At 42.9% G+C, this 281,248-nt stretch overlaps 4 protein-coding genes and 1 long non-coding RNA gene across 5 annotated transcripts; 2 read left to right on the top strand and 3 right to left on the bottom strand.

Annotated features, from left to right (window-relative positions):
* Positions 1–6,868: 6,868 nt before the first annotated feature.
* STAR (steroidogenic acute regulatory protein) lies at positions 6,869–25,004 on the bottom strand. Its single transcript, XM_089661291.1, has 7 exons — positions 24,703–25,004; positions 20,374–20,487; positions 20,099–20,226; positions 17,486–17,644; positions 13,670–13,854; positions 10,946–11,039; positions 6,869–10,139 (listed from the first exon to the last, which is right to left on the bottom strand). The coding sequence occupies exons 1-7, from the start codon at positions 24,764–24,766 to the stop codon at positions 10,029–10,031; spliced, it is 855 nt and encodes a 284-aa protein (XP_089517417.1). The 5' UTR covers positions 24,767–25,004; the 3' UTR covers positions 6,869–10,028.
* A 30,516-nt stretch (positions 25,005–55,520) lies between these two features.
* On the top strand, positions 55,521–62,430 carry LOC149436950 (uncharacterized). Its single transcript, XR_016308249.1, has 2 exons — positions 55,521–55,761; positions 62,393–62,430. It is a non-coding gene; the product is annotated as an uncharacterized LOC149436950 (long non-coding RNA).
* Positions 62,431–70,337: 7,907 nt separating this feature from the next.
* Positions 70,338–192,827, bottom strand: LOC149436949 (G protein-coupled receptor kinase 5-like). Its single transcript, XM_089661290.1, has 16 exons — positions 192,340–192,827; positions 150,235–150,330; positions 138,000–138,112; positions 135,281–135,358; positions 115,635–115,735; positions 111,266–111,358; positions 105,357–105,420; positions 100,788–100,928; positions 97,447–97,637; positions 95,346–95,383; positions 86,500–86,589; positions 86,179–86,387; positions 82,885–83,022; positions 80,890–81,027; positions 76,140–76,271; positions 70,338–74,271 (listed from the first exon to the last, which is right to left on the bottom strand). The coding sequence occupies exons 1-16, from the start codon at positions 192,389–192,391 to the stop codon at positions 74,167–74,169; spliced, it is 1,779 nt and encodes a 592-aa protein (XP_089517416.1). The 5' UTR covers positions 192,392–192,827; the 3' UTR covers positions 70,338–74,166.
* A 30,434-nt stretch (positions 192,828–223,261) lies between these two features.
* On the bottom strand, positions 223,262–246,512 carry LSM1 (LSM1 homolog, mRNA degradation associated). The gene is made up of 4 exons (XM_089661289.1): positions 246,324–246,512; positions 239,593–239,661; positions 226,001–226,116; positions 223,262–223,736 (listed from the first exon to the last, which is right to left on the bottom strand). The coding sequence occupies exons 1-4, from the start codon at positions 246,367–246,369 to the stop codon at positions 223,566–223,568; spliced, it is 402 nt and encodes a 133-aa protein (XP_089517415.1). The 5' UTR covers positions 246,370–246,512; the 3' UTR covers positions 223,262–223,565.
* Positions 246,513–246,934: 422 nt separating this feature from the next.
* BAG4 (BAG cochaperone 4) lies at positions 246,935–279,863 on the top strand. Its single transcript, XM_089661288.1, has 5 exons — positions 246,935–247,176; positions 263,610–263,702; positions 263,929–264,183; positions 267,734–267,910; positions 278,456–279,863. Exons 1-5 carry the CDS (start codon positions 247,003–247,005, stop codon positions 278,936–278,938), a joined length of 1,182 nt encoding a protein of 393 aa, XP_089517414.1. The 5' UTR covers positions 246,935–247,002; the 3' UTR covers positions 278,939–279,863.
* Positions 279,864–281,248: the final 1,385 nt, after the last annotated feature.

Raw genomic sequence — 281,248 nt, 5'->3', positions numbered from 1 at the left:
TGCGTGGATCAAGCCTACCTTTTTGTTATACAAAGCCATGGGTTTTCATGTGCACCATTACAACCTTCTAGCTGCTGGTGTCCGAACAACCAATGACCTCATCATTTGATAAGAAGGATGTTTTGGCACGTTATACGCCGCCCCCCCCCCCCCTTTTTTTGTTAGTACTGAGGCTACATTAGTTGAGTGAGGAAGAGAAACTGATGAAGAGAAACATTGGACTACTAGTTGGCACCAGTGTGCAAAGGTGTATTTGCCTTGAAAGAATAAATCGCCTCTCTTGTTAGTTTTACATAATGCATCAACATCCACACATGAAGAACGCTTATTGTAGTTTTTACATTGTTTGAATGAGGTGTCTTGAGTTTGTGTAGTTTTAAAGGGTGCCCCAACTGTAAAAGTGGAGAATCACTGGTATGAATACACATTTTTGTAAAGCAGCACTCTGAAGCCAATTCAGTGCAATACAACTGAAAGAAAGTTGTTTGCAGAAAATTTCTATACAATGATTTGGCCCCACTAACTATTAGAAAAATGTAAGAATGTTCTTTTAAAACAAAAACCATTCTACTAATGTATGGCCAAGTCCATATACTAAAGTCCAACTACATGTTCCATGCTCATGTCTGTGCCGGAAATAGAAGAGAAATTTAGGGACTTGCCAATACCCTATAACCCCTCCTATCAAAATAGGATCCCTCACAAAACCTACAAATACAACGGTACTCCATCTGATCAATGCTGTCAGAGCTTGCATTCCAGCTGTGTAGTGTTGGCTGAAGTCGCCAACTTTAGAATTGGTGATGTCAAAAATATGAGATGTTCAATGCATTAGAAAGTCCGCAATACTTAACCTCGGCTCCAACACTTGCAAGGTCCCTCGTCGGCATCTTCTCTATGGCTTCTTTCATGTGCTAGTCTTTGGCCATCTTGTTTGGCTGGCACAGGATGGCGTAACTCCTGAGCTGCACAAGTATGCAAGCAGGCAGGTAGTTATTTTATAGCAGAAGAGACCTTGCATATCTTTTTTGCAATAAACAGCCTGCTGGGTGACTGCAATTTCTTAACTTTTAGGACCCAGGTGGTTTTATTATCTGGAATTGTCTCCTCCACAGGAGAATTCTGTTGTTATGAGGGGAGCAAAGCAATCATCCTCCTTGATCACAACCTTTAGAGGTTTCCTGCAGCAAGAAAATACTTGCCTGTTTGCCCACCTATGTAACCTGTTCCTTATCCATTATAGCAGTAGATTTACTAAAACTGGAGCACTCAACCAGCAGCTGATTGGTTTCCATGCAGGGTTGCACCAGAATTTGCATTCTCCAGTTTTAGTAAATCGCCCTTATTCTGTTTTAAAAATTACTAAAGTTATTTGTTTACATTTTTCATTTTGACAACTTTTTTCAGTTTTGACTGGTTTTCTTAGCATTCTTTCAGACAGACAGTGAGCATTTTTTCCCCCCTTTCCTTGCTCAATAGCAATTTTACATTGTGGGACTGCTCCACAACTGCAAGCCAAGCATTTGGCTTGTCGTTATGGTTCAGCCCCATTGATCTCTATGGTCCAGTTCAAGTGGCACCACCTAAGCTCCTGCAGTTTGAGTTAAAAATGCAGCTTAGCCGCTTTTTTTTTTTTAACTACCCCCTGGCTGTCTGTATGAAAGAGCCTTCACAAGCGATGTATACCTTCATATACCAGTTCTTTGCACTTTTACTGGAAATTCCCTTTCAATAATTTTGTTAAAAGGTTTCTTTAGCTTTTCCTAGGTCAATTTCACCAGAAGAGGGAAAATAGGCAAATCACTATTTGGCTCAGCAATCATGCTGAATGAAATCTGGCTCTTGATTGCAAAATGGACCCAAAGATTAACACAAACAAAAATATCCAATACATAATGCACAACTACTTCAAAAACTGTCACACTGTGTATATTGTACATTCATACCACACTCTATATTGTACATTCATACCAATAGGACAATTCAGGCGTTCAGTATTAATCCTTTTTTTTTTTTCTTTTAAATATAGAAAAATGTAAAGTAATGCTCTTAGGAGCCAAAAATATGCATACTAGGGGGAGAACCTCTGGAGGAATTGAAGATGAAAAAGTATCGGGCTCCCTGCAGATCAGATTCAGCAATAGCATGCAATGCCAAGCTGTAGCAAGCAAGGCCGGCAGACCACTAGCATGCATTAAAAAGGATATTTACTGAACAGATAAAATGAATTCTTCCGATTTACAGAACTCCTGTTCAGCCACATCTTGAGTATTCTGTCCAGTTTTGGTCACCAATCTGCAGGGAGGATGTGCTGGAACCAGAGAGTTCAGAAAAGGGCAATAAAGCTAAGAAGGGGGCTGGAGGACTTTGATTACGAGGAACAACTACAAACATTAAATGTATTCTCCATGGGGAAGAGATGCTTAACCCCCTTGTGCTTAGGCTTTAAGATTTGTTTTACCCTTAGGCACTATTTTGCAACTGTGACGTGTTAGAAAAACTGTACATATCACAACTACTTTGTGCATCCAGGTGGATTATACCTTGTGTTTTTCAGAACAAATTGGGCTTTCATTTGGCGGTAAATGGTAATGGATATCTCCCTTTTTTTTTATCAATGGAAAACTGATCCAAAATAGTAAAAAAAAAAAAAAAAAAGTTTTTTTACATTTAGTTGTATATTTCTTGCTACTACCATAATATTTCACCACAGAACAAGCCAAAATAATTTCTCTTTCTCCTGATGATTGCAGCATCATAGTACGGCCCAGAAAAAAATAGTGTGCATTTTGGTTTTTATCCTGCCACTGACTGACACTGATACTAATTTAAAAATTAAAAAAAAAAATACTGACTTTTGACCCTGACCTTGACCCAAACTCTAACCCTGGCACTGACCTAGATCAAACCTTGATCTAGTTATTTTTTATTTTGTTAAGTGTTTGTAAAAAAATAAATACAAATAATAATTTCTCTCTGAAAGGACAGAGAGAGATACAATGTATAATAATAGAAAAAATCTTTTTAACTATGTATCATGTAAGTGCAATTTATCTATTGTTTATTAATAAATTGTCAATACTGCACTTAGAGACGCCTTCCACTCTTTTTTATGTTACTGCATTAGAGCCTTGCTTCCACTCTAAGAAGAGCTGCCTCAGTGTTACTGCTCCCATCCATCCATCCATCCCTGATAGCCATCTGGCACCTTTATCCTTCAGATACAGAGATTGGGCTCTAACAAGCGCGCCCTATATAATATACATGTTCTGGTTGTTTTAGAGATACAATGTATCTCTCTCCTCCATTCAGAGAGAGAAAACAAGGGGGGCGGGCTTCACAGTGACTGATCACTATGATAGCCAATCAGAGGCTATCACAGCGATCATGTGACCTGAAATCGGGAGTTCCAGGTCCCGATCGTTAGAACGGGACCCGGGGCTCTCACTGACACCCTGGGCTTTGTTCTGGGAGCGCGGTGTACGGCACACTCCCAGCACAAAGACCGGTACGCAAATTAGCGATCCCAGTCCAGCTAATTTACGTACTCGCGGTACCAAGGAGTTTAGAAGGGATATGAGCAATATACAAATGGTGACCTTAGCACTGGGAGGAAAGTAGTCAAGGTAAGGGCTCTAAAGAAGACACATGGCCATACAATGAAGTTTGACGACAGGTGGCTCAGTTATAACCACTTGCCTACCGGGCACTTTCACCCCCTTCCTGCCCAGGCTCATTTTCAGCTTTCTGCACTCTCACACTTTAACAATTGCACTGTCATGCAACACTGTACCCAAATAAAATTATCATTTTGAGACAGAGCTTTCTTTTGTTGGTAATCATTCAACACTGATGTTTATAGTTCTTGCTAAATAAATTAAAAAAGACAAAATCTTGAGAAAAAGAAAAAAAATCATTTTTCTTTGTTTCTTTGAAAAATTAAAAAAAAAGTGAAACTGTTTCTGTTATACAATTTTGCAAATTAGTAATTTTTCTCTTTCACTGATGTGCACTGATAGGGCTGCACTGATAAACAGGGTACATATCTGTGTGCATACCCCTGTGACACTTGCTGGTTACCGGCTCTCCTCTTCTCACACTGTGACAGCACATAAGGAAAGCGCTGCCGAAAACCGGCAGGTGTGTTTACATTGTGATCAGCTGTGATTGGACACAGCTGATCACATGTTAGGGGGCTGCTGTGATTGGCCTTTTACCACAATATGTGATCAGCTGCGTCCAAAGGACAACAGCCGCACTGTAGCTGTCTTTCGGCTATAGCGCAGTAAGGATGTGGTTAAACTGCATAAGGGGTTCTTTATTGTTAGAGCAGTAAGGATGTGGAACTCCTTTCCACAGCTGGTGGTGTCAGCAGGCAGTGTAGATAAATTCAAAAAGCTTTGGACATGTTTCTTAGCATACACAATGTACAGGATATTGAAATGGTAGTGACTATCTCGGGTCACTAAACGCACCATGCTCACACACCGGAAACAGGGTGGCCTTGGGGTTCCTAACTTCTCTAAGTATTATATGGCAGCTCAAATCACACCTTTAACTTCCCTGTACGCAGCACAAAAAGCCCCCATATGGGTAACTTTGGAAGCACTTTTCTGCCACCCGAGCACTTTTCTCCTTCTCTTTACTATTATGGCTCCCTCTGAAATCCAAACCCACATGTCTTAGCCCCCTTATGTCCCACTCATTGCACATATGGGACTCCCCAAAATACTCTAATGGACTAATCTCTCCCCACTTACCAGTACTTCCCCTCGTGGGTAACCCCTTATTCCCTCCTGGCCTTGAATCATCTTCCTCCTTTCATTGGTGGACCTCACACAACTTCCATTGTAATCACTCATTTCTTATGGGCCTCTCCGTTTACACCTGGGCGGAAATAAGGGACAAACACAAGGCCCCCCCTATGGAACTTTTCCACTATCTACAGCTCAAACATTGGGTAACTTCGATCTTCACTAATAAAGATCTGACCACACAACTGTCCCTGTTTGAACATATTTGCCAGCGGACTCCTTTCTCTCCTAAACTTATCTCAATCCTGTACTCTCAACTATCTAACCTGCAGAACCCAGTAGCCACGCTTACGTCTCCAGATGGGAAAGTAACCGCAAAGGCACTAAAGATCATGCATGTTGGTCACAGATATGGTCAACCCTGACCTCATGCTCCATCAATGTCTTCACTTTGGAATCGGCCAAAAATTCAATTCAAAACAGTGACAAGATGGTATCTTTCCCCTTCTGCCTAGCTTTTCTCTTCTCATCAGCCCCTAACACTTGTTTTTGTGGCTGTAATACACCGGGCGATGTCCTACACATATGGTGGACATGCCTTATGACCTCCCGATTTTGCTGAAAACTCAAATTGCTTCAATCATTACTCACCTACCCCAGAGAGACCCACAGTGCACTTACACTTTCAAACCTCCGGGCCTGCCTAAACACAAATTTAAACTATCCACCCATTTACTATTGGCAGCTAAACAAACCATAGTGAAAGCCTGGAAACAGCAGTTTGTATCCTTCACAGACGTTCATCACCTCCTTGACTTCTTTCTAATAAATTAAAAACTGGCTAGTATACTCAGACACCCATGAGAGATTCCTTAAAACTTGGACTCCGTGGATTCAATATGCCCATCCGGAAATCTCAACAAACAGCTTTACTTCACTGTAACCCAACCATACCTCACTAACTGCACTCAAGCGTGGTGAGCATCCACTTCTTACTTGTCTCCCTTCTTCTCTTTCTCTCCTCTCTTTTAATTTCTGTTTTTCGGCTCTTCCGCAGGGATGCCTCCTGAACTACATGATGTCTTTACATCTCCTATTTTGCAAGCATTTTAGCATATCTTTATCGCTATAGGTTTTCTTTAATGATGTCTGCCGGTGACCTACAATCAAACAACCTTTTTATACACCAATTACCTGTTCGACAGAAAATGTTTGTTCTACCTCTGTTTTTGGACAAGTTATCCAAATCGTTATCTACTTTAACTATACTTCATACATGTAAAACTGCTGTTGACTACTGTTTCTGGTTGTAATCCTGAATTTGATTTTGAAAGCTGTCTAATTTGTACTTGAAATATTAAAAAAAACAATAAACATCTATTGAAAAGAAAATGGTAGTGAGCAGGGCCATGGATAAGGGGGGTACCACCAGTCCTCCTGTATGGGGCCCAGGCCAGCAGGGGGGGTCCAGGCAGCTGGGTGAATTTTATGTGGGCATGGAGGGTGATTGCCACAGCGGGGGGGGAGGTGACAATTACTAAAACCAATCCCCTGTATGGCTGTCTCTGCAGCAGCTGAAAGCTGGCGTCTTCTCCTCTCCCTACCGCTGGCTTTCAGCTGCTGCAGAGAAAACCGTAGAGAGGATCGGTTCCAGTAATTGCCACCCACCACACCTATCACCCTCCCTGTGAACCATCTGTTTCCCCCTGTGTGCCCCAGTGCCGTTGGCTTCCCTCCTCTCCTTCCCACCAACAGCTACAATCACATAATAGGATCGTTCAGGATGGAGAATGGGGAAAAGGACTGTGAAATGTGTCACATTTTACCAGCCCCTTCCTTTCCTGAATTCACACAATGAGTTATCGCTACCAATCACTCATTGTGTTCATTCATAAATGAAGCATTATAAACTAATTTTTCTTTTGAGGGGGGGGGGGGCTGTCAGGTTGGCTGTATGGGGCCCCATGGTTTCTATCAGCAGTCCTGGTAGTGACTTAAAAACACACACACACACTCAGGTTGAACTAAATGGATTGGTGTCTTTATTCAGTCTTACTGACTATGTAACCAATTGACACATATTTTGCTAGTTTCAATAAAAAAAGAGACCCAGGAGCATTTATAAAACATTTATTAGAAGACAGGACAAGGGTATAAAGGCACACCTAAAAACATTCTAAACAACAAACACATGATGATAGATAACTCTAGATGTAATGCTGACAAGCATATTTTATTTTGAAATTCTTTTATAACTCCTTATAGAGAAGTCATTACAGCAGACCCATCATCTGGTCCATGTGGAGGCTATGAATTATCCTGTCTCTAGTTCCAGTATTGGAAAGCTACATTCTGTACCATGTAGGTCCTGCCCACAAAAATTGCTGCCTTTAAAGTGCGCATGACCATTTAAATATTTTTGATTTTAATGGATCATTTTGCTGAAGAACAAGGCAAATTCTTCTCAACATTCACATACCTCCTGAATTCTGTGGACTTTTTATGGCTATTGAAATAGGAAGGGCTTTAAAGGGGTAGTTACCTATATTATATAATGGTGGGGTGAGTTAGATCCTAACAGTGACCTGATCTAGTGTGTGAAAACACTGGTGTTGTGAAACCATAAAATATAATTTGATGCCATTTATACTGACTGTATCATCACGCAAGGACGTTCCCCTTTATAATTACTATTAAACAACAAAAATATCTGATCGCCTTTAACATTAAATACAAAAATAAATTACACAGCTTGATCATAAATATTAAATAAAATATAATAATACGGGAATAAATAGTATAAATAGAGTTAGGAAAGCAGGACAGTGCAGAATTCGTATCTGGATAATGTTGAAAATATCAGAAATAGCTTTTTGTTCATTTTTGGAGAGCCTGGCTATTGTAAGTAAATGAATGTTGAGTAGTTTAGAGAATACTTTTATGGAGAATTGTAGAGAACCAATTCAATTTACCTGGAATCTAGCTTATGACCCATCTATATAGTAAAATAGTGGGTCCCACAGCTCCAAGGTTGTATGTTGTCTTACCAAGACATGTCTGTCCTCAGAACTGAGCACAACATTTGCTGATAGTAGAAAGTGTTCATCATTACCCAGTATGGAAGATCTTCACTTTGCTTTTAGAAGGAAGCATTGCTTCCATGGATTGGGCTGTGTATGGGGTACTCCCAGGGGTGGACTGACAACTCATGGGGCCCCCGGGCAATAGGGGATCATGGGGCCCGTATGTCCTTGCCTATACTCAAACCACACCCAAAAAAAACCTATTAAAAAGGTACCAGGGGCATCTCATGGGGCCCCCTACTGACCCCGGGCCCTCGGGCAGTGCCCGAGTTCCCAAATGGTCAGTGCGCCCCTGGGTACTCCTATTAAGACCAGGATCTGCATTTAAAGATTCCCCATGCAGCAACACCTGCTGGATGAACTCAGTATTGCAGAGCAACAAAACAAAATACTGGTTTTAGGAACCATCATAACTGATTGGCTGAACAATCATCTGTCAAACTCTGTAAGTAAAATGAAAGAAGCATATTGCTTTCTAAAGAGTCTGTGGGAAGATGGAACGCCTTTGTTCTAAGGCGATAATCTGATTGTAATGGACAGAACAGTTTTTATTAGTAAAATTCAGGAACAAAAAGGATTTCCTAATAATGAAAAAAATGTTAAAAACTAAGACGGATTTGGTCTTTAAAATATGCAAAGTTAAACATTTATGAAACATAGGAAATCCTTTCCCAATACTAGTATTCCTCCTCACGGAACGCACTTGCAGTGTAGCCAATGGCATGCAATTATTTTCTCAGTGATTCTCTACTGAAAAGATCTGGCGTCGTAGGTCAAAAAGTGACTCCACCGCCACCAAAGTAAATATTGCTTCAATTTATTATAACAAAATAATATTTTTAAAAAACTGTCATTTTGGGAAGCATCCTTGCATGTGGCACTGTATATGACATCTGTGATGTCACATGATCAACAGTGACAAAATGATCACAAAACTGGCTGTCTGGTGCATTTTTACATAGGTCGGAAGGTCTATTCATTTTAAATATAAATTACAGGTTGTACTGGCTATGTCTGTACTGTACTTTATTACTTTTGGGGGGAAAGACTAGGATAAATGTATGTGGTTATACCCAAAAGTGTCCTTGCTTGTCAGGTATGGGTGGAAATTGGTGAATTTAGGGAATGGGTCACACTTGCCCTGTTTTTCTTGGAGGTATGGAAAGACAGTAAATCAGAAACAAAGGCAGATTTATGCTATGCTTTAGTATATTTTCCCATGTGAAATTTAAATGTGGTCTATGTTTTCACTATACGCATTTTACTAAATAGGCTAAACAAGCTGAACACAGAATTCATTTTGTCATTTTGGGCCAGTATTACCTGGCAATATGATCATGGAAGTGGATATCACTTTACTAGCAGCAAGGTCTTTGGTTGCAATTTAAAAATGGCCACATTTGTTCTATTTTACTGTATGTGTAGCCAAAAACCTTTTTTTTTGTTGGCTTTGGCTACAGCAGGGAACGTTAAAACCTGTCAGTTCATTTTATGTTGTATCCTGTTGGGGAGATTTCCCTTCACATCTTATCTCTATGGAAATTCTCCTCCATTGGTAGATTTATCCTTATGTTCATTTCTGGTGACAACTGTAAAATTTTAGATTTTCCATTACTTTGAGTGTTAATGATCATCAGGACCAATGGAGAGGGTGAATCTACCTTGAGTCCAAGTGATAGCCTCTGACAGAAATTCTAACTCCCCCCCCCAAAAAAAGTCTGTACTTTAGGAGACTGAGGCACATTAACCTGGGACCTAGAATCATACTAAATGACTTCTCCACCTTTACGTATTTTGACCTTTTGTAGTACTTTTTAATTGGCTTTATTAGCCAAAATCTGTAAAAATAGAATTTCAAGTACTAATCTACTACATCAAGTGAGACTTTTGTTTTGTTCTGGTAAGGTAGATTGAAAGGATGTTTGATAAGGCAGGTATAAGAACAGTAATTTGTAAAAACTACAAATATAAACTTTTTTTTCTGATCACTTGGGCATAGCCTCTGGACTTGCCATGGTAATTTTTTAAAAGCAGAAGAGTTTGCTTAAGGAAATGCCCGTAACTTATACCAGATGGTGATTGTGGCTGCAGACCTAAATAGCCTACAAACTTATAATCACACTGCCAATCTGGAAGGAGTGTTGCAACGAAAGATGATTGGTTGAAGATCAAGTCGATGAAGGGTGCTTAGTTAGCAGAGAGACACATTAGAGGACATGGCCACTCGACTCCGAAGATGTTTGGCAAAATCCACTTGTGTCTGAGAGAGAACCTGGTTGATGATAGACTTAGGTAACCACCCCTAGGAGAAAGAGATCAAACATTAGGTGGAGTTAGAATTAGAAACAAGATCAACTGGATACATTTGAGGCATGTATAGTATCTTAGGGGTGCCAAGTAGTCCCTATTTGCAAGACCATATCTTACTTTCATTAAAATCACTTTTGTCCCATTTCCTTATCTTCATCAACTTGCCAATTGCCCACCAAACCCTTATGATCCCTTCATTTCTTGGATGTAAATTTCAGCTCTAATATATGTTGTAGGATGAAGGACATGTGACCTTTAAACAGTAGCTGCTCCTATACAATACTATGACAAATACTGTATGTGTTGCTGAGAACTCTGTATTTTATAGATTAAGAACTGTTCTCCTTGCTGTCTAGCAGGTTTATGTGCTGGGAAGTCTTCAAATTGAGGTTTTTCCCCATCCACTTATCAATCCTTATGCCAGTTACACATTGATTGAGCAAACGCATTTAATGGTGCAGGCAGAAAGTCTGGGTGTGTATGTTACTGTACCTGAAAAGTGGATGGGGCTAAGCTTTCCCTGTTTATTTTGTATTTGGCCTGATTTAGGTGCTCTTATAGATTTGCGTAGGATCACACTTTACAAGTACATTGTTATGTTGTAATTTACTGTATTATATATATTTGCAAATGTTTGCTTTTATAGATGTTTTTATAGTTGGGTTGTCTTTGCTGGCTAACATGATTGAGCGCTGGGGAATTTCTGTAATGTTTACAGACCATAGATGCTGTGAAGCCTGGCTAGCATCCCATTGACATTTGTAGCCCTTCTGCAGTTATCAACCATCTAGGACATACCTTTAAGTCAATACTGAGCAGCCAAGTTAGTTTTGTCTTTGATGGATCTTCAAGTACCGGATGTAAAACCATACACGTAGGCCCGTTCTCTGCCCTGGAATCAAACACATTATACACAAGTTAGATACTTTACTCCCTGTTTCCAGAGTCTAATAAGGAGTCTTATTAGCTGCATATACAGTGTGTAGTATATTTATATTACAAAAATAAAGAATATTCATAACTCAGATAAAGAGAAGCTTGTTTGGTTTCTGAGGGGTAGGGTAGTGTTCTTCACTGTTGTTTGCCGTATGTTAGTAAGTAAGGGGTGAAGTATAGCAATCAATCGAACACACAACTATTTTAAAATTGTTGACTGATAATTGTTGGTTGGTTGCTACAGTTGTGTTCAAAATAATAGCAGTGTGTTGAAAAAATCAAATAAAGCTCAAAATTCTTCTAATAGCTTTTATTTCCATCCACACAAATGCATTGGGAACACTACACATTCTATTCCAAATCAAAACATGAAAAATATATCAAATTTGTGTTGTTCCTCTAAAAAAATTGAAGAAAAGTGAATATTAGACTGTTCAAAAAAAAAAATAGCAGTGTTTGTATTCTTCTTTACAAACTCAAACATTCACTATATAAACTGAAAAATGTTTGAAGATTTTGCTTTCCTTTGAATCACTTAATATTTGGTTGTAGTCGCACTGTTTCTGAGAACTGCTGTACATCTGTGTTGCATGGAGTCAACCAACTTCTGGCACCTGTGAATAGGTATTTCAGCCCAGGATGATTGGACTACATTCCACAGTTCTTCTCTATTTCTTGGTTTTGCCTCAGAAACTGCATTTTTGATGTCACCCCATAAGTTTTCTATTGGATTAAGATCCGGGGATTGGGCTGGCCACTCCATAACGTCAATCTTGTTGGTCTGGAACCAAGATGTTGCACGTTTACTGGTGTGTTTGGGGTCGTTGTCTTGTTGGAACACCCATTTCAAGGGCATTTCCTCGTCAGCATAAGGCAGCATGACCTCTTCAAGTATTCTGATGTATTCAAACTGATCCATGATCCCTGGTATGCGATAAATAGGCCCAACACCGTAGTATGAGAAACATCCCCATATCATGATGCTTGCGCAACCATGCTTCACTGTCTTCACAGTGTACTGTGGCTTGAATTCAGTGTTTGGGGGTCGTCTGACAAACTGTCTCCGGCCACTAGACCCAAAAAGAACAATCTTACTTTCATCAGTCCACAAAATGTTGCACCATTTCTCTTTAGGCCAGTCAATGTGCTCTTTGGCAAATTGTAACCTCTTCAGCATGTCTTTTTCAACAGTGGGACTTTGCGGGGGCTTCTTGCAGATAGCTTGGCTTCACATAGGCGTCTTCTAATTGTAACAGTACTCACAGGTAACTTTAGACCTTCTGTGATCTTCCTGGAGCTGATTGTTGGCTGAGTCCTTGCCATTTTGGCTATTCTTCTATTCATGCGAATGGTAGTTTTTTGCTTTCTTCCACGTCTTTCAGGTTTTGGTTGCCATTTTAAAGCATTTGCGATCATTTTAGCTGAGCAGCCTATCATTTTCTGCACTTCTTTATATGTTTTCCCCTCTCCAATCAACTTTTTAATCAAGGTACGCTGTTCTTCTGAACAATGTCTGGAACGACCCATTTTCCTCAGAATTTCAGAGAGAAATGCACTGTAACCAGCATGTACAACATTTGCTGCCTTCCTTCCTTAAATAAGGGCAATAATTGCCACCTGTTTTTCAAAGAATGAATGACCTCACTAATAGAACTCCACACTGCTATTATTTTGAACATGCCCCTTTCAATTAGTGATTCAATTACACAGAATCAGCAGCATGCATGTCATGACTGTTGGGTCTGTTAGATTTCTATGACTCTACTACACCTGCTAGTAAATTATTTGCCATGTAGAAATATCATTTCTACCAAAAACAGTGATTGATCAGGTTAGTGATGTCTGACTGCTATTATTTTGAACACAACTGTATATGTTACCTACACCAAACTTCTCTCTATCTCCTGCGTTTTGGTCATTCCTGCTGAATGCATAGAGCCCTAAGAAAGGTGAGTACCACAGGGGTTTATTACTAAAGCTGGAGAGTACAAAATCAGGATCACTTCTGCACAGAAACCAATCAGCTTCCAGGTTTTATTGCCAAAGATTAATTGAATAAGCTGAGGTTAGAAGCTGATTGGTTTCTATGCAGAAGTGAGCCTGATTGTGCACTCTCCAGCTTTAGTAAAGAAACCCCACAGTGTTCAGCCCCATGTAGCTGCACACTGTCATAGACTTGAATGCTGCACCTGTCCCTCCTGGGCGTACTAAAACTGCAGGGGACGCACTGTAGCTTGATGGCCCTGTAAGGGGCCTTATTAAGGGTAATTGCAGTCCTGTTTATAAGATAGGATACAGCACTAAAAGAATAAATACAGCTAAAAAAAAAAAAAGATCAAAGTGTCCCAAAGCATCTCTCATATACCAGTATCAAGATTTCAGCAGCAAGGACCTCTGATTTTTATTATAGCCTTAAACTTTAGTAATAGATAGTATGGCCAATAATTCCATCTTGGCTTACTTACGAATAAATCTACCAAACCTTCGCGTTGTGTACATTTATTAAATATAAATTTTTGTTACTTTATCAGAACTGACAAAAATGAATTGTAATTTGACTACTTTATTGTATGCAAATACACTTACCTGACATAGCCTTTCTGTTCCGGCATTCCTCCAAACCTCGTGGACATGCCGGCCAAGATGCAGGTGGAGCCTCTCCTTTTGTTGCATCGAACACTCACAAAATCTCGAGGCCCAACAATATTCCCAGCAGTCTCTGCTGCTTTCTCATGTGTTATCACTGTGTCCTTACCAATCTTTTGAAGAATCTGTGCAGTGGAGAAACAGGGTTTTAGACAGAAAGTCTACTAATCATGATTTTTGTCTCAAAAAGGATAAATAACAGAATTGTCAGTAAAAAAATAAAGTTTTTATTAAAGATAAAAAATATATATATATATATTTTTTTTTTTAACTGTAACCATGAGCAAAGCTAATCAGATACTATACTTTGTCTTTAATGGAAACTATTTCGGAAATATGTAAACTGCCATTGCTAAATTCTCCCTCTGAAAAATGCTAGTTCTTTGGCTGTCATGCTGATCCAATGACGGTGGATGGTGGTCTGAGTCAGGAACAGGTTTATGTATCAGGAGTTTTGACTTTAATCTGACTTTGTTGGGTGCAGCTTCCACTGGGTCAGTGGCTCAAAAACTCTTGAAACCAGAGCCAGGTACCTATCCTTTTCAGAAGGTGGTAAGCTGTGGAAGCTTCCATATTTCCCTCAGTACAGGTTTTCTTTAAAGCAAAACTCCAAGCGAATATCATCACCCAGAGGCGGACTGACAACTCATGGGGCCCCCGGGCAATAGGGGATCATGGGGCCCCTGTGCCCTTGCCCAAACGCAAAAAAGCCTATGAAAAATGTTACCAGGGGCATCTCATGGGCCCCCTACTGACCCCGGGCCCTCGGGCAGTGCCCGAGTTTCCAAATGGTCAGTCCGCCCCGTCATCACCTCACCATCTCAGTTATATTTTCAACATATATGTCCTACTGTTAAGTCCACTCCGTGTGCACAGCTCAATATCCATTTCTTACTCAAATTATGGGTCACCTAATGTTTGAACATGAATAATGAAAAAAACGCAGATTTCCTCCTGTGAATATGAATCACCATGTTGTGACTGGAAAATGAAGTAGTGAACAGGGCTTTCTGCTCTCCCCTCCTATAACTAGGTACACTGTTGGGTAACCTTGAGTAGAAGGTGAGAATATCACCTCTGTGGCCAGGATTGCAGCATGTACACTGCTGCAGAGGCTACCTGCTCCCAGCAGGATATACTGTCAATTTTGACCAGCTAGTGACTCTTGGTGGACATCTGCATTGGAGGTTTCCATTTATATTTCAGTTCTTGTGGCCTGAGCACATTTCCAACTCTGTAATTTAAATACTAGACCAAGGCAGCTGTGAGCACTGTAGTTGTGCTGCTATAAGTAATAGCATATTATTTCAACCACAAGCTGGAGAACAACTTGTAAATCATAATTTCAGCATGGGAACTACATAATGACCAACACCACTATATAATCTTAGAGCTGTGGATATTCTGTAGATGGCAATAATTGTTCCAGCAAGTTGTCACTTTATACAAATAGCACACATTACCAGCTAACGGGTAAAAATGCTGAACCACTGTGAAGATATTAATGACTGAGATTAGAGCACATCAGACTCTAAGAATGTTCTTCTGTAGAAAATGAAGCAGACGCCAAGGCCATTGTGATAAAGGCCCAAGGAAATGCTGGATATCTGACTTGCTCCTCCAAAAATAACTAACAGGGAGCTGCAATCATTTTCAGTATGTTGGAGTTGGCATGATTAGGATAAGAGCCTCATTCTGTCAAATAACTGTTTAAGGGTAAAGCCCAGTTCTATGCCTGTTGAAGAGTCTGATGCCATATACTGCTTCCCTATAGTGCCTCCAACCACTGGAAGTGCTCAGTGTTGTACGCAGGGGTTTTCTTACTTTTTTACAAATTCCAACTTTTTTTTATGAAAGAAAGACTAAATACTTTATGTTAGCAAGTTCAAAGCAGACCTCTTACTGCCTTTGTTTTTGAATAACTATCAGCCAGTCACAAAACTACAGTATGTATGGGTACTCTAAATTCTATCCCAGCAGAGACAGGAATTCTTTAAGGATTATGATAGATCCTTAGGAGAGAGTATTTTTTAAACCAGGGCTTCAGTGGTCCTAAAAATACTGCGATGTAAGACAGATGCATGGAATGGACAAACAAAGCTCTTCAGCCATCTACCTGACCTAGAAATCTATTAATATATGGTTCTTGATATGATTAGTGAAATAACTTTTCTAGAGAAGAGTAGAGAGGAGATGGATTAGATAGTTGTAGTGGGATTTCTAAAATTTGGAAGTAGGTTACTGCAGTGGTGGGAGGGGTAAGATGTGCAATAGTAACTGGAAGGACAACAGGGTAGCACCTTAGCTGGAACTAACTAGAGAGCACATGGCTCCCAGCCAGGGGCAGACTGACAACTCATGGGGCCCCCGGGCAATAGGGGATCATGGGGCCCCTGTGTCCTTGCCCAAACTCAAAAAAGCCTATGAAAAAGGTACCAGGGGCATCTCATGTCGCCCCCTACTGACCCCAGGCCCTTGGGCAGTGCCTGAGTTTCCAAATGGTCAGTCCGCCCCTGCTCCCAGCCCATCCTCCCTTTCAAGGGTATTTGATTTCCATATGTCTCTCTGAATTCTGACATTTCCAGTTTCACCTCTTTCTACCTCTTTCTCAGATCAAATGCCGAGGAGTGGCTGGCTACCATCTGTGCCACTGATGTTTCAAACCATGGCCAATGTCATACTTATTAGAAGACTGGCATCCTATAACAAGCACACTTTACACGCTTTAGTAACACTTTGAATGAGCAGTGCACATGACAGGTCAGAGTCTGAGTTTGACCTGCTATGCACCGACTAATTTCTATGAATACAGCATGTCCTATTAAGGTGCATTTTAATGGCAGGCAAAGCAGATCAAATGTAGCCTTTCCTTGTGAACACAGAAATTCAAACGTATGCATTTGTGTTTGAGTAGCAAATGCACTGCTTGACATGAATGCCTATCACCATGAGCCCTTTTCTGATTTTGATTTAGGCACACTGCTCAACTGCTATAACAAGAAAGTGGAGGTAAGGCTATGAACATAGAATAATTACCATAATTGTCTGACTGAATATCTATTTATGTGACCTCATATATGCTTAACGCATGTGAGGCTATAAAATACAACTGGAACACAGTCTGCAGGCAGGATGAGTGCTATGAGCCAATGCTGTGACCTTACAAGCCCTAATGAAAGTTTGTAGCAGGGGCGGACTGACCATTTGGAAAGTAGGGCACTGCCCGAGGGCCCGTGGTCAGTAGGGGGCCCCATGAGATGCCCCTGGTGCCTTTTTCATAGGCTTTTTTGAGTTTGGGCAAGGACACAGGGGCCCCATAATCCCCTATTGCCCGGGGCCCATTGACTTGTCAGTCCACCCCTGGTTTGTAGTTTTGATACATGAGGCCTACAAATGGCCACTGCTGCACTATGATATGTGTAACAGCAGCTGGTTTCCAATAGAAACCATTTCATACTAGTGCCTAAAAAAATTCCCAAGGCCACAGTTTGATTCCAATGATGGACATGACCCACATACCAAATTTTGTCATATCAGTGCAAAACCTGGTGTTTTCATGTTCTAGTGCCTTACAACAAAAGCTGCCCAGCGCTACAATAAATCTAAGATATATTACAGTGTAATAGGTGCCTTGAGAATGTATAGAAGTCTAGACATAGTAAATAGCCATTAATCATGAAGCATCAAATACATTTCACAGTGAGAAAGCCATTCAGGATTAAACCTCACCAAGATAACCATCAGGTATTATCCTACCTTGATTTCTTTGACATTGGGATTCCACTCTCCCATGCTTTCCATGTTGTCCACCAGTTCTCCATAGACTCTATCCAGAGGCTTCTCCACAACTGCCTCCAGCTTGAAGACCTTTCCGATATCTGGCAAGACCTTACTTAATACTTTATCTCCATTTTCCTTTAAAAAGATATTAAACATTTAGTTGGTTGAAGTAAATACAAAGATAATTTGATAACGGCTGTATCAGACAGGATACTTTGTACTTTTCGCAAACAATTTGTTTCCGTATTTACCGGCAGATGTATGCCTACATAGTTTATAGTTAGGCACACTTGCAAAGGTGCCTTGATGTGGTCGTCTGGCTTAAATGCCAAAACTTTTCTGACCATACTACTCTTTTGGGTCACAGGAATGTGTGTACTTTTGCTCTCCTGTGACCCAAAATCAGCCAGCAGTGTGCTAAAACCTGACGTCACAGAGCCACTCCAGGCTCTGGAAGGATTCTGATCGTATTGTTGGGAAACAGCTAGCTGCCTGATTGAAAGCTGGCTCCAGTTCTGGCTTCAGTATTTAAATATCACTGACCTGGAACAAGTAGAAATCAAATTTGGTCAGAGTGAAGTCAGGACAGTGACCCCTAAAGCTTGTATTCAGTGGAAAGTCAAGCAAGGAGCATTTAAGAAGTAGGTTAGAAATCACAGCTTACATGAAAATGTACCGCCAGGTGTCCTTAAATGTAGAGCATTTCCCTCCTACTCACAGTGCTTGCTGAAATCTACGTGACTCAATTCTATATAGATGGGCTGCAGAGCCCACAAGAAATAAATAAAGCGAGTCAGAATTTATGGCACACTTCTCTTGTATTCATTTCCTGTTCAATGGACACACTTTTCATAAATCCCCCTTCTCAACAGTGTGTCCTTTCAATTCTTTGTTTTTATTTCAATGATAAAAGCGGCTACACAAAGGCCAAATATGGCCCATATGTACAGCAGCCTGTCCAACTGAAGCCGGCCGGAAGTCTGGAAGATTGCTGTACTAACATCACATAGCAGTGGATCACGGATGCCTTTGCCAGGCTCTTGCAGACTCTACTTCCAGCAATCTGTCCGTTGGAGAGTTAGGGGAAATATGAATGGACTACAAGTGCTCTAAAAACTGTACTTGTGTTCCAATTAGAACTACAAGAGCATCTGATGTCTGTGAATGAATAACACAGCTAGGGGGGGGTCATTTGCACCATGTTACATGCTAAATACGGGTGCAACATGTAACATGCTGCAAAAGGTGGAGTTAGCCTTTATAGTACAAGTAAAGCATCTAATTTGTTCCACTAAGAGTAATAAATAGGTATTTTCAATTAAAGTTGGCACATTAAATGCCTTAAAAAATTAAATTATAACCCTTTATTAACAGTTAAGCCCCATCACACATGATCAGAAATTTGTACGGAAAATGCTGCTTTCAAAGCAACCGTATGATAATCCGATCGTTAGTACACAGCAATTGTCTGAAATTACTCGAAGGGACAAGCACAAAAATGTTTTCATGTAATACGATTTTTGTTTAACCAGTACAGTTTTCCTCTGAAAATACATTACAAATACATTACTTCTGAATTTTATTCTGTCTTTAGTAGCCTCTTCACTTTTGATATCTAGCATGCAAAAAGAAAAATGGACGATCATTTGTCCGATATTCTCAACGTGTATACAGGGCTTAAATGTATAAAGGAAACGGTATTTCTCCTGCACTATGCTGACAGTGCTGGGGAAAAGGGGGGGAGGGGAAATTGGGCTTTTACATCATTTAACTAGGCTCCTGTAGCTGTCAAACTAAAGAGCTGTAGATGGAGCTGGGTGTGGCTATCCACTGATTGGGCTGTTGAGCAGGGGTATATTTACCACAAAGCAAACAAGGCATTTTCCTAGGGCGGCATTTTTCAGGGGGGCAGCACTAACCCCCGGAAGAAGGGGCGGAAGAAGGGACACATGTGGCATGGGGACCAGGTGGGATCCTAGAGAGGCTGCGGGCTGCTTGACGGTGTATGTAGAGCTCGACTCTCATTCATGGGGATGTCTGGAGCTGTGAAGGTCTCTCACTGATTGGGGGGATGATATTGGAAGGCTGTCTTGGGTGGTGGGGACAGGTTTGTTGTGGGTCAATGTCAGGCTCTCTGTGGGGGGGGGGGGTGTTATTGGTTGGTGTCAGACTCTCTCCGTGGGGGGGCGTAGGATTGTTGTGTTGCCTAGGGCAGCACAAAGCCTAAATACACCACTGCTGTTGAGAGTGCTAACAGTTGAGCGAGCAGCTTTGGCAGCAAGATTGTCACCCTCTCAAAGGAAGTACCTATCTTATGGATCTACTGGCAGGATTAACAGGTATATACAAAATGTTCTGGTAGTACTTGTATGGGCAGCCTATATATCATAGTGACATATACAATTTTACCGTTTAAACATATAACCTTAGATTGTACGCCCCTTGAGGGTTAGGGACTGATGTGAATGTACAATATATATGTAAAGCGCTGCGTAAATTGATGGCACTATATAAGTACATATAATAAATTTGTGTATTTTATATATTGTCAGAATGTTAGGTGATCAAAATATATAAAACTTGGCTTACCGCCACAATCTCAACTTTCCATCCATCCTGCTCTCCAAGGATGTTCATTGACTTCTTCAATGCCTCTTCTCCCTGTTTGATGTAGGATATCTCAGCTTCATTAAAGGCTTTTTCTTCAAGCCTGGAACCTGATGGAAAGAAATATTCATAAATCAACAAACAACATTGTGGATGGTGATGAATGGGCCCTCAAAAGTTGATTCCAGCTCAAACACAAGAATGCTTACTGTTCAGTCATGAATGATTGTAAACACAAGAGAGATTGATGGACTTACTCAGTAAGGAACTCCTTCTTCGAACTTGGTTTATCCATTGACTGGGCCCAGGTCCAACCAGAGCCAGCTTCTCCAGTTGATGTGAGAGAGCTACAGCAGCTGTCCTCCGTAGACCTACCAAACGAATGCAACAAGCATACATTAATGGGTTATAAACAATATTGCTGAATGTAATCTGACATACATCTGCAGGAATACACATTTGTTTTTAATTAATTCTGCACTTCAGGCAATCGGCTAATTACACAGTTGCAATGCAGATATGGGAACTAATCTGTAAAAGGATTTGTATATCTTTTCATCCACTCTTGTTATACAAGTACCTCTGGTAGACAGCAAGCTAGGCCCATGACCCCCTTGTTGACTATACTGCAAATAAAACTTAACTTGGAGCACATAAACTTAAATATTCCGTAATAGCAACAAAGGATATCAGTTCATGCTGTGTGCGCTAAAAGCCTTTGCAAACCTTCTTATTACTTTATTTGAAAAAAATTGTGACATCTGCTGTTTACTTTCCATTTCTAAGGACTGCATATCCCATGGTACCTTGCTTCCTGCAAGCTGTGATTCCTGTACTAACTGCCTCCTGCAACTCCTCCTCTCAGCACTTCTGTAGATCAGAAGGCAGGCTCTATGAAATGTGTGACACAACAGTGCCTACCAGTGTTGCCAACCACCAGTATTTTTACTGGCAGCCAGTTCCAGTCCAGAGCTGGTCAAGACCATCCAAGTGCCTGCTACAGTGTGTTCAAATGGCTCCGGCAGGGGACGGGCCTGTCAGAGGCAGTGCCTGAGTGCATTGTGCGATGTCATGGTGCAAGGTAGCCGAACGGAGCGGCCGGAGCCTTGTGCGCACGTTTGCAATATAGGAGCAAGGCAAACCAGGAGCTTGATTGCCAGTGCTGTTTGGACTGGAGTGGACTGAAGGGACCACCTGGCGTAGAGAGAGACTGTCACTGTGACTCAGGAGGGGATGTGTCGTGTCGGTGAGGTGTCATCATTATCATTTGTGCTGCTGCACACTGCTATCAGTGTCACTGTGAGTCAATTTCAAGTGCGTGTGTCTGCCCATTATAATTTCTTACCCTCCTGAGTCCTGTCCCTAAGCTACTTACTTACTATTTTGAAAATAAAATAAGAAATATGTTTTTTCCCTTAATATCTACATAGAAACATTGCTAATTGCATATTGTACTTGTGTGTAGCCTAAATACTGAAATTTGCAAATAAACAGTAATTTTGTAACTTTTGGAAACGCCAGTAAAAACTCGGCTGTGCCAGATTTTTTACTGCTATCTGGGGCTCCATTAAAGATTTATTCTATCTTCCTGTCCTGCTGACATTTCACCAGACAGGAAGCGAGGGGAATAGCAACACAGGCAGAAATAAAAGGTTTTAGGCAAAGGCTAGAACCATTGTCAGAGTTCTAGAGTTCTGTGTCTCCATGTTTGACTATTGCAGAGTTGCCCTCAGTTCCTGTCTGGTGGAACCATTGTCAGCAGGACAGGAAGCGAGAATAAATCTCCATAACAGATCCCCCTGATAGCAAAACCTGACAAGGGTTCTAATCCTTCCTATTTCATGCAAAACTAGAAAATCTGTTTTTGGTTTGACATGCACAATAACCACCTAACGCCCGCCCGCCATGTACTGCAGATGGGTGACCGCTGTAGGGAAAGACGTACTCGTACGGAGTGCTTCCATAATTAACTTTAGGAGGGGATCCCTGAGTCTGGAAAATTTGTTCAAGAGTTTCTCTGGGGTAAAAAGTTGCGAAAGACTGATCCAGAGGATTGGATACATGGAGATGGCAGTAATGTAGTTAGATATATGCTGTAGAAAAAATACATACGCATACCTCCCAACTTACTGTAATGGAAAAGAGGGACAGCTTTGAAAGTATGTAGGCAGAGGACACCCAATTACAATAACTGGATACACAGAATATAACTGGATACTAACATTTATAGGTAAAGTTGATCCAGGGAATATCCGATTGCCTTTCCCTTGCAGGAGCAAATTGGATCATGCTTTGCTGGGTTTTTTGTCTTCCTCTGGATCAACTGTGGGTATAGGATTATAACTTTGTTTTTTTTTTAATGGTTGAACTGGATGGACTTTTGTCTTTTTTCAGCCAGACTATGTAACTATGTAACATGGACCATTAGAAAGGATTAGTTAAACTGACAAGTGCTTTTTGTCACTGGTGCTTTTTTAAATTGATAATAAAAAAAATACATCCATTAAGAGGTGATGAAGCAGTCTTTTTTTAATACAATCTATACATCAGACAAAAAAAAAAAAAAAGGTCAAATGAGGGAAATAGGAACAGCCCCTCCATATCAGGGAGCTATGCATACAGTATATGATAGTCATTGAGGGTGAGGTAGTAGACAACTCCTGCCTTCCCCAATACAGATTAGGACCTACAGGGGCATTTTATTTTTTTTTTCTATTTTTTTTCTACTGATGTAACTGCTAGTTGGCAGTCGTCTCATTTGCACATCAATAGCATCATGATTACGATCATTGTCATCAAGCAGTTATATTTTTCAGTAGCAGAGAGGTTTACGTAATTGCTTTTGTATCTTCTAAGCAAAATTGTTTTATTTAGAAGAAAATAAGTGCAATCAAAGAAGGTAATCCAACCAGCCAGCTGACTCCTCTCGGCACGGGGATTTTAATAGTACCCATAATTAAAACAATTGTCATCAATTGTCTTTACTTTATAAGTTTGCTGGTCTTTCTGTACTATTCCAGAGTGCTTTTGAAATTTGGCAGTGAGATATAAGGCCTGATATAAGATCCATTACGGTAAGGTATAAAGTGCTGAAAGGCTCTAACTTTTTGATAAGTCACTTGCTATTTAAAGCATGTATGAACCAAGCACAAACATTTGTTGCAGCTTACCAATCCGTAGATGTGGTGACTGAATTCATTTTCTTTTTTTATGCTTTATCTGTTATTTTCACCTGGTGATCCTGCCAATAGCACACTTCCTGTTCTAGGGTGACAACATGCATGTACTGTACCTGTAGAGAAGCAGTGTTGTCACTTTAGGACAGGACTACAGAACACCTCCCTCTTTATTCTTCTCCATAACATAGGGAGAGGTATTGTTAAGTCCTCAGGGATAGGTAAGAACAATTTTGATAAGAGCGCAGTGCAGTCAGAAAACACAGAAAGCTTTCCGCTCACAAGATTTCTGGCAGGTTCAAAAGGTATTTTTTGCACTTATCAAAACAGATAAAATAAAACCCTTTACATTTATATTTAACTCATTAAAAGAGAGAAAATATAAGAAGTTCATTGTTGTCATCTATATAGACTTTAAGTCAGCCTCCCACAAAAGATTAATTTGACTAAGGCTGGATAGAGTAAAGCTGACCATAGATGGATCCAAATCTGCCTAGTTCAGCAGAGACAGGACAAACTTCTATCCATCAATGGCTGTTCCCAATAGGGAGAAGTCAATCTAATGATCGGCTCAAATGGGAATATTAGAAATGTTTCATTCGATCAATGCTGCAGCCAATTGGAGTCCCACTGTCAGAATACAATAGGATTCTTTCCTCGACCTCAATTGTGTGGATGGGGGAATCCCTTCATTTTTTTGATCAGCTGGCTAAATAAAAACAAACATCAATCTATGGCCAAATAAAGGTACAAAGAGGTTCAGCATCTGAATATTTTCCTCCTTAGGATCTGCCATCCCTAAAGCAAACCATATGTTAACCAATTTTGTTTCCTTTAACCTTGGTTTGAAGAAAAGGAAATTGCTTGATTCCCCCATCAACACACTTAGTGTTGATAGGGGAATCCCTCTTGCAGAGATTTCCCATCTGTCAGAATACGATAACTGCTTGTGGCCATAGCTGCCGACAGTGATTTAATATAAAACTGACAGGCTGGATATAATGAAGTCGATCAATAGATCAACTTCAGTACAACCAGCCTTCCCATACTGTACATGGATAAAAATTCTTGCTGTACCAGCCGAATTTCGATCCGTCTATGGCTTAAATATACTAATAATTCACAATCAGCAAAAAAATTCCCAACATTTATTTTACATTGTCATGTTACACAAAGGACTCATTACCTAATCAAACCAAGCAATAAACGTTTTATATTCAGTCATGGTTCTAAACACAATACAACAATAGAACTGCTTCAATAAGAAATCTTTATAATATTACTAGTCATAACAAAAAATAATCAGAATTCATAAAATATAAATTTTGAGAACTACACAATAGCAGATTAGATATTAGCGATATAGTCATTTTGCATGTTAGTTGATTGAGTTTAATGGCAATACATTACCTGTCATGTTGCGTAGATGTCGGTATGATATCCCAGCGCACAGCTTGAATGTAGCAGGTAGCATGTCTTAAATGAGTGTAATATATGCCCAGTTAGAGGAAGGTAGTGTGAGCTGGTGACCACTGGTTATGTATTTGGTGTTGGTGGATAGTCAATATTTCCAAGCTCGCTGTAGATGGTCAGTATCTCTAAGCTCACACTGTATGGGCCGTCTGCTGTTGGTCTATAGGAATATTGGTATATAGGACCAGTGACAGGGTGGTTATCTAAGCCCTGGGTTGATGTGATCTGCACTGCTGGGCATGCTCCAGAATTCTTTTTAAATCCTCCAGTGTGAAGGATGCTGTGCTGCAATGACAGAGATAAGGACACAACATAATTTGCTGGAGGCCAGTGGGAGCAAGGACAAAAGCTACACAAACATGTCAGCCGATGATTAAGACCTGATACAACACATCAAGGCAATGATGAAGCAACAACCATTATGGCATTAACCCTATCTAAGGCACTTCATAAAATACCCCCAAAATATTACACAGAAAATCTTTAAAGTGTGGTAAGTTCTTTTCCTATCATAAGTGACTAAAATGACTGGTGTCTTTTCATAAGAATAGGTATGTCTTTAAAAAAAGTCTGAAAATTTGGTACATTTTTTTTTTGTTACAAAAGCACTAATCATATTATTATTATTATTATACAGGATTTATATAGCGCCAACAGTTTGCTCAGTGCTGTAATCATACAATTTAAATTGGCTTTGTTATATTAATAGTTATATTAATTAATATTTGTCAGACAAGGTTATTTGCAATAGATTGCTGGCTAAAAGTTAACTGATTAGGGGTCACCAAGCACAATTCTCCTGACCACTGTTGCTCAGCTATGGGCATCTATTACAGCCATTCTCAGCCATGGTTCAGTGAAATCCTAGGGTTCCTTCAGAAGTTGCTACAGTTTCCTGGAGTTGTGGCCGATTGACCTCCCATTTGGTGAAGCCTGCATAGTTCCAGGGCCAACGCCACTTGGCAAAGCCAACACCATGAAACCAACAATCTTCATAGCTATCAGTAAGGGTGGTATTCTGACCACCATTGTTAGGGGAGCACACTTCCTACTGACCATCAATGTAAGTGACATTCTTCTCACTGACCATCAATGTAAGTGACATTATTCCCACTGACCACCACTGTAAGGGAATATTTTTTCCCAATGACTACAAATGTATGCGGCTTTTTTTCCCCACTGACCACCAGTAAATTGGTTTATTCATTTCAAATTATTTCAAGGGTTCCTCTGGAGTGAAAAAGGTTGAGAAGGACTAATCAAATTATAATGGTTGCATGGTAGACATGCTCAACACATGCCAAGTTTACAGAGCAAATGGCGTCTATTGATGATCCATGGAAAAATTTGAGCTCAGCCTAATTCACTGCAAATCTACAACCAATTTACTCCATGCTTAACAAAACCACGTTTTGTAAAACCCAACAAGAACCTTCAGGTTAAAGCGGCAACATACAGTACCTACCGGATGCATCAAGACAAAAGGCGTTCAGAGCCTTACAGCTGGATTTTCCTAGGAAGCAGACATTTCTTGAGTAGTAAAGCCTGTCTCCTGCCAACATGCTACAGAGAAGGACCCTTGCTCTCTGTGTTGAAGCAGTGGTCTCTCTGAAAAGGTCCTGCACACCCACTAAGGAGTCAGAACTAAAGCTCTTGAATTAACAAGTTTTGGTGATTGCGGTGGTATACTTTATACTGGAAACCGAAATGTATCATGATATACTACATTACAACTTATTTTATCAAATTTAACCGCCAGTCTGTAAGAATTTTGTATATGATTGATTCATTTTTCTGTGCTAAATGTATTATGATTCCATCATGTATGTATTCACAGCTATGCATTGGCAGTTTTCCCTTTCCTGTTTGGTTGTTTTGTTAGATTAGTGAATGTTCTTTAAAAAAGTTAAATAAAAGACCATAAATACCTATCTATAGAGAAAATATTAATTCTTACAATTCCGTTATATAGGATCTGCCTTTCAAGAGATATGAAGATATGCTGAAGAATGGCTGTCTTTATAGGCAATCACACCAACTTTGCAAACTTTTTGGGTGCAGAAAGCCCCACGGAAATGTATTTTCTGCTCCTGTGATTGGCTTTTTTTGGCAGAAAAGTGAGGATGTTCAGAAATTTAGGAATCATGTCCTCCATAATGTTCAAAAAAACTTTGGTTTCAGGACAAGTTCAAAAGATTTAGAACAGAGTGTCCACAGCTGTGTTACATCATACACGTTAGATAAGAAGGGATAGATCATGTAGAGGTGATCTGGGTTATAATACCTGTGAAGTTTGCACACTCTCAGGCTCACCCTGCATAGAGATTTCCAGCTTGCAGGATAATAATTTAAGCACCAGCAAGCTGAGAGCGAACTTCACTGGGACAGGCCAACTCAGCAGTTAAAGTAAAATTAAAGGCAATATTTAAAAAAAAATCAAAATATTATACTTACCTGCTCTGTGCAGTGGTTTTACACAGATCAGCCCTGATCCTCTTCTTCCCGTGTCACCTGCAAGCATTCCTGGCCCCCTCCTCATGCCAAGTGCCCCCAGAGCAACCAGTTTGCTATGGGGGCACCTGAGCAGGCTCACTCCTGAACCGCTGCTCTGTATGTCCATTAACACACAGAGCCTTGGCTCAGCCCCTCCTCTCTCTCCTTATTGGCTCACTGGCTGGGATTTACAGCAGTGGCAGCCAATAGCTGAGGCTGTCGCGCACATCGCTAGATCGCAGTGGGGCTCAGGCTAGAATGCTTGATTGTAAAAAACTTTGAACCTTTACAACCACTTTAACCTTTTTTACTGAACGTACTGTTCTAAAATAAAGTCTGTATCATTTGTTGCCAAGCCCAGACAGGAATGTAACAGAGTTTACACTACAGTAGCTTCTTCAAAGGGGAAGGGTTCTTAATTGCTAGTTAGAATTCATCTGAATGATTTTTAAATATTGCTTTAATGATAAAGATAAGAAAACAGTGCAAGAAATATTTACAGAAAAACTGTTACAAAACCAGACATACTGTAAATAGCAGTACAATGAAAGGGTTCAAAAGTCCACCTGGTTATAGTAAAGTGCAAAATTGGGATCACTTGAAGAATAAGTCCAGTCCTATGTTTCCTTTATTGCAACCCTGGAACTGATCAAGTAATCAGAGCAGAGATGTCCACCCATCGAGCTCTCTTACTTCCTTCAGCTTGAGGGAATCTCAATATCTCCACAACAGAAGCAGGTAATATGATAAAGTTAGTAAAAAATTTTGCAGTGTATATCAAAGTGTTCTAAAAAAGGATTTTATACAAAAGTGTTCTTTCAATTTTAATACAAATTATTGTCCATTTCAAATGTTGGGAGATGTGTTTCAGGGTTTTATTTTCACTGGTCAGAAAAGAGGTCACGTGTTTATATTTTTTGGTGCACTTTGATAAGGAATTAAACACAAACTGCGAACTTCTATAGCAACTTGATTGCTGATCTTAAAATAGATCAAAGCTTGTTTACCTTAGATAAAGTTAGCAAGCAAGGCTAGGGGCCATTGAAGAACCAGAAATATAACTGGATTTTACCAGTGCCATGGACAGTGCAGATGATGGACGCCGTTTCTGTTGCCAAATTTCCATTAAATACATATGTAAATCAATCTTCTTGAACAGCAGTTATAACATCTAATTCATAGCTTCCATTTGTGTGTTCTGATGATTGGCTTTGTTAGTCTCCCATACTATTTAGCTGCCTTGATCTTAAAGAATATATAAATCCTCACCTTGTAAAACAACCCATTCAGTGTAAAATAGAAGTGAAAGATAAAACATTTGTGTGTAGATATAAAACATTTGTGTATAGATATAAAAAAAACATTTTAAATACTTTTATCCCCCTTTTTATAAGTGATCACATTTCCTGTTCTCAGCTGCATAAGAGCTGGGGGAGGAGAAACAGCAGCCCTGACCCTCTGAGGACGTGCATCGCACGAAACGCGTCAGAGGGGCTACAGCTTATAGACATCTAGCCACTACATGTGGCCAACATTTATGGTCAGTACTTTTTGTTGTTTCACCCCTTTTTTCGACTAATAAACCCAAGTCATACAGCATCACACTATATGGCGTCCTTTATTGGGCTCTCTTTGAGAGTACCACCTCCCGCAGTGCCTATCTGGACTAAGGAGTATTTCTGACGCCCACACGGTTTGATGAATCCTGGCTACTGTTCTTCGTGGTGAAACAGAGGATAGTACGGTGTGCGATCTGACCAGAGCCCTGAAGGTGGAGAGAATTTGCTGAATATACTTCTCTACATGCGTTATTTAAACGCACCTCTGGTGAGTGCGCACTCTATCTGTTCCTAGGATTTTTCATCTCTCACAACCACTGATCTGGGATGAGAACTTTTCATTTCCTACTGATTAGCGCACTGTTTACCATTGTATCACATCTTGCATCTCTTTGATCATTGGCATTTAGATGCATATATAATTTATAGAGAATTTTTTTCTGTATTCTGATTATAGCGCTGCACCTATTTTCTCTTTTTAGGAGAAACAGCAGCACACTGATCTTTGCAGTGATTGGCTGTGCAGGGGAGGGGAGATGTCAGGACATGTCTGATCATTGGAGGAGAGCACAATGTGTTCCCAGCATAGCTACAGAACTGACCATGTTGTGCTTTCATGCCTAATGTAGTCAGTTTTTAATAGGAAAGCAGAACTGTCAGGAACACCAGTGATTTCACACAAGCACTACAATGAAAACAGGGTAGTTCTTTAAATATGCAGTTAAAATAAAAATATTGTATGTCAAGGGTTTTGTTTTGTTTTTTAGAGGAACCCCAGTCCCTGCTGTCCCTGACTCCCACCCTTTACCCTCAACACCACTTTTTTAAAATAATTTTTTAATGTTATTTTTAATTATAATAAACCATTGAAATGAGTACATGTTAGAACATTATACAGCCCATACTGTATTGTGCATAATAGTTGCTCATAAGACAAACCTCCACAGAGGGGTTGAAAAAGGATTAGTTATGGTGAGATAAGATTCTAGGGGGGAGTACAAATCTCTGAGCATCACCTGTCAGGCTCTGCACACTCTCAGCCTAAAGGGGAGCCAGACCTGATGGGGAACTATCATCTTAAGCCATCAGGTACCCAACAGCTCAAATCCACATGGCCACAAGGCAGACCTGAAAGAAAACAACTTGTCTTTATGAAAGGTGCAGAGACCAATCAGGGAGCTCAGTAATGTTGAGCCTGTGATTTTATCAGACACCATGCACCAGTATAGATGACTGCAGCCCTATGGCCACCCAAACTATGCCTCATTTCAACAAATTCATGTATATGTTACTGACATGTAAATTAATCTGTCAGACGTAGCGACATTTGTTGTACGGAACACAGTTTTCTTATGAGTGTTTACAACACTATTCCACTGATTCTCTTCTTATTATAGTAGCATTTAGAAATGGGGAAGTGGAAGTAAGTATAATAGGGAAAGATATAAGGTTGGGAGAAGTAGAAGATTGTAGAGCGGGGGGAAATATACTAGTGAGGAGGCCTATTAGTTGGCTATGTCAGTAGCCAATGTGGTCCAGAGTTCCCATGTTTTAATATACTTTTCTATAGTGTTATGAGATCTAGCTGATAAGAGCTTCATTGTTTGTAACTCTTATGCAGTTGAGAAGATCTCCTTTTCTGGGAGGGAGGGAAGTTTCTATTTTTTTTATCAGGCACCGTGCCTCAGTAAGGACATGAGAGATTAGTTGATTCAACACTGATCCTGAGCTAGGAGAAGGCAATCCTGAGAGGTATTGTGTAGGATAGAGAAGGGGAGAGAGAAAGGGGGGGGGGAGAGAGAGGGGGGGGAGAAGAGAGAGAGGGGGGAGAAGAGAGAGAGAGGGGGGGGAGAAGAGAGAGAGAGGGGGGGAGAAGAGAGAGAGGGGGGGAGAAGAGAGAGAGGGGGGGGGAGAAGAGAGAGAGGGGGGGGGAGAAGAGAGAGAGGGGGGGGGGAGAAGAGAGAGGGAGGGGGGAAGAGAGAGAGGGAGGGGGAAGAGAGAGAGGGGTGGAGAAGAGAGAGAGGGGTGGAGAAGAGAGAGAGGGGTGGAGAAGAGAGAGGGGGGAAGGAGAGAGAGGGGGGAAGGAGAGGGGGGGAAGGAGGGGGGGAAGGAGAGGGGGGGAAGGAGAGAGGAGAGGGGGGAAAGAGAGAGAGAGAGAGGGGGAGGAAGGAGAGAGGGGGGGAGAGAGGGAGAGGGGGGAGGGGAGAGAGAGAGAGAGAGAGAGAGAGAGAGAGAGAGAGAGAGAGAGAGAGAGAGAGAGAGGAATAGAGTAGAAAGAGAGAGGGGGTAGGAGAGAGGGGGGAGGGAGGGGAAAGAGAGGGAGGAGAGAGGGGGTAGGAGAGAGAGAGGGGGGTAGGAGAGAGGGGGGAGAGAGGGAGGGGAGGAGAGAGAGAGGGGGGAGGAGAGAGAGAGGGGGAGGAGAGAGGAGAGAGAGGGGGAGAGAGGGGGGGAGGAGAGAGGAAAGAGAGGGGGAGAGAGGAGAGAGAGGGGGGAGGAGAGAGAGGGGGGAGGAGAGAGGGGGGGGAGGAGAGAGAGGGGGGAGGAGAGAGGGGGGAGGAGAGAGAGAGGGGGAGGAGAGAGAGAGGGGGAGGAGAGAGAAGGGGGGGAGAAGGTAAGGGAGAGAGAAGGGGGGGAGAGGGGGGAGGAGAGAGAGGGGGGAGGAGAGAGGGGGGAGGAGAGAGAGAGGGGGAGGAGAGAGAGGGGGAGGAAAGATAGAGAGAGGGGGGAGAGAGGGGGAGGGAGAGAAAGAGGGGGAGAGTGAAAAAGAGATGGGGAGAGGGAGGGGGGAATGAGAGAGAGAGGGAGAGAACACTGCAGTTTTAAAAATGACGTCCTTCACAATGTTCAAGAAAACTTTGGTTTCAGGGCAAGTGTATGTATTCATAGTTCTGCTATAGCTCAGGATAGGTCCCTACACCAGTCTCATAGAGGTATATTCATAGATGTATATTTCTCCACACAGTTTTGGGTTAGTCAGGCCTCACCATTGTCAAAAATACCAATGGAGAATATTCTTATAGGCATTTTGTTTGTATGATGTACAGATAAAATTTACTAGCCCAACCCTATATGGTATACCCAACCATCATTATTAGTAGTTACATAACTTCCCTTTTCTACCAATCAATGTCAAAACATGATCACAATTTGTAGGGGCTCCTTTGGTAGGATATTGGAAAGAAGTGAATAGAGTGAAGAGGACTAACTTCTAACATCCCAGAGTACTTTGCTTGGTTTTCTTGGCATCTTTGTTGGGCAGTACTTCTTTTGCTGAACAGGTAATTTTTTTACAATCTGCAATGAACATACTGGAATTTAGGAGACTTGCCTAGTATGGGTGATTTCCTCCCCTGATATTCTCCAAGGGACATGCACGGGGTATACACAAATGACAGTAGTGACTTTTTTTAGGCATATATTGGATTTTGGACACTGTTATACATATACTCACCTCTTTCCTGAAAACACATGTAGAATTTGTACAGCCTTCCCATCATAAGTTGATGTTGATGAATGCTGTATATGTTGTATTGTTTTGTTGAGCCAGAAAAAAGGACATACTTGATGGGTGATAAGCAGACTTGTGGGTGAATACTGTACAAATATTTTATTACCAAATAAAAAAAAAAAAAAAAATTTTAAACGGGCACCAATTCCAATTTTTAACAGCATAGACAATTTTGTATTTTTTTGTGGACCAATTTTTAACTGCTAAATAATTGGTTCACATTTTTTTTGTACCTTAAAAGTCCCACTTTACTTTCTTGGGGTTAGATTTAATTTCACTCTGTAATACTCTTTACATGTGTGGCCAAAGGGCAGTAATAATAGGCAGCTGTCCCCTGACTGCTGAGCTGCAAATTAACATGGCCATGTTCATATACATTTTGCAGGTACATTGCAGTAAAATTTATACAAGCAAACATATAGTGATGGGGATCACGCCATAACCGTACAGCCGTGTGAAATGCATGTTTTCAATAAGCTGCGGCTGGCTTTACTGGTTTAAACAGGCAGCAACATATCAACTCCGAACCACCGGTCAACCGCTTCTAAAAATAAAAAAATAAATTCACCATTAATCAATTTTCCGATAGGCAGTAAATTCTACTGAACATGTAAACAATGCCTTAATGTTTAAATATATTGATAATTCCACATAAAGTAGATGTGATTAGTCACTATGGTTACAGAACCCTTGCCATGTATGTTGCATGCTGTCATATACAGTGTGCAATTTTTATTTGCTGGAACTGATTAAGGATTCATCGTCATCTTACTGGAGGCACAGTCAGATCATGTCATAGGAAGTAAGAATATAAACACAAAAAACTCTAAAAAGAAATAAAAAGGAGGATGATCTATTACCATCAAAATGGTTAATGTATAAAAGACCGATATACTTCTCTTATTTGTTCTCTTTATGTCTGGTAAACATACAACTATAAGTAATTTGTTATACGTTTTTAATAATTCCGAAAAATATCTGTAGATCCTGACAAAAATCCTGTCAGCTGATATTGTTCAGCGCTCTCTGCCTGGGCTGCAATCATCAGTTACATTGTTCTCAGCTATCTGAGCACGATAGAACCACACCCCTCTATTTTGCGGACAAGAGGAGAAGTGGAGATATTTGTAGTCGTAATACACAGAGATCCCTTGAAGGGATGGACGGTTGTGGAAGCCTGGATAAGGGATTCCCCTCTCTGGATACTAAGGAGGCTGGATCATAGAGGGCTCTGAAAAAATATTGCATTTGGAGCTTGGCAGGGAATGATTCCAGGAACGCTGTTATTTAGTCATACAGCCCTGGGGACAGGACACGACTGGGCTCACTAGGCACAGCTCACTACTAGCTCCTTAGTATCCAGAGAGGAGAGTCCCTTATCCAGGCTTCCACAACCCGTCCATCCCTTTAAGGGATCTCTGGCTAGCTGGACCATATCCCCATCTGTGAGCTCCTGAAAGCGCTACTATACCCCAGAAGGAGGACAGCCCAGGATTAAGACCCCATCCAACATCTAGGTGAGACCTCCGCAGAGATATTTAATGCGTATTTACTTTACGCATCTGGTGAGTGCGTAATTCTTCCATATGATATTTGGAGCACTGTTTGAAGAATCTACAGCTTCCCTCTAGATCCATCATGGTGTTTTGATGCTGGTAGCAGCCATCTTAATCCTTTAACCAGATAAGAGTTTAGTGGTTATACCCAAATCAGGGCATAAACAGATGTATATTTGATGTGAGGACTGTGTTTTCTGAAGAGTCGGTTTTATGGCGCAAATCGCATAGACCTCTCTGAAGAAAAGACACGTGCTGGTGAATAGTCACAATTGTCCAAAAATTAATACATGTAATTTTTTTATATATATATTGTGATATGGGGGATGCTTAGTTCAGCAGTAGAGGAGTTTATGCCAGACAGGAACTAAACTTAAGTGCCTGGTAGCCCACTTTTATTAAGCAGTAAGTAAAAAAAGTCCTTTCAACACAAGGTTTCCCACGCAGGGGGTTTCAACTTCACTCAAAATAATACACAATGAAAATGCCAAGCCACCTGGCTCTCTGGTTAGCAGTACCTCTGCCTGGCTTGGTCTCCCAGACCACTGGTTATTCAGGCTCTCTCAGCCTAGGTGGCAGCTCCTTGCTGTTCAGACCCCACATGGCCTCTTGACAGAGTTTTCCCTGTACCTCAGCTTGCTTCCTCCAGAGACTTACAGATTCCCTCCACCCCTTGGACTCACTGGCCTCTGCAGCTTCCTTAGCCTCCCAGACCCTCTCTTGGTCTCCCAGACCCTCTCTTGGTCTCCCAGACTCTCGTAGCTGGCCAGACTTTCCCAGACCTTGGGCCCAGAATCCCCCTCACAAGGGTTGTAGTCTCCACCAGGAGCTTCCAGACAGGGCTCTGTCTTCAGACTTGTGGCAATAGCAACTGCTATTCCACCTCCACCACTTTTGAGCTATGCTCAGATATGCCTGTGCACCTGGACACACACACACCCTGCAGAACTTTTGAAAAACATGGACAAAAGACTGAAGGCTCCGTCTCACCCAATACTCTTTGGAGCCTTCAAGCTTACAGCCCCAATCCAGACTTACTAAATCCAGGGAAAGCTTAAAACATAGCTTTCTCCGCTCGCAAAACATTTGCTGGAGCCTCTCAAACTGACTGTTTGAGAGTCCTGTGTCCTTTTCAAACCCATTTCCACAGTGACAGAGCCTCACACTGAGGGAAATAAGTATTTGATCCCCTTCACAAAACATGACTTAGTGCTTGGTGGCAAATCCCTTGTTTGCAATCACAGAGGCCAGACATTTCCTGTAGTTGGCCACCAGGTTTGCGCAAATCTCAGGAGGGATTTTAGCCCACTCCACTTGGCAGATCCTCTCCAAGTCATTAAGGTTTGGTGGCTGACATTTGGCAACTCGAACTTACAGCTCCCTCCACAGATTTTCCATCGTATTAAGGTCTGGAGACTGGCTAGGCCACTCCAGGACCTTAATGTGCTTCTTCTTGAGCTACTCCTTTGTTGCCTTGGCCATGTGTTTTGGGTCATTGTCATGCTGGAACACCTATCTACAACCTATTTTCAATGCCCTGGCTGAGGGAAGAAGGTTCTCACCCAAGATTTGACAGTACATTGCTCTGTCCATCATCCTTTTGATGTGGTGCAGTTGTCCTGTCCCCTTAGCAGAAAAACACCCCCAAAGCAGAATGTTTCCACCACCATGTTTGACAGTTGGGATTGTGTTCTTGGGGTCATAGGCAGCATTCCTCCTCCAAACACAGCAAGTTGAGTTGATGCCAAAGAGCTTGATTTTGGTCTCATCTGTCCACAACACTTTCAACCAGTCCTCCTCTGCATCATTCAGATGTTCAGTGGCAAACTTCAGACAGGCCTGGACATGTGCTTTCTTGAGCAGAGGGACCTTACGGGCACTGCAGGATTTCAATCCTTGTCAGCGTAATGCGTTACCAATTGTTTTCTTGGTGACTGTGGTCCCAGCTGCCTGGAGATCATTGACAAGATCCCCAGGTGTAGTTGTGTGATGATTCCTCACTGTTCTCATGATCATTGACACTCCACAAGGTGAGATCTTGCATGGTTTACCAGACCTAGGGAAAGTGACAGTTGTTTTGTGTTTCTTCCATTTGCGAATTATTGCACCAACTGTTGTCACCTTCTCACCAAGCTGCTTGGCGATAGTTTGGTAGCCCAGTCCAGCCTTGTGTATTTCTACAATCTTGTCCCTGACATCCTTGGACAGCTCTTTGGTCTTTGCCATGGTGGAGAGTTTGGAATCTGATTGTTTGATTGCTCCTGTGGACAGGTGTCTTTTATACAGGTAACAAAATGAGATTAGCAGCACTCCCTTTAAGAGACTTGTTCATACAGCTTGTTACCTGTATGAAAGACACTTGGTAGCCAGAAATCCTGCTGAATGATAGGGGTTCAAATACTTATTTCCCTCATGAACATGCAAATCAGTGCATAATTTGTTAGATATGCATTTCTTTTGAATTTTGTGTTGCTGTTCTGTCTCTCAGTGTTACAATACACCTACAATTCGATTTTTAGACTGATAATTTCTTTGTGAGTGCGCAAACATTCAACATCAGCAGGGGATCAAATACTTATTTCCTTCACTGTATATAGTCCCATGTTTTGTAGATATTGATATTAAAGGGATGAGGACATCCAACACCCAACTTATAGTTGGGATCTAAAAGGGTCTTCACTGTAATGGAAATTTCCCACCACTATATACAGTCAGGTCCATAAATATTGGGACATCGACACAATTCTAACATTTTTGGCTCTATAAACCACCACAATGGATTTGAAATGAAACGAACAAGATGTGCTTTAACTGCAGACTGTCAGCTTTAATTTGAGGGTATATATATCCAAATCAGGTGAACGGTGTAGGAATTACAACAGTTTGCATATGTGCCTCCCACTTGTTAAGGGGCCAAAAGTAATGGGACAGAATAATAATCATAAATCAAACTTTCACTTTTTAATACTTGGTTGCAAATCCTTTGCAGTCAATTACAGCCTGAAGTCTGGAACGCATAGATATCACCAGACGCTGGGTTTCATCCCTGGTGATGCTCTGCCAGGCCTCTACTGCAACTGTCTTCAGTTCCTGCTTGTTCTTGGGGCATTTTCCCTTCAGTTTCGTCTTCAGCAAGTGAAATGCATGCTCAATCGGATTCAGGTCAGGTAATTGACTTGGCTATTGCATAACATTCCACTTCTTTCCCTTAAAAACACTTTGGTTGCTTTTGCAGTATGCTTTGGGTCATTGTCCATCTGCACTGTGAAGCGGCGTCCAATGAGTTGTGAAGCATTTGGCTGAATATGAGCAGATAATATTGCCCGAAACACTTCAGAATTCATCCTGCTGCTTTTGTCAGCAGTCACATCATCAATAAATACAAGAGAACCAGTTCCATTGGCAGCCATACATGCCCACGCCATGACACTACCACCACCATGCTTCACTGATGAGGTGGTATGCTTAGGATCATGAGCAGTTCCTTTCCTTCTCCATACTCTTCTCTTCCCATCACTCTGGTACAAGTTGATCTTGGTCTCATCTGTCCATAGGATGTTGTTCCAGAACTGTGAAGGCTTTTTTAGATGTTGTTTGGCAAACTCTAATCTGGCCTTCCTGTTTTTGAGGCTCACTAATGGTTTACATCTTGTGGTGAACCCTCTGTATTCACTCTGGTGAAGTCTTCTCTTGATTGTTGACTTTGACACACATACACCTACCTCCTGGAGAGTGTTCTTGATCTGGCCAACTGTTGTGAAGGGTGTTTTCTTCAGCAGGGAAAGAATTCTTCGGTCATCCACCACAGTTGTTTTCCGTGGTCTTCCTGGTCTTTTGGTGTAGCTGAGCTCACCGGTGTGTTCCTTCTTTTCAGCCTAATGATGGCTTGCTTCACTGATAGTGACAGCTCTTTGGATCTCATCTTGAGAGTTGACAGCAACAGATTCCAAATGCAAATAGCACACTTGAAATTAACTCTGGACCTTTTATCTGCTCATTGTAATTGGGATAATGAGGGAATAACACACACCTGGCCATGGAATAGCTGAGAAGCCAATTGTCCCATTACTTTTGATCCCTTAACAAGTGGGAGGCACATAAGCAAACTGTTGTAATTCCTACACCGTTCACCTGATTTGGATGTAAATACCCTCAAATTAAAGCTGACAGTCTGCAGTTAAAGCAGATCTTGTTCGTTTCATTTCAAATCCATTGCGGTGGTGTATAGAGCCAAAAATGGTAGAATTGTGTCGATGTCGCAATATTTATGGACCTGACTGTATATGATAACTAATTTGTCTCTTCCCTATGAGTTCATCCAATGAGTGCTAAAGTAAAGATATGAACATAAAGACATTTTTTTGTAGTTAAATGATATGCATATTTTTATGGACTATAGTCGGGCAGAAAAGAGGGAGAGAAGAAAGAGTGATTCAGCCACCCAGTAAAGAGAAAGCAGCTCAAGTAACATTGTGTGACATGAGTCAAGGATAAAATAATATTTGGATGATGAGTTACAGCTTACAGAGCAAGTACATCACCACCAACCTCTATGACGTCAGCACTTGCCATCATATCGACCTTAACCAGCTTCTCCAGGGGTCACATGTGTGGCAAGCCAACTGGAAAATACCAGACTTTGTTATTTTAATCTTTTCTGCTATGGAAAATGAATCGCTTCCAGACACTATTTTAAGAAACGTGCCTTCACAAATGATAGCTTTAACCCTATAGCAGGTTTGCTTATGGAACAAACTGGAACTGAGGGATTTTATTGGCTGAAGTTACTGACACTCACCTCAAATTAGAAAAATATACTCGGGACTCGGGAATAGATGAAAAACCTTGGAGTTGAAAATATGTTTGTACAATATCTATACTGCTTGACATACAGTATCAAGGGCTGTTATTTTTCTTGTAATTATTATATACAATTATGCTCAAAAATATTGGCACCCCTGCATTTCTGTCAGATAATGCACCACTTCACCCACAAATATTGTTGCAATTACAAATGTTTAGGCATTCTCATGTTTATTTCTTTTGTTTGTATTGGTATGACACAAAAAAGTGGAGAAAAAAAAAAGCCAAATCTGACACATTCCACACAAAAGCCCAAAATGGACTGGACATAATTATTGGCACCTTCTCAAAATTGTAAGAAATAATTGCTTTCCAAGTTTGTGATGTTCCTGTAATTTGCAATTAAACTCACCTGGATCAAATTAACAGATGCTGGCAATACAGAAATCACACCGGCAACCAGTTAAAATGGTGAAAAATTGATTGAACATTTCTTTTGTGTGCCTCTGTGTGCCACATGGAGAAGAGAAAGAGCAGCAAAGAATTCTCTGAGGATTTGAGAACAAAAATTGTGGAAAAGCATGGACAATCCCAAGGTTACACAAGTGTATCTCCAAAGATCTTAGTCTCCCTGTGTCCACTGTGCGCAACATTGTCAAGAAGTTTACAGCCCATAGCACTTGGACGAAAGAGAAAATTTGATCAAAGATTGCAAAGAAGGATTGTTTGAATGGTGGATAAAGAACCTCAATCAACTTCCAGACAAATTCAAGCTGACCTTCAGGCACAGGGTACAACTGTGTCAGCTCACACTATATGTCGCCATCTGAATGAAAAGGGACGCTATGGTAGGAGACCCAGGAGGACCGCACTGCTGACACAGAAAAATAAAAAAGCCAGATTGGAGTTTTCTAAAACTCACCTGAGGAAGCCAAAGTCCTTTTGGGAGAATGTGCTGTGGACAAAGGAAACAAAATTACAGCTTTTTGGTAAAGCCCATCATTCTACTGTTTGCAGAAAAAGCAATGTGGCCTTTAAAGAAAAAAAAATACAGTCCATACACTCAAGCATGACGAAGGTTCACTGATGTTTTGGGGTTGCTTTACTGCTTCAGGCTCTGGATGTCTTGACCATGTGCATGGCATTATGAAATCTGAAGATTACCAAAGAATTTTGGGGTGCAATGTAGGGTCAGAAAGTTGGGTCTCCGTTAGAGGTCAAAGGTAGAGATGAGCGAATCGAACTTGGCGAAGTGGAATTCGTTTAGAATATTAGGAAAAATTTGATTCGCACCGAATCTGAATTTTAGCAAACTTCGGGTGCACGAATTGAATTTTCCCCGATCAGCCGGCAAAAAGTGTCACTGCAGAGAGCTCCGCTATTTCTGACAGTTCTCTGACAGTTCTGACAGTTCATTTACAGCGGTTGAAACATTGTATCTATTTGTTTCCATTTAGGATACAGATGTTTTTATTCGGAAATAAATAGATACAATGTTTCAACCGCTGTAAATGTGAAGGAACTGTCAGAGAACTGTCAGAAATAGCGGAGCTCTCTGCAGATACACTTTTTGCTGTACTGGAATTCTTCTTCTTTTCATTCTTCTTCTTCTTTTCATTCTTCTTCTTCTTCTTCTTCTTTTCATTCTTCTTCTTCTTCTTTTCATTCTTCTTCTTCTTTTCATTCTTCTTCTTCTTCTTTTCATTCTTCTTCCTCTCTTTTCATTCTTCTTCTTCTTTTCATTCTTCTTCTTCTTTTCATTCTTCTTCTTCTTCTTTTCATTCTTCTTTTCATTCTTCTTCTTTTCATTCTTCTCATTCTTCTTCTCATTCTTCTTTTCATTCTTCTTCTTCTTCTTTTCATTCTTCTTCTTCTTCTTTTCATTCTTCTTTTCAGTCTTCTTCTTTTCATTCTTCTTCTTTTCATTCTTCTTTTCATTCTTCTTCTTCTTCTTTTCATTCTTCTTCTTCTTCTTTTCATTCTTCTTTTCATTCTTCTTCTTCTTCTTTTCATTCTTCTTCTTTTCATTCTTCTTTTCATTCTTCTCATTCTTCTTTTCATTCTTCTTTTCATTCTTCTTCTTTTCATTCTTCTTTTCATTCTTCTCATTCTTCTTTTCATTCTTCTTTTCATTCTTCTTCTCATTCTTCTTTTCATTCTTCTTCTTTTCATTCTTCTTTTCATTCTTCTTCTTCTTCTTTTCATTCTTCTTTTCATTCTTCTTCTTCTTTTCATTCTTCTTCTTCTTCTTTTCATTCTTCTTTTCATTCTTCTTCTTCTTTTCATTCTTCTTCTTCTTCTTCTTTTCATTCTTCTTTTCATTCTTCTTCTTCTTCTTTTTATTCTTCTTTTCATTCTTCTCATTCTTCTTTTCATTCTTCTTTTCATTCTTCTTCTTCTTCTTTTCATTCTTCTTCTTCTTCTTTTCATTCTTCTTCTTTTCATTCTTCTTCTTCTTTTCATTCTTCTTCTTCTACTTTTCATTCTTCTTTTCATTCTTCTCATTCCTATTTTCATTCTTCTTTTCATTCTTCTTCTCATTCTTCTTTTCATTCTTCTCATTCTTCTTTTCATTCTTCTTTTCATTCTTCTTTTCATTCTTCTTCTTCTTCTTTTCATTCTTCTTTTCATTCTTCTTCTTCTTCTCATTCTTCTTCTTTTCATTCTTCTTCTTCTTCTTTTCATTCTTCTTCTTCTTCTTTTCATTCTTCTTTTCATTCTTCTTCTTCTTTTCATTCTTCTTCTTCTTCTTTTCATTCTTCTTTTCATTCTTCTTCTTCTCATTCTTCTTTTCATTCTTCTCATTCTTCTTTTCATTCTTCTTTTCATTCTTCTTCTCATTCTTCTTCTTTTCATTCTTCTTTTCATTCTTCTCATTCTTCTTTTCATTCTTCTTCTTCTTCTTTTCATTCTTCTTCTTCTTTTCATTCTTCTTTTCATTCTTCTTTTCAGTCTTCTTCTTTTCATTCTTCTTCTTTTCATTCTTCTTTTCATTCTTCTTCTTCTTCTTTTCATTCTTCTTCTTCTTCTTCTAATTCTTCTTTTCATTCTTCTTCTTCTTCTTTTCATTCTTCTTCTTCTTTTCATTCTTCTTTTCATTCTTCTTTTCAGTCTTCTTCTTTTCATTCTTCTTCTTTTCATTCTTCTTTTCATTCTTCTTCTTCTTCTTTTCATTCTTCTTCTTTTCATTCTTCTTTTCATTCTTCTTCTTCTTCTTTTCATTCTTCTTCTTTTCATTCTTCTTTTCCTTCTTCTCATTCTTCTTTTCATTCTTCTTCTCATTCTTCTTCTTTTCATTCTTCTTTTCATTCTTCTCATTCTTCTTTTCATTCTTCTTTTCATTCTTCTTCTCATTCTTCTTTTCATTCTTCTTCTTTTCATTCTTCTTCTTCTTCTTCTTTTCATTCTTCTTTTCATTCTTCTTCTTCTTCTTTTCATTCTTCTTTTCATTATTCTTCTTCTTCTTTTCATTCTTCTTCTTCTTCTTTTCATTCTTCTTTTCATTCTTCTTCTTTTCATTCTTCTTCTTCTTCTTCTTTTTTTCATTCTTCTTTTCATTCTTCTTCTTCTTCTTTTTATTCTTCTTTTCATTCTTCTCATTCTTCTTTTCATTCTTCTTTTCATTCTTCTTCTTCTTCTTTTCATTCTTCTTCTTCTTCTTTTCATTCTTCTTTTCATTCTTCTTCTTTTCATTCTTCTTCTTCTTTTCATTCTTCTTCTTCTTCTTTTCATTCTTCTTTTCATTCTTCTCATTCCTATTTTCATTCTTCTTTTCATTCTTCTTCTCATTCTTCTTTTCATTCTTCTCATTCTTCTTTTCATTCTTCTTTTCATTCTTCTTCTCATTCTTCTTCTCATTCTTCTTCTTTTTCTTTTCATTCTTCTTTTCATTCTTCTTCTTCTTCTCATTCTTCTTCTTTTCATTCCTCTTTTCATTCTTCTTCTTCTTCTTTTCATTCTTCTTTTCATTCTTCTTCTTCTTCTTCTTTTCATTCTTCTTCTTCTTCTTTTCATTCTTCTTTTCATTCTTCTTCTTCTTTTCATTCTTCTTTTCATTCTTCTTCTTCTTCTTTTCATTCTTCTTTTCATTCTTCTTCTTCTTCTTTTCATTCTTCTTCTTCTTCTTTTCATTCTTCTTTTCATTCTTCTTCTTCTTCTTTTCATTCCTCTTCTTCTTTTCATTCTTCTTCTTCTTCTTTTCATTCTTCTTTTCATTCTTCTTCTTCTTCTTTTTATTCTTCTTCTTCTTCTTTTCATTCTTCTTTTCATTCTTCTTCTTCTTCTTTTCATTCTTCTTCTTCTTCTTTTCATTCTTCTTTTCATTCTTCTTCTTCTTCTTTTCATTCTTCTTCTTCTTCTTCTTCTTTTCATTCTTCTTCTTCTTCTTTTCATTCTTCTATTCATTCTTCTTCTTCTTCTTTTTATTCTTCTTCTTCTTCTTTTCATTCTTCTTCTTCTTCTTTTCATTCTTCTTCTTCTTATTTTCATTCCTCTTTTCATTCTTCTTCTTCTTCTTCTTCGTCGTGCCCCGTGACTGCCCAAATGAGTGAAGTGTGCGGTGATTCTAAGATCGACGGCACTCATCTGCATGTCATACTGACTGACAGTATTATTTCTCTTCCCCAGCAGACTCCAAGGGCATTTAAATTAAAGGTACAGTGTTCTGCACTAATATAAAGGCTCTCTGAAGCCTAGAAACCCTTTTAATAAGTTAAATTCGCAGCGAATAAATTCGCATTGAATCGAATTTCTCCCGCAAATTCGGCGAATCGGCCGAATCGAATTTTTGAATAATTCGCTCATCTCTAGTCAAAGGTCTTACACCAGGACAATGACCCAAAGCACATGTCAAAAAGCACCCAGAAATGGTTTCAGACAAAGCACTGAAGAGTACTGAACTGTCCAGCAATGAGTCCAGATCTCAATCCCATAGAGCACCTGAGCAGAGACCTGGAGCAGTTGGTGAAAGAAGAGTGGTCCAAAATTCCAGTAGAGAAATGAAAGAAACTCACTAATGGTTACAGGAAGCGATTTATTTCAATTACTTTTTCCAAGGGGTTCAGTACCAAATATTAAAATGAAGGTGCCAATAATTTTGTCCAGTCCATTTTTGGGCTTTTGCGTGGAATGTGTCAGATTTGGCTTTTCGTTTCTCCACTTTTTTGAGCCATACCAACACAAACAAAAGAAATAAACATGAGAATGCCTAAACATTTGTTATTGCAACAATTTTCTGGGTGAGGTGGTGAATTATCATACAGAAATGCAGGGGCACCAATATTTTTGGCCATGACATTAAAATGTTTATTAATATATACCGTATTTTTCACTCCATAAGGCGCACTTTTTTCCCCCCAAAAAAGGGGGGAAAATGTTAGTGCGTCTTATGGAGCGAATATGGAGCGGCCGGTCCGGTATTTCCACCACCGCCGTGTCAGAATACCGGGCCGGCCGCTCAGCTCTACAGCAGGACCTTATGGAGATGACTGCTGACCTGGGGAGGGGGGGAGCGGGTACCTGAAATTGACAGGTACCCGCTCTTACTTCCGCGGAGTTGTTCTTTGACCTTACCTGCTCCTCTATCCAGCGGCGTGCTGTCTTCCTGGCTTCTGTAGTGTCGGCGCTGGGCTTGACAGCCGGGTGCCAAGTGCGCATGCGCAAGAAGCGGTGCTTTTTGTGAATGGTAAGGCGGTACCTGGGACACATGACAGATCCCAGAAGCCGCCGGACCAATCACAAAGCGCAAGTGCTTCTCGCTCATGCGCACTGGGCACCCGGCTATCATGCCGAGCGCCGACACTACAGAAGCCGGGAAGACAGCGTACGGCTGGATTGAGGAACAGGTAAGATCAAAGAACAACTCCGCGGAAGTAAGAGCGGGTACCTGTCAAATTCAGGTACTTGCTCCCCCCCCCCTCCCCAAAGGTCAGCAGTCATCTGTACTGTCCGCAGTCTCTGGTCATCCCTGTGCTGTCCGCAGTCTCTGGTCATCCCTGTGCTGTCCGCAGTCTCTGGTCATCCCTGTACTGTCCGCAGTCACTGGTCATCCCTGTACTGTCCGCAGTCTCTGGTCATCTCCTGTACTGTCCGCAGTCACTGGTCATCCCTGTACTGTCCGCAGTCTCTGGTCATCTCCTGTACTGTCCGCAGTCTCTGGTCATCCCTGTGCTGTCCGCAGTCACTGGTCATCCCTGTGCTGTCCGCAGTCTCTGGTCATCTCCTGTACTATGTCTGCTGTCCATTAGTTCAGAATTTTTTTCCCGTTTTCTGCCTCTAAAACCTAGGTGCGTCTTATGGAGCGAAAAATACGGTAATTTGTTTAATTAGTATATCAATTAGTAAAACAGTATTAAGAGTCCACATTTAGGTCCCTTTCACTGGTGGACCCGATTGGACCATCCATAGCTCTCAATGGAGCGGTGGGTGTCAGCGGACAAGCAGACATGCTGGCACCCTCTGGCATCTGTTCTGAGCCTGTGCGCTAAAACAGACCGATGGGTATCCATTCCCCATCTGACCGGATCATTGGATCAGATGACAGTCGGATGGAAATGGACAGGCGGTCTGTTTCCATGCAATTGCTCCATAGAAAACAGCGCGCTGTGTCTGTGCCCGATCTGCATAGAGGAGTGGACATGGACCTGGACCTGTCATCTGCCTGCTCAGCGGGAATCAGCGGAGAGATCCCCCAATGACTTGATCCCCCATTTTCCAGCACCACAGGTTCATGAGTTAAAGGGATAGTAAACTACTCCGGTTTAAAAATATTTCTATTCCAGTATGTATTCATAACCCAAAAAAGAATCTTCTATTGTTCTCAGCCTCCTTCAAATCTCCATTTAAAAATTTTTTTTTTTGTTGTCACATGGTGGGTACTGGCGGGGGGAGGGGATTGAGGAGAGCAGACATACATCCACTCTCCTGCCCTTCTTCCTGTGACGTGTATGTAGTCACTTCCAGGTCACCCGTCACTTTCACAGCTAGCACAGCACAGGATTGCAACATATTGCAATGTGATCTGCATTGCAATACATTGAGTGGAGCCCAGAGGAGACATGCAGGGTCTTTTTCATGTCTCATTAAAGAGAACCTGTCAACAAAAATCATCACATTGTTGGGTAATTTATTGCGTTGGATTGCCCTAAAATTCACTTTAGCATGTTTTTTACTGAAATTTTTCGTTTCCTAGACCTTTGTGGTTCTACAAATTGGAACTGCCACTATTTTATTCTCTAGGGTGTCTGCTTTCATAAAATATATAATGTTTGGGGGGTTTGTGTAATCTTCAGTCCTAAAATATTTTTTTAAACGTGTGTGCAAAAAATGCAAAAACGGCTCTGGCAGCAAAATGGTTAAAAGGAGGCAAAAAAATAATAATAATAAGGCTGGCCATACATTATACAATTTTCTTGTACAAATTTACTTTAGATTTGCCAAAACCATATAATATGAGGTCAAACCTAAACACTTTCAATTTGTATGCAGTCAGACAGGACCTTGCACTACATACAGTTAGCAAGAAAAAGTATGTGAACCCCTTGGGATTACGTGAAGTTTTGCATGAATTGGACATAAAATGTGCTCTGAACGTCATCTAAGTCACAACAATAGAAGAACACAGTCTGCTGAACATAATACTACACAAACATTAGATGTTGCCATGGTTTAATTGCACATAACATGTACACATTCACAGTGCAGGGAGGAAAAAGTATGTGAACCTTTGGACTTGATAACTGGTTGACCCTCCTTTGGCAGATCAGACCTGCACAATGATCTGGAGTAATTTTGGACCACTCCTCTTCACAAAACTGTTTCAGTGTAGCAATATTCTTGGGATGTCTGGTGTGAATCGCTCTCTTAAGGTCATGCCACAGCATTTCAATTGGGTTGAGGTCAGGACTCTGACTGGGCCACTCCAGAAGGCGTATTCTGTGCTGTTGCAGCCATTGTTTTGTTGAATTACTTGTATGCTTTGGGTCATTGTCCTGTTGCATCACCCATACTTATGTTCAGCAGACTGTGTTCTTCTATTGTTGTGACTTAGACAACGTTCAGAGCACAATTTATGCCCAATTCATGCAAAACTCCACGTAATCCCAAGGGGTTCACATACTTTTTCTTGCAACTGTAGTTGAAGGTAAACATAAAGGAAATTGAACAGGAAAATTGTAAAATGTATGGCCAGCTTAAGGAAAAATTGATTATAGGGTCATTTAGCAGTGGATTTTTTTGGGAGAGTAAGGATATTGTTTAATGTCACTTTAAAGAATATGTAAAACAACCCATTCAGTGTAAAATAGAAGTGAAAGGTAAAACATTTGTGTATAGGTATAAAAAACATTTTAAATACTTTTCTCCCCCTTTTTATAAGTGATCACATTTCCTGTTCTCAGCTGCATAAGAGCTGGGGGAGGAGAAACAGCAGCACACTGATCTTTCCAGTGAATGGCTGTGCAGGGGAGGGGGGTGTCAGGACAAGTCTGATCATTGGAGGAAAGCACAATGTGTTCCCAGTACAGCTAAAGAACTGACCACATTGTGCTTTCATGCCTAATGTAGTCAGTTTTTAATAGGAAAGCAGAAGAACTGGCAGGAACACCAGGAATTTCACACAAGCAATGCAACGAAAACAGGATAGGTCTTTAACATTGAATTCCAGGCATCCTTTCCTTTTTGCCATAATATAGGGAGGTGGTGTTTAAATTTGACACTTTCAGCTGCCATTGTGCTGTCCCTCTGCCTTTAAAGCAGTATTAAAGTGGTTGTAAAACTCATACATGAAATATGAACAAAGCATATCCCTCTATAGTGTGTACTTGTCTCATTTAAGAGCAGTGTTTCTATCTGCTGCATTGTTCCTCTACCATCAGCATGAATCACTGATGATAAATTTTCCTGAAACCACAAATGGTGACAGGGGAGGGAGCTCCAGCTCTCCTCACTGAGCTCTGCAGCGTGTAATTTCACCTCTCTGCCCCCTCTTTTCTGAGCTCTCAAGACAAGCTTTGTAAATGATGCACTTTGAACAGATGTAGAGAAGAAAATACTGCAGATAGACAGGTACAACTTATGTAGAAGGATTTGTTTCATCTTTGTGTATCACCTGAGGCCAGTCACTTCACTGGGTATTTGTAAGGGTTTACAACCACTTTAAACCCAAAAGCAAAAATGTATTATATTGCAGCTTACCAACTCTTAGATGTGATGGCTGCATTCATTTTCTTTTTTAGGTTTTCTTTCTTCTATTTTCATCTGGTGATCCAGCCAGTAAGTCTGTTGTTTTTCAAAAGTACAAGCTTCCTTGCAGGGGTGAGACAAACCACATACCACAGGTGGAGTGCTTACAATGATCATCTTTATTCATGGAAACCTTTATCCCAAAAGTTAATACAAGTTACTGGCTAGATCACCAGGTGAAAACAGAGGAGAAAAAAAACCTAAAAAATAAAACTAATACAAGCACTACATCTAATGTTTGGTAAGCTGCAATATATTACATTTTTAGTGTTGGGTTTAATACTACTATAAGGAGGATTTGTCTACCTCCAAGCATACCACCTTCCCCCAATTTGTCCATTGTTATATATACTCCAACGTGGAGGTTTTTATGGACTAGAGTAAGGACCACTGAGGGGCTACAACCAGGCAGTTCAGCTTCCACATGTATTTGCCAGTATTTCATGTGCTCCTTACTCTAGCAGCTAGTTATAAATTGGAGAAGTGAACTGGACAGGGCTGATAACACTGCATAAGATTCTAGTGCAGCACGGGCAGATTGCACAGAGAGATAAGAGATCACTGGATTTCCGGCAGGATCAACAGGTTTTTGCACTTATTGAACAGGTATAACAAAACACTTTCAAATATATTTAACAACCTCCCTAGAGGGCATGCAGTGGCACTGGACACAGCAGAACACAGATCCTTGTACTGGGCTGCTGCGCTTGGCCCTGGTACTACATGATTGCTGTGACCAATCACAGCAATCACATGTCAATTGTTAACAATGGCTTTCATTCATAGCCATTGTGTGTACTATTGTGATCTTTGTGATTGGTCACAGTGATCACATGGTACAGGGGCCAATCAAAGTGGGTCTGTACCATGTGATAGCTGTGGCCAATCAAAGTAGTAAGCAAGGTTTCATGAATTAAACCTTTAAACAGTGCTGGAGATTGCCTATTACAATGATCATCACTTTAATAAGCAATCAGAGTGTAAAAAAATAAAATCCTGATCTCCTCCCCAGAGTAGTATAGTGTCACTGTGGCGACTCTGTACTGCTATGATTATTATTACATCGAGTTTATATAGCGCCAATAGGTTTGCTCAGTGCTGTACAATAAAGTGGGGGGACAGTACATGAGACAATACAGTAACAATACAATACACGAGGGGTTCGAGGGCCCTGCTCTTTCAAGCTTACAATCTAGGAGGGAGGGGGTAGAGGTACAGGAGGATGGTGGCTGTGGGGGATGGAGTGGCAGGAGGAGTGGAGGAGAACGGCTGTTAGGTGAGGGTGGGTAGGCTTCCCTGAAGAGGTGAGTTTTCAGGGAGCGCCTGAAGGTGAGGAGGGTAGGTGACAGTCTGATGGATTGGGGTAGGGAGTTCCAGAGGATGGGGGAAGTCCTGGAGAAGTCCTGCAGTCGGGCGTGGGAGGAGGAGACCAGGGAGCTAGAAAGTAGGAGGTCTTGTGAGGGGCGAAGGGTGCGGGTAGGGTGGTATTTGGGTATCAGGTCAGTGAGGTAGTCTGGGGCAGCGTTATGAATGGCTTTGTATGTCAGAGTTAGTAATTTGAATTTAATGTGTTGGGTAATCGGGAGCCAGTGAAGGGATTGGCAGAGGGGGGTGGCAGAAGTGGAGTGGTTGGTGAGGTGGATGAGTCTAGCCGCTGAGTTCCGGATAGACTGAAGCGGGGATAGCGTGCGTTGGGGTAGGCCGGTGAGAAGGGAGTTGCAGTAGTCCAGACGTGAGATAATAAGGGAGTGTACGAGTTGTTTAGTGGTGTCTGGGGTTAGGAAAGTACGTATCTTGGAGATGTTGCGGAGCCTGCATGAATTTGCTAGTGATTGGACATGAGGTTGGAAGGAAAGGTTTGAGTCCAGGGTGACACCTAGGACTTTGGCTTGCGGGGTGGGATTGATGGTGGAGTTGTTGGTCGTGATGGAGAGGATGGGGGGGGGGGGCGCGGGCTGGGGGGAAAACTAGGAGCTCGGTTTTGGAAAGTTTTAACTTGAGGAAATGGAGCGACATCCAGTGTGATATGTCGTTTAGGAGGTGGGTGATGCGGGCGGAGACTGAGGGGGTGAGGTGAGGGGTGGAAAGGCAAATTTGTGTGTCATCGGTGTAGAGGTGATAGTTGAAGCCGCGGGAGTGTATAAGTTTGCCAAGGGAGGAGGTGTAGATGGAGAAGAGAAGGGGTCCGAGGACAGAGCCTTGGGGGACCCCAACAGAGAGGGGGAGGTGGCAGCGTTATAGGTAACGCTGAAGGAGCGTTGGGATAGGTAAGAGGAGAACCAGGAGAGAGCAGAGTGCCTGATGCCAAGGGAGTGTAGTTTATTAAGGAGCAGGGGGTGGTCGACTGTGTCGAAGGCCGCGGAGCGGTCGAGGAGTAGGAGGACTGAGTAGTGGCCGTTAGCTTTGGAAGTTAGCAGGTCGTTAGTGATTTTGAGGAGGGCGGTTTCGGTGGAGTGAAGGGGACGGAAGCCGGACTGTAGTGGATCAAGGAGGTTGTTGTCAGTAAGGTGGGTGCTTAGGTGATTGTAGACTAAGGGCTCAAGGAGCTTGGAAGTGAATGGCAGCAGGGAGATGGGTCTAAGGTTGTTCAGGTCAGTGGGGTCCAGGGAGGGTTTTTTCAGTATGGGGGTGATGTGCGCGTGCTTTAGGGGGGAGGGGAATGCGCCAGTAGAGAGGGAGAGATTGAAGATGTGGGTGAGGGTGCGGATGATGAAGGAGGGGGGTGACCGGAGGAGTTGAGAGGGGATAGGGTCCAGGGAGCAAGTGGTGAGGCGGGCTTCTTAGAAGACCTTAGTGACCTGCTCGGTGGTAGCAGGGCTGAAGGAGCGGAGTGCTGGGGAGGTTATAGTGTGCGGGACGTTAGGTGTGGTGGGGGGCAGTGCGGTTGCGAGGTCAGAGGAGGGGAGAGTTGAGGGGGTGATGGAGGGGGGGAGGCTAGGTGGAGAGGTAGATTGTGAATTGACAATGTCCTTACGGATTGCGTCAATCTTGTTTTGGAATTGATTGGCAATCTCGTGGGTGGTGAGTGAGGTACTGGGTGGGGGTGGGGGGGGGGAGAGAGCAGGGAGTTGAAAGTGAAGAAGAGCCTGCGAGGACAGGTGGAGAGGGTGTTAATTAGAGTTACGAAGTAGGCCTGCTTGGCGGCGTGGAGGGAGGAGGTGTAAGTGAGGAAGGCGGATTTGTAGAGGGAGAACGCTCGAGGGGACCTGGTTTTGTGCTGCGTCGTTTAAGACATTTGGTATGGTCATTCTGCTAGGGTTGAAGCAGTCGGGGTCTGATGTTATGTGTGGTTAGGGGTGCCAGGGAGTCTAGGGCAGCTGACAGTGAGTCGTTGTACGCAGTAGTGGCCAGGTCAGGGCATGACAGTGGAAGGGTACTGTCGAACAGACGGTCAGCAGCCGAGTGGAGGGGGTTTAGGTTGCGGAGGTTACGGCTGGTGATGGTTTGATGCTTTGGAGGGGGGGGAGTTAGAGGATGGGGAGACAGAGAACGTGAGGAGGTGGTGGTCAGAGAGAGGGAAGGGGGTGTTAGTGAAGTGGTGGAGGGTACAGAGGTGGGAGAAAACGAGGTCCAGGGTGTTCCCATCAGTGTGGGTGGAGGACTGTGTGCACTGTGTGAGCGCAAAAGAGGAGGTTAGGTGGAGGAGTTGGGAAGTAGCCGGGTTGTTGATGGGGATATTGAAGTCCCCAAGGATGATGGTTGGTAGCTCAGAGGAGAGAAAGCAGGGAAGCCAGGTGGCAAAGTCGTCCAGGAAGCGGGATACAGATCCAGGAGGCCGATAGATTACTGCAATCCTCAGAGGGGTGGGGGAGAAGAGCCGGATGCAGTGGGCCTCGAAAGAGAAGGATAGAGAGGGGGGGTTAGGGAGGACCTGGAAGGTGCTCAGCGGTGACAGGAGCATGCCGACCCCACCACCTCTACGACCACTCGGTTTGGGTGAGTGGGTCCAGACGAGGCCTCCATAGGTGAGTGCCGCAGGAAAGGTGGAGTCAGTGGCTTGGATCCAGGTTTCGGTGACCGCTAGGAGGTTGAGGCAGTGGGAGATAAAGAGGTCATGGATGGCGGTGAGCTTGTTGCAAACCGAGCGGGCGTTCAGGAGTGCAACCAAGAGAGGAGGGATGGATGCGGGGAGGAGGGGGACAGGTATGAGGTTGAGGGGGTTGCGGCGGCTGGCGGGAGCAGGAGGGTGCCTAGAGGGGGAGTGAGGTGGTGAGGGGCCAGGGTTCGGGGAGATGTTCCCAGCGTTTAGGAGAAGGGTGAGGAAGGTGGCATGGGAACGGGAAGTGCAGGAGCGAGTGGATCTGTTGGTGGTGGCGTGTGGGTCGGCGGGAGAGTGGAGTATCAGGAGGAGGTGGTGAGTGCCGTAGTGGGGAAAGGGAAGAAGTGAAGGAGCAATGTAGAGCTGTTTTGGGGGGTAGGCGGGTGGAGGGAGGAGATTTTGGGAATGGAGGAGAGGAATACGAGGAGGAGGAGTACAGGTGACATGTTAGGGTGAGCGGAGTGCTGGTCAAATCGGGGGAAGTGAAAGGTTTCACATCAGGGAGTGATGATGCGGAGAGTCTGTCACCCTGTGGCGGAGTTCATCTAAGTCCATCTTTTGGAGGAGAGTGAGAGTGGTGGGCAGCTGGGTCAGCAGCTGGCAAGTTGCAGTCTGTGGGTGCTGTATGCTGGCGTCCGTGGGTGCTGTGGCACGGCGTCAGTGGGTACAGTGGCTCGGCGACTGGAGGAGCTGTAGGGCGCGGTGTCTGGGGGTGTTGGTGGGCACGGCGTCTGGAGATGCAGGGCCTCCGGAGCGGCTGGTGAGGGTACCGACGGGGGCAGTGGTGGCGTCCCCTCTGGAGTGGGGCGTCTCGGTCTCCCGTGGTCCGCCGCGGCCGGCAGGAAAGGCCGCAGCTTCAGGGGCTGTGGTAGGCCGTGAGCTGCCGGAGCGACAGAGAGCCCAGCACCTCTTCTGGGTGTTGGAAAGACCTCTGGGGGATGCTCCGGAGCCCACTACCACCTGGATGGAGGATTCGGTGGGGGCGCCGGAGCTGGCGATTATGCGGCCGCTCTGGACGCCATCTTGGATAATTGCATAATTGCAATACATATATACCATACCATAGTAACAGAAATTTTTTTTTTTTTTTCAAAATTTTAGTGTGACCACACTGAAATTTTAAAATCGTTCAGGGCAGAAAGGGGGTAAAAATGTGTTATTTATTATTATTATACAGGATTTATATAGCGCCAACAGTTTGCGCAGCGCTTTACAAAATGAAGGTAGACATTACAGTTACAATACAATTTGGTACAAGAGGAAACAGAGGGCCCGGCTCGTTAAAGCTTACAATCTAGGAGGAAGGGTTGAGTGATACAAAAGGTAATAGCTGTGGGGGGATGAGCTGATGGAGGAAATAAATGGTGGTTTACTAGGTAGAAGCAGGATAGACTTCTTTAAAGAGAAAGGTTTTCAGGGATCGTCTAAAGCTGGATAGATTAGGAGACAGCCGGACAGATTGGAGTAGGGAGTTCCATAGTTTGGGAGAAGCTTGGGAGAAGTTCTGGAGGTTAGCATGGGAGGAGGTGACACGGGAACTAGAGAGCAGAAGGTCTTGGGAGGATCAAAGAGAGTGATTTGGTTGATATTTTGAGACCAGGTTGGCGATGTAGCTGGGGGCAGAGTTGTGGATGGCTTTTTAAATTGCTGTTAGTATTGTGAATTTTTTTTCGTTGGGTGAGTGGAAGCCAGTGGAGGGATTGGCAGAGAGGGATGGAGGACGCTGAATGGTTGGTACGGTAGATGAGCCTGGCAGCAGTATTCATGATGGACTGGAGGGGGGATAGCCTATGTAAAGGTAAGCTAATGAGGAGGGAGTTGCAGTAGTCCAGGTGAGAGATTACCAGGGAGTGAATTAGGAGCTTTGTGGTATCATTGGTTAAAAGGGCGTATTCTGGAGATGTTGTGGAGGTTGAGGTGGCACGATTTGGACAGGGATTGGATGTGGGCCTGAAAGGATAGTTCAGAATCCAGGATTACACCTAGCACCCTGGCATGCAGGAATGGGTTAGTGGTACTATTGATCCTGACTGAGAAATCAGGGGAAGAGGCACGTGGGGGAGGAAATATTATGAGCTCAGATTTGGATAGATTGACTTTTATGAAGTGGTGTGACATCCAGTCTGATATGTCTGTTAGTAAATCGGTGATACGTGAGGAAACTGATGGGGTGAGCTGAGGAGTAGAGAGATAGATTTGTGTGTCATCAGCATAGAAATGGTATTGGAAACCATGGGAAGCTATCAGCTGACCCAAGGAAGAAGTGTAGATTGAGAATAGGAGAGGTCCAAGGACAGAACCTTGGGGGACCCCAACAGTAAGAGGAGTAGGAGAGGAGGAAGTAGAGTTGTAAGTGACACTGAAGGTGCGGTGAGATAGGTAAGATTGTCCAGTATTGAAGTGGCTAACAAACCAAAAATCAAGAGGCGTTCATTGTTAGGGTTTGTAGACACTTTAGTAGATAATAGCACTGACGTATAAATGTGAACCAGGTAGAAGGCACTGAGGGAAGGAGATTGCTGGAGGAAGTCCACAGCACTGGACCTCAACATCCAGGCTACTAAACCAAGTGTAGAACAACAAATAAAGGAGCGCTCCCAACCCTGTGGAAATCAATAGAGTCACAAGACCAGGAACAGATAACATCGAAATTCACTTTAATGTTGGGTTAAAAAGCATGACGTGGAGTGCCAAGACTGATACATCACCAAGCCAGTGGAGAGGAGAAACACATATTCCCAGAAGCTGGAGGATGACACATGATCCTGGACACAACAGTAGTTTGCTCAGCCCAGGAGCCTCAGGACAGTGGGAATGGTGTGTAGATGGCAGACGCCAGGATCACTAAGATGGCATGTTTCCCAGATTCGGAAGTCACGTCTCCCAGATCTGGAAGTCACATGTCTAAGATCCAGATGTAATGTCATACACCTGGCGAAAGACCACCCAACTGGATGATGCCATATCTGGGAGTTTTTGACCAGGCTTCAGGAGGGATGTAAAAGGCATACATCTGTAGCAAGGACATTATTCAGCTTTGGTCAGACCTGCACAGTTTGTTTTTTTTATGTACAGCTTCCCCTAACCAGCATAGACAGGTTTTTTTTTTTTGGTAAAGGTGAATTAACCCTTTAATGGCTAGATGCTGCCATCAGGGAACCGTTATAGGAGTATCAAGGCTCATACAAATAAACAGCTTTTTACTCAGGTGGTGCGGCTTTTAAATTTAGGAAGTTAAATAGGGTAAGTGGATGTGGTTTATTTTTAAGTGCATATTGTTAGATAGATAGATAGATAGATGGATAGATAGATAGATGGATAGATAGATAGATACTGTATATATGTCATTTGTTCAGCGTTGATATGGGTTCATGCTATGCCTGAATTTCACTATATGATCTGTGATATGACAAGAAATTGTTTAACTCTTTGAATCGTGCTGCGACATGGTGAGAAGGTAAAAAAAAAAAAATCAGGGGGACTCTCTGGATTTTAGGGTGGGTTTCCATGGCTACAGTAGCATGGCGTTAAACATCACTCATTGGGTACCAGAGGACTCCTGTATTTTCTGTAGGAGATATTTTAAACATTTTTTCCTTCTCTTTAGCGCTGCAGCCCGAGGTGAGGTGCGTTTCCTAAGCAACCACAATCATGAACGTCCCTCTCCCCCCCCCCCCTCCTTTTCCTGCCTCTGTAAATTCTGCACAGAAACCAAGCTCCATACAGATGCAGAAATGCACCAGCATTCTCCTCCTGCCGTTACCCAGCGCTGACATCGCTGCCTCTGACACGCCGCAGGTAATTAGAACAGAAAACTAATTTTTCCACCCTTTGTTATTACTGGGTCATGACAATCCATTTGCAACTATAAATGACAGAAATTGCTCGCAAGACGCATGTAATAGACAGGCAGCCGCGGTGATTTAGTGCAGAATTGTTCTTTTACACATCGAGCCATTTTATAAAATAAGCAGATAGTCAAAAAGTGTTCATTTGATGGGAAGTGCTGACATCAGCAAGGTACTTTATGAGTCATGACACCATTGCTGAGGTCTTTGGGAAACAGTTGGGGAAAGGCATGACATTTCCACACAGGTGCATCAGACCTTTGCATGATGGGACAGTCACATGGGATATTTATTGTGGCTCGTGTCTCCCAGACAGATGTTGCTCAGTGACCTAATACCAGGGTTAGCAGATAAAGCAGCCACTTCCATACTCATGGTTCTAACACCATACCCATGGTACTAACACCATACCCATAGCTTTGACACCAATTCAGGAATATCATTCTCCATCCTCTTTGTACCAATAAGATTATCCATATAATGTGCTCTAATAGGAAGACAAGGCTTCCCTGTTCATTACTTTGTTATATGGTGGAAGGAATTCATGGACAGCAGTTGTATTTTTTAATGAAATGTTGAGTCATGACCCTGGTCCATAGTTAGCATGGGCCCCAGGAATTAGAACTTGTTCACCCAGTGGCTGAATGAGGGTCCTTGGCAGGTGGTTTTAATCCTGATTAGAATCTTAACAAATTTTCATTGGCTCTTCTTTGGTTTGGAGTTTGAAGGGACAGTGCAGCTTGAATAATGGAAGTAGCATTCAGACTGCAGTTGCCTATCTCCCTCAAAAAAGCAACTGCCCTGAAAACACACAGTTGGATGCTATTCTTATCTAACACAGTACAAACATATTATCTCTCTCTCTAGCTCACTCTCTGTACATACACACCGGAAAACCATAGCATTTTGACCACCCACCTAATATTGAGTAGGTCCCCCTTTTGCTGTGAAAACAGCCTTGACCCGTTGAAGCATGGACTCCACTAGAAAAGGCATCACATTGCCACCTCCAGCTTGCCTTCTAACCATAGTGGATCCTGATATCATCTCTTCTCCAGGTAAGTGGCACACATGACCTCAGCCATCCACATAATGTAAAAGAAAATGTGTTTTATCAGACCAGGTCACCTTCTTCCATTGCTCCATTGTCCAGTTCTGATGCTCATATGCCCATTGTAGGAGCTTCTGGTGGTGGACATGGGTCAGCATGGACACCCTGACCAGTCTTCAGCTATGCAGCCCCATACACAACAAACTTGCTATCGAAACCAGCATTAACGTTTTCAACAATTTGAAATACAGTAGCTCTTCTATTAGATTGGACAACACAGGTCAGCCTTTGCTCCCCATGTGCATCAATGAGCCTTGGCCACCCATGACCTTATCACCAGTTTGCCCATTTTTCTTCTTTGGCTCGCTTTTGGTAGGTCCTGACCACTGCAGACTGAAACATCGTACAAGAGCTGCAGTTTAGGTGTTGCTCTGACCCAGTAATCTAGCCCTTACAATTTGTCTCTTGTCAAAGTCGCTCAAATTCTTACACTTGCCCATTTTTTCAGCTTTCAACACATCACCCCACTTTCAGATGCCATTATAACAAGATAATGAATGTTATGCATCGTACCTGTCAGTGGTTATAATGTTATGACTGATTGGTGGAAATAAAGAGAGGTATACTGTCGACATTCAAGTATTTACACATTCTTAACCTTTTGCCAATTAAGCAACGTATATATGCTACTACGTGCTGCTCCATTGCAGTCAACAGGTCCCGATACAATTTTGGCATTTTTTATCGCTGTGGTCCCCTGTGCCTGACACCGACTTTTCATTCTGTCCTTATGTTACTACTGTAGCCTGCAGTGATCTTATGTCACATGAAGGAACCAGTAAGAACTGCAGGAGAACATGGAGATTGACACTCTCAGAAATGGGTTTCCCAGTGGACAGTGGGAGACCAGTTCTCTGTAATGAAGCAGTGTCGAGCAAAGTGGGCAGCAGGAATAGTATTTAGCCTCTTTTAAAAGCATTTTTAGTACATGACAGGGTCTCTTTAAAGGATATATACTGGTAATACAGGACCAGGACCTCTTGTTCTAGGGATATCAGCCCCTTTGTTAAATTTTATGTTATCTTTAAAAAGAAAGAAAGAAAATGACAGTTGAAATGAACCCTGAAAACGGCACTGCAGGAGACTTTCACTGAAATGACAATGGAATAGGTTTTCTTGTCTCTTCCCATGTCAGTAGACAAAACAGCATGGCCATGGGGAGTACTCGCAGACACAGAGCAAAAGGATCAATCATCCATCTAAAATATATTAGAAATTCTAAGACTGGGTTCATATATGTGCAGGGCAGTTGTCAGTGTGACTTTTCAAAGCGTCCAGTGTGGTTTGGGTTCACACTGATGCAGTGCGCAATTTGCAGCAGTTTCTGTGCGAATTCTGCACTACATCACAATCGCACCCTGTTCATGCGAACCGATGCGGGTGTGTATGTTAACGACACCCCAAAATCGGTCCGCAAAATGCACTGCGATGTATAGAATCAGATTGCATAGGTGTGAATACCCATGCGATTCTAGTGCAGACCAAAAAAAGGGTCCTGCACCTTTTTGGTGCAGATGCGGTGCGATTTGAGCCATACAAAATGTATGGCTCAAATTGCACCAGACAGCATTCGCATGTGATTTGCACAGGAATGGGATTCCTGTGCGAATCACATGCGATATGCCGCACAGCACAAGTGTGAACACGGGCTCATATTCAGTGGTTCCGGAACAAATTTTTAAAGTGTATGACACTTGAAATTGCACCTGAACAAGACCGAAAATCATACCGAACTCTTTAAAAATGCACTGCGGTCCGCACCTATGTGTACCGACTCTATAGAAACCCAGTTTGGTTCACGTCATGCGAATCGGATGCGGTTCAAAATGCATCCAAATAACATATATGTGAACCGGGGCTAAGTGACCATTGAGGATACTTGCACTTGAGTCGACTAGTAAGTACACTGCCTAGTTATCACTTGATTTATTCATTGTGACAAAATCTGAATTTGGTGGAAAAAAAAATTTAATTAAAAATCTGATCACTTCCTGCAGTGTTCAAGTAGTGATATCAGATCTCTGATATTAGTTATGTATTCAGCTACCTATGTATTCAGTGCTAGTGTACAGCATAATGAGAAATCAGATTCCACTTTATTGAGTCAAGGTCTTGCTATCTTGTGGGTTTCTACTCTACACTCCTTATATTTTATTTATTTAAAGCTTAGCCTTCAGTAGTTTATAGAGTACAGAGACTCATTTTCACCTGTCCCTGCCACAATTCAGCTTACAATCTAATCTAAAGGTTCACCTTGCAAAAGACTACCCAAAAAATGAAAAGATTGATAGGCAATATTTGTAGGAAATTGAAACCTGACCTCCAGTGCTACAAGGTAAGAGTTGTAAGAACTCTACCACCAGGCTGCTGCTACTTTTTTTTTTCAATGCCTTGCTAAATATGGCACCTTGAATTTTAGTCATTATATGACTTTTTATGGAGAAATCCCATTTGTGTGTTATGCAGAGTTCTGTCCTTTTCCCCTCAGAAGATGGAAACGAAAACCCAAACAACACATTGTTATCAGCTCCGTGCAGCCACATTTAATTAGTTCCTTGAGTTTCTCAGAACTGAGCTTTATTCGGAACATTCCTCACATTGCAGAGCACCCCTAGATCACGTTGTCTGGCAGCTAGGGAGAGGACTGCTTCAAAGAACCCATATCCTGAAAGAGCTATTGATCATATCCATCTATGTACAGAGAGATGTGGGCACACACTCACAGATGTGGCATCATAAGATGGCATTGGATAGCCCATCGGTTACATCTATGAATACATAAGTGTGCCAAACTGATTAGTGAGCTAAGCACATCATGGGGTATTAACTTCACCCAACAGCAGATGGAATGTAGCTTGCTTTGCTTACATATTATATGTCATTCATCTGTTGGGTTACACAGGTATAACATCCTATTTAATTCTGCGGTACATAGCCATGCAAATGTCAGTTATTTCTTTGGAACAGAGAAAAATAGTTGTTACTGAGGTTTTCAGAAATTGTGAACAAAGATGACCCTGCTGGGCAGAAACGTGGTATGTGGGAGGTGGAGCCAGAGTCCTGATGGCGTTCTGCCCATGCAGAGCAAAACAAAGGCTTTACTGTAACGGAGAACTATGGCCAAAATAAAACTGAACTGTACCATGCAGTCTATCAGTAGCCATTAAAATGCATTTCAGATTCCTGATGTGTCTGTGTACTTCTAAAAAAAAAAAAAAAATTACATATATATATCCTGTTCTTTGTACTGTTTTCTTTGTGTGAAATACCTGGTGATGCTGCTCTTCCCCCTGCTTTCCTATTTCAAACTGACCACGCCAGGCATAGAAGCACATTCATCCCATTGGTTTAGTTCCACTTTAACCAGTTCCAGCCCGGACAATAACAAAATGATGGTGGGGGGGGGGGGGCGGCACTTTTCATCGAGCCATGTGGACATCATGACACCCTCAAGGATCTCCGCCATGCTGCGGTGAGAGCCGTCACCGGCTGTGTATGTCCTGTTGCCAGTACCATGTGACCAGTCACAGCATGTCACATGACAATTGTAAACAATGGATAGTTTCCTTTCATGCCATCCATTGTATACAATTGTGTTGCTAGCTGTGATTGGTCACAGTAATCACATGGTACAGACTGGGCCAATCACGACAAAACACATTGATTTCATTCAGTTAAATGCTTGCCTATAGCAGTGAAATTCATATTCCATATTACTCTGGTCATACTGTTTATAATTTAATACAAAAAAAAAAAAAACAACTTGTAATAAAATAAAAATAAAAAAAAAGGCTTGAAAAAATTTTTTTTTGCATATAGTCACCAGTCAGTGCTCCTGATCACCACCACACCAGTTATATAATGATGATACATTGCACTGTTGACAGTATGTAAAAATACAGTAAAATAAAAAATTATATATGCAAAAACATTTTTTTTTTTAATTAAAAAAAAAAACTAATCTTGCCTCTTACTAAATACCACAGACTATTGACTTTCTAAAAAGGGTAACTTGAAGGATATCTGTACTGTTCTGACATTTTTGGGCCTCAAGAAATTATAGGCCGCAAGTACATCAGGGTTGATTGATTTTCAGATATATACCATAGTTTGTGGACACTATAAACTTTCCTACATACCAAATAATATATACTAATTTGGTTATTTTCACCCAAAAAAATTTAGCAGTATACATTTTAGCCTAAATGTATGTAGAACAATTATTTATTTGCAAAATTTAACAGAAACAAAGAAAAAACATTAACAAAAAAAATAAAAGTGCAGCCGATAACCAGCAACTGCATTTACCGGTGATCTGCTATGCCATTGGACACGGCTGATCACGTGGCAAAGGGCCGCTGTGATTGGCCTTTTATCACATCACGTGATCAGCTGTGTCCATAGGACACAGCGATCACAGAGATCGCCGGAGGCGTGCGGGAGGGCATGTTCTGGGAGGATGTCATATGACGCCCTCCCACAACTGGCCGGCTGCGTTGAAGCCATTATTCGGCTATCTGTGGTCAGCAAGTGGTTAATAAAAAATATTGTTTACTCTCAAAACGGTCAGTCTTTTTTTTTTTTTTATAGCACAAAAAATAAAAAAATGCACAGCTGATCAAATACCACTGAAAGAAAGCTCTATTTGTGGGAAAAAAGGATGTAAATTTAATTTGGGCACAGCGTTGCATGACTGTGCAATTGTTAAAGTAACACAAAAAATGGCCTGGTCAGGAAGGGGGAGGGGTAAATCCTCTGAAGGGCAAGGGGTTACTGCCCACCTAGAAAAAGCATGCATTTGTTTAGGAATGTACATAAGACATGCCCGCAATATTTTGCTTCATGGCTGCAACAAGGTAGTTCAGCATTTTCAGGGTTAAAACAGGCAGTGAGGTCACATTGGCTCCTCATTGCCTATCAAATGTCTCTGAAAAGTGATCCACCATGGATCGCTTTTAGAGGGGTGACAAATCCTAGGGTGTGCTTTTGTTGGGACATTGCCGTGTCCAGATGTGCGGAGTTGTCAGGGACAGGAGCTCCACACCGAACACTGAGGGCAGAGAGGACAAATTTGGTTGGAATTTTTGGTGCCGGCACTTGAGCAGCTCGGCAGGTTTGCAAACATTGCAAAGCCTGACTGGTTTTTACGAAAGGTTCCGTCGCGGTCTGCTACCTCTGACTAGGCTTCCAATGATCCCATCATACTAATCATCCTTCCCTCTCTATAAATAAAATAATCAGACCACTGGAGTGGACGATTTCCCTTAGAAGCCGTAAAGATCATGACCTGGTTGCCGGAGTAAGAAGAGTCTCCATACATCACAGACCTTTTGTCATCATACAACTAATGAACACCGCTTTGAAGAGGTTTTGGGTTCAATTTACGAATGCAAAATCACAGCCATTATGTTGTAGAAAAGCAAACCTTGTTATGTAACAACCGGGACTAATTTTGTGTCATTTGTTATAGGATGGATCGCTAGGGAAGTAGGCCTCGGCTGAGAGTCTGGTCACCACGGCAACATGAATTTCTCTCCCCTCAATAATGTAGCCAGGGGGAACCTAACGCTCAGGCAGCTGGAAGAGGTGGTGGATGCTGGGCTGTGGGAGCCTCAGACCGTCATTATTGTGGTCATCTTCGGACTGGTGTGTTTCCTCCATTTGACGGCCTTCCTGTATACGGTCTGTTTGCAGAGCTACGTGAATGCTGGCGCTCAGACCTTTGCACGACCTGTCCCTCAAGTGAAAAAAGATGGAGGAAGGAAAAAATGTCTCCACTTCCACATATCCCAGTGGCTGTATGCTAACTGTCCAACACCACAACGAGAGAAAACCCCCATCATGATCGACTTGTGAAAACTGATGAAGGAAAAAAACAAACAATTAGCTATGGGAAGATTTAAAGAAAGAAAAAAAAAAAAAAAGATTTGCTATGTGGCCCACACTTATGTTTCATTCCAGTTTAAACTCTGGAGCAAAGTATTGTAAGAAATAATGATGATGTCCATTCTGCCCACATCCTTTAGAGGTCAAGTGTGGTAAGCAAAGGATTCTGGGAGAAGACATTGGCCAAGTATTTAGAGATGTTTGGGCAGTGTAGAATTAAAAACCTTATAATATGCTAATAAAAGATGCTGTTACTATAAATAAATGTGGACTGACAATTTTTTATTTTGGGATGACTCCATTTAACCAGACCCTGGAGTACGATATGATGATATGAGTGGCTAAATGGTTAGCATCTCTGCCTGGCAATACTAGGGTCATTGGTTTGAATCCCAACCATGGCACCACCTGCCTGGAGTTTGCATGTTCCCCCTGTGTCTGCGTGGGTTTCCTCCGGGTACTCCAGTTTCCTCCCACACTCCATGCTGGTAGGATAATTGGCTTCTGTCTAAAACTGGCCCTAGTATATGTATGAATGTGAGGTAGGAACCTTAGACTGTAGGCTCCTTGAGGGTTAGGGACTGATGTGTAAATAAATAATATATATATATATATATATATATATATACACACATATACATACAGTCAGGTCCATAAATATTGGGACATCGACACAATTCAAACATTTTTGGCTCTATACACCACCACAATGGATTTGAGCTCAGCAACACCAAAAGAGCCGGAAGACCACGGAAAACAATTGTGCTGGATGAGCGAAGAATTCTTTCCCTGGTGAAGAAAACACCCTTCACAACAGTTGGCCAGATCAAGAACACTCTCCAGGAGGTAGGTGTATGTGTGTCAAAGTCAACAATCAAGAGAAGACTTCACCAGAGTGAATACAGAGGGTTCACCACAAGATGGAAACCATTGGTGAGCCTCAAAAACAGGAAGGCCAGATTAGAGTTTGCCAAACGACATCTAAAAAAGCCTTCACAGTTCTGGAACAACATCCTATGGACAGATGAGACCAAGATCAACTTGTACCAGAGTGATGGGAAGAGAAGAGTATGGAGAAGGAAAGGAACTGCTCATGATCCTAAGCATACCACCACTGGTATGAAGCATGGTGGTGGTAGTGTCATGGCGTGGGCATGTATGGCTGCCAATGGAACTGGTTCTCTTGTATTTATTGATGATGTGACTGCTGATAAAAGCAGCCCGATGAATTCTGAAGTGTTTCGGGAATATTATCTGCTCATATTCAGCCAAATGCTTCACAACTCATTGGACGCCGCTTCACAGTGCAGATGGACAATGACCCAAAGCATACTGCAAAAGCAACCAAAGAGTTTTTTAAGGGAAAGAAGTGGAATGTTATGCAATGGCCAAGTCAATCACCTGACCTGAATCCGATTGAGCATGCATTTCACTTGCTGAAGACAAAACTGAAGGGAAAATGCCCCAAGAACAAGCAGGAACTGAAGACAGTTGCAGTAGAGGCCTCACAGAGCATCAGCAGGGATGAAACCCAGCGTCTGGTGATGTCTATGCGTTCCAGACTTCAGGCTGTAATTGACTGCAAAGAATTTGCAACCAAGTAATAAAAAGTGAAAGTTTGATTTATGATTATTATTCTGTCCCATTACTTTTGGTCCCTTAACAAGTAGGAGGCACATATGCAAACTGTTGTAATTCCCACACCGTTCACCTGATTTGGATGTAAATACCCTCAAATTAAAGCTGAAAGTCTGCAGTTAAAGCACATCTTGTTCGTTTCATTTCAAATCCATTGTGGTGGTGTATAGAGCCAAAAATGTTAGAAGTGTGTCGATGTCCCAATATTTATGGACCTGACTGTATATCTCGCTGCATACATTGACGGTGCTATATCAGTACATGTAATAAGACATAGCCTTTGACAGCTATACAGATCAAAGGGTTATGGTAAGTTCAGAAATGTACATGTTAATGCACACTGAGGTCCAGTTTTCAAAAAGTCAATAGGCATGTCACCCAATAGCCACTAAACTTCCTTGATGAACATTCACCCTATATATTAACCACTTGCCTACCGGGCACTTTCACCCACCTTCCTGCCCAGGCCAATTTTCAGTGCTGTCACACTGAAAATTGCACAGTCATGCAACACTGTACCCATATGAAATTTTATTTTTTTCACATAAATAGAACTTTCTTTTGGTGGTATTTAATCACCACTGAATTTTTTTATTTTTTGCTAAACAAGTGAAAAATTTTGAAAAAAATAAGTTTTTCTTAGTTTGTGTTATAAAATTTTGCAAACAAGTAATTTTTCTCCTTCACTGATGGACACTGTTGGGGCTGGCCTGATTATCAGTGTAGATATCCCCTTTCACACTTGCCAGTTACCAACAACTGTGTTTACACCGTGATCAGCTGTGTTACTGGACACAGCTAATCAAGTGGAAAAGCACCGCCTAGGATTGGCCCTTTACAGTGATCAGCTGTGTCTGAAGGACACAGCAATCACAGAAAGCACCAGATGGACGGGGGCGGGTTCTGGGAGGTTGTTAATAGACACCCTCCCAGAACTGGATGACCACGCTGTAGCCGTCAATTGGCTATAGCCTGGTCAGCAAGTGGTTAAGGCAAATTAGTGAAGATTCACCTAGTTAAAAAGTGACCAAATAGCACAGTCCCCACCACTTAGAATTTTGAAGAATTCCTTAGGACATCCAACTTTTTTTTAATTTGGATGGAGTGGGGAAGGGTTAGACCCTCTATCAAGTTTATTTTTTTCTTTTAATTATGTCTATTAGGGAGATCACTCCCTTTATGTGTACTGGTGACCACTGTCACCAACAATAAAAGTGAAACATTTTAGATTTGTCCTCAGAAAAAGAAGTAAGCAAAATCTTCCAATACAGACACCTGTTGTGGGGACAACTACCTAAGAAGGGTATAGAGATTTCATACAACTTCTGTTGGCGGTTTTATTTTTTTTTTTAAATCACTGCAACACAATACGTGGATGTCAACACACTCTATTGACAATAATTGCTTTTCTCTTGGCTATGGATTTTGGGGTATTGTAAAATGTATGGCAACTCATTTGGTGTGCACAATCCCTTGTTAGGTGTTCTCCTCACAGTGACTATGGGGATAAAATTATTGGCTTGACTTTACATATATGAAATACAATTAAAGCAACGCTCTTCAATGTTATATATCTCTAGATAATACAGGTGAGTGAACACAATGAAATAATGTGAAACAATTTTGGTATAGTACCGGAATCAATAAACCAATCAGTGAACAACTTAAATCAAACATTAGCTAACCCGTGTGCAGCGACGTCACCTCCGAGGCCCCGCCCTACGCGTTTCATCATCCGACGTTATCCTCCCGCTCCTGGAGGTTGTCGGATGACAAAACACGTAGGGCGGGGCCTTGGAGTTGAAGTCACCATGCACGGGTTAGCTGCCGCTGTCTGCTTAGACCAGAGCAATACCTGTCATAGTGATTGTATATGCCTGTAATGACAGTGTCGGATCTGACACTGATCCATGTGAGTGGTTTTAAACATGTTTTGCATTCATTAAAGCCTGGATGGTTTTACACTATGTCCATTCCCCTTTTTTTCTTTCCATGTCCTGTTTTGGTTATATGAGGAATAAGTGCTATTTTAAGGAGTTTGAGTATCTGAGGAGTAAGTGCCATTTGGAAATATCTTTGAGGAGCCAATTACCATTTCAAGGATTTCTCATCAGCTGGTGTGCTGCTGCAGATTATTGCACTCAGCGCACAAGAGTATAGCTGGTTGTTATTTTGCCATCATGGAGCTCTGGTGAGTTTATTCAATTTATCTGGTGGTGGATTTTTCACGTTTTCTTTACATTATATGAGAAGTTAAAGAAGATATATTGGTTCACAAACTAATTTTATATATATTTTTTGCACACTTTTTTTTACATTTTTTATAATGTTTGACACATTTTCACGATTAATTAGAACTTGTTTTGTTTTTGTTGGATACTGGTTTATATATTTATATATTTTGATTTAAGCTTTTCACTGATTGGTTCATTGATTTTTTTATTGATCCCGGTACTATACCAAAATTGTTTCACATAATTTCATTGTTTGTGTTAACTCACCTATATTATCTAGAGATATATTAAATTGAAGAGTGCTGCTTTGTGTTTCATATTCATCACCCTGCTGACAGGGGCAGCTAGCAGCTCTTCCTGATATATCTGTATATTTATTTTCATGTTATATTGATGCCATAGGCGCTTTCTCCAATTTTCAATCATGACTTTACATATAGCATTGAATATAATTATTTGGCTTACTTGCTTGTGCACACTGTTCAGTCAGTACTGCCTACCCCTGGTGGATCCTTGCCACCCCACAAATCAATGGACATATGCCTACCATGCTTTGTTTCCTCAGCAATCTTCACTACACTTCAAGATCAAATTATAAATGTTTCCACACATGAGTAACTCAACCTTCACCCATGATTCACATGCTTTCCCGATTGTCTCCAATTAGAAAAGAAATATTTTGGGTGAAAGCTGTATTAAAAGAGTTAAAAGGAGATCGATCAAATGTATTGAAATCTAAAATAAAAATGTAATATATTGCAGATTATTAGTCCTTTGATATAGTGGTTGCATTAGTTTTTTTTTTTTTTTTTTTTTAGCTTTTTCTCCCTTTAGGTTCAGCTGGTGATTCTGTCAGTTTCATCCTAGGCTGGCAATTCACAGATCCTGTACTATTAGGACCACTCCTTTTTTCCATACCATTGAAGAGCATGATTCTGTAGTCCTTGGAACTAGCCAAGAACAATTTAGCTGATAACCATGCAACACAGTAAATTATCAGCTCACAAGAATTCTGTCAGGATTAACAAACTGTTGCACTTTTCAATATACCAGAATGCTTCCAAAAGGTATATTTAGCAGATTTTAGGGCCCTTTCACATGAGGCAAACTCTGCTCAGCGAGGGATTTGTCCACTGAGCCCCGTTGAATAAGCAGATGACAGGTTGGTGTCCACTTCACTTGTGCAGAACGAACACAGGTACAGCCTGTTGTCCTATCAGTGGTCAGATGTAAACGAACCGCCTGCCTACTTACACCAGTCTGCCATCCGATCGGCTAGATGGATGGGAAGTGGATCCCCATCTATTGGTTTTTAGCAGATAGGATTGGATGTAGACAGGTGTGAACGGACACAAGTCTGTTTACATCTGCACCTTCATAAAAGATAATGGAGGATCCAATCAGGTCTGCCTAAAAACTGACAGGTGGATCTGATTGGTTCGACTGTGTGAAAGGGGCCTAAGGGAGAAAATAAAGGGTATGTAAACCATATCAGTGAGCTTTTCTTAACACTCACTTCCTGTTGCAACTTCATGACAGATCCCCTTAAAGGATTAGCTTACCAATTACTACTGTATATAGGAGGTATAAGTGAGCGCAAACATTGTAAAGCTGCTGCCATTAAAGGTAAAGCCTCTTACCATCTAAACAATCATTTACACAAAAAGGCAGCGCTTGAGAGAAGAACAGTATAAATCTAACATGGGCGCTAAAAAGCGCTAAAAGTGATTAAAATGCAAATGGTGAACCGTCATATGACGCATGTGACTGATATAAACAATAATAATATGAAGTGACTGAAGTGCGTAATAAATAATGACATGAAATCAACAAGGTAAAAAAGTCCAAAGTGATGACATCCCTTCAATAACGTGCTTGGGAACGAAACACATCAGGAAGGAGCCTGCCATAGTGACGTCACACCGCAAACGGCCGCATGGAAGGTCGGCGGCCATTTTAACTTCTTTATGCGAGTGCTGATTACTTCATTATTTAAATCCTTCCTATAATAAAAAATACTACATTATTAGTACCTCATTTGTCTTTGGCTTGGTATATACGAGCACCCAAGGTGGAGAGATCCCTATTTCTGTGAGGAAGTTTATCCGGTGGGCTGATGCTTACCTGGAGCTGTCCCTGGATACTGAGAGAGTCCTGTGAGTGAGAATGGAGTTACCTTGTGTGCTTACAGTGTGCCAGATGATTCCTCCATCCTTGCCCACACCGATGACCACATTGGGATAATATATACATATGCACATACTTTTTGCACTTCCTGTGAGTGCATTCACATTATCGGTCTGCATCACGGATATCACCGGCACGGATCACTTTGAATTTTTTGACTTTTTTACCTTGTTGATTCCATGTCATTATTTATTTTGCACTTCAGTCAATTTACATTATTATTGTCACATGCGTCATTATATGATGGTTCACCATTTGCATTTTAATCACTTTTAGCGCCCATGTTAGATTTATACTGTTTCTCTCAAGCATTACCAATTACTATGCCACAGGCTTCATCTCTGGACTTTATTCACTAATGATCTCAAAACTTACATCCCTTCCTCCATCATATACTAACCACTGGGAAACTGACCATAGTTTCCCTACAGACACAGCAGACTGGAATGATTTAATCCATTAAACCTTCCTCACAAAATAAGGCAGCCTTGGAAACCAGTTATAAAGTTCTATCTTAATGGCCCCTACAAGGATCACTAAATATATCCCCAACTACCCACCTGCATGGTTTCGAGGCTGCAGAGGCCTAGGCATCCACCTACATATATGTATGGTGGACCTGTTCTGCAGTAATTATGTTTCGGTTAGACATTTATGTCATGCTATCCCAACTTTTTAGTATTTCCATTCCTCCTGACCCCATGACTGCCCTTCTCAAACATCTCCCAGAGATCACACTGGCCAAATTAAAATTTTTACAGCATGTCACAAACACCTCCAAACCATTTCTAAGGCCTGGAAAATACCTAAACTTTGCCTCAAAGAAACTAGATGGTTACCCAAGCCATGATGCATTCATTCAAATTCAAGGCTATGCTACAGGAAAAAATCTCCAAATGTATGTAGATTTGGACAAATAATATCTAGAGTCCTGACCTGTCCCATTTATGGCAATTATCACCACTTTCAACATACAAGATGACCTACATTGCTGACCCCAGGAACCCTCATGTTCCTAAACTTTTCCTTACCCCTTCTTAATCTGCTGAGCTATTGTTATGGGGGTGTTATTCGTAGATTGATCACCTTGTGCACACTATATACCTGGACATCCTTGTTTTGTACAAACCATTACACTAACCATTGTTATGGTTTTTGTTACTTGATCAAGCTTGTAACTAACCAAAAAAACCTTTCAATAAACATATGGAACAAGACAGTAAAATGTATGGCACATCAAACAATATTTTCAATCTTCCAAATGCAATTTTCTCCCACACGGTAAATTAATTGACAATACTATCTTATAAAAAAAATACATTCTGTGTATGGCCAGTGAGCTCCAGACAAACCAGCTAAATTCCACACAGAACCACAAGACATGCCCATTCTCTCAGCGCCCATCTGTTCTGCGCACTACTCAGGGAGTAACCACATTTTTTAAGAAGAAAAAAAAAACCACAACAGAACTCAAAAGGGAGATTGCAGGTTGTATTTGATCTCCAGGTTTCCTATATGAAAATGTCATTTTGAGGAGAACTGTCCTATATCACAAAAATATGTAAACTGTTATTTTCTATTCAAATATGAAATCACAATGCCACAATGTTGTTTTTCCCTTGATATTGCTAAAAGTACAGAAGTCGGACAACTGTGGCGTAACCGCGCTTGTTCCAGCAGCCACGTTGTCAATGTGCAGCACACCGCTATGAAATACAAGGAGTGAGGTAAAGATGAGGAGGAAATGAAGAACTCCGTTTTGTCAGGCATAAATATAATGTAAATAATGATCAATATTCAGAAATTGTTTTATCCGCATTACACAGGGCTCCTGAACTGCAAATATATGTTTCCACGTGGACAAAGACGCCTACAGGACCATCAGGCAAGGGGAAAATTCAGCATTTTTTTTTTTTTTTAACAAAATTTGGCCATAAGAAAAAGTTTCCAAAACAGAATGAGAGCTGATGCTGCTCAAAGCAACTCAAAAGGTCCCATCTTTCATTTTCCAGTGTGTTAGAAAAACAAGGACTGGAATCTGATTGACTGCACTTCTTTCTCCAGGCAAACTGAATATGCAAATGGGTGTTCTCCAAGACTTGTTCACAGGTCCCTATCACACTGTGCAGCCAGGACACTGCTATCCACTACCACGATAGTTTGCTGCATCATGTAAGCTACCTAAAACATCTCTCTCTCCAGCTCCCAGTGCCTGAAAGCAGGTTAGGCTGGCCATAGACTGATGGAATTTAGTCCAATTCCTACTGAACTAGCTGAAACTTGAGCTGTGGGTGGCCCTGAAATCACCACCTTGCTAGGCAAAATTGGATTATAAAATTGAATGAGACTGGTGGAAAATGATTAGCCAAACCAAGACTTCATGCAGATGTGGTTACGGTTCTGCAGCATCGTTGTATGTAAAGCTAATCTCCATCTTTTAGTGAAGTTTAAATAGTTTGTTTGGACCAAGCTGGTCCAAACAAACTTACCTTCACTAATAGAGGTGCCTGCTGTAGGACCTGTATGTAGCCTCAGCTACATACAGAATACAGCCCTGTGTACCTGCATCAGGATGGGATGTTTCGGTCCCGTACCTAGAACAAAATGAAGTTAGGCTGAGTATTGCTCAGCCATTCACAGGGAGCTTTGTATTCATTGATAGAATACAAAGCTCCCTGTGAGTGGCTGAGGGGGAGATGGTGACATCTTCGGATCACTTCAGCCAATCAGAGGAACCTTTGTATTAATTCAAAGAATACAAAGCCCCCTGTGAATGGCCGAGAAACACTAAGCCCTATTCAATTTTGTGCTGGGAGTGGGAACTTGTTGTCAGAACACAAAGCAGTATACTGTATGTAGCGGAGGCTACAAACAGTTCAATCAGTGCCCACAGTGGGCACTATCTAGTAGCGAATTAAAAGTTCATTTGAATTAGTTTGGTCCAAACAAACTATATAGACGTCACTAATAGATGGAGATCAGGTTAAGCAGCTGCAGGTTCTGCAGCTGTCCGAATAAATTAGCCAACAGTGGAGATTCCTCCATCCACGCAGAACCATGGGCTGAACGAGAGAAAATCAAGCAATCTGTGGCCGTCTTCTGACTGGGAGTACTGTGCATTTCAATAGAGCCTGATTGTTTCACAGCACACAACCACGCAGTCATATTTTTGCAATTCAGGAGGAAATGGCGAGGCAATAACATTAGGATAGATTTCAGGATGTAAAATAAAATACTTTGTAAGGGTAATTGCATTTTTAAAACACATTAATATTATTAATATACCCAGGAATGTCAAGGAACATTGCAGATACAATTTACATCTTTGCCTTTCTGTTCTTTAAGAATTTCAGGTATGAATATTTGATACATAGTTACATTGGTCCAGCTTGGATGAATGTAACTATGCATACACCAAATCTGGCCGATGCCCCTTGGAAGCTGGATATCATTGAAGAAGATGCCTCTACTCTACTGATTTCTGCATCCTGTGCTGAGCGGCTGGCCTGATTTATTGTGAACATAGGTGGTCGGCCACTTGGCACAGGTGTCATTCAGAGAATGCTTTGCATTCATTCAGAATATACAAACCATTCTCCGATTGGACCAGGTGGAGAGGCGGGGTAGTGACATCACGCTCACTAATTTGTCCATTCAGAGATTCAGTGATTTCCAGGGGTATCGGTCATGAACAGTATATAACATAATTACATTGGTCCAAGCTGGACCAATGTAGCTATGCCATATCAACCTGCCTTAATGCAGTAGAAAATTACAGAGCCGTACCAGTGTAAAAACGGTCTGGTTTGCACTTAGCTTGTCTGCACCATAACTGCAGAAAAGGAGTGAGAACAAGGCAGGCATTTATGCCATAAATAATAGTTTCTCTGCTGCAGTGCATTCATGCCATCACTGGAGACCACAGATTGCTAGAAACAGTAATGCAATGTCTACACAAACCTGAGCCTACAGTGAAAAAAAAAGGCAGAAGAGATTATAACTGCAAACGTTTCTTGTGCATAGATAATGGGAGTAAAAACTATTTTAATATTTCTTGGAGTTCTGCTTTTACCACGAGGCCTACTGTGTTGTAAAAAAAAAAGAAGATATATATATTGGTGCTCCAGTCAATTTCAAACCAAAGTTAAATAAAAGCGATAAATGCACTGGCAACTAAAAAAAGGCTGACAATAACATAAATGACTATTACGAAGTGTTTATCTGGCTAATATTTGTTTCAAAGTGACGTTAGAGTAAAAGAAAAAAAATATAAGTCTATCCGGAATGCCAGAACACTGGTGTTTTCATGCACTTATAAGAACCATGCAGTGTTGGCAGCACTTTTGTTATGGCACTGGATTCTAAGGAACCCATTACATGAATTCTCAGCTACAACATAGCTGCCGAGAGTGCATATGAAAGGTTTCCAGAGTAAATGAACACTAAAATCTGCTTGGGACTTTACAGGACGACCTCCATTTCCCATATTAAATAAAAAGAAAGCCAGTTCCCCATTTTTTCAGGACAATTCAACCATTCACAGTGGTTTTAAGATGTGATGCAAAAGATTACAGCAGCAACGGGTGCTATGGGTGATATATCTCTATGGCACTTACGGAGGGGGTCTCTCTGCATAATGACCTGAAGGGGACCCAAGCTGACAGGTGATTTCAAATTAAACTGGAAACCCCCATTAGCAGTCGGATGATAGAACACTGACAAAGCGGCACATGAAAAGGAAAGAAGAGTTGTGTTGCAGTATCAATGTAAAAAAAAAAAAGACAAAAAAAAAAATAAAATTTTTGAACAGATCCTCTGTCAGAGGGGAACTGGGATAAAACAAAAATGTTTTCAAATTAATCCTCATCTTCTTTTTATATATAAGATGCATTACCAAGTCATAAAAAAAAATGATACAGATCATAAAAACAAAAGAAAAACAAAAAAAAAACAAAAAAACACAGCTTGTATATCTCCATGAGCGTAGCATAAAACATTTTCCAGCAGTGATCTGCTTACAGTTTAAAAGAAAAACAGAAAAAAAAACAAAAATAAACAATTTTTTTTGAAATATTACCGCTGAAAGCCATCTTCCAGCAGTTATATAAATTTCCCATGTGTCCTTTTGGTCTTGAAGACCTAAAATATATTTATATATATATATTTATATTTTTCCTGTAAAAAGTTTGCACAGAGTTCAAGGCTAGACCTGAGAGAACAGAAGGGACGGAGCAGGGTTCTTGGGACGGTTAATGGTAAAACTGAGGGCCAACTTGGGGACCGGTTATAAAATATTCCGTCAAGAAGATGCGTTGGCTGTTGCCGTCCTGCTTTGGAAGTGGTGGTTTGTGGTGTTGGCGGTGGAGAGGGAGGAGTCGTTTGCCGTGATCCCATAATCTGCCGGCTGAAGACAAAACAAAGGTCATTTGTTACATTCACAAAAGTGCATCCAATATTTACCTATTGCCCAAACCCTATCAGTAACCAACTTCTGAAATCTTCTTGTACCCACAATCCAACGTGAGTTCCAGAACCTGTGCCTGGAACCTAAGCACCCAAGCCCATGCCTGATGAGATATATACAATGATTGATGTGGAGCATGTATTGAACATTACTTTGCCAAGATGACATGACAGGCTATATGGTTTGGTACTACTTCGTGCCGGGCCCCCTGAACACCATCTTCCCTGTGGAGCCCCCAATATATAACCCAATTTTTTGTAAAATATAAAATACGTTCCGCTGAGTAAATAGATACCAAACATGTCATGCTTTAAAATTGCACACGCCCGTGCAATGCCAAACTACGTAAATGTTACTAAACGTGATGCTAGAATTACTGCCCATGAACTGATGTTTGTGGCGATACCTTACATGTGTGGGTCGATCGCTGTTTGTGTGTATATGGGGCCCACGTGTGTTTGCCTTTGTGCACAAGCACAGTGGGGGGACAGGAGCACTTTTTTTTTCTCAATTATTAATTTGTTTTTTTTATTTTTACACTGTTGCTTTACTTATTTGATCACTTTTATTGCTGTCACAAGGAATGCAAACATTCTTGTGACAGCAATAGGCATGTGACAGGTATGCTGCTTTATGGAGGGATCTGGGGTCAATAAGACCCCAAATCCCTCCTCTCTACTTAAAAGCATTCAAAACACCAAGATCAGCGTTTTTGAATTCTTAAAATTTTTTAAAAGATAGTGTTGTTTAGTTCCGAGTAAACCGGAAGTGATGTCAGGTCATCGCTTCCAGGTTACTATAGCAGATAGCCAATCTTGGCTTTGTTCGGCTGTCCGGGCAATCGGCGGATATGCCGGCTGGTTGCTCTGGTCTTCCAGTGGGATGGGACAGCCTTGGAAGGAGGAGGGGGAATGTTACCTACCGCTGCTGGTAAAAGCAAGTGCCAGCTCTAAAAACCGGTACCGGGATGACACCTGCAGCTGCTTGAAGTCCAGCAACATACGGGTATATATAAAATGGTGCGTATTAACATTATGCTGTCTTCTATCCAGCCAATAGGTGAAGCTAGAGTACCCTTTTAGCATGATTAGCATGAATCTATTATTGGACAGCCGTCTACGTTCCCTTGCACATGGGTGTCATAATTTACTGATGTTTACTCAGGAACTTGTGATGCCCATGTGCAAGGAGCCAAAAACTATGTGTAAAGACCTGAATAATGTTGAGTATAGGCGAGTAAAAGGCGTATGTAAGCGTAAAGATGAGTACATTTCTTCTTGATTGCCAGTATTGTAATGCACTCATTTATACGCGTGTAAAACAAGTAAACACGCTAGTAAACTACTGCGCTCAAAAGAAAAATGTTCAATTTTTGTTTTAATGCTTGCACGCAGCGCCGTATTACTGATCTGTACTCGGCTGTATGGAATGCACCATACACAACAATGCATCTCATTCCTCATCAGTAAAAAAACTCAACATTTTTCCTCCCATGCGCAAAAGATAAAAGGAACTGCTATGTCATGTATTAAATGTTCATTTAAAATTGTTAAAAACAGATATAAAACTAAAGTTTGAATATTTTAAACTAAAAAATTGAACATTAAGGTTTATCTTAAAAAAAATAAAAAAGAAGGCGCAATCAAACACGAAACGGGCACCCACAACTGTTGTTGCTGCCGGACTATGCATGCTGGAAAATGCCCAGATAGGACATGATGTCATATGTGAAATCTGTATATGACATCTGTGTCTACCTTCTACACAGGGAGGACAAATAAGAGACCAAGGCCTCCACATTCACTTACATGTCTTCTGAAGATCCTTTGGAGCAAGCTACGTTTTGGCGGTTCGGGAAGTTGCCTCCAATCCAGATCTGGAGAGCGGGTCCCATTTGGTCCGAAGATGTTGAGGTCCTTGAAACATTCCGTCTCAATCATCTACAAATGTAAACCCAAACATATTGTTCACACAGAGAACTACACATGCAGCAGTACAATACAGTATGTAACTATTATGGAATAGCAATTTGCAAATTGTTGGCTTCAATCAATATGGTAATTCCCCATTCACTTGCTAAAGGAAATCAGAGGGGAATCTACCTCTATGGAGCAGAATCCACTCTCCGCTGGATACTACAGTATTTACACTGTGCTGTTCACTTTAGGTTTTCTTCATAAAATGCAGATCATGGTGTGGAGTATCCAGAGCCCTAATAAGTCACTGCAGACAGAATGTTGTGATTGGAAGACAGGACAGTCACATGACTATGTACATGATTGTGCATGTGCCATTATCCATGTCACTGTCAGTAGTGTTTCTAATTATCTCGTACCTGCGTTGTAACTGCTTTTTTACTCATCTGGTATTGCTTTCACTAATGATATAAGCAGTTTGAAGCTCATGACGTTGATCGGCAAGTAATTAGGACCCTTTCACACGGGGCAGACTCTGCTCTGATCAGCGGACAGATTACTGCTGATCAGTCAGAGTGGGTGGATGACAGGTCTGTATTCTGCACAGTGGACACAGAGCCCGTTCTGCTATATGGGCAGTTGGGTGTAAACTGACGCTTTTTTCCCCATTTACACTCAACTGCCCTCCAAACTGATCCACCTAGATCACGGGTGTCAAACTGGTGGCACTCCAGCTGTCGCCAAATTACAAGTCCCATGAGGCATTGTAAGATTGACAGTTACAAGCATGACTCCCAAAGGCAGAAGCATGATGGGACTTGTAGTTTTGCAACAGCTGGAGGGCCACCAGTTTGACACCCTTGATCCTAGATGGATCCCCTTCAGTTTCTTTCTTAGCGGACAAGATTGGAGGTAGGTGTAAACAAACTTGGTGTCTGTTTACACTGACTGGTCCATAGGGATAAATGGACCATCTGATCAGGACTGCCTGTATGAAAGGGTTCTTAAACAGTTGTGTTCAAAATAATAGCAGTCCAATATCACCAACTAGATCAATCACTGTTTTTGGTATAAATTCTATTTCTTCTGGCAAATAATTTACTAGTAGGTGTAGTAGAGTAATAGAAAACCAACACACCCAAAAGTCATGACATGCATGCCACTGATAGTGTGTAATGAAATCATTCATTGAAAGGGGTGCATTCAAAATAATAGCAAAATAATAATAATGTGGAGTTCAATTAGTGAGATTTTTCAGTCTGTGAAAAAAAAGGTGTCAAACAGGTGGCTTTTATTTAAAGACAAAACACAGCAAATGTTGTACATGCTGTGCATAGTGCATTTCTCTCTGAAATTCGGAGGAAAATGGGTCATTCCAGACATCGTTCAGAAGAACAGAGTACTTTGATGAAAACGTTGATTGGAGGGAGGAAAACATATAAAGAAGTGCAGAAAATGATAGGCTGCTCAGCTAAAATGAACTATAATGCTTTAAAATGTCAACCAAAACCAAAAAGACAAAAAAGAAAAAAAAAAAACAAAACAGAAAACTACCATTTGAATGGATCAAAGAACAGCCATAATGGCAAAGACTCAGCCAATGATCAGCTCCAGGGTGATCAAAGAAGGTCCAAAGTTCCCTGTGAGTACTGTAACAATTAGAAGACGCCTATGTGAAGCCAAGCTATCTGCAAGAATCCCCCGCAAAGTCCCACTGTTGAAAAAAATGACACGTGCTGAAGAGGTTACAATTTGCCAAACAACACAGTGACTTGCCTAAAGAAAAATGGCGCAAAATTTTGTTGACCCATGAAAGCAAGATCCTTTTTTTTTTTGTGGGTCTAGTGGCCGGAGACAGTTTGTCAGACGACCCCCAAACACTGAATTCAAGCCACAGTACACTGTGAAGACAGTGAAGCATGGTGGCGCAGGCATCGAGATAAGAGATGTTCCTCATAGTATGATATTGGACCTATTTATCACATACCAGGGATCATGGATCGGTTTTAATACATCAAAATACTTGAAGAGGTCATGTTGCCTTATGCTGCCGAAGAGAAAATGCCCTCAAAATGGGTGTTTCAACAAGACAACGACCCCCAACACACCAGTAAGTGAGCGGCATCTTGGCTCCAGAGCAACAAGATTGACGTTATGGAGTGGCCAGCCTAATCCCCGGATCTTCATCCAATAGAAAACTTGTGGGGTGACAACAAAAATGCTGTTTCTGGAAGTAAAACCAAGAAATGCAGAGGAATTGTGGAACGTAATGCAAACGTCCCGGGCTGGAATACCTGATCACAGGTGCCAGAAGTTGGTTGACTCCATGCAACACAGATGTACAGCAGTTCTCAGAAACAGTGCTTATACAACTAAATATTAGTTCAGTGACTCACAGGAAAGCTGAATCTTCAAGAATTTTTCAGTTTATACAGTAAATGTTTGCGTTTGTCAAGAAAAAATGCAGACACTGCTATTCTTTTGAACAGTCTAATATTCCCTTTTCTTCACCAAACGTGAAACATTTTTTTCATGTTTTAATTGGAATAGAATGTGTAGTGTTCCCAATGCATTTGTGTGTATGCAAATAAAAGCTGTTATAAGGATTTTGAGCTTTAGTCACTTTTTTAAACACATTGCTATCATTTTGAACACAACTGTAAATACAAAAGTAACAAGTTTACTTTGTATCTCTCTATCTCAAATCTGAACCGTGTTAATAAAGACTGTCAGGTGGTTACTTTTTTGATAGCAGATGCTGTATTTTCACAGCAACTCCTGGCTGTCATTTTGGTAGCTGGGAATTGCCAGCAAATGCAAGGGGACAGAGATGCCTCAGCAGGGCAGAAGGACAAGGTCTACATCCTGTGTACGTCCATAAAGCTTTTTTGGGCATGTGTCGTATGCCCAAGGTCCAAAATGGGTTATCGCATATAAAGAGTTAATGTGGGTATCTGCAGAGTTCTATTTTCTTATCCGGATCCACATGGGAAAACCTATTCAGCATGACGTTGTTTGCACTGCCAAGCAACAATAGAGCCCAAAGATTCTTACACTATTTTTGGAACTTCCAAGTTCTGCGACTGGTCAGTTGCTAGGAGACATCACTTATTTCACGATTCCTTCTGGTAATATATTCATAATGAGACGGAAGCCAGAGAGGAACTGGAGACAACCCCCACGCGTGGATAAAAAAAATCTGCGTTCCCAGGATTATTCTACAAGCTTTGGACCTTATAACTTTAGGTCTTCAACTTACTTTGAAATACAAGGAGTATAGAACTGTATGGAGACAGCGGCTTGCAGGGGACTGTGGACATTTCGGATTGAGCACGATATATGGTATATTTTATATGTTAAACTTTACCGACTCCTTAACCGCTTTCCTGCCGCCCTATAGCAAAAATACTGCTACAGGGCGGAACGGATGCGCAAAATCTATTATATACTACAAGGAGGCACAAATGCGCAAAATCATATATATACTACTACAGGGTGGTACAGGTGCGCATAATCACGTATATACTGCTACAGGGCGGCACGGGTGTGCAAAATCAAATATATACTACTACAAGGAGGCACGGATGCGCAAAATCAAATATATACTACTACAGGGCGCTACAGGTGCGCAAAATCACGTATATACTGCTACAGGGCGGCACGGCTGTGCAAAATCAAATACATACTACTACAGGGTGGCACGGGTGCTGAAAATCACGTATATGCTGCTACAGGGCGGCACGGGTGCACAAAATCACGTATATATAAACACAAGTGATTTGCATTTCCAGGTAGGGGGCACCATTCACGGCCTCGGCTGTCAATCACCAGGTCCCGGCCAGTGATTACTTGCCAGCACTCGGTGATCGCAGAGTATTACCGACAGAGGAGAGAACTGTATGTAAACAATACAGTTCTCTCCCGTCAGCTCCTGCACACTGCTTTGTATGGCTCTGCATAGCAGAGCCATACAAGGCAGTGTGCTTACAGTGGAAAGCACAGACACAGCCTCATAGTAAATCACACAGCACACAGTTAACTCTTTGATCGCACCAGATGTTAACCCCTTCCTGCCCAGTATTAGTACAGTGTCAGTGCTTTTTATTAGAACTGATCACTGTATTGGCGTCACTGGGGATGTCAGTGACACCAAGTCAGTTCTCCCCAGTGTCAGAATGCCCACCGCAGTCCCGCTATAAGTCGCTGATCGCTGCCATTACTAGTAAAATAAATAAAAAAATTCCACATTTTTTTTTTTTAGCAAAGACATGTAGCAGAATACATTTTGCCCTAAATTTATGACATTTGATTTTTAAATTTTTTTTTATAGGACTGGTTTAATAGCAAAAAGTCAAACATGTTTTTTTTTCTCAAAATTGTCGGTCTTTTTTTTTTTTATATATATAGTACAAAAATAAATGCACAGGCGATCAAATACCACTGAAAGCTCTATTTGTGGGGGGAAAAAAAAGGATGTAAACTTAATTTGGGTGCAACGCTGCATGACCGAGCAATTGTCAGTTAAAGTAACGCAGCGCCGTAACGAGAAAAAAAAATGGCCTGGTCAGGAAGGGGGGTAAATCCTCTGGAAGGCAAGTGGTTAAAGGACTATTTTGGAATGTGCAGTCTGGTACCCACTTACCTCATTCTGCCAGGGGATTGGCACACATCCAGTTGCAAATTTAGCATAGAAATCATTGTCTGTTTTGTCCAAATTTACACCTTTAACCGTCGAAAACTGCTCAATGTCCAGCACGTCTTTACAATACACCGCCCGGGGCTGAGAGGAAAACACCAACATACAAGCTCCATCACTATATAACTTATGGTAGAACCTAAAACATACACATGGTCATTACATTATACTTAAAACATGGTGACCTGTACAAAAGATTCTACATGACCCAAGTTGGACCTTACTGAAATTATGTTAAAATGCAACTCTAGCAAAAACATTTTTTTTTCATTCTTTGTGAGTATTGTTACAACCTGGGGTGGACTGACCATTTGGAAACTCGGGCACTGCCCGAGGTCAGTAGGGGCCCCCATTAGATGCCCCTGGTACCTTTTTCATAGGCTTTTTTGAATTTGGGCAAGGACACAGGGGCCCCATGATCCCCTATTGCCCGGAGGCCCCATGAGTTGCCAGCCCACCCCTGGTTACAACTATAGTCAAGTTTACCAGCTGTCTCTGTCCCCATCAGAGAGTTCCCTGTGCCATCTTTCTTCAGAAACACAGCACGTAGGGAAAGTCCCATGTCTAACGGATGTCAGTGAAACAAGTGTCCCTATATGGCGATTTTTCTACTATGATGAATGGGAATCCCAGACACAATGGTCACCAGACAGAACAAATAGTGAGGTTGGATCTCCCAAATGGGGAAAAGTCATCAGTACAAACTTGACAGAGATTCTACTCAAACATAAAAAATAAATGAATAAATCTAGTATTGGCCAGAGTTACAATTTAAAGAATAATTCTAAGCATAGGCATCTTATAGTTACATTGGCTCAGCTTGGTCCAATGTAACTATGTATACAGTATACCTGGCTGATGCCACTGAAGTAGACACTGCAGAGCGGCTGGCCTGCTGCCTTGTGAATACATCAGGTTGACCTCTCAATACATATGCCATCCAGAGGATGCATCACATTTTCTGAATGAACGCCAAGTGTTCTCTAAGTGGACGAAGTGGAGAATGTGACATCAGTCACCCCACCTCATTCAATCGGAGAACGCTTTGCACTCATTCAGAAAATGCAAAGCATTCTCTGGATGGTGCCTGTGCTGAGCAGCCGTCTTCCTGTTCGCAATGCATCAGGCTGGCCGCTCAGCATGGGACCCAGAAGCAAACGGAGATCATTGGATTAGCGATGTCTTCTGGCAATTTCCAGTGGTATCGTCCAGGTATGTCATATACAGTGCTGAATATATAGTTAATATAATGATCCATCTCCAGCCCCAACTACGCCCACAACCATTCTGTCAAATACCAAATCAATTGGGCACAAACCAAGAGTATCAAGAAGTTATTTTTTTACTTTTGTGATAATACATAAGTGAGCCTCACCCCAACCGAATGCAACCTTAGTGAACATTAAGTGTTTTGGCAGTGAACAAGCATTGTCAGAATAATCCTTTCAAATTTGTCCTGTGAAAGGCAATTATATTGCTATATGAGCATAGGGAAGAAGGACTGTTGCTGAAGGGGTATCATTTAGTCCAATGACACAACGTACATAAAAATCTATTACAAAGCAGAAGAGTCTACTATATCTCACATTTTAAGGGTCTATAGAGAGAGCATCAAAGAAAAGGTAGATTTATTATAGTGTGGTAGGTTTACTGCTGAGCCCTTATTCTAGTGGACTAAGACCTACACCAAGATCTGGCATCTGTCTCCCTGGACCCTCACCCGCTTAAAGCAGATACAGCATTGAATTTCTATGACAGGTAACAAACCATGATCTGCATCCATGGTGCCCACAGAAGGTATAATTAATGCTAGCCACCCCCAAAGTGTACTCATCTAAAAAAAATAAAATGTATGATGGTTTTTTTGTTTAAATATCTGTGTAGGAACATTGTCTATTTATGAAAAGTGCCCTCAGCTCAATGGTAATAATGAACACTTACATCTGGAACAAAAGACGGCTTCATTATTCCTGCCTCCAGCCTCTTATAGTTGATGTTCCCGAGAAACTGATGCTGCTTCACCTTACTGGCACCATGTTCATTGCATCCCAGCCTCTGCTTTGGGTCTTTGGCTAATAGCTGCAGGAAGAAGACAATAAGAACTGAAGTGTTTCCCATTATTCCTTACTTTCCTCTCACAGAACTTGAAAATCACATTTTTAAAAAAAATAAGAACCTGTTACTTAAAGACAGTAACTGCAGAACTGGAAAAGCAGCTAATGACTACTTGTTGCTACATAAACCAGGGAAAATGATGCGCCGGAGTTTGGATATATTCTACTGGACAACAAAGGGTGTGATGATCTGGTGAGGGGCTTGAGATTGTACAGACCACCTGCAGTGTTTGATGGATTCAGCCTTGAAAAACCAAGATGCCAGTTAAAGTCAGAGGACATAGGTTGATTCAAGACTAAGGTACTTAAAAAAGTGAAATAGTTTGCAGTAGAATGACACTTTAAGATGCTAAAGAGTTCAATATGGTTACAGTTTCTTATATCTCTATGAAACTTTATTGGTGAAATCTCTGCATTTGAATTTCTGGATATGAACTCCTACTGTTGACCTTATGAGGGGTTCCCATACTTAGGGTTGCAGAATGCAAGAATGAACAACATCCCTTCTGATAGCATGGGCAGTGATAGGTACTCTTTACCGAGACATCTGGGGTCTATTACTGCTGGTTCTCATATATGCGGCCGTGCGGGCCACGTTTTGCATGGGCACGAGAGCCCATTCATTTGAATAGACTCCCGTGCCCCGTGACATGCAGGGAAGAAGTCTCTGCACTTCTTCCCAAAACAGCCCGCACGGGAACCTCGGTTCCCAGTACTGTTGCATTTTCCAGTGCGGGCAGCGTGCCATTAGAACTAATGGCACCCGGCCGTGGGTCCACATTCCTCTGTGCGGGTGGTGCGGCTGCACGGATTTTAATGCGGATCCGCAGTCGCACCACCCGCACAGATGTGAACCTAGTCTTAAGACACCACATCTCTCCTCTGCCCTCAAAAGCATCTAATCAAACTGAAATCTGATCAGATGCTGGGCAGGCCGGTAACTGCCTGTAAACAACTCAAAACCGGAAGTGACAAAATCCTTGTCATTTGTGGTTTCATAGGCCACAGAAATGATCAGGGAATGCAAGTTCCTCCCTCATGGTCAGCAGGCGCAACTGTGTGTTTTAGTCCCAAACTACCTGAGAGCCTGTTAAGGCAGGGGGCTGACATTATCTTCCACCACATGTAAAAGATTCAGTGGCTGTATAGCCGTTCTGATCACTTATACATGATAGAGCATCGCCGGCTGAAAAAAAATAAAAAAAACATTACTAGGGTCATGACTGCAGCCATGACCCTGTTTGTAACCACCGAAACACCAAAGGGTATGTGCTAAGGGCAGCAAGTGATTAAGAACAAATTTTCTGTAAAACAAAACCCACACTAAAGTTAGTTTTAGTGCAAACAAAGGCATTATATTACCCATTTATTTTTTGGTAAAATTTAAAAAATGAGGTTGTACCAAGTAAATGGATGCCCAACATGCCTAGCCTTAAAATTGAACATGCCTATGAAGCAGCGATAAACTTTGGTATCCAACATTTTCCATAGGCAACACTATTAAAGCTCGTACAGGTCATCAGTTTAGAGTTAGCCATGAATAATGACCTAGAATGATTGATTTCATTCTGCTTTGCCCAATATTATATAATGCATTCACCACACCAAGGACCATTTTTGGTTTGGGGTCTAGACAAACTTTAACCAGTCAGGTCCCACTTATAACTAAAATATCACTTTTTAGTAGATTAACCCTTTACGTTTAAATATATCTTTTAAAGAGCATCCATCTCAAGCTCCGCTGAAATCACAGCTTTTGAAGGACAATTCATTCAACCATTTCAAAATCAGAGAGACCATAGGTGTAATTTGTAAATGAACGCACAGAAAAGAGTAAGTTTGTAAATGATGGCCGTTAAATGTGGACAAAAGCTTCTATTCAGCTGCATAAAAGATGTAATTCAAGGGTCATTCAAAAAATATAACTGAACACTATTAGCCGTTCATGATCGTTCACAAGATGTTACATCACAGAAAGCAAAACAATAGTCTAGTGAAACTATATTGAGATCAGCTCAATCCCTTTAGGATTAAATTTAGTGGTGTTATTATGCGTCAATTAACTTGACAATAAGTCTACAACTACTTTTCTATAACAAAGTAATTTCTTTTTTTTTTTTTTTTTTTTAGTACGTAAAAAACGTTTTTTGTTGCATTGCTTTCATGAAAAACGCTGTTATGCTTTTCATTTATAGGTTGACAAATGCTTAAAAAAAAATGTAATATTGTAATGGATGTGACATACATTATACATCTGCATGTAAATCAACCTTTACTTATTATTCAAAACAGTTATTGTGAACAGAAGTTCTGTCCTATTGTGTGATCTGTTTTCCTATCTTTTTCTTTATGGCACATCATTCACAATTTAGAGATGTCAATTTGCCTTATATAAATATTGCTTATTTGCTTTATTCCTTTACAATCCAAATTTCCTTTTCATCTTCTTTTTCTAATTCTCATCCCCACTATAAGTCAATATAGGATTTAGTCTCTCTTTTCTCTATGGCAAATAAAGCATGTCACTCTAATAATTCCCCTTTTTCCTAGAAAACCTTAACAAAACATGTTCCTCTACTTTTCAGGGCTTCTTATCTATATCACCTGTGTGCTAAGACATTTGCCTGGAGTTCAGCTTTAAGCCCTATACCTTTCTCCTAAACCCCAGGATACAAGTAGCCGAAGTATTGAAAAATAATGTTTTTTTATTTTTCTGGCGATTCTTCTAACATAGTAGAGGGGTGACACTCCCGAGCCCAGCCTTGCAAAAAATGGCCATTGCCCCAGTCTATAACTGGCTTATGCAGTAAGGACACATGAACGGGCAACACGTCTAGTGCACCCACTTACCTACAATTCAACAGTGCAAAAAATGGCCACTGCCCCGGGCCATAACTGGCTTGTGCAGCAAGGACACATGAACGGGAAACAAATGTAAAGTAAAAAAAAATGGGAGAAAAGAAAGTTCCAGGTCAACTTGCCAGCCAGATTGCCAACAACTGAATTAACCTAACAGTATGCATTAAAAACAGGTCCCAGACACCTAGGCCTGGCTGTCAGGATTTGGAGTTCTAGATGTGTCTACCCTGATACCAGAACACACACAAGCTCCTTTTCTTACCATCGTACAAATGGATTTTGCGTATTCTGAGAACTTATCAGAATAGGACTCTTGTTCCTCCTGAACACGCTTCTCCACTTCTTCCCTTTTCACTCGTTCCTTCCGTGCACGGAATGGTGACTGTCCCTCAATCATCTCATAAATGAGGCAGCCCAACCCCCACCAGTCTGGGCTAAATGTATATCGTTCGTTTTTAATGACTTCTGGAGCTGAAGAAATACAATCAGTGAGGATGGAACACATCAAATCAGATCTATAAAAAGACAATGACCATTGATTGGTAGATTGTGAAATGATATGTGAAAATGTGAGGATACACACCCATATATCCAACTGTCCCTACTCTTCCTCTAATACTTTCCCCATCTGGAATTTTGATGGCCAGTCCCAAGTCTGAGATTCGTATATGACCTAGGTAGAGAGAGAAAGAAAAAAAAAATAAATAAAAAGTTAATTAACATCCAAAACTAAAAGAAACAAGCCGAGTCCATGTGAAAGGAGGGTAGTTTCAGCTCTCTATTTAGGGGCTTTATGTTGAGAAAATAAAACTGCTGTCAGTCCAAAAGTCTATAAGATTTATCTGCACTAGCTCGGAGTCTAATGATTTCATGTCCTGATCACCTGAAGGATGACTTACTGCTAGGGATGTACCGATACCTTTTTTTTTTTTAAATTGGTCAAGTACTCACCGATATCAATACTTTGCAGTGCGATTTCCATCCATACAAAATGTATGGATGCAAATTGCACTGCAAATTGCATGCATTTTGAACAGGAATCTGATTCCTGTCCAAATCGCATGCGGTTTTCCCCCTGCTCCTGTGTGAACCCAGGCTGTCATAGCCTGAGTTTGCAGAGAAGCAGTGCCGTAAGGTTTTCCCCAGCGGAGAGTGGGTGTGTGGGAATGTATATTATGGTGGCAGATACTCCATATTCTCAGTGGTAGGAGAGGAGAGAAAATGGCAGGGATTTGAAATCTCCGCTGCTTTCTCTCCTCTCCTTGCAGGTATGACTGTTCGAGCTAGAGGGCTTTTGATTGGTCAGCACCGTCACATGGACGGTGCTGACAAATCAGATGCTGTCTAGCCCGCACTGTCATCCCTGCAAGGAGAGGAGAGAAAGCCGCTTCACAGGTCTGGGGATTTGAAATCCCTTGAGCTTTCTCTCCTCTCCTTTCAGTAATGGCGGTGTGGGCTAGATGGCATCTGACTGGTCAGCGCTATCCATGCGACGGTGCTGACCAATCAAAAGCCCTCTAGCCTGAACTGTATTGTATTGACACCGTAAAGTATTGGATTCCAGTATTGGTAGCATTTTCACAAGTATGAGTACTTGTGAACATACTCGGTATCGGTGCATCCCTAGTTCCCTTTACAGGACACTTGAGGTCTTTCATGTAATCCAATGCTCCACTTAGCTAAAACCTAGATACAGCGAGAAATATTAAAGATGAATTCCAGGTATGGCAAATTTTACATAGTTACATTGGTCCAACTTTGCCCAATGTAGGTATGTATGTACTATACCTGTGGGATCTCCCAGGAAGCCGAAAATCACTGTAGTGGGCATCATTACTCCAGTGATCTCCACTTGCTTCTGGACCCTGTGTCAAGCGGCTACCTTGTTGCATTGTGAACACAGGAGGTGGTGGCATGAGCAGCATTCAGAGAACACTTTGCATTTTCCTAATGTCACTTAATCAATCCAGCAAAAAGTTATACTTCAGTTTTTGGTAGGTGCTGGAATTTAAACTACTTGACAACTTCTTACATCTCTAGGCCACCTTCTTTGGTCATTATGAGTCATTCCCAGGCTCCTCACAGGATTTTAAATGTTTTATATTATGGAGAGTGTAACTGGCAGAGCTAAAATACATGAAGATGGATGGAAACACACACCCCCCCCCCAAAAAAAAAAAAGAAAAAAAAAAAGAAAAACTATCTTTGTGCAGACACAAGGAATTTAAAGTGTCTGTAAACCTAACAATGAACCCTTTTTTGCTCCATCTGGGTCTGTTAACTATACATCTGAAAGAGTTTTAATGTTACACAAGCCAAACACCAGAACCATCAACTTTTCTAAATGCCTTTATTTGACTAGAGACAGCATGACGGCGTACAGAATGCCCTTCCCAGGGCCCGCAATTCGATAATCCTGTCCTTACTTGACCTTTGCAGTGTAAGGCTCCATGTACACTGCAGCTAATAAACTCACGTTCAGGAGCTTTTCTACGTTTTTTTTCGGCAGCCCCTGAACTCTGCCTAATGTTTTACTATGTGTCCATGTACACATTGTCGTTTACAGGCAGTTGAGTTTACAGTTGTTTTTTTTAACGCACAAAACTTCCGTTCAGGAGTAGATTTTATTAGCATTTCAAACGCCAAACGCTTGTAAACGTGTTTATAAGCGTTTGCATTTAGAAGCGGTTTTTAACTGTTCCAGATCCAAATGCTGTTCAGAGTCTTTTTTCATCATCAGAAATGCATGCAAAGCTTTCTCCAGGTATTCAAATGGACCCGGTACACCAGCGCAGTCAGTTCCAGGTTTTGCGTGAAGGAATAAATGGTAGAACGTGCTGGATTATACTCATGATGGGATCCATAGTGAATACAACCAGAAAAGACAGGTCATCTCAACACATACTGCTCTCTCTGCTTCTGCTCCATTTCTCTTAAAATGTCTGAAACAGTACATTTTTTACTGTTTCTCAGTGCATTTTGGAAGGTCTCCTGATGTTATCTTTAAAAAACGCTTCTAAACACAAACACGCAGTATGCAAACGGGCTAAACAGACGTTTTTTAACCTACGTTTTCCAGCAGTCAGTTTTCATCGTTTAGAAGTGTTTTCCAAACGTCTCGTGTACATGGAGCCTAAGGCTTGTGTAACTTTTTCCTTGTGACTATAATCATGGATGGGGCTCTTTAGCAGGCACCCAGAGTGTCCACAGTGGAGGCAAGGCTTCAGTCAGGAGCGGTGCCCCTCCATTTTGGATTACTTAACAGAGTTTTATCTGTCCAATATATGCAAATCAATTGCTGTTGATTTTGCAAACATTCTTGTGGACTGATAACATCCTGTGCCCTTCGCGTGTGCAGAAGGAGGGGTTCAAGAAATAGGGATGGAGTTGTTGTTGGTGTTCTGTGTAACCCATCAGCAATGAGTTAGGCAGGGCTGACACCACCTGCTTAGGAATTCAGAGCTGTGCGGTCATGTCAAGGAGGAAGGTAAGAGTATACAGGCGTACCTCGGTTTATAAACGCCTCGGTTAATGTCATTTTCGGTTTACGAATGAAAATCCATTGAAAATAATGCCTCGGTTTACAAATTGTTTTTGCAATATGAAGTGTATGTTGGTGCCGATTTTTAAATACAATTGCCGGCTTTTTTTTTTTTTTCTTCACAGAATTAGCGGTCAGTTTCCCCGGAGTTAAAGGAAGCTTTGTTTCTTTTAAGAAACTAAAAGGAAACATTGTTTCTTTTAACTTGGGGGAAATGACAGCTGAATCTCTGAGCTATAGTGAAGAAAAAAAAAAAAGCGGTAATTACATTTAAAAAATAAAAACGGCGTGGGGTCCCTCCTCCCATCCATACCAAGCCCTTCCAGTCTGGTATGAATTCTGAGGGGAACTTTTGAGGGGATGCTCGGATACGGGTCTGGTATGGATTTTGGAGGGGACCCCCATGCCATTTTTTTTTTTTAATTTTGGCGTGGGAGTTCCCCTCACAATCCATACCAGACCCGAAGGGCTTGGTATGGATTGGAGGGGGGACGCCATTTATTATTTATTTTTTTAAAATTGCCGGCAATTCTTTTACATTCAGCTGTCAGTGGGGAACCCCGCTAACAGCTGAAACATTAACACATGGTTGTCACTACTAAAATACCGCATGACTTGATAAAATAACTCATGCAGTATTTTAGTAATGTTTACTTTTTTTCTGACCTCAGGAACGGATTAATTGGTTTTCAAAGCATTCCTATGGGAAACAGCGTTTCGGTTTACGAATTTTTTGCTATACGAAAAGTCCCGCAGAATGAATTATATTCGTAAACCGAGGTATTACTGTACTAGGTTTCTGGCCCACTAGAAGTTATTTTTCTATACTTGCAGCGTGGTTAAAGAAATAAAACATGGAGAAACACGCTTGTATTCTATAGACATGCTAAATAAATTTATTTTTTTTATTTTGCACTGACATACGCTTTATGTGCCCATTAGCTTTTCTCCAATTTAGACAGAGACATGAAATAGGATCCCTTTTGCACAGTTGCTGCCTGTGATGAGTAGAACTTTCACATAAAACAACATTTTCATTATATGTTTAATGGCTCTGAAATGAGAAGTTGTGTATAAGAGGAGGCAATTGGGAAAAACTGTTCACATCAAAGCGTGACGGAAACCGTCACATCCGCTATGAAATTACTACTCAGGGCAAACCAATAAAAATAACGGAGGTTCAGCTAGTCTTCCATCCCAAATCACAGTGGTGATTACTTTCAATGACTCCAACTCAAATAATACTGATGTCAGAGATTGTTGTTTAAACCTAGAACGAGTGATAACAGGTTTTATCTGAATAAATTACATAGAACACAGGTCTTATTGAGAGATTACCGTAAGCAGTGTGATCATTACAGGCTCGTTACACTCAGGACGGTCAATAAAACATTCCCAGAATACAGATATGTGAGAATGCTTTATCTTCACTGTGCATATAGGTAAAGAGATCCAGATGCCAGCTTAATAAGAGTAACTGCATAAATTGCAGATAAAAATACAGAAAAATCAAATATTTTAAAGACTAAGTTCACCTTTAGGAACAAGTTACACCTATATTTATGGTATAACAGGTAGAATTGCTCCTATGCAGCCACCTCACACTGCCAGCGCTCCCTGCTTTGTGACACCGGACATGGGATTTCTTCTCGCACCTGCTGTCACAATTTGAAAGCAGCAAAGCTCCGCCCACACGTCTGCATCATTCATTTACAGTTTCCTGTGAATTAGACTACAAGTACTGTCAGCCATTGCAGCTGATGGCTTGTGGTTCTTAATGAACCACAAGTTTGTTTTGTTTTTGGAGATGAGAAAAATGAAAAAGCCGTAAGTAAACAGAGAAGTACACTTTAGGGGTGTGCTTCTGCCTACCCCCTGAAGGGGTAGGACCTCTACTCTGCTGCCCCGGGGTGCAAGGCTCCTGACGGGGACAACATGGTCCACCTTGCCAAAAGGCCTGGCGGACCCCTGTCCTTGTGACCAGCCGAAGCTGACCACCAAGTACTTGGTCAAGGGGCTCTCCCAGAAACAGACCCCCTCCCCCCAAGAATTGGGGGAGGAAGGAACCTAAGGGCCACACACCCTCCCCCTAGACGTCAGAGCAGACCCAAGGACCAGCACCCTCCATCCAGTGAGAAAAAAAAACAAAAAAACAACACACACATAATTGAAAGGTGACAGACACATGGAGAAAAATAAATATGTGGCCGTGCAATTGTGTACAGCTAAGGCCCTGAGGCCCATAGTAAAGACTGCCCTGGACTCAGCCAAAAGGCCTAGCCCTAAAAGTCGCAGTGCAAAAAAAGTGTTTAGAGCTGTGACCATGTGCACTTTTTACACATGGGATCCCACCCCCATGTGTTACTAAGCCAAACAAGGAAGCCCCGTTCAAATCAGGAGGAACTGAGCCCACCCGGTTTTCCTGGGGGAATTACTCCCGTACCCCAACTGCCTGTGGGCACCCCGGTTTCTGTTCCAGCCAGTACTAGCCTTCAGTGCCCCCATCAGGGGTACTATACAGCCAGCCATTCTCACCAAAAGGCAAGAATGATGAGGTGTGGGCAGACAACTTACTGAAAGTCTGCAGGATCCTGGCATTGCACCCGTGATCTGCTGATTGCAATGCTTTAAAAACTGCAATGTAAAAAACTATTAAAAAACGCACATTTTTTTTATCTTTTATTACAAAAAGTGAACTTATCCTTTAAATGCTTCTCTGCAGTGTTTTTTATTTATTTTAGGTACTTATATAGCACCATCAATTTATGCAGTGCTTTACATATATATTGTACATTCACATCAGTCCCTAACCCTCAAGGGGAATACAATCTAAGGTACCTAACTCACATTCATACATACACATACTAGGGCCAATTTAGACAGGAGCCAATTAACCTACCAGCAGGTCTTTGGAGTGTGGGAGGAAACTTACGCTGGCACAGAGAGAACATGCAAATTCCAGGCAGGAGGTGCCGTGGTTGGGATTCGAACCGACAACCCTAGTACTGCCAGGCGGAAGTGCTAACAACTTGGCCACTGTGCTTCTTTTATTTCCATAAAAGATTTTTTTTCCCTTGCACTGTGCTAGAAAACCTGACTACTCCAGGATGAGTCAATTCCCTAGCACAGCCCTTCCGTCCCTACATATGCTAGCCTTCTGCTTTTCTGGGAGTGTCTATTTACTCTCTGTACTAACCCAACTACCTCACCCCTCTACAAATCTTATGTAGCTGCTGGGGAGGACCAAAGGGGAATAATATAGCGTACCACTTATATACCAGTTCTGAGTCAGCTGGAGCTGCTGACACCACATCCAAGATGGTGGCATCCATCAGCTGTCTGAACGCTAAGGGAGGCCAACACAAGGAAACCGCAGTCTATTGGGAAAAGCTTCCAGTCCAGCTTTTAATGTACTTTCCCTGACTGCGGTGACCTCAAACATGTCTGCAAGCTTTGCTATGGTCTCATCACTGTGCAAGCCAACTGTAATCAGAGATACTGGACTGGCAGGGGACCAACATCAACACCTCAACTCTTCTTCATCCTATCCAAAATGCAGTAAAAAAAAAAAAGTTTTCGCAGCCACTAGCCAAGCTTTTATTCACCAAAAAGTTCCCTGCTGGAAAGATTTATTGCACTTCTTGTACGGACAAGAAGAAAAGCATGAACAAAAATCTAATAGGAACACAGACCAAAAACAAAAGCCAATTTTTCTTTAGCCATCGTAAGACTTCAATACCATTATGTATATATTAAGTAGGTAAAGTCTACAGGCTTGGAAAAATCCGTATGTAAATGGATAGAAAACTGGCTAAAGGATCGTATTCAAAGAGTAGTGGTTAATGATTCATACTCTGAATGGTCTGGGGTAATCAGTGGTGTACCCCAAGGTTCAGTGTTGGGACCCTTACTTTTTATATATTTAAAAATGATATAGGGTCTGGGATTACAGATGACACCAAGCTGTGCAGTGGAATAACGTCCTTACAGGATGTCTCCAACTTACAAGCCGACCTCAATGCTCTGTTTAATTGGGCAACTATGTGGCAAATGAGGTTTAATGTTGATAAATGTAAGGTTCTTCACTTGGGGACTAAGAATATGCATGCATCATACATACTAGGGTACTGGGGGGGTACAACTGGGGGAATCAATGGCGGAGAAGGATCTGGGAGTTCTGGTAGATCACAAGCTTAATAATGGCATGCAATGCCAAGCTGCAATTTCTAAAGTGAGCAAAATCCTCTCTTGTATTAAAAGAGGTATAGACTCCAGAGAGAGAGATATCATATTACCCCGGTACAAATCATTAGTAAGACCTCATCTGGAATATGCATTTCAGTTTTGGGCACCAATTCACAAAAAGAACATTGGGGAACTGGAGAAAGTACAGAGAAGGGCAACCAAACTGATACAAGGCATGGAGGAGCTCAGCTATGAGGAAAGATTAGAACTGAATTTATTCTCTCTTGAGAAGAGGAGATTAAGGGGGGATATGATCAACATGTATAAATACATCAGTGGTTCACATAGTGAACTTGGTGTAGAGCTATTCAGCCTGAGGTCATCACAGAGGACAAGGGGGCACTCTTTACGTCTGGAGGAAAAGAAATGTAATCTCCAAACACGGAAAGGTTTCTTCACAGTGAGAGCTGTGAAAATGTGGAATAGACACCCTCAAGAGTTGGTTCTGGCCAGCTCAGTGGATTGCTTTAAAAAAAAACCTGGATTCTTTTTTAGATACACAGAATATAACTGGATACTAACATTTATAGGTAAAGTTGATCCAGGGAATATCTGATTGCCTCTCGAGGGATCAGGAAGGAATTCTTTTTCCCTGCAGGAGCAAATTGGATCATGCTTTGATGTTTTTTTTTGCCTTCCTCTGGATCAACTGTGGGCATAGGATTATAACTTTTTCTTTTTAATGGTTGAACTGGATGGACTTTTTTTAGCCAGACTAACTATGTAAGTATGTGTATATATACACATTATTAATTTGTGCATACACACACACTGTAGATAATGGGAAATTAAATGAAAAAAAACAAAAAAACAGGCCAATTGGCACTGCTAGCAGAGTGGAGACGAGCAGTGCTGATGAACACCCTGACAGCGATGATCCTGGCCACCTAGCAGATAAAGGAAGCAAAGAAGCAAGCCCTCCCATACTCAGACCACAGTGCAGGGACATGTTTCAGACCCTAAGCCTGGGCTGACACGTGGTACAGGAAACCGTATGTGTAAGCAGCTTTTTTTTGTGCCTCACTGGAATCGAATCGCATGAGTGTTCAGACCTATGCAATCCAATTCTGGCAATCGCACTGTGTTTTGCAACTTGTTTTCGGGGTGTCATTAACTTAACACTGACACCCGCAGCAGATCGCATGATTTGGATGCGGTACGGGAAACGCACCAGATGCACTGCGTTTCCTGCCCTGTATATATGAACCTAGGCCAAAACATGTGCCCATCCTGTACACTAATCTAGAAGAAGCCTTGCTTCATTCATCTGTACAGGTGGCTGAGGAGTGTCACTGTCAGGACACCTATCACTGCAGTTTGTTTCCACTCTGCTCCCTGGATCTGTGGTCAGGGACTATAAATGGTGCTTTCAAGCCCCCCTTCCTCTAGTGGGGAATGATTATACACTTTACTTACCTCTGCTTTCGTGAGTGCACTTCTGCGATTTTATCTTTGAATAAAGTGTCTGTTTTATCTGACCTTTGTTGTCTGCTCTCTAATAGGAAGTCATTGGTTGTCTTTGCAAATAAAGAAGTTTTAAATTGTCTAAAAAGGTGTTTGTAACCAGAATTAGAAACACAAAAATCTATTTCTATCTATATGCACAGACAAGAGACACACAAAGTAATGTGTCAGTAACTTACCATCATCATCTAAGAGAATATTTTCTGGTTTCAGGTCCCTGAAAAAAACCCAAAAAATACTAAATATGCTAATAAGTAAAAAAATGAGTTTCATGTTATTATATGTAAATTAAACATGTCATTGAGAACAGGTGATCCAGCTAGCAGAGATGTGAGTGCCTCTGAATTCATTATAGGGCTGCTCCAGTATGCCTGGTGAAGGTATATATGAATTAAATGGGCACCTGTACACATTGCTCAAATGCCTACCTGTACACTATTAGCACTTTATCCCTTGTGAGCAGCTATGGGACACGTGTAATGCGTAAATCAAAAAGCCAAACTAAAATTATAAAAGGTGCAAAAAGTGAAACTCATAAATAAAAAATGCTACTCCTCCAAATAACTAGTGTAGTACACAATGATCAATACCATGCACTAAATATATTTATATTCCAAATTGCCAAACAAAATAACGTGTACCAGCTGCCATGCACACTAAGTGACCCTCATACTAATCACATATCAAGATAATGAAACCAACTCAGTCCTGTGCTGGTTAATAAATACCATATCTCAAATCTCCCATATGAAAAAATATCTGATTAGTCAATATTACCCAAAAGGAACCTAAATCAAATAAACAAAAAAAATACAAAAAAAAAAATCAATCGTGATTGCAGGAATGTCCATCTGGTAACAGCACTGCAACTTGTAATCAATTCTTCATGATGTATAAATTATATCAAGCATCAGAATTCCACCACCGAGCTCCACATGCAGTTCTCTGTGAATCACCTCCAGGTGTGCTCGCCCCTTATTGCTATGACCTCCCAACATGTGTTTGGTCATAAAACGCATTTGTCCTTCCAGGCAGACTGCGATCTCCTCTCTGTCAATAACCCCACCATCCGTGATTAAGCTCTCTCCTCCTCCTGCCACCTCCACTCACCACCATGTATACAATACTGTATATAGTGCTTTATCCTTAAAAGACGACTTGTATCCGAGAGCAGATCAAATACCACAAAGTACAGGTGCTGAATCACACCGTTATATAAAGCCCCAAATAGATGTGACAACTCTTCGCAATAGCACTACATTAGAACCAGCAAAAAAAACAAAAAACTCGCCGCCTCTTGTCTGAGCGTTATGACGTCATCCAGGCTCTGCCCCACACGTTTTGTCACAGGGCACAGCACTACAAACAGTATTTTGTTTAAATGGTGGTGAGTGGAGATGGCAGGAGAAGGAGAGCTTTATCAAGGATGGTGTGGTTTACTGACAGAGAGGAGATCACAGTTCTCTTGGCAGGACAAAAGCGTTTTATGACCAAACACATAGTGTGAGATCATAGCAATAAGGGGAGAGCACAGCTGGTGGTAGTTCACAGAGAACGGCTTGTGGAGCTCAGGGGTGGAATTCTGATTGATATAATTATAGATCATGAAGAATTTATTACAACTCTGTTACCAAATGGACATTCCTTCACGCACGTTATTTTAACATGATTTTTTAATGTACGATTTTTTGTTTATTTTATTTAGGTTCCCTTTAGGTAATATTCACTAATCAGATATTTTTGCATATGGGAGATTAGAGGTATGGTATTTAAATATTAACCAGTGCAGCACTGATTGGTTTCATCACCTGTACACTATACCCTCCTAACATTGGTTCCATCCCCTGTACACTATCATTATAGTGCCCTCCTGGTGAAGCTCACATGGGTTATATGCCTACTTGTACACATCAGTCATATGCTCACCTGTATACTGTGCCCTCCTAACATTGGTTTCATCCCCTGTATACTATCATTATAATGCCCTCCTGGTGAAGCTCACACAGGTTATATGCCCACTTGTATACATCGGTCATATGCCCACCTGTATGATATACCCTCCTAACAGTGGTTCCATCCCCTGTACACTATCATTGTAATGCCCTCCTGGTGAAGCTCACATGGGTTATATGCCCACTTGTATACATCGGTCATATGCCCACCTGTACACTATGCCCTCCTAACATTGGTTCCATCCCGTGTACACTATCATTGTAATGCCCCCCTGGTGAAGCTCACATGGGTTATATGCCCACATGTATACATCGGTCATATGCCCACCTGTACACTATGCCCTCCTGGTGAAGGTGCTCCAGCCCACAGCAGATCTCAGCAGCATAAAAAACTACTCGCTCCTCCTCAAATCCAGGATTGCCCATGTTGTAGATGTGAAACTTGAGGTCCCCGCCGTTCATGATCGTGAGAACCAGACACAGAGCATCTTTTGTTTCATACGCATAAGCCAAGTTCACCTGTGTATTAAACAAACCACCTCATTAAAACCCCAGAAACAAACATACAACAACTTCCCGGCTATGCATCATATAAAACGAAGACCGCTGATGGAAAAATTAACTTTCAACAATATCAGCCAATAAATGATTTCCTAATGACGTCTTATTCCCACTATCACTGGACCATTCGCAACTAATGTGGGATTGCCGCCCTGTGTCATTAGCACATGGTTTATTTTGAATGTGGATTCCAGCAGTTGGATAAGGACATTAGTCTGGCCAAGTTGGCAGAATTGTTGAGAGATGTTCCTTAGAGATAAGGTGTTAATGACTGAACACTAGGCTGTTTACATAGTTCAGGTCTAAATGTCACATCAGATTACAGAGAATTGATGTCTGAAAAAAACAAAACACTTTACTCTTTTATACTTTCTAATGAAACCCTACTGAAAATGTTTTGTTCAGTTGTTGAGTGAATTAGGGACCAATTCCATGCTAAGTCTTTATTGCTGTTCAGCGCTCTGATGGAAAGAATCCCTAATCTTCCTGAAAATTTGGTACCGCCAGGCTTCTGCTATGAGCTGGACTTCATGGCAGTCTTGCATGCTCTTCTATGGAAACCAGTAAAGGGTACACGCCTGCATGTACTTCTATGGAGTCCACGAAAAGTTTGACACCAAAATTATGGTGCAACCCAGCAGTTCAAATTCCTACAGAGCTGAGACTGTCGCAGTACGTGGAACAAAAACATCTTGTTGAGGTCACAGATAGATGTAAAGACCCATTGAGGACATGAGTGTAAAGCACAGACAAGTGTATGTACGATGGTCCTCAGGATAAATCAAGAAGGGGAATTTCTCCAGTGGGAACGCAGACAGCAATAAAATCCTGAGAGCGGTTCTAACCCTTTCACACGATCAAGAGAAAAAAAAAAAAAGAAAAAGAAAAAAAAAGTTTTGTCTTTAGATATAATTCAATTACTTCCTCACTTCAGCCCAAGAATGAAAACAAGGATTTGTGGGGATACTGCCTGAATGATTTTATAGATTACTGCAGACTGACAAAATTGCTTTTGTTAAATTTACTGAGAAAAGCAGTGAGCCAACTAAAATGAGTCTCAGGATTTTGATTATTATGGTCCATTCACACCAGAAACAGCAAGTAACTTGTAACTATATATGCATTTGATGCGCGTTCAACATGCAGTTGATGAGCGTTTTTCTATATGCATTTGTCCTGTGAAGTCAAATGCACGCGTTTGTGTGCATTTGCGGTGTGGAAAAATGAAGCATGCTGCACTTTTCTGCAATGCGCTGCATTGAACTGCAATGGTGTGAACTATGCCCATAGGATAGTCTGGATTTTGGATTGTCTACAGTTGGAATGCAGTCCAAAATGCATCCAGTGTAAATGGGCCCTTGATTTGGCTGCCTGTCTACATAGCTCACTAGGACAATCCTGCAGCCGGCCTTATATATTCAAAACAGCAAAGGGCTACTGGGTTCAAAAAAAAATACAACTGGTTCAATGTTAGTCCTCATGCACTTTGGATGTTTTTAACGCTGCTCTTATGGGCGTCTGGCATTTATTTTTTTCTTCAACTCAATGCCCCTGCATGATAGCCTGTGTGTCCATGCACACATAGGCATTTAGAGAAGTTTACAGGAAGAAAGAAATTGCCAACACATCCAGGAGCAGCGGCATTTTGGCAGAAAAAAAGCATGACGAGTGTAAACACGCCCAGACTCACATTAATGCTAGGTATGATTAGTATTTGAGCATTTGTTGATTTCAATTGCCAGAATAAATGATCATTGTGGCAACGGAAATTGATGCACCTAAACGTAATACGCACATTTACAAGCAGCATGAGTTTGTTCTGCCAAAAAGCTGCTGCCAGGAGGAAAGGTGCTTCGGAGAAATAGCCAAAGCATCTAGTATGCATGAGGTCTTATTCAAAGAAAAAACTATCCAGTGCAATTCTGCAATACATGCACATTCCCCCCGTTTTATCCCTTTAAAATGCAGCAAGTACTTAAAGTGGAACTTTAGTCAGAAATTGAGCTACTGTTGGATCACTTCATGTCGGCCCTTTTTGCACATGCTCAATTGCTCTCTATTTTTTGGCACTGTGCAAAAAAAAAGCAGAGCCACTAGAAGGCGATCTGCTGACAACCTAAAGATTTACTGCTGCTCAGTGGCTCTGGGCTTCAGCCTCCTCCAAGAACAAACAAAGGCAATTTACAGCACACACTAAGTTCGGTAGCATAATTATTAATATGAAATGTATGTTCCTTGCTAAAGAACATTTTTTTATCAAATTATGGGTAAAGTTCAGCTTTAACAAAGAGAAAAAACAGCAAGTACCAAAAATTACCTGTTGATCTGTCCAAAATCCAGCCTGCTTCTAACTTCCTGTTTGAGCTGACAACACTGCATTTGCTGCACTGAAATCCCATCCAGTATTGTCAACTCTGGCTAATGGACTATAAAACTCCACTTATGCCTGGACCCCCACCCTAATCTATATACCTACAAACAATGATTTGTTTCCCCGCAAAAAAGAGCTGCTGTCTTGATCCTAAGAGCCAAACCAGAAACTATAAGTAGGCGAAGGGCTCTTGGGAGGTGTAGTTCTGAGTGACATGCCAGGAACTGAGCTCTCAGCAGCTGACCCTGTAAGAATTTTAGAACCCTGTTAATGCTGTTAGAATGATTAATAACAGTGAAAGTAAAAAAAAAACCTTATCCTGGGGCATAATCTACAGAGGGAGAGGGAAGATCTGGTGTAAATGTCAGTAAACCCTTACAGTATAGGTCTCTGCCAGCATCCATTAGGGCCTCATTCAAACAGGCACAGTGGCCAATGCTGTGCCTTGTTTATGAGAATGGAGCCGCCCGGTACTGTGTGCAGGCAGCCTATGATTCCCTAGGGGGACACAACTGAGATGACAGATGGGCAAGTGTGGGTGCATTTGGGGGTGCTCACTGACCCCTGCATGCCTGTCACATTAGGACAAGTGGCTGTACAGCCACTGCATCCCCATAGAGGATCATAGGCTGCCTGCATGTAACTCCAGCTCCTACATGCTGTATGGCGTAATGCAAACATCACTTTTGAGTGAACAGAGACTTGTACACATGCAAGAACTAAAAGGAGGACATTACCACAAAACGGCTGTTGACTTTTTCCAGGATCTGTTTCTCGTTTAAAGCCATTGATTCTCCTTTTCTTTTCTTGATCCTTTTCTTCTCCAGCTTCTTACATGCATACATTTTGCCTGTGGCACGGACCTGGCAGGCACACACCTACAGGGAGAGCAAGGAATAAAAATGAACAAGAAAGGCCAATAAAGGATGCAGAGATAGGGTTGTTGTTATTATTATTATTATACAGGATTTATATTGCACCAACGGTTTGCACAGCGCTTTACAAAATTAAGTTAGAAAAAGGGATAGAAAAGGGACACACGGCTTGATGACACAGAATAGACAAACTTAACCCCAAAAAGCTGGCTGATAACTGCAGTTGTGACCATAGCCCATAGTAACAGAGAATATAGTTGCTATGGGAGGAATCTATATTTCTGCTTCAGTTTTAAAATGACAGTGAAAACTGTCCATCCAAAAACGCAGACTCTGATCCTGCTGCCTGATTGGTGTTGGTTCAATACTCTTTGGTGACCCTTGTGTTTTAACTGATGTCACCATTAGACAGCTGAGCTGATGATCTAGAAAAGCCGTTCCTGTTTATTTTTTCTGGTTGTATTTTGACCCTGGCTCCTCTGAGCTGTATCATGCTGATGAATTCTACATGGTGGACAAATGTACCTTTTTTTTTTTTTTTTTTGGAGATTTAGGTTTTTTCATTTTAAGACTGTGTTCCAGCGTGGATAAAAAAATCAATGTTTTAGGCCAAACAGGTTATTGCTAAAGCCTGGAAATCACCCTTACTGAATACGACTGCAGTCATAACTAGGGTCACTCAGGCGATGATCCACGCAAAAATTGAAGCCACTATCCTGGATTCCATCCCCAAGTTTAAAAAGATTTGGAACCCATGGGTGGAGCATTTCCTCCCGCCCAACTTTGACGAGTCCCTTCTCAACCCATAATCTATGTTTTCTGCTTTACGGGAACCGTCCTTTGTTGATACTGCGGTTATTTGGCTATTTTCAGTATCCCCTTCCTTGGTGCCGTACACCCTATCCCTCCCTTCCTCTCCCCCCTCCTCCTTTCCTTCATGTTAGGCTCTATTTGATATTTGTTGTTCACTCTTGTTAGTGCTGCCTGACTAGTATAAATGGGAACCGTACCTGTTCATTTACTGTACACCTCTAATATCCCATTTGCTTACTTATAACTTATGTTGTTATACTTTAAAACAATAAAATGTTTGAACAAGAAAAAATCAATGTTTTTTAAAAAAAAAAAATCGGATTTTTTTGATTTAAATCAGATTTTTTTTATTTAAAATCGGATTTTTTGGAATAAAATGCTTTTTGAGGAAAATATATTACCATCCAAAGGTTATTCCATCATGAAATAAAGATTAGTTTTTTAATTATGTAGAATAAGGCTGTATATGTTTAATTTTTTTGGTAAATAAATTCCATGACTCCATTCACAATGTCATGCTCTTCCAGAGGTTTTTGTAAGATTATTGGGCAGTTTCTCTGCCTACAAGATATTATCACAGATGTTTGGTTTACTTTTGCAGTTCTCAAAACTGAATTTGACTCAGCGGAGATCACATGCCTCTTCTTCACAGAAAAAATGTTACAACATGAACAGAGTTCAGAAAAAGACCTGAATCCTAACTTCTACAAACCTATGAATACAGAATCAACCCCTTCAGTGCTAAGTTTCAAGAAGTTCAGTGAATAGAACAGAAACAATATTTTTCTGATTGTTTGGAGTGGAATAGATCTGCACAAGAAGAAAGTGAAACTAAGTGTGAGGAGGAAGGGGCTGACAGTCTAAGTTTCTTAAAATATATATATTTTGTTTAGCCAAATTAGTTAACAAACATGGATGTTTAAGCAAATATCATATGCTGGAATGTTATTGTTTCAGTTGAATAAATCTATTTAAATTATTATTAAGGTAATGATTATTTTTCTCCTTCCTAAGTACAACAGAAAAGTTGTCCAAATATGAATGATTAACCTATTAAACTGGGGATAAAAAAACTAATATGAAAAGTTGTTATTCTAAAAACCTTCATCTACTTGTATATTAAAGTTATACCAGCAAGAATTAGTCTATGTAGAAAACTAGGATTTAAATCAAGCCTTACTGACTAGTGATTTAAATCAGTTTGATTTAAATCAAATCCACCCTGCTGTGTTCAGTGCCAAGCCTGGGAATGCCCAATTGGCTCTGTTATGTACTTATCTTTCCTTAAAATTGAATAAATAAAATCTGCAAAAAAAAATAAAAAACGAAACTTCAAAAAAATAAATAAATAAATAAAAAATTGCTTTCCATATGCCACAGGTAAAGCAATCCTTCGCTAAAAAAACAAAACAAAACAAAAAAGTAATTTGTAGCAAACTGTTCCTTCCCCCTCCAACAACAGCTGACTTTTTTTTCCCCTTTCATTTACTTTTTTCAGGCCACCCCCACCCCCTGCTGTTATTCTTTCCTTTGCAAGAATGACATTTCACTCTCCTCCTGAGGTAGACTTTACATTCCTCAAGAGGCATTACTTTCCCCATTCATAGAATAGGGAAGTAGACAGTGGCAGCTCCAGATTTTGCTTATTCGCACACAAAGAGTGCTGTGTCTATTTGCAGCTTTTCTATGAATGAGTAAATGAATGCCTCCAGGGATAGGTGATGTTGATATCCCAAGAGGAATTGCTAACCTTCAATCATAGAACAATAGACAAACAGACACAGTGTTAGATCTCTCTATGCGCATGATCTGGCACTGCATCACTGGGGGGGCTAAAAAGAGACAGCAAGCTTCCTGTGACATACTTTAGGATGGCATTGTGGGATTGGACTTGGAGCAGGAGAGCAGTGCCAGAGAAGAAAAAAGGTTTCCAAGTTTGTTAACCAAAAAAAAAAAAAAAAAGCAGCTCAGACTACAATACTCACCTTCAAGCCAGAACCTTCACCCACAGCACCTATTCTTTGCCAAAAGATTCTCTGTCTTCCAGGTTGAAGGATGCTCAGCATCACTTAACCCAGAAGACTGAGCATTCGACTATGAGCGCAGGCATCATGGGGCCTAGGGGGTCACCAAATCACCCTTCATTTATTGCATACTGGTTGAAGAAAGCAGCACTACCATCAGTAGGGATCACCCAGCCTGGAGAAGAGGCAAAGAAGAACAAACCCCTGAAGAGTCACATGACTAGCCTGAAGACACTGAAAAAGCTTAGTATAAACCACAAAATCATGCTCCAGAAATGCAGCAGCAGTGGAGGCCAACTATAAGGTAGTAGTTAGGTGGTACAATATTATTATAATACAGGATTTATATAGCACCAACAGTTTGCTCAGTGCTTTACAATATAACGGGAGACAATACAGCAACAATACAAGAGGGATAGGAGGGCCCTGCTCCTTGGAGCTTACATAGTTCCAAGTACACTAAAGCGGATCTCCGCTGACTCTTCTGCACACTGTTTTGGGGGCTGCATGCAAATAGGATCCTTTTTCATATTTGGTGGTTCTGCCTGGTGGCCTGACATTTTTGGTAGCAAGTACACCAACTTCTCCATGTTCTTCTCCATCCAGCTTGTGTACTGAATCCACCCGAGGCCTTGTAAAGCTGCAAGTCCGAAGGACTCTCTAAATCCTATTTCATGTCATTCTACGACTCACGTCCTGGCACTGTCAAACAAGTCTTGGCAAAAGCTTGGTTGTCACCACATATTTCTATCTCGGAGGTTAAAACCAGAGTATCAGACCCTCAGAACACTATGTCAAAATCTCAGCAAGTCTTGGATCACAACATTCCAAGACGCTTTGACCACAGACTATTAAAAATGTAATATGTCTTACAATGCACCACCACCTATAACCAGCTACCCCCCATCCAATCCTCCACTTTACCTTCCCCCACTCCCCTGTTCTACACCCCTACCTTGATCCCCCTCTTCCTTCCTCTTTTTCTTTTGCCCCTCTCTAATGTCAAATTCTCTTCTGCACCATAAAAACCACTCTATCAAGATGGATATTCTTTCAAACTTGCCTATTAGATCCCGCAGTCAAATCTGAAGGCTTCTGCACATACTGGTACACCCTTTGCTATTAGTGAATAATGTATTTTTTGCATGTCCTTATTCAACCTTTATGCTTTGGCTGTGGCCATGGTATCTCACTGTATATTTGCATGTTATGGCTTGCATTGTTGCCTTTGAAATCTCAATAAAAATGTTTTGAAGATAAAGCTTATAAAAAGTGGAAAACACATTAAAGCGATCATCACGTAGCTGGAACTTATGCCTCCTAACTGGTCCTCTAAGATGATAGGCATCTTGCTATCCCACACTGTGACCTGCATAGCAATCCATCTACTGACAGGCTCAGTAAAGGAACTGCTAGTGTGACATGGACCTAAAGATTCCCGTTAAAACGAAACATTTGAGAACTTTTATTGATGTAGTGAAAAAATAAAAGGTATACAGAAACCAAAGGAAGAACATCACCGACAAAAGAAAGGGTAGGAAGCCATGAAGGGCAAACTATAAGACTCATTAAAATGAACAATAATACACGTTACCTCCCCAAATCCTCCTTTTCCTAGCACCCTGTATTGCCGGAAAGTGTCCTTAGTAACCGCTTGCCTGCAAAACAAAAAAAAAACTGCATCAGTCAAGTATGACAGTATCTCACTTATGCTATGAGCTTTGATGATGGTCCCGTGACACTCCCTGTGCTCCAAAACAAAAGGCTCATCACATACAGTATTTAAAAAGTACCATTTTACATGGTCAGACAGACCGCACACCACCCATTTTTCTACCACATGACCTGTACACAGGACAAAAGACTGCTCATCAAAATATGGGAGATAACGATCAAAGAATGATGGGATGTGGGAACATCTGACTCCGAGAACTTAAAAATAAATGGCTGGATATTTACGATTTCAGAGACTTGTCCATTTTATATGGATTATATCATTGTAACCCCCGTAGGTCAGATCTATTTTGTACACCAGTTGTTGCTATGCGTTATCCTTGTTCAGAGACTGCTATAAGAAAATTAGCTACTGAGCAGGGTGGATAAAAACCAATGATTTAAAAAAAAAAAAAAAAAAAAAAATCAGATTTTTTTAAATAAAATGCTTTTTGAGGAAAATATATTACCATCCAAAAGGTTATTCCATCATGAAATAAAGATTAGTTTTTTAATTATGTAGAATAAGGCTGTATATGTTAAATTTTTTTTGGTAAATAAATTCCATGAATCCATTCACAATGTCATGCTCTTCCAGAGGTTTTTGTAAGATTATTGGGCAGTTTCTCTGCCTACAAGATATTATCACAGATGTTTGGTTTACTTTTGCAGTTCTCAAAACTGAATTTGACTGAGCGGAGATCACATGCCTCTTCTTCACAGCAAAAATGTTATAACATGAACAGAGTTAAGAAAAAGACCTTCATCCTAACTTCTACAAACCTATGAATACAGAATCAACCCCTTCAGTGCCAAGTTTCAAGAAGTTCAGTGAATAGAAACAATATCTTTCTGATTGTTTGGAGTGGAATAGATCTGCACAAGAAGAAAGTGAAACTAAATGTGAGGAGGAAGGGGCTGACAGTGCGAGGAGGGAGGGGCTGACAGTGCGAGGAGGGAGGGGCTGACAGTGCGAGGAGGGAGGGGCTGACAGTGCGAGGAGGGAGGGGCTGACAGTGCGAGGAGGGAGGGGCTGACAGTCTAAGTTTCTTAAAATATATATATTTTGTTTAGCCAAATTAGTTACCAAACATGGATGTTTAAGCAAATAACATATGCTGGAATGTTATTGTTTCAGTTGAATAAATCTATTTAAATGGTTATTATTAAGGTAATGATTATTTTTCTCCTTCCTAAGTACAACAGAAAAGTTGTCCAAATATGAATGATTAACCTATTAAACTGGGGATAAAAAAACTAATATGAAATGTTTTTATTCTTAAAATCTTCATCTACTTGCATATTAAAGTTATACCAGCAAGAATTAGTCTTTATGTAGAAAACTAGGATTTAAATCAAGCCTTACTGACTAGTGATTTAAATCGTGATTTAAATCAAATCCACCCTGCTACTGAGTAAAGTGTTTAGTACTCCAGCTGGAGCACTCCTGTACATTCAATACTGTGATGTGTAAATATGATTGCCTATATATTGTATTGAAATAGAGGTACAATTTTGTCATGGAGTATATTCCTATACTATAAAATGGAGCCATGAACAGTAGATGATCAGATCTCTATATAAAGACGGATTAGTCTCCAACTCCTCTCTCTTCTCAAAGCTTCTTTTGATGCCCAAATATAAACTTGAAAAAAAGTCATGAGCCTAGCACAAGTCTCCCAGGACACTGCAATTTTGGTGTTTTTTTTTTTTTTTTTTTTTTTTAAACAGCTGCTTTGCAAAGCATCTATGTTGCATTAAAGTGGTTGTAAAGGCTCAAGATTTTTTAACTTCATGAATTGTATGCATGAAAGTAAAAAAACCTGTGTGCAGCTCCCCCTGCATCCCCCCCAATACTTACTTGAGCCCCATTTTGATCCAGTGATGTGCACAAGAGCAGGGTCTCTACGTCTTCATTGGCAGAGACAGCATGCCACTGCTACCATTAATCACAGCCAGTGAGCCAATGAGAAGAGAGTGTGTGTGTGTGTGTGTGAATGGACGGACAAAGCAGTGGCTTGAGAGCGAGAATGTTCAGGTGCCACTATAGCAAGCTGCTTGCTCTGGGGGTACTTGGCAGGAGGGAGGGGACTACAAGCACCAACGGGGCCCCAAAGAGAGGAGAATTGGGGCTGCTCTGTGCAAATCTACTGCACAGAGCAGGCATGACAGGTTATTTAAAAAAAAAAAAAAAAAAGAAGAAAAATCTGCCTTTACAAATCACTTTAGAGAGTTAACTAGATCTTTGACCACGCAATGCAAATCAGGGGAGTGCTGCCCTCTCCAACAGCACACAATTACCTTTCTTTTGCTCCCAAACTCTATGTGTTCTGTCATGGGAAGTAAAAAAAAAAAAAAAAGTCATGTATAAGCAAAGTGTCATCCTAGCTAGGAGCTCACACAGGACCAAGGACTTTCTCCACAACTCCATGTGACCGTGCAAGGGCTTGGTGATTGGCCCAGCACTGTCACAGCAGATAAAGGGTAATCCGTCACATGTTCCTCCATACCTAGTTGTACAGGGTAGGTCAGCAGGGGAGAGAAGGAAAGGTGAATAAGTGCTGCTGGGAATGGAGACATTAAAAGCATTCTGTTGCTTTGCCCTTCATAGAAAAAACATGCTGAATGGGAATGTGAAATGGATAAAAATTAACCCCTTTTGGTATTCAATGATCTCTTGAAAACACAAACTTCAAAAAAGAAAATCACCAAGATATTACTGAGCATTATCAAAGCAATAAAAGCTAAAAATGGGCAGCACAGTGGCTAAATGGTTAGCACTTCTGTGTGGCAGTACTAAGGTCATTGGTTTGAATCCCAACCCCAGCACCACCTGCCTAGAGTCTGCATGTTCTCCCTGTGCCTGCGTGGGTTTCTTCCGGGTACTCCCGTTTCCTCCCACACTCCAAAGACATGCTGGTAGGTTAATTGGATCCGGTCTAAATTGGCCCTTGTATGTGTATGTATGAACGTGAGTTAGGGACCTTAGATTGTACGCCCCTTGAGGGTTAGGGACTGATGTGAATGTACAATAATATATATCGCTGCGTAAATTGATGGCGCTATATAAGTACCTGATATAAATAAATATATTGCATTTTACCAATCATTAGATGTGGTGGCCCTCCTGCTGATCTATTCAGTAACACAGCTCCTGTATCAGAGTGCCTCCACTCTGGATGAAGCGGCATAGGGGCACCCTTTGAAAGCAGCATAGTCAATCTGCGGGGACAGTAGTGTTACGCAGCATGTATACATACATGAGCTCAGCGAGTTGAGCAACAAAAAAAAAAAATAAAAAAAAAAATGTCGGACTCGATTCCCCCATCCACACACTATGTGGATGGGGGAATCCTTCTCTCTTCTGAGCTATTGTATTTTGACAGTGGGGAGACGTCTTAGCCATCAAAATACACTGATCAGTGCTGCAGGCTATAGCATGCAGTGCTCACCAACCAATACAAACCCGACAGGGTGGTTTTACAGAAGTCAGTCAGTAAATTGACTTATGTACAAGCTCGTTGCCTATATATGGATCAAAATCGATCAAATTTCGATCCACGTACAGCTGATTTTAGATATACTAGCAGAATGAAATACACAAACAAATGGAAGCCAAACTCCAGCTAACACTTTATAAGCAGTTACAGCAACAGATTTTGTTCCTTTTGGGATAACAGCTTAACAGAAATGATTATTGTAGGCATCCATCAGTGTTAAAGGTTTTGTCTCAACCCTCCAAATGCTACATCTGTAGGACAGCTTGTTCTGTTGAAAATGAACAGACATGAGCAGGATCACCAGGTGAAAGCCTTAAAATGAATACTAATGCAGCCATCACATCTAAGAGCTGGTAAGTTGCAATATAATAAAAGTGTGCTTGTGGGTTTATTACTGCTTTAAGGAAGCCATATGTGCTGTCAAGGGGGTACTGTACCAGTAAATGAGTGGGTCAGATTTTATGTGCAGGTGTTGCAGCCACCCAGTAGCCTGGATCACTGTCTGAATTCCTGCAAGTATGGCACTCAGGATGGGCTTGGAGAGGTTCATTTTAGTAGATATTAAACCTCTTTGGCTGGATGCTTAGCCAGAGTAATTTACTAAAAAAAAAAAAAAAAAAAAAAAAAAAGAAGGTTTTTCTTTTTTTGTTTAGCTTTGTTTGAATGGGGGGGGGGGGTTATTTTCTTTGGTTAATGGGTTCATGTTTACAAAAGTAATAAAAGCTTTTATGTGAATGTGATACTAATTACCACATACTTAACTTTGATATGTTTATATAGGTATTTCCATACAGTGGTTGCATGTATAAGATATGTCATAAATCTTGAAAGAATGTAACATTCCTACTGTTTGATGGATTGCCAAATGTCTTTTGACATGTATGCATATTTGGACATGTATTTGTTTGCATATGGCAATAAAAACGTTTAAAAAGAAACAAACAAAAAATAAAATTTATATATACACACACACACACACACACACACACACACACACACACATATACATACACACATACATACATACACACCTCAGCAGTACGTGCCACATTCTCCCCATGTTTATTTTTTTAAATGCTGAAATTGCAGAAATATGACTGTGATCCTTTCCAGAAATGCAGTGACCCACATGCTCTCTCCCAAGCACCAATATCTCCCCAGCTTCTTATAGACGTGTGGTCTTCGCCAATCTTGAATTATGTCAGTCACTCTCTTGCATGGGAGTCAATTAATTCCGGCACCTAATGCAGGCCATAGATGGGTCAAAAATCGTCCGATTTTTTTGAAAAAAAAAAAAACACGAAAAATCGGTCGTTTGGTCGGCCGGCGTTACCACCAACGGTTAAAAAAAAAACAAAAAACAGCCGACAAAATCATAAAGTTCACCCCATAACTTCTGTCCCTTGCAGGTCACGGCTCATGCGCAGATTTTTGATCTGTAAAACGATCGACCGATTTGTCCATCATTGCCGGGAAAAATTGTCTGATTGTCAAAATCGGCTGCAAATTTTCCAACATGATCGATAAAAATACTGTGCAAAAAACCCGAAAAACGGCCGACTAATTAACCCACTAACAGTGTAAAAATCAGCTGCTTTTTTTTTTTGGGCTGAAAAATTGGCCGATTTTCAACCTGTCTATGACCGGCATAAGTATGCCAAGAATGTACACCAAGCTGCACATATCAATGAGTAGAGGGGAAGGTGTTCTTTAGTTCAGAAAAAGTCCTGTGAGCACTGTGTAGACTGCCTAGCTGTGATAAGCAACATGTAGCAAGAGGGTCAAGCAGTCGTATGCAGAAAGACAACAGAGGTCGTAGTCTCAATTCACTAAGCTACAACACATGCATTATTTGCTAGAACATCACTAAGCTACAACACATGCATTATTTGCTAGAACATCACTAAGCTACAACACATGCATTATTTGCTAGAATAATTTTCAGAAATGAGCTTATTGTTACCATTCATTGCTGAGCATAACAAAGTTACAGTCTAGTAAACGAAATAACGGTTTTATACCATTACAATTACAATGCAGCTCAGAATGCAACACAGAAAACTCTTACAAAGTAATTGCCTTGATTAAATCTCACTTTGTGGCTGATTCTTATAAACACATATCTGAGTAGTAAAACCTATCTAATCAAGTTGCCAAGATGCAGTGATGTGAATGTGGTTATGGGTCATGTGTTGCCCCCGGTATTACAGATGATCTCAGTGCCCCTATTCTGTGCAGTGTTGTATGCTTGTATATTAGCATTGCACACTCTCCTTCCAGGTCCTCTTACCTTTCAAGGGATCTCCACTGCAAGAAGCGATCAAAGTACATGTTTTCCTGGTACTCCCTGAAGGGAGATCCCCGCAGAAATTCATGGAGGAGGCTGAAAATAAAAACACACAAAATGTAAAAAAAAAGACATGATGGACTATTGTAATAGGCAGCACAAGCTACAACTGTATTTCTGCATTCCAGCACCACCAAGGAAAAGATCTGTCAGTGGTGAAGGGAGCGGGTAGAGTTCATCCAGTTCTCCCAGACAGTAGGGGAGGCCTGGCGCAGGGATTAAACCATATCACACTCCACCTGAAACAGAACTTCATTCTAAACAGCACTGCTGTGCAGATAAAACTGAAACGGCTTTTCACAGGAGTGGCAGTGTCCACCACCTTTTGACAAAATCTGTGGTGGATCGCTTTTCAGATGGGTAGAGCAGCAGCTGCCAGGCGCTTGCTCGGGAGGCCATCCTACCACTTTCTGAATGTCGTTTTTTTTTTTCTTTTAAAATATTATTATTATACAGGATTTATATAGCGCCAACGGTTTGCTCAGCGCTTTACAATATAAGGGAGACAGTACAGTAACAATACAAGTGGGATTTGAGGGCCCTGATCCTTGGAGCTTACAGTCTAGGAGGGAGGGGTGAGTGGTACAATAGGTAAAACTGTGGGGGATGGAGTTGTTGGAAGAGTAGAGGATTCCGGTATTAGCAGAGGGTGGGATAGGCGTCCCTGAAGAGATAGGTTTTCAGTGATCGCCTAAAGGTAAGTAGAGTAGGTGATAGTCTGATAGATTGAGGTAGGGAGTTCCAGAGGATGGGTGACGCCCTGGAGAAGTCTTGGAGACGAGCATGGCAGGAGGAGATAAGGGAGCTAGAGAGTAGGAGGTCTTTCGAGGAGCCGAGAGTACGGTTTGGGTGATATTTAGAGATAAGATCGGTGATGTAATTTGGGGCAGTGTTGTGGACGGCTTTATATGTCATTGTTAGTGTTTTGAATTTTATCCGTTGGGCAATTGGAAGCCAGTGGAGGGATTGGCAGAGAGGGATGGCAAATACAGAACGGTTAGTAAGGTGGATGAGTCTGGCAGCAGCATTCATGTAGACTGAAGAGGGGATAGCCTGCGATTAGGTAGGCCAATGAGGAGGGAGTTACAATAATCAAGGTGAGATATAACAAGGGAGTGAATGAGTTGCTTAGTGGTTTCCGAGGTTAGGAACGGGCGTATCTTGGAGATGTTGCGGAGGTGAAGTCTACAAGATTTGGACAGTGATTGGATTTGGGGCTAGAAGGACAGATGAGAGTCTAGGATTACACCTAGTACCCTGGCATGAGGGGAGGGACTAATGATTGTGTTATCGATATGAAATCAATATGAAATTATAAAATATTTTAAATCACAAGAAGGAAAATACTGCACTGTAAGTATGAGCCAAGTGTTTGGCTGGCAGTTGTGGCACTTTCACATTGACCTTAATAAGCGTGTTTGACAGGCGGTGCCCCGTTAATCTTCTCATGCCAAGTTAAAATTGCCGCAGCTGCATAGCACAGCCTCATCTGACTGCACTGGTACAAATTTAGCTGAGAGGTAAAACCGCATCTTATCCACCTGTCTTTACTGCCCTTGGTCAGCTGCATGAAAAGAGCCAAGACAGAGGGCTTTGTGGAGGAGGCCCTACCTACTACAGTCAACAACTTTGAGGTTGATTTACTGAATGACTGAAGCATGATCACTTTGAATTTCATTTATCTTCATCTCATTGACTAACCTATGTGAGAATCAAAAATCACATGTAAGGGGTAAAAAAAACCCAAAACAAAACAAAAACACAAACAAACCTGTATTTCTCCTTTGCTCAATTAATAAATCCACCCTTTGGATCTGTGTATACAATGAGAGTGCCCATGGTAGTTCAATAGATCATCTTTATTTTTTTTTTTAAACTGTGTACAGGGTAAGGGATAGTTCACACTAGATGCAGTCCAGTGCGTTTTTTTTTTTCTGCATCAAAAATGCATGCACAGTGTTTTCCATGTATTCCAATGGCCCTAGTTCACACTAATGCAGAACATGCTGCGTTTATTCTGCACAGAACCATATTGGAACATAGCAAACTGCACCAAAAGTGCACCGGAAGGAAGTATGGTGTGAACTGGAAGCAAAAATGTATCCGGAATGCATTTTTGTAGTGTGAACTGGCCATAAAGGTGAACTCCGGGCAAACAGATAATTCACAGTTCAAACATATAAGAAAACTGCCTTATCTGCACAAAAGAACTATTTCTGGCCATTCGGATTTACACAGGCACGCCGCACAGCCAGAATGGTGACATGCCCCAGTTAATCACAGCCAGATCACCTCTCTTCCATTCAGTCTGTGACTGGACAATGAAGAAGCAGCAACAGTCTGAAATTATTTCTCTTTCCTCTCCTCCTGTTAGTATATGAATGCAGCACTCCTGATTGGCTCCAACTGCTGCCCCTCCTCCCAGTCTAGGCTCTGCTGTACAGGGGCTTATAAGAGGCTATAGCCAAGTCAACCTGGCTACCTGACAGTCTCGGACTTAGGCTGACCATACATTATTCAATTTTCTTGTTCAGTTTCCTTTCTATTTTACCTTCAAACTATGTAGTGCAAGGGCCTGCCTGATTGTATACCAATTGAAAGTGTTTAGGTTTGACCTCCTATTATACGGTTTTGGTAAATCTAAAAGGGAAATTGTACAAGAGAATTGTATAATGTATGGCCAGCGTTAGACAGCCTGAGTCATTGACCCTGACCAGCATGCAGCAAGTTGTTTTTAGAATGAAGTCTAATCTCATCTGCAAACGTGTTTCAGGTAAGTGATCCCCAATTATGGATTAGCATGATAGCTAGGCATCTAGCATGTAAGCATTGTCCATAGGCAGAAGTCTCTCAGTAGAGTGCCTTTGAGAAAAAAAAAAAAAAAAATTATAAAATCAGAGGCCTCCATAAAAAAAGAAGCTGAATCTTCATCCTTCCTGTAGTCAGTGAGTTAAAGGGTATGTAAACTCCAACAATGAACTTCTATTTTGTTTCCTATTTGGTCTGTTAAATATACCATTGAAAGCATTTTGTTGTATCATTTGATAAGTGGAAAAATACCTGTCAATCCTACTAAAAATCTTGTGAGCAATCAACTCCCTTTATTCTCTGCCTGTGCTGAATGTTATCAGTTACATTGTTTTCATCACTCTCTGACAACAAAGCCCCTATAATATGGGGCAGCACAGTGGCTAAGCAACTGACACTTCTGCCTAGCAGCACTAGGGTCGTTGGTTCCAATCCCAACCATGACACTACCTGCCTGGCGTTTGCATATTTTCCCTGTGCCTGCGTGGGTTTCCTCCAGGTACTCCTGTTTCCTCCCACACTCCAAAGACATGCTGGTAGGTTTATTGGCTCCCTTCTAAACCGGCCCTAGTATATGTATAAATATGAGTTAGTGACCTTAGATTGCAAGCTCCTTGAGGACAAGGACTGATGTGAATGTACAATACATATGTAAAGCGCTGCATAAACTGACAGCACTACATTAGTACCTGTAATAAAATAAATAGTTATGAAAAGTATGGTTGGGGTTAAAAAAAAAAAAAAAAATCAAACAAAAAAAATATAATGCAGCCACCACACCGAAAGATTTTTTTTGGTATGCTTTATGTTTTTGTGGACTCGGAAGATTTGAGCACCACTGGAAATTTTGGGTGTGTCCAATGCTGGATCAGATACTCATGGTGTGGTTTATTATTTTATTTATTTCAGGTACTTATATAGCGCCGTCAATTTACGCAGCGCTTTACATACATATATATATTGGACATTGACATCAGTCCCTAACCCTCAAGGGGTGTACAATCTAAAGTCCCTAACTCACATTCATACATACACATACTAGGGACAATTTTTTAGACAGGGGGCAATTAACCTACCAGCATGTCTTTGGAGTGTGGGAGGAAACTGGAGTACCTGGAGGAAACCCGCGCAGTCACAGGGAGAACATGCAAACTCCAGGCAGGTGGTGCCATGGCTGGGATTCGAACCAACGACCCCAGTACTGCCAGGCGGAAGGGCTAACCATTCAGCCACTGTGCTGCCCCTTCTAATACGTCACTAAATAGCGCACTGCTCATCCAGTGAACATCCGACATACCCAGAATTGTCAAATAGCAGGGGTGCTTGTAGCTCTTCAAGAGAGCAAAGATTTAATTACTAACCACCCATCAGAAAGGTGAGTATGTAACTTCTTTTACAGGGTGGCTTCAGTTTTAATTTTTTTTTCCAATGGTGACAGGGTCACTTTATAAATCGTAAAGCTGTATACAAGCATGCAGTGTTCATATTACATTCCCTCTCTCACCTAATACAACTGCAGAAGACTTCCTTGCTGGGATTCTTTTCAAAGTTCAACGTACATTCTTCCATCTGTGCATCAGGAATCTCTGGCACATAATCTGGAGACTGAGATGAAGGGAAAATTACAACAGGCGGAAATTTAAACAAGCTTTTTTGATTTTAAATAATTAGTACTTTTCAGAACCTGAAGAATTGCTCTCTGTGCCCTGAAAGCTTGAACTTTCTATAAAACGAATAGTAATGTTTGTGACAATCATTTCTATAAAAATGCTATAAAAGAAAATGGCTCTTGCAGAAAAAGGAATTGAGCTGTGACTGATAACTTGACTAAATTGTATGGAAAAAAAACCCCGTCTATAATAGAAAGATATTTTGCTCATTCAAGAAACTGAAGTAACCTTAAAGAAAAAGTGCACCTCTGCCCAGATTATGGGAATTAAACTAAGCGCTAATGGAATTAGTTTGAGTCCTGTTTCCCTGTCATTTTTAGTGCATATGTCCCAAGAAGAAATAAAAAGTGATTTTAACTGGATGTGCGGCCATTGGAAGTGTTTTGTCTACTAATGGACATTAAATTACTTACATATAAACAGTAAAAAACTTTTATAACAAGCCATCCCCAACCTTTGTAGCTGCTTGCACTGTGAAGTTGTTCATTCTCCAAAACCTAAACAGACTCCAAAGAAGGCAGGAGATATGGGTGTATGGCACTGGTTCACCTTTTTGTTTTTTCTGTAAAGGTGAACTAACACTTTAAGATGGATCTAACCCCCCCTATCCTTTACAGGCAAGGAAGCTGTCATCTACTGCTGGATACACACCATCAGGTTTTTTTTTTTATCCCACCCAGCTGCTAAATGAAAAAAACTGAAGAGCTCAGGAGAAGCTTGCTGTACCTTGATCTCCCTGCTGAGCTATTGTTTTCCAACAGGGAACATGCACCCCGCCAGACCACACCAGCCAGCGCTGGCAACCATTGGCTGCCAGTACTGATGAGATACCAATTGGATGCTGTTTTTCCAGCATGGCCAGCTTCTGTCAGACAGGCGGGTATACACATTGGCTGAATGTCAGCTGGTTTCCATTGAACAAGCCAATAATCTGCCCATGTGTATGGGCCTTTAATCTGTTAGATCTGCAGCTGCCATCGTGCTACACATCTGACCACCTAAGATATCAGCCATTTGATGACTTTATGGTTTCATTAAGAGCTGACACAAGAACACTAGTAACTGTAACCGTTATCACTCAAGGCATGCCTTGAATGTATGGCTTTGATAAACATTTATATCGGTGGGTTCTGCTTCAAGAATATGTAAATACTTTAGTGGGCACAGATTTACTTTAAGGGCTGGCGGACAGTGTCTTGCAACATTACAATGCCCTGCTTAACCACTTCCAGTCCGGACACTTTCACCCCCTTCCTGTCCAGGCCAATTTTCAGCTTTCAGTGCTATCACACTTTGAATGACAATTGCGCGGTCATGCAACACTGTACCAATATGAATTTTTTAGAGACAGATAAAGCTTTATTTTGGTGGTATTTATTCACCACTGGGATTTTTTTTTTTTTTGCTATGTCAATAAAAAAGTCCAAAAATTTTGAAAAAGTGTTTTTCTTATAAAATTTTGCAAATAGTATTTCTTCATAAATCTTGGTCAAAATTTATTCCGTTATATTTTTAGTAAAAAAAAAACAAAAAAAAAAAAAAACACCCAAATTAGTTTAACCAAAAATTATAATTTTTAAACGTATTTTTTTATTTATTTATTTTTACATACTGTCACCCTAGCAGTACAACTACGTGCTGCATGCTCCCAGGGAGCGCGCACAAGCAGGGTGCAGGGAGGCCGTTTATAAACGGCCACCTGACCCTGCACTGCCACCGTCCGGCCGTTTATATACAACGGCCGGACGGGAGGTGGTAAATACTGACATTGAATTTATTTCTGTTGGGCTGTGGTGACCAGCAGTGACTTCTGGTGCTTTGGTAAAAATGCAACATCAGCATTTTTACACAACACACTGCAACCCACTTCAGGAGAACATGGTGGTGTGAATGGGGCACATAGAAAACAATTATTTTCTATATGCCCTTACAGTGACCTGCATGCAACCGATCATGTGCAGAAACATCCAGGCCTCCGCACATGGTGTGGACAGGCCCCAAGTGTACTCCGTTAGTACATTTGAAGCACAATTAGCTAAGCACACCAAGATAAGGATCCTAATTTTCAAAGAGTCCAAAAGCTGAAAATAACTTAACGTATCCATGTGTAAAGCCTTGCGACTTAAGCCGAATTTCAGTAAGTACTGCAAAGATTAGCCAATAGTAATTGTTGAGGAATTGCACATTTTCCGTTTACCTCCTGTGAGAAGTGAGGGAATACAAAAAAAACATACATACTGTCCCTGCCCCCCGCCGGCTCTAAGCCCCAGAACTGAATGATCATATGACCACTTATTGTCCAGTTCTTCACTGAGCAGAGAGAGGTGACTGTCACCAGCTCTCTGTCTGCCCCTTCAGATTCACTGAAGTGCCAGGCTGGAGGGTGTGGGAGTGACCGGTTCAGGCTCTCAGTGGCACGCTGAGAGGCTGAGCCATCTGCTGATCAGGCATTTGGGTGGATCCCAACTTTATTGACGGGATTCTTCCAGGGCCTGGAGCGGCACAAGAAGTGCATTCCTGGGACTCAGTGGGGCCTTACCACTTTACAAGGATTAAATGCTCATTAACTCTAGGAGTAGAGGAAAAGCTGTAATACTTTTCAATTGACTTCAGTACAACCAGCTTGTTAGGTTTTTTGTGCCGATTACTGCGTGCAGCTATAGACGCCAGCAGTGATCATTGTATTCTGCTGGTGGGGAATGCCCTCTGCACTCCCAGCTGGCTGAACACAATAGCACTGCAGGAGGGATTCCATCATCAACACTGACTGTGCTGATGGGGCAATCAGGCAATTTTCTTTCCTTCAACCACAGTTTGAAGGAATGAAAATTGCATAACGTATGGCCTGCCTAATGCATTATATATCAGGGAATGTGGCAGTAGCAGCCAGGACGCATAAAACTCCCATGTGGGCAGGGAAAGAGTTGGGAATTACGGCAGGATGATCGCATTGCAGCAATAGCAGCTAGGACACACAACTCCCATGTGGGCAGGGAAAGAGTTATTATTATTATACAGGATTTATACAGCGCCAACAGTTTGCGCAGTGCTTTACAATATAAGGGAGACAGTACAATTACAATACATTTCAGTACAGAAGGAATGTGAGGGCCCGGCTTGTGGAGCTTACAATCTAGAGGAAGGGGGAGGTGATACAAAAGGTGATAGCTGTGGGGGATGATCTGGCGGAGGTGATTCAAGTACAGTTCTTAGGTGGAGGTGGGGTAGGCTTCCCTGAAGAAGTGAGTTTTCAAAGATCGCCTAAAGGCAGACAGGGTGGGGGCTGACCGGACATGCTGTGGTAGGGAGTTCCAGAGGATGGGAGAGGCTCTGGAGAAGTCCTGGAGGCGAGTGTGGGAAGAGGCGACAATGGAGCTAGAGAGGAGGATATCATGGGAGGAGCGGAGTGGGTGATTTGGGCAGTATCTGTGGATGAGGTTGGTGATGTAGCTAGTGTTGTGGATGGCTTTGTAAGCTGTGGTTAGTATTTTGAATTTTATACGTTGGGTTAGTGGAAGCCAGTGAAGGGATTGACAGAGAGGGGCAGCAGATGCTGATCGGTTGGTAAAGGCGAGTCTAACAGCAGCATTCATAATAGACTGATTGGGGGATAGCCTGTGTAACGGTAGACCAGTGAGGAGGGAGTTGCAGTAATCGAGGCGGGATATAACCAAGGTGTGGATAAGTTGGTTTGTGGTGTCATTGGTCAGGAAGGGGTGGATTTTGGAAATGTTCCGGAGGTTGTGGCGGCAGGATTTAGCCAGAGAGTGGATGTGGGGCCCAAAGGAGAGGTCAAAGTCTAGGATTACGCCTAGCACCCTGGCATGAGGGGAAGGACCAATGGTTGTGATGTTGATCTTAATGGTAAAGTCATGAGTGGGGGATCGGGGAGGAGGAAATATTACAAGCTCAGTTTTTGAAAGATTGAGTTTAAGGTAGTGATGTGACATCCATGCAGATATGTCGCTTAGTAGATTTGTATTACATGAGGAGATTGAGGGGGTGGGCTGGGGAGTAGAGAGATAGATTTGGGTGTCATCAGCATAGAGGTGGTATTGGAAGCCATGGGAGGTTATCAGTTGGCCCAGGGAGGAGGTATAGAGAGAGAAAAGGAGGTGCCCAAGGACAGAACCTTGGGGTACCCCAACAGAAAGAGGAAGCAGAGCAGAGGAGGAGTTGTATGTGACACTGAAAGTGTGCTGAGAAAGGTAAGAGGAGAACCAGGAGAGAGCAGAGTCACGGAGGCCGATGGAGTGGAGTTTACTGAGGAGGAGCGGGTGGTCGACTGTGTCAAGAGTTGGGAATTATGGCACGATGATCACACTGTAGCAATAACAGCTAGGACACACAACTCCCATGTGGGCAGGGAAAGAGTTGGGAATTATGGCAGGATGATCGCATTGCAGCAATAGCAGCTAGGACACACACAACTCCCATGTAGACAGGGAAAGAGTTGGGAATTACGGCAGGATGATCGCACTGCGCTAGTGCATCTAAAATATACAAAAAGGCAGAGACAGGCTGTGACTCTACCTATTAAAAAAAAAAAAATCACTTTTTATTGGACCGATACTTTAAAAGCAGACATAAGTTGCATGTTGGCTTCACATGTGAACCTATCAAATATTTTCTTTTTAAAGCCTTTATGTAACTTAGAAGACTGTGGTAAATTCTGCCTTTAGAGATTAAACAGGAAAATCAAAGTGCCAACCGTGATTATATTTGCCAGTCACAAAACTCTCTCTCTGGGGTCAGCTAAACTGTGATCTTTCTGTAGGAAATGGATTATCATTAATCTAATTGAAGGGACTTTTGGATGAAAATCAGCAACACTGAAGACTGTTTGTGAAAATCCATTTAAGGTGGATTCATTCAGATCAGGGACTAAACAGTTCCCAGATATAGACAGATGACGATGTTGTTTAAACTCTCCAATCTAACCCTCCATATGGCAGTGGAAAACTAGGGCACAGTTATGTGATTTGGGAAAGCCAGATAATAAAGGCATGGGCATACGTAGGCTTCGGTCAGCTGTCTGCCTTTTGGCATGTTTCATGTGCACAGTGAGATCTACTGTCTTGGGTATAGCTAGACCTAAAGAGGTAAACCTGGTACGCACGATGAGAATATCGGATGAATGATCGTCGGGTTTTTTTGGCATGATCGTCTCAAATCAAAAATGAAGAGGTTCCTAAAAGTTACAAAAATTATTGTACGACATAATACAGCTTCAGATGTGATGTATTGTAATGTATTCTTTCATTTCTGAGCATGCATGGTTTTGGGATTTTTTTTTTGGACAACTACTGTGCTGATTAAATGAAAATTGTAAGTTCTGGTATTGTACAAGAAAAATATTTGTGTTTGTTCCTTCGGATAATTTTGCATGAACTGTCATGATTGGCTCTCGAAAGCTGTGTACTAATGATCTTATAATTATATAATCCCTTCGAAAGCATTACTTTTCATCCAATATTCTGATTGTGTGTACTAGGTATTACGGTGGGGGTGCTTAAAAAGTAACTCTACTTTTGTTGAGAAAAAAATACAATCCGCTGTGGGTGATTTATGTACATAGCAAATGCATTAACTTGTTGCCGACCGCAGATAGCCAAATGACGGCTGCACTGCGGCCAGCCAGTTCTGAAAGGACATCATATGACGTCCCCCCAGAACGCGCTCTCCTGCGCGCCCCAGGGGGCGCGCACCCGGCGATCTCCGTGATCGCTGTGTCCTACGGACACAGCTGATCACGTGATGTGGTAAAAGGCCAATCTCAGCGGCCTTTTACCACCTGATCAGCGGTGTCCAATGACACGCTGATCAGAGGGAAATGCAAGTGCCGGTTCTCGGCTGCACTTTCCTCACGCTGTCAGATCGTGAGGACAGTACTGCCGAGAACCGGCAGTTGTCAGAGCGGGGATCGGCACCGATCATCAGGGCACTGATGATCAGTGCCCTGATGATAGGTGCCCAGCAGTGCCACCCGCAAGTTCTGCCCACCTGTGCCCAGCAGTGCACCCACCTGTGCCCAGCAGTGCACCCACCTGTGCCACTCTGCAATGTCACACACCTGTGCCCAGAAGTGCCACCTACCTGTGCCCAGCAGTGCCACCCACCTGTGCCCACCAGTGCCACCCACCTGTGCCCACCCACCAGTGCCGCCCACCAGTGCTGCCAGTCAGTGCCACCAGTCAGTGCCCAGCGGTTGTGCCAGTCAGTGCCGCCAGTCAGTGCCCAGCAGTGATGCCAGTCAGTGCCGTCTATCAGTACCCATCATCAGTGTCACCTATCAGTGCCGCCTATCCGTGACACCTCATTAGTGCTGTCTATCAGTGCCGCCTATCCGTGCCACCTCATTAGTACTGCCTATCAGTGCCCTTTAGTGCTGCCTATCAGTGCCCATCAGTGCCGCCTATCAGTGTCCATCAGTGCTGCCTCATCAACGCACATCAGTGAAGGAGAAAAATTACCCGTTTGAAAAATTTTATAATAGAAACAAAGAAACTTTTTTTTTTTTCAAATTTTTGGCATTTTTATATTTATAGCGCAAAAAGTAAAGCGCCCAGTGGCGATTAAATACCACCAAAAGAAAGCTCTATTTGTGAGAAAAAAATTATCAAAATTTCATATGGGTACAATGTTGCATGACCGCGCAATTGTCAATCAAAGTGCGGTAGCGCTGAAAGCTGAAAATTGGCCTGGTAAATAAGGGGGTATAAGTGCCTGGTAGGCAAGTGGTTAAACTTTGACGCAGAGTCCTATCACTTTCTATTCTTAGGGCTCATGTACACTGCAGCTGAAACTCACATTCAGGAGCTGTTCAGCATTTTTTTCAGCAGCCCCTGAACTCACCCTAATGTTTTCCTATGTGTCCATGTACACATCGTCGTTTTACAGTCGTTTACAGGCAGTTGAGTTTACAGTTGTTTTTTTGAACACAAAAAACTTGCGTTCAGCAGCAGATTTGATCAGTGTTTCAAACGCCAAATGCTTGTAAAGGTGGCTAAACACAGCTAACCACGTTTATAAGCTTTGCAAATTTTTTTTTTAACTCTTCCATTTCCAGATGCTGTCCAGAGCCTTTTTTCATCATGAAAAATGCATGCAAAGCGTTTCCCGGTACTCAAATGGACCCGGTACACCATACTTTGAGGTTTTGCATGAAAGAAAATATGTTAGACACTCCTGCAATAATTTCTGCACAGAAATGAGCTGGAATACATCCAAACGCCACAAAAAAAAAAAAAAAAAAAAAAAAGGACAGCCAATCTCAACAAAATACTGCTCTCTCTGCTTCTGCTCTCTCTATTTCTCTCAAGATGTCTGAAATAGTTAATTTTGTACTGTTTTCCAGGTCATTCTGGGCATTTTGGAAGGTCTCCTGAGGTTGTCTTTAAAAACGCTCATAAAGGCGGTATGCAAAACGCAGCTAAACAGACGTTTTTTTAACCTACGTTTTCCAGCAGTCAGTTTCCATCGTTCAGTAGTGTCCCGTGTACATGGGGCCTTAAGAAAAAGCTGTATGTATAACCATGTTCTTGGAATACCATTGTCTACTACTGACCGCTTGGTTCCAGATACTACAGCACACCTTCACATGTCACTGGGAATGGGCCATTTTGGCAGCAAAAGGGGGACCAACTCAACATTAAATGGGTGGCCATAAAGTTATGGCTGATCAGTGTATATCAGTGTAATTAGCTGATGACACTTGCAGGGTTCTAATGAGAAAAGTTATAGTGTGTGAATCCCTTTCAAAGTAAATAAACCTTCGAGAGTATCTAATTCTTATTGCAGAGGAAGCCTAATAGTTTACTTGCATCTTACTGCAGACTTCTGGGAAAATCAGGAAATAAAATTTCTGGGGAACTTTAGTGTACAAAATGCTTCAGATTGCAAATTGTATTGAATGTTATAGACAATTACAGCGGCTGCAGAATGAAAAGGAAAAGTCATTTTAACCACTAGCCTACAGGGCACTTATACCCCCTTCCTGCCCAGGCCAATTTCCAGCTTTCAGCGGTGTCACACTTTGAATGACAATTGCGCGGTCATGCAACACTGTACCCATATGACATTTTTATCATTTTTTTGTGACAGATAGAGCTTTATTTTTGTGGTATTTAATCACATCTCTGGGTTTTTTATTTTTTCTTAAACCAAAAACCACTGAAAATTTTGAAAAAAAAACAAAAAAAAGGGGTTTCTTAGTTTTTGCTATAAAATTTTGTAAATAAGTGATTTTTCTCCTTCACTGATGTGCGCTAATGAGGCTGCAGTGATGGGCGGTACTCATGGGCATTGACAGGCAGCACTGACGAGCACTGTTAGGTGGCACTGATGCACACTGATAGGCAGCACTGATTGGCATTGATAGGTGGCACTGACTGGGTGACACTGAAAGGCAGCTCAAATAGGCACTGATATGTGGCATTGATGTGCACTGGTAGGCACTGGCAGACACTGACAGGTGGCACTGCTGGGGCTACACTGATCATTAGGGCACACTGATCATAAGTGCTCTGATGATCAGTGTACATGTCCCCTCTGAGAAATGCCGATTATCGGCTCTCCTCTCCTCTCGATCTGTCAGCGTGACAGCTTGTGAGGAGAGAAATGCCGATAACCAGCATTTCCCTGTTTACATGTGATCAGCTGTGATTGGACACAGCTGATCACATGACCGAGCTGACATCTTCGGCTCTTTCCGTGGATCGGAGATCAGCTGTGTCCAAGGGACACAGCGCACCGCCAATCGTCGCGCGCTTCCGGAGCCGCGCATGCACGGTGAGAATGGGAGGACATCATATGACGTCCTCCCAGAACAAGAGAACCGCCTTGCGTCCGTCATTGGACTATATGGCGGGCGGGAGGCGGTTAATAACATTAACTTAAATAAATGGCTTGTATAGCAACTGTATGTGATAATTTTTTATTTTTGCTAATTTTTTTCGGCAGCAAAGCCTCAGCATAGACATGACAATTGCCATATAATACATTTTATTATATATATTTATTCTATACTCTAAACTGGAGTACCTGGATAAAATCCACACAAAAAAGGTAGAATATGCAAACTCCATGCAGAGAGCTTCCTGGCTGGGAATCATAATGAACGCCCCAGTGCTAAGTGGAAAAAGTGCAAACCACTAAGACATTACTAGCCAGCACCAGGGTCTCTACCTGCACCTTGTACATGCTCTAGTACCCTATACGGGTCTGTGCTGTCAATCATACAAACACAGACACGTATGATGGGTGTTAACCACTTCAATACCAAGCACTTATACTCCCTTCCTGCCCAAGCCAATTTTCAGCTTTCAGCGCTGTTGCACTTTGAATGACAATCGCGCAGTCATGCAACACTGTACCCATATGACATTTTTATCATTTTATTCACACAAATAGAGCTTTCTTTTTTAATCACCACTGAGTTTTTTACTTTTTGCTAAATAAAAAACACCTGAAAAACGTTTGAAAACAAAATGCACTATTCTTCATTTATAAAATTTTGTTATAAAATTTTGCAAATAAATAACATTTCTTCATAAATTTAGGTCAAAATGTATTCTGCTACATTTTTTTGGTGACAAAAATAATTGAATTTGTATTTTTTTTCAAATGTTTCTATCATTTTCTTTATTAAATTTTTTCTTTTTTTTTACTATTTTATTTTTCAGCACACTGACCAAAGCAATACAATGTTACCATAGTAACATTGAACTACTCTGAGCAAGTGATCAGGATTTTTTTTTTTAACACATTATGATTGCTAATATCAATGTATTTAATTGATATTTGCAATCATTGTTACTGAATGAAGCGGCTTCATTCAGTCTGTTGTGATTAGCTGTGACTGGGCAAAGCTGATCACATGGGCTGTGATTGGCCCTGTCTGTATCATGTGACTGCCTTGACCAGTCAAAGCTAACAACATTATTGTATACAATGGATGGCATGACAGGAAGCCAACCATTGTATACAATTGACATGTGATCTGCTGTGATTGGTCACAGCGGTCACATGACACTGGCAATGGGCCGGTGTAGTGATACGTCATCGGTTGTGTCCCATGGACACAGCCGGTAACAGATCACGCCACTTCGCAGCCCCGTGAGCGGCTCGTTTTGACAGGACGTCCTATATGATGTCCAGCCACAACATTGAGTGTCCCGCCCGGATGTCAATCTGCTATAGGCCAGGCGGGAAGGTGTCAAATAGTTAGATGGTGTTGTGGGTGGGAATATTTATTAAGCTTCTATCCCATAGAAATAAATGCTCTTTAAGACCATTAACTGCATTGTTTATGGGCTACGTCTCAGATTGCAGTAGTGTATGACCTGAAACAGATAAAATGCGCTATATCATTTACAATTAATTTTCTGCTAGGATAAACTAGGCTACCCTTACTACACAATCATGTGGTGACCAATCACAAACAAGTCTCTCAGTTTTGGTCCTGACCCATTGTTTAGGAAACACAGATTTAGGTGATCAATATTTTTATAGGTGGAATATCTGTTATCCAGAACATTGGCCTGTAAATCTGCAAGGTGCCAACCTCTGATGGTAGATCTATTCCCCTTGGTTCCCGGGATCTGTCTCCCCCTGACACCAGGAGAACGTCTCACTCTCCCATTTTATATTTTTCTTGTTCAAACATTTTTATTAACAAAAGAGAAAACTTTAACACCACAATCAAGGAGACATTGTATATATACAGTGGACATTGAAGAGGCTATAGGACATTGAAGAAAAATGAATGAGGATCACATTACAGATGTCTATACAATGCAAGCAAAAGCAAGAACATAAGAGTCGGCAATAGATGACATTATCGTCCCAGCCAATCCAAGTAACGTCTCTTAAGTGCATTTAAGAAGTAGGGGGAAGTTTGGAGGGGGATCAGACGGGGGAGGAAGGGAGGGTATGGGAAAAAAAAACAATAACGATGACTTCCATAAACAATCAGCTAGTTTACAGCAGACTCCATGAGTTGCCCACGAAGGACTATTGACAGTATTCTGGGCGCACAATATAGAAATCAAGGGAGAAGGAGTGATTCATCAAAGTTAGGCGGGAGGAACCACCCAGGGGTTCCATATGTGCAAAAATTTAGGGATCGTGTCAAGAATTGTGGCTTCCACCTTTGCATGTATCATGGCTTGTGTTATTCTGGATTTGACGGCAGCAACACTAAGGTGGGGGATTTCCAGGATTTCGCTATAACCTGCTTAGCCGCTGTTGTAACTTGCATAAGGAGCTTGAATTGCGAGTTGGAGACGCCAGGGGGGCACTGATTGAGTAGGGCTGTTGTTGGATCAGGTCTTAAAGTGATAGCGCTAAGTGTAGATAGTATGGTGAAAATTTCATCCCAAAAGACCCGGGCCACTGGGCAATCCCACCACATATGGTAGTGCGTCCCTAGGTCTGTACAGCCTCTAAAACAGTTGGGCGAGTAATTAGGGGTAAATTTTGCGATTCTCGCTGGGACCAAGTACCAGCGGGTTAAAACTTTATAATTCGTTTCCAATGCTACAATGTTCTGCGAAGATGATTTTGTGTTAGCCCAAATGTGATCCCAGTCAGATGGGTCGAGTTTCCTGCCCAAATCCACTTCCCACTTATGGGTATACAGAGGGGGGGGGACGTGGTAATCGAAGTAGTGAAGAGTGAATATAAGCAAGAAATAAGCCCACGTCTATGGGGGTCTTTGTAGCATGCTCGTTCGAAGAAAGACATAGCATCTGGCCGATTTGTTGTGGTAGCGTAGGGAGCATAAAAGTGTTGTAGCTGTAAGTATCGGAATATCTCGGAAGCTGGGAGGCCATGTGTTTCCCGCAGCAAGGCAAAGGTTTTAAACTTATTCCTCAGCAAGAAATGATGCGTGCGGAGCAAATTAGAAGAGGACCAGGCTTTGAATAAAAGGGGCGTCTGCCAGGCCGGGGGAAAAGCTGGGTTTCGTAAAAACGAGAGCAGAGGATTATGTAGCGATTGGAGGGGATATCGGGTTTTCAGTTTATCCCATAGGGATAAAAAGTGAGAGGTGATGGGGTTGGTTATAGAGCGGCGGTCTATAGGCCTCAACCAGAGTAAGTTAGCTGTAGATAAGGGGTCACATTCGATCGATTCAAGTGCAACCCATTGAGGGATTTCAAAGGTTGCATGGTACTTAGGTAATTGGGCTAAATGCGCTGCTTGATAGTATTTGCTGATGTCAGGTAGGCCTAGACCACCTTTGAGCTTAGGACGGGGTATAGGGTGGAGCGAGGTATACGAGGACGAGTATTACCCCATACATAGGAAAAAATGCGACGATGTAGTGTACGGAGGTAGTGAGGGGGGACTGGGACTGGAAGGACTCTAAATAGATATAGAATTTTTGGGAGGATTGACATCTTGATAACTGCTATTCTGCCTAGCCAAGTGAGGGGTAAGGAAGACCATTTAGTCAAAAGGGCAGAAAGATGGTTTAGCATCGGAAGATAGTTAGCTGCGTAAAGGTCTGATAACTTAGGGGTCAGTTTAATACCCAAGAATGGGATATGACAGCGCGACCAAGGGAATGGTAGAATCTGCTTTAGGTGCGTCAACTCTAAAGGGGGGAGAGAGATATTGAGTGCTGTTGATTTATTAGGGTTTATTAGTAAACCAGAGAACGAGCTAAACGCCTCGAGAAGCCGGAGTAGAGAAGGAGTGGAAGTCAATGGGGATGAGAGAAAGAGCAAGACGTCATCCGCGAAGAGACATAACTTATGATGCGTGCCTCCTATCTCAAGTCCCCTGATATCCGGGTTAGCTCGAATTAAGAGGGCCAGAGGCTCTATAGCCAGGGCAAAGAGCAAAGGGGACAGAGGGCAGCCTTGTCTCGTGCCTCTGGAGATCGGGAACTGAGCCGACCTGTGTCCCAGATACCTAATTCTGGCCGAGGGCTCTCGATATAACGAGAAGATCCAGGTTAAGAAATGTGGGCCAAAACCCCAACGACTCAATATATAGCTGAGATATGGCCATGAGACTGTATCAAATGCTTTCCGGATATCTAGGGACAGGAAACAACAGGAATATTGCGAGACCTAGCTAAGTTAGCCAAAAGAGATGCACGTCTGATGTTATCTCCCGCTTGCCTAGTTGGAATAAAGCCCACTTGGTCGTTAAGAATTAGAGAGCCAATACATAGGTTAAGACGTGAAGAGAGGATTTTAGCTAACAGTTTAACGTCAATGTTGAGGAGAGAGATTGGCCTATAATTGGACCACTGCGTATCATCAGAATTCGGCTTTGGGATCATTGAAATGTTCGCTTGTACTGTATCATGATTAAAAACGTGGCCAGACAGTAGAGCGTTAAAGGCATTAGTGAGGATAGGTGTAAGGAGGTGAGCAAATTTTTTGTAATACGTGGCTGAGAAGCCATCTGGTCCTGGGCGCTTACGTAGTTTTAAATTTTTAATAGCATCTAAGGTTTCGGCTAGGGAAATGGGTCGCTCAAGTGCCTCCAACTGGCACTCAGAAAGTTTCGGGAAGGAAATGGGGGTTAGAAGGGCATCTGCTTGCGTGGGGTCAAAAGGTGTAGAAGAGGAATAAAGCTGTGACAGGTGTTTATGGAAAATCTGTAGAATGCGTTCTGGGTTACTAGTGAGGTTGCCAGAAGAGGTGCGTAACCGGATAGGTCTAGTGAGTTGGTCAAGCCTACGAAGTGAGAGGGCCAGGAATGTATTGGGTTTATTCGCCTTGGTGTAATATTTGTGTCTAGATCGTCGGAGCGAGAGTTCAGCTTGATCTGTGAGAAATAGATCTAGAGCCAATCTAGAACGCTCCAGGGTCTCACGATTGGCAGGCGTTGGAGCCGCCTGGACGGCTTGATGGGAACGATCATAGGTTTGCTCTAGTATGAGACGTTGCTGCCTTTTGCTTTTATTTAAGAAGGATGCTTTGCTAATGCAAGACCCTCGCAGAACCGATTTATGCGCTTCCCATAACAGGAGAGGAGAAATATCAGGTGATTGGTTAAGAGAAAAGTAGTCTTTAAGGGCTGCTTCGATTTCTAGACAGTGAGCTTGGTTTGTAAGCAGGTTATCGTTAATAATCCAAGAGGGCTCAGCGGGGGATGGGGCCAAGGAGGTCATAGCCGTGAATACAGCACAATGATCAGACCAAAGTATCGGAATTATTTCAGAAGTCAGGAGCCGGGGGGTAGAGGCGGTGGTAAGGAAAATATGATCTATCCTGGAGAATGACTGGTGGGGGTGAGAATAAAAGGTGTATTGGCGTTACGCCGGGTTGAGTTCTCGCCATGTATCTATCAAGGAGTAACGGTGTAGAATGGCTTGGAAAGTTTGTTTAGAGGCAGGGGCAGAAGATGGTTGAGGGGATTTATCAAGGAAGGGATATACTACGCTATTAGAGTCTCCGCTAACAATTAAAGTTCCGCGCTTATGGTGGTCTATAGTCGAGAGTAAGTGGGAAAGGAATGGTAAAGGGTCTTGGTTTGGGACATAGTATGCAGCAATGGTGACATCTATATCTAAGAGTTGCCCAACTAACAGGAGGTAACGACCCTCTGGGTCTTTAATTTCGGTGCCTAGTGTGAAGGGTGTTGTGCGATGAAAGGCTATCAGTACCCCCCTGCGTTTGGTGGCGGCAGAGGCTGTATAGACCTGAGGATATCGGGGGCCAAAAAACTTAGGAGTGGAGTTGGGAGTGAAGTGTGTTTCCTGTAGACAAACCACGTGAGCTTTAAGCGTAGCAAAGGTTCGGAAGGTCTTAGTACGTTTCTGTGGAATATTGAGGCCCTGCACGTTCAGGGTAAGGATATTTAACGAACCCATGAGGAAAGCGCATAATGATTAGGATAGTCTGTCACTACCTCCCAAGGTGGAGCCTGATGGGGGATGAGGGCATTGTGGAGTGCGTTGTGCAGAGTCTTGAAGTCATGTTGGAGGGAGGGAGGGAGGGAGGGAGGAGGGGTACGATACGGGAGAGGAAACAGGAAAGAAGGAGTGTAAGAGGCCATTTAAGGCTTAAAAGATGGGTTCCCAAGGACACCCTGAGTCAGGGAGGGCTAGGGAACAATAGTAGCCCAAGCGTTATTAAATAACCAATAACACAGGGGCTAGGTTGGAGTGTGCTGGTACACGGTCCGTGAGGATGAGAGCAACTTGATTGATAAAAGGTGGCGAGGTCCCGGTAGAAAAAAAAACAGGTACATAAAGAAAATACATTCATGAAGATCACGCTATCCCAAACTCAGACGGTATAAGCAGTATCAGTGAGACATCACAGGGGAAGGGGTGTGGCGTCGCATGCCGTCAGAGCTTAGGCTCTCAAACAAACTAACCTAAAGTGGGGCCCCAAGTGGGGGGGAGCCGAACAATTCCCAGGTAATGGGGCAACCAAAATTTAACAGGTAGAGGGAGAGAGGATATCAACGGTATTAATCTCAATAACAGTAATGACAGTCAAAGGAGTACACCGTTTGGTGTATATGGCCACAATAAAGTGGAGAGAAGAAGGATAGACATGAGACACCGTTCAGTCCATGGTATCTTGTGTAGATAGACCCGGAGATGAAAAACGGCCTCGTTTGTGGAGGTTGAGTGGGCCTTCAGTGGCACGTGTGGGAAGGGACTTCCGCTAAGAGCAGGATGTGGACCTTCGCTTGGCGCTTTCTGAAGGTGTCGCTGAGGAATGCAGTTGTAAGATCCGCAGGGTGTCTAATAGGTCTTCTGGAGTCTTACAGGTGTAATCCCAGGATTGATATCTGAATCGCACTGCAAAGGGGAAGCTCCACCTATATGGTATAGCGTGTTGTTGGAGCACTTGTAGGTGAGGTTTCATAGCCCTGCGCTTGGCGATTGTTGTGGGGCATAGATCCTGGAATAGCTGGTATGAATGACCTTGGAACTGTAGAGATTCTGCGTTACGGGCGGCTTGTAGGAGTTGCTCCTTGGTGCGGAAAAAGTGGAGCTTGGCTATAATGTCACGTGGTGGACCATCCGTGCGTCGCAATGCTAACGCCCTGTGAACTCTATCCAATTCTAATCTTTCGATTGGGATAGCTGGGGCAAGCTCTTGGAACAGAGCTGTTACTGTTGATTGGAGATCGACGATCGTTTCTGGGAGGCCACGAATACGCAGATTGGAGCGTCGTGCCCTGTTTTCAAAGTCCTCCAGTCGTGTTAATAGTGTTGCGTTTTCGTCACGCAGAAGGTCAAGGTCATCCGTATGTGTCTGAAGCGTGGCATCAAGACCATCTACTCTCTGCTCTAGGTCCGCAGTGCGTTGCCCTAGTTCACGGATTTCCCTAGAAAGTGTAGCAGTGATGCGGTCCGAGGTTTGCTTCAAAGCTTTGTGTAGCATTATTTCAAAGCGGGTCAGCAGGTCTGGGGGTGTAAGGTCAGGCGTCAGGGCTTGTGCAGGGACAGCAGTTTCAGTGTCAGACTCACCCTCAGACGTGCAGGGATGGCTGGGCTGCGGATCCTGTAGGGCTGCATATGTATTTGTCACCTTCTTGCTTCCATGTGCTGAGGCGGTGGCCATCTTTGTGGAGGCCTTTGCCAGGGCCTCCTTGATTGACTTGGTAGAAGGGGGGACCTGGTGCCGGGGTGCCCCCTTAACCATTTTGCTGCTCGTCAGTCAGGGGGGGGGCTGTTATAGTATTCTCAGCCCCCCTTTTCTTACTCTCTGCTGCCCAGGTTCAGTGCGGTGGGCGGGCCTGTGCGGAGCTCGCCGCAGGGATACATGTCCTGTCGGATATCTCCGACCCGCTGCAGGAGATCCGCCGCAGACCAGGGCGGATCGGACCCTGGGATGGTTGACGCTGTGTTCGGGTCCCCCTGGGGTATATTGCGGGCCGGGACCCGCTGCTTGGCGGCGCTGTCACCCGACGGGGAGACGGAGCCTCAACGGGACATGTCCATCCCGCTGGCCGCGCATGCGCACTCCCCCCATTTTATATTTTTATTGAAATCTTGCCTATGCTGCAGGATATAAAACTACAAACCCAAATCAAGTCTATACTGTAGTCACTCCATAAATACGTAAAACTAACATTTCAACCTTGCACCCAAGGTACAGTTATCCAGGAACAAAATGTCCAATTCCAGACACTTGTAACCGACAACCACTTGTGACCTATGTCCAGCTTTAGGAGATGATGCTTCACCATTTTTATGATTTATCTTTAAGGCTTTATATAGTGTCATTATCTTTTGTGGCACCATACAAGCATTACAAACAAGAGTAAATAATGAAGGTACATAGAAACACACTGGAAAACAGGTATAAACAATGGCACCGCAAGATCCATGCAACAAAAATGAGCCCGTCCTGTTCGTAAAAGCTGGCATTCTAGCGGAACTGTCCAAACAAGAGGTGAGAGAACTGTACAAAAGATACGAGCGTGTGACTTGCTGGAAGCCACAGACGAGGAAGCGGAGACAGATTATCTTTGGACTGTGAAGCAGATCTCTGGTAATGCCAAATGCCCCAGAAATAGTAGACCATGGTTGGAGGTTTAAAGGGGTTTTTTGTTTTTCTTGCAAATTTCCAAAACACAACACCCCCCCCATGTTGATTATTAAATCCATAACCTGTTTAAGACTTTTCACTTTATTTTTTTCCTGTAGGCTTCCTGTAACACTAAACCCTCCCAATTCTAAGAAATAAACCTTTTCCGTAAAGATATTGTAAAGGGTTGACTTGATTTTTAAAATAAACATGTCAAACTTACCTACTCTGTGCAATGGTTTAGCACAGAGCAGCCCCAATCCTCCTCTTCTGGGGTCCACCGCCATCACTCTGGGCTCCACCCCCCTGCCGAGTGCCCCCTTATCAAGCTGCTTGCTTCAGGGGTTCTTGAGTGGGCTCGATTCAAAGCCGCACGCTTTGTGTCCATCGACAAAAAGAATAGCTGAGCCCTACCTCCAGCTCTCTGCTCACTGGCTGTGATTTTGTGTGTCCTATGGATCAATAAATACACACTATGTTCATCTATCCTCCGGTGTACGGCTGACCCTTCTTCCTATTGCATCGTTTATGGTGGCGAGCCAGAGCCTGCACGTGTTGTGGATTGATCTGGATTGTTTGCCTGAGCGGTATACCTTTGTTCTTCGGACAGACAATGGCTGTGATTGACAGCAGCGGAAGTCAATGGCTTCCTGCTGCTGTCTCTGAGCCAATCAGGAGGAAAGGAGCAGACACAGATGCTGCTCTCATGCACAGCACTGGATCAAGGTCAGGCTCAAGTAAAAGGGGGGCTGAGGAAGCTGCACAAAACATTATTTTACCTTAATGCAGAGAATGCCTTTAGAACCACTTTAAAATGGACCTTTAATTAACTTGACATGTCCACTGACATAAATTCCTGGCATGCCACTCTATACACCAATAGTGACATTTTTCAAAGAAAAGCTACACTTTGTTTTTTTATTTAGAAAGCCATACATTTGCTCTAGTAAGTGACTCATTCTAGGCTGAGATAGTCCTATCAATTCTCTGTCGGCAGAGGGATGCATTACTCTTCTCCAAAGTGATCAGATAGCAACTGTCTAAGATTTTAGCAATCACAAGGCGAGTGGTTTCAGAAGGGACAGATCTGCATCAGACATTTGTAACACATAGCGAAGAACAGCACATGCACCAAAATTAATATTGCTGACCAGTGTTACAGTGTGGGAAGTGGATGATGACCCTAGACCAGGGGTGTCAAACTGGCGGCCCTCCACCTGTTGCGAAACTACAACTCCCATCATGCCTCTGCCTTTGGGAGTCATGCTTGTAACTGTCAATTTTGCAATCCCTCATGTCCCTGGAGGGCCGCCAGTTTGACACCCCTGACCTAGATGATGACTGAACACATAGCGCTGTCCTTCTTGACAGACAATCAGATAAATCATAATCATCAGACGGAGTACTGTGATTGATATGAGAGGTAATAAATACCTAGAGTGGTACTCTTCCACATTACTTAGCTTGCTATGCTTATGAAAAATATATCTGAGGATAGGATTTAAACAACCTTGACACCAAGACCAGAGGAGCGAGGTGCAAAGCTTGTCAAGGGGGACTGTACAGCAGACATTTACAAACAGCAGAATGACCATGCACTTACAAAACACACAGTGAGAACACAGATACGCCATGCACTCATCTCAGGAGTAACAATGTCATGCACTGCTGACAATAGAGCAATGGTATTTGTCAAAGAATCCATGCTAAGTGCATTTTCCCTGAGGCTCTCTACATCAGGTTTCTAATCAAGTCTTTAGCTGGAAAACATGTAGCATGGCACAGGTCAATCGAAGATTAGTGTGTATTCTCATGACAGATCCAAAGAGAAACATTTCAAAACAATCGAAAATATGTTCACCAGCAAAGAAGGTGCATAGCCTGGGGATAATGAGCTAAAAATACAAGTGTGGTAAATATAAAAATATCTCACATTCTTCATGAACAAGGTTGTTGAGTAGTCTCACCTTGGAGTTAAAAAACCTTTTAATTATCTCCTCTCCTGTCTCTTTCCTCTTCTCATCTGGGGACACTTCATAGTTTGCCTGTGATGGGAACCCAAGACAAGAGATTGGTGAACAAGGTCTTCATACATTGATGGCTCAGAAAGTCAAACTGGTGGTTACTGGGGTGCACACCTGTGACCTAGATTCAGCCAACAGAGAGCTAAAGCCCGCTGTTAGCTGACAACACAGATCTGGTCCAGGCTTTGCAGAGATCCCGAAAAGAATGTTGTGATCCACTCAGATGCCTGACTAGCAGCCTCTCTGCATGCCTCTGAGAGGCTGAGCTAGCCGCTCCCACCCACTCCACAGCCCGGCGCTCCAGTGATCACTGGAGGGGCAGGGCAGAGAGTGGTGACTGACCGTCACCAGCTCTCTGCTCACTAAAGACCAAGAACTGAGTAATCAACAGTCTTTAATCCCTCAGTTCTCAGTGTAGAGTGGGCAGGGGACAGATGTAGCTCCGATCGATGCTGCAGCCATCTAAGTGTGTGCGTTTGTTTTTTTTAGGATCCCATACTTCTCTTAACTGTAGGGGAGGCAGCACAGAAGTACAGTGATGCTTGTCTATATTCAAATGAGTAGAGAGGGGAAACAAGAAGCTTCAATAATCAATAGTGGGGCAGTGCTGCCAACTGTCCATGTTTTTATTGACAGCCAGTAAAAACCAGGCACTTTTCTTCTGCCTGTAAAAGCAGAAAAGTGCCAGTGAAATATGGATGTGACCACTCATCTCGAAACTGCGCATGCACAGTTCCAGAATCCAGAGCGGCCCGAATCCATCCAAATTTGAGTGTCCCGACACCGGGAGTGGGTGGGTTATGGCAGAGGCTGTGCAAGGCAAGCGTGATGACGTCATGGGCATTTACTGCCGCACCGCCAGCCAGGAGCTAAGCGGCCAGAGTGGAGCCAGAGCCTTGTGTGTGAGTGTGACTGACACGTATGACTCATTGTTTCAAGTTTTTGAGCATTCAAGAAGACATGGCACTATTTATTTAGACCTATTGTTAAATGTTTAAGATGGTGACAGAGACTGATAAATGAAGGGAGGGAGAGACAGAATAACAAAGGGATGAAAGTGATGGAGAAAAGAAAGGGTGGAGGGTTATAGGGCACAGAGATTGTTGGATGGACAGTCAGTGGAATGGAGCAAGGGGGAGAAAAATTAAGTAAGGGAGGGATGCAGCAAGAGAAAGATAGATGGTATGATGGAGTGGATAGAGTAACAGAGGGATGAAAGTGATAGAGGATGAAGAGGTTGGAGGGAGCGACAACAGAAGGATGTTTGAATGGACAGTATAATGGAGAGATGGAGGTTGAAAGTAATGAAGGGGATGGGGGTGATAAAGAGAGGAGGTGATGGAGGGATGGAGTTTTGGATGGAACGGATGAATGAATGATCTGAGAGAATGATGGAGCAATAATGGACAGAAGGATAGTGGGGTGGATTGATAGCTGGATAAATATACCAGGGAAGTGATGGGGGGATGAAATGATGGAGACAGGAGGTGATGGAGAGAAGGAGACAAAAAGGTAAAAAAGGGATGGAGTGATAGAGACTGGAGGTCTTTAGAGTCCTTAGAATTAGGGACAAATTCTGGTGATCCTGGCGGCTACCAGAAATTTCCCCTCATTTTCTGTGATAGCTATAGAACAGAAATTAAGGGGAAATCTATCCAGTTGGATATAGGTGACAAAAACCAATGGGTTATAACAACCTACCCTTACTATATAAAAAAAGAACATATGAAATATGTTTTTACCTTAATATCTACCCTAAATCACATTGCTAATAGCATATTGTACTTGTTTGCAGCTTAAATACTGAAATTTGCACTTATAAAACTGTAGTTGTGTAACTTTTGGAAAATGCCAGTAAAAACATGGCTGTGCCAGTAAAATGTGGGTGTCATGTCAGTGAATTTCAATCTGGTAGGATAGCAACACTGTTGTGGGGTCATCATCAGTATGCACTGTGGAATGGCTATGAGAACACATTTAAAACTCACAACCAAATTCTGTATATTTTAAATATTTTTGATAATCAGGATGTTAAAGGAAAACATTCACATATCAGTCATATACCTGAAATAAATATAAAAAATCCTTTACTGGCCACATGTGCCTAAAACCTAATGCCCAGGGAAATGAGATATAAGGCTTTTGGAATATTGCCCCATTGGTCATCAGTATTGATGAGCTTCAACGTGTTTGGACTAGGATCCGAATCCACACGTGCGAGCCTGCCAAGAAGCTGTAATCTGTACGGACCAATCACTTTTGCCGGGGCATTGCCTGCTCCACAACTGAAAGTACAAGGAGTGGCTGTGGTGTGGTGAATGCCACGGGTGCCCACTGGCGGGCTTGGACACGTGGGTTTAGATCCTAGTCCAAACACGGCAAAGCTCATCACTGGTCATCAGATGCAAAGCCCTGTCTCTACCAAGATGGCTGTCTATGCACATTGCAGAACAAGGCATGGTAAGTCAGCAATGAGGAAAAGATTAGTTGCAGGGAGCCCAGAGGCAATACTAGTGACTAGTCCTTTGCCCTCTTTCTGCCTTTTTGAGACACAACTTCCACACTACAGGTCCTCCTAATCTTCACTGCAGACATAAAAACTAAACTTCAAATAGGGTTTAAATTCCAACTCTGACATGATAATCTGGATGAATCTCCTTACCACTGAATCAAGAAAGAGGATGCATTTGAGGAGGTGTTCCCTTGTTTCACAGAATTGACGGAAGAGAAGTCGTCCAATTGGCTGCTTCTCACAGAGGCTGGTGTAGTCCCTTTCTGCAAAGAAGAAAAAGGAAGCTCCATGAGAACAAAATTAATCTTTTTCAGCAGAAATGCCAGTCATTATCATATTTATTCATACATACAGGATAAGTAAAAGAAAACTGAACCTATTTGACAAAAGAATTGTGAGCCAACTTGTGCAAACTATAGCAAAAGTAAAGAAGTTGCTTATTATTATTATACAGTATTTATAAAGCACTGATAGTTTGCTCAGCGCTGTACATTACAAATGGGGACAGAACATGTGACAGAACAACAATACAATGCAAAACATGGGGGGATTGAGGGCCCTGCTATTTCGAGCTTACAATCTAGGAGGGAGGGGATGGTGGCACAGGAGGAGATAGCTGTGGGGGATGGCTTGGTAGGAAGAGTGGAGGAGGTCGGCAAGTTAGCAGGGGGTGGGGTAGGCTTCCCTGAAGAGATGGGTTTTCAGGGTGCGACTAAAGGAGAGTAGAGTAGGTGATAATCTGATGGGTTGGGGCAGGGAGTTCCAGAGGATGGGTGACACCCTGGAGAAGTCCTGGAGGCGGGCATGGGAGGAGGAGACCAGGGAACTAGAGAGAAGGAGGTCTTGTGAGGAGCGGAGTGTGCGTGCTGGGCGGTACTTAGATATTAGGTCAGTGATGTAGCTCGGGGCAGTGTAGTGGATGACTTTGTATGTCACTGATAGGATTTTGAATTTGATCCGTTGCGCAATCGGAAGCCAGTGGAGGGATTGGCAGAGGGGGGTGGCGGAAACGGAGCGGTTGGAAAGGTGAATGAGTCTGGCAGCCATATTCAGGATCGACTGAAGCGTGGATACCCAGCGGCGAGGCAGGCCAGTAAGTAGAGAGTTGCAGTAATCGAGTCGTGATATGATGAGGGAGTGGATGAGCTGTTTAGTGGTTTCTGGGGTTAGGAACGTGCGGATGTTGGCGATGTTGCCGAGGTGGAGTCTGCACGAGTTTGTTAAAGATTGGACTTGAGATTGGAAGGATAGGTTGGAGTCCAGAATGACACCAAGTACTCTGGCCTGCGGGGCGGGTTTGATGGTGGCGTTGTTGGATGTGATGGAGAAGTCAATGGGGGGTGGTGTCCGGGCTGGGGGGAAGACCAGAAACTCAGTCTTGGAGAGGTTCAGTGTAAGGAAGTGGAGCGACATCCAGTCAGATATGTCACTCAGTAGGTGTGATTCGGGCAGAGACTGAGGGGGTGAGGTGGGGGGTGGAGAGATAGATTTGTGTGTCGTCGGCATATAGGTGGTAGTTGAAGCCGTTAGAGTGTATGAGTTGGCCAAGGGAGGAGGTGTAGATGGAGAAGAGAAGGGGCCCGAGGACGGAGCCATGAGGGACCCCAACAGAGAGGGGGAGTGAGGGGGAGGTGGTAGCATTATAGGTAACGCTGAAAGAGCGTTGTGACAGGTAGGATAAGAGCCAGGAGAGAGCAGAATCTCTGAGGCCGAGGGAGTGTAGTTTTTTTGAGGAGGAGGGGGTGGTCGACTGTGTCGAAGGCCGCAGAGAGGTCAAGGAGTAGGAGCACTGAATAGTGGCCATTAGCTTTGGCGGTTAGCAGGTCGTTGGAGAGTTTGAGTAAGGCAGTTTCGGTGGAGTGTAGGGGACGGAAGCCAGACTGTAGGGGGTCGAGGAGGTTGTTTTCGTTGAGGTGAGAGCATAGGCGGGTGTAGACTAGGCGCTCGAGGAGTTTGGATGTAAATGGGAGCAGGGAGATGGGTCTGAGGTTGTTTGGGTCATTGGGGTCCAGGGAGGGCTTTTTAAGTATGGGGTGATGTGTGCATGTTTCAGAGGGGATTTACCAGTTTTCTAGAACATTTAGAACAGGGGTCTCCAAACTTTCCAAACCATGGGCCAGTTTACTGTCCTTCATTCTTTTGGGGGGTTGGATTGTGGCAAGTGGGGATAGTTGCATAATGCCTGTTGTCAGCGGGAGGAGTAGTGCCCCATCCTTGCTACCAGCGGCGGGACGAGTTGTGCCCCATCCTTGCTACCAGCGGCGGGACGAGTTGTGCCCCATCCTTGCTACCAGCGGCGGGACGAGTTGTGCCCCATCCTTGCTACCAGCGAGAGGAGTTGTGCCCCATCCTTGCTACCAGCGAGAGGAGTTGTGCCCCATCCTTGCTACCAGCGAGAGGAGTTGTGCCCCATCCTTGCTACCAGCGAGAGGAGTTGTGCCCCATCCTTGCTACCAGCGAGAGGAGTTGTGCCCCATCCTTGCTACCAGCGAGAGGAGTTGTGCCCCATCCTTGCTACCAGCGAGAGGAGTTGTGCCCCATCCTTGCTACCAGCGAGAGGAGTTGTGCCCCATCCTTGCTACCAGCGAGAGGAGTTGTGCCCCATCCTTGCTACCAGCGAGAGGAGTTGTGCCCCATCCTTGCTACCAGCGAGAGGAGTTGTGCCCCATCCTTGCTACCAGCGAGAGGAGTTGTGCCCCATCCTTGCTACCAGCGAGAGGAGTTGTGCCCCATCCTTGCTACCAGTGAGAGGAATAGTGCCCCATCCTTGCCATCTGTGGGAGGAATAGTGCCCAATCCTTGCCATCAGTGGGAGGAATAGTGTCCCATCCTTGCCATCAGTGGGAGGAATAGTGCCCCATCCTTGCCATCAGTGGGAGGAATAGTGCCCCATCCTTGCCATCAGTGGGAGGAATAGTGCCCCATCCTTGCCATCAGTGGGAGGAATAGTGCCCCATCCTTGCCATCAGTGGGAGGAATAGTGCCCCATCCTTGCCATCAGTGGGAGGAATAGTGCCCCATCCTTGCCATCAGTGGGAGGAATAGTGCCCCATCCTTGCCATCAGTGGGAAGAATAGTGCCCCATCCTTGCCATCAGTGGGAGGAATAGTGCCCCATCCTTGCCATCAGTGGGAGGAATAGTGCCCCATCCTTGCCATCAGTAGGAGGAATAGTGCCCCATTCTTGCCATCAGTGGGAGGAATAGTGCCCCATCCTTGCCATCAGTGGGAGGAATAGTGCCCCATTCTTGCCATCAGTGGGAGGAATAGTGCTCCATCCTTGCCATCAGTGGGAGGAATAGTGCTCCATCCTTGCCATCAGTGGGAGGAATAGTGCTCCATCCTTGCCATCAGTGGGAGGAATAGTGCCCCCATCCATTATCACGGCACGTTTGGAGCTGGTAACAGGTATCTAACCCAGCAGTGGCTGATAGCTTTCCCTATATTGGGAGGATCTTCAGCTGTTAACACATAGGATTCAACTCCACTGACCTCAGAAACTATCCCTGCATGGGCTACAGGTCGGTTGATGACTATTAGCTGTTACAGTATTGACACAAGCTTTCCACTCTACTATATCTGCATTTTTTGTGGATTTTTACTGAACTGGGTCTTCACCTGACAACCCCGTGTGCTTCAAGTATTCGAAGGCATCTATATATTATGCATATTATGGGCTCCACCAAGCTATTATGTCATCTATATGATACATGTCTACATGACAATCATTGACTGTCTAAATGACCCTTGGGATATTGGGCATACTATGTCATATATTGCCATTTTCCTTCCATCATTAAACCACTCTTGCAATATTGAGGAGATGTATTCTACATAATTTTGCATTATAAGCATAACCCCATATTCTTGATGAGAGATCTGTAATACTTTCATACATTGCTTGATATCTGAGGAACGACTTTCAGCTTTTTACCCTGATACTAGGGATTATACCAATTATTTTTGATGGTTGCATCAAGGATCATGTTTATCTAGATCTATTATTATGCACTTTTCGTGTATGTTTACATGGTTATGTGATTTATACATGAATCCTGTCCTTGGTACTCACCATACCTTCTTGAGCTATCTATATCACCATCTGCTTGTCATTTTCATTGTCTTGTTCAAATTTTGAGACTATTCTATTCATCACAGGTCTACTATTCATTACATCCTTATGGGACTTTTTGCATGCCTAGTGCTGTCCAGGTTGATCTTGCCATTCTGCTCTTGACTTTTTCCCCCTGGGTGGTGGTGAGGTAATTTCTTGTGTAATTTTTGGCTTACCATGCCATACATGTCTTTGTGATATTTGTACTTTTTTAACTGCAAATTAAAATATTTTTGTCTATCATTTTCAAGGCTGCAGTTTGTCCTCATTTGGACCCCCTTTTTGCCTCTGGGTCCTTTACCCCCTGGTCTGTTTTCTTTATTTTCCCATTTATGATTAGGGTCCCGAAGACACCACATACATATATCTATGTGAGTCAGCATTATTTATAACTGGGTCACTATCTTTATTTGGTAATTTCTTACCCTGAGCTTTGGGAATCCTGGTGTGTTCTATTTTTTATTTATAGTGCCCCATCCTTGCCATCAGTGGGAGGAATAGTGTCCCATCCGTGCCATCAGTGGGAAGAATAGTGCCCCATCATTGCTTTCAGTTGGAGGAATAGTGCCCCATCATTTATACTAGTGGGAGGGAATAGTGTCCCCTCATTGGTGTCATCTTGCGGAATTATGCCCCACCGTTGGTATCACTGGGGGAATGGTTCCTCAAATCAGCGGGAGGTATAGTGATGCAAAGGCCAGATAAAAGGCTAGCAAAGGGCCACATCTGGCCCTCAGGCCACAGTTTGGAAACCACTGATATAGAACATAAAACTGCTTAAAGTTTTTACACAATTGCCCATATATACCATTTTCAATCTGTCACAGGGCCGACTACTCTCTCCCCATCCCTATGAGACAGCGCTGTATGCCCAAGACAAATTTCAGAGCAGCCGCCAGCACGAGGGACACTTCTCATTCAATATAAGTACCATTCCTGGTGCCAATATAGAAATACATTTTTTAATAAGCTTAAGCTTGAAGAAAATCCTGCAAAGATTTTACAATGAGATTTGACCAGAAAGGCTGGCTTTGCCGTCATCACTACCAATCCTGAACAAGACAGTCAGATGTCCTGGGGCTGCAAGCAGCGATTGGTAGAATCCAATGACCCAAATGACCATCAGAGCTTACAGAATAAATGACCAAAAAAGGAAAACCCAGAAAACATTAAAATTGTGAGAAGTTTCACCAATAAACTGACAATATCAGTCAGCCGAGTAATACATGCCAGACCAAATACAGAATTATAAATATAATGGGATTTCAAATTATGAACATATTTAGTAAAACGTTGTCTACCAATAGAGCCTGGGCAAAATGCCAGGATGTCACGAAACACTAAGCACAAAAACTGACAATGTTTCATAAGATCCCCAAATCCAGGGCAGACAAGAGGAGAAGATATTCCACAAAGTGGTGCGGAAACATTTCCAGGATACGAAATGAAAATCCACAGGCTCTCAGGAGTTCAAAGAGTACACCAGCATGAGGGTAGGGGCCACTAGATAGTAAATAGCATCCTCTCCGCCTATAAAAGTGAGACCTCTCCTGGGGCTCGTTCATACATGCACCTATACTGTCGGTGCTACGAAAAGCGATCCCCAGTGAATTGCTTTTTGTAGGTCATTTGACTAGTGGTGGGGAGGCAATATATCACCTTGTGCATTGCATGCGGCTACAGGGTGATGGCAGTACGAGCCCATTCACTGGGTAGCGTTTGGCAGCAGTATCGCTTATCGAATGTGACATCGCACTGAATTTTTGCTGTCGCTGCAAAGCATAACATTGTGGCGGCTGTAATGCTGTCAGTAAATGTAGTCACACTAGGACAGAAGTGTTATTTGAACAATCACCTGGTATAAAAAAGGGGAACAAGTGTGAAAAAAAAAAGAAACTAATGCAGCCACGACATCTAAGGGCTGGGAAGGTGCAATATATTGCATTTGGAGACAGACAGTAAGGATGCTGAATGCATACAATTGATACAGTTCAGTCCATTTATATTTGATCACAGGCACAATTTTAGTTTTTTTTCAGGTATTTACCAAAACATATTCAAGCTATAGTTATATCATAGATATGGGCTGAAAGTGCACACTCCCAGATTTAATTTGAGGGTATGTACATCCAAATTGGGAAAGGTTTAGGAATTACAGCTCTTAAGAGTAGCCACCCCCCCCCTTTTCAAGGGACCAAAAGTAACTGGACAATTGAATCAAAAGCTGTTTCATGGCCAGGTGTGGGCTACTCCTTCGTTATTTCTTCATCAATTAAGCAGGTAAGAGGTCTGGAGTTGATTCTAAGTGTGGTATTTGTATTTGGAATCTATTGCTGTGAACTTACATCATGCGTTCAAAGGAGCTGTCCATGCAAGTGAAACAGGCCATTGTAAAGCTTCAAAAACAAAACAAAGTCCACCAGAGAGAAAGCAGCAACATTAGAAGTGGCCAAATCAACAGTTTGGTACATTCTGAGGAAAGAAGAATGCACTGGTGAGCTCAGCAACATAAAAAGGCATGGATGTCCACGGAAGAAAACAGTGGTGGATGATCGCAGGATCCTCTCTATGGTAAAGAAAAACCCATTCACAACATCCAGACAAGTTAAGGACACTCCAGGAGGTGGGTGTATCATTGTCAAAGTCTACAATCAAGTGAAGACTTCAAGAGAGCAAATACAGAGGGTTCACCTCAAGGTGCAAACCATTCATAAGCCTGAAGAATAGAAAAGCCAGATTAGACTTTGCCAGAAAACACTAAAAAAGCCGGACCAGTTCTGGAAAAGCATTCTTTGGACGGAAGAAACTAAGATTAATCTGTACCAAAATGACGGGAAGAAAAAAGTGTGGAGAAGGCTTGGAACAGCTCAAAATGCAAAAGCACACAACGTCATCTGTAAACATGGTGGAGGCAGTGTGATGGCATGGACATGCATGGCTTCCAGTGGCACTGAGTCATTGGTGTTTATTGATGATGTGACAAAAGACAGAAGCAGCCGGATGAATTCTGCAGTGTTTAGAGATATACTGTCAGCCCAGATTCCGGAAAATGCAGCACATCGATTGGACAGCATTTCACAGTAAAGATGGCCAATTATCCAAAACACACTGCAAAAGCAACCCAGGAGCTTTTGAAGGAAAAGAAGTGGAATATTCTGCAATGGCCGAGTCAATTACCTGATCTGAACCCAATTGAGCATGCATTTCACTTGCTGAAGGCAAAACTAAAAGGCAGCTGGCAAAGCATCATAAAAGGAGGAAACCCAGTCTTTGGTAATGTCCATGTGTTCCAGACTTCAGGCAGTCATTTCCAGTAAAGGATTCTCAACAAAATATTAAAAATTAACATTTTATTTATGATATAATTTGTCCAATTACATTTGAGCCCCTGAAAATGGAGGAACTGTGTATATGTGTATAAAAATGGTTGCAGTTCCTAAACTTTGAGCTTGATATTTATGTTCAACCCCTTGAATTAAGTCTGAACTGCAAATGCATTTGGATTATTTCGTTTTAATTTATTCTGGTGGCACACAGAGCCAAAAGTATGAAAATTGTGCCTGTGTCCAAATATACTCTAATTGTATAGAGAGCCAACAGAGGGTACAATGTATATGTACAGTACACACCATTATATATATATATATATATATATATATATATATATATATATATATATATATATACACACATACATATACACACACAAATACATACATACATATACACACACACACATATATATATATATATATATATATATATATATATATACATACATATACATATACACACACACACACACACATACATACACACACACACACATATACACACACCTGTTCAATTGCCTGGTAACACCAAATCACATGGCAGCAACTCAATGCATTTAGAAATCCAGATGTGGTGAAGACAACTAGCTGAGGTTCTTACAGAGCATCAGAAATGGGAAAGACAGGGGATTAAAGTGACTTTAAACATGGCATAGTTGTTGGTGCCAGATGGGCTGATCTGAATATTTTAAAAACTATTGATCTACTGGGATTTTCATGCACAACCAGGTTTACAGAGAATGGTTCGAAATAGAGAAAATAGCCAGTGAGCAGCAGTTGCGTGGATGAAAACGCCTTGTTGATGTCAGAAGGGAATGGACAGACTGCTTCGAGATGATAGAAAAGCAACAGTAACTCAATAATCCACTTGTTACAACCAAGGTATGCAGAACACCACAAATGCACCTTTGAACCTTGAAGTGACTGCAGAGCTCAATCCACGTCTTCACGGGACAGAGATTGAGCTCTGCAGTCACTTTTGCAGCAGTTGTTTTCTTATTCTGTGTCTCAATCCTGCGCAATGTCCTTTTGTCTCTTTCAGTCAGCTAATCATGTAGACCGTGCTTATGCTTATCAGACGACGTTTTCCCGAAAACTATATATGCCGTCATGATTGTACCTTACGATACGGCAAATAAATTGGCAACTTCACTCAGAGGCACCAGCTAAGTGGGCACCAATAATTTGCCCTTTTTGAAGCTCAGTCATGACTCCATATTACTAACAGTGCACGCAGTGAATGACGAAAGAGAGGCTTCCCACCTGTTAGCTAGGTGTCTCATCACACAGCGGAAGCAAAAAAATGTTACATCACTTCTGCTTTCAACATGAAACATGACATCACTTTCACAGCTGCAAATCATGTAGTGTTTCCATTTTTGTCTAACCCCTGTCTATATAGACACACACACACACACACACACACACACACACGTTAGGTCTTGTTCACATGGGGCTATATCAATGCGTACTGAGGGGACCAGGTTTACCTGCACAGGGATTCCATGCTTCCCTGTGCAGGCAGTCCTACTGATGTCAATTGGGCTGCAGCAGCTGCATGGGCACAGTCGCTGCTCCCAATATGACATCCATGTGGGTGCACGGCGCTGCATGCAGTCAGTGTGCGTTCGGCACACGTACCCGCACCCACATGGATGTCATAATAGGAGCAGCTGTGCCTGAGTAGCTGCAGTATACCAACTGTGTGCATGGAGGATGCATGGAACACCTGTTCATCCCCGTATTGTCAAACATGGCCCTCGCATGGGGTACACATTTATACACTCAATATGAAAAAGGCATTAGCGCTGAGAAATTCCCAAAAGAGAATAAATCTGTTAAAGCACATTCTACGCTGCAATTACATCCATCAAATACTAAAGATATTTTAGGATGCAGCCCTCAGGAAGTGTGTACATAACCGAGGTATATCTCTGCCTGCAGGAGCTGCCTGTAAGACAGAACGGGGTTTCCCTTTAGGCTTCATTCACACGGGCATATGAGAATTTTCTACAGGGAATTTTCAACAGGTTCAATAGCTTTCCGGCAGAGCGAACAGAAAGATCCTGCATAAAATGCGTACCTACTCACGGTTAGACTCGTACAATTCTTCTCATAACTTTACGTGTGTACGTATAAAAGTGTTTATACACATGTACAGTGAAGGAAATAAGTATTTTATCCCCTGCTGATTTTGAATGTTTGCCCACTCACAAAGAAATGATGAGTCTAGCAATTGAATGGTAGGTGTATTGTAACAGTGAGAGACAGAATAGCAACAAAAAATTCAAAAGAAATGCATGTCTAACAAATGATGCACTGATCTGCATGTTCATGAGGGAAATAAGTATTAGATCCCCTATCATTCAGCAGGATTTCTGGCTACCAGGTGTCTCTCATACAGGTAACAAGCTGAGATTAGAAGCAGTCTCTTAAAGGGAATGCTGCTAATCTTGTTTTGTTAACTGTATAAAAGACACCTGTCCACAGGAGCAAACAATCAGATTCCAAACTCTCCACCATGGCAAAGACCAAAGAGCTGTCCAAGGATGTCAGGGACAAGATTGTAGACCTACACAAGGCTGGACTGGGCTACCAAACTATCATTAAGCAGCTTGGTGAGAAGGTGACAACAGTTGGTGCAATCATTCGCAAATGGAAGAAACACAAAACAACTGTCAGTCTCCCTAGGTCTGGTGCATCATGAAAGATCTCACCTCGTGGATTGTCAATGATCATGAGAACACTGAGGAATCATCCCAGAACTACACGTGAGGATCTTGTCAATGATCTCCAGGCAGCTGGGACCACAGTCACCAAGAAAACAATTGGTAACACACTACGCCGACAAGGATTGAAATCCTGCAGTGCCCGCAAGGACCCTCTGCTCAAGAAAGCACATGTCCAGGCCCATCTGAAGTTTGCCACTGAACATCTGAATGATGCAGAGGAGGACTGGTTGAAAGTGTTGTGGTCAGATGAGACCAAAATTGAGCTCTTTGGCATCAACTCAACTCGCCGTGTTTGGAGGAGGAGGAATGCTGCCTATGACCCCAAGAACACCATCCCAACTGTCAAACATGGTGATGGAAACATTCTGATTTGGGGGTGTTTTTCTGCTAAGGGGACAGGATAACTGCACCTCATCAAAGGGATGATGGATGGGGCAATGTACCATCAAATCTTGGGTGAGAAACTTCTTCCCTCAGCCAGGGCATTGAAAATGGGTCGTGGATGGGTGTTCCAGCATGACAATGACCCAAAACACACGGCCAAGGCAACAAAAGAGTAGCTCAAGAAGAAGCACATTAAGGTCCAGGAGTGGCCTAGCCAGTCTCCAGACCCTAATCCGATTGAAAATCTGTGGATGGAGCTGAAAGCTCAAGTTGCCAAACGTCAGCCACCAAACCTTAATGATTTGGAGAGGATCTGCCAAGAGGAGTGGGCCAAAATCCCTCCTGAGATGTGTGCAAACCTGGGGGCCAACTACAGGAAACATCTGACCTATGTGATTGCCAACAAGGGATTTGCCACCAAGTACTAAGTCATGTTTTGTGAAGGGGATCAAACACTTATTTCCCTCATGAACATGCAAATCAGTGCATCATTTGTTGGACATGTATTTCTTTTGAATTTGTTGTTGCTATTCTGTCTCTCAGTGTTACAATACACCTACCATTCGATTTTTAGACTGATCATTTCTTTGTGAGTGGGCAAACATTCAAAAATCAGCAGGGGATCAAATACTTATTTCCTTCACTGTACATGCGGATAATCTGTATTCTGTATTAATGTATGGCCTTGGATTCAGCGGTGTCCATTTTTTTGTACGTCACTAAAGGCACACATTTTCATTTGTAGATCCAGCTGTGTGTATGACCCCACTGATCTCTACTCTACTGTATTTAGATGTGTAGAAAACTATATGCAACATTTTGGTACGCCAATACACAGCTTCCGGTGCGCTGTGACGCACCGGCGGTGTTCGTCGCCATCTTGTTATACCCAGGAAGTCCCACACACATGCTGTACTCCCACACATCGGTGAGGAGGGGGAACTGCTGGAACATGTGAATGGCATTCTTCTGTTTATAATAAAGGAGTCTTGGTTAAAGTTAATACTGCACTTAGAGGATCTTTTTTTGGCTCACTGGGATGGTGAGCTATTGTTCTTTAGAAGCTTCCGGTCTGGGGAAACGGGAGCCCCATAGGAGATCCACTGCATGATGATGGTTACCAGCCTTTATGATTAAGGATCCAGGGTTATCCTGAAAGCGGTTTGGCCCCTGGGGGTCACCGGGAGGAAGTGAGGAGGCAATCTAGCCGTAATAGAAGAAGAGTGTTGACACTATCACGGAATTACAAGCACTATTGCACATGGCATGAATTTATACATCACTTATCGATTGTTTTATGGACGTTTTGATTATTTGAGTGTTATTTGAAGTGTGGACATTTTATTGCACGTAAGCACTTTTTGTTTACCCCTTTTATTTGAAAGTGGTTTGCATCATTTATAGTGTGTGGGCACGGCTTATGAGTCATTTTTTATTAGTGGCACATTATATTTATATGTATATTTGCATTATTTATTTTGGCACTTTATCATCTTTGCACTTTTTAGTATATTTATTACACCCAGTGGTTTAGTATTGATTATTATTATTTTTGAATGAGCGCTGCACTATTTATGAAACATTTTAGACTCCTGTATGAATGAGCCGTTTAAAAGATCAAACACAGAGAATACAAATTCCAATGATAAAATGAGAGAACAAGATAAGCAGCTACTAAAAAAAAAATAAAAAATAAAAAATCTACTGAAATGTTCACAATGACTCACAGTAGACATTGCCTCTTGGCACACACCAAGGTAGGAACCCTCTGCTGACCACTTGCACACCACCTCTACAGAACAATGTATCCGTGTGTAAACTTACCCAACTGCTTTCGCAGCTCTTCACACTGGCTGATATGTGGAAATTTTAGGATTTCCTTCCATTTTTTACTCCTCCCTTTCCTCTTGCCACCTCCGCCTGAAATTCAGAAAAACAATGTTAATTTAAAATTATAACGCATACACACAGAGTGCGCCAGCTACAAAAGGGCAAGTGGACACACTGTAATGAACATATTTTCCGAGTCGATTTATTTGCACCCAAAAGGTCGGCCCAGAGGAGTCCTCTGCAATCAATGAATAGCTAGAAAGCACACATATACCGTAGAGGTATCACTGTTACATCCCAGAGTTTGGTTCAGGTCAGGATTCATGTGACAATGTACAGTAAAGCTACTGTCACAATGCCCGTTGCAAAAAACACGGAAAAAACATGTGCGTTTTTGCCGCATTTCCACTGTGTTTTGCACCTGTGGAAAGAAAAAAATGTGACTCAAATGCCGCAAAAACGCAATCGCAGGTGTTTTTTTGACGTGCCTCTGATGCGTTTTTCATTAATTTCCATGGGAAGGTGTGATTTTTTTTACCGCAATAAAGATGCAGGATGCAAGATTTTGAAAAAATGCAACGGACCCACAACTGGCCAGTATGAAGCATTTCCTAATATTTAATAATCATGTGTTTTTCTTCGCTTTTTTTTTTTTACGCAAAAACAGAAGAAAAATGGATCAGTGTGAAAGCAGCCTAAACACTCCAATTATTCAGAACGTTTTATCATTGCTCTGCACAGTTCAGACACAAAATTTTGAGGGCTTTGATTCCATTCAGCTCCCAGGCAGGTGATTGGCTGCTCGCTACAATTGCGCCAAAGACAACAGCCCAAAGTCATGAAAGCAACAGATTCCTATTACTGGGTTACGGTATTACCAAATGACAAAGAAAAAGCAATGCTTGCACTTTTCCATCATACCCAACATTAAAGCCGGCCATACATCGATCGAAATTCAGCTGGTTCAACAGAGACTGGACGAATTTTGATCCATGTACAGGCACCCTGGTTCTACACAAGTCAACCTAATGATCAACTTGTGTACGACCAATCTGTCTGTTTTTTCCTGAAAAAATTAGGGCCAGCGGCTACAGTCGACAACATTAATGATTGAGTTCTGCCGGCAGGGAAGGTTCCCCACCAGTAGAACGCAATAATGGTACAGGAGGGATTCCCCCATCAACACGGACAGTGCTGATGGGGGAACTGAGCAATTTTCTTTACTTCCACCTGTGGTGAAAGAAAAGAAAATTTCATAATATATGGCTTGCCTCTTTCTTTGTATGTGCACGCCTCTCTTTCAAGAGAACCAGTCAATAGTGTACATGCAAAAAAAACCCCCAAAAACAAAAACCTAGTACGTACTCCGTCCGCGACACTAAACACCACTCCAATGAAGAAAAGCTGCCCTGCACTGCATGGGTTAAAGTAGAATTCCAGCCTAACATTAATAATGTCCTTTCCTCTCCGAACATACTTTATATGCTAACTAACCTGTGTAAAGATGTTATATACTTCCTATTTTCAGCCTGCTTCGGTGCATTCATGTGATCCCTCTCCCAGTGGGAGTCAGCGGCAGATGCAGGGGAGAGGAGGGAGCACCAACAAAAGGCAGGGACATGGGAGCCTATGAGGTAAGGTCACCATTCCCAGAATATCTAGCTGTTGCCGGGGCATTTTTTCCTCTCCCCTGAAGCCACCGCTGGCTGACACAAGGGAACGCGTGACCTGACTGGGCTGAAAATAGGTAAGTAAATACTTTTTTGGAATTTACTAAAGCTGGAACATGCAAAATCTGATGCAACTCTGCATAGAAACCAATCAGCATTCAGGTTTAATTGAACAAGCTGAAGTTAGAAGCTGATTGGCCGCCATGCATAGCTGCACCACATTCTGAGTGCTTAACTTTTAGTGTCATCACAAGCAGTGCCGGCTTTCACCCCAAAAACAAGTTACCTGCACCTGGCTCCATCCCCATCTCTCCCACAATCATAATGGGCAGAGGGAGTTGGACAGTGAATGGAGAAGCAGCAGAGTGATGAGTTCATCCCTCTACTCTGTTACTTGTCAGCACTTGAACATTGCAGAACCCCCGATTTATTCCCAGTACCAGAGTGAGTTTGTCTCTATGGGCCAGTTCACACTAGAATCGTCGGAAGTGGAGAATATTTTTTTAATCCTTTTTTCGGGTCGGTGGCGAGCATCGTGATTGACGTTGGATCTACTGCGGGAGACATTTTCTTTTTTTCTTTTAATAAAGGACTTGTCAAAGACCGTGTCCGGTCTTGTTTTTGTGAATGAGTATTGGGACCATGTACCCCATACTCATTCACATGGGGGGGTGGGATCTGGGGCCCCCTTGTTAAATGGGGCTTCCAGATTCCGATAAGCTCCCTGCCCACAGCCCCCCACAACCACCGGCCAGGGTTGTGGGGAAAAAGCCTTTGTCCCCATCAACATGGGGGCAAGGTGCTTTGGGGGGGGAGCCCCCCTGCCCCAAAGCACCCACCCATTTTGAGGGCATGTGGCCTGGTATGGTTTGGGGGGGGCACTCGCTCGTCCCCCCCCCCCCTTTCCTGACCTGCCAGGCTGCACTCGTCCCCCTCCCCCCCTTTCCTGACCTGCCGGGCTGCATGCTCGGATAGGGGTCTGGTATGGATTTTGGTGGGGGGCACCCACACCATTTTTTTTTTTTTTTAATTTTGGCGTGGGAGTTCCCCTCAAAATCCATACCAAACCTTGGTATGGTTGGGAGGAGGGACCCCACGCCATTTTTTAATTTATTATGGTGCCAGTTTTTAAATGTAATTACCACTTTTTTTTTTCTTTACTATAGCTCAGAGATTCAGCTGTCAATTTCCCCCCCAGCTAAAACAAAGTTTCTTTTTAGTCAGTTTCCCCAAGTTAAAAGAAACAATGTAAAAATGTCTCCTGCGCTACTACATATACTGATACTATTCAGCAGCCGGCACTAAAGGTGCCACAATCACAACACCAACAGTATTCAGGAAAAATAAAAGTGTAAAACAGTGCGGCGCTCAAACCAGAGTAAAATATATTGCATCAAATTACATATATTTATATTTTCACCACCGTATATTTAGGTAGCCCAAACAACCATACCACTTATATACAATAATGGGCTGGTGGTGGCATACACTCGCAATTTATTCGTGCACTATAGTGACTTCAAACATAATGCAGTGAATAGTGTCCATGTAAATAAGATATCATGCTGGTGTAAACTGCAGGTGCCAATCCTCAAATAGGTGACGTGCCCCCTCACCTTCCTGTCCAGGCCCCTAGGGACCAATGAGCCTTTTGGTATATAGTGGGTCTTGGATATAGGAGATAAGAGGAGGAGAGTCCCACCATTATTTCCTGAGGGACCTACCATCTGAAGGATCTATCCAAGACCCACTATATAAAACTTGGCAACTGCATTTAAAAATCGGCATCGTCATACACTTCGTATTGCGAAAAAATTTGTAAAAAATTTGTAAACCGAGGCATTATCTTCAATGGATTTTCATTCGTAAACATAAAATTACGTTAACCGAGGCATTTGTTAACCGAGGTACGCCTGTATTGCAGAATAGCCTCATGATACATAACTAAGCTCCATTTCATGCTGAATAAACTAAATTAATATATCTTAAATATATTTTTACTCCAAAAGCATTGTATAAAAATAAATTTGCTAATAAAAAAAATACGATATAAATAAATAGAAAAAATTTTTTTTGGCCAGGTTTTTTTCCCCCCCATTTTCCTATAATTTACACATTTGTAGACTCTTCGATCACTTTTTTCATTACTCCATTACATACAAAAAAAACTGCAACTGTATTATGCAATCTAAATCAATTGAGATTTTGAAAAGCAAGTAAAAATAAAAATATATATTACAACTCACCAGTCCTTAGAGCAGGTGGCTGTATTTTTGGCCTTTTTCCTTTTATTTTCACCTGGTAATCTTATGACACACTTCCAGTCCTTGGTGGCTACACTCACTATATCTATGGACAGAGCCATGGTTGTCATCCAGGATGGCCTTTGTTCATCTCCATTGTATGGGTTAAAGTGTTACTAAACCCACAACAGTAAAATCAGTCTGTAGATGCTGTAAAGCATGCTTGTTATACTCACTGTGGAACCTAAGGGGTTAATCCTCTGCATTGTGTAAAAAGGCTGTTTGATCCTGTCTTCTCTGACCCTCCCCCTTCTACTGTCTCCGACTCAACTCCTGATAGCACAGAGGCTTGGAGTCACTCTGCACATGCTCATTTTGGTATGTATTGCTATAAAGTTTTTTTTTTCTTGGGAGGGTGCATGTGATCAACACAGGGCCAATCAGTGCTGTCCAGAGAGAGGGGTCAGGGGTCCTCTTAGCTGAGACTGAAGTGGGAGTGGGTACCTGTCATTTGGGTACCCGCTCCCCAATGGTGCCAATCCTTAATGGGGAGAGGGGGACAAAGCATTAAAGCGGAACCTCCCCTTTTGGGTGGAACTTCACTTTAACGTATAACTAAAGGTAAAACCTGTTTTTAGTTTTGGATAGAGTGGAGAGGGATTAAAACACTTGTTGGGTTTATTGCTGTCTGCCCCCCGTTAGGGAGATTCAGCCTCTCTATTTGTCCTGTTTACCACCATCACCAAAAGCAAATGTGGTTGAAAATCCCCAAGTTTGAGTTGTCACCAAACAGGAAGGCAGGGGAAATTTTTCACTAGGGAACACTAGTTTTGTGACAACCAGGGATTCCCTCATTTAGGAGGGATTTCCTCTCACTTCCTGTTTTGACTATGGGACAGGAAGTGAAGGGAAATCTCCACAATGGGACAGAGAGGACCCATTATAACCCTCCCTTACTCTATCCAAAATGAGAAAAAAAAAATCTTGGCCTTAAGTTCCACTTTAACACTAATAAAGGCTTGAAATTTACTAACTCATCAAGCAGTCCTGCTCTAAATGCTACCTATGTATCCCTGAAATACTTGGCTGCCAGTACAGGTATTCCACGCGTGGGATCCACTCGTGACTGTTCATGGTGACTACTTGTGAGAAAGGGGGACATTTTTATACAGGAGTTATAGAACACCAATAGTTTGACTATTACAAAATAATGGGAGACCGTAGATACAACACAGTTCAAGACAAGGGGGTTAGGAGGTTCCTGCTGATGAGAACTTACAATCTAAAATGGGAGGGGCAAGTGACAAAAAAAGGTATTACCTGTGTGGGGCTGAATAGAGAAAAAAAAACTTTCGATGTTAGGTGGAATAGGGTTCCCTGAAGAGATGAGTTTTCATGGATCTTCCAAAAGGTAGACGGTGTAGGAGATAGCTGGACAGATTGTGTTCCAGATGATGAGAGGCGCTCTGGAGAAGTCCTAGAAGATCAGGGATGAGGGAGCTAAAGAGCAGGAGGCCTTGGGAAGAGTGGCAATGATGGTTTGGGTGACATTTTGAGCCAAGGTTGGTAATTTAGCTGGGGGCAGATTTGAAGATGGCTTTGTATGCATGATCAACACATTGTGCAAGTATCCTGCACAGAACTGAAACTGGCACTTTTTTGCAACTTCTGCACCAAAACAAAAAAAAAATCACCATTATGATACAGAGATCAAGCGCAGGTCAGCTGTCAATCTCCTGGGGAATGGCATTCATGGGAAGGGGTAATCTGTGTACACTACACATACCATCAAGTAGAGGAACATTTTACTAGCAATACTTGTCATTTGTCATTCCTTTGTAGTTAACCTCTAAAAGAACAGCCGTAGTTTATAAAACACATTCAATATTTTAATATATCCAAGGATAGCCAGCAATTTTGTAAATTGAACAGCTTCTAATTGTTCTACTGTCACAATGTATCAGAGGCCCAGGACAGTGTAAACATTAATTTACAATTGGCCTATTTGTTTCTGTATTAAAAGTGCAGACAAGGACTGAGAACGGGCAAGGCATACAGTTATGACCCGCTTATTTAAAGTGGTTGTAAAAGCGAAAACTTTTTTTTTTTTTTTACCCTAAGGCATTCTCTGCCACAAGGTAAAAAAACCTTCCAAGATCAGCGCCCTCTGCTCAAATACTTACCTGAGTCCTATCTCAATCCAGAGCTATGCATGAGAACAGCAGCTCCCACCTCACAGGACTCAGAGGCAGCAAGGGCAGTCATTGGCTCCTGCTGCTGTCAATCAAATTCTGTGAGGAGGGAGCAGGGGGTGGGGCTGAGCCACTCTGTGTGCAAATTTGAATGCACACAGCCCAGCTCAGGATCAAGCCCACATGAGTGTCCCCATACCAAATATATATACACACACATACATTATATATATATATATATATATATATATATATATATATACACACACACATTGTGTATGTATATATATATATATATATATATATATATATATATATATATATATATATATATATATATATATATATATATATATATACACACATACACACACACACACACATATATATATATATATATATATATATATATACACACACACATATACATATACACACACACACACATACATACACACATACATATACACACACACACACACACATATACACACACACACATACACACATATACACACACACACACACATACATATACACACACACACACACACACACACATATATATATATATACATACACATACATACACACACACACACACACACACACACACCCCAATTGTTTTACAAAAAATGAAAGAGGATGTTACGCGAGTAAATAGATACCCAACATATCACGCTTTAAAATTGCGCACGCTCGTGGAATGGCGTGAAACTGCGGTACTTAAAAATCTCCATGGGTGATGCTTTAAAAATTTCTACAGGTTATCAGTGTAAAGTTATAGAGGAGGTCTAGTGCGAATATTATTGCTCTGACATTCGTGGCGATACCTCACGCGTGTTGTTTGAACACCATTTACATATGTGGGCATGGCCTACGCATGCGTTCACCACTACGTGTGAGCTCGGGGGACGGGGGCACTTTAAACTTTTTTTTATTTATTTGTTTGGGTTTGTTTGCACTGTCCCTTTAAAAAAAAATTTTAATCACTTTTATTCTTATCACAAGAAATGCATGCACCCCTTGTGATAGAAATAATTAGTGACAGGTCCCCTTTATGGAGAGATATTGGGTCAATAAGACCCCACATGTCTCCTCTGTAATGTAAAGCATTGGATCAAAAAAAAAAAAAAAAAAAATGGCCAGAAGTGACATTGCTCTGGTCCTCCAAAGGCATAGAGATGAGTGGTGGCCATCTTTCCTTCACTCATCTCTATGCCCAGTGCCGGGATTGTTTGATGGTTTCTCAGGTAAGGCTGAGAACTACCAAGCGGCGGCCGGTGACGGCGAGGTTTTTTTGACACCTGTATCGGTGCTTTATTTCATTTCGGCTGACGGATGAAAAACACCCCTTTTGGCCGTCAGCCGAAATGAAAAAAGCACTGATACAGGTGCCAAAAAAACCTCACTGTCACTGGCCGCCGCTTGGTAGTTCTCAGCCTTACCTGAAACGTTTCGGCCACTGAAATTTCTGTGCATCCCTCGTAAAATTGCAGGTCTTTTTCCACCTCAGTGCAGTGTCATGGTGTGAACAGGGCACATAGAAAACAAGCGGTTTAGCCGTGTCCTCACACTGATCTATGTAGATGAATGCAGCTCAATAGACGTGGCGTGAACGAGCTCTAAGGCTCACGTCTCCAAGCTGGAAGCCCAGAACACAAAGAGTTAAGGGCGGGCGCCGGTCCAGGCTTTTGTATGTTTATGGCACCTTTCGTGGTAATCTTGGCACAGGTCAGCCCCATACTGTTTATTTTCCATTTAATTGGCCTACTGAAGGTAAATATTAAATAAAGAAATCAAATTCAACAGTCGGTAAAAAGTCTGATTGTGTTATCATAACACAAATGTTTCCTTCTGGAACGGAGACAGAGCTCATGACACAAAACCGAGAGACTTGCCAAAATCAGCAACGCGGCTACCAGACAGCGCAGAGCAGAGGAGATGCGAATCGCAACCGGCCTCGTGAATGAAGACCTAATGAAAGGGGAATGTGGAGGTGTTGCCATAGGCATGTCATCAGAACCCTGCATTGTTTTTTTTTTTTTCGCTTGTGCTAGACGAACAACAGCTTAGATCTTGGGCTAGGCTCCCATTTGTGCATTGAGGTGATCTACGCAAAGAAGTCACATATGTTCCCGCAATGTAAATAAAAAAAAAAAGTGCATCCCTTTTGCAGGTGTGTGGCAGAGTCATAAATTCTTAATGGCACCCCAGGGCCCCTTGGTAACACGTGCACCAAAAACGCAGGATAACAAAATGTACTAGGTGGTTTAGTGTGCTGCACCTGAAATGAATGGGCTGCCGTGATTGCAATATTGAGCCCCGCGGGAGCAACGTAGGCTTTGACGCGCGCCCCCGCGGGAGCAGCGTAGGCTTTGACGCGCGCCCCGGCGCGAGCAGCGTAGGCTTTGGCGCGAGCAGCGTAGGCTTTGACGCGCGCCCCGGCGGGAGCAGCGTAGGCTTTGACGCGGGAGCAGCGTAGGCTTTGACGCGGGCCCCCGCGGGAGCAGCGTAGGCTTTGACGCGGGCCCCCGCGGGAGCAGCGTAGGCTTTGACGCGGGCCCCCGCGGGAGCAGCGTAGGCTTTGACGCGGGCCCCCGCGGGAGCAGCGTAGGCTTTGACGCGGGCCCCCGCGGGAGCAGCGTAGGCGCCCCGCGGGAGCAGCGTAGGCTTTGACGCGCCCCGCGGGAGCAACGTAGGCTTTGACGCGCCCCGCGGGAGCAACGTAGGCTTTGACGCGCCCCGCGGGAGCAACGTAGGCTTTGACGCGCCCCGCGGGAGCAACGTAGGCTTTGACGCGCCCCGCGGGAGCAACGTAGGCTTTGACGCGCCCCGTGTTAATGAGACCCATTTCCTATGACCACTGAGGCTGGGGCATTTCCTATGACCACTGAGGCTGGGGCATTTCCTATGACCACTGAGGCTGGGGCATTTCCTATGACCACTGAGGCTGGGGCATTTCCTATGACCACTGAGGCTGGGGCATTTCCTATGACCACTGAGGCTGGGGCATTTCCTATGACCACTGAGGCTGGGGCATTTCCTATAACCACTGAGGCTGGGGCATTTCCTATAACCACTGAGGCTGGGGCATTTCCTATAACCACTGAGGCTGGGGCATTTCCTATAACCACTGAGGCTGGGGCATTTCCTATAACCACTGACCAGTTTGTACCCCTACAAGCATATTGGACACTGAACTGTCCCTTTGATTAGAAAGTTTAAGGATCCTTAGTCCAAGCACGGCTCCCTCCAGAAAGTGCATGTGTTCCTGTGCAGAACGGTTTTGACAGTCCATTAATTTAAATGATCAGCAAAATGCACTGGAATGCAGGAAAAGTAGTGCAAGCACTTCTATTCCATACTGCACCACACCAAGACTGTACTGCGGTGCCATGCGATTTGGCAGCCGCAATCGTGCTGCATTTGCAAGAGATCAGGGTTCCAGCAACAATTCATTTGCACCTGCATGTGTCTTGCAAGGGAAAAGCATTGCGGGAAATGTGCATTGAGTGAGCCTTTCCCACACCTCATTTTGGTGTGAATAGTTAATTACCCACTTGCCCTCCTGAGGATTTATACCCCTTCATGACCAGGCCATTTTTTGTGTTACAGCGCTGCGTTATTTTAACTGACAATTGCAACTCTGCGCCCAAATGAAATGTATGTTCTTTATTCCCCACAAATAGAACTTTTCTTTCAGTGGTATTTGATCGTCTCTGTGTTTTTTATTTCTTGAGCTATGAACAAAAATAGACCGCCAATTTTGAGAAAAAAAACAATATTTTTTTAACTTTTTGCTATTAAAAACATATCCAGTAAAATTTAGAAGAAAAAAAAATCAAATGTTGTCATAAATTTAGGCCAAAATGTATTCTGCTGCATGTCTTTCCCAAAACAAAAATTCCAATACCTGCATATTAATTGGTTTATGTGAAAATTATAGCGTTTACAAATGGATACTGGGGGGCCTTTTTTTTTTTTTTAACTAGTAATGGCAACAATCAGCGACTTATAGCGGGACTGCAGTGGGCATTCTGACACGGGGGGGGGGGACGGGGGGACTGACTTGGTGTCCCTTATATCCCCAGTGACAGACACCAATACAATAATCAGTGCTAATAAAAAGCACTGACACTGTACTAATGGCACAGGGCAGGAAGGGGTTAACATCTGGGGCAATCAAAGAGTTAACTGTGTGCCATTTTACTATGTGCTGTGTTAGTGCTTTCAACTGTAAGCACACTGCTTAGTACGCATACAAAGCAGTATGAAGGAGCTGACAGAGGAGAAAACTGTATTGTTACATACAGATCTCTCCCTCTGTCGGTAATGCTCAGCGATCACTGGGTGCTGGCGAGTAATCACCGGCCGGGACCCAGTGATTGACAGCAGAGGCCGCGAATAGCGGCGTGGGTAGGATGCGCATGCCCCCCACCCGCAAATGCAAAATCAAGTATATATATATGCGATTTTGAGCACACCTGCCGCCCTGTAGCAGTACATCTGCTATAGGGAGGCGGGAAAGAGGTTAAGGAAAAAAATATGTAAACCGAGACCATTTCTTTCACTATTCCTAAGAAATTGAAAAAAAAACAAAAAAAAAAACCCACCACAATCTGATTGGCTACGACCGTTCTTCTATAAACACACTTCCATGAAGAAGGACAAGTGTTTAAGAGAGAAAACCAGATTACTCAAAAGGCAAAAAGAAGAAAAAAAAAAAAAAATTGTACAAAGTGCGGTCAGATCATGACAAACACGCTGCGGACAATACACCACGATGAGCATAATTAGAGGTTGCAACCTGAAGGGAAGAGACCACAGTGTACATTAGAGGTCATAGCATGGCAGAGAGGGAGGAAGCTGCCTACCACAACACATATTACAGATTATAGTATGGCGATGGAACAGACTACCAGAACAGAAGACAATACATGGAGGTAATATAGCACTGAAGCAGCCCATGCAGAAGATTTATTTTGGCACCAAAACTTAAAAAAGTGTGAATGCAGGTTTAGGCCACCGGCTACCATGTAAGGGATTAAGAGTGGCCATGAAGGAGAGCTCAGGTAGTTCCAATATGTCCATGTCAGGCCCCCTCCCCATCGACTGACAGTACTGTCATAGCACAGAGCTCCGAGAGGGAGGGTCGGTGCTTTCCCAGCATCAGTGCGAATTACTGGATATACACAATATTGCCAAAAGTATTGGTCGGCCTGCCTTTACACACACATGAACTTTAATAGCATCCCAGTCTTATACAGGCCATAGATGGGTCGAATATCGGCCGATTTTCCGAACGATAATTGAAAAATCGGTCATTCGTTTGGCCGACGTTACCACAGAGTAAAAAAAAAAAAAAAAAAAAAAATCGGCTGACTAAATCATAAAATTCACCCCATAACTTCTGTCCCTTGTAGGTCACTGCTCATGCGCCGATTTTTTATTGTTAAAATGATCGGCCGATTTTGCCATCATTGCCAGGAAAAATCAGCCGATCGTCCAAATCGGCCGCAAATTTTCCAACATGACCGATAATCTCAAAGTGCAAAAAAACCCAAAAAAATGGTCGACCAATTAACCCACTAACAGTGTTAAAACCAGCCGATTTTTTTTTTCGGCAAAAAAAAAAAATATCGGATGATTTTCGAACCCTCTATGGCCGGCATTAGTCTGTAGGGTTCAATATTGAGTTGGCCCGCCCTTTGCAGCTATAACAGCTTCAATGTCCAAGAGCCTGGCTTCTCTGGGAACGCTCACTCCTGATTGGCTGAGGCAGCAGCGGGAGCCATTGGCTCCCGCTGCTGTCAATCACAATCAGTCAGCCATTCAGAAGAGGGAGGGAGCAATGCCAAGCCGTGAATGGACACACAGAGCAGCAGCTTGGGAGCACGCCTGTTCGGGGTGCCCCCATAGCAAGTTGTTTGCTATGGGGGTACTCAACAGGAGGGAGGAGCCAGGAGTGCAGGCGGGGGACCTGAGAATAGGAGGATCTGGGCTGCTTTGTGCAAAACCACTACACACAGCAGGTAAGTATAACACGTTTGTTATTGTTAAAAAAAAAAAAAAAGACTTTAGTATCACTTTAACTTCCTGTTTTAAGAGAAAAAAATTAAGGAAATATGACAGGGGTTTTAGCCATTTCTCACTCAACAAAAGAAAAAAGTTTTGACTTAAAAGGAGAGGTTTTTTTGCAATAAAAACATACACACTCACCTCCATGCTGCAGCTGTCCCCCACCAGCTCTAGCCCTGAGCAATCACATGACTGTAGATCACTGAGTTCTTCATCCACTCTGATCAGAGAGCGGTGACTATCAGTCACTGCTCTCTGCTCTGCCCCTCCAGCGTTTACTGGAGCATCAGGCTGTGGAGAGGGCATCGGCTCTCAGCCGCAAGCTGAAAGGTGAAACCAGCAATCAATCGGGCAGCTGTGTGGAACCCGACAATATTGTCAGGTAACATCCAGGGCCTGGAGTGGCTCTGTGACAACAGCCAAGAGAGGGCTTTATCTGATTCTGGGTCATAGAAAAGCAAAAGTAAGTGCACGCCTGTGATCCAGAAGAGAAGTATGACCAGAAAAAGTTTTGGCCTTACTTCTTTTTTAATAATGGACAGAAATGTCTAAAAAACACTGAAGAAGGGACTCTTAAAATGTAATGAAGATTATACCTATAAAAAAATACCTAAGCAAATGCAACAAAAAAAACACAAAAAAAAACAAAAAAAAAAAAAAAACAGGAGATACAGCGCAAGAATATTATTATTATTATACAGGATTTATATAGCGCCAACAGTTTGCTCAGCACTTTACAACATAACGGGAGACAATACAGCAACAATACAGTTCAATACAAGAGGGTTAGGAGGCCCTGCTCCTTGGAGCTTACTGGTGATACACTAACATATGTCCCTACATACAGATCTGTACAATTTAAGATCCTATCACAAGATTATTCAGTAGATGTTAGCTAGTATTTGGATGTTTCTAAGTGAACACAGTATATAGGACATGGGAATTCATAGCGACACACGCACACATCAACATAGGTTGAACTGAATGGACTCGTGCCTTTATTCAACCTTTAAAAAAATGTCATAAAAACCTGACGGGATTCCAACCCCTCATCACTATCTAAAACCGAAACCAAAAAAAAATAAAAAAAAGTTATGATTTGGCTTTAGATCCACCTTAAATAAATAGCTGGATGCTTTCATTTCTGCCTGGAGTTCAGGCTGCAGTTGCTGTTGGCCCAACAACCCCATTCCCTTAAGACCAAGTAAAGAATGGAGCACAGTCCTTTTGAACTCATCACTTCAATAAAAATATATTCTTGTAAAAAGCTTCACATAATCAGACAAGACTGAAAATGTGGATTGTGAAAACGTGAAGTGTGGATTAACCCACAAATCAAAGTCATTCCTACAAGAGAAATGTGTAGGCTACCAACTAATATTTTCAAGTCAGCTTTCAGCCCCTTAGAGCCGGTTCCCAGTATAGAAACGCAGTCCAGATGCTTTCCGGGTGAGTTTTTGTATGCACGTTATTGACGCATTCCATTTAATTTTTTCCTCTCTTTTTCTTCAATTTAAATTATTATTATTATACAGGATTTATATAGCGCCAACAGTTTGCTCAGCGCTTTACAATATAACGGGAGACAATACAGTTCAATACAAGAGGGTTAGGAGGGCCCTGTTCCTTGGAGCTTACAATCTAAGAGGGAGGGGCTGGTGGTACAAAAAGGTAGTAACTGTGGGGGATGGACTGGTAGGAGGAATAGAAGATTCCGTTATTAGCTGAGGGCAGGATAGGTTTCCCTGAAGAGATAGATTTTCAGAGATCGCCTAAAAGTGAGCAGAGTAGACGATAGTCTGATAAATTGGGGTAGAGAGTTCCTGAGGATGGGGGCAGCTCTGGAGAAGTCCTGGAGACCAGCATGGGAGGAGACAAGGAAGCTAGAGAGCAGGAGGTCTAAATAGGGACCTGTGTGTTCCAGTGCTTTTTACCACGTTCCAGTACAGTTCTGTGCAGGAAAAATGCAGCATGTTATACTTTTTTTTTTCTGCACCCGGAACACACTGGAACTGCAAGCACTAATGTGAACTATGACATTGACATCCATATAACCTACTTTCTATGCGTCTTCGATGCAGAAAAAAAGCAACTGAAATGTACGTAATGTGAACCAGGCCTTAAATATTCTGACTCCTGAATACATTTCAGAAAATATAAAACGCTTACCTGCTAGTGCTATCCAAAAAGCAATTCAACCATGGCATGAGGAAACTGGGAAGTACACACTTTAATTTCAGTTCTTTAGACTCCATGCGCACTAGCATTTTTTTAAGCTAAAAAAAAACACTGGAAAAAAATGCTAATAGCCTTTTTTTTGTAGTGTTTTAGTAGCATTCAGGAGCGTTAGCATTTTTATTGGCGTTTTTCCAGTACATGAGGGGGGAAGCTGTTATACGCGTTTTAGTAGGTTTTTTACTGCTAGAAAAACTCTCCAAAAACTATTTTTTTCTGTCCTAGATGCTGAAGCTCAGAAAATGCTGATAGCTTAAACTAGTGTGCATGGACACACATGATAAACACTAATTTAGCTTCTAGGAGCAGAAAAAAAAAATGCTAACAGCAGCTTCTAGGAGCTTAAAAAAAAAAAAACACACACTAGTGTGCATGGAGCATAAAACATTCAATGTAGTTGTCATTGTCCTCCTCTAGACAAGACTCTAACCCTGGGGTCTCCAAACTTTGTTTGTTTTAGAGGGGCCCATCGCTGGTGTCAGGGGGAGAGACAAAGAGCGAGAGAGAGCGATCCATCGCTGGTGTCGGGGACAAAGAGCGAGAGAGAGCGATCCATCGCTGGTGTCGGGGACAAAGAGCGAGAGAGAGCGATTCATCGCTGGTGTCGGGGAAAAAGAGAGAGCGATCCATCGCTGGTGTCGGGGACAAAGAGCGATCCATCGCTGGTGTCGGGGACAAAGAGCGATCCATCGCTGGTGTCGGGGACAAAGAGCGATCCATCGCTGGTGTCGGGGACAAAGAGCGAGAGAGAGCGATCCATCGCTGGTGTCGGGGACAAAGAGCGAGAGCGAGCGATCCATCGCTGGTGTCGGGGACAAAGAGCGAGAGCGAGCGATCCATCGCTGGTGTCGGGAGAGCGAGAGCGAGCGATCCATCGCTGGTGTCGGGAGAGCGAGAGCGAGCGATCCATCGCTGGTGTCGGGGAGAAAGAGAGCGAGCGATCCATCGCTGGTGTCGGGGAGAAAGAGAGCGAGCGATCCATCGCTGGTGTCGGGGAGAAAGAGCGAGCGATCCATCGCTGGTGTCGGGGAGAAAGAGAGCGAGCGATCCATCGCTGGTGTCGGGGAGAAAGAGAGCGAGCGATCCATCGCTGGTGTCGGGGAGAAAGAGAGCGAGCGATCCATCGCTGGTGTCGGGGAGAAAGAGAGCGAGCGATCCATCGCTGGTGTCGGGGAGAAAGAGAGCGAGCGATCCATCGCTGGTGTCGGGGAGAAAGAGAGCGAGCGATCCATCGCTGGTGTCGGGGAGAAAGAGAGAGCGATCCATCACTGGTGTCGGGGAGAAAGAGAGAGCGATCCATCACTGGTGTCAGGGGGAGGGGGAGAGAGAGAGAGACGCCCATCGCGGATGTCAAGGGGACAGAGAGGCCCATTGATGGTGTCAAGGGGAGGGAGAGAGGGGGGGGAGGGAGAGAGAGGGGGGGAGGGAGAGAGAGGGGGGGAGGGAGAGAGAGGGGGGGAGGGAGAGAGGGAGAGAGCGAGATAGAGAGCGCGGTCCATCGCTGGTGTCAGGGGGAGAGAGAGAGAGAGTGGCCCATCGCTGGTGTCAGGGGGAGAAAGTGTGGCAAATTGCTGGTGTCAGGGGGAGAAAGACAAAGTGACCCATCGCTGGTGTCGGGGGGGGGGGGGGGGGAGAGAGAGAGAGAGAGAGAAAGAAAGAGAGAGAGTGGCAAATCGCTGGTGCCAGGAGGAGAAAGAAAGTGGCCCATTGTTGGTATCAATAGGAGGAAGAGTGCCTCACATCAGTGGAAGAAATGGTGCCCCAAAATCCATACCAATTGGAGAATCGGGCTCCAAGAAAATGGAGGTTATACACGCCCCTTGTAAATTATCCCAAGAGCTTAAAAGGAAGTCCTGTCATCAAATGCGGCATCCTGAAGAAGCCACGTGATCGTGGCGCAACGCGTCAACGTATTTCCGGTCATAGGGGTGATGTACTTCCGGTTCCGGGTTCGGACGCCATCTTGGTACACCTGAGTATACCCATAGCACATGGGAAATTGCTTCTCTCTGTTGGAGGATATGTGAGTGCGTTTTTGTTATCTTAAACCTTGAGTGCATTAAAATAGTGTTGCACTATGGAGGTCTGCTTTTTTCTTGCATATGCGCCCTGTATTTGAGCCCGCATTGTGAGGGAAGGTATGTGAGAGGAACCCATTGCTTGGAGGAGGATCTTGATTAAAGTCGGTGGAGGCAGTGGAGTATCAATATCCTGGCAGATATATATTATATATATACAAAGCTTTGTGACCTGCAAGGGTCGAATGTGGAAGGTGAGGGGGCACTTTGGCTATTAATGAGGGGAGTCACTTCAAGAGTCACGAAGAGCACAATTGCAGCATGGAATGAAACCATAACCACAGTGTATTGAACACTTTTATTATTTTGCACAGTGTGGCATCACTAATAATTTTGAATTTGATTTTGCATTATATTCTGTATAACATTTATCACTTTGCACAGTTTAAGTGTCATTCTGTTGAATATCACTGTTGGCCACTAGGGGGTGTATAATTTATGTGGGGGATTTTGCACTAGATTTTTATAGATTGATAATTATTTAATTTATTATGGAAGGATATAAGTTGAGCGCTTCATCATTTATATAATTGGAGAATTGTATCAGAAAAATTTCAGTCAAATGTTTACAGCTAATGGGGTCAAATTGACAACTATTTTTGACCACAATGATGAAAAATATCAAAAGCAGAATGGAAATTTTTTCTCGAACAAAGGAAACTCTAAAACAGTGAATGTGGTTTTCAGTTGGTAAATTCCATTCCTACCCGGAAGTGGGAGCAGGTATGAAACCCTTTCAAGGAGGGAGAAGAGAGGCACATTAGTGATACTTTGACTTTTAAGTGAGGTTCCCCTTTAATTGGCTCCTGTCTAAATTGGCCTTGGAGGTGTGCACAATTTGGGTATGCATGCGTTATCACATTCTACATGTCGGTCCCAAGCTGAGCAATTGGAGAGGTTTAAAAAAAAAAAAAAAAAAAAAAAAAAAAAAAAAGAAGACCTACCAAAATGGCTTACAAGTATTTCAGAAAAAAAAGTCAGAGCATCTCCAAAACTGCAGCTCATGTGGGATGTTTCTGGTCTGCAGTGGTAAGTACCAAAAGTGGTCCAAGGAAGGAAAACCGGCAAACTGACGACATGGTAATAGGTGGCCAAGGCTAACTGATGCATGTGCAGAGAAAACACTGGCCTGTGTAGTCCAGTCTAATAGCTCAAACTGCTGAAAAAGTTAATTCTGGTTCTGATAAAAAAGGTGTCCGAACACAAAGTGCACTATGGTTTGTTATGCATGGGGCTGCGTAGCTACAGACTGGTGAGGGTGCCCATGCTGACCTGTGTCCTCAGCCAAAAGCCCCTACAATGGGAACGGGAGCATCAAAACTGGGCTACGAAGCAACAAAAGAGGGTAGTTTAGTCTGGTGAATTCAAGAATTGTTTGGAGAACACAACGAGTTTGAGGTGGTGACTTGGCCTCCAAATTTTCTACAAATCAATCCAACTGAGCGTGGTATGTGCTAGAAAACAAGCCCAATCCATGGAGCCCCCACCTCGCAACTCACAAGACTAAAAGGATGTGCTACAGATGTCTTGGTGCCAAATACCACAGCATACCATTCAGAGGTCTTGTGGAGTCCATGCCTCAATGGGTTGTAGTGGGTGGTCATGGTATGGCTGATCAGTGTATAAATATAATGCACATGCAGATCCAGTCTTTCTGCAGCTTCTTTCCTCCTGGATTTTATTTCTCTATACATTGCTCTCAGGCGAGATGTTCTAAACTATATAGAGTCCATCATTTTATGGCTTCTCCAGCCAAGTCATTAAACCAACCAACTCATCTGTATCAGAAAGGTGAGCCAATTTTACAGACAATAGGACATTTTATTGCACTATGAAATCATACATGAATAACTAAATTAGGTTTCATTTATATAGTTTCCAAGACAAAAAAAATAAAAAACAAAAAAACCTGAACAGACGAAAAAGCTGCTTATAGCAGGCACAGATCAGCTTAGATGGGGAGAGACGTGATTTTAGAGGGATAAACTCGGGGGTCAAATCTGATTTCATTTGGCAGGGAGTTGTGAAGCCAGATGGCATAGAACCTATCATTAGTTTGCTCGCCCCAACACAGATCTACTGTATAATATCTGTGTGTTCCCACTCGGATCTGCAGCTCAGCTGGCGAAAAATGAGCGATCGGCCAAGTACTCCAAAGAGGTTGTTGAGGTTTCTGTCAGTAGCAGACTGCCACAACTTTCAGCATTGCCATACACTTAGAAGAGGGGTAACAGGAAAAAAAGCATTGAGATACCTATACAATGATCAGCTATAACATCCCTGACAGGTTAAATGAATAACAGATTATCTCATTACAATGGCATCTGAAAGTCAGTGGGACATATTGTGCAGTAAGTGAACATGTTGTCCCTGAAGTTGATGTGTTGAAAGCAGAAAAAAATGGGTATCCCAGTTCGTTGCATACGGTGCTCCACAGCCGTAGACTGGTCAGGGTGCCCATGATGACCCTGTGCACAGCCAAAAGCACCTACAATGGACAGGTGAGCATCATGACTGGACCAGAGAGCAATAGAAGGTGGCCTGGTCCAGTGAATCGTGTTTTTTTTCTTTTTGCACTATATGGATGGCTGGGTGCATGTGTGTCATTTACCTGGGAAAGAGACAGCACCAAGATGCAGTATAGGAAGAAGGCAAGCTGGCCAAGGCGCTGTTTTGGACAATGTTCGGCTGGAAAACCTTCGCAATTTTTACCAGCTCAATGAGGATTGTTGAATCACTCGCAATTCGATGTTAGGAGTAGAATTAGAAGATATTAAAAAGTGGAACCTCACTTTATAGGTCCCACCCTTGTCGGTTTTTGGCACTTTTTGGGGGGGAAGGGGTGTGGAGGGGGTACCCACTCCCACGGCAATCCACCAAAAATTCTCCCCCTCCCTCCTCACACAACCTTCTGATACACATCACAGGTCCCAGAAGGCTGCAGGACCATTCACAAAGCGTAGCACGGCTCACGCATGCACAGTGGGCTGCTGGCCCTGAAGCTGCAAAGAGTCACAGCCAGCTGCCCACAATAAACATGCTGGTGCTGAGACCCAAAGACCAGCGAAGAGGCGGTTTGGGTGGGCACAGTGCTGGACCCCTGGACAGGTGAAAGTCCTTTTTATTAAAAGTCAGCAGCTATTAAAATATATTTGTTTGAAAAAGGCTGAAGAACCGCTTTAGGAGTAGGGATCACTAGGACAAATCCTGCCCCATTATGTAAACTAAACAGAGAGCTACACAACACACTGCTTGTGTAGCTTACCCCACAGGGAACCATTTGTCATATCTGCTTCAAAATTGCTACTTTTGGCAACTGATCAAAGATTTTAGTAGAGTTAGGCCTCATTTACACTTGAAGATGCAGGTGAGCAGCGTTTTTACTCCAAACCGCTCCCTGTTAAGGTGCAAAGGCAGCAGATGGGGGTGTAAACGTGCATTGGTTGCAACACGCCAAAAAATGATCCCCCCATTGTGTTAGGCAGGCAGTTCCATCCTCCAAATGCAACCCTCCCTTGCCCATAGTTTTACAGTGTTTTCCATCTCCTTTCCTAAACACGCTTATAGCAGGGGTGGTCAGAGGGATGGGCCCTTGTCTAGTCAGAAGGCTGCAGGCCAAGCTGGTGACCAAGGCGTACTGCTTACCTGGAGTGGAGAATAACGTCACCCTGCTTCCCGTACTGCCTTGTAGAGTCATTAAATCACAGAGTTCACTAAACAGAATCGATGGCATTCCTGCGTTCAGCATTTGTTGTGGAGTTCAGCTTTAAGAATGGTAAGATCTAGAGAGATCTAGAGGTGGAATGTGTGATACATCTACAGCATAGTGTTGAATAGATCCCTTAGGAGATTTTGGAATGCAAGAGTTGGATCAGAAAGAAGAACATAACATTCTGTACAATGATGAACCTGGCGTATATCCTTTCCTGCAATCCTGAAGGAGTTCTGTAAATCAGCTTGTGGGAATGTGGACTGTATAGTGTGCGCCCACGTTGATCCATATATATGACACGTGTACCATCAATGTATTTATGTAGGGGAATTGACTTTTATAAACACTGGCCCCATGCTGGAGCCAAAGACCCACTTTACCCTATCGCTTGCCTTCCTCCAGATAGCCCAGTCATCACACGGGATCCAATTAGATAGCTATGGTGGCTTTCAGGAGTGTGACAGGATCCCGTTATTTACATAGCCAAATCCTTTATTCTTTAATGCTGCAAATAAACGTGGATTAAAGCTACTACACAGATTAGGGGTACCATTACTGTGTGAATGGAGCTGTACATGAAATCTTTAGGCAAGGTGTGTTCCCATAAAATAAAAAATAAATAAAATTCTACAATTTTCTCGGCTATCACAAACAATTGGAGAGAAAGATGGTAAACTATGCAAACAATCAGAACTCTCCAAATCATTAAAGCCCAACTCCACATTTATCCAACTCCAGCCCCCTCACTTTGGGGGGATCAGGAAGGAATTTTTTCCCTGCAGGAGCAAATTGGATCATGCTTTGCTGGGTTTTTTGCCTTCCGCTGGATCAACTGTGGGTGTAGGATTATAACTTTTTTTTTTTAATTCTTGAACTGGATGGACTTTTGTCTTTTTTCAGTCAGACTAACTATGTAACTTTCCACATACCTGAGGCACCTGTTAAATATATATTTAATTCAGCAGTATCCCAATTGAGTGGGTCATAGGTCCATCCTCAGCAGTGGGCTGTCTGTCCAGAATGCCACCCATGTTATGATACCCAAGCATTATTCTGTGCATCAGTATTGCAAATCCAGGCCAGCATGATAATGCAATCTGCAGGGGGCGGGTCCATGACAGCCTGTGCTTACAGGAAGTGGGATGAATGACATTGGCCATTACCAATAACCAGGACTGGGGAAATCATCAGTAGAATTCAGCAGCCAGCCCTATACAAGGAACATTTCTGTCCTTGGCAATAGAGGGAGCTAAAATGGAACCCATAGTGGTTATGCACAATCTTTAAGGTCAGCAGAAATGTAAAGTGTCAGGTAAATATTGGGGTTGATGCGGAGTAGAATATTTCACTCAAAGCAAACTGCTCTTCAATGCAGACTATAGTTCAAGAACTAAAAACCATAATCTTGCCACCCCCAGGTGCTCACTTACCTCCCCCATAATGACAGCAGCTCTCTCCCATGTTTACATTCTCAGACCATAACTCTCTGTTGCAGGCCATGCCTGCACAGAAACTCTCCAAGGCATCCAGTTTAAAGTGGAATTCCGGGCTAAACCCAACTGATACTAAAAATGATTACTAAGAAAGCTAAAAACATATACTTCTATTTTCAGGTTGTTCTGGTTCAGTCACTTAATCCAGCTCCCCTGTGTCAGCCTGTGGGCCAGCAATAGGAAACAAAATAGCAGCACAGTGGCTAAATGGTTAGCACTTCCGCCTGGCAGTACTAGGGTCGTTGGTTCGAATCCCAACCACAGCACCACCTGCTTGGAGTTTGCATGATCTCCCTGTGCCTGCATGGGTTTTCTCCGGGTACTCCGGTTTCCTCCCACACTCCAAAGACATGCTGGTAGGTGAATTGGATTGTCTAAATTGGCCCTAGTATGTGTATGTATGTATGTGAGTTAGGGACATTAGATTGTACGCCCCTTGAGGGTTAGGGACTGATGTGAATGTACAATATATATATGTAAAGCGCTACGTAAATTGACGGAGCTATACAAGTACCTGAAATAAATAAATTAAAAAAAAAAAAGAAGGAGGAGAGCTTTGGCTGTACTTCACCTTTAAACATGCATTCGCACAAGGAAAAATTGGAACTTTACTCAAAGTAAAATTTTCACTGGAATGCTGAAACTTATGACAGCTCTTTGGATCTCATCTTGAGAGTTGACAGCAACAGATTCCAAATGCAAATGGCACACTTGAAATGAACTCTGGACCTTTCATCTGCTCATTGTAATTGGGATAATAAGGGAATAACACACAACTGGCCATGGAACAGCTGAGAAACCAATTGTCCCATTACTTTTGGTCCCTTAACAAGTGGGAGGCACATATGCAAACTGTTGTAATTCCTACACAGTTCACCTGATTTGGATGTAAATACCCTCAAATTAAAGCTGTCAGTCTGCAGTTAAAGCACATCTTGTTCGTTTCATTTCAAATCCATTGTGGTGGTGTATAGAGCCAAAAATGTTAGAATTGTCCCAATATTTATGGACCTGACTGTACATTAATAAGCAACTGATAAGGAGAACTGGTAGAAAAAAAAAGTATGCTGAAGGATACATTAAAGGAGAAATGTCAGAAAGCAATAAACATACATACTCCTCTCTCTGCCGTAGCATTGGTCTAATGCTGCTTCTGTCCCCGCCAGCTCCAAGCCTGTGAACTGAGAGATCACATGACCACTGATTGCGCAGTTCTCCGTGCACTCAGGCTCTCCACGCGCTCTGAGCCAGCTATCGATTAGGTATCTGGGTGGATCAGCCATCATCATCGGGATCCTTCCAGAGTCTTGAGCACCTCTATGATGTCATCCGACAGCAGGCCTTAGCAGGCTGATTTTGGGTCAAAGGAGAGCAAGTGCACCCCTGTGACCCACAAGAGAAGTATAGCCAAAAAAGTTTTGCTTGCTGTTTATCACTCTTTTTCATCCCTGAGAAACCTCCTAAAATGTTTAGGTCTTGGAGAACCCTCTGTGGTCAATGGGAACTCCTAGAAACCTTTGGAAGAACTTGTTGAGAATGGCAGCTGTAGTCACTGCCCTTCCGGGTTCATACTTTCCAGCCATTTGAATGGCCAAGCCATGACGACGTCACTCCCGCACATGGGCACGGGAGTAATAATTGCAGCATGGCGCTTTCAATGGGCGCAGTGACATCAACAGCCGCTATAAATATGAATATCATATTTATGACTTGTACTTGCAGGTACAAGTGACAAAGTAGAGTTTTCTACGCTTTATAGCGGGTTTTGCCGCATATATATGCGTTTAGCCACATTCAGAGTGCCTAATTGGATCCTGGACACACAGAATATTTTTTTCTAAATGCAGCTAAACTGACTACACCTAACTGCTGGTAAATTCTCAGTGTGAATGGCACCATTGAAAAATCATTCTATGCAGTTATATACCTTTAGGAATGTCCTCTAAATGCAGGTTTACCAGTATGAATGAGGCCTAATACTCAAAAGGCCAGCATTTACCACACTCTACCTCTTCACCGTAATCGCAGGTAAACGCAAACTGAGAATGAAGGTTTATTGGTCTTCTTACACAAAAATGTAGCCACTTCCTGTAACCAACAAAACCTGTTTGGGTGCTACTCAACCCAACCAACCACTGCAGCCCTGAAAAGCCCAAAGGCTTACAATCTGAAAGAAGCACTACAAATGGATCACGGAGGCTGCACAAGAACTTGAAATCACTGAATTCCACCTGTGCCTGAACACAGTTCATTCCAACATTAGCCATCAAATGAGGAGTCAGAACCTCAGTAATATGAACTGTACCAGAAAGGCAAAGACAGACCGCTGAATTACCTAGATGTAACACAACATGCAATTCTATTGATCCAGTCTTGTGGAACAGACATTCCCTGTCAGACAGCATAGCCAGGTGAGTGACCACACTTCTCCCACTGAATATATACAATACAATTTGGTCACTTACCTGCCCCTAACCTGCAACTGGACAATAAGAGCACTGGCACGCTGATAAAGTCATCACTATGCTCTCGCAATTCTCTGCTTGAGCACAGATGAGCTTACAATGTCCAAATGGCGGCACTGAGCAAAGCAACAGAGAGAGAGAGACTGGTTTACACCACTGACCCTGCTTCTTCCAGTCTAACGCCCCATGTACACGGGACACTTCTGAATGATGGAAACTGACTGCTGGAAAACGTAGGTTAAAAACCGTCTGTTTAGCCACGTTTGCATACCACATTTATGCGCGTTTGCATTTAGAAGCATTTTTTAAAGATAACCTCATGAGACCTTCCAAAATGCACTGAAAAAACAGTAAAAAATTAACTATTTCAGACATTTTGAGAGAAATACAGAGAGCAGAAGCAGAGAGAGCAGTATTTGTTGAGATTAGCTGTCTTTTTTTTTTGTGGTGTTTGGATGTGTTCCAGCTCATTTCTGTGCAGAAATTATTGCAGCAGTGTCTAACATTTTCTTTCATGCAAAACCTTAAAGTACGGTGTACCGGGTCCATTGAGTACCGGGAAAACACTTTGCATGTATTTTTCATGATGAAAAAAGGCTCTGGATAGCATCTGGAAGAGTTAAAAAAAATTTCCAAATGCAAACGATTATAAACGCGGTTAGCCGCTGATAAAAATCTACTCTTGATCGCAAGTTTGGTGCGTTCAAAAAAAAACTACTGTAAACTCAACTGCCTGTAAACAACATAGTGTACATGGACACATAGGAAAACATTAGGAAGAGTTCAGGGGCTGCTGAAAAAAAAAAAAAAAAAAAGACGCAGAAAAGCTCCTAAACGTGAGTTTATCAGCTGCAGTGTACATGGAGCCTAACTCCTGGGGATCCCTGGAAGACATTATAAAGGCAGATTCAGTTACTTATACCAGGGCTAGACAAATCCCAGGCGCCAGGTCACCATGGCCACTAGAAATTGCATCCTGGCGCCTGGATCCACACATTGCCTCCCATAGACTTCAATGGGAAATCGTGATCCATAGACTTCATGGCGCAAACACCTCCCAATAGACTTCAGTGTGCAAACTCCTGGAAGCAGCTGTCCGAATATCTGAAAAAACATCTGCAGACTGGATGCAGCCGCTGTTCAGCTGACAATTTTCTGCCTGGCTCCTTTGCTTTTTCAAGCAAAGTATGTTGGGCCGACGGGCCTGACAGGATGACTTTTTACATAGTGTATGGCCAGCAGTAGACTAAACTCATAATAAATGCAGTATTGGAAAAGTAAGTAACGCCCATTTGTCAGCAAAGGTTTTTGAGAATTTCGAGAATTGTAGCGTCACGGGAAAAGCAGAGAAAGTAAAAGTCTGCCTGGCCAGACTGATAACGTAGGCCGAGGTGTAACAAGGTGCCTGTTTATATAATCGTATCTTTGGAGATTAGGGACACTGTCCAAATAAACAACTGTATAAAAATAACTACACTGGCGGCATCAAACAGATCAAAAACAATTGGAGAGTAAATAAGCCCGTCTGCCCACAGTTACAAAAAATAGATTTCATGCCATTTCTGACCAGACCAAAAGCGGAGCGTGTTCATTCAGTAAAGCTGGCCATACATGGATCGAAATTTGGCCGGTTAAGCTGGGACCGGTCGAGATTTGATCCTTCTATGGACAGGCTAACTGTACCCAAATCGATCCATCAACTGACTTGGGCACAACCAGTTTGTCAGGTTTTTTTTTTTTGTGATTATTGCTGGTGGCTATAGCGTGAATAAATCGAGAAAAAAAATGAATACCAGATCCAACCACTTACAGGGCTTAAAGCTGATCCCCCCTTGACTATGTTGATGGAGGAATCAAGCGATTTTCCTACCTGCAACCCAAAGGTTTTTAGACTCACGTCGCATTGGTTGCTGTAGTTTAAGGATTCCAAACTTGAGGTCCCGTTTTTATGGGAAACCCTATTTGTGTTTAAATCATGTCAGCAGAACAGGTATACATAGGGGACTAGTTGGGAAGAGCGGAAGCAATGTGTGTGGTAGATACTGGTAGCTGAGCACACGGGGCACATCAGGATCTACTTCTCTGCACCGTCTTACATACACTACTGGCCCCCGCATCACCTACTACTGGCCCCCGCATCCCGCGCCACCTCCTACTGGTGCCCCCGCCCCCTACTACTGGCCCCCCGTATCCCGCGCCCCCTACTACTGGCCCCCGCATCCCGCGCCCCCTGCTACTGGCCCCCGCATCTCGCGCCACCTACTACTGGCCCCCGCATCCCGCGCCACCTACTACTGGCCCCCGCATCCCGCGCCACCTACTACTGACCCTCGCATCCTGCGCTAACTACTACTGACCCCTGCATCCTGCGCTACCTACTACTTACCCCTGCATCCTGCGCTACGTACTACTTACCCCTGCATCCTGCGCTACCTACTACTGACCTCTGCACTACTTACTACTAACCTCATCTTACATTGTTCTATGCTGTACCACTGCTTTAGATGGATAATAAATACATATTAGTTTCCCATTAAAGTCTGATCAAAATACTTCTACGTTGATCGCCATTTCCAAAGAAAAATAATTTCAACATTTTTTTTTTCTTTTCTTGATCTTTAATTGGCAAATCAAACATAAAAAAAAACACATATGCGTAACTAATCGAAAAAAAAAAAATGAATACCAGATCCAACCACTTACAGGGCTTAAAGCTGATCTCCTGGATCCCAGGCTGCTTAGACTCTCCATCTACAATAGAAACGTCTTCAAAGATTTGTTTTAAAATGCCTTGCTTTTTGAGTGACAATTTTAGGGACAGCATCAACTCTTTCATTAATAACCACGTCCCCCGACGGGGAGGATCTGGAGATTCAGTGAATGTCACATTCAGTGTTTAATATGTTGTAAGCTGAACTACCTTTCCAATGACACCATTGGAACTCAATGACTTGTAGACCAATCACAGGCTGTGGGGCGGGTTGCGACCAAGTGCTGCAGAATCATACCCGTCCACAGAAGGAAGCATGACATCAGGAGGTAACTTACACAAAGGAGGTTATGTGACCGGGAGACATTTCTCCATAGCGCAAAAACAGCAGTTCTATCCTGGGACCATTGTGGGGCTAGACAGCTTGGTGGGACAGCCTGGTACCAAGACATTCAGCTGCTTTATTCACTTACTGAGTATGCAGCAGCTTTATCTTTTAATCTTTGCCTATGTTCCAGTTTAAGTTGGTACCATGATCGCTGCCAAGTTCTCCTGCTTAAGGGTGGCTCCTTTCTTTTGCAGAATCCTATGGAGCCATATGTATGTAAGGACTAGAGCTGTGTCTCCCTACACTGTGTATATCAATAGAAACACAGTCCTCCCCAATCCCTTCTTCAAAAGAACAGTCTGGCTGAAGACTGTGTTGCCCACTGTTATGAAAGTTCAGGGAAGCAGCATTGAGAAAGCAGGAGCCAGCAGCATTAAAAGTTGTAAACTGCAAGTGCTGGGGTAAGAATTTTAACAAATAGTTAAAGCGGAACACCACCCAAAAGGGGAAGTTCCGCTTTAAGTAATCCCTCTCTGCCATATTTGGAGTTTCTTTTAAAGCAGATTTCCAGCCGTTTTTGTGTTTTTGTAGCTGCTGACTTTTAATAAACACACACTTACCTGTCCCAAGGTCCAGTGATGTGCTCACCCGCGCCGTCCCTTCTCTTTTTCTTCTTTCCACGGCATCGGTATCTCAACTGTGGGCACCAGTCTGTGACAGCTTGTGGCTTCACAGCCGGGTGCCCACTGCGCATGTGCAAGTTGTACTGCGTCTCCTGATTGGTCCGGCAGTCTTCTGGGACCTGTGAAGGAGGGGGCCGAACATCCGGCTCACTTCACTGCGGCGAAATGGGAGCGGGTACCTGTTAAAACCTGGTACCTGCTCCCCCCCAAAAAGGTGCCAAATATGGCAGTGGGGTGGGCAAACAAGCGGAGCTTCCACTTTTGGGTGGAACTACGCTTTAAAACACTGCAGGAGATGAAAGCTGTACGGTTTTCCCCCACATCACTCTTAATAGCAGTTTAATAAATAATAATCTGCTGCTGCAAGAGTGACACGTGTGAATATGGCGTGTGCATGTGCTGCCATAGTGATTACGCAGCCTAATGCACATTTACAGTCCGTCCAGAATGAATGAGATGGCTATTGCAAGGAGACAATTTGCAGGATGCAACGAGCGCCAAAAGCTTTGCCTTTAGAACTAAAGATCCAAGCTACTTCTTTGGTTCTAATGAGTGTCAGGAACACCATTTATTTATTATTACAGGTACTTATATAGCGCCGTCAATTTACACAGCACTTTACATATATATTGTACATTCACATCAGTCCCTAACCCTCAAGGGGCGTACAATCTAAGGTCCCTAACTCACATTCATACATACTAGGGCTAATTTAGACAGGAGCGAATTAACCTACCAGCATGTCTTTGGAGTGTGGGAGAAAACCCACGCAGTCACAGGGAGAACATGCAAACTCCAGGCAGGTGGTGCCGTGGCTGGGATACCAACAAAACTTATGGTTGTAAAGGCTAAAGGTTTTTTACCCCCCCCTTATATTTTACATGTGCAGTGGCTCTGTGCTCTCTCTGTCCTCACCAAAACGGGAGGCAGCAGTGGGAGCCATTGGCTCCTGATACTGTCAATCACAGCATTGGGGAGGTGCGTTCGGGATCAAGCCCGCACGAGTGCCTCCATAGAAAGTGGCTTGCTATGGAGGCACTCGAAAGGGCCGAAAAGTCATGAGCATCAGTGTGGGACCCAGGAAAAGGAAAATCAGGGCTGTTCTGTGCAAAACCATTACACAGAGCACATAAGTAGAACGTTTGTTTTTTTTTTAATGCCTTTATAAATCACTATAAATCCACACAGGGAGGGCAGTCACCTGAACCAGTGCAGTTTTAAAATGCAGATGAAGAGCAGCTTTTCATCCCAGAACCACCTGCAGGTACTAGTAGGGTTCAGGATGGAACCACCAGCTGTCTGACAGCCAGCACCCAGGACTAAGCGCAGGAGATAAAACAATCAGCTCCTGGGCTCCCGAAGCAGCCACACAAGCGCTGGAATCCAGTCTCTTCATACAGAAGTAGATCACTACCCGATTGCAGCCAGCAGAAGATCACTATTGGGCATCATGCACAATGCAGCTATCAAATAGAGTTTGACTTTCTTTTCTGCCCCTGATTAGGGGCAGAAGTCTGAATGCAACAAAAGTGCGTTCAAAAGAGAAAAGTTTGAGCAGAATAAACATCCAATGAGCCAAATTCGCCTAATTACTCGGTGCATTTAGCACTCAAACGATTATACATTTCAATGGCCAGAATAAAATGACTATTCCAGCCAATGAAAGGAACGCCCAAACAACACATGCACCTGAAGGAATCTAAACACATTCGTAGAATGCTGCTTAGATGGGTTTTTAATGCTTCTTTTCAGGAGAAAAGCACCCAGAAGAGCATAGTGTGATCAAGAAATAAAAATTATTATTATAATATCGGATTTGTATAGCGCCAACAGTTTATGCAGAGTATTTTTTTTTCCAAATCTGCCTGAAAAAGGACAAAGTGTAACGTGTTAGGAGAGTTAGGTTCCATGCACACAGGTGTATTAACCGCTTTCCATCTGCCCTATAGCAGAGGTACTGCTACAGGGTGGCACGGGTGTGCAAAATCACACATGTATACACATGATTTTGTATTTCCGGGTAGGGGCCGTGGCTGTCAATCACCGGGTCCCGGCCGGTGATTACTCACTGGTGCCCGGTGATTGCCGAGCATCTCCGACAGGGGGGTAAACAAAACAGTTCTCTCCCATCAGCTCCAGCACACTGCTTTGTATGGCTGTGCACACCACAGCCATGCAAAGCAGTTCGCTTACAGTGAAGCACACAGACAGCCCAAAGTAAAGAAGCACACATTTAACCCTTTGATCTCCCCACTTGTTAACCCCTTCCTGCCCAGTGTCAATGCTTTTTATTAGCACTGATCACTGTATTGGTGTCACTGGGGATGTCAGTGACACCAAGTCAGTTCCCCCCAGTGTCAGAATGCCTGCCGCAGTCCTGCTATAAAAGTCGCAGATCGCTGCCATTACTAGTAAAAATTAAAAGAAAAAAAAAATCCCAGTATCTATACCACCATTTGTAAACGCTATAACTTTCACGTAAACCAGTTAATTTACACGTATTGGGATTTTTTTCTTCTTAGCAAATACATGTTCTGATACATTTTGGCCTAAATTTATGATGAAACTTGACTTTTTAAACTTTTTTACTGGACATTTTTAATATCACAAGTCAAAAAAATAATTTTTTCTTTAAATTGTCAGGTCTTTTTTTTTTTTTTTTTTAAATAGCGCAAAAAATAAAAATGCACAGGCGATTAAATACCACCAAAAGAAAGCTGTATTCGTGGGGGGAAACAAAAAAAAAAAAAGGAAGTAAATATCATTTGGGTGCAGTGTTGCATGACCACGCAATTGTCAGTTAAAGTAACAGTGCCGTAACGGAAAAATGTCCTGGTCAGAAAGGGGGGGGGAAATCCTCTGGAGGGCAAGTGGTTAAAATACTCCTATCTATGCTGGATATTTCTCCAAAGAGCTGTTCACTGCCGCTTGTTTTGGCGCATAAATCATGTGCTACGACAGGCATATAGTTTGTAAAAGCCATTGCGTGTACGGATTGTATTGCGTAGAATATTCAGGTATTCTAGCCACAAGAATTATGCTTTTCCATGCATGCGTGTGTAAATGATGCCAGTACACTCCCCTCTGAATGAATTTTTGTTGGCACCACAGAACGTATCAAAGCAGATGTTGATTGTCTAAGATGATGTAATTAAAACTCAAAAATGGCTTGGAGAAGCTGTGAAACAACTACTACATTACAGAACAAGTCCAGCTAAATGTGACCACCTACTACAAGACATAGAAGGACCCACTTTCCAGAAACCACAAATCTTTGATGTTCCAAAAAGTCTAATACAGTGGTGGTCAACTTTCTTGATATGGGGGGCCACAAGGGCAGCCGCTGACATCACCAAAGGGTCGCACATAAAATGAACCGGCAGCAGATGCATAGCAGTACATAGTCAAAGCCCATGGGCATGATACAAGAGACGGTCAGAGACTGCAGACATGATACAAGAGACAGTCAGAGACTGCGGACATGATACAAGAGACAGTCAGAGACTGCGGACATGATACAAGAGACAGTCAGAGACTGCGGACATGATACAAGAGACGGTCAGAGACTGCGGACATGATACAAGAGACGGTCAGAGACTGCGGACATGATACAAGAGACGGTCAGAGACTGCGGACATGATACAAGAGACAGTCAGAGACTGCGGACATGATACAAGAGACGGTCAGAGACTGCGGACATGATACAAGAGACGGTCAGAGACTGCGGACATGATACAAGAGACAGTCAGAGACTGCGGACATGATACAAGAGACAGTCAGAGACTGCGGACATGATACAAGAGACAGTCAGAGACTGCGGACATGATACAAGAGACGGTCAGAGACTGCGGACATGATACAAGAGACGGTCATAGACTGCGGACATGATACAAGAGACGGTCAGAGACTGCGGACATGATACAAGAGACGGTCAGAGACTGCGGACATGATACAAGAGACGGTCAGAGACTGCGGACATGATACAAGAGACGGTCAGAGACTGCGGACATGCTACAAGAGACGGTCAGAGACTGCGGACATGCTACAAGAGACGGTCAGAGACTGCGGACATGCTACAAGAGACGGTCAGAGACTGCGGACATGCTACAAGAGACGGTCAGAGACTGCGGACGTGATACATTAGACGGTCATAAACTGCAGACGTGATACAAGAGACAGTCAGAGACTGCAGACATGATACAAGAGACGGTCAGAGACTGCAGACATGATACAAGAGACGGTCACAGACTGCAGACATGACACAAGAGATGGTCAGAGACTGCAGACATGACACAAGAGATGGTCAGAGACCGCAGACATGACACAAGAGACAGCCAGACACTGCAGACATGACACAAGAGACGGTCAGAGACTGCAGACACGATACATGAGACGGTCAGAGACTGCAGATGTGGTACAAGAGACGGTCAGAGACTGCAGACACGATACATGAGACGGTCAGAGACTGCAGATGTGGTACAAGAGACGGTCAGAAACTGCAGGCACGATACAGGAGAAGGTCAAACAGCTGACATGGTACACAAGACGGTCAGAAACTGCAGACATGCTACAAGAAATGGTCAGAGACTGTGGACATGCTACAAGAAACGGTCAGAGACTGCGGACATGCTACAAGAAACGGTCAGAGACTGCGGACATGCTACAAGAAATGGTCAGAGACTGCGGACATGCTACAAGAAATGGTCAGAGACTGCGGACATGATACACGAGACAGTCAGAGACTGCAGACATGATACACGAGACAGTCAGAGACTGCAGACGTGATACAAGAAATGGTCAGAGACTGCAGACATGATACAAGAGATGGTCAGAGACTGCAGACATGATACAAGAGACGGTCAGCGATTGTGGGCATCAAAAAAAGAGCTAGTTAGAGACTGTTAACATAATAATACAAGAGATAGTCAGACTATTAAGATAATATAATAGCTGGTCAGAGACTGATTGTGATATAGGGTTGGTGGAGACTGGGAACATGCTTCAAGAGTCATAGACTGGAGAAGCATTACATGAGACTGCCAAAGATCACTGCCATAACGGGGCAACATTAGAATCTGCTGGGGCCCCCAAGGACACAAAAAGCACCAAAGGGCCACATGCAGGTTGTGCACCAGGGCTCTAGTACATCCACATGCTTGTTATACTAGAAGTCTACAGTGTCAAGAACTGAAAAACCACAAAGACCTCCGTGCCGAGGAAGTCATTTTAAAATTACAAGTAACCAGATCAAAGAGTGAATATATTACTGACACCGCAGTGTCATCCGCCACGGATCTGAAAGGTAATCTGTCACCTGCGCAATACAACAATCCAGCTAGGGCACGGGTGTCAAACTGGCGGCCCGCCAGCTGTTGCCAAACTACAAGTCCCATGAGGCATTGCAAGATTGACAGTTACAAGCATGACTCCCAAAGGCAGAGGCATGATGGGACTTGTAGTTTCTCAAAAGCTGGGGGATCCCAGATTGACACCCCTGATCTTGAGGTTCTCCACCACTCATCCCGCAACTCCCATTCAGACAAATTTTTTGACTTGCAAAACAGTCCATAGAATCTCTTGGCTTGTTAAACACAGGTGAGCGGCCAAAAGCAAATAAAAACGAAGCATGTGTATCCTAAAAATCCAACAGCGCAGCATAAACCGAGGAAAAAAAATGGTTTCTTCCAACGCCTGGGATGTACAATGTGACCCGGGGAACTCCGGTCTAGAGGAAACGCTGCAGAAAGAATGTGGTTACCATTGGGGGGGAATAACTGGAGCACTCAGAATCTGGTACAGCTGTGCATGGTAGCCAATCAGCTTCTAACTTCAACTTGATCTATTAGGTCTCGTTCACACTTGACTGTTTTACCAACTCTTGCCAAACGCCCCTATAATGTTTGGCAAGCGTTGGTCCAGCGTTTGCGGAGCGTTCTTTAACGCTCGGCAAACGCCGCATGCGAGGTTCAGCGGCGGTTTCTAGGCGTTTGCTGAGCGTTAAAAATGCCCCACAAACGCCTATAATGAAGTTTGGATGGTGTTCCCGCACCGCAAATGCCGACCGGGCGTTTGCGGAGCGGCACCATAGACTAGAAAAGGAGGCTTCAATGCCTCCTGACTCGTCCAGAGGCATCCGTTTTGCCGCACCACGATGCGCCGCGACGCTACCGCTCCCGTTAGAACAGCACCATGTGCTGCAATGGGCAGAATTGTCCGAGGCGTTTGGGAAGCAGTAAAAACGCTTCCCAAACGCCTTTCTGCCGCTTCAAAACAAGGCTAGTGTGAACGTAGCCTTATGCTTTGGCAATAAAACCTGGAAGCGGATTGGTTCCTATGCACAGCTGCACCAGATTTTGCACTCTCCAGTTTTAGCAAATCAAAGTCGAAAAGGTTTGTGTTGTTTTTTTTTTATTAAAAGTGGTCACCAGGAGATGCACCTCGTTTGGAAGATCTCCTCTCGGTTTCTGTTCCGGTGACAACTCAACATTTTTTATCTTCCCTCACTCTGAAGGGAATTTATCAAATCTGGAGCAGCAGTGCATGGCAACCAATCAGCTTCGAGGTGTCTTGTTCCAAGCTTAACTGAAAAAGCCAAAAATACAATCTGATTGGTTGCTATGTACAGCTGCTCCAGATTTGATAAATCCCCTCTCCTCTGCATTCTGGTGAGGATGGTCACCAACACAATTCAAGAGTGCTTCTCTCTACCACACATTACAGGCTGACTGTACAATCTTGGTTCGATCCAGGGCCGTCTAACGTGGGGCAAAAGGGGCAGCTGACCTGGGCCCAGTCATTGTTGTGGAGCCCAAAAGCAGTTGCCCCCATGAGCCCACGCTGCCCGCAAATATTTTTCCAGGTCTAGCGAGTGCAGCGGATTCCGCCGCTTGCACTCCCAGCCGGTTAATTCTAGCAGGCCACACTGTGACAGGGGAGAGGCACATCAGTGGGCTGCAGGCAAGCTTCTCCCTCTGTCAGGACTGGAGCAGCTGTGACAGGGAGTGAGGCAGACAGGATTTCTGTGTTCCTCTCACCCCCTCTCTGGTCATCAGCACAGAGATCAAACACACAGAGTGGGCTGTGTGTAGATTCTTCTCCTCCACCCTTCTCCTGTCAGCAGTAGGGGGAGATTAAAAAAGTAGCGGGAGGACTGGAGCAGCTTGCAAAGGAGGACACTGAGTTGCAGGCAATCAGTGAGTGAAAATGATGTGTAGTAACCTCTAGCAATCAATCCGTGAGCTAGAATGATGTGCAGTAACCTCTAGCAACTAATGGGTGAGTAGTAATAATGTGCTGTAACATCTAGCAACTAAAGGGTGAGCAGTAATGATGTGCAGTATCCTCTAGCAACTAATGGGTGAGCAGTAATGATGTGCAGTAACCTCTAGCAACCAGTGGATGAGCAGTAATAATGTGCTGTAACCTCTAGCAACTAGTGGGTGAGCAGTAATAATGTGCAGTAACCTCTAGCAACTAATGGGTGATTGGTAACTATGTGCAGTAACCTCTAGCAACCAAACTGTGAGCTTTATTGATGTTCAGTAACCTCCAGCAACTAATGGGTGAGCGGTAATGATGTGCAGTAACCTTCAGCAACCAATCAGTGAGCTTGGACGAATTAGTAAGGACCAGTACTTTATGTTTGCATTAGTAAAGTTTTTGAGATAAAGCCAGCAATAGACATTTTGAATCTTGGCTGGTTCACCAGGAACCAATAAAGATTTGACCCATGTATAGGCAAGCTGAATGTACCCAAGTTGATCGATCGATCAACTTGGGTACAACCAACCTGCCAGATTTTACATGCATTGCTAGCGGCTGATAGAGCCTTAGCGGCTGTCAACTTGTAGTTCTCACTGCACTACCAAGGCGCTGTGGAATGCCATGGTAGTTCATTGATTCTTCCTGTCAGTATATCTGCTTAGTAGGTCTGGACTCGAAATTTTAACCCCTGGTATAATATATGGCTAGCCTTACTCACCTACCCAGCACTTTTCTATCATCTCTGAGCCCTCTCCACCATCACATACAGTGCAGGACTACTGGTCCTCCCTGCATTGTACCTGATGACGTCATTGTGTGACTGCAAGCCGGAGAGTCTTAGCTCTGGTTCACACTGATTAGTGGCTTTGAAATCAAACAATTTCACTTGAAGTAGCGCGATTTCAAAGCCGTGGATCAGTGCGATTTCATGTGCGGCTTGCCTGACATCTGTGTGACTTCATGCACAGAAGTCTATGCAAGTCGCACATTAAATAGCAATTTAACCCAAAAATAGTGCAAGAACCTTTTCTCACAATCGGTGCGACACCGCAAAGTCAGAGTCACATCAACTTGAACAGTTCCATAGGCACAAATGGGGTGCAACTTTGAACTGTCAAATTGCATGAGAAATCGGATTGGTGTGAACAGAGGCTTAGGGTAGAGGCAGCGGGAACTGGTCACACAGATGATGGAAGCCTGCTAAAGGAATGAGGTAGAATGGAAAAGAATGAAGTATTATAGCTTCATCCTCTACCCATAGATCTAACCAGCATTGAAAAACTTGAATAGAAGAGAAGGGTTAACCGCTTTTCCGCCGCCCTATAGAATACTGCTACAGGGTGGCAGGGGTGCGCAAAACCATGTACAGATACGCGATTTTGCATTTCCAGGTAGGGGGCGCGAGCGAGCCCTACCCCCGAAGCAATTGGCAGCCTCACCTGTTGATCACAGGGTCATGGCGAGTGATTCCCCACCGGCACCCGGCGATCGCCATGTATCACCGGAGGAGAGAGACCTGTATGTAAACAACACATATCTCTCCCGTCAGCTCCAGCACACTGCTTTGTATTGCTGTGCATAGCAGAGCCATACAAAGCAACATGCTTACAGTGTAAAGCACACACACAGCACACATAGTAAAACAGCACACAATTAACCCTTTGATCACCCGTTAACCCCTTCCTTCCCATTCGCACTGATCACTGTATTGGTGTCACTGGGGATTGTCAGCGACAGTCAGTTCTCCCCCCCCGGTGTCAGAATGCCCACCTTGGTCCCGAAATCTTGCTATAAGTTGCTGATCGCTACCATTACTAGTATACAAAAAATAAATAAATTGCAGTATATATACACCACCATTTGTAGACCCTATAACTTTCACATAAATCAATTCATTTACACGTATTGGGATTTTTTTTCCTTAACAAAGACATGTAGCAGAATACATTTGGGCCTAAATTTATGAGAAAATTAGATTTTTGAAAAAAAATTTTACTGCACATTTTATGGCATAGGTCAAAAACATTGTTTTTTTCTCAAAATTGGTGGTCTTTTTTTTTATAGATCATAAAATTAAAAATTTTTTAAAAATGCAAGAACTACTTTAGAAAGCATCCTGCAGCAAATCACATGTTTACACCCCGGTCATATCGGGTGCGACTTGTCATGTGATTTGCATGCCATGCGACTTGCAAATCATTTGCACCCTATTGTCCACAATAACAGCGGTCAAATCAGCGCAGTTCTGACTTGGTCGGAGCCGCACTGATTTCTAAAGTAGTACATGCACTACTTTTCATGAGATTTGCATAGACATCTGTGTCAGATGTCTTGCAAATTGCACCTGAAATTGGCGTGTCATCAGACTTTGAAATCGTGCAACTTCACTCAAAATCGCACGATTTCAAAGTCGGGCTTGATTCGACCAGGTGGGTAAGACTAACATTCACATTAATTCGGTGGGATTTCAATTTTAAAATCACACAGGTATGACCGGGCACTAAAACCTGGAAGCCGATTGGTTTCTATGCAGAGCTGCACCAGATTTTGCACTCTCCAGTTTTAGTAAATAACCCCTTGTTTACTGTACTCAACAAAAGTGAAAGAATATTCCTGTTCTGGTGACAACCAAAAATTTGGGATTGAGAAGAAATCTTCTAATGGGGACACTAGCTCTGATGACAGCCATGGATCCCCTCGCTTTGAGGCAATTTTTCCTCACTTCCTCTTTTGGCAATAGGACAGGAAATGAAGGGAAATCTCCCCAATCGGACACAGATGGCAAAAAAAGACAGGTTAGAACTGTCCCTATCCAATATGGGAAAAAGTTCAACTTTCTAGAATAACTTCTCATAGAAAAGTGAGCTTACAACACCCAGTGCAGTTCAGTTTTGGGCACCAATTCAAAAAAGAACATTGGGGAACTGGAGAAAGTACAGAGAAGGGCAACCAAACTGATATGAGGCATGGAGGAGCTCAGCTATGAGGAAAGATTAGAGGAACTGAATTTATTCTCTCTTGAGAAGAGGAGATTAAGGAGGGATATGATCAACATGTATAATACATAAGGGGGGATATGATCTCCATGTATAATACATAAGGGGGGGATATGATCTCCATGTATAATACATAAGGGGGGATATGATCTCCATGTATAATACATAAGGGGGGATATGATCTCCATGTATAATACATAAGGGGGGATATGATCTCCATGTATAATACATAAGGGGGGATATGATCACCATGTATAATACATAAGGGGGGATATGATCTCCATGTATAATACATAAGGGGGGGTATGATCTCCATGTATAATACATAAGGGGGGATATGATCTCCATGTATAATACATAAGGGGGGATATGATCAACATGTATAATACATAAGGGGGGATATGATCTCCATGTATAATACATAAGGGGGGATATGATCTCCATGTATAATACATAAGGGGGGATATGATCTCCATGTATAATACATAAGGGGGTATATGATCTCCATGTATAATACATAAGGGGGGATATGATCTCCATGTATAATACATAAGGGGGGATATGATCTCCATGTATAATACATAAGGGGGGATATGATCTCCATGTAGAATACATAAGGGGGGATATGATCTCCATGTAGAATACATAAGGGGGGATATGATCTCCATGTAGAATACATAAGGGGGGATATGATCTCCATGTAGAATACATAAGGGGGGATATGATCTCCATGTAGAATACATAAGGGGGGATATGATCTCCATGTATAATACATAAGGGGGATATGATCTCCATGTATAATACATAAGGGGGGATATGATCTCCGTGTATAATACATAAGGGGGGATATGATCTCCGTGTATAATACATAAGGGGGGATATGATCTCCATGTATAATACATAAGGGGGGATATGATCTCCATGTATAATACATAAGGGGGATATGATCACCATGTATAATACATAAGGGGGGATATGATCTCCATGTATAATACATAAGGGGGGATATGATCTCCATGTATAATACATAAGGGGGGATATGATCTCCATGTATAATACATAAGGGGGATATGATCTCCATGTATAATAAAATACATAAGGGGGGGATATGATCTCCATGTATAATACATAAGGGGGGATATGATCTCATTGTATAATACATAAGGGGGGATATGATCTCATTGTATAATACATAAGGGGGGATATGATCTCCATGTATAATACATAAGGGGGGATATGATCTCCATGTATAATACATAAGGGGGGATATGATCTCCGTGTATAATACATAAGGGGGGATATGATCTCTGTGTATAATACATAAGGGGGATATGATCTCCATGTATAATACATAAGGGGGGATAGGATCTCCATGTATAATACATAAGGGGGGATAGGATCTCCATGTATAATACATAAGGGGGGATATGATCTCCATGTATAATACATAAGGGGGGATATGATCACCATGTATAATACATAAGGGGGGATATGATCTCCATGTATAATACATAAGGGGGGATATGATCTCCATGTATAATACATAAGGGGGGATATGATCTCCATGTATAATACATAAGGGGGATATGATCTCCATGTATAATACATAAGGGGGGATATGATCACCATGTATAATACATAAGGGGGGATATGATCTCCATGTATAATACATAAGGGGGATATGATCACCATGTATAATACATAAGGGGGGATATGATCTCCATGTATAATACATAAGGGGGGATATGATCTCCATGTATAATACATAAGGGGGATATGATCTCCATGTATAATACATAAGGGGGGATATGATCACCCAACTGTGGCCAGTGGAAGTAGAAAATGTCCCAGCAACAGTAAAAAAAACATGGCCTCAGGGTTGGTGGTCAGTAGAAGGAGGCACAGTGCCCCATCACTGGGGTCAGCGGGAGGAATAGTGCCTCATCAATGGCGTCAGCTGAAGGAATAGTGCCCCATCATCGGTGTCAGCGGGAGGACTAGTGCCCCATCATCGGTGTCAGCGGGAGGACTAGTGCCCCATCATCGGTGTCAGCGGGAGGACTAGTGCCCCATCATCGGTGTCAGCGGGAGGAATAGTGCCCCATCATCGGTGTCAGCGGGAGGAATAGTGCCCCATCATTGGTATCAGCGGGAGGAATAGTGCCCCATCATCGGTGTCAGCGGGAGGAATAGTGCCCCATCATTGGTATCAGCGGGAGGAATAGTGCCTCATCATCGGTGTCAGCGGAAGGAATAGTGCCCCATCATCGTTGTCAGCGGAAGGAATAGTGCCTCATCATCGTTGTCAGCGGAAGGAATAGTGCCCCATCATCGGTGTCAGTGGGAGGAATAGTGCTTCATATCATTGGGAAGAATAGTGCCCTAAGGGCCAGATGAAGGCTAGCAAAGAGTCACATCTGGCCCTTGGACCACAGTTTGGAGAACCCTGCCCTACATCTTCCAACCCCTCTGGTACCCAATGTTTTTACCTCTATGGGTGATTAGCTGTCGGTGCCTATGCAGCTGGTGCAGCGGTCTAGGATTTCAACTCCCTGCCCTTCTTTACCTTAGGGCTTCCAGGATGGATCAAAGTGATTCTGATTGGTTAAGGTGGTTGCGTGCAAGCACCTGACCAATCAGAATTGCTCTGAACCATCCCAGAAGCCCTAAAGTAAAGACGGGGAAGAAAGGCATGGATTTCAAATCCCCAGACGGCTGTATGAGCACTGACAGCTCACCATCCAGAGGTAAGTACAGTGGGGACTGGGGAGTACGGTGGTGTGGGGGAGTACGGTCTCAATCTGCGAGGGGGGGGGGTTAGTACGGTCTCAATCTGCGAGGGGGGAGTACGGTCTCAATCTGCGAAGGGGGAGTACGGTCCTTCATTTTCTGTGGAAAGGTGAACTTAGACTTTAAAGTGTTAGCTCCCCTTTACACCAATCCCTGCTGTACTTACCTTCCGTGCCGATTCACTTATGTGCGGCTGACAGCTCTGCTTCCAGAACAAATGGAAAGAAGTCATTCAGCCGGTCAGGTCATGATATGAAGAGAGAAAACGGTCCTGAAATCATGTTCACAAACTCTCATGACGTGTGCGATTCAGAAGCGGTTCCCATAGAAGTCAATGGGCCTGTAATCCGCACCTGAACCGGACTGCTCAGAAATTGGACGGGACTCTTCTCCAATCCACACCGGACATATGTGAACAGGCACCATAGGAAGCCATGTTATTTCACGTCATGCAGATTGCACGAGGTTCAGACTGCATTTATGTGAGTCGGCACTCCAGGTTGCCGGGCTGTCAGGACCCCACAGCCTGTCCAATAGGAAAGATCCTCTCAGTAATGCCAGGACGGATCAGAGCGATGCTGATTGGTCAGCTCCATCACACTGACAATGCCCACTGACAGTTCGCCTTTATAATTTTTTTTAAAAGGTGAATTAACCCTTTAAGACAGAACTCCAAGAATTCTATAAGAGACATCCTTGTAGTATCCCCCCCCCCCTCCCCCCAAGGCCAAGTTCCCTCCAGCCCACACCAACCTGCTGCCTCCTGATTTTTTTTTTATAATTTCATTTGTATAATTTACGAGACCAAGCTCTGTGATCACAAGCCAGCGATTACCTCGCAGTTGCGGCGTGGCCCCATCAACGCGACAGGCGGTGCCACCTAACAACTCCCCTTGCCACAATAAAATCTGCATGTGACCGCCCCCTCTGGCTGTATTGTGGCTTTAAATGGGCAGTGTGTAGGGGCGCTAAAACTGCAGCTCAACCATTTGCTTTTACCGCCACCCATGTGAATGAGCCCTAATGGCGTTCTGTCATTCCTGGAGTTCTCCTTTAAATATTCCACATTTTTAATGTTTTGTCTACAAATCTACTTTAACAAACCCCACAAAACATACAACTCTGGAATCTCCGAGAGCCCCGGGGTGTGCGCCCCTTACCTTCTCTGGCTTTCAGCAGGACGGTGTTGGCGACGATATTCTCCAGCTCCATGGTCTCCGGGGCTCATTCACAGCGCCAGCTTCACCCGAAAACAAAGGGTCAGAGGGCGGCGGAGACCACATGAACCTGGGGGGAGGGGGGGCACCCCAAATCCTGATCAATGGGGATCAATGGAGGGATCCCATCAATGGAGGAGAGAGAAAAGTCCCGGATGATGAGGATACTTCTAGGGGGAGGGGGGCACAGTGATGGGGGCTCAGCACTGACAATAAATAATCATCATTAATGGGGGAGGGGGCCGCCAATGTCGGGGGGGATTAGAACTTGTGGGGGGCGGGGAGCCCCATGTTCCGGCGGCGCTCACACGGAGGTGACAAGAGGCGGTTCTTCTTCTTGGGCCGGGGACACCCCACGCCTGCCGATCCCCGGGGCAGAGGCAGCAGGAAGTAACATGGACCTGGAGGCTGGCGGAGGCTGAGCGGCCCAGGACGGGGCGGAGTCTGAGCTTTGACGTCACGGCCGGGGCTGCGTAGGGGATGCCGGGATTTGTAGTGTGCAAGGGGGAGGGGGGAAGATGCTGTGCTCCTGGGGGGAGGAGGGCCTCCCATTGGGTGTCAGTCTGAGAAGTCTCCTCAATGCAGGCTCAGGAAATGTCGGGTCCCTGGCTGCCATACAGAGCCAATGGTGTGTACTGCCTCCAGAGGTTAGAGGAGCAGCCAGGAGACTGGCAATCCCAGCAATAGAAGCCTCAGCAATTAGCTGCATAAAGGACAGCCAGGCAACCAGCATTCTCAGAAGGAGGTGAACCGTTCCAGCCCCTGAAATCCTCAGCACATTGGATTCCTGTAGACAGCCAGGCAACTAGTATTCTCAGAAGGAGGTCAGCAGTACCAGTTCCTGCAATTGTCTGCATATAGGTCTTGTATAGGAAATATTGAAGCCAAAGACAGCCAGGCAACTAGCATTCTCATAATGAGGCGAGCAGTACTAGCACTCACAATTCTCTTCATATAGGATTCTGTTAGACAGCCAGGCAACTAGCATTCTCAGAAGGAGGAGAGCAGTACTAGTTCCTGCAATTCTCTGCATATAGGATGGATTCTTATTAATAAATATTGAAGCCAAAGACAGTCAGGCAACTAGCATTCTCAGAAGCAGGCGAGCAGTACTAGCACTTGCAATTTTCTTCATATAGGATTCTGTTAGACAGCCAGGCAACTAGCATTCTCAGAAGGAGGTGAGCAGTGTTAGCTGCTGCAATTCTCTGCATATAGGATTCTTCTAGAAAATATTGAAGCCAGGTGAGCAGCATTCTCTGAATATGTCTTCTCCCTGAGGACTGTCCGTCTTTAGACCAGGCTCACACACTGCGGATGGTTGTGGGCCCGGGAATCGCAGCCATTCCTGCACCCGCAGCCATTCTGCACCCGCAGCCGTTCCTGCACTCGCAGCCATTCCTGCACCTGCAGCCGTTCCTGCACTCGCAGCCGTTCCTGCACCCGCAGCTGTTCCTGCACCAGCAGCCTTTCCTGCACCAGCAGCCTTTCCTGCACTCGCAGCCGTTCCTGCACTCGCAGCCGTTCCTGCACCCGCAGCCGTTCCTGCACTCGCAGCCATTCCTGCACTCGCAGCAGTTCCTGCACCTGCAGCCGGTCCTGCACTCGCAGCCGTTCCCGCACCCGCAGCCGGTTCTGCACCTGCAGCCGGTCCTGCACCCGCAGCCGGTTCTGCACCCACAGCCAAAACATGCTGCTCTTTAAAAACGCACAGGGCAGCCATTTATTCCTAATGACACCTCCACACATGTATAATGCAGCACATTTGCGGGTGCAGGAAACACAAAGAAATTGCATGCTGCAAGAGTACCCTGCGATTTCCCAGATGCTGCATTTTCAAAATGCTGCCAGAACACTTTTCCTGAGAGAAACACAGGCACTGCAGTCTATTCAAATCAGTGGGCTGCCATGCCCGTGCAGACGCAGCCCGCAAATCCGCAATAGTGTGACCCTAGCCATAGGCCTGGATTATACCTCTGCGTTTTCAGTGCGTTTGCAGAAACACATTACAGTCCATTTAACATTAGTTCCTATGGGACTTGTTCACATCTATGCAGTGCGATTTCTGAAAAATGTGCAGGGACTTTTGTACACGCAGCATGGTGCATTTTGGCTCCATGTGATGGGAATCACATCAAAAACACATTTGCATGCGTTTTTGGTGCATTTTCCTGTATCACAACAGACATCCCCCCTCCCCCTCAGCAACATTAACACATCCGGAAAAAAAACCCAAAACGCAGAGGAAAAATGTATCAACTGCAACCTGCATGGGTGTGACCCTCGCCTTGGCCTGAAGCTGTGAGGCACTGCAGTGACAGGAAGAGGACAGGGCAACCCTGCAGTGAAGATTTCTCCAGGATCCGGCTGCTGGCACAACCTGGGACATCCTTCATTACAGGTGAGTGATGCGACCAAAGCTGTAGGGAGGAAGTTATTTGTAGTCCAATCCTATGCTGTGTCTGTCCGATTACCAGACATTTGGAATATGGGGAGGGACACTTCATAACAGTAGAACAGTCTCCTTCTTCATGATGTCATAGCTCATGGAAGGCCTGGTTCACACCTATGCGTTTTTTGCAGAAATACACTACAGTCTATTTAAAGTGTTACTAAACCCCGGACCCTGCATTCACTATATCTGTCCTCCCCGGACCCTGCATTCACTATATCTGCTCTCCCCGTACCCTGCATTCACTATATCTGGTCTCCCCGGACCCTGCATTCACTATATCTGGTCTCCCTGGATCCTGCATTCACTATATCTGGTCTCCCTGGACCCTGCATTCACTATATCTGTCCTCCCCGGACCCTGCATTCACTATATCTGGTCTCCCCGGACCCTGCATTCACTATATCCGCTCTCCCCGGACCCTGCATTCACTATATCTGGTCTCCCCGGACCCTGCATTCACTATATCTGGTCTCCCCGGACCCTGCATTCACTATATCTGGTGTCCCCGGACCCTGCATTCACTATATCTGCTCTCCCCGGACCCTCTATTCACTATATCTGGTCTCCCCGGACCCTGCATTCACTATATCTGCTCTCCCTGGACCCCGCATTCACTATATCTGGTCTCCCCGGACCCTGCATTCACTATATCTGGTCTCCCCAGACCCTGCATTCACTATATCCGGTCTTCCAGGACCCTGCATTCACTATATCTGCTCTCCTCGGACCCTGCATTCACTATATCTGGTCTCCCAGGACCCTGAATTCACTATATCTGGTCTCTCAGGACCCTGCATTCACTATATCTGATCACCCCAGACCCTGCATTCACTATATCTGGTCTCCCAGGACCCTGCATTCACTATATCTGGTCTCCCCGGACCCTGCATTCACTATATCTGGTCTCCCTGGACCCTGCATTCACTATATCTGCTCTCCCCGGACCCCGCATTCACTATATCTGGTCTGCCCGGACCCTGAATTCACTATATCTGGTCTCCCCGGATCCTGCATTCACTATATCTGCTCTCCCCGGACCCTGCATTCACTATATCTGGTCTCCCCGGAACCTGCATTCACTATATCTGGTCTCCCAGGACCCTGCATTCACTATATCTGGTATCCCAGGACCCTGCATTCACTATATCTGGTCTCCCCGGACCCTGCATTCACTATATCTGGTCTCCCCGGACCCTGCATTCACTATATCTGCTCTCCCCGGACCCTGCATTCACTATATCCGGTCTCCCAGGACCCTGCATTCACTATATCTGGTCTCCCCGGACCCTGCATTCACTATATCCGGTCTCCCAGGACCCTGCATTCACTATATCTGCTCTCCCCGGACCCTGCATTCACTATATCTGAACTCCCAGGACCCTGCATTCACTATATCTGCTCTCCCTGGCGCTACTTTTCTCTCTTCCGAATGCAGACCATACCTGGGTCGAATCCTGGACTCATTTTCTTTTAAAAATCAGAAATGTTGTGCATTTTGTAATCTGATGGTGCCACCATTGATTTTGAAATTCAACCAATCAAGCCTTTAATTTCACCTCCTACAGAAAAGAATTTTCATGGCCAATAATGTTCTCTTCTTTTTCGATTACATTTCTTGCATGATTTTCCCATCATTGATTCAAAATTGGTTTGTTTTTTAAAAAATTTCCAACATGCCCAATCACTTAAATTTGATGGGCGCACAAAAATCGGCCGTTGCTATGGCCCACTAATGGTGCGAAATTCAAACAAAAATTCTTAGAAAAGATTTTCGAAAGAAAATTCTTTCGGAATTCGACCCATGTATGGCCGGCTTTATCCATTGCAGAGGCTCTTCTAGCTCTTCCTGCAAGCGGCAGTCACTGGGTCAAGCATCTGAGCCACCTGGAAGTTTCTCGACATTCCCCATAAGTGTCAGCCTCTAATATCCTTTGGACATATCTTGGATTGCTTTCTGTACAGTGCACCAGATATATCCCTCTTTATCATTCATTAATAATGGCAACCCAAACGTGGCCAGCAGACGCATGAAAATGCGCAAAACTCAATGTTCAAAAAGCTACATGAGCTACTTTGGTGCGTTTATCGTGCATAAGGCAGCCCATTGAAATGAATGGGCTGCCCTATGCATGTAGTGGGAAAACACGCAGAAAAATGCACATAAACTCAATGCCCGCTGTCACAAATCACTAAATGCTCAGGTAAGAATGGGAACTAAGGGTGCCCTCCCTGTACTTAATTTGCTGCAGTAACTGTCATAAAATTTTGGAAAAAAAGTTAATACTTGGCCATAATTTTTTTGCTATATAAATTAAAAAGTCCAAAAATTTTGAAAAAAAAGTTTTTTTCTTATAAAATTTTGCAAATAGTCTTTCTTCATAAATATTGGCCAAAATTTATTCAATTATCTTTTTAGTAAAAAAAAATAACCCAAATTAGTTTATAATGAAAAATTATAATTTTTCAAAAATGTTTTTTACATTATTTTTTTTTATATTATTATTTATGTTTTTTTTTTTAACATACTGTCACCCTAGCAGTACAGTGTCACCATGGTGACACTGTACTACTTGTGGGGGGTGATGAAGATTTTTTTTTTTTACACTGATTGCTTTTACACCCATAAAGGCTGTAAAAGCAACAATTTCTCCTTCTCTCTGGCTGCATTCCTGCAGCCATTGAGAAATACTGTGTGAACTGTGATTGGTCACAGCTTGTCACATGGTACAAGGATGTTGTGAATAGCCTTTTACCATGTGACCTCTGTGATCATTCACAGATTTCACACATAGTAAGCAATGATGTCACAAGTGACATCTTGCTTGCACCTATTCATGTGATCACTGATTGGCCAATCAGTAATCACATGATCGGGACCTCACATAGAGGTCCCGTACAGCGATCAGTGTTCCGCTGTGTCCAGACACAGGGAGAGCACACAGTCCAAAATGGTGGGTGCCGTTTATGAACAGCAACCTGCCCTGGACTGCCATCGTCCACCCGTTTATATACAACGGCTGGACGGGAAGTGCTTAAAGTGGCGTTCTGGCCCCTGCCCCCCTCCAAAAAAAGAAATAATAGTCAGCAACTACAAATACTGTGGCTGCTGACTTTTAATATTAGAGCACTTACCTGTCCAGGCATCCAGCAGTGTCCTCACCCCAAGCTGATTCTTCAATTGACTGTTGGGTGCTGTTGCCACCATCTTGACTTCACAGCCAGTTTCCTACTGCCCATGCTCGAAGCGGAGAGGCTACAGCGGTGTGACGTCACGCCGACCGGCGCCACGAGGGCCCCTGCGGCCATCTTGTTTATCTACTTGGCATTTACATACAGTGGAGGGATATCTGACCTGATCTGACCAGACGCAATAGGATCCTTGATGTCCTGTGGTTACCTGTTATATGAGCATTTAGATTGCGTGTCTGGTGAGTGCGCAATCTTTACACACCTATCACCTCACCCACGGATCTAGCCACTGGATGTTGAGGATCGTTTGGGGATTTTATGTGCACTTAGTGTGGACTTTGTAGTTTACAACACTCTTTCACGTTGATAGTCACTATTGAATGATATCTGACTTTGCACTTATGTCATATATTTATTGTTTATGGTGATTTTAGATGTTTAAATTTAGAACATTTTCGATCTATAACGAATTATTTAGTGCTGCACCTTTTTTTTTTACTCTATTTTTCCTCATGCTCGAAACATGTTGCACTTTGCGAATCTGCTGCAGTCCTCTGAAACCTGCTGAGTTTCCCAGAGGCCTGCCATGGGGGGGGGGGAGGTGATCCTCCGGCTCAGTTCCCCGTTGCAGAACCAAGTACCTGCTCCTCCCAAAAAGGTGCCAGATGTGGCAGCAGAGGGGGGGGGGAGGAGGCAGATAAGCAGAGCTTCCAGTTTTGGGTGGAACTCCACTTTAAAAAGTTTGGGCTTTAGATACATTTATAACATTGTCACCAAGTCCCATTTGTACTAGTCAGGCCAGATGACAACTCTAATGCACATATACAACAAGTTTTGCTCGTGTCTTGGACATGTATCTGCATTCTGTGTTCATCTCTTAGATTGTAAGCTCCCAGGAGCAGGGCCCACCTATCCCTCTTGTATTGAACTGTATTGTTGCTGTATTGTCTACAGGGGCGGACTGACCATTTGGAAACTCGGGCACTGCCCGAGGGCCCGGGGTCAGTAGGGGGCCCCATGAGATGCCCCTGGTACCTTTTTCATAGACTTTTTTGAGTTTGGGTAAGGACACAGGGGCCCCATGATCCCCTATTGCCCGGGGGCCCCATGAGTTCTCAGTCTGTCCCTGATTGTCTCCCTTTATATTGTAAAGCGCTGAGCAAACTGTTGGCGCTATATAAATCCTGTATAATAATAATAATGGCATACCAAGATAAAATGGCAGTTAAAGTGAACCAATCAGTAGCATAAAGAAGATCTTCAAGCATGACCTCCCTGGCTAAGTAGAGCATACTCCATTTATGAACTTGTCTCCACCTTTCCGATTAGTCATCAGGCACTTGAGTAAACCTTTCAGAAGAGGTTATTAACCCAGTCCTGGTGATTTAATATGAAAGAGAGATTGGTTTGAGAGGAAGGAAGCAACTGCTTTCACTCAAAGGCCGTTGAGCCTTTTCCAAGGCTGCATTCACACTTGAGCATTTTGTAGCTTGAAGCTCCAAAAAAGCTGAAACTTAATCAATTGTTGTCTATGGTGCCTGTTTGCGTGATCAGATGTGAACAGGCACCATAGAGAACAATTGATTTTTTAAAGTTTGACCTTTTTTTGAGCTTCAAGCTACAAAACGCTCAAGTGTGAATGCAGCCTGAATGCCATGCTGTCCATTGTCCTACTCTTGAACTTGTGTGGGGCTCAAATGATTGTCCAGAAGGCAAGATGGTGCATGCTGACCTTTTAACATGACTATAGGATCCAAAATACTCTACTTTCAACGAACTCTTGAAGAAGTCTGTAGGGAGCAGGGGCGGACTGACCATTTGGAAATTCGGGCACTGCCCGAGGGCCCGGGGTCAGTAGGGGGCCCCATAAGATGCCCCTGGTACCTTTTTCATAGGCTTTTTTGAGTTTGGGCAAGGACACAGGGTCCCCATGATCCCCTATTGCCCGGGGGCCCCATGAGTTGTCAGTCCGCCCCTGGTAGGAAGAGTCATTTTCTCGTAAAGTGGTAGTAAAGCCTACCTGCTTACTTGTACCTACAGGAAAGCCTAAAACAAGGCTTACCTGTAAGTACAGTAAATATCTCCTAAACGTTGTACTATGGTAGCAGTCGGTGACATCACCAGCACATGCGCTCTCAATGGATGGCGAGCAAAGATCCAAATCCCTATCCGTTGGATTTATAATGACACTCCAAAGTAAGTTCTTATATAAGGGCTTGTTTACACTTGCGGTCGTCTGTGGAAAGCAAGGCGGTGGTTGAAAGGCACTTAGACAGCGTGCAATTGCGGCTTGGTCGAATCCCAGCCATGGCACCTCCTGCCTGGAGTTTGCATGTTCTCCCTGTGCCTGTGTGGGTTTCCTACGGGTACTCCGGTTTCCTCCAACACTCCAAAGACATGCTGGTACGTTAATTGGCTCCTGTCTAAATTGGCCCTAGTATGTGTATGAATGTAAGTTAGGGACCTTAGATGGTACGCCCCTTGAGGGTTAGGGACTGATGTGAATGTACAATATATTTGTAAAGCCCTGCGTAAATTGATGACACTATATAAGTACCTGAAATAAATAAAATAAATTTGCTTGAATATGTCGCATTCGTTAGCGATGGACTATATTTGCCGTGCCATGAAGCATCACTCCTGTGGCATATGTACACCCCTGTCCATCTGCCTTTGCAGCGGTTGAGGGTAAGTAAGAACCCAGCTCAACCACCTATTTTAACCGCCCTTCACACGGATACCCTAAGGAAGTCACGTGGTAAGCGTGACGCAACGCGTCGGTACGCGGGGAGGAACTTCCAGTAACGTGGTGACGTCATTTCCGGCATGGGCGCCATATTGGAACACCTTTTTCATATACCATGCAGTACACCCATAGCATGAGGTAGAAAGCTGATATGTAAAGGAGGAAAACATGAGTGGGCATTTTATTCATATATTTACACCCTGAATAAACATATTACACTATGGGGGATCTTTTTGTCTTCGTATGATCCTGGGAGAGGTTTTGCTGGTAGCTGTGTGGAGGAGGCTTGGATTGAGGAGCGCATATCACCACTGAGGGGGATCCTGTGAGGAGTCTATTCCTATGAGGATCGGTGTGATCCCTAAAGCGAGCTGGCCCTTTGAGGTAAATGTAAGGAGGTGAGGGGGCATTTTGGCCACTGAAGGATTGACACTAATTCTGTGACCACCTACACATCATCACTTGCATGCGATTGCAGTTGAAGCACGAATATATATATATATTGGGACTTGATTATCATTTTGTTTGAGGATTTATCAGTTTGTTGTTATTTGTATTTTGTCCTGTGTGATGTATGACACTTTGCACTCTTTGCACCATCTACGTCCCCATAGAGGGGATTCACGTGTTGCACATATATTGTTGTATATTGGATCCCTCAAGTGTGGATTTATAGGGGGATTGAGTGTTGTGCTCTTATATATGTATATAAGATTTTTTTCACCATCATCATCATATTTTCAGTGTTATATTGGGAAGTATTTATTATACTAGTTTGATGTTAAGCGCTACACTGTGTTTATTATTTGATGGACTATTTTTGCCGTGCCGTGAAGCAACAGGCCTGTGGTATATGTACACCCCTCAATCAAATCAAAATCTCTGTGAATCCCCAAAGAAAAGTAAATCTTTCACCCTTGAAAGTGCAAATATCATAAACCTTTTCTGCAATCCTTCCCCAAAACTCAAATCCTACCCCACATTCCCAATATATCCAAAAATGTCAACAATGCAAAGTCCAAAATTGTCCACACTATCCAATCTTCCAACTGTGATAAATATCCAATTCGTCACTCCAATCCAAGATACCTCAAAAAAATGTAAACTGAATATAGTGCATTATCTTTCAAATGATATAATATTATGTGATATCATGCAAAAACACTAGTGATATAAAACATAATATAAGCAATATTATAAAATCCCCACGTGAAGTTCAATGAATCCACACAACTCAACTAGTGATATGGTGAGATAGTCACTCCAACAAGTGAAATACAACAAATCCAAAATATGTAGCCAGTGATAAAGTGCACTACACCAAATAGGTGCCGCCACTCTGCATTAGGATAACATGCTATTACCCTCTTGCAGCTTGCACAGGCGTTTCACACATTCCCACATGCCAGATGGCTTTCCTCTTATGGGAGTATGCAGTGGGATCCCCCCGTTCCTCACAGCGCAGAGAAGAGAAGACTCAGTGGAGAATATACATAAAATTCAAACATTTATTATCTGCTTACATGTGAGGAAAAAACCGCCCATCCTATGCAGAAACCACATCCAAGATGGCCGCGCTGCTCCTTGACGACCCCGACGCGTTTTGTCACTTCCGACTTTTTCCCAAGGGATCCCTTGAGTCTTCTCTTCTCTGCCCTGTGAGGAACGGGGGGATCCCACTGCATACACCCATAAGAGGAAAGCCATCTGGCATGTGGGAATGTGTGAAACACCTGTGCAAGCTGAAGGAGGGTAATAGCATGTTATCCTAATGCAGAGTGGCAGCACCTATTTGGTGTAGTGCACTTTATCACTGGCTACATATTTTGGATTTGTTGTATTTCACTTGTTGGAGTGACTATCTCACCATATCACTAGTTGAGTTGTGTGGATTCATTGAACTTCACGTGGGGATTTTATAATATTGCTTATATTATGTTTTATATCACTAGTGTTTTTGCATGATATCACATAATATTATATCATTTGAAAGATAATGCACTATATTCAGTTTAAATTTTTTTGAGGTATCTTGGATTGGAGTGACGAATCGGATATTTATCACACTTGGAAGATCGGATAGTGTGGACAATTTTGGACTTTGCATTGTGGACATTTTTGGATATATTGGGAATGTGGGGTAGGATTTCAGTTTTGGGGAAGGATTGCATAAAAGGTTTATGATATGTACACCCCTGTCCGTCTGCCTTTGCAGCAGTTGAGGGTAAGTAAGATCCAAGCTCAACCACCTATTTTAATCGCCCTTCACACGGAATTGTGAACAAACCCTAAAGGCTTATAGAATCATGTGGCTACATGGATGCAGAGTTCATATTTAACATCAATCCCACCCCCACACTTCACCGTGTGAACATAAATACTCCAACCTTTGTGAAAAGCAGAAACCGGCTTACATAAACTCCCATTGTAAAAACTGTAAGCTGGTGACCATGCTAATTTCCCATAATAGGACATGTCAAGTCCCTGCTGAACCAGCCGAGCCAGTCCTTACTATAGCACAGCATTCTTACCTCAAATCAGATGGAAGCTACAGACAACAATCCTCTCCATGCAGCTAAATATAGAAGTCAAACATAGTAAAACTGGTCCTACTGACACCAAAGCAATGACGGAATTTGATAGCAGTACAGATACAGTCAGTTGTGAAGAGTGAGTACACATACTTTTCTAAACACAGCTCTCAGCCAAGGTGATAAAAGTCTTTGAAGACATTTTTCTTTTTTTTTTCAAATATTTCTCTTTGAACCCTTCTGCTGCTGGAGCGTTTTTTCATTTTCCGCTCCCATATGAAAATGCGCAATTTGCACATGAAAACACACTTTAACCACTAACAGAGGATTCCCCCCCTTCCTGACCAGGCCATTTTTTGCGATATGGCACTGCGTTACTTTAACTGACAATTGCGCGGTCATGCAACGCTGCACCCAAATGTCCTTTTTCCCCACAAATAGAGCTTTCTTTCAGTGGTATTTGGTCACCTGTGCGTTTTTTATTTTTTGTGCTATAAACAAAAAAAGACCGACAGTTTTGAGAAAAAAAAACAATATTTTGACTTTTTGCTATTAAACGTGTCCAGTAAAAAATGTCGTCATAAATTTAGGCCAAAATGTATTCTGCTCCATGTCTTTGCTAACAAAAAAATCCCAATACGTGTAAATTAATTGGTTTTCGTGAAAGTTGTAGCGTCTACAAATGGCGGTATATATTATGTAATTTTTTTTTTTACTAGTAATGGCAGCGATCAGCGACTTATAGTGGGAGTGCGGTTGGTATTTAGACACTGGGGGGGAACTGACTTGGTGTCACTGACATCCCCAGTAACACCAATATAGTGATCAGTGCTAATAAAAAGCACTGACACTGTACTAATGACACTAGACAGGAAGGGGTTAACATGTGGGGCGATCAAAGGTCTGTGTGCTGTGTGTGTTTTCCACTATAAGTACACTGCTTTGTATGGCTGTGCTATGCAGAGCCATACAAAGCAGTGTGCAGGAGCTGACAGGGGAGAGATCTGTGTTGTTTATACACAGGTCTCTCCCCCTTCGGTAATTCTCAGAGATCCCCGGGTGCCAGCGGGGAATCACATGATTGATAGCCGAGGCGCGGATTGGGCCCCCTACCCGGAACTGCAAAATCACATGTAAATATACATGATTTTGTGCACCCGTGCCACCCTGTAGCAGTATTTCTGCGGTTAAAGTGGAACTACAATGCATCGTAGCACCACAAACCAAAAATACTATTGAATTAATTTGTAATATTCCAGGCAACTCATCCATCTATCCATATCCACCCACCCATCCATCCATGTCCACCCACCCATCCATCTACGTCTCCATGCTTAAAGTGTCCCTAAATCCAGGACCCTGCATTCACTATATCTGGTCTCCCACAGTACACACAACATGGAAATGTAATTATTTTAGTAAATATAAACTGATAAATACCTTTTCTCATCAGAAGAATATAGCAGTCTTTTTACTTTTATCAGTGTCCAGCAGAGCTTGTAGGAGGAGTTTTCATTCTGCTCTAGGAAGATGCAGGACCCCTGACCTCTGCCTGGACAGTGCTGATTGGCCCTGTGCTGATCACATGCACCCTCCTAAGATAACAAGCATGCTTTCCTGCATATACAGACTGATTTTACTGTTGTGGGTTTAGTAACACTTTCATTTTGTTGAGAACATTTTTTTGAAAAGCACCCTCCCCTAGCATGTCTGGCCATGGCCATCTTGAGTAAGGGCAGATGATTCATGTAGCATTTACTTCCTAGAATCCATCTGCCCTTAGCTCAGGTATGCAGGCAGGAGGGTGTGCTTAGCTGAGAAAACTCCTCCTCCCCTCCTGAAGACTCCTGATGTAGGACATGATTTCCTAGCTGTGAAAAGATAAAAAAGAAAACAACATTTTGACTGAGAGAGTGACGTTCTGCTTTCTACCCTGAACACATTAAAGTGGTAGTAAATTCTTTTTTTACACTTGTACCTACAGGCAGGGGCGGACTGACCATTTCGAAACTCGGGCACTGCCCGAGTGCCCGGGGTCAGTAGGTGGCCCCATGAGATGCCCCTGGTACCTTTTTCATAGGCTTTTTTGAGTTTGGGCAAGGACACAGGGGCCCCATGATCTCCTATTGCCCGGGGGCCCCATGAGTTGTCAGTCCACCCCTGCCTACAGGTAAGCTGATAATATAGCTTACCTGTAGGTAAAATGCATATCTCAAACGTGCACTGTTTAGGAGATATTCTTTTTGAGAGCCGGCACATGCACTCTGAAGGAACGGCATACCCGTAACATTCCTTCCGTGCACTGTGCTGTAGCCCGGGACTTGGGAGTGACGTCATTGCGCTTTGGCCAGTCAGACGGTAGGAGCTTGCAAACCTGGAAGGAAGACCAGGTGAAGATAGAAGCCTCTGCGGCGATGACAGCGTGTCACTGGAAGGCTTCGTTTTAAAGCAAGTCCTTCATAATGTATTTGTACGCGATGCATACTAGCACATTATAACATTACCTTGCAGGGGATTTTTTTTATTTCTCCTTTTACACTGCGTTTTACTACCGTTTTAAATATTTTCTAAAAGAAGAGACCCTGTAGAATAAAATGGTTGTAGTTGCAAACAATAGTTGCACTATTGCCATTACTAGTAATGGCGACGATCAGCGACTTATAGCGGGACTGCATCAGGCATTTAGACACTGGCGGGAACTGACTTCACTAAAAATATTTTCACAAAAAAATACAGAAACTGATTTCAGTGCACAGAAACACAATATAATCTCCCATTTTTGGTAAAATAGGTCCCATGCAGGGGCAGACTGACCATTTGGAAACTCAGGCACTGCCCGAGGGCCCGGGGTCAGTAGGGGGTCCCATGAGATGCCCCTGGTACCTTTTTCATAGGCTTTTTTGAGTTTGGGCAAGGACACAGGGGCCCCATGATCCCCTATTGCCCGGAGCCCCATGAGTTGTCAGTCTGCCCCTGGTCTCATGCACACTGGCCATTTGGCCATCTCTCCTAGACGCCTTTCCTCCTGGCAGCAACGTTTTGCTAGAAAAAAAGCTTGACACTTGGAAATGCGTGTAATGCAGTTAGCTGTAATTCATTTAGTATTTAGCCACTATAATACTTTATTCTGGCCTTTGCAATGAATTCATGCTCAGGTGCTTGACGTGCCTAAACGTGTTGCATTGCAAATGCGTTTAGACGTGGTTACACAAGTCAGGCATTTTTTTCCAACAAAACGCTGCTGCGCCTGGATGGATGTTTTGGTAGTGGGGGGGTTTTATGCTTCTTAACACCCCTTCCTCTAAACTCCTCTAAACACCTATGTGTGCATGGACACATAAGCTAACATGCAGGGGCATTTAGAAGCAGAAAAAAATTATGCCAGACGTTCCTAAGGCTACGTTCACACTTTTATTCTAACTCCTGCCAAACGCCAAAGTAGTTCTGCTATAGGGCGGCCAAGAAGTGGTTAAAAAGTCCCAGACCCTTTCCAAAAACGCAGCAGCTCGAAAAAGCAAATGTGAACATGTCCCATAGGAAACCATGTTAAATGGACTGTAGTGCATTTCTGCAAAAAGCACTAAAAAAAAACGTATTGGTGGGAACCAGGCCTTGTAGTAGAATTAAAGGCAAAACATTTTTTTCTCAGTTTGGATAGAGTAATGCAGGCCATAGACGTGTCGAAAACCGAATGTTTTTAAAAAAGAAAAACGAAAAATCAGTCGTTCAATAGGCCGACATTACCACCAATGGTAAAAAAATCGGCCGATTTGCGTCCTGTCTACAGCCGGCATTTAATTACTTCTGTCCCTGCAGAGAGCTCTGCTATTATATTTGACATGAAAAAGTATTGCGGTTGCAACAATGTATCCATTTGTATCCCTTTCGGATACAGATGTTTTTATTTGGATACAAATAGATACATTGTTGCAACCGCAATACTTTTTCATGTCAAATATAATAGCGGACTGGAATTCTTATTCTTCTTTTTCTTCTTTCTCTTATTCTTCTTTTTCTTCTTCTTTTTCCTATATTTCTTCTTCTTCCTCTTTTTCTTCTTCTTGCAGGTCACGGCTCATGCGCAGATTTTTTATCGGTAAAATGATTTGCCGATTTGCCCATCATTGCCGGGAAAATCGGCTGATCTGCAAAATCGTCCGTTTTTTTTCCCATTGCACTGATAAAAAAAAATGTGTCAAAACCCCGAAAAACGACCGACCAATTAAGCCACTAACAGTGCGAAAATCGGCCGATTTTTTTTTTCAGCTGAAAAATTGGACGATTTTCGAACCATCTATGGCCTGCATAAGTCTGCTTTCACACTGGTCTGTTTTTCTTCTACATTTACGTTAAAAAAAAGCAGAAAAACGGGTGACCATGTATTCCTATGGAACTCTTCACACTGATCTGTTGCAAGTCCGATGCGTTTTTCAAAGTCCTGCTTGCTGCATTTATGGTGCGTTAAAAAAAACATACCAAAAGCACATTTTCCCACTGACATCAATGGAAAATGTGGCTAAACTGCATTAAAGAACACAGTGTGGTTTTTGAGTGACATGTTATGTTAAAAATGCACCGCAAACATGGTAAAAATGCATATGTTTTTGTCATCTGTATCCCATTGGGGAGATTTCCCTTCATTTCCTGTCCAATAACCAAAACAAAAAGTGGGGGAAATCTCTTCAAAAGTGAGGGAATCCCTGGTTGTTATCAGAACTAGTGTCCCCATTGGAAGATTTCCCATCTCCTACTATTCTAGGGACAGCCTAAAATGTGGGATTATTTTTTTTTCTTTCTTCTTTCAACGATAATCGTAAGCAGGACAAAAAGAGAGAGCGATTCTCTCCAATGAGGGTACAGATAGCAATATAAATCTGACAGGTGTTCTAATCCATCTCCAATCTACTCAAAACTAAATCAAGTTTTGAATCTGGCCATGTGATCTCTGTTGGCAAGAATCAGAGTTTGGATTGGCCAGATCTCCCTTTCATCAGAGATCACATGACCACATGCCTAGGCTTTCAGTCCATGGCTAGCATAAAAGGAATCCGGTATCAGCATTTCAAGTATTTCCACCCTTGGATTACTAAGTGTCCACCCTGGATAAACTGTTATTCAGGAGCTTTTCTGCATTTTTTTCAGCAGCCCCTGAACTCACCCTAATATTTTCCTATGTGTCCATGTACACTATGTTGTTTACAGGCAGTTGCGTTTACAGTTGTTTTTTTTGAATGCACCAAACTTGCGTTCAGGAGTGGATTTTATCAATGTTTCAAATGCCAAATGCTTGTAAACGCGTGTAAACGCGGCTAACTGCGTTTATAAGTGTTTGGAAATTTTTTTTTAACTCTTCCATTTCCAGATGCTGTCCAGAGCCTTTTTTCATCATGAAAAATGCATGCAAAGCGTTTTCCCGGTACTCAAATGGACCTGGTACACCATACTTTGAGGTTTCGCATGAAAGAAAATATGTTAGACACTGCTGCAATAATTTCTGCACAGAAATGAGCTGGAACACATCCAAACACCACAAAAAAAAGACAGCTAATCTAAAAAAATACTGCTCTCTCTGCTTCTGCTCTCTCTATTGCTCTCAAAATGTCTGAAATAGTTATTTTTTTACAGTTTTTCAGTGCATTCTGGACATTTTGGAAGGTCTCCTGAGGTTATCTTTGAAAAAGGGTTCTAGACGCAAACGCTCATAAACGCGGTATGCAAACGCAGCTAAACTGACATTTTTTAATCTACATTTTCCAGCAGTCAGTTTCCATCGTTCAGAAGTGTTCCGTGTACATGGAGCCTTAAAATAAAATAAAAGATACCAGTAAATGTCTACCTTAAAATCACCTGCTGATACAAAACTGAATATAATGGGCTGTGAATCGCACCTTGACGCTCAAATAAAACCAAACAGTAAACATGGACAGTCTTATGGGTGAGCCCACAGAACAGATGGTGCATTTTTGGGGGGCTTGCTGCCTTCCAGATGCATCTAGTAAAACTGATAACACAAAGCTCCTCCCTCCAGGCCTTCTTATTAGCTCCAGTCTATAAGGCCCCTTTCACACGGGTGGACCAATTGGGCCCGCCTGTCAGTTTTTTAGGCGGACTCGATAGGACCCTCTATTACCCGCTTTGGAGCTGTGGATGTCAACGGATATGTGTCCAATGACACCCACCAACATCCAATCTGATCCACTAAAAACAGAAGGGGATTGGATTTAGGGTTGCCACCTCATCCCTTTAAACCCGAACACACATTAATTACACAGGTTCTGAGGCTAATTTAATGCAGATAAGGTGCTAAGTGGGTTCAATTACCACCTTAATCAGCCACAGAACCTGTGTAATTAATGTGTCTTCTGGTTTAAAGGGATGAGGTGGCAACCCTAATCAGATTGGATGGCAGTTGGATGGAAATGGACAGGTGGTCCGTTTCCATCTGACCTCCCCATAGAAGAGAGCAGGCTGTGTCTACATAAGTGAACACAGACCTGTCATCCACCAGTGGGGATCAGCAGACAGATTCCCCGCTGAGCAGGCGGATCCGCTGCCAGAGTCCACCCTGTGAGAAAGGAGTCTTTATCTAAACTCTTGGATAAGCAAATATTGTCTAAATATAGGAATCATATAGGAGTATTCTTACCAGGAGCAGACTGACCATTTGGAAACTCGGGCACTGCCCGAGGGCCCGGGATCAGTAGTGGGCCCCATGAGATGCCACTGGTACCTTTTTCATAGGCTTTTTTGAGTTTGGGCAAAGACACAGGGGCCCCATGATCCCCTATTGCCCGGGGGCCCCATGAGTTGTCAGTCCGCCCCTGATTCTTACTTGATTTTTTGTGTGCTTTGTGTATTTCTTCCAGATCTGCAGAAACTACCTCTGTGCAGGTGCTTCCTATAATAGAGACCAGTCACTGCTATTCTCTCTCCTTGAACAGAGTAGCTGGTCTTGTCTCCACCCCCTCCTGCAGTTTTCTGTAGGCAGCCTGTAGTGTGTGGAGCCTGTTAGGTCCCTCCCACAGCTCTGCTTCCTACACAGGCTAAGTACAGCGCATGATGATGTCACTAATAATTTTACAAGGTAATAACAGAGTTTGCAAAGTCATTTGGTGCTCACAAAGTGGATTTATATCCTTTGTGGCAATAGAGGAATATACACTATATTTCCAAAAGTATTGGGACACCTCTCCAAATCATTGGATTCAGGTGTTCCAATCACCTCCATGGCCACAGGTGTATAAAATAAAGGGCATGCAGACTGCTTCTACAAACATTTATGAAAGAATGGGTCGCTCTCAGGAGCTCAGTGAATTCAAGCGTGGTACGTGATAGGTTGCCACCTGTGCAATAAATCCATCCGTGAAATTTCCTTACTACTAAATATTCCATGGTGAACTGTTAGTGGGATTATAACAAAGTGGAAGCAACTGGGAACAACAGCAACTCAGCCACTAAGTGGTAGGCCACGTAAAATGACAGAGCGGGGTCAGAGCATGCTGAAGCACACAGTGCGCAGAAGTCGCCAACTGTCTGCAGAGTCAATAGCTAAAGACCTTAAAACTTTGTGTGGCCTTCAGATTAGCACAACAATGCATAGAGAGCTTCATGGAATGGGTTTCCATGGCCGAGCAGCTGCATCCAAGCCTTACATCACCAAGTGCAATGCAAAGCGTCAGATGCAGTGGTGTAAAGCACGCCGCCACTGGACTCTAGAGCAGTGGAGATGTGTTCTCTGAAGTGACCAATCAGGCTTCTCTGTCTGGTAATCTGATGGAAATGTCTGGGTTAAGTGGTTGCCAGGAGAATGGTTCTTGCCTGACTGCATTGTGCCAATTGTAAAGTTTAGTGGAGGGGGGATTATGGTGTTGGGTTGGTTTACAGGGGTTGGGCTTGGCCCCTTAGTTCCAGTGAAGGGAACTCTTAAGGTGCCAGCATGCCAAGACATTTTGCACAATTTCATGCTCCCAACTTTGTGGGAACAGATTGGGGATGGCCCCTTCCTGTTCCAACATGACTGCGCACCAGTGCACAAAGCAAGGTCCATAAAGACTTGGATGAGCGAGTTTGGGGTGGAGGAACTTGACTGACCTGCACAGAGTCCTGACCTCAACCTGATAGAACACCTTTGGGATGAATTAGAGCGGAGACTGTGAGCCAGGCCTTCTCGTCTGACATCAGTGCCTGACCTCACAAATGTACTTCTGGAAGAATGGTCAAACATTCCCATAGACACCCTCCTAAACCTTGTGGACGGCCTTCCCAAAAGAGTTGAAGCTGTTATAGCTGCAAAGGGCGGGGCCAACTCAATATTGAACCCTACAGACGAAGACTGGGATGCCATTAAAGTTCATGTACATGTAAAGGCAGGCCGACCAATACTTTTGGCATTGTAGTGTATTTTACTAAAAGTTCCTGTGCCTGGAGTTCAACTTCGATAAAATTCTGCATCCACTGATCCTTGTGGTCCGGTGTGTTTCCTGATGTTGGCAGTGCTAGGAGCTCATTCACACTTTTGGTGCTGTGTTTCTATAGCTCAGTACAGACAAGGAGCTGGAGAAAGAGTCTGACACTGCACCTACAATCCACCAATTGCTGTTGTAAATACACTGATCAAAAAAATGTAATTAAATGTAATCAGAGTAAAGGATCAAGTCAATTAAACTCCTGGGATATTGATCTGGTCAGTTAAGTAGCAGAGGGGGTTGTTAATAAGTTTCAGCTGCTTTGGTGTTAATGAAATTAACAACAGGTGCACTAGATGGGCAACAATGAGATGACCCCAAAACAGGAATGGTTTTACAGTTGGAGGCCACTAATATTTTTTTCCCAACTCATCCTTTCTGACTGTTTTTCACTAGTTTTGCATTTGGCTAGGGTCAGTGTCACCATTGGTAGCATGAGGAAATACCTGGACCCTACAGAGGTTGCACAGGCAGTCCAGCTCCTCCAGGATGGCACATCAATACGTGCCATTACCAGAAGGTTTGCTGTGTCTCCCAGCACAGTCTCAAGAGCATGGAGGAGATTCTAGGAGAGCTGGACAGGCTCATAGAAGGTCCTTAACCCATCAACAGGACCGGTATCTGCTCCTTTGTGCAAGGAGGAACAGGATGAGCACTGCCAGAGCCCTACAAAATGACCTCCAGCAGGCAACTGGTGTGAATGTCTCTGACCAAACAATCAGAAACAGACTTCATGAGGGTGGCCTGAGGGCCCAACATCCTCTAGTGGGCCCTGTGCTCACTGCCCGATACCATAGTGCTTGATTGGCATTTGCCATTGAACACCAGAATTGGCAGGCCCGCTACTTGCACCCTGTGCTTTTCACAGATGAGAGCAGGTTCACCCTGAGCACATGTGACAGATATGAAAGGGTCAGGAGAAGCAGTGGAGAACGTTATGCTGCCTATAACATCCTTCAGCATGACTGTTTTGGTGGTGGGTCAGTGATGGTCTGGGGAGACATATCCATGGAGGGACGCACAGACCTCTACAGGCTAGACAATGGCACCCTGACTGCCATTAGGTATCGGGATGAAATCCTTGGACCCATTGTCAAACCCTAAACGGTGCAGTGGGTCCTGGGTTCCTCCTGGTGCACGACCAAGCCTGGCCTCATGTAGCGAGAGTATGCAGGCAGTTCCTGGAGGATGAAGGAATTGATACCATGGATTGGCCCCCACGCTCGCCTGACCTAAATCCAATAGAACACCTCTGGGATATTATGTTTTGGTCCATCTGATGCCGCCAGGTTGCACCTCTGACTGTCTAGGAGCTCAGTGATGCCCTGGTCCAGATCTGGGAGGAAGTACCCAGGACACCATCCATTGTCTCATTAGAGCATACTCCAACGTTGTCAGGCATACATACAGTGGGGATCGAAAGTTTGGGCACCCCTGCTAAAAATTTGTATTAATGTGCATAAAGAAGCCAAGGAAAGATGGAAAAATCTCCAAAAGGCATCAAATTACAGATTAGACATTCTTATAATATGTCAACAAAAGTTAGATTTTATTTCCATCATTTACACTTTCAAAATAACAGAAAACAAAAAAATGGCGTCTGCAAAGGTTTGGGCACCCTGCAGAGTTAATATCTTGTACTGCCCCCTTTGGCAAGTATCACAGCTTGTAAACGCTTTTTGTAGCCAGCCAAGAGTCTTTCAATTCTTGTTTGAGGTATCTTTGCCCATTCTTCCTTACAAAAGTCTTCCAGTTCTTTGAGATTTCTGGGCTGTCTGTCACGCACTGCTCTTTTAAGGTCTATCCATAGATTTTCAATTATGTTGAGGTCAGGAGATTGTGAAGGCCATGGCAAAACCTTCAGTTTACGCCTCTTGATGTAATCCCCCGTGGATTTCGAGGTGTGTTTAGGATCATTATCCATTTGTAGAAGCCATCCTCTCTTTAATTTCAGCTTTTTCACAGATGGCATCAAGTTACCATCCAAAATTTGCTGAAATTTTATTGAATCCATTTTTCCTTCTACTCGTGAGATGTTCACTGTGCCACTGGCTGCAACCCAACCCCAAAGCATGATTGATCCAACCCCATGCTTAACAGTTGGACAGAGGTTCTTTTCATTAAATTCTGTGCCCCTTCTTCTCCAAACGTACCTTTGCTCATTCCGGCCAAAAAGTTCAATTTTAACCTTATCGGTCCACAGAACTTGTTTCCAAAATGCATCAGGCTTGTCTATATGTTCATTTGCAAAGTTCAAACGATGATTTTTGTGGTGAGGACGTAGAAGAGGTTTTCTTCTGATGACTCTTCCATGAAGACCATATTTGTACAAGTATCTCTTTATAGTGGAATAGTGTACCACAACTCCAGTGTCTGCCAGATCTTTCTGGAGGGATCGTGCAGTCAAACGTGGGTTTTGAATTGTTTTTCTCACAATCCTGCGAGCTGTTCTGTCTGATATTTTTCTTGGTCTTCCAGATCTTGCTTTAACTTCCACTGTTCCTGATGACTGCCATTTCTTAATTACATTCCGAACAGAGGATATTGACATCTGAAAACGCTTTGCTATCTTCTTATAGCCTTCTCCAGCTTTGTGAGCGTCAACTATTTTCAGTTTCAGTTTTCTAGACAACTGCTTAGAAGAACCCATGGTGCTGATTGTTGGGGCAAGGTCAGATGAGTCTGGGCATTTAAAACCTTTGAGATTGACATCACCTGGTCTTCCCAGACGATGATTGAGAACAATCCATGACACTGGCAGGTCTCAGCTTGGCAAAGGGGGCAGTGCATGCTATAAATTCTGCAGGGTGCCCAAACTTTTGCAGACGCCATTTTTTTGTTTTCTGTTATTTTGAAAGTGTAAATGATGGAAATAAAATCTAACTTTTGTTGACATATTATAAGAATGTCTAATCTGTAATTTGATGCCTTTTGGAGATTTTTCCATCTTTCCTTGGCTTCTTTATGCACATTAATACAAATTTTTAGCTGGGGTGCCCAAACTTTCGATCCCCACTGTACAAGTACGTGGGGGCCATACAAACTACTGAGTACCATTCTGAGTTGCTGCAATGAAATTTCAGCAAATGGACTCGCCTGCTGCATCATTTTTTCACTTTGATTTTCGGGGTGTCTTTGAATTCAGTCCTCTGTAGGTTGATAATTTTCATTTCCATCAAAGGATGGGGCATCCTTACATTCCTAACACATTACTCAGTCCATATCAGTATAAATATCCAGCATTATAGTTTTCCCCATTGAGATCTGATGTGTTTTCAAAGTGTTCCTTTAATTTTTTTCAACAGTGTATAATAGTGTAGCCTTTATAAAGATGAGTACCATTTAGCAGTGAGCAGCCTTGCGTGTGGCACTGTGTATGTCTTATGGTTTCTTATATCTGTACAGTCACACACATTTCATATGCCCTAGTTAATCAAATTCAGCAATTTATTTATTTTTTTTAAATATGTGTTCCCACCACCCATCCTCTCTTTACTGCAGAACAACTGTTAAGGGTTAAGGGCTAGGGTTAGGGTTAAGGGTTAGCATTAAATGTTAGGGTTAAAATACTAACCCTAACCCTTAACGCTAACATTTAACCCTAACCAAGCATGCGACTTTGGACACACAGGCGCATGAAAGTCACATCGGTGGTGTGCATGCGTGCAATGGACCATGAGAGACGCTTGAGCCGGCCACCCTGCCGCATTCTGGCCATTCGCCGCTGATTCCGAGCACGGACGGGGACCCACGACAGTGTGCGGGAAGCACAGGGAAAGGAGAGCCACGAGGCTGCACAGCAGGAGCTGTCCCCTCAGTAGACCGATGAGCATTCTCCCCTCTCCCCACATCTGGCGACTGGTACCGGGGACACCTCCCCCAGGGGCCCTTCCTTACACTCAGTGGTCTTCTCTATGGACAAAGTTATGGGAGATATTGTCTTGAGTCATGGTAGCCAGGCAACCAGCCCTGAATATCCCTCTCTGTCCTCCCAGCCTCGCCAGCCCGAGTACTTTGGGGACCTGATTATTCTGGCCCCTTTTTCTGCCCTGGGTCTAGAAAAAGCTGGAAGGCGAATCATATCTGAGCTTAAACAGAAATTCAAGGATCTGGGGGATCGCATTAATACCATAGAAACCAAATTGGACTTAACAGTTGTCAGGACAAATCAAAACACAGACCAGATTATCCATTTACATGCTCGCCTGGAAGAGGCCTTGGCCAAGATAGAAGACCTCGAGAACAGGTCGCGCAGATAGAATTTTCGGATCCACGGGCTGCCTGAATCCTGCAGAGATACACATGCTGCTGTTTTGGAACTTTGCACACCTTGCTTCCAGATGAACCAGTTTGACACTTAGAACTGGATAGAGCCCACAAAGCCGTCACAGTTCAATGCCCTAATGGCCCACCTAGGGACATCAACTGCTACAGGCCCAGGGCATCAGATATCGCTGGCAGTTCCCCTTCCGGTTGCAATTTTCACATCGAGGTAAAAATCACACCTTCTCAACTTTCTCTGATGGGGAAGCTCTTCTACAACAGCTGGGCTTAATCACGACCACTCCATCTTCTTCACCTTCCTCCCCACACTCTATGGATAGACACAACACATAGTGCTCTGCTGTACCCCCTGTGGCACTACACCAGGAGTCGCTCCAAGCAATAGCTTTGACCACCGTGAGGAGGACAATCCTTTGTTTGGACACCTCATTCACTCATGCTTATTTTATTGCCCAACGATATCCTTGGGGGTTTCTCCCCCATTGTTTTGGTCCCCTTTTTTCTTTTGCTTGTTTCTTTAATTATAGAATGTTACTAATGAGGATCTTTACTATTGCATTTACCTAGAATCTTATATTATTTTCGTACTCAGCCTGTGGCAAATCCACTTGCTGATCTATTTCCAGAAAAAAGAAAAAAAGGGGAGGTCTTCACCCGCCTCCTTTCACTAAATAAACTAAGAAGCAGGGCCATTTGATGATGTCATTGGGCAACCCTGCATCTTATGACATCATCAACTGAGGCATGCTGAGCCAATCATATCATAAAGGGGTGGGTCACTTAGTTTATGTAGCGGTGGATCTACTTCAGGGGACATTTTTCTTTTTTTTAAATAAAAGACTTGTCAAAAACTGTTTTTGCTCACTTGCCACCCCCCCCCCCCCCCCCTTTACTGGCCTGCTGAGCTGCATGCTCAGATAAGGGTCTGGTATGGATCTTGGGGGAGGACCCCCCATGCAATTTTTTTTTATTATTATTGGTGGCATTTTTTTTACATTCAGTAAGTCACATTCAAGTCATACCTATCCAAAGTCACATCAAAGTCAATACTTTACTACTGGCAAAAAAAAAAAACCCCAAATAATATGTATGTTCAAAAACGCAAAACACACCACAAAAGGCTATGTGAAATCGCACAATCCGCAATCTGCACAGATGTGAAATTATCCTAAAACTAGATAATGAAAGCCTGGTAAACAAAGGAGTCAAAATCATACTTGTTCTTTTATTGGTCAGAAAGATCCAGATATATTGCATAGGTGTGGGTGACATACTGTAAGTATGTGAACGTAGGTTCTTCTGTTCATTTCAAGGGGAAAATAGAGTCAAGTATTTTTCAATCAGTGGGGTGATAACCAGGAGTGGGTAGTCCTGCTACACACAAAACAACAAAAACTGTAGCTGCTGACTTTTAAAAAACAGCCACTTACCTGTCCCACGATCCCGCGGTGTCCTCCCCGCAGCCTGTTTCACTGGCCGTCTGGTGTTCCAGGAGCCGGCGTCTTCAGTTTGGGCACCTGGCTGTGACAGCTTGCGGCTTGGGCCAGCTGCCCTCTACGCATGTGCGAGAAACGCTACGCTTCCTGAATGGCCCCGTAGTCTTCTGGGACCTGTCATGTGTCCCAGAAGACTATGGGGAGGGTAGTAAGACAACTTCTGCTTCTGATTGCCTAGGCTATTGCAGTGGAAGTGGGAGCGGGTACCTGTCAATTTCGGGTACCCGCTCCCCAAAGGTGCTAATCCTTAATGGGGAACGGTGGACCAGTCTTGAGTCCTCATGCGCACTTGACGTTTTTACAGCGGCTGTTTTTGACAGTTTTTTTCTACAGCCAGCAAACCCCCCAGCATGTTATCCTATATCTCCATGCACACATAAACTGTAATCAACATTTGTTGGCAGGGACGTTTTTTGGCTGGAAAAAAAACCATAACTAGTTGGTTTCTAGAGTTTTTTAGCTGTAAAAATGCTCTAATGCTGAAAAACGTGGCAAAACACAGTAAAACGGCGCAAACTGGCGTTTTTGGACTTTTTTTACCATAAAATGTTTTTTTCCTGGTAAAAAAAACCGCAAACGTGGGAAAACCCAGCTAAATGCTAATGCAAAAACGCTAAAAAATGCTGAAAAACTCATGTTTTTATTGTAACTTTACACAGCTAACGTTACCAGCATTATCAAAACGTCCCGTGTGCATGAGGGCTTAAAGCGGAATTTCCCCTTTTGGGTGGAGCTCCGCAGTTACTGTCGCACACCAGGCTGGAAAAGGCTACAAAACTATCTTTCCTGGCAGTACTCCATGGCAGCATACTACCATTTGTGATAGCAGTGGTTGTCTCCTTGCAACCATTGCTCTGTTTCGAGACTCATGACTATGAGTTAACATGACATTTGCCAAAGGACAGCATAGTGGCTAAATGGATAGCACTTCCGCCTGGCAGTACTAGGGTCGTCCATTCAAATACAAACTATGGCACCACCTGCCTGGAGTTTGCATGTTCTCCCCGTGCCTGCGTGGGTTTCCTCCGGATACTCTGGTTTCCTCTCACACTTCAAAGACATGCTGGTAGGTTAATTGGATCCTGTCTAATATATGTATGAATGTAAGTTAGGGACCTTAGATTGTACACCCCTTGAGGGTTAGGGACAGATGTGATTGTACAATATATATGTAAAGCGCTACATAAATTGGTGGCACTATATAACCTCTTCCATACCGGGCACTTTTACCCCCTTCCTGCCCAGGCCATTTTTCAGGTTTCAGCTCTCTCACATTTTGAATGACAATTGCACGGTCATACAACATTGTACCAAAACTAAAATGTTATCATTTTCTTCACACAACTAGAGCTTTCTTTTGGTGGTATTTAATCATAGCTGGGGTTTTTATTTTTTGCTAAATTAACAAAAAAGTCCGAAAATTTTGAAAAAAACCCCATGTTTTTCTTTGTTTCTGTTATAAAAGTTTGCAAATAAATAATTGTTCTTCATAAATTTAGGCCAAGATGTATTCTGCTCCATGTCTTTGGTGAAAATAACCCAAATTAGGATGTATTATTTAGTTTTTAGAAAAGTTATAGAGTTCACAAACTATGGTATAGATCTGATTATTGATCAATCCTGAAGTACTGACGGCCAATCTAATTTCTTGAGGTCCAAAAATGTCAGAACAGTACAGATATCCCCCAAATTACCCCTTTTTGCAAATTAGACAGTCCGATGTATTTCGAGTTTTTTGAAGTTGTAATTTTTTTGTCATAACTTTTCAGAAAATGAAAAAATTAAAAAAATTATTTTCACTATTTTTTTTTTTTTTTTACATACTGTCACCAGTACAGTGTCGTCATATAACTGGCATGGCAGTGATCAGGGACACTGATTGGTTACAGTATGAAAAAAAAATTAGAATTTAAAATTTTTTTTTTGTTTGTTTTAATTTTTTTATTACTTTTTTTTCTTTTTTTTTTAAGATTTGTATTTCATATTTCACTATGACCAAAGTAGTACAATGCTACCATAGTGACATTGTACTAATTTGGGGAAATGATCAGTATTTTTTTTTTTTACACAAATTTGCTTATAGCAAAGAATTACTTTGCTATAACCAAACATTTACCTGAATGACATCGATTCATTCAGGGTTTTTTTTGTGTGGTTAGCTGTGATTTGGCCACGGCTAATCACATGACACAGTTGGGCTGTGATTGGCCCAGCTTTTGCATGTGATCGCTGTGACCATTCACAGCTAGACACACTAGTACACAATGGATAGCATGCAAGTCATGTGACTTGCTCTGATTGGTCACATGGTCCCGGCAACGGGGCCGGTACTCCGATCTGTCATCGGCCGTGTCCGAGGTACACAGCCGGTGACAGATCGCGCCGCTGCACGGCTCTGTGGGCAGGCAAACTGCGCATGCCCGAAAGGATGCCATATGGCGTCCACCCGGAGGGATGAGGGGTTTTGCGGCCGCCATCTGGCTATAGGCTGGGCGGGAACCTGTTAAGTATCTGTAACAAATAAAAAGAAGGCTTTCTATATATATATATATATATATATATATATATATATATATACACACACATACATATATATATATATATATATATATATATATACACATATATACACATATATACACATATACACATATATATATATATACATATATACACACATACACATACACACACATACACACACATATACATATACACACACACATACATACATACATACATACACACACATATACATATATATACATATACACACACTATATTACCAAAAGTATTGGATTGCCTGACTTTAAACACACATGAACTTTAATGGTGTAGAGTTCAACAAAGAGTTGGCCCACCCTTTGCAGCTATAACAGCTTCAACTCTTCTGGGAAGGCCGTCCACAAGGTTTAGGAGAGTGTCTATGGGAAGGTTTGACCATTCTTCCAGAAGCGCATTTGTGAGGCCAGGTACCGATATCAGACGAGAAGGCCTGGATCACAGTCTCCACTCTAATTCATCCCAAAGGTGTTCTATCAGGCTGAGGTCAGGACTCTGTGCAGGCCAGTCAAGTTCCTCCACCCCAAACTCTCATCCATGTCTTTATGGATCTTGCTTTGTGCACTGGTGCGCAGTCATGTTGGAACAGGAAGGGGCCATCCCCAAACTGTTCCCACAAAGGTAGGAGCATGAAATTGTCCAAAATGTCTGCCTATGCTAACGCCGTAAGAGTTCTATTCACTGGAACTAAGGGACCAAGCCCAACCCCTGAAAAACAACCCCACACCATAATCCCCCCTCCACCAAACTTCACACTTGGCACAATACAGTCAAGCAAGTACCAGTCTCCTGGCAACCGCTAAACCCAGACACATCCATTGAATTGCCTGAGAAGCGTAATTGGTCACTCCAGAGAACATGTCTCCACTACTCTAGAGTCCAGTGGCGGCGTGCTTTACACCACAACATCTGATGCTTTGCAATGCACTTGGTGATGTAAGCCTTGGATGCAGCTGCTCGGCCATGGAAACCCATTCCATGAAGCTCTCTACGCACTGTTGTTGCGCTAGTCTGAAGGCCACATGAAGTTTGGAGTTCTGTAGCTATTGACGCTGCAGACAGTTGGCAACTTCTGCACACATGCTCTAACCCTGCTCTTACATTTTACGTGGCCTACCACCTCGTGGCTGAGTTGCTGTTGTTCCCAGTTGCTTCCATTTTGTTATAATACCACTAACAGTTGACCGTGGAATATTTAGTAGCAAGGAAATTTCATGGATGGACTTACCTATCATGGTACTTACCTATCATGGTACCACGTTTGAATTCACTGAGCTCCTGAGAGCACCCCATTCTTTCACAAATGTTTGTAGAAGCAGTCGCATGCCTAGGTGATTGATTTTATATATCTGTGACCATGGAGGCGATTGGAACACCTGAATGCAATGTTTTGGAGGGGTGTCCCAATACTTTTAGCAATATAGTGTATATACTGATGAGAAAAGGCATGTAGCAGTTTATATTTACTAAAATAATTGCATTTCCATGTTCTGTGTACTGTGGGAGACCAGATATAGTGATTGCAGGGACCTGGGTTTAGTAACACTTTAAAGCAGAAGAATGTTAAAAAGCAGCATAGTCAGACTTTAATCCAAAAGAAAGGTTGTGGAAGGACCAGAAACAGGCAGTTTATGTGAGAAAACTGAGCAACATTCCCAGGTGGAGCTGTTCTGCCATGAGGAACAGGCTTACAATTTCAAATGTGCGGGATTGATCAACTGTTACCAAGAACATGTGGCTGCAGTTCTTGCTGCCCTATAGGAACACACCATTTACTGAAAGAAAAAAGAAAAAAGAAAAAAAAAAGATTCATGCCTTCAACATATGTACCGTAACTTTGGATTTCTCATGATCAAGCATTTTCTTTTACACTTTTAATTACTTTCTCAGTATCAGGTTTGGAGACATATTTAGAAGGAATTTTCATTCCTTTGATTTGGGTGGTACAATTCCAAGATGAATAGCTATATTTTTATTTTACAAAGAGCAAATTAATCAAAATAAATAAAAAGTGCCATTGGAAATACTTGGCACATGTAGCTTTTTAAACTGTTGAGGCTTATTCATGTGTACATTTTTTTTTTCTCTTTAGGTCCCAAATACTGGTGCTAGATATTTGGTTAACCCTCCTATTAAAAAGGTTTAACATGTAGGCTCTGGACATGGGGACGTGGATGACTTTTGCAGGAATTGTAAACGCTTCAGTTCTGTAATATTCTGAATGGTTGCAGATGGAAAGTTAACTTTAGTATTATTAAAAATAATCTATCACTTTGCTCTTCCAGGGCAAAGTATTTTTTTAGTTTCCTCCGCACACTACATCACCACTCTGCATCTAGAAATATCTAGTCCCAGCTTGTCCAAAACCAGGACACAAGATAATTGCGTGGTGGAAGAGATGGGTTTTTTTTTTTTTTTTTTTAACTCGAAGTACAAACAGATAAAAATGGAGCTTACACAGGGGTTAGACTCCATACTCCTGCAGACAAGATGTAAGGGAGTACGGCAAGAATCGGGGGGGGGGGAAGTGGCCCATCAAGAGCAGTTGTCACTTTGACCTTAAAAGTCATCAAAATCGCAAATTCTCTTTAGGCGAGGTTCACACTTTGCACATGTCAGGAATGCAGGCAAAAAAAAAACAAAAATACCCCACACACACTTTTCACACATAGGGCAGCCTATTGAAAATGAATGGACTGCCATACATACAACATGCAGAAATGCATGTGCTCCATCAACACCAACAGTGTGAACAGAGTCATTTATTATATATGAGATCCCTGGTTTAATCCCCCCCCTCCATTTAACAAAACCTGTACTATCCCTTTAAACTCTCCTCAGACTTGAAATATTTGCATTTAAAAACCGCTCAGCGAACACAGCTTGTTTGCCAAATTTTCACTCCGCATCCTGGCTCTCACTAACTAAATCACTATACCTGCTAGTATCCACTTGTGCATATAAGGCACAGTGTTCACTGGTGCAGACATGTTCAAAGCAATTATAGAAATATATTATATACATTTTTTTTTAAATTCATGTCCAAGTCTTTCCCCAATTCAGACCACAATGCTGTTCAATAGACAACAGATGCTTTCCAATTTAAAATCACAAAAAATAAGCACAACTAAAAAAAGTCATTTTAGCATAATTCTATTACATGTTATTAAACAGAAGCATGTAATTTTAAAATAAAAATTGAACCATGAAACCCATTAATAGGGCATCCTCCCCATTATGGTAATCCTTTAATACAAGTGATTTTGGCTTGGCATCACCACTGTGTGCAACTTAACTCAATTCACAAACTTAGATGACTGCTGTATAGCACTGCTGCAATAGACAAGTCCAAACCAAAGCAGCAAAAAACAAAATATACATTTGGGGACATTACTACTGCAAGAAAGAAAACATTCAGTGTCCAATTGTCCCATTAGAAGCTTAGTACTCGTCCAAGGTGTCCACTCTGGGAATAGACAGACCCCGTTCCTTCAAGGCCTGTACCTTCACCTTCTCTGCCTCCTGCTTGCTTTGCTGCTCTACGCGCTGCTCCTCTAAGATCTCCTCAATGGAAACTTGAAGTAATGGAGTGTCACTCTCTTTCTCTAGGTCCTGCATGAAAAAGTACAAAAAAACATGATTCGTGTAATCACCTGGAAAATTTAATCTAGCTTAATATGAAAAACCAAAAATTACATTTGATGCAGACTGTCAATAACAAAACCACAGCAATTACCTGTTGATCCTGTCCATTGAATCCTTTTTTTGTATACATTATTAAAAATAAAAAAAAAAAAAAAAGTTTGTTTTATTTTTAAACAAAAAAGGTACACCACAGCTTAGCTGGTGTAAAATCAGAAGCTAGGAGCATGTATGCCAAGTCAAACAACCATTTAGTAGATTCTTTGCATACATTCTGTCGCATGTGCACGCACACACACACACACACACACACACACACACACACACACACACACACACACACACACACACACACACACACACACACACACACACACACACACACACACACACACACACACACACACACACACACACACACACACACACACACACACACACACACACACACACACACACACACACACACACACAGCGCTTTGGCGAGCCAAGGCTGCCCACCCACATGGGTATCGTGGACCACCCAAACACTTCTCCACACAATCATGGCCATCTTGATCTGTAACAGATTTGGCATTTCACAGGAACTTGCCCATTACTTCTCCAGGGCTTGACAAATCCCAGGCACCAGGTCACCATGGCAACTAGAAATTGCGTCCTGGCGCCTGGGCTTTTGTCAGCCCATTCACTGTTGGCCCTAGGCATAATCTGCAATTCCTATTGATCTACTGGTCACCTGGAGAGGAGTCTCCACCCTCCCCAAACTAACGGCCAGCACCCACACTTTCCTCACAGCTTGGGCCAGCTCAGCCTTGCTTTTACTTCAACTGGGCTTGCTGTGCCCGGGACAAGGCCTGCTGGAGGATTCTTGAGTGTGGGGTGGGAGGAAAAGCAGTGTGGTGCGCAGGGCCTGTGCTCATTTCCCACACCGACTCCCTTGTGTGCTCGCCTGGGAGCAGAGTAGGCAGCGAGGCCACCTGTGTGGTGATGGGGGGAGAGAGAGGGATGAAGCTCAGGGATGCCGGGGTGCTGCCACTCTGAACAGAGATGCCAGGGAGTGGAGAGCTCCACCTTGGCCTCTCCCTCCTCATCCACCATTTTAACCAGAAAACCCAGGGAGGCCACTGCATACTATCTGCCTGGTAAGAGCAGGAAGCACGCTGGCTTGGGGAGGGGAGAGACAAGAGGTCAGCCCTTCAGGGGTTAAATCACTTTTGTTGTGGCAGATGACACCTGGGGGTCCAGTGTGGCCCCTGTGTGCCTGTATCCGGGGGCCATGGGTGGGGGAATGGAGCAGACAGACGAAACGTTGTATCTGGGATTATGGCTTTACCCCCCAGACAATGGCAGGTTGAGCCAGGACCTCTATAGGCTCCCAGTCTGCTCTGTTCAGGGGTCCCAGACACTGTCACATCCCAATCCTGCTTTGTCTTCCAGGCAGAGGATGTGAAAGGACTACCCAGCTTCGGTGTTACCATAATCTGCCATGCCACTGGATTGCCTGTCTCGCTGCCACCCCTCAGCTCCTACAGTAAGAAGTGGGGGCCCCGCATTACTCTGGAGCCTGTCTAGCCTCCACACACAGCCAAGGGTGCCCTACTCATAGAAATCAATGCACTGGAGACAGCCAGACAGCTCAGCATCGGAGCAGGTGGCATGAAAAAGCTGGCTCCTAGATGCAAAGCAAATTAGTCAAGCCCTGTCCTCTCCTCTGCAACCATTGTTGTCCACAAAAGTGCTGTAAATGGGGAAAGGACAATCATCAAGTGCAAAAGGTTCAGCTTCAGACCCAAAAAAGTGAAGCTGTCTAATAAGGGCCAAAACAGAAAAGGCTTGTCTAAAAAAGTAATAGCAGGATGATTAAGAGGCTGACAGAAGATTTAAAGTTGAATTCCAGGCAAGTAGACAGTGAAATACTGGCCAAAGGATTTGTATTTCTGTCTATCCAGTTCTTCGATTTAAAAACCACAGTTTGTTATCCTGACTTTTCTCTGGGAGCAGGGAGGTGACCAGGCTGCAGAACCTGATTGGGCATTGGAGGAACAGCAGCAGGTCTATAGATCATGTCTACACTCTAATCCTGTCTTCACCTCTGAATGCAGGACACCCAAATGGTGTCAAGTAAGTTTTAGGGATTTACACTAGATGCTCAACCTTGCATTATGCAAGGCATGTTAAAAACAAACAATTTCCATATAAACTAGACTGTAAAATTATTTAATTAGCCTACTTACAATTTCCCCGAGGAGAACCACATTCTCGCCTCTCACAACAAATATTCCCCTGGGGATATCACCATATTTCTTCCCAACGTGTATCCGCTCTACGGTCTGATGCAGCACAAGATTAGCTAAGGAGAAAAACCACTGACATGAGCGCCTGTAATCATTTCTGAAAAATTACTTCTAATTATACCCAAAATAATTATCCGTGCATACAACTTTTCCAGAACAATGACTGCACAATAAATATTCATATATGGTGTGTAAAAAAAAAAAACAAAAAAAAAAAACAAACAAAAAAAGACCACACACCACACTTATTAGGCTTTAATATAGAACACACACAGTAATTAATTGTATGGCAGGCTAGCATTTACTTCACTTATTTCAGTTTTATTGTGTTGCAGCATGATACTACAGTTGTTTAAATTCATTTTTTTTCCTCTCGGTCTACACAGTACCCCATAGTGATAAAGTGAAAATTTTAGAATTGTCTGAATTTATTAAAAACAAAAAAAAAAAAAAACTGAAATATCACATAGGCGTAAGTATTCAGACCCTTTGCAACAATATTGTAATAGTAATATATACTGATTGGAGTCCACCTGTGGTGATGGATTGGACATGAAATGAAAAGGCACACACCTCTCAGCTTACAATGCAAAACATATTGAAATATTATCTGAAACGGTGATTTTAAATTGTATACGTTACATTGCTGCTCGTCAGATATAAGAACCAACTTGTTATTCTTAACCATAAAAGGATTGTATACTCTATATTGTTATAGTGGGTCATCTAATGCGTGGATCCTGAAGAAGTACAGTGAAATGCGTTGATCCCATATGCTTATTGTGTATTTCTCTGTAATATGAATGCAACCACATGTGGACATCATCTTTAAAGACCATCTGGTTTAATATGTGAAGTGTGACTTAATTTTCTTTTTTAATGATGAACCAATAAAAGCAAATATAGTTTATTACTGCTGTGTAATGTGATATTACAGATTTATCCTTCCAGTGTTTGACACAAAGTCCCATTTTTGCTGGAGATGGAATAGGACCACCCAGTTTTACCGGATGCAACTGTACACTCCAGATACTTGTTCTAGATCTTTGTTGGGATGGTGCCACGCCGGGTGGGGTGGGGGGTGGGGGGTGGGGGTAACATACAATACTAAAATATTCCAGACCCATCCTCTGTTTTATAGATACAAAATTAACTTCTAGTATGTCAGCACATTTTACAAAATGGCTGAATTTGTAGAGTTCAATTCTAAGTATTGTTTCAATTAATGCAAAGCAGTCATTGATTGGATGAGGTGGAGAGTGTGACATCACTACCCTGCATCTCCACTTTGTGCAAACAGAAAATGCAAAGCCATCTCTGAAGGGCACCCATGCCAAGCAGCCTGCCTCCGTGTTCAGAATGTACCAAGGAAGTGGCTCAGCACAGGATCCGGAAGCTAGTGGAGACCACTGGAGTAGTGGAGTCTAATATAGTCATTACCTGCTTCTGCTGTAGATGATCCCATAGGTATGGTATCTATGCATCTTACATTGATTCAGGTTGGACCAATGTAACTACATAAGAAAATCCATACCTGGAATTCCTTTTTAAAAAAAAGGATAAGTTCACCTTTTAGTAAAAAATAATAAAATGCACATTTTATTGCAGGTAAAAATAATGTGCATCTATTATTTTTATCTGCAGGAGCCTGCAAAGCATTACCGATCAGCAGATCACGGACTCCTGCAGACCGGTCTGTATATCTGCTTGTCCGTACGGAATGTATGAGCAGCAGATATACTGACAGGAAGGAGAAGTGAACTACCAACTACCACAGTGTTCCACAACGTCATGGTAGTTCATTGGGGACTACAAGCCGACAGCCGCTCATGCTGTCAGGACTTGTAGTCTCGCATTCACAGAGGACTGTGAATGAGTGATGCGACTGTGATGGAGGCCTGCTCAGCAGTTTGTTTTTATAAATTTGACAGCTAGCGAGGGGGGAGAAGAGTAACATGTTACACCCTGAATATGGAAGATGTTATGAAAGGTGACCTTATCCTTTAAAAGTTAAGAAAGTCGAGAATGGAATGCTTCAAGGCTGACCTTTCACTAAAAATCAAACCAGCATGCAACTCTGTGTGTCAATATGAAAGCTTACATTCATTAAAATATTTTTTGCCTTTACTTACAATTACAGTTTCTTGCTTTCCATTTGAGTGAGGCACTGGTGATGTACCAGGGCCTCACAGATGCTTCCTGGAAAGGCTACATTACCAGTGCCTTGCCCCTCAAATGATGTGCACGGTCGCTTGTTCCAGGAGGCAAAGCTGCAGGCATAGTGCCAGTACATAAAGAGATGGATTCCTCCGCCCTTACTGAAAATAGCCAAAAAAAAAAAAAAATAATGGAGGAGGAAAAGAAATAAGGTATATAAAGAAAAAAAAAAAGCCTGCAATTGTCTATAAGTATCTGTTCATAGAATGTCATTATTAAACATTTCTAAGGGTGCCTTTGTTGTAATTTCTCATATAAGGGTGAAGTTCCTCTTTGGGAAAATTCTGGTTGGGAATCTGAAACTGGGAGTGACAAAGCCCCATTGGCAGCAGTGTGCCCCCCCATGAACTATGAACAGACATTAGGCATTAAAGTGGTAGCAAAGCCTTGTGTGACATTTTTACCTACAGGCAAGATAACAAAAAAACACAAACAAACTACAAAACACACACCTTAGGTAAACTGAATATCTCCTAAATGTGAACCGTTTAGGAGATAATCCAGTGTGCAGCAACCTGTGATGTTACCGACTCATGGGTTCTGAAGGAACGGTATACCTGTGCCATTTCAGTAAGAGCTCTATACCGTCGTACCCAGGGATCCCACGCAGGAGTGCAGTCATCGTGGCGACACTAGTCAGGCAGCCGAAGTCTGCAAACCCCAAAAGAAGACCGGGTGCAGATGGAAGACTTATCAGCGGTGACAGCATGCCACTGGAGGGCTTCGTTTTAAGGAAAGTTTGCATAGCATGCTAGCACATTATGGAATATTAGTATATTATGACTTTACCTTGCAGGGGGGAAACTTTACTACGCTTTAAGAAAAAAATGCACACTTAACCGTGAGCCAATAAAAATTACTGTGGTGGGAACAAAACAAAACAAAAAAAAAAACAAAAAACACAGGATTATAAAATTCAACAGTAGTTGAAACAAATTACTGTAAGGAAAATTGGTATGTAAATTCATCAAGGAACAAAAAGGGCTATTATTCTGTATACACAAACAAAAACTAACCACTTTGCCTATAGAAATCAAAAGGTTATTTGAATGACAAATGTTTAACTTGGAGCTATAACAAGCATTTCCCTATACACATTTGAATGCCACTGATTTCTGTTGAGCGAGTTACACGTAAAGGAAGGACATATTTGTGAGCTCACAAGGTAAATAAAGTACACTATTGTCACAAAGCTGCTAATTCTTTTCTATTCTTATGTTTATATAGTATGGTAGGAGTTTATTAAAACTGGAGCAGACAGAATCTTGAGCAGCTGTGCATGGAAATCAATCAGCTTCAATTTGAAGCTTGTTCAGTTAAAGAAAACTATAGGCAACTCAATATTGGAAAGAGTAAAGGGGGTCATAACCCTATTGGGGAGATTTCCCTTTCACTTCCTGTCCCATAGCCATAAAAGGAAGAGGAAATCCTGGCAAATTAAGGGAATCACTTGGGGTGGGGGACTAGCAGACCCATTGGAAGATTTCCAGTATTACTTTTCTGGGATTTTTTTCACTTTCGACAATTTCACTCTATCCCCATGTTATCCTGGCAAGTAGTAAGGACCAGTTGATGGTCCAATAAAATCATGCTCGCAGTCTAAAAGGAACAACAAAAAAGGAAGGCAGCATGGGAGAGTAAAGGCCTTACCACCAATTTTGAAAATGAAGGAATTTATATTGACAAAATGGCGTTCCAGGTTTTGAGGCTCCAAGATAATGCAAAACATGAGAAGGCACGTCTGGGCAATTACATTTAAAGAATAAGCTCACCTTTGGAAGGTTACATGTTCCAGCGGTTTTTAAATGGCCGCGTCACGCATTCACAGAGTTCAGTAAATGAGTGTCCACAAGTCCCGACAGCCTCAGCGGCTGTGGGCTTGTAGTTTTCAATGAACTACCACAGCGCTGTGGTGCTCCCTGGTAGTTCATTGAAACTTCCTGTCAGTATATCTGCTTGACCATACTTCCTGTACAGCAAGCAGATATTCTGACAGGTCTGCGGGAGACTTGCATGGCATCAGCCATCTACTGATTGTTGTTGCAATGCTTTCCAGGCTCCTTTGGACAAAAATTTTTAAAAAACGCACATTTTTTTCACCTTCTAAATAAATGAGCAATTATTTTTGTCCAAAAGGTGAACTTATCCTTTAAAGTGGTTGTAAAGGCTAAAAAGGTATTTACCTTCATGCATACTTACCAGAGTCTGATCTTGATCCAGCAATGTGTATTAGAGCGGAGGCTCTCCTGAGCCTCTCTCCCCTCATTGGCAGAGATACAGCAGCGGGAGCCACAGCCAGTGAGGAGGGGGGGGCAGGGCTAAGCCACATTCTGTTTGACACACACACCTCAGGAGCAAGTACAATATATGCATGGTGTTTGTTTAGAAAAATGTGTGGATTTTTTTTTTTTTTTAATATAGCCACTTTAGTCAATTAGGTCAGTCACTTTTATTGGGGTATAACGTGTCAAACACAAGGCCCAAGGCTGAATCCAGCCTACTAGGCCATCTCATGTGGCCTTGCACCTCTCCTGCACCAGGGTCTCTGCCTCCACCTTTTCTCACCAGTCCGCAGCAGCAGCAGCACCCCTTCATCTCCATCTCCACTGGTGTCAGCATTCAGCAGACTGGTTCTCCTCCAGACCTTGCACTTTCTACTTCCTAGCTTCACCCCCGGCTTCTTTCTTCCTGGCAGCAGCACAAGGAAAGGGAGGGTACACTGATGTAAGGAATGCTAGGGTACTCGTTACTTCTGATGGTAGGGGGGCTCTTGGCCTTTGATGTAAAAGGGGAGGGCCCTCTGGAAATCTGCTTATAATTAATATGAGAATACTACAGTTCTATGCCAGAAGGGTTGCACACCACTGGTGTCATCCACAAAAAACTTTATTGGAGACTGCTCAGACAGATCACCATGGCAGAATCATGTTCTGTCTGAGCCGTCCTAAATAAAAGGTTCTTGTGGAAGATACCAGTGGTGTGTGCAATCCTTTTCAGACTTTCATTATTTGATACAGGCACGAGTGGGCTTCGTGCCTGTGTGCACCTGCCCCCCTTCACAGCTTAAACCTTTTGGTCTTACTAAAACCAGTAATAATTGAATGCAGAGGCAATTATGCAATAGGATAAAAAGGAGATGAATGTAGTCTTACAGACACAACCGGCCCTTTGAGGACATGATTGCTGATGCAGCCCGCGATGAAACGGAGTGCAACACCCTTGCTCTATAGGAACAAATGGAAGGTGCGCAGTGCACCCAGCGTGTGGACCCAGCGTGTGGACCCAGCGTGTGGACCCAGCGTGTGGACCCAGCGTGTGGACCCAGCGTGTGGACCCAGCGTGTGGACCCAGCGTGTGGACCCAGCGTGTGGACCCAGCGTGTGGACCCAGCGTGTGGACCCAGCGTAGAGAATTTTGACAAGAGGTTGTGCAGTCTCATCTGCAATGTCTTATAGCCAGGTGGTGGGTTTATGTAGGGTGAGAAAAGGCAGCATGAAAAAGTTCTGCTACAGTAAACAGGACAGTAAAATGCTTTATAACTATTATAAATACAGGGAACACCAGAGAGTAATGTCATAGATACTTTATGTGCTGCTGCCACCTTGTGACAGACATGTATTACTGCAGGCCAATTCATGTATAAAAACAGCAATGAATCCGCTAAATATAAAAAAATAAATACATATATATATATATTTATAATTCATTTATTAAACATGTGTATATACACGCACTCACCTGCCATTTTATTGGTTATATCTGTTCAATTACTTGGCAACACAAATTGCTAATCAGCCAATCACACAGCAGCAACTCAATGCATTTAGGCATCTAGACGTAGTGAAGACGTTGTGCTGAATTTCAAACCGAGCATCAGAATGGGGAAGAAAGGGGATTTACAGTCAGGTCCATAAATATTGGGACATTGACACAATTCTAACATTTTTGGCTTATACACCATCATAATGGATTTGAAATGAAACGAACAAGATGTGCTTTAACTGCAGACTGTCAGCTTTAATTTGAGGGTATTTACATCCAAATCAGGTGAACGGTGTAGGAATTATAACAGTTTGCATATGTGCCTCCCACTTGTTAAGGGACCAAAAGTAATGGGACAATTGGCTTCTCAGCTGTTCCATGGCCAGGTGTGTGTTATTCCCTCATTATCCCAATGAGCAGATAAAAGGTCCAGAGTTCATTTCAAGTGTGCTATTTGCATTTGGAATCTGTTGCTGTCAACTCTCAAGATGAGATCCAAAGAGCTGTCACTATCAGTGAAGCAAGCCATCATTAGGCTGAAAAAACAAAACAAACCCAGCAGAGAGATAGCAAAAACATTAGGAGTGGCCAAAACAACTGTTTGGAACATTCTTAAAAAGGAACGCACCGGTGAGCTCAGCAACACCAAAAGACCCGGAACACCACGGAAAACAACTGTGGTGGATGACCGAAGAATTCTTTCCCTGGTGAAGAAAACACCCTTCACAACAGTTGGCCAGATCAAGAACACTCTCCAGGAGGTAGGTGTATGTGTGTCAAAGTCAACAATCAAGAGAAGACTTCACCAGAGTGAATACAGAGGGTTCACCACAAGATGTAACCCATTGGTGAGCCTCAAAAACAGGAAGGCCAGATTAGAGTTTGCCAAACGACATCTAAAAAAGCCTTCACAGTTCTGGAACAACATCCTATGGACAGATGAGACCAAGATCAACTTGTACCAGAGTGATGGGAAGAGAAGAGTATGGAGAAGGAAAGGAACTGCTCATGATCCTAAGCATACCACCTCATCAGTGAAGCATGGTGGTGGTAGTGTCATGGCGTGGGCATGTATGGCTGCCAATGGAACTGGTTCTCTTGTATTTATTGATGATGTGACTGCTGACAAAAGCAGCAGGATAAATTCTGAAGTGTTTCGGGCAATATTATCTGCTCATATTCAGCCAAATGCTTCACAACTCATTGGACGCCGCTTCACAGTGCAGATGGACAATGACCCAAAGCATACTGCAAAAGCAACCAAAGAGTTTATTAAGGTAAAGAAGTGGAATGTTATGCAATGGCCAAGTCAATCACCTGACCTGAATCCGATTGAGCATGCATTTCACTTGCTGAAGACAAAACTGAAGGGAAAATGCCCCAAGAACAAGCAGGAACTGAAGACAGTTGCAGTAGAGGCCTGGCAGAGCATCACCAGGGATGAAACCCAGCGTCTGGTGATGTCTATGCGTTCCAGACTTCAGGCTGTAATTGACTGCAAAGGATTTGCAATCAAGTATTAAAAAGTGAAAGTTTGATTTATGATTATTATTCTGTCCCATTACTTTTGGTCCCTTAACAAGTGGGAGGCACATATGCAAACTGTTGTAATTCCTACACCGTTCACCTGCTTTGGATATAAATACCCTCAAATTAAGCTGACAGTCTGCAATTAAAGCACATCTTGTTCGTTTCATTTCAAATCCATTGTGTTGGTGTATAGAGCCAAAAACGTTAGAATTGTGTCGATGTCCCAATATTTATGGACATGACTAAGCGACTTTGAACGTGGCATGGTTGTTGGTGCCAGAAGGGCAGGTCTGAGTATTTCAAAAACGGCTGATCTACTGGGATTTTCCACGCACAGCAAGCTTCTGTCCTATGCTTATGCCACGAGTCATGTGGCTTCTTCAGTGATCCCTGAAGAAACCGCGTGACTCGCGGCGTAACACAAAGGACAGGAGCTTGTGACATCTTTTCTGGTGTGTGCAGGAGCCGCCATCTGTGTTCCCTTAAATGCTTGCAATAGGTTCTGTGAGCCTTGTATCTATGTGAATGGCATTTTTTATGGCAATAAAGCCTTACTACACTATGAGGAGTTCCTTATCTTTTGAGCACCTATCCATTAGAGTGAGGACGTAAAGGATCCTTCCTGAGAGTGCCTGGAGATTTCTGTGGAAGCAGAGGATCCAGTGGGTTGAGTGCATGTTGACCTATACTTTCTATGGGTCAGCTGTTAAGGGGAGTGTGCATGCCTGAAGGTGGAGGAGCATGATAGATACCCGTTACTTTAAATGTTGGAAGAAAGACTGTTATATCACTTTTGGACTGCTTTTTGCACTTATCTATCATTCACCATTTATCTGTTTTTTTAGTATATTTCAGTAGAGCTTTTTTTTTTTTTCTTAAACCACACACTTTGTGAACATCCAGCCTAGTTGAACATTTACTTGATTCATCACATATTTATTCCACTGGGGGGGCCGATTGCTCAGTCAGGCATTTGTTTTACAACATTTTATACTGTTTTTGTTGATTTTCACACTTTACGCTTTAGGTCAGCCGGGTGTTTACTGCCATTGTGATCGTGTTTTATTTCTGATATACGTTTCACATATTTCACCGTTTTTGTTGTTTATTACACTTTATTCTTCCGCTCAGCCAGGTGTTTATTATAGGCTGGCCAGGTGTATATTGCTACTTGATTTTTCATATATGTGTCACATTTGGATTTAGTGGCTAAGCCAGTTTTTTTTTTTTTTTTTTTTAATTTACTATTGACCTTGTTTCACAAATTTACTCTATTACGCATTGGGTTTGATACTCAGGAGGGAATTTATTATTAGAGTATTTTCTTGAGTCGCTAGGGGGCAGGGCAGCACTATTCTTGGGGAGTTTTATTGATGTGGGAACACATTCGATGCTTGCAGCAGCTTATCGTTTATTTGTGGCAGCACATGAATATTATATCCTTATTAAACAAAGTTTATACTTTTCACAGCCCTCCCCCACCACTCCTTCCCAGATTGGCTCTGTAAAATACCTAAAGGCTTTCAAGTATGGGGACTACCTTCCCTGATGCACATTTCTTAGATCTAGCAGTCACGTGCTATGCCCAAGAATGGTTACATAATTGTGGGGAATAGGGCATTACTGCTTCCTCTAAGTTCCAACACCAGTTGACACGGTATTTGGCAGTGGATGCAACCAGAGGCACTGCTGGAGAAGGAATAGAGAGGTTGTCCGGTCCGGGGTCTTCATTCCCCTGGATCTTGGATCAGGATGACATGCCTCTCCTCTCAACTGGCCACACTCCCAGGATCACTGGGCAGCCTGTCCCTCCCTCTCCAATCTCTGCCTCCTCACTGGTGATTGGCCACCGGATCTGTAGCTCAGAGAAAGCACACAGGCAGAGGAGGAGCCGAGCGGCAGCGCAAAGATCGAAGGAGCCGATTGGAGTGAGAGACTGGCCGAAGCCGGAGGAGAGTGGCCAGAGAAGGAAGACAGCTGATTGGTAAGGCAAGTGTCTGTCGGGCCCTTGCAACCAGGATCTGAGCAAAGCAGGTATGCTGGCTGTGGATGGGAGAGGGAGGGAGCCTGGGCTGGAGCAGGGGTCAGCAATGTAAACATTGTGTCAGTGGGAGGAATAGTGCCCCATCATTGGTGTCATTGACACCAATAAAGGGGCACTATTCCTCCCACTGACACCAATAAAGGGGCACTATTCCTCCCACTGACACCAATAAAGGGGCACTATTCCTCCCACTGACACCAATAAAGGGGCACTATTCCTCCCACTGACACCAATAAAGGGGCACTATTCCTCCCACTGACACCAATAAAGGGGCACTATTCCTCCCACTGACACCAATAAAGGGGCACTATTCCTCCCACTGACACCAATAAAGGGGCACTATTCCTCCCACTGACACCAATAAAGGGGCACTATTCCTCCCACTGACACCAATAAAGGGGCACTATTCCTCCCACTGACACCAATAAAGGGGCACTATTCCTCCCACTGACACCAATAAAGGGGCACTATTCCTCCCACTGACACCAATAAAGGGGCACTATTCCTCCCACTGACACCAATAAAGGGGCACTATTCCTCCCACTGACACCAATAAAGGGGCACTATTCCTCCCACTGACACCAATAAAGGGGCACTATTCCTCCCACTGACACCAATAAAGGGGCACTATTCCTCCCACTGACACCAATAAAGGGGCACTATTCCTCCCACTGACACCAATAAAGGGGCACTATTCCTCCCACTGACACCAATAAAGGGGCACTATTCCTCCCACTGACACCAATAAAGGGGCACTATTCCTCCCACTGACACCAATAAAGGGGCACTATTCCTCCCACTGACACCAATAAAGGGGCACTATTCCTCCCACTGACACCAATAAAGGGGCACTATTCCTCCCACTGACACCAATAAAGGGGCACTATTCCTCCCACTGACACCAATAAAGGGGCACTATTCCTCCCACTGACACCAATAAAGGGGCACTATTCCTCCCACTGACACCAATAAAGGGGCACTATTCCTCCCACTGACACCAATAAAGGGGCACTATTCCTCCCACTGACACCAATAAAGGGGCACTATTCCTCCCACTGACACCGAAAATGGAATAAAAAGAGGTGGAGCCTAAAGATGAAGGTTGGAATTTACAGATGAATAGGTGGGATGAATTTAGATGGGGGGGGGGTGCCCGATTTTAGTCTTGCCTAGGGCAGCACAAAAACAATACACACCACTATGCAACAGAGCAAAAAGATGGGAAATGCCATTTAGGCCAAAATGTATTCTGCTACATAACACACACCCACCTAATGACAATGGGCAGGAAGGGGTTAACATTTGGGGATGATCAAACTAAGCACAATGCTTTGTATGGCTCTGCTATGCAGAGCCATACAAAATAGCATGCAGGAGCTGACAGGGGAGAGATCTGTATTGTTTACATACAGGTCTCTCCCCTATCCGCGATACTCGATCACCAGGTGCCGGCGGGGAATCACCAGGGAGCTCCCGCGCGCCCCTTACCCGAAAATGCGAAATCACGTAGATATACATGTGATTTTGCACACCCCTGCTGCCCTGTAGCATTATCTCTGCTATAGGGTAGCAGGAAAGAGGTTAAAGAGTAACTCCACTTTTGTCGACAAAATAAAAAAAAAAAAAACCACAAACAACCCACAACAACAAAAAAAAATTCCTCTCTGGGTGATCTATGTACATTGCAAGAATTTTAAAGGATAAAAGGTCACCTTTAGGAATTAGGGTGGAACATGTTCCTAATGCTGCAGCCACTGCCCAATCCCTCCCTCTCTGTGACAGCAGTATGGGGAGAAGTTCCCCATACCAGCTGTCATTTTTAAAAAACACAGCAGCCATGCGGGGCCCCACCCACACAGCCACATCATTCTCACAGCTCTGTAAACGAATGAACTACCCGGTCCTGTGGAGCGTTGTGGTAGTTAATTGATTCAGTCAGTGTTATTTGCAAGCCTGTATGGGATGTACAGGCAAGCTGATATACTGGCAGGTCTGCAGGAGGCCTGCATAGCAACAGCTCCTGCAACAAAAAATAATAAAACACTTTTTTTTTTTACCGGCAAGAAAAGTTAAAAAAAAAAAAAAAAAAAAAATGTGCATTTATTAATTTTTGTCAAAAGGTGAACTTAACCTTTAACTTCCCTAGTGGTCTGATTATGTCAGTATTTCTATACTCAAAGTGGTACATTTTTTTGCATGGAAATATGTTTTTTTATTGTAGGCCTGTAATTTTTAGGAATAGCTCACTGAAATCTGTCCGAACAAGAGTCTAGTAAACATGATAAAATTTCAAACACGAAATCATAAAATTACAATATAATAATCAAAAAATATAATAATTCAATAATGTAATCAAACCAAAAACACTGAAATTTGAAATATAGCACCAAGTTCGCACATCGCTGAGCAAAGTCGCAGAATCGTTTTCAGTGTCTGATGACGAATTTCCCTCACGAATCATTATCACTCAATTCTGCAAGTGGTTCTGATTTACTATCGCTGTTCTCTAGCTGGTCTAAAACCGATTTTGACCTAAAGGGACGCTTTTTGGATGCCATGGACGTTTCTCAGTTTCCAGGCAGAAAGAACAGTAAAAATGCAGGCAGGGCACAGGACAAAGCACTAGGGACAAAATGTATGTGAAATGGTTTGATACAGGAATGTTTTACTATGTGATTTTAGTGTATTTAGTGAATGTCACATTTTTGAATTTCCCGCCGGTTCCGTCCCCCGTACGTCCCAACGCTTGCAGGGAACAGAACCCGGATGACGGATGCTGGCATCGGCCGGAGGACATGCCTGGGGACACTGCAGGGGGGACATCGTGGGAGAGCAGGACAAGGCAAGTGCTGGAGGGAATCCCTGAGTGCAGGGAAATCCCGAGTGGAGCTCAGGGTTATCAGTTCCGGTACTGAAAGTTAACCCCGAGCGACACTCAGGAATACCGCGGGGGGGGGGGGGTTAACAAACTTTGTTGCAGATTCTTGCCTTTTGTTATTCTGAAGAAATAGCTGTTTGCTTGTCTTTGTCCATGTGCAAAGTGAATCTGTATGGGAGTGATTTTATAATGATCGATCTGCTGCTGCACCTGCAGGGCTCTAGTGAGGAAAGTGGTGAGCATCCCTTTAGATGCGAATCCACTTTTGGAGTATTTCACCGAAAATGATATTTTTGTTGCACAGGATGTCAAAAATCTGGACACACCTTAGTGCACACTTCTAGGAAATGCAGTGAACCAATCACACAAGCAGGAAATGACATTTCAGGAGGGTGCTCTGTACACCGTGTGTACAGAACGCCTCCAGGCTGCCATACTGCATTGCATTTTGCAGAAAATTTACAGTGGATGCAACTAAAAAAAGAAAGGCAATTTGTTTATTTCAGGTACTTATATAGCACTGTCAATTTACGCAGCACATATATATATTACATTCAAATCAGTCCCTAACCCTCAAAGGGTGTACAATCCAAGGTCCCTAAGGGTGGCCATATCTTATACAATTTTCTAGAGAATTTTGCTTTAGATTTACCAAAAAAACATATAATATGAGGTCCAAGCTAAACAACACTTTCAGTTGTATCCAATTAGGCAGGCCCTTGCACTACATAGTTGAAGGTAAATCTAAAGAAAATTGGGCAGAAAATTGGATAGTGTATGGCCAGCCTAACTCACATTTATACATACTAGGGCTGATTTAGACAGGATCCAATTAACCTACCAGCACATCTTTGGAGTAAAGTTAATTAACATTCAATTACAGTACAGCTTGTGTTGCAGCTGTATACACTATACTCACCACCCCCCTCCTTCCCGAAAGTGGAGTTAGCATTTAAATGGGCAACCTCATGTTGCTGAAAATAGAGCAAAGTACATGGGGACCCTGTCATTTTTTCCTAACATTCTCACAAGAACCTTGTTATAGATGCCCATTCCAAAATAGCAAAACACACACACTCAACATTCATGAAGAGTTCTCACCAAATTGGTCGATGCTCCTCAAGTATCCAATGAGAGTTCTTCCATCTCGAAGAAGGACCAGATGTTTTTCTGTAACAAAGAAATCAAACTTTAGATTTTAAAGCAGAAGTTCAGTCAAATACTATGTAATCATAAGCCTGCTCCCACCCCCATTCCAAGCCCTATTCACACTACCCTGTATGTAAAGACAAGACGTATACTGACTGTACTTATACTGTATACTTACCTATACTGAAAGTACCAATACCATGATCTCCACAGCGGGTGGCTGCAGTGAAGACGAGAGATCAGTGACAACTGCTGCAATGCCTATGTGGAGACATCACCCAAAGGCTTACTATGGGGTACCCATTGTTGGCAGGACCCCCCCCCCCCATGTAATGAAGATTACAAGAGTAGCCATGTTTGACAACCATGGCTTCCTCTATGGATACAAAGGAGAAATTAGTGTAGACAAGAAGGGATAGAAAGCGTGTTATTGGCAAGACTATCTCCTGAATATTAATAAGCCTGGAGAAGCATACACACACCTAATATGTAGCCACCAAATCTAAGGGCTTATAAAACTGAAATTTTTTTATTTCTTGGTTTAGATCCACTTAAAATGTCACACAATTGTCATGTTTATGTTCGGCTCACACTACCAGAGTTCTATATGTATTACACCTGTTAATATCCCAGTTTTTCCACACAGGTAGCACTGACATCCCCAGCGACACCAATACAGTGATCAGCGCTAATAAAAAGCACTGACACTGTACTAATGACACTGGGCAGGAAGGGGTTAACATCTGGGGCAATCAAAGGGTTAACTGTGTGCTGTATTGTGCTTGCACTGTGTGCACTTTTACTAGGGAGACATGCGGCTTTCTCTCTCTCTCCTGTGTAGAAAGAGAACGCAGCATGTCCATGCTGACAGGAGAGAGACCTGTGTTGTTTACAAGAATTACTAGATTATTTTCATGTGATAAATAACAAATAGCAGTTCTTTGGTCCTCATACTCTATAGACCCCCCCCCCCCATTGGCTGCATTTAGTGTGGCCCTTGCTAATGGATGGTTCACTGGGGTGTCCCTGTCTGCCCTCTCCCAAATGTGTAACTCGAAAAGCATCCTCCTCCAATTTCGTACGAACATTTGCTAACTAATGTGGGCAGCACAGTGGCTATATGGTTAGCACTTCCGCCTGGCAGTACTAGGGTCGTAGGTTCGATTCCCAATCATGGCACCACCTGCCTGGAGTTTGCATGTCCTCCCTGTGCCTGCGTGGGTTTCCTCTGGGTACTCCGGTTTCCTCCCACAAGCCAAAGACATGCTGGTAGGTTAATTGGATCCTGTCTAAATTGTCCCTAGTATGTGTATGTATGAATGTGAGTTAGGAACCTTAGATTGTACGCCCCTTGAGGGTTAGGGACTGATGTGAAATATTATATATATATATGCGCTGCGTAAATGGACAGTGCTATACAAGTACCTGAAATAAATAAAATAATGTTCGATGTACTACAATCTGTAAGTGTATGAGTAACCAGCCTCCCCACACGCGCTTTTTAGATGATACTGTGTTCTATGCACTTATTTGATATTTTGCCATGTTCTTGACCTGACATTATTTCTCTGAAGAAGGAAACATGAGTTCTCAAAACGCGTTGGTTTTGTCTGGATTATATAATTGGTTTTTTTTTGTGGGTTGCTAGCCCTCGTCAGTTGATGTAACACAGACGGTCAGGTCCCATGCACATTGTATTTTCTGTTGCATGTGAATTATGAATTATTGTACAGCAGTTCATCTCTATTGAATCTGTTGATTCGTTTTAATCAAAATCTATTTTGTAATAAACATTAATGGTTTATATTTTCGGATGCTCGTTTTTTTTTGCCATACAAAGTCCCAGGAGGATATATATTTTTTTTTTCTTGCATTGGTTGTTAGGAGTCGGCATCCTAACAACCAGTGACTCATCTCTGCTGTCAGTGGGGATTCCCACTGACAGCAGAGGAAAAAAAAAAAAAAAAAAAAAAGAGAGCTAAATGCACATGGGGCCCCATAAAAAGTCAACATTGATGTAGAAAAAAAAAAAGTTACTTTGATTTTTTTTTTTTTTAGTAAAATAATTACAACGCTAGCATCCACCTACAGAAAAAGGGATAATGTAAATTAAACAATGTGCGTTTAGCATCACTTTAAGAGAGACCCAGTCAACTTGCTAATTTGGGGTATGATGCCCTGAAGAAGTCTTTTCTGGTGAAACTTGGGTCAGGATATAGGTGGGATGCTTTCAACCAAAACTTTTAGTTTCTATAACCTTTAGTCTGAACCATTTCATTTGTGTGGATGGAGGAAACTCCCATTTTTTTTTTAGCCTACCAGCTAAAGAAAAAAAAAAAAAAAATAATAATAATGAACCATGTAGCGCCAGCTTGCAAGACATCATCATTGCCTGCATAAAGAGGATTATCTGCTGACCATGGTCTGAGTAAAATCGACATTGCTACAGACTATTTTTGGCTTCTTCCGGTTGGTAGATACTGTTTAATACAGAACAACTTCTATTGTGGTTTATATGATACTATAGTATCAAAGTAACTGTTTGTGGAAAAAAGTTTATACTTTGCAGATAGAACAGTTTGTGCCGAGAAGAGTGAAATATGCTTTATGAAAGGTTCTATGAAGCTCTCAAATCGCAACTTGTCAATTTCAAATCGCATGACAACTCGTACCCTATTGTCGGCAATGGAACTGTTCAAATCTTTCATATGGTTGAACTGGATGGACTTTGTCTATTTTCAGCCAGACCAACTATGTAACTATGGTGCAACTCTGAATTTGCAGTTCCACACCGATTTGAAAAAGGTTACTACACTATTTTTTGGGATTTCAGGCGCGACTTGCATAGACATGTGTACATGAAGTTGCACATATGTCAGGCAAGTCGCACCTGAAATTGCACTGACCTGTGCCTTTTAAATCGTTCGACTTCACTTGAAATCTCACGATTTCAAAGTTGGATTCAATGTGAACTGAAGCATAACGCACATTTGGCTACACTCTACAACTGTTACTAGGCACCAGGGATGCACAGATCATTTATTAAGGAGGGTACGCTTTTTTTTTTTGTACTCGCCAATACTAATTACCGATACCTGCCAGCAATGGTTTTACAGGAACCCCGTAAACAGCTAAATGAGTGATCGGTTGTTAAGAATACAGTTGCTCTGAGCCTTAACCACTTCGGCTCTCACCTGTTCACCCCTTATGGACCAGAGCAATTTTTACATTTCTGCTATGGATGGTTTATTTGGCGATTACTTTATTTAAGAGAACAACGTAATACATATATTGTTTAAGGACAAACAAGGCTCTCTTCATCAATAGTGTTTTGCGTGATATTTTTTTTCCACAATTATTAGACATTTAAAATGTAACAAAACTAATAAAAAGCACTCTTTTTTTTGAGCAGTGTTAATTTAAAAATAAATCGTGTTATTGCACATAAAAAGATCCGCAATTTATTTTGTAATTTGTCCGGTTTAAAATGATACTAAAATGATTCTGGTACAAAGCATTGAAAAGTTATTTGCAAATGAAATATTTTTTTCTTCAATTTTGACCTTTTTTAAAATGTGAAACGTGTAAATAAATATTAACCAGTTCCCGACTGCGCTATAGCCAAAAAGACAGCAACGAAGCGATCGGCTATTTCTGGGAGGGCGTCCATGGACGTCCTCCCAGAATCACGCCCCCTGGGGCAAGCACATGCGTGATCTGTGATTGCCGAGTCCTTCGGACACAGCTGATCATGTGTCCAAATAAAGCACTAATCAGAGCCGCCTTTTACCATGTGACCAGCTGTATCCAATCAGAGCTGATCTCAGTGTAAATAGGAAATGTCAGTTATCGGCAGTCCTCTCCTCACACTGACAGTGCGTGAGGAGAGTGGGTAAGGGGCATTTCTCAGGGGGACATCTACACGGTTTATCAGGGCACTGATGATCAGTGTGGCCAATAGTGCCCATCAGTGCTGGCTTTCAGTGCCACCTGTTAGTGCAGCCTCATCAGCGCACATCAGTGAAGGAGAAAAATCACTTATTTACAAAACTTTGTAACACAAACTAAGAAAAACTTTTAAAATGTTTGGTCTTTTGTTTGTTTAGAAAAAAATAAAACCCCCAGTGGTGATTAAATACTGCCAAAAGAAAGCTATTTGTCTCAAGAAAAAAAAAAAAAAAAAAAAAAAAAAAAAAAAGATAAAAATTTTAGTTTGGGTACAGTGTTGCGTGACCGCACAATTGTCATTCAAAGTGCGACAGAAATGAAAGCTGAAAATGAGCCTGAGCACAAAGGGGGTAAAAGTGTCTGGTAGGCAAGTGGTTAAAGCTATAAATTATTAACGAACAAAGCACCAGAAAAAGTTTTAAATATTATTAGTTTATAAAGTAGAAAAAAAAAAAAAAAAAAAAGGGAAAATTTGTGTACATTAAGGGTTAAACAAAAATGTTTTATTTTTTTATTTTAAATGACAGATCACTTTTAACTGCCTTCATCTGCAGATGAAGTTCATCCCTTTGATCTGTAGGTGAATAAACAAAGATCCAAAATGAAACAATGTTTCTTCTTATCTGCTGAGCAATGTTGATAAACATTGGCAGGCTGGGTTTTTTTACTTTTTGACAGTGGGACAGGTCTACATTTCAGCTGTCAGCATGGGAACTCTGCTGACAGCTGAATAAGTCAGAGCACAGCCAAAGCTCTTTTGACTGTACTTCTGTGGATCACAGGAATGCAGTTTGTTCTGCACTCCTGTGACCCATTTTTAGCTGACCCCTGGTAGTTCATTGAAGCTCCCTGTCAGTATATCTGCTTGGCCGTACTTCCGGCAGATATTCTGATAGGTCTGCAAGCTCATTTGGACAAAAATAATAAATGCACATTTTTTTTACCTGCAAAAAAAAAAACGCATTTATTATTTTGTCCAAAAGGTGAACTTATCCTCTAACTTAAAACTGATAAGGCTTTTAAAAGGTTACTTCTAGAACAGTCTCTCCCCAATTCACAGGCAGGCACATTTTTAAATCTTTGACAAGTTTGGTATCAATTTACTTGATGCATTCTCTTTTATATTTCAGGAAAAAAACAAAAAAGGGGTATTCCATTGTGTTTGCGGACATTACCTGTCCCAAGAGTAAATTTTATTACAATAGGGACTTTTGGTGACAAATTTATATATATATATATATATATTTATTTATTTATTTATTTATTTATTACACACACACACACACACACACACACACACACACACACACACAGAGTAAAAAGCAGAACTAAACCCTCCTATTCCTTTCAGCCAAGGAAGCTGCCATCTCAGCCTCCGTTTGCTCTGCAACTGTCATGGTGCTGCACATGTGATCAGTTATGACACCACCCATTTGATGGTTTGACAGTTTGGTTGAGAGCACAAGTGACAGTTACATTCCCAGCATGCCAGGAATGTAACCATTTTTTAAACCGTTAAACCAATGGGTTAAGTTCCACTTTAAACGAGAACTACACCCATTGATTTACCGGATTCAAAAATACAGTTACATTCCTGGCATGCTGGGAATGTAACTGTCACTTGCACTCTCAACCAAACTGTCAAACCATCAAATGGCTGGTGTCATAACTGATCACATGTGCAGCACCATAGCAGGTGAAGGTCAAACAGACTAATGCTGGTCATACGTACTTAGAAAAGTTTGAATGTGCATGCGATAACGCAGGGCTCGACAAAGCGTCAGGTCGCCGTGGAAACTAGAAATTACATCCTGGCGCCTGGGTTCACACCATGGGTGGACTGACAACTCATGGGGCCCCCAGGCAATAGGGGATCATGGGGCACCTGTGTCCTTGCCCAAACTCAAAAAAACCTATGAAAAAGGTACCAAGGGCATCTCATGGGGCCCCCTACTGACTCCGGGCCCTCGGGCACTGCCCAAGTTTCCAAATGGTCAGTCCGCCCCTGGTTCACACACTGCTTCCCATTGACCACAATGCAAAAACACCTCCCAATAGTTATCCTTGCTCCACCCCCTGGGACATACACATCATATATCTCAGGAGGCATAGCCCTTCAATCACATAGGAGGAGGGGAGGGGTGTGCCTAGCACCTGATCATCGGGAGGTATGCCAGCCAAATCCAGCAGGCCTCCTGATAACATAAACATGGCGGAGTGAGAGCAGGTGGTGGCAGAAGACATGAGGATCTCAGGGGGAGAAAACTGGATCCGCTGGGTGGGCGAGTATCTGAAATGTGTAGAACACACCACCAGGGGATATATAATGGGGGGGGGGGGGTACAAGGATCTCCTTTCAGACCTACATCAACTGAAATGTGTGCAGAAATCAGCTCTGGCCAAAGCTGCCGTGCAATAGAAATTCCAAAATGTCACCATGACACCAAGGGAGGGGAGTCAGCCCCCTGAGGACATCTGTTCCCCTGACAACAGTCTCAGAGAGGCGCCCCTCCCCCCAGTGGAGATTGGCTCCCACTTCCTGTTGTACATTTAGGACAGGAAGTGGAGGGAAGTTTCCCCATGACAGCTTAGAGAAGTGTTTGTCTAGACACACCAAAGGGAGGGGTTGTGGAGGTCTTCACAGACATATCACCTGAGAACTACAAGTCCCAGCAGTCCCTGCGAGCCATACCCTAACACAGACACATAATATGAGGGGGGTGGGGTATACTGACTGTCTATGTCCTCTATGAGGCTGGCTGTCCCCGGCATATAATTCATTCTGCCTCCCGCCCCCCCGAACGGGGCTCCTCTTCATACGGGACGCCGCGCAACACCGGCAACCGGAAGTGCCACCATCCTTCACATGCCACTTCCGGCGGCACGGCAGTCTTTTAGAGGCGTGGGATAAGAAGGAGGGACCTCACGCAGCCGTGGGGGAGCGGCCAAGACCAAGTATCACACCGATTGGACGGAACACCCCAGAGTAACTTGGTTGTTGGTTAGTGACTTTTGAAGTGGGCGGTTCCAGTGCGTTTATGCGTCTTGATTGGCTAAGGAGAGATGTGGGGCTGGCCAAGTGCTAAAGATGATAAGCAGGCATGCGCGAACCGTGGTTTACGACCATTGGAGAAAAGGAATGGTGACGCGACGGGAAAGTTTTACTCATGATTGGACGGGATCATTATAAGGACAAATGAGGGTGGGAACTTCGGAAAAATGACAGCTAATTCTCCTCACTTCTCATTGGTTGTACAAACCTCTAGTGGGCGTGGTCATATTCACGCGCTCATGTCCCATTAGCTGTTTTAGCAGCTCGGGCCCTGTGATTGGCTGGCACCCGGTTGCCGTGGTGGGCTCCGCAGCTGCGCAGTAGGAGTGTGTTTGCGCGGCTGTGTGTCTCCAGTTAGTTCCATGTCTGCCACGCACAGAGCCGGGGATGGCGGCGGATATTACCCGGGAGGGGAGGTGCTGGGCCGCCAGAGGCAGGAAGAGGCGCCGGCGGGCTGGGGAGCCGGCTATTATCCTCCGGAGAATGGAAGAAGCTGGCCGGGAGGCGGGGAGATGGGAGGAGCCGGCGGAGCTCAGGTAAGGGGAGGAGAGGGCTCCGGGCGCGGGGTGTGATTACCGAACTCGGCCACTGACTGAGGGGGGCGCTGTGTGCCTAGGAGCAACACCACCTCTAACTTCATCTCACAGATCGCCTGTCATCTCCATCCTCACCCTGACTAATGTGTCATCTCCATCAGGTATACATTCTCACCCTGACTAATGTGTTATCTCCATCCTCACCCTGACTAATGTGTCATCTTCACGGAGATCTGTCATCGCCATCCTCGTCTGCACCAAGAGCTGTCATCTCCATCCTCACCTTCACTCATGTCTGTCATCTCCATCCTCAGCTTCACTGAGAATTGTCATCTCTGTCATCATCTTCACCAATATCTGCCGTCTCCATCCTCATCCATTTTGCTGCTATGTGACTCCTTCACTGCCTATATTTGTAATTTTTTTATCCTCATCTTAATTCCTGATATGTCAACTCCATCCTCATTGTTATTGGTGTCATCTTCATCCTCCTCTTCACTGCGTACATTTGTGGTTTCCATCCTTTTGTCACTTGTGAGATCTGTCTTCTTCACTGCTTATATCTGTCATCTCCATCCTCTCTGCACCCTTACTCCTTAGAATTGTCATATCCTCCTCTTCTTACATTCACCTCTGATATCTGTCCTATCCTCTTCATTCGTTATCTCCATCCTTCTCATTTTCACTTCTCACACCTATTATGTCTGTCATCTCCATCCCTCCTATCCATCATGCTCCTAATGTCCTCCTCCTCACCTCTGCTACCTGTCATGTCTGTCCTGTGCTCAGCAACACTCCTCCTCTGGGGGGGGGGTGACAACTCCTTTCCTCTGTCCCATGTGATGTGTCATGCTGCTCCCTCATTATGAAGATCTGATTCCTAGGAGGAGAGCTCAGGCCACACCCTGTGTGGAGGGCCATGCTTTCCATAGTGGACTGTCCATGCCGCATGGAGGTCACACGCCGCATGGAGGTCACACGCCGCATGGAGGTCGCTAATTGCACCGCAAAGTATCGGTACTCAAGATCGGCGAGTTCTTGACGGAAAGTATCGGAACTCACTGATAAAGTTCTCTGTGCATCCCTAATATTAATATATACACTTCTCAAATAATAGGAAAGGAACGCTCTGAAAACACATCAGATCTCAATGGGGAACAATCTCCTGCGGGATCTCTATACTGATATGGACGGGGTAATGTGTTAGGGATGTAAGGATGCCCCATCGTTTGTTGGAAATGAAAGTTATCAGCCTACAGAGGACTGAATGCAAAGACACCCTGAAAATCAAAGGGAAAAAATGATGCAGCAGTCTAGTCCATTTTGCTGAGATTTCATTGCAGCAACTCAGAATGGTCCTCAATATTCTGTATGGCCTCCATGTGCTTGTATGTATGCCTGACAATGTTGGAACGTTCTCCACGGCTTCTCCAGACCCTTTCATGTCCGTCACATGTGCTCAGGGTGAACCTGCTCTCATCTGTGAAAAGCACAGGGCGCCAGTGGTGGACCTGCCAATTCTGGTGTTCAATGGCAAATGCCAATTGAGCTCTATGGTGCCAGGCAGTGAGCACAGGGCCCACTAGAGGACGTTGGGTCCTTAGGTCACCCTCATGAAGTCTGTTTCTGATTGTTTGGTCAGAGACATTCACACCAGTGGCCTGCTGGAGGTCATTTTGTAGGGCTCTGGCAGTGCTCATCCTGTTCCTCCTTGCACAAAGGAGCAGATACCACTCCTGCTGATTCTCCTGGAATCTCCTCCATGCTCTTGAGACCTGGCAATGGCACGTATTGATGTGCCATCCTGGAGGAGTTGGACTGCCTGTGCAACCCCTGTAGGGTCCAGGTGTGGCCTCATGCTACCAGTGGTGACACTGACCCTAACCAAATGTAAAACTAGTGAAAAACCATCAGAAAAGATGAGTAGGGAAAAAATGTCCGTGGCATCCTCCTGTAAAACCGTTCCTGTTTTGGGGGTCATCTCATTGTTGCCCATCTAGTGCACCTGTTGTTAATTTCATTAACACCAAAGCAGCTGAAACTGATTAATAACTCCCTCTGCTACTTAACTGACCAGATCAATATCCCAGGAGTTTCACTGACTTTTATAAAGTGTGTGTGTGTGTGTGTGTGTGTGTGTGTGTGTGTGTGTTAATACCTCGGTTTACAAATTTAATTCATTCTGCAGGACTTTTCATATAGAGAAAAATTCGTAAACCGAAACGCCATTTCCCATAGGAATACATTGAAAACCAATTCACCCATTCTGGAGATCAGATCAGAAAAAAAGTAAACTCTACTAAAATCCTGCATGAGTAATTTTATCAAGTCATGTGGTATTTTAGTAGCAACAACCATGTGTTATTGTTTCAGCTGCCAGCGGGGTTCCCCACTGACAGCTGAATGACCTTAACCATACTAGGCCACATGCCTTCAGCATAGGTGGGGGGGGGGGGGTGCCAAAGCACCTTGTCCTTGTGTTGATGAGGACAAGGGCCTCTTCCCCACAACCCTGGCTGGTGGTTATGGGGGTCTGTGGGCAGGGAGCTTATCAAAATCTGGAAGCCCCCTTTAACAAGGGGGCTCCCAGATCTCGGGCCTCTCCCCCATTTTTGTGAATGAGTATGGGGTACATTATACCCCTACTCATTCCCAAAAAACTAAAAGTGTAGTGTGCAAAATAGACAGGACACTGTCTTTGCCAAGTCCTTTAATAAAAGAAAAAACTAAAACAATGTCCCCCGCAGTAGATTCAACGTCAATCACGATGCTCGCCGTCACTACCACCCCCCCCCCCCCACTAAAAGAAAAAATAAAGTTCTTTTCTTTTAGTTTATTTCCCCAAGTTAAGAGAAACAAAGTTTCCTTTTAGTTTCTTAAAAGAAACAATGTATCTTTTAGCTCCGCGGAAAGTGATAGCTAATTCTGTGAGCTATAGTGAAGAAAGAAAAAGCCGGCAATTACATTTAAAAATCGGCACCAACATACACTTCGTACTTTGTAAAAAATTTGTAAACCGAGGCATTATTTTCAATGGATTTTCATTTGTAAACGCACGTGCGCGGCTCCGGGGGCACACAGCATGGCGATCAGTGGTGTGTTGTTTCCCTTGGACACGGGATCACCGATCAATGGAAAGAGCCGAAGATGTTGGCTCGGTCATGTGATCAGCTGTGTGCAATCACAGCTGATCGCATGTAAATGGGGAAATGCCGGTTATCGCCATTCCTCTCCTCACGAGCAGTTGCGCTGACAGAGGAGAGGAGAGCTGGTAATCGGCATTCCTCAGAGGGGACATGTACACTGATCATCAGAGCACTGTTAGGAAGATTCTCCTCTCTGTTTGTCCTGTTAGGAAGATTCCCCTCTCTGTTTGTCCTGTTAGGAAGATTCTCCTCTCTGTTTGTCCTGGTAGGAATATTCTCCTCTCTGTTTGTCCTGTTAGGAAGATTCCCCTCTCTGTTTGTTCTGGTAGGAATATTCTCCTCTCTGTTTGTCCTGTTAGGAAGATTCCCCTCTCTGTTTGTCCTGGTAGGAAGATTCCCCTCTCTGTTTGTCCTGGTAGGAAGATTCTCCTCTCTGTTTGTCCTGGTAGGAAGATTCCCCTCTCTGTTTGTCCTGGTAGGAAGATTCTCCTCTCTGTTTGTCCTGGTAGGAAGATTCCCCTCTCTGTTTGTCCTGGTAGGAAGATTCCCCTCTCTGTTTGTCCTGGTAGGAAGATTCCCCTCTCTGTTTGTCCTGGTAGGAAGATTCCCCTCTCTGTTTGTCCTGGTAGGAAGATTCCCCTCTCTGTTTGTCCTGGTAGGAAGATTCTCCTCTCTGTTTGTCCTGGTAGGAAGATTCCCCTCTCTGTCCTGGTAGGAAGATTCCCCTCTCTGTTTGTCCTGGTAGGAAGATTCCCCTCTCTGTTTGTCCTGGTAGGAAGATTCCCCTCTCTGTTTGTCCTGGTAGGAAGATTCTCCTCTCTGTTTGTCCTGGTAGGAAGATTCTCCTCTCTGTTTGTCCTGGTAGGAAGATTCTCCTCTCTGTTTGTCCTGGTAGGAAGATTCTCCTCTCTGTTTGTCCTGGTAGGAAGATTCTCCTCTCTGTCCTGTTAGGAAGATTCCCCTCTCTGTCCTGGTAGGAAGATTCTCCTCTCTGTTTGTCCTGGTAGGAAGATTCTCCTCTCTGTTTGTCCTGGTAGGAAGATTCTCCTCTCTGTTTGTCCTGGTAGGAAGATTCTCCTCTCTGTTTGTCCTGGTAGGAAGATTCTCCTCTCTGTTTGTCCTGGTAGGAAGATTCCCCTCTCTGTTTATCCTGGTAGGAAGATTCCCCTCTCTGTTTGTCCTGGTAGGAAGATTCCCCTCTCTGTTTGTCCTGGTAGGAAGATTCTCCTCTCTGTTTGTCCTGGTAGGAAGATTCCCCTCTCTGTCCTGTTAGGAAGATTCCCCTCTCTGTTTGTCCTGGTAGGAAGATTCTCCTCTCTGTTTGTCCTGGTAGGAAGATTCTCCTCTCTGTTTGTCCTGGTAGGAAGATTCCCCTCTCTGTCCTGTTAGGAAGATTCCCCTCTTTGATTGTCCTGTTTACCATTATTACAGAGAAGCCATATTTTGCGTTGTCACCAGAAAACGAATAAGGCCCCTTTCACACACGTGGACCGTTCGTTTTGTCAGTTCAGTCACATATTTTTAAAGAAAAAACGGATGAAGTTTACATCAGTATACATCAGTTTTTACATACGTTTCTTACATCCACTACCAATGCAAAAATAGACTGTTTGTCCATTTACATCCATTTTTCGTCCGTTCTGTTTTTTTAATGGAACAAAAAACAGGGCTTTGATCCAGTTAAAAAAAAAAAGATGTTAATGGATGCGGATGTAAACGGATGATCATCCATTTTTCCATAGAGATGCACTGATGTCCCTTTTTCATCTGTCAATGAATGGATGAAAAACGGACAAACAGTCCGCACCTGTGAAAGGGGCCTAAAGGAGAAATATTCTAATTGGGACACTAGGGGGTTGATTTTCTAAAACTTGAGAGTGCAAAATCTGGTGCAGATGTGCTTGGTAGTCAGTCAGCTTCTCACTCCAGTCTGTTCAATTAAGCTTTGGCAAAGAAAAAACCTGGAAGCTGATTGGTTTCTATGCAGAGCTGCACCAGATTCTGCACTTTCCAGTTAAAGCGGAGTTCCACCGAAAATATCACCTTTTGGGGAGTAGGTACCCGAATTTGACAGGTACCCGCTCCCACTTCCGCTGCGATCGCCTAGGCGATTGGAAGCGGAAGTTGTCCTCCCCCCTCCCCAAAGTCTTCTGGGACACGTGACAGGTCCCAGAAGACTACAGAGCCATTCAGAAAGCAGTGGGCACCCTGCTTCTTGCAGTGGGCACCCGGCTGTGATGCCGCAAGCTGTCACAGCCGGGTGCCCACACTAAAGATGCCGGCACCATGGAGAGAAGACGGCTAGTGAGGACACCGCTGGACTGAGCGACAGGTAAATTGCTGTATTTTAAAAGTCAGCAGCTACAGTTTTTGTAGCTGCTGACTTTCATTTTTTATTTTTTCAGGTGGAACTCCGCTTTAAAGTAAATCAACCCCTAGTTCTGGTGACAATCTCTCACTTTGGAGAGATTTTGCTCACTTCCTGTTTTGGATATGGGACCGGAAGTAAAGGAAAATGCCCACCCTGCCATCTCTTGCCCACTGGGACACAGATGGCAAAAAGGAAACTACAAGGGTTATAACCCTCCCTACACTATCCAGAGACAAAAATATTCTTTGGATTTTGCCATATGCTGGCTACATTATCCACAATCATACCTCCCTCCTCCACACCAGGGATCATTGCAGGGCCACACTTGGTAGAGCCTTCACCTCTAAGCTCATTAGACCTGAACTGAAGCCTTCTTCATGATGAAGGTTTTCCCAACCCCTGGAAGTGGGGAACGTCTCCTGACATTTGCTCTTGCTTGGAGTTGTAGTCCTTTATTTCAGTCTGTCTTCCAAGAGATACATAATGAGTCTCTATTGCTGTCCTCTCTGTGTTTTCTACTACCCATCCCTACTTGTTGCCCCATTTCCCTCCCCTTTTAGGAAGAATTACAGGGACTTTCCAAGTCCTGCACATGACCCCTGGTCCATGTATTGACACGGGTTCCATCATACACTTAAAATATCTGTCATAATTACTGCAAGTCACTAGGCTTCTGTATGTTTCCTGTATTGCTGACACACAGGGGGGGATTTACTAAAACTGGTGCAGCTCTGCACAGAAACCAATCAGTTTCCAGGTTTTATTGTCCAAGCTTAATTGAACAAGCTGAAGTTAGAATCTGGTTGGTTACCATGCACAGCTGCACCAGATTTTTGTGCACCAGTTTTAGAAAATCTCCACCTATGTCTGTCATTTGAGAGTTTTCCTCTAGTATTATTAGCAAATACATTGTGACAGGTTATACTTCCTATTTGTTCACATCTCAATGTAGTCCTGATATTGCTGACAAAGTCAACACACTATAGGCTTGATTTACTAAAACTGGAGAGTGCAAAATCTGGTGCAGCTGTGCCTGGTAGCCAATCAGCTTATAGACTCCTCTTATTTGCACCCTTATCATTCACATCCCAAGGTGTCTAGGAGACCTTTTACTGCAAGGTTCCTGAGGCTTATTCTTTGAACCGGTTGCCCAAAGGCTGACGCTTGCCCTCTTGGTTAATCCCACATCCTTCTTGAGCTCCTCCCAGCACTTTGTATGTACTGGAGTACCTAGGTCTATATCCTAATGTCATTCTTATTATTTATTTCAGGTGCTTATATAGCGCCAACAATTTACGCAGGGCTTTACATATATATTGTACATTCACTTCAGTCCCTAACCCTCAAGGGTAGTACAATCTAAGGTATTCTTAATCACATTCTCCCTTTTACAAACCAATATTTAAAAATAGACAGGCACTACGCAAATATAATGTGCATAGATATAGGAGGCTTGTTTCACAACATGCCCCTAGACCAGTGTTTCTCAACTCCAGTCCTCATGGACCCCCAACAGGTCATGTTTTCAGGATTTTCATTATTTTGCACAGGTGATTTGATCAGTTTCACTGCCTTAGTAATTACCACAGCTGTTTCATCTGAGGGAAATCCTGAAAACATGACCTGTTTGGGGGTCCATGAGGACTGGAGTTGAGAAACACTGCCCTAGACCAAGACCAAACAGATACATTTCCCACTGACTATATAAAGGACAATGAAAGTCCAAGAGTGAGTTCATGTTTTGAAAGAAGTGACAGTCCTTTCTATTCCTCTATGCTGTAACCCATATAAGTGAGCGATTTAATATCTTTAGCACATGACGGCAAATTATATATAAATTGCTCACTCACCAGACCTTTTGACCCCAATTAAGGTGGTCAGATGCACATTTTGGTCATGTAGGGAACCATCCTCTCAGGCTTTCCTAGAGTGTTGCTCCCCCGCCAGCAGCTCTCCATTGATGAGGCCAAAAGCTAAGGCAATGGGGTTGTCAGCAAATTCTCCACCCAAAAGGGTAAGTTCTGCTTTAAGGACTGCTCCCCCGCTCCCCATTAAGGATTGGTACCTTTGGGAAGCGGGTACCCAAATTTGACAGGTACCAGCTCCTACTTCCAATCCGATCGCCTAGGCCAAGGGTAGGCAACCTGCAGCCCTCCAGCTGTTGCAGGACTACAAGTTCCATCATGCCTCTGCAAGTCATAGCTGTAACTGTCAGTTTTGTAATGTTGCAATGCCTCATGGGAAATGTAGTTCCACAACAGCTAGAGAGCCGCAGGTTGCCTACCCCTGGCCTAGGCGATCGGAAGCGGAAGGTGTCCTCCCTCCCTGTAGTCTTTTGGGACACATGACAGGTCCCAGAAGACTACAGGACCATTCATGAAGCGCAGCGCTACTCGTGCATGCGCAGTGGGCACCTGGCTGTGAAGCCACAAGCTGTCACAGCTGGGTGCCCACACTGAAGATGCCGGCCTCCTGGAATACAGGACGGCCAGTGAAACAGGCTGCAGGGGACACACCGAGGGACAGGTAAGTGGCTGTTTTTTAAAAGTCAGCAGCTACAGTTTTTGTAGCTACTGACTTATTTTTTGACAGGGTGAGTGGAACTCCGCTTTAAGCAGATGTGGTGCCAGGCCGCTCAGATAAACCAGACAGATCTAAAATCTTTCTAAGTGTAGCATTTGTTAAATAAACATTATGAGCAAAAACAAACAATTCTGCACTCACATGGAGCGGTGCCTGTAGTACCGGCACCAGTATCTGCAGCTTGTGCGCTCCAAGCCTCGCTTTCACTATGGCTGAACGTCCCGTCCCCGGGTCCGGGAGAGGATGGTTCCCTATATGACCAAAATGCGCATCTGACCACCTTAATTGGGGTCAAAAGGTCTGGTGAGTGAGCAATTTATATATAATTTGCCGTCATGTGGTGAAGATATTAAATCACTCACATATATGGGTTATAGCATAGAGGAATAGAAAGGACTGTCACGTCTTTCAAAACATGAACTCACTCTTGGATTTTCATTGTCTTTTATAGTTTTTATATCATCAGTGGGAAATGTAACTGTTTGTTCTAGGCCCTAGGGGCATGTTGTGAAACAAGCCTCCTATATATTTATGCACATTATATTTGCGTAGCGCCTATTTTTAAATATTGGTTATTCACTTAATAGGGGCAGCTGCATCTCTTACACAAATTATTTGTAATTTTTTAACACACTAGGTACAATAATAATAATGTTGTAATGCATTCTCCCTTTTGTCCATGTCAGGTCCCATGTTCAGGAACTTACTCTTATTAGAACCCCTCCTTTGCTCCTTTTATGTGAATGTCTCCCAGGTTCTGCTGGTGGACTCTTTTGAGTCAGTCCATGAACGTTTTGTTTTCCACCACTCAGGGTCACTAGGATTCCCATAAAACATAGCAGCATGACAAGTGCAACACTGCTCACAAAGAGTGGTTATTAGAAGGATTCCCCTCCTTATTACATGTTGGGATTAGCTTCACGACCTATCATTGCCATAACACATGTATCTCCCAGGTATACAGCCCTCAGACATTGCTCCAAGCTCTTTCCCTCTCTGTATCAGGGTTGTGGATTACCAAGATGCCTGTTTTTACAAGCCATTTCTGCTCTTGCCTTCTCAAAACCTGGCCTTTTATACCAGTCGCCTTCCATTAGCCATCTTGGAACTGAAAGTGGTTGCTTTGCCCTTGTTGCCCTTTTTTCCCCCCTTTGCATGTGCCCCAGAATTTGCCTGCCCCCTCGCCAAACAAAATCTTCAGTTGGGTGACCGCATCTCCAATTGACTAAGATCCACCAGTTAGGCACATTCCAAACTTTAAGCCTGGTGCACAGTATGAGTTTGGAGCTCACGAGGAGTTCACTGGACTAACATGTTAGTACAGCTATGTCCATGCTGAACTATTGTGTTTTTACAGAGGGTTTGTTCCCCCCCCCCCCCCCCCCCACCAGAACACACTGGTCAGCTATGCGAAGGCTGATCGGATGCCGATTGGCAGATGTTTTCCCAGCATGCCCGTTCGACAGAAGCTGGATGTTTGGCTGGCTTCTGTTGGACAGGCTGCTGCACACAAGGGCTGAATATTGGCCAGTTTCTGTTCAATCAGCCAATATTTGGCCCATGTGTACCAGGCTTTAGGTTGGGGGCCCCTCTTTCCTTGGGACATGCTGATGACTTTTGTCTACATTCTGCAATCTGTCATGTGGGGTAGTTCTCATCTAGTATGATGATAGGAAACTTCATTTTCATACTTCTTCCCCTTTCTCATCCTGCCAATTCTTCTGTTTGCCGTTACCATACACCCAGCCCTTCGTACCCTGGAGGTACTGGTTTGGCCTTGTTTGTCTTCATGACACCCTGACTCACGCACTCTTCTGCGAGAAGTTGCTCTCTTTATCGCTTCCTGCGACCTTCTATGTTGTGATGTAATCTCTTATTGATCCATGCAGATGGTATCAGGCAGTAAATCTAGAGATGAGGCTTGCTCCTGGGTGGAGGGAGTATAGCAATATGTCTTTGAGATTTACTTTCCTGTTTAATGCTGAGGAAAACTTTGCCCCGTGGGAGATACAATTCTAAATATCTGCATGGGCCTGGCAGTTAATGGTGACAATAAAAAAAATATGGTTCTCTCAGGAAATACTTTTATGGTAATATGGTTGCATTGAAATGATGTAAAATGGCTGTTTTAGATGCCGCAATTTTTTTTTTTTTTTAATATTTCGGATTCTTCTTAAAGTCATTGTAAACCTCAGACATGAAATATGAACAAAGCATATCCCTCTATAGTGTGTATACTTGTCTCAATTAAGAGCACTAAGTGTCATTTCTGTCTGCTGCTTCATTCCTCTGCTATCAGCATGAATCATTCCTGACAAGTTTTCCTGACACCAAGAGAAAAATGGTGACGGGGAGGGACCTCCAGCAGACTGACTGCCTCAGCTCTGTTCCTCTGAGCCTTGTGGAGGGGGGTGTGCCTCTTTCCACCAATCAGCTCTCAGAGCTCTACTCACTGATGTAACTTCAGCTCTCCACCCCCTGCTTTTCAGAGCTGAGAGATACTGTGTAAATTCTGCACTTTGATGGATGTAGGGCAGGGGTGCCCAACCTGTGGGCCACATTTGGCCCTGCAAGCCCTCTGATGTGGCCCTTGACCTCAAACCAGGCAAGCACACTTCTATTATATCCTGTGGGTTTGGTGCAGTTTCTGAAGGTGCACCACACCTGCAACTTATAATAGAAGTCTATGACAAGGCGCAGCTGACTTGCAGGTGCAGCAGTGCGGGTAAACGGCAGTACTTCAGTATGAAAGCAGCCTTATAGGGGGCACAGGACAGTAAAACCATTTATGTAGTGTCAGGGGTCACAAAGGTGACCGCTCCCCATGCTCCAGGGGGCCCATGCAGCCTTCCTGTTGTATTCTGTTTTACAGTTGGAGAGGAAGGGCAACATATACAGGAACCAATCCTATCCATTTTCCTCCTGCAACCACTAAAAGTTTCTCCTCCTCTCCCTCATGCCGGTATTCAACAGCTGCAGGCAGAAATGTTTTTATTATTCTATTAAAAAAAAATATCAAAATTCTGAAGCATTTTATTTCGTTGTGGCCAGTGACTGATTACCAAATCACTTAAGTGGCCCTTGCTCTTCAAAAGTTTGAGTACCGCTCATGTAGGGGAAAGATGGCTGTAGATAACCAGGTACAACGTACGTAGGAGAATTTGTTTTTCCTCTGTGTATCACCTCAGGCCATACACTTCACTGGGTATACGTAAAGGTTTACAACCACTTTTAAAGCTGAACTAAACTCTCTCTATCAACATGAAATAGTTGTAATCTTTTTGCTGCTAGCATTAGTAAATGGATAGGAAGATATATTTGTTTTGAACATTTTTTTTTTTTTTTTACATATTTCCAGTTACTTCCTGGTTTTTGGCCTAGGCCAAAATGCTGTTGTACATCCCAGCAGTCATAATGGGCTTTTTTTTTTTTCTTTTTTTACATATCTTCAATTGCTTCCTGGTTTCTGGCCTAGGTCAAAATTCTGTCATACATCCCAGCAGTTATAATGTTTTTTTTTTCTTTCTGTCATCTTGGAGGAGGGGCTTTCTCAGCTAAACAGACCCTCCTGCTTGAATGCCTGAGCTGAGGGCAGATGGATTCCAGGAAGTAAACATTACATGAATCAAGATGGCTGCAGCTAGAAATGTAAAGCACGGAAACGTGAATGGATGGGGAAGTTTACAAATATACAGTTTAGTTCAACTTTAAAGAGACAAGTGACAGTGTATGTAAAAGCCACCCACCTCCCATTCCTAGAGATCCCTCTCCGCTCACTTTTCCATCGCAGACAGTGACAGTACCCAGTGCTTTCAGTATGGGAGAGCATGCGATCTCCTCTGTGACAGTGCTCAGATCTAGCAGTCTCTTGCTATACATAAGCCCTGTCACATGACCAGGGAGTGACATCCTTGCTCCCCTTAGTGCCTGACACTGGGGTTTTGAGTTCCGGCTACCACGGAGAAGCATAGAGGAGGTGCCTGCAAGGTGAGCATTGGAGGGGGGGGGGGGCTTTACAAAGATGTATCTTTTCCAGGAATTTTCAAAGTCCCAGTGTCCCTTTAAATAATCTATATGCTGTAACAGTTTGCATCCAGAAATGTTCCTATAGATGTCTCTCAGGACATTACACAACCTTGCATGCCGTCATCCTTGGTTGATCCTGGTATCTGTCCAGGACTGTATGTCTATACTTGTACCGAGCATGATGATACAAGCACTCCTCCTCCAGCGGCTCGGCCCGTTCACCCTGTGCATGGTGTCCTCACTCACTGACTCATGCTTGTTTAAATCACGCAACAAGATTTGAATAAGACACTTCCCTGTAATGCACCTCCAAGGTAAGGTCACCAGCCTGTCTGCCCTGTGTATTGAGCAAGGCAAGCTAGTTCTGCTACTTAATTGAATGGTCTGTGGGCTGCTTTGGAGATGAATATGACATTTAAAGTCCGGCATCCTAAAAATGTATCTCTAGCAGGGGCGGACTGACAACTCATGGGGCCCCCGGGCAATAGGGGATCATGGGGCCCCTGTGTCCTTGCCCAAACTCAAAAAAGCCTATGAAAAAGGTACCAGGGGCATCTCATGGGGCCCCCTACTGACCCCGGGCCCTCGTTTCCAAATGGTTAGTCTACCCCTGATCTTTAGCCAAAACTTTTTTTATATTTGGTGGTGGGGGGGGGGGCAGAGGGGTTGGGTAGTTTTGGGGTTTTTTGCTTCTAGTTCAGGTTTATGTTTCTTTGATGTCTGTGTTCCCATTGAGAGATTCCTCTTTACCTTTTGCTGCTGGAATAAAATGTCGCCTTTCCCATCACTTTTTGTCATAGCTACCATGCTTAGAATTTGCTAGTATTGTTGGATTATGTGACAGGTTCAGTTAGTGTTGTTGGATTATGTGACAGGTTCAGTTAGTGTTGTTGGATTATGTGACAGGTTCAGTTAGTATTGTTGGATTATGTGACAGGTTCAGTTAGTATTGCTGGATTATGTGACAGGTTCAGTTAGGATTGTTGGATTATGTGACAGGTTCAGTTAGTGTTGTTGGATTATGTGACAGGTTCAGTTAGGATTGTTGGATTATGTGACAGGTTCCGTTAGGATTGTTGGATTATGTGACAGGTTCAGTTAGGGTTGTTGGATTATGTGACAGGTTCAGTTAGGATTGTTGGATTATGTGACACGTTCAGTTAGGATTGTTGGATTATGTGACGGTTCAGTTAGGATTGTTGGATTATGTGACAGGTTCAGTTAGTGTTGTTGGATTATGTGACAGGTTCAGTTAGGATTGTTGGATTATGTGACGGTTCAGTTAGTATTGTTGGATTATGTGACAGGTTCAGTTAGGATTGTTGGATTATGTGACAGGTTCAGTTAGTATTTGATTATGTGACAGGTTCAGTTAGTATTGTTGGATTATGTGACAGGTTCAGTTAGTATTGTTGGATTATGTGACAGGTTCAGTTAGGATTGTTGGATTATGTGACAGGTTCAGTTAGGATTGTTGGATTATGTGACACGTTCAGTTAGGATTGTTGGATTATGTGACAGGTTCAGTTATTATTTGATTATGTGACAGGTTCAGTTAGTATTGGATTATGTGACAGGTTCAGTTAGTATTGTTGGATTATGTGACAGGTTCAGTTAGTATTGTTGGATTATGTGACAGGTTCAGTTAGGGTTGTTGGATTATGTGACAGGTTCAGTTAGGATTGTTGGATTATGTGACGGTTCAGTTAGGATTGTTGGATTATGTGACGGTTCAGTTAGTATTGTTGGATTATGTGACAGGTTCAGTTAGTGTTGTTGGATTATGTGACAGGTTCAGTTAGGATTGTTGGATTATGTGACAGGTTCAGTTAGTGTTGTTGGATTATGTGACGGTTCAGTTAGGATTGTTGGATTATGTGACAGGTTCCGTTAGTATTTGATTATGTGACAGGTTCAGCTTAATGTCAGATTTGAATATTTCTAACGGGGGGGGGGGGGGGGGTGGAAATCGTGGCCTTTAGAAAAGTGGATTCTTACAGATGAACATTATTTTTCTGTAATTGGAAAATCTTGGCGAATGAGAATATAAGCAAGGTCCCTTTTAGAAGCCTAGAGAGATGTGTATGCACTAGGCCAGGGGTGTCAAACTCCATTTCATCATGGGCCGCATCAGCATTATGGTTGCCCTCAAGGGGGGGTTGCATCTGTAAAACAAGATGTCCAGAGCACCTCACCCCCCACATCAGACTTTAAAAGCACCCTCATCAGTAGAAATCAAGAGTTACCCACCCTCTCTTATGGCACAGTGCACCCCCTTGCCTTGTCCGGGAAGAATCTGAGGGTGGAGCTGGGAAGCAGAAAGTGTCTGGAGGAGGACCAGAGGAGGGCTGGAGTCAGTTGCTGCAGTCTGCAGAATTCTGATACAAGGGGAGGCGTAGATGAGAGGGCGCTGCTGATGCACAGAAAGGTGCAGGATCTGTAGAAGTTCTCTCCTCCTCTCTGCTGCTGAGACAAGGTGGGGGTGCAGCCTGGGGGCGGGTGATGTTGCCGCAACTGGGGGAGAGGTTTGAGGGCCACATGAAATGTGTTTGACACATGTGCACTAGGACATACAGGAATTGCACACCATAAATCATTCACAAGCACTATCCATGCTATGTTAGATGTTGGAATTTATCGTTCGCTTTATTTAAAATTATTAAAGTAGTATTAAGTTAAAAAGCAAACATTTTATTATATTGAAGCTTACCAGCTCAGAGATGTGATGGCTGTATTAGTTTCCTTTTTTAGGCTTTCTTTTTCTATTTTCATCTGGTGATCCAGACAGAATATTTGGTTTGTTGTTTTTCAAAAGCACAGGTTCTCCAGCAGAATATATCAGTTTACATGGCTGAGATAAACCATTTAACACAGACGGGTGATTAAATGATCGGCTTTTATTTATTCATGTAAAACCTTTTATTCCAAAATGAAAAAAAAACCTGTTTGCTGTAACTGATTATAAAGTGTGAGTGGGAGTTTGGCTTCAGTTTTGCTAGTAGGCTCAACAGACAGCAGCATTGTCAGTTGCACACTGTTCTCCTTCATCCAGAGTGGTGTCTTACTAATACAGGAAGTGTATTACTGGGCAAATCACCAGGGGAAAACAAAGGGAAAAAAGCCAAATAAAAGAAAACGGATGCAGCCACCACATCTAATGGTTCGTAAGCTGCAATATATTAAATTTTTGGTTTAATACCATTTTAATTATGTGCATTTTGATGTCCGTTTTCAGCACAAGGAAACCCAGGGAGTTCTACATAAATTTTAACTGGCACATTTGTGTCAGTGGTGACTCCTTCCCTCATGAACTCTCTCTTTAGTTTCAATTAGATAGCTCGTGCCTCAGAGCAGGCAGTTCTGCTGCACTGTTTAGCTAACCAATAGTGCTCTGGGAATCCTTTGTCGGCTGCTAAATGTTTATTTGTAACCAAAAGTTGTGCACATGTAATAGAGTGCAAGCTGTTAGACTTCATGTACACAGCAGTACATTGTGCGGAGCCTGCGTAATGACTTGCAACGTATCTTCCAAATGCAAACGGTGTGTGTTAAGAGCATACATCAGTGTATATATGACTGCTTTACACAAACCCCGACACACAACCGCAGCCTCTTCTACTGCATCTCACTGGCCAGATGTATGTGGCAACAGTGTAACCATGAAACATCTGTGGGGCATACTCAAACGGAAGGTGGAGGAGCGCAAAGGTCTCTGACATCCACCAGCTCCGGGATGTCATCATGGAGGAGTAGAAGAGGATCCAGTGGCAACCTGTGAAGCTCTGGAGAGCTCCATGCCCAAGATGGTTAAGGCAGTGCTGGAAAATAATGGTGGCCACACAAAATATTGACACTTTGGACCCAATTTGGACATTGTCACTTAGGGGTGTGCTCACTTTTGTTGCCAGCAGTTTAGACATTAATGGCTGTGTGTTGAGTTATTTTGAGGGGACAGCAAATTTACATGTTATACAAGATGTACACTGACTACGTCACATTGTAGCAAAGTGTCATTTCTTCAGTGTTGTCACTGAAAAGATATAATATTTACAAATATGTGAGGAGTGGACTCACTTCTGTGAGATACTCTGTATGTGTGTGTGTGTGTGTATAAATATATATATATATATATATATATATATATATATATATATATATATAGATAATGTATTTATTTTTAATATACTAAGTGGTTTCCATCTATTTTTTTAATTGTTGCATCGTATTTACTGTGCTTGCATTACTGTTGCATTTTGTATTTTCAAATGTGAAAGCTCAGCCCTAAAGACATGTCTTTTCTTTTTTAGAACACATCATATTCGGGGTATGATCCAAGTGGCTGGTCTTGTGCAGGTCACTCCAGACCTCCTTATCCCCCCAATTACACAGTTGGAGGACAGGTATGTTCTTACCTGTTATCTGTAGTAGCACAAAGGGGGCCAATCTCTTCTCTATATCGTATATTTGAATGGAGGATCTTTTATACAAGCCATGGGGTAGGGACCCCATTTTTAGTTTATCGGGGTTTGCTTGTAGAAGACAAAATATATGTTGTGGGGTTTTTTAAATATAGATTTAAAATATGATAAGTGTAGTGGTTTGTTTTTGTTTTTTTGTCTTTAACAGGGTATGGAGCACTATGCCAATGGCTCCTATGGACCAGCCTATGGTCAGTCTGCAATGAACCCTCCTTATCCTAGCCTTCACCCACCAAATCCCTATTATCCACCACCACCACCACCACCTCCTCCTCCTCCTCCTCCCTCACAGCCTCATTATACTGTTGATCCTTACAAACAACAAGCTGGTGCACCGCAAGCCCCTCCACATTGGGGTTATGCTCAACAGCCTCCTCAATATCCACAATACTCCGCTCCTCCGGTGAGTAATGATTGCCTTTTTCTAGACTGACATTGGTATGTGTAAGTCATTATGCATGACTGGATAAATCCAGGAAATAAGTTGGCGAATGCATCCAAAATGTTTTGTTCTTTTTCTGTTATGGTCATTAAAACAAGCATTTCTTGGTATCTTGGAAATATCTTTTGCATGAACCAGCTGCTTTGTGAATTCTGTATAGATTTGTTCATCTAAGAAGCAATTAATGCTGAACTCAAGGAAAACCTCTACATACAGATGAACTGTATACATTATTAGAGAGTTTATTCACCTGCACAACCAGGTGGTTTGTACCGCGGTCACTGTTGCAGTTAGTAATATGGCCTGCTGATTGGACAGGAAAGGAGCAGACTGGGTCTTCCTCTACCCCCTGCTCTTGTCACATTGTTCCTTGTCAGCACTTTTGCAAGCAGCACACCTAGTGGTCTCTCTATTTTTATCTCTCAATCTCTGAATGTGACTGCAACTGTACAGGGGATTGCATAAGGCTGATATAAAGTCAACTATACATACATAATATTCAAATATTGGAGCTGTTTTACCTGCTGTAGGATTTGTATTTCTGTCCACCCATTCCTAAGATTTATACAGCTCTGTCATACAGCACAGCCCTTCCTAGAAAGGGAAGGAATCTTTTACCTGTTCTAGCCACCTCCATCTCCTGTCACTGTTCCATCCCTGTCTCAGCTGCAGCACTGCTCCTTTCACTTTCTGCTTTTACTGGAAACTACCGGAGACACTGAAAGCATGTGGGAGCCATAGTCTGCTGTCAGTCAAAGGAGGGAGCAGGAGTGTGGCTTATTGGTGCTGTGTGCGACTATAGATGTACACAGCCTGGCACAGGAGCGTGAACATGGTGGCTCCCACGTCAACACCGGGCCAATTCTGACAATTCTCAGATATATGTAAAAATCAAATTTTTTTTGGTAGAAAATTGATTAGAATTTTTTTTTCCAGTGGCCTTAGAGCAGGGGTCTCCAAACTTTCTAAACAACGGGCCAGTTTACTGTCCTTCAGACTTTAGGAGGACTGGACTGTGGCCATTGGGAGCAGAAAAGGTCCCAACGTCTGATGGCAAAAACAATGCCCCAACATTGGTGTCATTCGGATGAATTGTGCCTCGTCATTGGGAGAAATTGTGCCCCTTGCATTTGTGTCAGTGGGGGGGGGGGGGATTATGCCACATTGTTGGTGTTAGTGGATGAAATAGTCCCCCGAGGGCCTGATGAAAGCAAGCAAAGGGATGCATCTGGCCCCTGGACCACAGTTTGGAGACCACTGCCCTAGAGAATAATATGGTGGGTGTTGCAATTTTTCCTGTCCCACGGTATTTGTGCAGCGGTTTTTCAAATGCATTTTTTGGGGAAAAAATTACACTTTCTTCAATTTTATTGCACACAAGCACTATAGAAACTATTTTTTGGGGAAAATATAAAAGAGGTTACCTATAGATACCTAACATGTCACTCTTTAAAACTGCATACGCCCTTGGAGCGACGTCAAACTACGGTTCCTGAATATCTCCTTTGGTGATGCTTTAAAGGCTCGGGGTTTTTTACCTTCATGCATTCACAGCCAGTGAGCCAATGAGGAGAGAGGGCCGGGCTGAGTTTCGGCTCTGTGTGGGAATGGACATGCAGAGCAGGTTGCCCCCATAGCAAACTGCTTTCTCTGGGGGCACTACGGAGGAGCGAGGGGCCTGGAGTGCCAACAGGGCACCCGAGAAGAGGAGGATTGGGTGTACCCGCTCCCCAAAGGTGCCAATCCTTAATGGGGAGCAGGGGGACCAGTCGTTAAAGCAGAACTTCCCCTTTTGGGTGGAGCTCACCTTTAAGTGACTTTGAATTGAAGCAGATGACCAACCAGACAACCTTGGATGTCGCAGCTGCTGAATATGATAGTTGGCAGCACAGATTCCTCCATCTACACTGTTTAGCATGGCTGGGGCAATCGATTAAATTGAGATAAATCTATGTGTGTATGGCTAGCCTTACCCATACCTCTTGTTTCAGTGATAACTAAACAGCTCATCCACTCCCTCATCATATCACGACTCGACTACTGCAACTTCCTCCTCACTGGCCTGCCTCGCCGCTGGCTATCCCCGCTTCAGTCGATCCTGAATACGGCTGCCAGACTCATTCACCTTTCCAACCGCTCCGTCTCCGCCACCCCTCTCTGCCAATCCCTCCACTGGCTTCCGATTGCGCAACGGATCAAATTCAAAATCCTAACACTAACGTACAAAGCTGTCCACCATACTGCCCCGAACTACATCACTGACCTAATATCCAAGTACCACCCAACATGCACACTCCGCTCCTCACAAGACCTCCTCTCTAGTTCCCTGGTCTCCTCCTCCCATGCCTGCCTCCAGGACTTCTCCAGTGTGTCACCCATCCTCTGGAACTCCCTGCCCCAACCCATCACATTATCACCTACTGTCCTCTCCTTTAGGCGCACCCTGAAAACCCATCTCTTCAGGGAAGCCTACCCCACCCCCTGCTAACCTGCCAACCTCCTCCACTCTTCCTACCACTCCATCCCCCACAGCTATCTCCTCCTGTACCACCATCCCCTCCCTCCTAGATTGTAAGCTCAAAAGAGCAGGGCCCTCAATCCCCTCATGTTTTGCATTGTATCGGTATTGTTCTGTCACATGTTCTGTCCCCCTTTGTAATGTACAGCGCTGAGTGAACTATCGGCGCTTTATAAATACTGTATAATAATAATAACCCTAACATTCCGGGTTTCCTCTCACTTTTCTGTTTCAGTGATGGGGAATTTCTCCAGTGGGGACACACAGTGATAAAAACTTAACAAAGGCTCCAATCCTTCCCAAATAGATCTAAAACTAAAAAAAATATCTTTACCTACAAATCGTGACCTGGGAAAGCCCGAGATCACTAACCAGCTGCATATTAAAAAAACAAAACAAAAACTTTTTTTACTTGTCAAGTTGCTTTACCTGACGTCGTATGCAGATTGAAGCTCATTCTTCTGATCTGCAGATAAATCAAACGCCATGTCAGAAGGTTGTATTTTGACAGTAGCTGCTAGTACAGTCTGAGAATTGCTGGCAAATGCAAGGAGTAGGGGAGCAGCAGTGGGGCAGAAGATCAGAGGGCCACTCTTTCGTTGGAAGTCTCCCTACTGTCAGAATACAATAACTTGGGGAAGGATTCCCCCATCCACAGAGTGTGTGGATGGGATGAATCAGGTAATTTTTTTTTTTTTTCATTCAACCTGATTGAAAGAGAAAAATGACTAATGTATGGGCTGCCTTCATTCCAGTTTGATTTGAACAGACGACTTAATTAAAAGCTTTCTTTCCAACAGGTTCTAGGAAAAACATAAGTGCCATTGACCAGTGCTAACTACTTGTATTGCCAGAGAAAACGCATGCAAGACTGGGCAGAGCTTATCTTGTACTTGATTGTAATGAACATGGAGATGTAACACTGAAGAATTCTACTTATTTATATTGCATTAGTAAATGTGGTAAATTATAGCAAGGCATCGTGTTTTCCAGGGAATGCCTCAACAGAGTCCACAAAATGACAACTGGAACATGTATGGAGCCCACAACCCATACCAGTGGCCCCCGGCAGCCCCTCCTCCACACAACCCAAACAGCGGCCATTATATGGCTGGTGGCAGACCACAATGGACAGGAGGAGATGTACCGCCAGGAGTCTATGATATGAAGGTAAGCAGCCATGTTCAGAAAGCTTTATATGTTTATCTTCACCTGTAGAAAAACTACATGTATCATGTCCTACCAGTCAGCCAGCGATCTTCTCATATTGATGTTCTAAGAATCTGTCTTCTCAAACTATTTGTAGTCTTTTTACTGCATACCATCATCACCCTTTCTTTCCAGAAGGCAAATGCCATTTCTGCTATCTAGACTCAGCATCTGCTTTCTGGATGCTGGTGTTGGTTTAGTGATGACACTGGACACAGCAGATTACTATTACCGGATATCATGTGATCGCTGTGATTGGTCAGAGCGATCACATGATACCTATTATTATTATTATTATTATACAGGATTTATATAGTGCCAACAATTTGTGCAGCGCTTTACAGTATAAAGGGGGCAATACAATTACAATACAGTTCAATACAGAAGGAATGGAAGGGCCCTGCTCCTGGAGCTTACAATCTAAAGGGAAGGGGAGGTGGTACAAAAGGTAATAGCTGCGGGGGATGATCTGATGGAGGTGACTCAAGTACAGCTTGTGGGCGGAGGTGGGGTAGGCTTCACTGAATAAATGCATTTTTCAAGGATCGCCTAAAGGCAGACAGGGTAGGAACTGACCAGACATACTGGGGCGGGCAGTTCTAGAGGATGGGAGAGGCTCTGGAGGCGAGCATGGGAGGAGGTAACAAGGGAACTGGAGAGCAGGATGTAAACAAACTATTCTGAATGGATTTCCATTCATGAACAGCTTGCTGAAGGTTGTGATCTGTAATTGGCCCGCAGCAATCACATGGTACCTGGCTACCACGTACCATGTGATTAGCTGTAGCCAATCACAGATCACAACCATAAGCAAGCTGTTCATGAATGTTAACCCATTCACAACAGCTAAAACTGTTTCTTATAAAGTGATCATCACTGCATAAGCAATAACAGTGTAAAAGGAAAAAAAAGTCCCTGATCACAACCCCTCTCCATTAGTGCAGTGTCACTCTGGTGATGGTGAACTACTCTGACGAAAGTATGTAAAAATAAATAAATTTGTATATATCATTTTTTTTTTTAAATACTGTCACCAGTCAGTATCCCTGATCACTGCCACACTATTCATATGATGACGCTGTACTACACAGGTGACTGTATGTAAACAAAAAAAAAAAACACAATTTATTCATTTTTCCCAAAAATTGTAAAAAAAAAAAAAATTACAACTTAAAAAAAAAACTCACCATGTCTCTTACTAAATACCTTGGGCTGTCTACTTTTCAAAAAGGGGTCATTCGGTGGGTATTTGTACTGCCCTGGCATTTTGGGGCCTAAAGAAATTAGATCAGCCGCCAGTACATCAGGATTGATCAATATATATGTGTGTGTGTGTGTGTGTGTATGTATATATGTATATATATATATATATATATATATATATATATATATATATATATACACACACACCATAGTTTGTAGACATTATAACTTTCACACAAACCTTCATTATACACTTATTGGGATTTTTTTTTTTTTTTTTTACCAAAGACATGTAGCAGAATGCATTTTGGCCTTAATTTTAAAAAGAAATTTGATTTAATTAGATAAGTTTTATAACCGGAAGTAGAAAAATATAGTTTTTCTAAATTTTTGATCTTTTCATTTTATATAGCAAAAAATAAACCACCCAGTAGCTCTATTTTGTGTGAAAAAAAATTATATAAATTTAATTTGCGTACAGTGTTGCATGACGGCACAATTGCCTGTTTAAAGTAGCACAGTGCTGAATAGCAAAAAAATGGCCCGCTCATAAAGGGGGTAAAACCTTCCAGAGCTCGAGTGATTAAAATAAAAATCGAATCTGAAATGGAATGTAACCACCACATCTAAAGACTAAAGAATATTTTTGTTATTAGGGCTAGATTCCCTTTAACACCTACACAGCCATAATTATCATTTCAGCTGAGAGACTAGCACGTGTCAGGAGTTGTCTAGCAACCATTAAACGGTGGATAATCCTTGTGCAGAATGTGATGTTTATTTGCTTAGATGTTCAAAGTATCTGTCTGACCAAACACTTCTCATGGGAGTGACGTAGCCACCCCTCCTACAATGGCCCCGTCCTGCTTTCAGAACTTCCCAAGGAGTGATGACATTGCTCAATGACTCATCTTTATTTCTGTGTATTGCTGACGTAAGCGTTTGGTCAGACATTTATCCGACAATAGATACAGTACACTCTGTATGATCTGGAGCATCAGGATTCTACAAAATGGGTGGATCACGCTATTGCATCCCCCCCCCATATGTCTCATCCTTGGGTTTCAAATAACTTGAGATAATATGGCTAATTACACACATCTCACGAAAGCTCACCGATTGAGTAACATCCTGTAATACCCCTTCATTTCCAGGCAATATTATGTTTTTCACTGCTGTCATAGTCTGACAATTGTCATGTAATGCTATATCCAAATGAATTTTACATTATTTTGCGGATTTCCAGCCGTTTTTGTGTTTATTAAAAGTCTGCAGCTACAAAAACTGTAACTGCTGACTTTGAAGGCTCCATGTACACTGCAGCTGATAAACTCACGTTTAGGAGCTTTTCTGCGTTTTTTTTTTTTTTCCCAGCAGCCCCTGAACTCTCTTTAATGTTTTTCTATGTGTTTATGTACACATCGTCGCTTACAGTCATTTACAGGCAGTTGAGTTTACAGCCGTTTTTTTTTAACACAGAAAACTTGCGTTCAGCAGTCGATTTTATCAGCATTTCAAACGCAAAACGCTTGCAAACGCGGCAAAGCATTTGAAAATTTTTTTTAACGCTTCCAGTTCCCGATGCTGTCCAGAGCCTTTTTTCATCATGAAAAATGCATGCAAAGCATTTTTAAGGTACTCAGATGAACAAAACACTGAACACAGGATGTTCCTACCAAGCTTGTCACACATTGTAATGACCAATTCACACCTCAGACCTCTCCCACCCTTGGAAACAAAAGATGTGTGAATGGTCATTAACATCTCAATTTCCTCATGCAGACCCCCTGCCCGGTGGCCTTAATGACTCACTCCACCACTATGTTGCTTACAGTCATTTACAGGCAGTTGAGTTTACAGTCATTTTTTTTAATGCACCAAACTTGCGTTCAGGAGTAGATTTTATCAGCGTTTCAAACGAATGTAAACACGGCTAACTGCGTTTATAAGCATTTGCATTTGGAAACATTTTTTAACTCTTCCATTTCTAGATGTTATCCAGAGACTTTTTTCATCATGAAAAATGCATGCAAAGCCTTTTCCCGGTACTCAAATGGACCTGGTACACCATACTTTGAGGTTTTGCATGATAGAAAATATGTTAGACACTGCTGCAATAATGTCTGCACAGAAATGAGCTGGAACACATCCAAACACCACAAAAAAAAAAAAGACAGCTAATCTCAGCAAATACTGCTCTTTCTGCTCTCTCTATTTCTCTCAAAATGTCTGAAATAGTTAATTTTTTACTGTTTTTTCAGTGCATTCTGGGCATTTTGGAAGGTCTCCTGAGATTATCTTTAAAAAACGAATCTAAACGCAAATGCTCATAAACACGGTATATAAACGTGGCTTAACCTACGTTTTCCAGAAGTCAGTTTCCATCATTCATAAGTGTCCCGTATACATGGAACCTAATAACCACACACGTACCTGTCCCAGGGTCCAGCGATGTGGTCACCCGCAACATCCCTTCTCTCTCCTCGGCGCTGACTTCTCAACTGTGGGGACCAGGCTGTGACAACTTGCGGCTTCACAGCCGGGCACCCACTGCGCATGCACAAGTTGCGCTGCGCATCCTGATTGGTTTGGCTGTCTTGTGGGACCTGTGAAGGTTCCCAGGAGACTGCGGGAAGAAGGAAGGGGCCAAACTTCTGATTCACTTCACCGTGGAAAACTGAGCCGGAAGTGGGAGCGGGTAGCTGTCAAAACCAGGTAGCCTACTCCCCCCTCCCCCCCCCCAAAAGGTGCCAAATATGGCAGTGGAGGGGGAGGAGGCAAATAAGTGTAGCTTCCACTTTTGGGTGGAACCCCGTTTTAATTGTACACTACAGAACACATGGCTTATATTGATAAACCATAGGTTATATGTAGCCTTTGTGTGATTGGTCACTGGCAAAAAAACTTGTTCAGGTCACCCACAGAGCACACCATGTAGCCCCGGGACTATCTAGCAGGTTCCAGATCAGTTGCTCTCAGCAGGGGTGTGGAATTTTTTGAAAAAACTACTTGTCCAGGGACCCAATCGGGGTCCCAGTCTATTTGCCCCTCATGACAATCTACTTGTCCTGTTAATAAAAAAATAACTTTTAACCAAAACCGTATTTAACCACTTCAATACCGGGCACTTTTACCCCCTTCCTACCCAGACCAATTTTCAGCTTTCAGCACTGTCGCACTTTGAATGATTATTGCGTGGTCATGCAACACTGTCTGTACCCATAAAAAAAATTTATAATTTTTTTCACACAAATAGAGTTTTCGTTTGGTGGTATTTAATCACCACTTTTTTTTTTTTTAAATAAACAAAAAAACCTGACACTTTAAAAAAAAAAAAAAAAAAACTTTCATTTTTCTTCGTTTTTGTTATACCTTTTGCAAATAAATAAAATTTCTTCATAAATTTAGGTCAAAATGTTTTCTGCTACATTTCTTTGGTGAAAATACCCCAAATTTGTGTATATTATTTAGTCTGTAGGAAAGTTAGAGTCCACAAACCATGGTGTATGTATATCTGACAATCGATCAATCAATGTACTAACGGCCAATCTAATTTCTTGAGGCCTGAAAGCGCCAGCATAGTACAAATACAATTACCCGTTTTTGAAAAATACAGTCCAAGGTATTTCGTAAGAGGCATGGTGAGTTTTTTTGGAAGTTGTAATTTTTTTTTTTTGTTACGATTTTTTGGAAAATGTAAAAATTAAAAAAAAAAAATTACATCTTTTTTTTTTTCTTTTTACATATTGTCACCAGTCCAGTACAGAATGATTATATAACTGGTGTGTCGGTGTTCATGGAAACTGACTGGTGACAGTATGTAAAAAAAGAATAATTTTATTTATATATATATATTTTTTTTTTAATTTTTCTATTTTTTTATTACATTATTTTTTCTTTTTTTTACAATTACTGTACTACACTGAATGCAATGCACTGCATTACATTATTTCCCGGCCTCGATAGCTGGGAAATCTGTCAACAGGGACCCGGAAGTGACCTCATAAAGTCACTTCTGGGTCAGGACAAGAAGAGTAGGTCAGGACAAGTTCGCTCCCGTCCCTCCCCTCTACACACTGGCACCTGCTGAACTGGTCCTGGGCCCACAGATGGGCAACCGGAGCCCGGGAGACCTAGTGGGCAGGACGGAGGTACACGGGGGTGTGGAGACTGGCACTATGGGCTGTGTGGCAGTAATCGGTGGCAGCGCTGCCACCTGAATGCTTCCGCCAGACAGGTGAACCCTGCTGTAGGTTTAAAAAAAACTACCTGCTCAGCGCCCAGAACTACATGTCCCGGGCGGCAGGCGATACAAATTAAACATCCCTGTCTCAGTATGTACCTTGAGAATTGTACCCTGACCCCACTCTGTTGGGACAGCCTGTACAGGGCTGTCTTAATGCATGGGCACCTCTGGGCACTGCCCAGGGGCCCCAGGTGCATGGGGGCCCCATGAAAATCTTGTCTTACATCACATTTGCCAACTGTCCCAGATTTGCCAGGACAGTCGCACCTTTTTATTAAGTACTGTCCCTCCTGATCCCAGTACTGTGCCCTCCTGACTCCCCCTGTACTGTGCCTGTCTGCCTCCCCCCACCCCCCATACTGTGCCTTTTGTGTTTGATTAGTCTTCAATTTATGGTATGTTTTCTTATTGTTTAAAATCAATTTTTTTGAAAGTACAAATAAATATACATTTAATTCTATGAACGGTTTATACTTTCTTTAGAGTAGGTGCGTAAATTGGAGCAGGCTGGTAGGGACCCCAGTGCCTTACTTTGCCCAGGGGCCCATGATATTAAGACTGCCCTGAGCATGTTATGTTAATTTTAGGTACTGAATCCTGTGTTAGGTGCTTGAATTGGCACGTGGTGCGACATGTGTAGTTCGGTGTAGGGTGCTATACAGGTCCAAGACCGTGGTCCATCTCTATGGTTCCCAGACCCTGAAGATTCCTTCAGGAATATGCCCACCATGATGGGTGAAGCTGCACTTCTTACAGACCCAGTGTTGGTAATAAGACAGGGTCTACCTGGAGGTTTACATCAGCTTGTGGCTCTTATTAACAGCGCATAGCACACTATGCAGTTTACTGCAGAGGATTGGGGAGTTACCCATTGTGCCATCCCCTGCCATTTTGTCTGTAACGAGTCTTGGGATGAGTACTTTTACATTTTGATGTTTTTTCTCCTCCTATCTAGGCTTAGCCTCGGAAGGAGGTTACTGCTTTACGCATCCTTATTGGCATGTTCACACCTGCTTTTTCCGCCAAAAAAACACACACACAGCATGTTGCTGCATTCCTGCTTCCATCTTCTACAAAGACACTGAATAATGACCAGCACCTGGGTTATAGTGGCTCCATCTTTGTAGACATGCAAAACCCCATTAGGTCTTCACTCCATAACCATGAGTACTCCGTTGGGGATCCCTTCACTTATTTATTTATTACAGGTACTTCTATAGTGCCGTCAATTTACGCAGCACTTTACATATATATTGTACATTCACATCAGTCCCTAACCCTCAAGGGGTGTACAATCTAAAGCCGGGGCGTACAATCTAAAGCAGGGGCATACAACCTAAATCCAACACAACAAACACTTTACTTCTGCGCTAGGAAAGGACTCCGTAGACCCAATAGGAATGTTCTGGGATTTTCTGGAATATGCACTGCTTGCTGCCCTCAAAAGACCGGGGTGGTCCAAATACACTGGATACAAATGGAGAAACAGAAAAATGGCGCACCGACATAGTGCATTATCATTTAAAATAATTTAATTGACACAACCTCTTCCTCAGAGCCTCTGAGAAAGAGGTTGTGTCCTCGAAACGCGTTAGCCAGTTGGTCATCCAGGGTTCCATCGTATGGACTCAGATGTTGTTTGGATCATACATCTTGTTCAGTTTGACATGCCTGTGTTGTTATGTCCATTGTGAGTATGATACCTATTTTGTTTCTTCAATTAAATTATTTTAAACGATAATGCACTAGGTCGGTGCGTACAATCTAAAGCAGGGGCGTACAATCTAAAGCAGGGGCGTACAATCTAAGGCAATGGCAGATCAAAGGCACAAGGGAGCTGGTACAAAAGGGCTAAATAGCATGTGTTTTGCAGACGGCCTACAGGAAACTCAGAACGCCGCTTACAGCGATAGCTGTTTACCATAGTCCTACTATGACTCTGCTTCCCTCATCTGACTCCAGCTCCCTCTCAGGTATGTACCATGTGACCTGTTTGGATAAAGCAGATCTCTGTGCCACTATGTCCAGAAATCTTTGCAACATTTTTGGCACTTCTAGAACCTTCAAGGCTGCACATCTCTATTCCCCCTGAACCACTTCAGGACTCAGAGGTGGAACCTTCCTTTTTTTGATAAATGTTACTAGATGCATGCTGTATGGATCCTGCCTCTCTATCCCCCAATGTGCCTTCGGATGTGCCATAGGGCTTCTCTGAACCTCATTTATGATGAGTAGGACTTTTTGGCCTTGCATACAGGGAACATTTTGGGGTGCTTACATATTTTTTTTACTCATTTTTCCCCTAGGATGTTAATCTACTTGGCTCCAACTGTGACACTCACATATGGCCGGCAGGAGAGCTGCACCAAATGTAAAAGTTAATGCTCAAGTAGCCTTTTACACAGCTGCACGAGCCTTGGGCCTTACTGCTCCTGTGCAAGTCCTCCCTATAGTGGCCAAACTGCGCATGCACGTGCCTTTTTTCTTTTTCTTTTTTGATACAGACGCAGAACTTGCTAACTTCCCTCTATCTCCTCTACACCCACATCAGCTCTATGGCCCTTTTTGTGTTACCTGTGCTCCTTGCTGCCTTACAGTGCTTTGTTTACAGATGGCATTAACCCTTCCTGCCCTGGCAGTGTTTTTTTTTATAACTACCTTTGATGGCAATCCCACGCTCTGTACCTGGTATGGTGGGTCATAAGCACAAGGGCAGCTGTCTATTATTGCCTGGCCAGCTTGTGATCTGCTAACAGTTCTGTGAGGTTTTGCAGTGTTCCATTGAAAGGACTTGAGACAGATCGCCTGTCCCCTGCTTGAGTCAGAGCACTCCTCTGAGTCTTCTTTCACCCGTTCAGTGGTTACTACTTCCTTGATTTTATCTATGTCTGATTATGGGAAAAATGGCAGCCATGCTAGCTGGCTCAGAACACAGGGGCTTCAAGCATGCTTCCATGCCCTCTCCTCTAATGTCCGCCTCTGAATTTTTAGGGGCTGCAGTTGTTTCTGCATAGTCAGCTAAGGATGAGGAGGATTGTACCTTTTTATCTTTATTTTCGGAGTTGGTACAAGAGGTACCTCAGTCTATAGACATAACTTCAAAACTTAAGAATACTATCTTGATCCTCATTGATGCAGTCTGTTCATTTCTAGACCTAAAAGCTAGAATCTTGGTCTCTGCCTCCACCGTACTTTAATGTTTAACGGGGGAACGCTGCCCACAGAAGGTTAGAACTACTTTAACAAACCTCCATGTTGCTTTTGCACAGGTCCTTTGGCAAGTGGTCATAGCCATTGTCCCAGAAAGGAAAAGGTTTCAGGATTTCTTTTCAAACCTTTTTACTGTTTCCAAGGCCAAAGAGGGCATTTTTCATACAATGTGATTATTTCCACTAAAAGTTATTATGTTTGTTGTTATTTTGACGTCTAAATAATAAGAGTATGGTAGTTTCTTTTTTGCCAGGGGAAATTCACTCTTCGGCCACTTTATTTATTTATTTACCTTGCTAGTACCGGGTTGGACCCCTTTTGCCTTCAGAACTCCTTCATTCTTTCTGGCATAGATTCGACAAGGTGTTGGAAACATTCCTCAGAGGTTTTGGTCCACATTGACATGAGATACTGTTGCCTCTCTATCATCTCAAACCAGTCTGCCCATTCTCCTCTAATATCAACAATGCATTTTCATCCACACAACTGCTGCTCACTGGATATTTTCTCTTTTTCGGACCATTCTCTGTAAACCCAAGAGATGGTCGTGCAAGAAAATCCCAGTAGATCAGCAGGTTTTGAAATAGTCCAGCCTGTCTGGTACCAACAACCATGGTATGTTCAAAGTCACTTAAATCCCCTTTCTTCCCCATTCTGATGCTCAGTTTGAACTTCAGCAAGTCGTCTTCACCCCTTCTAGATGCCTAAATGCATTGAGTTGCTGCCATGTGATTGGCTGATTAGCAGTTTGTGTTAACAGGTGTACCTAATAAAGTGGCCGGTGAGTGTATTCTGGGAATATCAAGCAGGCTTTCATTTCTTGTCTTTATGTCTGTCCTTATGACTCGGAAGAACATTAACATTAAACCATGTACAGAGAAGTTTAAACACGAGGGGCGTTCCAAGTCAAACCGGGATTTTAATTTTACTGGTATAAAAAGGGATGTTATCGTGGCGGTACTACAATCAGTAGTAAGTGGCAAGTGTGTCCTATTATTGATAGGTGGCACACATGGCGTGGCCCAGTCCAGAGACCGTTAATTAAGATGGCAGACAGCAGTGTTAGTGCGTGCGTGGAACAGTGTGTGGTGATGATGTTTCTTGTGAAAGAGGGCTTAAAACCTGCAGTTTTCTATTGATGACTTCAAGCACAGTACAGTGATTAGACACTCAGCCGCAGTAAGATATTTGAAAGATGTAAACGTTTCAAAGATGGTCGTACATCCATCAGTGATGATCCAGGCCATGGTGGTTCCCAGCCCACAGCAGTTATTCTTCTGAACACTCATCTTGTGGAATGCCGGATCCTGGATAATCAACACATAACCTGTCATGAAATTGCACAAGAGACAAATCTTTCTTTGGTCATCATTTCAGCACTGATGACGAAGTGAAGCAGGCTGTCCTAGGATGGTTCAGGCATTCTGACAAATATTTCTATGCCCGAACATTCCAGGCATAAGTTAAATGCTGGGATAAGTATATAAATGTAGCAGGGGAGTATGTTGAAAAATAAATGCAGTTTCCACAATTGGTTCTTTTATTATATAAGCTCAAAAGTCCTGGTTTGACTTGAGATCCCCTCATAAATACTAGGGAGTTCCCAAACTTTTTCCCACAAACATAATTGTCATTGCCAGAATTGTCACCCGTGCACATAAAACATAGGCATATTTTTGAGACTTACTCAAGGTTAAAGTGTTTTGTGGTTAGATAATTTGTGATATCTTAGTTTTATCTTCTGTCCAGGGTTAGCTTTATTGCTGATGATGAATGTGAAACAATAATGAGAATGCTTGTGTTAATCTTGGTATTATTCTTTTATTTATCTTCAATTTTGATTTCAGGATCCATCTCAGCCACCCAATTACAACCAGCAAAGACCCTACCCTGGCTACCCCTCCAATATCTCTCAACCAGGGCCAGCACTGGAACCCAAGCCTAACCCACCTGCTCCAACAGCCCCACCTAACCCTCATTACAGCGCCTCTCCTCAAATGTACAACCGGAAGGATCCTTCAAACCAAGAAACCATTCCTAGAGCCAAAGAAGCCAATGCTTCTCCAGCTGATCCTGCAAACGCCCTTCCTGGCATTGTGAAGATCAGTGAAATCTTGGAAAAGGTGGCGGAACTGGAGCAGGAGGTGGACGAGTTTGTAGGTAGAAAGACTGAGATGAGTTTCCGATGTTTAGAAGAGCTATTGACAAAGCAGTTATTAGAACTAGATTCTGTAGAAACTGGTGGTCACGACAGTGTTCGTCAAGCACGGAAAGAAGCTGTGAGGAAGCTACAATCGATTCTGGAGAGGCTAGAGCGGAAGGGTTTGTAATCTCATGCAGCAGAAGTAGAGGATTCTTCATTATAAAGGTTTTTTTTTTTGGATTCCAATAGGTTTCTGGCCAGCCAACATACAAAATGGCATGGTCTTTGGGTACCTAACATGCCAAAAATACGATGAAGGGGTAAACCACCTTATTAAAAAATAGGACATCCTTTCCCCAAAATTTTGGATGCTCCGCTGGAATAATTGGACTTTCAGCACTGATGGACCATCACTAAGTCACCTTGGAGAATATTTACAATGGAAAATCGTTGTAGTTGTAGATGTTTTCATGAAGAACTAAATAATTTAAGAAAAACGCTGTGTTTTTCTGGAAACTATTTTTTTTTAGGTAGAATAAAGCCATTTTGGAATTCACAGGTTTTAATTACTTAAAGCCATTTGAAGATAAACTTTTGCCACTGACTGCAGTCATTACCAAAATCACAAGACTTTATTTGCCATTAATAACCGTTCTACGACTGTGGCTACCTAGCATGATGAGTATTTGTGTTCTCTGCATATTTTTGGATGTTTTTTACATCCATACTTTAGAGTCACATGTAAGTGATTTAATGTCTCATTTTATTTGGGGGACTGTACAATGAAAAGGCCAGTGTGGGTAACTCCCAATTAAGGACTGTCACCAAAAACCAAATAAAAAATTAGATTTGGGTGGAATTAGGTGGATCTAGTGATTGGCCTGGTGCCCTTTATTGACAAGATATTTCTCTCTTCTACTCTGCGTGAAACTTTTTTCAAATAACGTTCCAGTCCGAGGAACTTCACATTCAAATGCCAGTGCTCCTGTAGAGTTTGCCAGTCATGCACCTATCAGATGCACACAATCATTTGAGATTTCCTGTCTCGTAATTTTCAGATTCGCCTTTTGAACCCTCGATGCTGTCCAATTAAAATCATAATTTTTGCTGAATACGTTTTCCATCCATATATTTTATCCTTTGTCTCGTGATTTTCCTGTTGCCTTTGTCACTGTTTTTGAAACATGAAAAAGTCTTCCTGCAAAGCAAACTGTTAATACTTAGCTGTCCTGCTGCCAATGCTGCCGAACTCTGCTTGGCTTACGAGAGAAGCTTGCTCAAACCTGCATTCAGCACTTCTGAGAGTGTTGAATGCTATTGTCCCCAGCTGAGCCCTCTGGTTTCCTCCACTAGACCCAATATCCCCCAGATCAAGGGTCTCCAAACTTTTCAAAGGGCCAGTTTATTGTTCACCAGCCTTTAGGGGGGCCAGATTGTGGCCAGTGGGAATAGAAAATGTTCTAGGCCCAGCATCAGCTAGAATAAACCTAGCCTCAGGTTTGGTGGTCAGGATTAGTATCCCATCCTTTGTATTAGTTGGAGAAATAGTACCCCATTGTTGGTGTCAGTGGGAGGAATAGTGCCCCATCATTGATATTCGTTGGAGGAATAGTGCCCCATCATTGATATTCATGGGAGGAATAGTGCCCCATCATTGATATTCGTGGGAGGAATAGTGCCCCATCATTGATATTCGTGGGAGGAATAGTGCCCCATCATTGATATTCGTGGGAGGAATAGTGCCCCATCATTGGTGTCAGTGGGAGGAATAGCGCCCCATCATTGATATTCGTGGGAGGAATAGTGCCCCATCATTGATATTCATGGGAGGAATAGTGCCCCATCATTGGTATTAGTGGGAGGAATAGTGCCCCATCATTGATATTCATGGGAGGAATAGTGCCCCATCATTGGTATTAGTGGGAGGAATAGTGCCCCATCATTGATATTTGTGGGAGGAATAGTGCCCCATCATTGATATTTGTGGGAGGAATAGTGCCCCATCATTGATATTTGTGGGAGGAATAGTGCCCCATCATTGGTATTAGTGGGAGGAATAGTGCCCCATCGTTGATATTCGTGGGAAGAATAGTGCCCCATCGTTAGTGTCAGTGGGAGGAATTATGTCCCATCATTAGTGTCAGTGGGAGGAATTATGTCCCATCATTCGTGTCAGTGGGAGGAATTATGTCCCATCATTCGTGTCAGTGGGAGGAATTATGTCCCATCATTCGTGTCAGTGGGAGGAATTATGTCCCATCATTCGTGTCAGTGGGAGGAATTATGTCCCATCATTCGTGTCAGTGGGAGGAATTATGTCCCATCATTCGTGTCAGTGGGAGGAATTATGTCCCATCATTCGTGTCAGTGGGAGGAATTATGTCCCATCATTCGTGTCAGTGGGAGGAATTATGTCCCATCATTCGTGTCAGTGGGAGGAATTATGTCCCATCATTCGTGTCATGGGGAATAGTGCCCCAAGGGCTGGATTAAGGCT

This window comes from Staurois parvus, unplaced genomic scaffold, assembly GCF_062004578.1.
Source record: "Staurois parvus isolate SC_StPar_1 unplaced genomic scaffold, SC_StPar_1.0 ptg001328l, whole genome shotgun sequence".
NCBI classification, from domain to species: Eukaryota; Metazoa; Chordata; class Amphibia; order Anura; family Ranidae; genus Staurois; species Staurois parvus.
The sequence above is the reverse complement of the archived record's forward strand: the minus strand, read 5'-3'. Positions and strand labels throughout refer to the sequence as shown.

Coding starts and splice junctions, on each gene's coding strand:
- BAG4 (XM_089661288.1), top strand. CDS start 247,003: ATGTCTGCCACGCACAGAGCCGGGGATGGCGGCGGATATTACCCGGGA. Junction 263,703..263,928: donor ATTACACAGTTGGAGGACAG/GTATGTTCTTAC, acceptor TGTCTTTAACAG/GGTATGGAGCACTATGCCAA. Junction 264,184..267,733: donor CACAATACTCCGCTCCTCCG/GTGAGTAATGAT, acceptor CGTGTTTTCCAG/GGAATGCCTCAACAGAGTCC.
- LOC149436949 (XM_089661290.1), bottom strand. CDS start 192,391: ATGGAGCTGGAGAATATCGTCGCCAACACCGTCCTGCTGAAAGCCAGA. Junction 105,421..111,265: donor CAGTGGAGATCCCTTGAAAG/GTAAGAGGACCT, acceptor TTTGTTTTGCAG/GCAAGCGGTTACTAAGGACA. Junction 95,384..97,446: donor CAGGAGGGCATAGTGTACAG/GTGGGCATATGA, acceptor GGTTTTTTTCAG/GGACCTGAAACCAGAAAATA.
- LSM1 (XM_089661289.1), bottom strand. CDS start 246,369: ATGAATTATATGCCGGGGACAGCCAGCCTCATAGAGGACATAGACA. Junction 239,662..246,323: donor CCTCATAGAGGACATAGACA/GTCAGTATACCC, acceptor TCTTTGTTACAG/AAAAACATCTGGTCCTTCTT. Junction 226,117..239,592: donor GAGGAGCATCGACCAATTTG/GTGAGAACTCTT, acceptor TTTTCTCCTTAG/CTAATCTTGTGCTGCATCAG.
- STAR (XM_089661291.1), bottom strand. CDS start 24,766: ATGCTACCTGCTACATTCAAGCTGTGCGCTGGGATATCATACCGACAT. Junction 11,040..13,669: donor GAACAGAAAGGCTATGTCAG/GTAAGTGTATTT, acceptor GTTTGATTCCAG/GGCAGAGAACGGGCCTACGT. Junction 10,140..10,945: donor TGCTCAGTATTGACTTAAAG/GTATGTCCTAGA, acceptor TCTTTCTCCTAG/GGGTGGTTACCTAAGTCTAT.